General features: G+C 43.4%; 3 protein-coding genes across 7 annotated transcripts in view; 1 reads left to right on the forward strand and 2 right to left on the reverse strand.

Annotated features, from left to right (window-relative positions):
* The first annotated feature begins 2,663 nt into the window (after positions 1–2,663).
* On the forward strand, positions 2,664–6,600 carry SDR42E1 (short chain dehydrogenase/reductase family 42E, member 1). The gene is made up of 3 exons (XM_034788823.1): positions 2,664–2,871; positions 4,831–4,937; positions 5,409–6,600. The coding sequence occupies exons 2-3, from the start codon at positions 4,870–4,872 to the stop codon at positions 6,514–6,516; spliced, it is 1,176 nt and encodes a 391-aa protein (XP_034644714.1). The 5' UTR covers positions 2,664–2,871; positions 4,831–4,869; the 3' UTR covers positions 6,517–6,600.
* A 12,407-nt stretch (positions 6,601–19,007) lies between these two features.
* PLCG2 (phospholipase C gamma 2) lies at positions 19,008–110,985 on the reverse strand. 2 transcript variants are annotated; one of them, XM_034788822.1, is made up of 34 exons: positions 110,760–110,985; positions 109,912–110,066; positions 103,583–103,821; positions 78,203–78,343; positions 74,488–74,581; positions 73,032–73,079; positions 68,203–68,287; positions 67,320–67,403; positions 65,472–65,515; positions 64,120–64,192; positions 62,007–62,108; positions 61,694–61,812; positions 59,375–59,460; positions 58,148–58,268; positions 56,416–56,584; positions 52,166–52,270; positions 51,786–51,875; positions 48,069–48,247; positions 47,138–47,338; positions 45,914–46,033; positions 44,376–44,556; positions 43,722–43,790; positions 42,611–42,720; positions 41,023–41,119; positions 38,911–38,977; positions 38,517–38,674; positions 35,335–35,437; positions 33,810–34,019; positions 32,540–32,685; positions 29,419–29,533; positions 27,638–27,805; positions 26,618–26,706; positions 22,475–22,659; positions 19,008–21,117 (listed from the first exon to the last, which is right to left on the reverse strand). In XM_034788822.1, the coding sequence occupies exons 3-34, from the start codon at positions 103,776–103,778 to the stop codon at positions 21,075–21,077; spliced, it is 3,798 nt and encodes a 1,265-aa protein (XP_034644713.1). In that variant the 5' UTR covers positions 103,779–103,821; positions 109,912–110,066; positions 110,760–110,985; the 3' UTR covers positions 19,008–21,074. The 2 variants fall into 2 exon arrangements, with proteins under 2 accessions (XP_034644713.1, XP_034644712.1); XM_034788821.1 differs by lacking the exon at positions 109,912–110,066.
* Positions 110,986–173,779: 62,794 nt separating this feature from the next.
* CMIP (c-Maf inducing protein) overlaps positions 173,780–288,358 on the reverse strand; it is a 174,635-nt gene continuing 60,056 nt past the window's right edge. Inside the window, exons 2-21 of one of the 4 annotated variants that reach the window (XM_034788074.1) lie at positions 252,555–252,680; positions 237,016–237,066; positions 214,337–214,498; positions 212,706–212,747; positions 209,411–209,473; positions 208,329–208,409; positions 205,544–205,689; positions 204,866–204,970; positions 203,240–203,593; positions 190,855–190,920; positions 189,754–189,780; positions 189,282–189,330; positions 187,458–187,565; positions 184,103–184,219; positions 182,399–182,539; positions 181,321–181,368; positions 180,395–180,541; positions 178,647–178,752; positions 177,494–177,564; positions 173,780–174,510 (exon numbers count right to left, since the gene is read on the reverse strand). In XM_034788074.1, the coding sequence (XP_034643965.1) occupies positions 174,457–174,510; positions 177,494–177,564; positions 178,647–178,752; positions 180,395–180,541; positions 181,321–181,368; positions 182,399–182,539; positions 184,103–184,219; positions 187,458–187,565; positions 189,282–189,330; positions 189,754–189,780; positions 190,855–190,920; positions 203,240–203,593; positions 204,866–204,970; positions 205,544–205,689; positions 208,329–208,409; positions 209,411–209,473; positions 212,706–212,747; positions 214,337–214,498; positions 237,016–237,066; positions 252,555–252,680 (2,064 nt within the window). In that variant the 3' untranslated portion in view covers positions 173,780–174,456. Of the gene's footprint in view, positions 174,511–177,493; positions 177,565–178,646; positions 178,753–180,394; positions 180,542–181,320; positions 181,369–182,398; positions 182,540–184,102; positions 184,220–187,439; positions 187,566–189,281; positions 189,331–189,753; positions 189,781–190,854; positions 190,921–203,239; positions 203,594–204,865; positions 204,971–205,543; positions 205,690–208,328; positions 208,410–209,410; positions 209,474–212,705; positions 212,748–214,336; positions 214,499–237,015; positions 237,067–252,554; positions 252,681–288,358 lie in introns of all 4 variants that reach the window. The other 3 variants (XM_034788073.1, XM_034788076.1, XM_034788075.1) reach the window with 3 other exon arrangements.

Here is a 288,358-nt window from a genome sequence, read left to right on the forward strand (position 1 = left end):
AAGTACACTGACGTAAAGCTGTAGCGATTCTACTGAACTCTGTTACCATTATGCATCGTTTGCTTAGTAACAAACCCGTATTAGCACTGTACAAGACATAAAGGACTTGTTTACACTGGAAAGTTACATCATGGTGGAATGCAACTGTATGTATTCAGGTAAAGGATAAGACTGTTGCATTTAACATTGTCATGTGAGCCCTGGCCTACACAGAGGCTAAGCCATGTGGTAGTTACCCCAACTCCTCATGGTTGCATTCCTACTGCAATGTAACTTCCCAGTGCAGACAACTCAGAAGATGGCAAAGTTCTTCCTGATTTACAACAATGTAATGAAGATCAGAATCTGGCAACTTGCTCTAGATACAGAAAGCGATTCCAAGGGCACTGAATGACTAAAATAAAAGAACAGAGAGACAGATTCTGGCCAGACAACTGTAAAGATGACAGTCTCAAACATCTCAGACCTTTTGACAATTCAAAGGGGGCACTGCAGGCAAGGAATAACGAACAAAAGCAGTACAGATCCTGGCCATACAAACTGCAAAGATGATCGGTTTTGAATTCTAAGGCACCACCTGATTTAAATTTCCCATCGTGAAATTGGCATTTAGAACAGGCTTCATGATCATGCTATTATTTCATTTAATATTTTGTTTTACAGTAGTACCTAAAGACCCCAAGCATTTGCAGAGCTCCATTGTGTGAGGCACTATACATACATATAGCAAGAGACAATCCCCACCTCAAGGAGCTTACAATCTAAATAGACAATGCAGACAAAAGGTGGGAGGAAGTATTACTTATTTTATAGATTGGGAAGCGAAGTACAGAAAGATCAAGGTCACACAGGCAGGCTATGGCAGACTTTGGGTGCCCAACTTGAAACATCTTGAAGCACCTGATCCGCTGAGCACCCACCTCCTGAAAAATCAGATTTCTTTAAAGGGGCCTCAAACATAGGTGCCAACTTTTCCTGTAGCCAGTGAGTACTCGCACCCAGCCCCACCCCCTCTCACCCCCATTCCAACCCCTTTCCCAAAGTCCCCACCCCAACTCCGCCCCCTCCCTGCCCCAGTGGACTCCTTCTCCAAATCCCTGCCCCGGCCCCACCTCTTCCCGGAGCGCACCACATTCCCCTGCCTCCCCCCTCCCTCCCAGCTGTTTCGCAGCAGCAAGTGCTGGGAGCTAGGGGGAAAAGTGAGGACGCAGCACGCTAAAGGGAGGAGGCGGAGTGGAGATGAGCTGGGGCGGGGAGCTGCCAGTGTGTGCAGAGCACCCACCAATTTTTCCCTGTGGGTGCTCCAACCCCGAAGCTCCCACAGAGTCGGCGCCTATGGCCTCAGATTGAAGTGACTAGTGATTGTGTGTGCCCAAACTACTGACATAAATCTATATCTCCTGAGTCCAAACATAGTCCCTTAACCACAAGGTTTATCCCACCTCTGCTAGTTTCTAACACAGTTGCTTAAAACCATTGTTCCTACCAGCCTGATGCAAGATTTGGCTTTGTAGCACTGGTGAGTCCAGGTTTCCCATACAGACTTAATTAGTCAGCATGGCCATCTTCTACACTTATTTAATTGCATGAACTATACATTGTAGCTCGATTTGGACTGCTCCCACAAGACTAGGCTTGGGAAGTTTTGAGAGCGCATCCAAGTTACAACAATACCAGGCTGGGGTACAGAGGAGTCAGGTTGAGCATCACAGCAGAATTTGAGCATCATGAAAATGTGATATGCCCTTATTCAAAAAACAGACTTCGGTATAGTTCAGAAGTAGCCCTGGAGGGGGTCACTATAGGGAGGAAAGTGGCAGGCTCTGACAACCACCAGGCAGCACTGCGGACCCAGATTTTCTAATATAAGAATCTAAGAGACCAGAGCCCCACAGAGTATGTCTACACAGTGCCTTAAACCTGGGCACGGCTCAGGGTTGGGCCCTCTTCCATCCACACACAAATCAGTCTGACTTGGGTCAGTGAGCACGCAGGCCCTGGTTCCTAGGACTGCACTAGTGGGGTGGGCCAAGGCCCAAGAGCCGTTGTGACTCCAGTCCACGCCCTGCTATTTTACAGCGTGGGCGCAGCTCATGCCACATACCCCAGCCAGAAGGGCCCCGTGGTGCAGTGCGGACACGTTAGCACGACTGAGAGACCCGGGTCCAGAAGCAGTCAGGCAGGGTTACAATGCCGTGAGTGTGGACGCTCAAGCCGGGGCTTGGAAACCAGAGGCCCCACGACCAGGTCCCAAAGGCCCGGGTCTCCAGCGTGGGCACCGGGCCGTCGGAGTCCGGGGCTCAGCCATGGGGCGGGACGGGGGTTGGGCTGATAGCATGAAAGATAGGATGGCCAGCAACCCCCGACTAACTAGGGCGGCCTCCCTTACCCAGAGCCCGGTTGGCCGCGTCCAACCTCCGGAGCACAGAGCGCAGCTCGCTCGCCTTCAGATTCCCCGCCATGGCCCCGCAATTCCCGCTCAAGGCACGCTGGGAACCGCCATCTTGTTGTACGGAACCTGCAGCTGCGCTTCAAGGGCCCGCCTTCCTGCTGCGCAAACGCCGCTCGTGACTACGCGACCGCCGCCATGGTGTTGTACGGACTCCCAGAAGGCTTTCGGACCCGCCCTACGGAAACCCATGCAGTTCATTACAGCCCACGCTCTGCTCTGCCGGCTACGGTGGCCCGGACACGCGCGATTGCTCCGCGCCTGTCCCGCGGCAAGGGCTGCGCGCGGGTGGATGGGGGTAGGGCGGTGATGGGAGCAGCACGGGCTCTCCTCGGGCAGCCTCCGGAAGCAGCTCACCCCGCGGGCGGGGCAGGGCTGAGAGGGAGCGAGCCCAGAACCGGCTGGAGCTGCTGGGAGGGGAGGTAAGTGGGGGGCGGGGTAGAGGGGCTGCATCGTTAGTGTCCCCGGGGGGTGCAAGCTGGTGCCGAGGGGTCCGCAGGCCCCGCGTGTAGGGAGCCCCAGGCAAGGCCGGAGCTGTGCCTGCTCCCGGCGTCTGCCCCCCTGGGCATGGCTGTGCCTTGTGCGCCCTGCGCCCGCTGCACCGATGGGGGGGGGGACTCAGGGCGCTTTGCAAACCGCCCCCCCCGGCCGGGTTGGGGTGGGGGTACTGAACCGGCAGCCCTGGCGTTAGGGGCCGCTCCCTAGGCAGGTGACTGCGTGGCAGTCAGAGCGGATCTGCCCTGGCCTATTACTGACTGCCCGCCGGGGGAAGGGATCAGGGCATGTCACAGGCAGAGCTGGCCTAGCAGGTACGGCAGGTTGTGAATGCCTGTCTCACGCCCCGGCAGAAGCGAGTCCAATAAAAGAGATTCCCTCATCCGCCTTGTTTCTCAAATCCCCAGCAGCTAAACGAAGGTAGCGTCTACACTACGGCCCTTACAGCGGCGCAGCTGTATCGCTACAGCGGTGCCACTGTAAGGTCTCTCCTGTCGATAGCCACTCTTCGCTCTCCTGCCGGCGTAAATAAACCACTCCCAACCAGCAGCCTTAGCTGTGTCCGCAGGAGAGCGTCTCCTGCCAACATAGCGCTGTCTGCACCGGCACTTTTGTTGGTGAAACTCATGTCGGTGAGGGGGTTGGTTTTTGCACACCCTGACCGACAAAAGTCTGACCGACAAAAAGTGCTAGTGCAGACAAAGCCTAAGGCCTTGTCTACACCAAAGGGAAAAGTCGATCTAAGCTACGCAGTATGAGTTACATGTATAGCGTAACTCAAATCGACGTAGCTTAGATCTACTTACCGCAGGGTGCACGCTACACAACGTCGACTCCCCTTACTCTTCTCGATCAGGTGGAATAGACGGGAGAGCAATCAGCAGTCGATTTAGCAGGTCTTTATTACACTCGCTAAATCGACCACCGATGCATTGATCAGTTCCATTAAGTGTAGGCAAGCCCTCAGTGTCATCCACAGCTTTCCTCCTCTGTTCCACTGAATGCATTCTATTGGCCGGCTTCATAGGTAGCATACGTATCTGGATACACATGTTGTGAAGGTTGTGTCCCAGCACATAAAAAAGCCTGCAAATCTTATGTAGACTTAGGCATTTGTATAGGTTTATGTGCATGAGTAGGCCTGTGGACTTCAGTGGGAATGTGTATAAACCTATGCTGTGCTGAAATCATTGCAGAATTGGGGCCAAGGAAGCATACTGTCTAATGCAGGCCCTTTGTTTTCCCACTCTCTGAGTATTTTAGGGATATTTACATGTAAGTATACAGGTGAAATATACACATAATACTTTGACAGGTATAATAGTTTAGGTAGGGAATGAGTATATCAAGAATAGACCACGGTGCCATTTCTATGTAAAGCGATACACATACAAATATGTATATATGAGTACTTGGTGTATTATCTCAGTACACTGATAAAGCTTCAGGTACATGGATATTTGATACAGAATTGTTATGCAAATTTATTCAGTCTATGAATTAGTGGCATTTCTATAGTACCGTGTAGTTTTGTAGTGAGTTTAATTGAATTATTCCATACACACCCGTGTAACATCAGAATATGGCCTAATTAATGAAAACTGATAACTCTCTTGCTTATTTGGCTATTAGTAGTGAGTATATTAGTAATTGTCATATTCACAATGTGGTCTTTTTGTTATTTATTTGTATATGACTTTAGAAGAATAAAGGGATGGGATCTAGTCCTGCATTACTTAGCAGATGATGCAGTCAGTCTCCTAAAATGAAAGCACAAACATATAACTTAGAATGGCTAAATATGTGGAGATGTTAAAATGCAGTGAAAATTATTTTTAATTATGCAGTTTTGTCATGCTTTTTTTTTTTTTTTTTTTAATCTACAGGTCAATTTGCTCAAATAAAGTAGTGCCAAAGGAAAAAGGATGCACTTAGAAAATGTGACCAAGGAAATGGTCCTTATTACAGGAGGAGGTGGTTACTTTGGTTTCCGGTTAGTGCATAAAATATTAACTTTATTTTACATTAAATATAGTAGCAAACACTTTACAGTGCAGATCTTTTTAGTGAAGTGAGTCTGTAAATATGGTATCACAGGGCTCTGTGTTTCTTTTAGTGATTCCAGTGCCTCAAATGCTAAAGATCATGGGATTGAGCCTCACTTGCTCTCATATTGAAAGGCTACCTCTAGTTCACCATCTGCAAAATGAGTACCTGATTTATCGTGTTTGGGCAGAGGTGAGATCAGCATAACTGTGTCTCCGGAGGTGTGGATTTTTCACGGATCCTGAGAGACATAGCTATGCCAATGTAAGTACTCAATGTAGACCTACCCTCAGACAACTCTGACCAGCAAGAATTCAGCACTGAAATAATTTACAAGTTTCTTCTACTCATAGGTGAAATGTTTCATGTATCATTACAATATGTATAGTAGTAACATATGGTCTCGGTCATGTTTTAGTTTAGGTTGTGCCCTATACAAAAAGGGAGTTGACGTGATTCTCTTTGATGTCCTGAAGCCGGTCCAAGCTGTGCCAGAGGGAGTGAAGTTCATACAGGGGGATGTCTGCTGTCTCTCTGAAGTGGAAAAAGCTCTCAGAGATGTAATCTGTGTATTCCATATTGCTTCCTATGGAATGTCTGGCAGGGAGCAGCTGAACCGAAAACTTATAGAAGACGTTAATGTGAGAGGAACAGAAAATATCATCCAGGCTTGCAGGAAAGCAGGAGTGCCAAGTCTGGTTTATACAAGTACATACAATGTAGTCTTTGGGGGCCAAGTTATAGAAAATGGGGATGAATCTCTGCCTTATCTACCACTTCACCTTCATCCTGATCACTACTCCCGGACCAAGTCTTTAGCTGAGATGAAAGTGCTGCAGGCAAATGCCACTGAGCTTGGAGAAGGGAAAGGTGTGTTAAGGACTTGTGCTCTCCGACCAGCAGGCATCTATGGGCCCGGAGAGCAAAGGCATCTTCCAAGAATAGTTAGCTATGTTGAAAGGGGATTGTTTAAATTTGTATATGGAGACCCTCTGAGTTTAGTAGAATTTGTCCATGTAGATAATCTAGTTCAGGCTCATATCCTTGCTTCAGAGGCACTCAAAGCCGCCAAACGGCACATAGCTGCTGGCCAAGCTTACTTCATTTCAGATGGCAGGCCAATAAACAACTTTGAATTTTTCCGACCTTTAGTTGAAGGCTTGGGTTACCAATTCCCAACCATTCATCTTCCTCTCTCCTTTGTATATTTTTCTGCATTCCTAACTGAAATAGTCCATTTTCTTGTAGGCCGTCTTTATAATTTTCAGCCTCTTCTCACTCGCACCGAGGTTTACAAAACCGGCGTCACGCATTATTTCAGCATGGAAAAGGCCAGGAAAGAGCTAGGGTACAAACCTGAGCAGTTTAGTCTGACCGAAGTAGTTGAGTGGTTTAAATCCCAGGGACATGGAAGAAAGCTCAGAATCTATACTATAAAACATCTGATTAGGGATGGAGGGTTGATCTTGCTGTTGGCCGCAGTGGTGCTCTCATGGCTTCCAGCAGCAGTAACACTCTCTGTTTGAGAGATGTTGAACATTGAGCTTGGGCTCTTTTTATAGGGTGATAAAATATACAAAGAAAATTAAAATAAAATTAGATCTCACTGTGTTCTCTTAAAGTGCATACATTATCAGCGATGAAAATAACTTTGCCAGTTTCAAATGTTTTGTCATTCCAGAACAATGTAATAATACATACCAGAATATTTTAGCATTGGTAGGAAATACGTTTGTTTTATGTCTACTGAAGGGACTATTCAGTTTAAATAGATTAACAGTATTGATGTGTTTTTATGACAAAATTATGTGTATATATTTATAATATAATCCAGTGTACATTAAAGTGAGGCTGTTCATTGAAAGAATGGCATTGCAGGTTTCCACATAACCTCAGTGCTTCCATATCAAATGAGAGGTTTTCTTTTTAACTGAGCCTCTTACATTCTCAACCTTCACGCTGAATGTTAAGCTTCTTTCCTTCTTGCCTATCATCACAAGAAATAAAGGTTCTGCAGGCCAAATTCGGCCCCCAGAGACATCTGCAATCCCATTGTATTCCGGCTATGCCATTAGTGCTTTCAGCAGCTTGCCCAGGTATAACTGATTGGAACAGGGTGATGCTGATTTGATGGGTGATGCATAAGAAGAACAGAATCCAGCTCACATGTTTTGAGTTGTTGGAGCCAAGGACTGGAACAATCCATTTGTGTCACTAGGGTAAATAGGTGTGATCGGTGAATACACTAATAGAATGGAACTGCTGATTACAAATGTGACATTTTTTGTGTACAGTCTCTTAAAGTAAAACTGCACTTTCATTTAGCAGAGAGTCACACACATGGTGTGAAGGTCAATATGATTGCAAATGGCGTGCTTCAAGGTGTATAACGAATAGTCTTAATTTGGCCTTTTTCACATTGAGAGGATTATACCCATGATCCTTGCTACTGAGAAGATTCCTGTATCCCCGTCCAAATGAATTGTATTCTGAAAAGTTCACACATTGCCCACTCCTAGCCTTCGGTGCACACAGATCTGACCACAAATGAGCTGTGATTTAAGATAGAGGTATATACCTAAAGCTTTCTCATGTACAGGGGGTGGTAAATTCCAATTCACACAGGGAATTTTTCCATTAGGATTAACATCAGAAAGGCTGAGGTATGCCCAAGTGATTAATCCCTGCACATTAATCAATTTTATCATACTAGATAAGATCTATTGTTTACCTTGTTTCAGTGTGACAAAGGCAGTCATCTACCCTAATAGCTCTTACTGTCACAGGAACAGTGAATTAGGTAGTGTGACAGGATCATCAGCTACACTGAGTATTGGTGGATTGTCTGAAAACATGCTTGGGAATATAAACCTCCAGTTGGTGTCAAGATCTTGCTGAAGAGTTTGTACCACATGAGTTACTTTTGGTCATCTCATAATGATCTGGCACACTGGTGTTAAACAGAAAGCGAGCATGTAGTAAATCCAATTTATCTAGGAAATCCGTTAGTTCTAATCCTTACAACTAGTCTTCGGGTTCTGCAGCTCTAATAGAAGGTTTGATGATTTGCAAGCTAACATTGGTGCAGCCATCTTTTCATTCAGAGGCCAAATTCATCTCTGGTATTGAATTAAGTAGAGTTGCATTACAGAAGAATTTGATTCAGTGGGTGGATTTGCTATTAACCAAGCAGTATGCTTACACAGGAAAAAAAAATTATAAACTGAACTAGAAGTTTTGAGAGTGCTTTTATGGGTTTAAAGGTATTAGATGTGTAATGTCTTATTCTGGAACACACTTCTATACAGTGGGCTAATCTGTAGCAATTACTATTACAAAATACTTGAAGAAGCTCATGTTTGTAGATTTTTCCAACTATAAAAAATGCTTATTTGAAAATGAACGAGTTGGTTGAAGTGTTAAGTAGCTGAGGGCCTCAGTATTATCAAACAGTTAAACACCATTCAGTCAACTGGCTTCGGCTAATACTTATTTTTGTATTCCATTGTTATTCAAGCTTCTAAAAAAAGTATTACAATCATTTCCTTAACACGTAGTATCACCCCCAAAGGGACTTCATGCTTTTATATGAGGAACTATGAACATTTTATATTATGAAACTTGGAATTCCACTCACAGCACCACTTTTGAGTAGGCTATTTTTCAGTTTACTACACGGGGGAAATACTGACATGTTTTCACATCCATAATTTTGCGAACAATAATTTTGTTCCTGCCCTTTATGTTGACAAGTCAAATTCACACTTGGCTTTTTATCTAAATTTTAAATAGTTTCGTTTTGAAGTTGGAGCTACCCTAGTTCTGATGTTTAAAAGAAATTCCCCAGCAATTTAAGTTCTGTCATTGCCTGACAGCCTCAGTTCCTTCTGCCTAGACTGCAGAGCTTATCTAGAACTCTGACTCTGAGGGGAAGGTGGGCGGCTAGCATGAATACACAGGGGCAACTCTTGAACAACACTTATAGTAGATAACCTTTCTTTTTCAAGAGTCAATGCTCCACCTGAGGGATGGTGGCTGAGGAGTTCTTAGCTAAATAGGGGCTGTAGCACTGCTCTTCCAAACTGGGCATCCAAGGAGCAGCATGTGATGAAAGTGTGCATCGAACCTGAAGTTGCTGCTTTGTTGATCTCTACCAAGGGGCACCCGCCTAAGGCAGGCCACTGAGGCTGTGATAGCTCCCATGGAATGGGTGTTTAAACAGGGGGTACTGGTTTCCTAGCTATGATGCAGTGGGGTTCTATACATCTCCTAATCCATGACCTTCATGGGTCAAAGTACAAAGGAGAAGGATGGCACTTCCTCTTTTTCTTATGCCCCTCTTACAGAGAGATTCTCTCTCTTCCTACTTTTACCTTCACAGGCATCTGTAAGGACTTGCTGTGCCAAGACAGACATTGGCAGCAGAGGATAGGTCTGGAATTGGTGCTAGTGGTTACTATGCCAAACGAAGAATAGGCACTGAGGGGAGTTCTTCCTGCATTGTCACTATGGCTATTGTGCCTGAATAGGCTGTACTGGTTTGCTCTTCACTGCCACTTTCAATTTAACCAGTGCCAGGCAATGCCAGATAAGGGATTCATTCTTAGTGGAAGATCAAGGAAATTCCAGTCTTGGGCCCATGTTAGAAGGCAGCACTGAGGCCAGAACAGCGAAATAAGTCGTGCCCTGTGTTTGAGGATCTTGGCTCAGAGCCTCGGAGGCAATGAAAATCTGTGCATTTTATTATGCCTCAATGACAATTTTGCTGGGAACCTCAGGGAGATGTGCCAAAATCTTGAGTGAAAAGATTAACTAGTGACATTATTTCTAACAGGTGAAAAAGCCTGGATGGCTGTCTGGATAAAGATTATGTATAGCACTGGATTGCTTGTAGCCATTACTTATAAGAGAAGACCTGATCACTTCAACTAGATTATTTGCAAGAGTAAAGGCTCTGGGCTCAGGTCCAGACTCTTCATCCAGGATGAGCAGAACAGTGAGGAAGGTAGTCTTTTCATACAGTGAGACAAAATGCACACAAACCGAAGCAAAAAACCCCAAAAGCATATGATTTGCTCCAGGACCTCTCCCCAGTGCCTGACCAGCCTAGGGAGCTCAGCTGGATACAGGAGAACGGCACAGAAGCAAGCAGGATGCAGGAGGAATCATTCTCTGCTTGCCTACGGAGCTGGTCCATAGCCACTACTCCCTTCTGCTCCCTGCAGGTGGAAGGACATGTGGCTCCACAGAATGGCAGATCCTTTAGCTCCAGACCCTTTTCCTGACACATCATGCACAGGTAGAACAAACCGTCTTCCCAGCCCCCCAAAATAGCCTGCTCACCCACTCCCACAACCAGTTAGCTGTATGTGAGTAATATGGGGCTAATGATGCTGACCTCCCTTTGTACAGCACTTTGAGATCTATGGATGAAAAGCACTGTATACACTAGCCCATACTAGATCAGCATTTGGTATAGTCAATAATTCTTCTGTCTTCCAGCTCTTCCTAGTAAATACAGCAAAGGACTGGTGATAGAAAGGAGTGAGGGACACCCTGCCTCTTTCACTTTTCAAAATCAAAACAGGAAACCTGCAGCTTATTAAAAAAATACTTTTAAACATCCCCAAAAATCAGCTGCAGATGTTCCATTTCAAATGTTTTATGATGATCCTTCATCTAAGCCAGCGCCACATTTTTTTTTCCTTGTGCACCTGGGTAGAGATAAAAAACGGTTACTCACCTTTGTAACTGTTGTTCTTCGAGATGTGTTGCTCATATCCATTCCAATTAGGTGTGCGCGCGCCGCGTGCACGATCATCGGAGAATTTTCTACCCTAGCAACACCCGGTGGGTCGGCTGTGGAGCCCCCTGGAGTGGCGCCTTCATGGCGCTGGATATATACCCCAGCCGACCCAGCGCCCCCTCAGTTCCTTCTTGCCGGCTACTCCGACAGTGGGGAAGGGGGGCAGGTTTGGAATGGATATGAGCAACACATCGAAGAACAACAGTTACAAAGGTGAGTAACCGTTTTTTCTCCTTCGAGTGCTTGCTCATATCAATTCCAATTAGATTCCAAGCCTTACCTAGGCGGTGGGGTCGGAGTGAGACATCGCTGTGTGCAAATGTCTCTGGACTGCTGTACAAATGCATAGTGAGCGGTAAAGGTGTGGACCGATGACCAAACCGCTGCTCTACAAATGTCCTGGATCGGGACGTGAGCCAGGAAGGCAGTCGAGGAGGCTTGGGCCCTCGTGGAGTGGGTGGTCAGGTGCGGCGTCGGGGCACCGGCCAGGTCGTAGCAAGCACGAATGCAGGACGTGATCCAAGAGGAGAGACGTTGCAAGGAAACCAGTAAGCTTTTCATCCGGTCGGCCACTGCGACGAAGAGTTGCGTCGTCTTCCTAAATGGTTTCGTACACTCAATATAGAAAGCAAGGGCACTGCATACGTCCAATGAGTGCATACGCTTGTCTTGATGGGTGGCGTGCGGCTTGGGATGGAAGACCGGGAGGAATATATCTTGGTTCACATAAAAAGCTGACACCACCTTGGGAAGAAAGGCAGGGTGGGGGCGAAGCTGCACCTTGTCTTTATGGAAGACTGTGTATGGAGGCTCAGACGTGAGCGCCCTGATTTCAGAAACACGCCTTGCTGAAGTGATGGCTATAAGGAAGACTGTCTTCCAAGATAGGTAAAGGAGTGAGCAGGTAGCCAATGGCTCGAACGAGGGCCCCATGAGCTTGGAGAGAACCAGGTTAAGATCCCACGCTGGAACGGATTGGCACTGCTGTGGGTATAGCCGGTCTAAGCCCTTGAGGAATCTGACGACCATCGGGTTAGAGAAGACCGAGGAAGCGTGTTCTCCTGGGTGGAACGCCGAGATAGCTGCCAGGTGAACCCAGACCGAAGATATCGCCAAGCCCTGCTGTTTTAGGGATAGGAGATATTCAAGTATAAGAGGAATAGATGCCTGCAACGGGGGCGTGGCCCGCTGCTCGCACCAACAGGAGAACAGTTTCCACTTTGCTAAGTAAGTGGTCTGTGTAGAGGGCTTTTACTTCCCAGCAGAATCTGTTGCACGGGATGTGAGCCTCGTAGCTCTGTCCAATTCAGCCATGGAGCATCCACGCTGTAAGGTGGAGCGATTGCAGGTCAGGGTGACAGAGTCAGCCGTGGTCCTGAGAGTTCAAGTCTGGGCACAAGGGAAGTGTGATCGGAGTTTGTACCGATAGCTCCAGAAGCGTGGTGTACTAGTGCTGTCTTGGCCAAGCTGGAGCGACTAGAATCATACATGACTTGTCTCTGCGTAACTTGAGCAGCACCCTGTGGACTAGTGGGAATGTAGGGAAAGCGTAGAACAGCTGGTCTCTCCACGATAGGAGGAAAGCGTCTGACAGGGAGCCCGGAGATCGCCCTTGGAGGGAGCAGAACACATGGTGCTTCCTGTTGGCTCGTGAGGCGAACAGGTCGACCTAGGGAAATCCCCACCTCTGGAAGATGGAACGGATGATATCTGGGCGAATTGACCACTCGCGCATCTGGAAGGATCTGCTGAGACAGTCCGCTAGAGTGTTCTGGACTCCAGGGAGGAACGATGTCATGAGGTGTATCAAGTGGGCAATGCAGAACTCCCACAGGCGAATGACCTCTTGGCATAGGAGAGATGACCGGACTCCTCCTTGCTTGTTGATGTAGAACATGGCCGTGGTGTTGTCTGTGAGGACTGACACGCAACGACCATGTAGGAGACCAAGAAATGCCTGACAGACTAGGCGCACCGCCATCAGCTCTCGAACATTGATGTGCAGAGCTAGTTGGGATGCGGTCCACAGGGCCTGGGTATGGTGCTCCCCGAGGTGAGCGCCCCAACCTACAGATGAAGCGTCCGTGACCAGGTTTAGGGAGGGTTGTGGGGCGTGAAATGGCACTCCTGCGCAAACCTCCTTGCGATCCAGCCACCAGGTGAGAGAGGTCAAGACTGAGTTCGGAATCATGACCACCATGTTCAGGCTGTCCCGATAAGGACGTACACCGACGATACCCAGGCCTGAAGTGGGCGAAGCCGAAGTCTGGCATGCCTGGTTACGTAAGTGCAAGAGGCCATGTGTCCCAACAGGCCGAGGCACGTCCTTATTGTGGTGATCGGAAAGACCTGGAGTCCTTGGATGATGTTTGTGATGGTGTGAAACAGAGTGTCTGGCAGAAGAGCTCGGGCGAGTCTGGAGTCTAAGACTGCCCCGATAAACTCTATTCTCTGGGTTGGCTCCAGAGTGGACTTTTCTCTGTTGAGTAGAATGCCTAAGTTGTGGAATGTTTGTAGTATTACCTAGACGTGAGCTTGAACTTGCTCCCTGGTGCGGCCGCGCACCAGCCAGTCGTCTAGGTACGGGAACACCTGTATCCTTTGTTGACGAAGGTATGCTGCCACGACAGCCATGCATTTGGTGAACACTCTCGGAGCCGGGGACAAGCCGAAGGGAAGGGCGGCAAATTGGTAGTTTACTAGAAATCGAAGGAAGCGCCTGTGTGGGGGGTAGATTGCTATATGAAAATGTGCGTCCGTCATGTCAGGGCGGCATACCAGTCTCCAGGAAAGGGATGATGGTCCCTAATGAGACCATGCAGAACTTCAACTTTACTATGAATTTGTTGAGTCCGCGTAAGTCTAGAATGGGTCACAGACCCCCTTTTGCTTTGGGAATCAGGAAGTAGCGGGAGTAAAACCCCCTGCCCCTTAACTCTGGGGGAACCTCCTCTATGGCCCCCATAGAGAGGAGCCCAAAAACCTCCTGTGTAAGGAGATGCTCGTGAGAAGGGTCCCTGAAGAGGGACGGGGAGGGGGGGGAACGAAGAAAACTGGAGAACATCTCCCCTCTCCACCGTGCGAAGGACCCAACGGTCCGAGGTTATAAGGGACCAAGCCGGTGGAAACGGGAGAGGCAATCCCGAAAGAAAGGAAATGGATCCTGGGTAGTGGCTGGCACGCCGTCCTCAAGCGCACCTTCAAAAGTTTTGCCTAGGTCCTGAAGGTGGTCTAGGAGGGCCTTGGTTCTGACCGGGTTGGGGGTCAGTCGACCTGCGTCTACCACCTCTTCCCCGCCTTCTGGGGAAGTCCTGTCTCGGACGAGGAGGAGGAGAGTAGAACCTTTGTGGCTGGGGCCTAAAGGGCCTGCGCTGGTGTTCTGGGACATGCATCCCCAGGGAGCGCATGATGGTTCTGGAGTCCTTGAGGCTCTGTAACTGAGAGTCCGTCTTGTCCAAGAACAACCCCTGGCCCTCAAACGGCAGATCTTGCAGGGTCTGCTGCAGTTCTGGCGGTAACCCCGAAACCTGGAGCCAGGAGACGCATCTCATGGCTATCCCAGACGCTAGTGTCCTGGCAGCCGAGTCTGCTATGTTGAGGGAGGCCTGCAAGGAGGTCCTAGCCACCTTTTTACCTTCCTCCACTAGGGCCCCGAACTCTTCCCTCGAGTCCTGGGGGACCAACTCTTTAAATTTACCCATGGAATTCCATGAGTTGTAATTGTACCGACTTAAGAGCACCTGTTGGTTTGCGGCTCTGAGCTGCAGACCCCCCCCCCCCCCCGAGTAAACCTTGCGTCCAAACAAATCAAAGCGTTTGGCATCCTTTGATTTGAGCACTGCCACCTGATGACCATGACGCTCTCTTGCGTTCACTGAGGAGACTACCAGTGAACACGGCGGAGGGTGTGTATAGAGGTACTCATGGTCTTTAGAGGGGACAAAGTACTTCCTCTCTACTCCTCTGGCAGTGGGAGGGATGGAGGCTGGGGTTTGCCATATGACATTAGCGTTAGCCTGGATCGTACGAATGGGCAACGCCACCCGGGATGGGGCATCAGCTGAGAAGATGCTCACCACCGGGTCCTCCACCTCCACTATCTCCTCAGCCTGTAGGTCCACGTTCCGTGCCACCCTACGCAACAAGTCTTGGTGGGCACGGAGGTCTATTGGAGGTGGGCCTGAGGCTGTTGTACCCGCCACCGCCTCGTCTGGGGAGGATGAGGACGACGCCTCGGGGGGTAAAGGATCCATATGAGGGTCCGGCTCTACGGGTCCCTGATGTGCAGGATCCCCTACACCAGGGTCTGGGGCCTGCGTGGGTGTCGGCACTGGAGCCTCCATGCCCCCCGGGGGAGGATGGGAGATGGTGGCCTCAGGAACCCTGGGCTCAGAGTGTGCCGAGCGAGAGGCCGTTGGTGGAGCCCCTTGAGCTTGGTGATATGCCCCTGGGGTCCAGAAAGACCAATGTGCGGGTCCTGTCGAGGGTCCTCTGCCCCCTTCTGCCAATGACCGAAGTCATCTGCAGCCTGACCCTGAGCAGGGTATGCCGATCGGGAAGCCCCTTCCGACGAGCGAGATGCCGATCTTGAGGGCCAGGGCGGTGCCGAGCGTGGCTGCAGGGGCTCGTCCTGATACGGTGCCGAGCGGTGCCGGTCCACAGGTGAGCGGTCTCTGTGCGGTGCCGGTGAGCGGTACCGGGATCGAGAACGGTGCCGATGGCCATGCCGGTACCGGGATCCATATCTGGATCGCGAAGACGAAGACCATCTGTACACTCGGTGCCGGGAGCAGTGTTGCGAACGGGAGCGGCGCTCATACCGGTGCCAGGAACTGCAGCTGGACTCCGACTGGTACCGATGCTCAAGTCGGTGCCGAGAAGTAGACCGGTGCCGGGAGGAAGATCTGGGCCGCGAGTACGACCGGCGCCGAGATGGAGATCGGTGCTGGGACTGCAACCTGCTCCGAGACCAGGAACGGTGCCGCGAGTCCACGCTCGGAGATGGAGGGCATATCAGGGCAGGCTTGCCCCTGGATTCCACAGTACGAAGGGCATGCGGTGCTGCGGGTTGAGATGGCGCCGGCTCCGTGAGGGTGATGAGGTCTTTCGCAATTGCAAAGGTCTCCGGTGTAGAAGGGAGACAGGGCTCAACCACAGGACGAGGTGGTGAGCCAGTCTGCACCAGACTCAACGGCCCTACACCCGGTGCCGGAGTCAACGGTGTTGACGATGCCTGCACCCTCTGGCGCGCCGAAGCCGGACGCGGCTCTACCACCGGTGCGGGGGGAGCCGGTGCCTGTTGGACGGCAGCGTCCTGGGTCTTGCAGGGTCTTTTATGCCCCAGAGACAGGGAACGGCGCCGAGAGGCTTGCGGCGGACGCGGTGCCGAGGGAGGACGGTGCCGTGGGGCCTTATCCGCGTCAGCTTGCGGTGCAGTACCAGAGGGTGCCGCTGGGGCGCTGCGCACCGAGGCGCTCGGTGCCGGGACTTGGCGCGCCGAAGGAGGATCTGGGCTAAGTGCCGCCTCCATAAGGAGCTGCTTAAGTCTAAAGTCCCACTCCTTTTGGGTCCTGGGCCTGAAAGCCTTGCAGATCTTGCACTTGTCCCTCTGGTGAGACTCCCCTAAACACTTCAGACAAGAGTCGTGCGGGTCTCCCATTGGCATAGGCTTAGCACAGGACGCTCACGGCTTAAAGCCAGGAGCCCTGGGCATGAGCCCGGCTGCACGCCGGGGGAAAAAAGGGGGATAATAGCCCCCTTAACCCCTGCTAACTATTTATAACTACTCTACAAACTATTAACAACAAACTACTTATCTAAAGAATATAACCAGCAACTATCTACAAGAACTAACGAGTAAAGCTAGGGAGAGTGGAGAACAGCTATGCCGCGCTCCACAGTTCCAACGACCGTCACGGGCGGTAAGAAGGAACTGAGGGGGCGCTGGGTCGGCTGGGGTATATATCCAGCGCCATGAAGGCGTCACTCCAGGGGGCTCCACAGCCGACCCATCGGGTGTTGCTAGGATAGAAAATTCTCCGACGATCGTGCAAGCGGCACGCACACACCTAATTGGAATCGATATGAGCAAGCACTCGAAGAAGAATTAAGGTATTACTTTAACTCGCATGCTGTGCCACAGTGTTTCCAAAATTTAGTACATTATTTGTGTTCCTGAATGTGAATTACCAGAAGTACTTTTTCAATTTGTAGCTGTATCTATTGACATTTTAGAAGAAATGCCATTAAAATTTCTAGTGCTTAAACTATGTCAACAATTGACATGTCCCTCCTTTCCTGCTCAAAACATCTTTAAAGAGATGAAGCAGTGAGGCTGATATTTATAAATAAGAAGCTTAACACACTAGAGATTCATTGAGAATTTATGGCAGCTGTATAACCTGTCACAAAAGTAACAGATATCAATGCACGCACACACACTTACATACACACACACTTTTAATGCACATATATACTTATTTATTTAAAAAAAATAAATTAAATTTCAATTACCTCCACCCCAGTTCCCAGAGAACTGACTCGGTTTTTACACCCTCTGCTCCTAAAAAAACAACAACAATGCATTTTCCTTCAAAAATGTTCATTATTTTCTAATTACTGAAAAAGTTCCCACATTTTCAACAATATACCAGATTGTTTAATCTAACAATATATAACATGATCCTCAAGGAACATTGTTCTAAGCATTGGTGGTTTACACACACGGCAGAAATCCTTATCTTTAGTAGCTCTGGGAGGTTTGTTTGATTCCAAGGACTAAGATCCCAATCCAGAAAAGCCCTTCCGTTAAATCAATGGAATAACTAATGCTTCAGTTAAGCGTGCGCTTGGGACCTAAGAATGCAGATTAGCACTAAATAGAAATGGAGTTGGGACTCATCAAAACCAAACTAACAGTTTAGGTTGCACATAGGGCAAGTGTGCACTGAATCTGAAAGCAAGCTTCCCAGCCCAAGCCCCGGTTGCTCTGAGCTCCAGCCCAAGCTGCAGCATCTACACAGCTATTTGTAGAGAGCTAGTGTGAGCCCCATCAACATGCGTCTGTGGACCTGGGCTGGAAGGCTCAGGCTCAGATGCTATGTAGACATGCCCATAAACACTGTTGTTACATAGGAGAAGGAAATCTTGGCTCCTGATTGGCTAAAAGCATATTATATTCATAGATTTAAAGGCCTGCAGAGGCCATTAAGATCATCTAGTTTGACCTTCTGCATGACCCAGGCTACAGATTTCACCTGCATCACACCCAGCAACATGTAGCTGAACTAGAACTGATCTGTTAGAAGGACTTCCAGCCTTGATTGAAAGACCCCAAGTGACATAAAATTTACCGCATGAGCAGGTAACTGCATGTGCTCATGCAAAGGGCATCTGCCTGTGTAATTAAGGAAACTGCATGTGCAGAAATTCGTTCCCTAATTTAATGTTTGGTGAACATCAGGATTACTGTCCTTCCAAGTAGATACAGCCTTCAGTTTTGTCTTGGTCAGACTTCACCTCTAGGGTGAATAACATCTGACATACATCAATATCAACAGTATCATAACAGTCTGAAAGCCGTGAAAGAACAGACATGGAGTTTACCCCGGCAAAGTATCCAGAGATTTTTGGGTGAAAGTGCTCTAACATTAGGATAGAAAGAACTATTGCTCAATTTTGACCAGATCTTGAATGCCTGCAAAATTGGTAATTCAACTCTTTTTCTTCCAAGTATAGTACAATATTTGGGAAGAGTGATTCTGGAAAAGTAGCTCACTGTAAAATGAGTTGAACTTAAACATACATTCAAGGGCTCTTCTCACAACCAGTTTAACATAGCACATGTGCAGAGAATCTGTATGGGACATTTTGAAGTGCGATGCAATGTGCTAATTCATAAACATTTACACAGCAGTAGTAGAGAACAATATGATTCATCATACACATGGTGTTCTGTGGCAGCAATGCTTATAACAATGAGAGAAGCCAGGACAATTATGCCACATGGACAATTTATGTCTAGAAACCACAGCTGATGTTTTTTATTTAGTTTGGAATTTTTGGTAGAAAATTATTGGGCTCTTGTCCAAGGAGAATCTCTCACCTCAAGGCTCTAGCAGACAAAACACTATATCCAAAATACTTCCCTGAGAAATGAGAACACAGCATAGCCAGGGTGTTTCCTTACATATGGCTCCAGGAGCTGCTCTATTTTTTTTTTTTTTAGGGGAAGTGGATGTCCTGTAAGAAAGAACTTTGCAGGCACGCAGTGGTCTGGCATGCAAGGATTTCTGGAATTTTCTCTTTCCTGTCCTGCCTGTTAATTGGCTGCCTGGCATCAAGCAAACTCCCCCATGGCAGCCCCTAGGCAATACGGTCTGTGGTGGTGATTTGGCAGGAAGCAGGATGGGGAAGAAATCTGAACCTACATGCAAAAAGTTCTTTTCCTTTTAGTCCCAGGCTGTGCATCCCAACTCCATTTGGGGACGGAATAGTTTTTCGACTTATCAGGAAGGAGAAGAGTAGAGAGCTGCCTTTAATCTACTCTCCTCTCATCTTTTGGATTCAGTACCTGGCATTTAATTTCCAAAAAATGTACAAGAGAAGCCCACATCTTCAGGGAGTTTGTATGCAGAGGGAAATTCGAAGCCCAACCCTAGTATTTCCTGACTCTCTGCTATAGCACTTTCATATGAAGTTAAATGAGACAGGACTGTTTTTCAGGAATAACTAAAACCTCAAGGGTGCTCCTTGAAATATCATCTGTGAATGCATAGTGGAATCAATTAACTGAATCTTGAGACAGCAGATCAGCAGAAGTGGTAGTAAGGGGAGCAAGGAAAACTGAAAACCGCTGAGGGAGTTCACTGTGCAATGAATTCCAAACCCAAACAGGATTTCAGTGGTGAGAGATCCAGCACTACCCATGTATCACTTTAAGCCTTGGGCAATTACTTAGAAGAAAAGAATCTCTTCTATACTTATTTGAAATGCACATTCAAACATATAGATTGCAAAACTCCACCCACATATGCATACTGTGACTAGTCGTTTCTTATTAATGAGTAATGTGCTGCTAACATGAAGAATCAATGCATACAAATATTAAGATGTCTGGTATCTGATACATCATCCAAAGACTGTTCTGTTCTTGCAGGGAAACAAACTTGCTGCTCTAATAGGTTTTTTCCATCTATAACTTCTATGTTCCTACTAGTGACTGAAACCATAAGGATAATGTATCTGTCTGTATTTCTGCACAGTTATGTTATGGATTAAATATATTTTGGGAAAACAGACAACATTAAAAAAAACAAACAGTCCTGTTTGACATTATCTTGTAAGAAGGTCTGCAAGACTACAGATGGATAGTTTGCAAACAATTCATTTGTATGCAGATTAGCAGCTGGAAGGATATGAGAAACGATGTTACACCAAAGTAAATTATCCAATTGCAGTTTAAAATACCTTTCCTTTCTAGGAGCAAAGAATAGCTCCTACCTTATGTATTAAAAATATTTTCTTGCACCGCCTTGACAGAGCTGATTTACGTGACACAAAATAATGTCGTATTTCTCTTTTTTAAAGTTTTTCATAGAATCCAACAAATAACCCATCTACAATCTTGGAGTACATTTAGTTTTAAAAAATTAACTCATTCACTGGTATTAAAAAATGTAACAAGAAAATACAGCATAACCATCCATTACCCAGAATATTTTGTGTGTGGGGGATACAATCTGCTGTATCTGATGTCACAATCATATTGTAAAAGTGCTTTTACAGCATTTAATAAATTAAACCTATTATCTGTCAATCATAAGGAGTCAGATTATTAACGTGTGTGTGTGCAAATAGTTGTGAATGCCTAACTTGTGTCCTGTGCACACAAATACTGTAGATGATTTGTACTTGCACTTTGGGTATTTTTAAGGGTAAGTAGGGCCTGCACAAATGCATGCAAGTTGTCTGCACACCCTGTAGCTGTGAAAAGCTGACCCTTAGTTTCCTTCTTACTCTTAAGATTTGTGATAATGGATGCAAATAATAACTTGAATATGCAGAAAATCTAGCCTGAACTGTGTGTATGCTTTGTACAAAAGATAAATTAAACGACAATGAAAATAGTTCCTCCCATAACAAGAAAATATTAGGAAACCCATCTTTCTTCTTAGTAAATTCAGCCTGATGAGACCTTCACTGAGTACGACGATCAGGATAAATTAATGTCTCTTCCTGAGTGACTTTCTAAAAGGTGCACCAAAAGGAATAGCTTCTCTAGGAGTAGAATTTGCTGTTACTGACTTTCTTCTCCTTTAATCTTCAAGAAAAAGAAAATTAAAGTCAACAATTGGGTCAACTCACTTAGCACCGTACAGCAACTAGTGTAACAGCAACACTATGTACTTCCGTTTCTTTTCTTTAAATTAAAATCTGAACACAGTAACAATATATATATGGCACTTCAAGCTTTGTATACATACTGAATTAAAAAAAGAGCCAAAAAATTCAAAGAACAATGTCATGGACATTCCCACAAAAATGCACACATGAATTACTTTCATATTTCTCTATTTGCATGCTGAAATGCTGGTCCTTGTAGGAACATCCATTTTCCCATCTTTAAATATTTGGTCCCCAAATATTCCAATTTCCACAAACACTACAAGATAAGTGTTTCTTGGGGTGTGCTTATAATTATCACAACATATACTTACAGCACCTTCCATGCAGGAATCTCAAAAACACACCACACCCCAAGGAAGGGAGTAAATATCATCCCCACTGAACACAAAGAGTCACCAGTACACAGAAGTTATGTGGACTTATGAATAGAACTCATGAATCAACTCCCAGTCCTTTGCTCCTACCACTAGCCCATAATATTAACTAACCTCAGCTCCCCACCTTTAGCTCCACCACAGACTCACAGGGTGGTAGGATAGTTGCCAGCTGGGTTTTCCTTGGATGAATGCCAGCAGCACCTTGCTCCTACTGACCAATCATAACCTGGCTCTGCATTGAGCTGTGGCATTCGTCATTTCTCTGGTTCTAAAGAGACGTGAAAGACTGGCCTCTGATTGGCTGGGAGGAAAGGATTTGACCCCTCTCCCCGTTTTAGGCTGGGGGAGGAGCAAAGATCCATTCAGGATCTCCTCCTGCTGCAGGAAGGTCCTGTTCTCCCTGTACCCAGCCATGAGCTGAGGCAAGGCTTAGGGCAAGGGGTCTTTTTTCCTTAGGATAGAGTCTGGGTATTTAACTGACAGTTCCATGTTGTCGCTAAGACTAACCATTGCGTTTTCCTCGGTATTTGGGTCAAACCAGAACTATGTTCTGGTCCCACATGTTCCAGTATGTTTATGTCACTATGTAGTCTTTATGGTGGGTAATTTATTTGGCTGTTTGAGCTGGATGGTAGGGAAGGGTCTAAGCTCCAAAGATTGTGGCATTCAGTGAGTCACTGGGACCAAGAGACTCATCGTCATGTCTGCTGGAGTCTGGTTCAGTGGCAGCTCAAACTCCCTTTACAAGAGTGAAGCATGGCTTCTGATCCAAGCCAAGTGGGTCAGAAATTATCTTATCTTAATAAAGCTGAAGCCTTTGTTCCAAACAGGACCCCTTAGATATGAGGAGCCTTTTGGGGGGGGGCCTGGGCAGAATAAAGAGGTTCAACCTACCTCCTGCTGCATGTCTCTTGGTACATTTGTAATTGGTTCTCATTCACACTGAATTCTTTTAGTAAGGCATCTCTGTTAGGGTTCCTTAAGTTCTGGTGAGTGTCATACAGGAACAGCTGGTTGTTCAGTTCTACTTGGCGCTGCCGAAGTTGCCGACACGATGAATAAAGCTCCTCTTCGCTTTCCTTCAAGAGGAAAAGAACATCAGAAACCAATTCAATGTCTTACACAAGCTATTGTTCCTTGATTTTTCTAAGTAGTAGTTTTTAAATTCATTTTTATAAGACACCTCTGGAAACAAAATAAATAACTGAGAAAACACTGAAAAAAAGAAGATGCTCATAAAAATAAGCTTTTTTAAAAAAGGTAAGGTGTTCAAACACCATGGTGATCAGTGAGAAATAAATGGATTACAGAGAAAGCATTCCATGAAGTATACAGGCATGCTGAGGAAAGAAGGGGAGGAAGCTGTGTGTTACGACTGCAGTTATCTTCTAGTAGCCTTGAAACACTGGAAAGAAATTTTAATTTTTGAAGGTTACATCTGATAGAGCCCAGTATGCAAACACTACCAAGGATGGGGCTTATTACTAAGTCTGTTTCCAAAGGAGTTTCTTATTAAACTGCAAAGGAAAGATCAGATTCTTCAAACACCAAACATTAAATGGGACCATTCATGGCCATTAGTACTGTGGCTAGGGGGGCAGATCCGTCACAGGTGTAAACTGTCATAGCTCTATTGACTTCACTGCCGCTATGACAGTTTACACTAGCAAAGCATCTGCCCCGTAGGATATGTCTACACTACAGCCAGGAATGAGCCTCCCAATCGCAGCAGATACACTTGGCTAGTGGGACTCGAGGTAGTACATTAAAAATAATGTCAGAGGTTGAAGTTTCAGCAGAGACTCGGGCTAGCCACCCAAGTTCAGACCCAGGGGGTCAGGTGGGCTGGAGACTTCAAGCTGCCTCTCGAGCCTCTACGTCCACATTGCTATTTTTCACACGCTAGCTTGAACTATGCTAGAGTGGGTCTGTCTACCAGGCTGAGGGGTCCCAGCTGCAATGTAAACTTACCCTTAGTGTTTGCAGGATTAGGCCTTTAATTTGCATTTGTACTTGCATGTCATATTCTATAAAAAGGGCTCTCAAAACTCTTCACAAAACAAACAGGAAATCACATAACACCCCTTTGATACCGGGAACTACCGGTATTTATGGACTATTTTAAAACATTATGCATATGCGTAATCTCATCTGTGTAGTTACCTATCTGCATAAATCTTGGCATATGTAATATCAAAACATCCCACACCAACAAAGAAACATGCAACCAGTAAGCAAGGCACTGTTACAGCAGACATACTAATAATCAAGCTCCTTTCACTCCTCAGCCCACTTGCTCCCCAGATGCCTAAAACAATGGATGGGCTTCGCGACGTGCTTACCAGGTTAGCAAACTGTAAAATCACGGACACATGTACACACACACGCACACCTATCCCCCTGCACTACAGCTGAAACCCTGCTGCATCTCTGGGGATGTCAAGGAGCTGAAGCACAGCCTCTCTGCTCTACCCTACAAACTACGCATTTTATAAATATGGAATAAAGGGTCTCGTTTTTAAAGGGAACCAATCTTGCCTCCTTCAGTCATAAATGAAGACATGCAAATGGCCAATTGCTGATCACTTAGACATCTACATGCCCTCATTTATTCTCACAAATAACTGTATCCACCAACGTTGGATTTTAAAAGTAAGATTAAGGTGGACCCTTTGGGAATTTCTGTTAAAATACAAATGCCAGCTAAACTGATTATAATCCGAAAATGCTTCAAAAACAGTCATACTTTCCACAGCAAGTAAATCAAATTTGCAAGCAAATAAGACATGCTTCTAAATTTAAAAACTTTCTTAATACACTTACATTTCCAGACTATATGAAAAGACTCCAGTTAATTTCAGTTGGAACTGGATAAGGGCCGACACGATAATTTACACACTGTTACAACATTTTTGCATCTCTATGTCTCAACAAATTTCAAAACCATCTGCAAGCCCTTTCATAATTTTAGATTTTCTCTCCAAGTGTATGCAGATGGGATTTCTGTATAAACAGATCTGTTATTAAACTAGAACATTTTATGGAGGATTTTTTTTTAAATCAGCATAACAGATGGAAAAGACCTTGATCATTTTTATGATGCTTCTAGATTGGTTTGGCAAAGGTTCTAAAAGTTTAATGACCACGGCAAGTCTTCATTCGCTATAGACTGTCAAAAAAATAAAAAACATTTGAAATTTCTCCCGCCACTGCATCAGCATCCTGAGGTTTCATCATTGTAAATATACATTTACGTTGCATCTTAATTTTGGTTTACCAAGCTGGAAGAAAGGGGACTGAGGCTCTGAGATGTGCTATAGTCAAAGGACTTGCTGCTGAGAAGGTTGGGAGGTGCACAGGCTGCTATGAACAACACTTTAAAAGACACCACTGCCCCAGGCAAATAACGAGTTGGATTTTTTTGAAGAAAATCACAGACACCAGAGATTCTCAGCATATTTACATGTTGAGCATGGATATCACTTTGTAAGGCACTGAGTCACTATCAGTGGGGGGATTGTAGGAGGTGGCAACACAAAGTTCTATCTAGCCTTCTATGCCAGGCTCATCCCCATGGGATTTGAGACCTTACGGGTTTAAAAGCTTTTTTTTTTTAAAAGGATATACATTATATTTATTTATACACACAAGTCTCATCTTATGACCCTCTCCCCCTCTTGCGATCCCTCACCTATGACCCCTTTTCTTCCTCGGGATCCTTCCTTCCCCCTCATGATCCTGCATTCCTGACCTCTTATTTCCCCTCAGACCCTCTCATTGCAACTCCTCTTTTCTCTCCCTTCTCCAGTGGGTAATGGAAAGCTACAATGGTTGCCAAGAAGCTGTGACAGGATTGCATACAGTCATTGCACAGGGGTCTCGTGAGACTTTCTACACAACTTGGAAAAAGGTGTTTCCCAACTCTTCCCAATCTGCTGCTTCTCCTGTGAAACTGAGCATGACTAAGTGCAATACCTTCCCATTCAGTGTCCACGTAGCTGCAGGACTAAATCCCTCCAGAGACCCAATGACTTACTGACAAGAAGCACATAGTGTTCTGCTGTAAGAAATGCAATGGCCAGATTCTGGTGTCAGTTACAGCAGCGTGGGTTTGGAGTCACTCCATCAACTCCAATGGGCTTACACCAATGTAAAGCAGAAACAGAGTATTTTTTCCTCTGAAATTTGCAGTATGTGGGAGATCACCTTGAGTCCCTAGCATCTCACTTGTTTCATAGAGTGTCTGTCAAGCCTGGAGAATTGTGACTTGAAAATTTGGAAGGTGGAGAGAGCACTAACTATACAGGATGGATCTGGTTTAAAGTACTGTATGCAATAACTTTGGGTACCAATAGTAATTAATTGCTTGTGGCTCACCCATCTGCCTGGCTGATTCCTTGACTAGGGATTTGTAATTTTTTTCTAAGAAGAGGATTATGTGCACACAAAATTTTAGTCTTTCAAACAAACAGATGTTCTGTGAAGGCTTAAATGAGGCAGGTTTATCTGCAGTCGGATCCAGTGCTGGGTCTCTGGTTTTTATAAAATACTGGCAATTATTGTTTTTACTTTTGCTCTTTGGCAAAGCCTTCTGTTTTTTCCAGAGATTGATTCTGAAGACCAGAGAAGGAATATATTCTGTCCTGAGTATCTACCACCAAGTGAGGCTTCAATATTAGTGAGTCTCACCTCCAAGAGGGGCATATAAGTTTGAGAAGGGCTCTTTCCTACTGCCAGAGAATTAAATTCTAGCTGGTTTAATTCCAGTCAAGGAGGCCAGCAGCAATGCTGCTGCATGAGCAGAATATTCTTAAAAAGAGTGAGACATCTCTCCACCCAGACAGCAAGCAACTGAATTCAGGTTAATGAACATTCAGGAACCAGTATGAAAGACTTAAGGGTCACACCGTATCAGGCAGAAATATGTGAGTTGAATTGTCACCGCGTGGTTACCACAAAGAATTCACTGACCCATGCTCTGGGCGTAGCGGAAGTGATGAGGAAAGTGTAACACACAGGAAGTGGCTTTGCACTTACCAGAACTTGCTGCATTTCACAGAAAACCAGAAGGGAAGCCAGCTCTATATCTTCACTGTAACCATTTTTGAGAGGTACTGACCTAAAACCTGGGGAGAAGGTACACAGAGGTAATTAAAATAAAGGAGGAAGGGTTGCTTGCAGTTGGGGGCAAGCATGCATGGGACTGGGTAGTTCCTTCCACTCTGCTCACCTGCTCCATTCCTTGGAGCAGGCAGAGCTTTGAAGTTTACAAGGAAGCAGCAGGCAGAGATGGGGTGACAATGTTTTCCCACAGCCCTGCAAATCAAACCAGGACTGGAGAAATCAGACGTTAACTCACGGGATGCCCACATTTGGATCAGCTAAAAAAACAAAGGTAGAACTCAAGATAGCAGAAGAATCTTAAGCAGTGATCTCTCCAGAACTCATTCTGGGCACACAATCACATTAATGAAATGGAGACTGTGGCAAAATGAATTAAATCACAGTAATCATTCCATAATCAAATCATTAGAAGGTAGGCACAAACACTGCACCGCTGATACTGTTACCTCTCCAAAATAAACCTATAACTGGGTGTTGGGCAGGGTAGAGAACATCGATCCTTTTTTGGCATTTGCTCTCTCCTAATCCAGAGAGTCAGATTTAAATCCATCAGTCTCAAACCAGTGGGACCAAGAATGCAGGAGCTGCCTTTACTTCCCACCGTGAAACTGATCATACTGCAGTAATAGGTAGTTCCATACTCACTTTCTCGTTGCTGATACAACTGGTTCTATGTAACTCTTTCCTCTTGCAGAAAGAATGAAAAACAATTTGGTGGTGGGTGATTCATTTAAAAGATTATTTCCAACACGGCTGACATCCTAGTTCAGAGGGAGGGTGTGCTATTTTCAGTTTACAGTAGCTATCTCCCAAGGTGTGTTGCAGCAGGATGGGCCCTTTACTACCTAAGTTTTGAGAGCAAATGCACAGTACTAGCAGTTCTAAAGACCATGTTTCTTGCTTAACACTTTATAATCCCCTATTGATCTTTACCTGATTTGACTCCTTTGATGGGGAAAGTGGCATGTGCTAAGAAGTTGGGGTCACTGAACATATCCTCCTCATAAACAACGAAGCGCAGAAATGCTAGGTTAGGATCATAAATTTCAAACTTCACTTGCTCTGGACAGGGTGCCCAAACTGGGTTAAGGCCATTGTCATCTGGAACGAAAAGAAAACTTTTCTGATACGATGCAATCACTTCCCTTCATGCTGTATAACCAAGGGCACATGCTGGGATTATACATGAAGTCTGAAATGCTTTATCCCACCTGTTTTTGTATACCCACTCAAGAAATTCGGGGGGGGAGGGGGGGGAAATCTAAATTTAAATACATTTCTTCATATTTAATATATTTATATAAACAAACCTCCCTGGACATCTATTTTTAAAAGGTGAATTGCTTGCCACACATTAATGAAAAACAAGACGCAGGTCTGAGCTTAAAAACAGACACTAGCATGAAACATACCAAGTAGACAGATATGCAACTATCCAGTTTGCATACTCATTGGTGGAGTTTTGTGGTGTCATCTGCATGTGTGCTGGAGGCTGAAAATCTGGCTCTCAAGATTGATCACCAATACAAAATATAAAGGTCAAAATACTCTTCTCTGGGGAACACAGTGGTTCCCCTACTGGTGCAGCTCTCTACTGAACATTCTGCACTCATTCCACTCCCAGAATTTTGCATGGCCTCCTCTGTCACAGAGAAACGTCTAGAAATGCCAAAATCAGGCAATAAAATAGACAGCCAATCAGATGGCTTAAAGTAAGAAAAACTGTGGAGTAGGACCCTCACATTTAAAATTCTTACCCCGGTTTGGCTTTTAGTGTAACTTTGGCCCACACAGATACATTTAGTAAATGAACCTCATTTGCACACACAGCTCCATGAGATCAATGGGGGTATTTCCCTGACTTTGTTGGGCTCTGGATCAAGAGGACAGTACTTTGCATGCTCCATTGCTGTATTACCACCCTTCTTGTCCAAGATATCTCCAAAGAAATTATCTAGTCTTTGAACTCAAACCTAAATATAACAGCCTCAGGACCTCAGAATCTTTCTGCTTGGAGTGCACCTTCAGAAACTGACTAGCATCTTCAGAGAGACAAGGTGGGTGAGGTAATATCTTTCATTGGACCAACTTCTGTTGGTGAAAGAGACAAGCTTTCAAGCTACACAGAGCTCTCAATATTGCATATAGCATCTTCAGAGACACTTTCAACTTACCAAGCAATTTAAAAATATGGAAATTACACACAACCAGAAACTTAACAGAAATGCACCTTATTATGAACCTAACACAGTTTAACACTTGCCTGTTTCTCTGCCTGATTTTGACACATAGTGAAGGTTCTATGGCAAGCACTAGAGTATCATTACATGAATCATCAGTTAAGAGCAATAAAGTCGCCTTATCCTTCTAGTATATGATGTTTGTAAATTATAGATAAGGAAAAATATTATTTCATGGAAGTCACGGATTCCGTGACTTTCAGAGACCTCCATGACATTTTCCGCTTCAGCCCAGGGGTTGTCAAGCCCTCCCCCCGCCCATTATTTTTAAAAGTAAAAGTCGGACAAGTCACAAGCTTCTGTGAATTTTTGTTTATTACCCGCAGCCTGTCTGTGACTTTTACTAAAAATAACCGTGACAAAATTTTAACCTTAATTATAGATAGCATGCATGATGAATGTCCTCGACCAATTTTATTTAGTGCACTGCAAGTATAACTCCACTCCCACCCAGAAGGTTGTGCAGATACTCACTCACAACAGTTGTCTTGACCTTGCTATTATCACATTCGGCCCCACAAATTTCCACTTCTACAAATGGACAAGCAATGCTTCTGCCAGGTTTAGGCAGATGGCGAGCACCTAAAACCTATAAAGGGACAATAGGTTATACCAATATTTGAAAAAAAAACTTGGCACTGCAATTTATGTACTGCTAGTGGTCTACAAAACTATTAAACAGTGCCACTGAAAAAGACGAACTATTTTTCTTATCAAATAGTCCTCAAGAGAGCACGCATATAAGCACTTTCTCTCCAGTATAGATAGCTAGGTAGATATGTGTGTAGAAATATATATATTTACAAACACGCACACGTAACACTGGCACAGGTAACAACACTTATAGTTAAGGTTGCTCTACACTTTCCAATGTAAAATCCTGTTTTCAGTTGCTTATAACTTTGCATAACTCCAAGCTTAAAGCATTCAAGCTAAAATTTTCCATGCTGAGTATCTGCCTCAGGCTGATGGGGAGGAGTGGCTTGCTTGTTTATTTTAAATTTTCAGCTAAAATGATTCAGCCATTTCCGAAATGAGACTAGGGAAAAATAGGATGTTTTGTCCGTGTGAAAAAAAAAGCAACAAACGTCTTCTAACCATTTCATTAAGAAGCTCTAGCAACTCCACATTCTGGAGCAGGGACTTGGCAAGGGGTTTTCCTGCCGTCAGGGAGGTGTCCATTGACATCCTTGTGAAAATACGTGCCAATATGGCCAAGTTATAAGCCTCCAAAAAAAATAACACGCTCAGAACAGACTTGTTAGAATTTAGCAGCTAAATTCTCCAGTAATTCTGTCTGTACTGGGCATGCTCCATCCCCTCACAGCTCTGATGTGCCAACTAGACTGTGCATGTGCCTTCCCTACAGAGCGAGTGAAGAGTTGCGGGGAGGCTGAGCAGGACTTTGCTTGCAATTGCTCTTCCCAGCTACTAAGGGGCCACTGTGGCACCAGACACAGAAACTGAGAGCAGGGAGGCTCTACCTCCTGTGCTCTCAATACTCCCCTGCAGGCATCATGGTGTAGAAGCTGGAAGGTGCCTGACTCAAATGCAGAGGAGTGAAAAATGGATAAGAGGAAAGGGAATGCAGAGGGTGGACGATGTTCTGGGAATAAATCGGTTCTGTAGCAAAGGAGGTGGTTGTCAGTAGCTCTCCTGCCTCATTTATTATGTCATTGGAAGAAATGAAGCGGGGGATTGCAGGAAGAAAGAGGATGGTCTCATGGTTAAGGAAATTGAGTGCCACCCTAGGTAATTGGATTCTACACTTGTCTGTGCCATTGAGTGCCTATGCGAGGCTAAGCAAGTGGCCAGCTGTTGGCCACTAATCGGGTGTTCATTTTCTGCATGCTAAACACGAGACCCTTGGGGTTTGATTGGCAACCTTGCTGAGTGCTCATGACTGCAATTGAATTTGACCGGAGCTGTGCTCTGGGAATATGAAGTGCTATAAAAATTCTAAATATTCTGAAAAATCAGGCCCCAGGTGTCCCAAGATTGACACCCAATTCAGTGGACCCTTTTGACAATTCTGGCCTTAATCTCTCTGTGCTTCAGTCCCCTTATCTAATTTCACAGGGGAGTTGAGAAGATTCATTCATTCATTCGTGTTTGTGGAGCACTCAGATACTATGGTGAGAGCACCTCAGAAACACCCATAAAGACATTAATTCTGTATTCAGAATAGGGTTTGTATGGTATGTGGTAATAAGACCTGGGGCCACATACTGAATGAGGAGGGAAAAATGAATACTGAATAACTACCCATTCACCGAATGAGGTGAGATTCTATGGAAAAAATAGTAATTGACTATATAATTAAAGACTGTACCACAATGTATACACAAGGGGCCTGAATCAGAGTTGCACAGGCAAACATAATTCTGGCATTTACTGATTTGTGTGTGCTTGTCTTTGAAATCTGAACATCTTTCAAGGTAGATTTTTTTTTTGATGCAATATATAGATACACACACAACCCCTCTCTCTTTCTTTTCTTTCTTTCTCTCTTGCTCATATGCATTCAAGAGAGAATCAAATTTTCAGCCCAATTTTAAGTGGAACTCCATTTTTGCAAGCACAAATAATTGCAGGTGTAATCTGGCGCGAGCAATTATTTGTCACCATAGTTCTGGTTACTTACACACGCTGGTAAATGCACTTGTAAATCAATGACAAACATCTAAGTGACCTAAATCATGAGGATAAATAACTATGGGTGCAAAAATGTGTCTGCAAAAATGGAGGACAGTGTCTGAAAATCCAGCTCTGTACACCACACTTTCACAGAACGTACAGAAGATGCCTCACTTCAACTGCCACAGTTCCACTCTCAAGATGACGAGATAATAGTGAGGTTCTGTACTCTTTTAGCACTTACATTTTTTAAAAAGCATTTGTTCTTTTGCTTTACTTTTATAGCCCATGTCAGCATCCAAACTGCAGTGAGAAGTGGTTACAGTGTTTGTTCGTTCCTTACCATCATTTCTCATAAAACATATGCTATTTTGGAAGACATCTCTCTTACTGAATAGCAGCTGAGAACACAAACAAGTTCAATTTACAGATGGTGCCAGAACCCACCGTAGTGTAATTTTCAAACAATAAACTTTTTTTCTTAATGAAAAATGAGATTCTGAAACGATGAAGTGTACAAAAATAGCTGCATTTTCCCCTATCGTGTTAAAGCTAACTTTTTTCCTGGCTTAGTTTCTTTTTTTCATTATAAAAATCTATTTCTGTCAAATTGGAAACCTGCTGAACTAATAAATCTGTTGCTAACCAGTCTCTAATCGGATCTTTCTAATGAGAACTAAGATGGAGTTCAATGTAAGTTGATTTGATTTGATTTTTAATAGTTACCATATACATTCAATTTTTTCTGTTCTATATTCACTGACGTGACAGAGAGAAACTTATTTCATTTCAGGGAAAGTGGCAGAATTAGTTTTATTCCTAAAACACTGACATTTAAATAAAGCATGTTTTGGCAATTTGTCACAGCTCTTGCTCTGAAAAAAAATAGCTTTTTTTGTAGTCAGTCATATAGACCTTTACTACTGGTAAGAATATGTTTATAAAAGAAAAGATTTACCCTCACTGTCAAAAGCATCTGCAATTTCCTCTTTGATTCACTTGGCATTGGGTCATAGTCCTCATTTCGCATGCTTTCTGGCTGCAGAATATATCCAGTCCGTCCATTAAGTGAAAACAAGGCATGGTTTATTTGCATGTATTTATCTAGGGAGAGAATGAAATAGTCATGACAGTAGAGTTCCCCATTTTATTAAATCCAAAAGGATGACAAAGTATCAGTTTGATGGCTCTTTAGTGCCATTCCCACTGGTTGCCACTTTCACAAAGACTAGGTGATGACTAATGTTTCACTTCAGAAATTAGAACTATTGTCCTTGGTCCACTGATAAGAAATCTGAAAGAGAGGCTTGCATTCACACAACACATTTTGCCTTGCCAATGAACTGGTCAAAATATCAATTCAGTAACAAATACAAGCTGATAGCTAGAGCTGTGTAGAGGGAAGAAGCTACTTTCAGAAAACATCTTGAGGTTTTGAAAGGAACAAAAATGGACCATTTCAAAATTCCCCATGAAAGAAAATTCTGGAATTTTTTTCCAGGTCGATCAAAACATTTCATTTTGACAAAATTGAAATGTTTTGTTTAGATTCTGACCTTTTAAAAATAGTTTTATGATCATACAAAATTAAGAAACAAAATGAAAGTGATCTCAAAATGAAAAATCTATACAATTCATATCCAAAAATGTTGAAACAGGAAATGAAATTTTTGTGCACCTGACACAATTTCATGGAGTGTGTCAATTTTAATGGCACTGTATATTCTGACACCAAAGTTTCTCCAACCAGCTCTTCTAGTATCTCTTGATCATTAAATGGAATTACTCAGTTAATACAACCCACTACATTGTGAGGTAAGAGGGCCTGGTCCTCAGCTGCTGTTAATCAGTGTCACTATCAAAATCAGTGGAGCTATGCTGATTTACACCAGCTGATGTTGTGGCTGTACATGCCGGTCCAACACCGTTTAAAGTTAAGAGAAAGACTCGACTATTTCAAAGGCGTTGGATCACGTCCCACAAGTGAACTCTGCAGGATATGAATTTTCTGGGATCTGCCCTAGTAGCCAATCCACAGAGTCACAAGCAAACAACTCATATAGTTTCAATCCTCTTAAGCACTCACATTCCGTCTTCCATCTATTTTCCTTCTTTAGTAAGATACCAACCACAATGACCAGGGTGGTGGAGAGACTAGAGGGGGAACTTGTTAATGGTCAGTTGAAAGAATGAAAAACAATTAAAGCTCCTCTTTATGAGAATATTACCTGGGGTCTGGAAATTAAGAGACACCATCTGGGCGCCACAAAACCAGAGACGAAATGGGTCATAATTAGATGAGTCAACCCTCTGTCCTTTAGGGTAAACCCGCGTCAGTCCCTTTTGGTTGTATTTCAGCAGTTCACCAGGCTTCTGCCTGACAACACTTTCAGCCTTGTTTTCCACAAAAGAACGGACTTCTCTGAAATCAGGATTTTCTACACAAGGGGAGGGGCGGGAGGAGGGCAAAAAAAAAAGGAGAAAGAAACCACCATTTATTCTCCATTTCCACTGGAGCCTTGCTTTACCTCATTCTTTAACACAATAATTGACTTCTTGTTAATGCACACACCGCAAATTGGCTGAACATCAAGTCTGAAAATTAAAATAACCTGTCTGCCTGACAAGTCCTCTAATTGCTCATTGTGGTGGGACTGGATGAAGGCTACAGTTCTCATCCTGTCGCTGCTAATAATGCTCCTTTGAGCACTGCAGAACATATTTAAATAAGACATCCTTTCCTGTGTGTAAGTGGAAGAATGGAGGGCAATCCATGGTTAACAACGCCTCAAATAATGACTGCAATTATAATGTCTATCGACATTGATGGCTTACTGCAAGCATTCACAAAGAATCTTAAGCAGGAAGGGGATATTTGTTGGGTACTCCAGGGATCTGGTTGCAATAGCAAAAAGCCAGCAAATAATCAATTTCAGAGTCAATCCAGGAATTTTTACTGATATTGCACCACATTCTCATTTACATTAAGACATCTTCATGTCACTCCAGTAGCTTCAAGCGGTCTTATTGTAAGTGACAATCAGATTGTACAGCAGAAAATTACATAATGTAGAGCAAGTCTATTTTAGGGTTGAGTTTTTTTCATAAATTACAAAAGAATTCATCCACAGCCTTTTCTCATCTCTTAAAACAAAAGGAGCCAAGTGCACATTGATCTGGTGAGCTTCATAGTGTTATATTGGAAGAATGGCTTGGCTAGACCAGATGGACCGTTCCAAAGCATATCTTCGCCTACATCTTCCATCATAAAGGACAATGTCACTTCCTCAACCCATCAACAGACAGCATAGCTTCCCACCCTTTGTCACTATCGTTTTATTAACTTCAGAAATGCAGCACTATGGAAAAGAAAAACCTGAATGAATCATTTCTATGTTGTTCTTGTCTCAGAGCTTTTCCTCTTTCTTTATGGTCTCTTCTCTCTCTCGTTTCAGTAATTTGTTCCTCATTTAGTCCCAGACTTGAGCCTCGACAGGTTGAGATGTACGCTCAAAACACTTCTGATAACTCACTAGATTTTACCTGACATTTTATCATTTGAATACTGTAATGCTCTCTCCAGTGTGCAATTCCAATTTGCCACTGAAAATCCTGCCTGTATGAGCTCTCTGAGTTCTCCCAGTGCATAAAGGAGGTATTTTATTTTCAATTCTAAAATTTCAAATAATGTTTCTTTGAATAGGATCAGCATGCAAGCAGGCAAGGCGAAATTTATTATTAAAAATAAATCACCTAAATTGTCCTTGGATTTGCTTGTAGGTTTGCAGTAGATTACCAAGTCGGATAATTCAATGGCAATTAATTGATTCTTTTCCCAGTACTTCCTCATATGCTCCTGTTTAAGATTAAAAAAATATTTTTAGATTGCACTTATGTAGAACATGATGGCACAATAAACTAGGACATATTCTAAAGAAAGGATGATAATGTTAAAACATTCCCAGATCCCTGATTTCATATTTCACACTTCACAAACGTACTTGGATGTGACATATATTTAGGGCTTCTGTTTTTCAGGGTTTATTAATATAATTTTGGGGGTTCATTTTTAGCAATTTTTGAGTTTTATGTAGGTTTCCAATAACTGGGGGTTTTCGGGTCTCTCGCTTTTATACTGTAATGAGTAATGGATATTATGTTATATCCATTACTCATTACAGTAGTACATATTGTAACAAGTAATCTCTTTGTAATGTTCCCTAAGGTGCTTTAATGTAGTGCTGTTTCAAACAGCACTATATAAAAGCACACTAGGGAGCCTTTAGTGCACAACAGCAGGGTCTACATGGACCAATTAATGCACAACACGCTATTGTGTTTTAGGAATCACACCCCTGTAGTCCACATTACTGCTCTGTGTAGACAGGTCCTTAGAGGCAAATAACCATTTACAGTGTTTATCCAGTGTTTACTAGATAAAAACACCTATTTCAATAGGATTTGGGTTCCTAAGTATCCAAATTACTTTTCAAAATGAGACTGAGACATTGCAAAGTTGAGTGCAGCAACCGCCTCAATACCTTTAAAAATCTGGGCCTAAGCACTTTCCTGAATCGGAATCGTATAAAGAAGCCTGGCAGTTAAATTACTGTTTTTATGTACATCCACATAAATCTAGCTAAATTCTTGACTCAACCCCTCATATAAATGCACAGACAAAAAAAATGCAAAGCATAATGAAGTTTCTCTCCACTTATTTATGATCTCGATCAGGATTAACTATCTCTTGTGACTCCAAGACTGAATTCCAGCTGCCTCCAAATGCAAAGCGCACTGCTCCAGCAGTTCACTTTTTGCAAAGCAAGCCAGCGTTTCCAGGTATGAAAAAATAATTTACGATCAAACAGGCATCATTATTGAGAAGTCCATAATCTACTGCAACACTAAATGGTTTAAATCTTGGTCTTGTGGGAGCTGAATGAGGATACCTGCAACCCATTCAAATGGGAGTTGGGAAGCCAGGCTACTCCTCACTTTGGCAGGCAGCAGCTATTCATGGCCATTGCTGGTGGAGATTAGAAGCCACTGAAGTCAATGAGAGCCCTGCAGCAAGTGAAGGTAGAATTTAGCAAGAGGTGATCAAAATTACAAAAAAGATACAAGAAGTGATTGCAGGATAGGAAGTATAAATGGAGTCACATACTGAACAGTTACTAGCTTCAATACAAAAGGCTACAAAGCAGTAGGAAATGGGAAATCTCCAAAAGAAATTCTCACAACAGCAGGAGGAAGGAGGAAAACAGGAGCTGCAGAGAGACGTTTTTCCAGAAGCAGTCACCAGACCAGAGACTGTGTGCTGTGGTCTAAGAAAAGCAAAGAGGAATTTAGTATTATGAACTGACATAGCCTTGGAGAAGTGCAGATATAAGCTATTACCTCTTTGTAATACACAGTGATCCACCGCAGTGTAACATCCTAATAGACATACAACTTTCACTTGAAAGCAATGTTTTCACGAGCAACGGAGCGTTTCCAGGTGCTGTAAACTCATTCTTAAAAGTACGCTTCTAAGGATAGCTAACCAGGAATGAATACCAACAAAAATAGACCATTCCTAGGACACAGTTAGTGCCGATATAAAACACGGATGACAAAGTCAATAAAGCCCTGAGTTGAGAAGCTGAAGTGGGGGGAAATCTTCAGAGATCTGGAAAACACCCAGGTGAAGATAAAGAGAGGAATTCCAAACTGCAGATTATTACTAGTATATAATAAAGTTATTGGCACAAGTAGGAAAGTGTTTTACAAATGCATTCACTGGACAGCAGAGGTAGGAAGCAAGATTATGAAGAGATGTTTAGGCAAAGGAGCTCAGATAGCACATACATTAGTGGATTTACTATAATACTTTTCAAGCTTGGTTCTCCACTGCCTTGCACGAGGCATGCCATAATTTACACCTGTGCAAAGTGGATGTAAAACACTACTATTATCATTTTTTAGTATTTCCTATCTACTTTGCATAGATGCAGGCAATAACACAAGGCATAAAGCACAGGAGACTCAAGTTTTTCCCCTATGTTAAGTTCTCCTCACACCTTCTATGGGTCATCTCGATTATCACTTCAAAGTTTTTTCTTCTGCTGCTACTGATAGCTCATCTCAATTGACTGGCTTCTTACAATTGGTATGCATACTTCCACCTTTTCATGTTCTCTGTCTGTATAAATATCTTCTGTCTTTGTGTTTCACTCTATGCATCTGAAGAAGTGGGCTGTAGCCCACGAAAGCTTATGCTGAAATAAATGTTAGTCTCTGAGGATACATCTACACTACAGGGGGGAGTCAATTTAAGATACGCAAATTCAGCTACGTGAATAGCGTAGCTGAATTCGACGTATCGCAGCCGACTTACCCCGTTGTGAGGACGGCAGCAAAATCGACTTCTGCGGCTTTCTGTCGGCGGCGCTTACTACCACCTCCACTGGTGGAGTAAGAGCGCCGATTCGGGGATCGATTGTCGCGTCCCAACGGGACGCGATAAATCGATCCCCGAGAGGTCGATTTCTACCCGCCGATTCAGGCGGGTAGTATAGACCTAGCCTAAGGTGCCACAAGTACTCCTGTTCTTTTTGCGGATACAGACTAACACGGCTGCTACTTTGCAACTTGAAGGAGAACTCTGCTGAAAGTGTTAAAATTCTCTTTGATGGCTGATGTTCTGCTAACTCTCCTAAAGGGCCTGAACATTTAGAAAACAAGACCCAGATTAGCAAGGTGTTTTACTTTAAGCCTGTAAATAGTCCCACAGAAGCCAAGTCCTGTAAAATAAATATGCAAAAGGCTTCAGGGGTTCAGACTTCAGTGAGGCTTGGGGATCTTAGGTAGTTCTCAAATGGCTGAAGTCTCATTATTTCCTAATTTTATAACTATCCACTGCAAAATAAAACAAAAATTTTCTTTTCTACTGGTACCTCTTCTGTAGATTTCAATGTGATTTTCCTGATGTCTTGGTACCATTCAAACAGCTCTTCCACTGTATCAGTTGCAAATTCAACAGGAGGATCTTCTGGATTCTTGGGTTCCAGTACGAAGACAAAAGCCTTGTCATGCTTCCCTTGTGGCATTTTCACTATTGGACAGCACAGTAACAACAGAGACATACAAAAATTTATTAACTCTTTTAGTCTTAACTGCATGCTGTATGAGTGGTTGGTTCAATGCAGCAGCCAACCATACAGATTTCCACTATGATAAAATCTCTTGTCAGGCTGAATAGATAGCATCATCTTTCCTGCTCTAGGGGAAACAGCCCAAATAAAGGAGGAAAACCTAGGAATCCCGCTACAAGTTCCAGAGGCTACGTACCGACATTGTATGTACTGAGGACCAATATGCCACGACACAGAGTTCCTAAGGGGTTGTCCTCAATAATCTGTGAAGAAACAATGGGTTTAATTTGATTCTCTTAATCTTTTCCCTATTAATCAGTAGTCACAGGATGCATAACAAAAATTAAACACAAAGTTAACCGCCTATAACGGCCCACAATGTCACGGAGAAACCGCCAAGGGCTCTGTTTAAAAAGTTCATTTTTAATGAGAGGATCTCTCATTATGGATGAAAGATGACTAATGAGGCTGGGAATAACCCTGGTTCATCTGTGAGTCTTCACTTCGACTGGTTCACAGTTTTCCAACTTGTAAACATTTGCCACTTGAATTCAGAAATCAAATGCAGTGTTTTGACTATTACATTACAAAGCTACTGTCCTGGCATAATTCCTCATTTTTAAAGCTTTCCTTTACAATACCAGAAAGACCAAAGTGTTCAGCTAAATTTCCCCACACACACCAAGGCATTACTGATCTGAGGGTTCATCAAACATTTTATTTTAAAAAACCAAAAGGGTTCACACAATTTAATAACTGCCTACTCAGACTTTTGCTTTCATTTGTTAGATTAAATTGCTCTTTGTCCAAGACTCTGGAACACATTTTCACATGTTTTTGGCATGCACAATTGGCTCAGTTATGTACTAGGTAACAGGGTGTGAAAACAGCTAATTAGATGCATTTGTACACCCCATTTTCCCATTTGCAAAAACCACTACAGTAACTATGTTGGCAAATTAAGTGCTTATGTGGAGCACATAATTGTTCCACACATCTATCTGAAAATCTGACCATGTACAGTAACTCCTTACTTAACGTTGTCCTGGTTAACGTTGTTTCGCTGTTACATCGCCAATGCATTAGAGAACATACTTATTTAAAGCTGCGCAATGTTTACTTATAACGTTGTTTGGCCGTGGGGGCTTGGAACAAGGGTGGGCTGGCAGCCCCACTATCAGCTTCCCTCCACACCCACCCTCAGCGCCTCCCACCCGCCAGCGGCCCACAGGATCAGCAACTCTCCCCTCCCCGCACTTCCCGCCCGCAGCAATCAGCTGTTTTGCGGTGTTCAGGAAGCTCGAGAGGAGCAAGGACATGGCACGCTCCGGGGAGGGGTTGGAGCAGGGGTGGGAAGAGGCGGGGCGGGGGTGGGCCTGCGGCAAAGCCGGGGGTTGAGCACCCCCCAGCACATTGGAAAGAATATCAAGAGGAGCAGCTGGATGATCCACCCTCTTTCACACTCTGACTCCACCACCACAAGCAAGCTTCACAATCATCATTGCTGAGTACAGTATTAAATTGTTTAAAATTGTTTAAAATTTATACTGTATATAATGTCTTTTGTCTGGTGAAAAAAATTTCCCTGGAACCTAACCCCTCCCGCACCGCATTTATATTAATTCTTATGGGGAAATTGGATTCGCTTAACATTGTTTTGCTTAAAGCCGCATTTTTCAAGAACATAACTACAATGTTAAGCGAGGAGTTGCTGTATGCTAATCTTTAGCCTGCGGGGAATTGCTATGGCCTTCTTATAACGCATCCCATCAACGACTCTCCCCAAATGCGGTTCCATAATGAATAACCTGCCAAGCACAACTAGTGGCATCAAGGACAGAAGAGAATTGTGTCTGCACAGTCCCAAGGACAGCAAACACTATGGCTGGTCTACACTACCCACCTGAATCGGCGGGTAGAAATCGACCTCTTAGGGATCGATTTATCGCATCCCAACGGGACGCGACAATCGATCCCCGAATCGACGCTCTTACTCCACCAGCGGAGGTGGGAGTAAGCGCCGTCGACGGGAAGCCGCAGAGGTCGATTTTGCCGCCGTCCCTACAGCGGGGTAAGTCGGCTGCGATACGTCGAATTCAGCTACGCTATTCGGGTAGCTGAATTTGCGTCTCTTAAATCGACCCCCCCTGTAGTGAAGATGTAGCCTTAGTGTACTTTTCTACTCTGTGCTAAGGCTGCATCATGCACAACATATAGTTATAATCCCATGAATGAGCGAAACCAGCTCAGTGTGCAGAGGGCAGCACTGTGCTAATGGAAGACATGAACCAAACCCTGAACTCCTCACCTGGCTTTCAAGGTCTGCAAGGTTATCAGTTGACATGTCTTCAACGTAATTAGATGGAAAATAGTGTTGGACTTTTTCTCCATAGTCTCCTTTCCACCTGAAATTAAAAAAAGAGACAACTGAAGACCTTCAAACACAGACCATTAATTGGCAATAATCCCTCAATAAATTGGTCATTAATCCCCAAAACCAGCTTGCTAGTTGGCCATTGCCAAAATGAAAGTGACGAAGTAGCTAAAAGCTCTAACAAAAAAATCAATAACTGTGGTAGGTGATTTCAAAGGGATTGCAGCTATTCACTGCAAACTGCAGTTAATGACTTAAGAAGCTTCCCCCTCCAGCACTAAACATGATGATGATTATGGCCTTGGCTACCCTGGCGCTGTACAGCGCTGCAACTTGCTGCGCTCAGAGGTGTGAAAACGCGCCCCCCCCCCCCGAGTGCAGCTCTGTAAAACGCCAGTGTAATTAGCGCCTGCAGCGCTGCACACTCGCTCGCAGCGCTGCAAGCTACTCCCCTCGGAGAGGTGGAGTACTTACAGCGCCGCGGCAGCACTATGAATTGCCAAGTGTAGCCAAGGCCTATGTGGTTGATTGCTTTGTGGAAACAACTAGAGGACATTAGATTCCTAAGCATTCCAATCAATGTATAAGCCAGGTAGGAAAGAAAACTTGTGGGAGGATACTCAGAGGATGGAGATAACCTAAACCCATTTTGGTTTTCCAGGGGTGTTGTGCAAAGCCTGGAGAGGGATGCTGCACTGACACCGGGTTAGCCTTTGGAGGGTCTCCTGCAAGAAGGGTTTTTTTGGGAGGGATGTGAATGGGGCAAGGGAGCAGGCCTGACACCCTGAGATAGAGCATAGGTTGTTGGTATGGGGGAAGGTACAGATATGAGAGTGGGAGAAGGCAATGAAGGGAGTGCTGAGGCTGCAATAAAGGGTGATCAACAAAAGAATGTGGGTAGCAGAAAAAAAAATCAAGCCATGCCATACTTGGAACCACTACTGCCAGCTGTTCCAGAAAGCAGCACTGGTTTCCTTCATAGCAAGTTTTGCTATTCCCAGTGGAAGATTTTTCCCCTGCCCATTTCTCTACAAGGATACCCCTTTCCTTTGAGGGCTAGCAATGTTACTATCTAGGAGAGACAGATGGGACTCCTTTCAGATCCCATCAACCTCATTATTGGCTTGTCCACAATGCAGTTACCAAGCAATGCAAGTCACTCCCTCCTGATAAAGACAGTGACCCCTGCCATCCCAGACAGCAAAGGACTGGACCTGGGACTCAAACCTGGATGTCACACAGCAGTATAGAGTGCTATCCACAGGGTCACTCCTCTCAAAAGCTCTTTGATTGTTACCAAACACTTTACAGTACTTCTTGTCAAAAAGCCAGGCAGGAACAATGTGTGTCAAGGTGTGAAGCTGAGAAAAGTAAAAGGGGATTTTCTTTCTTCATCGACTTCTGGGATGTATAAAGAACAGCGGCTGGGTCAGAAGCAGAGATTTTAAGAACCCCCCACACAAAGCTGAATTCATTTCCCCATCACATACACTCCGTGCCGGCTCTTCTACAAGGAACTTACCAGCCTTCTGTTTCCTTTGTGACGTTATGAATTAGGGCCCCTCTGCAGAAGCTCAATTCATCACTTCTTTTAGCTTTATAGTCATATATGGCTTTCACTGTTCTCTGAGGCTTTAAAAGGAAACAAAATAAAGGGGTCAGAGAGAGGGACAGGTCACAAAATGATCAATAAATCCATCTCAAAAGAAAAAAGAAAACAGATCTCTTTCTTTATTAGAATTGGTAAGCTTACGCTAAGGTTCCAGAGTGACATCTGCTGGTGTAAGGGATTGTCACTGTTAACCAGTATTCTTCAAACACCAGCCAAGAGTACTACTTTTGTGGATGCATGGTTATACAACACAGAGCTATCATCCCTGCTTACATACACCCAGATACAATCTGAGCCTTAAGGCTTGGGATGCAGTCTCTCTCTCTTCAGAGTACGTAGCAGTCCTATCATCCCCTTCAAAACCTCATCAACCGTACCACAGAATAAATTTCCTCTAGGAAACCCAAGTTTCTATCAGGACAAGCAATTTCCTTATCTTGAATTTACTTCTATCTGAATTCTTTCACAGTAATTCACAATCATTAGTCACAAAGAGAAAAAACTACAGCTGAATGTGCATTTACAGCCAAGCTGGCTTTTGCGAGAATTACAACTAAATATGTATTTACCATGCCATTTGTTTTTAAATGTTAAACAAATGCATAATAAAAGTAATTTTAAAAGTTCAGTGCTTTATAAAAAGTGTGCAAGACTGTCCACCTTCATTTGCATGCAAAACCCTGATCTGCACGAGTAATCATTTTTACTTGGTGCATAAATGTAGGTTCAAATTTCCAGGCACATCCACACAAGCATGCATGCGAAATCAGGATCACCTAGGCACACTGAGAAGCCAGGTGCCCGATTTCTCATCTGGATGAGTAAATACTAGCTTTGCACAGAGAAAATGCATAGGTGCAATTTTGGAGGATGGGCTGAAAAAATTATACCCCTCTTGAGTTTTACCTCCCCCCACAAGCCAGATACAAATATTGAAAGTACCAGAAAAATCAACACAAATTTTCTAATACCTTTTCAGGCACCTACAGAAAGGTTAGTCTGAAAAATCACTTGAACGTACCACTGATGGGGTTATTTCGTTAGGCTCCACATACATCTTGACATCATAGAGTGAATTAATATCTTTCTCCTAAAAATGGAGAGGAAAAAAACAGAGTTAAGGAAATATATTTTAAATCTACAACAGGACTGTTCTACCAAGTAAGGGACCTTATGTGCTGTACACACATATCTACAGTATCACTTCAGCAATTCAGAAACTGTGGGGCTGACTAGAACTGGGAGCCCTGGCTTCAGTTAGAGGCCCATTTCTATCACTAGCTCACCATGTAGCCTTGGGAAAGTCATTTAACCTGCCCGTGCCTATCTTTGATCAAACAGTATTATGACCATACCACCTCACAGGAGTATCACTTAATTCATTAAATGCTTGTGAAGAACTTTGAGATGCTGAGCGAAATTATTATGTGGAACTGAAAAAACTAGCAGGTGGTTCTATGGCTTTGGTTCCATAATCACTGCAGGTCCCCTAGCTTACAGAAATGGTTTTCTTTAATGGACAAAAAACTAAGCTGCAAAAAGCTGCTTTGATGTACATGGTTATTTTTTTCTTTTTCTGGGTGGGTTTGGAATTTTATCTCCTTCGCCTCCTACCATGGAGGAGGATGGTGTTTATCTTTCACTGAATCACTTCATTACAAAGGTAATCACTTGCCGTGCTGTAGCGCTCTAGCAGTTCCTCAGTCACAGGGTAACGCAGTTTCATTTTCCTATACAGCGTGTGCTTTTCATAGTAGGTCACCAGTTCGACTAAGCTTTCAAAGTAGGCAGAGGTGCCCAGCACAAAGTGGCGGCCTTCTTGTCGAATTCTGAAGTGCTTCACTTTCCCCTCAGCTCTGTGGAATTAGTACAGGTGCTGTGATACTTTAAAAGTCACTGGGGCCTAGCACAGTAAAACCTCACTTACCATGAACTGGATCATTATCCCCTGACATGTTTTAAATGTATAACAAAGTTCCACACTTTTCCAAAGCCTCATTTATTCCAATTAATTTTAGGTTCCCCCATTCAACTCACAAATAGAACAGATTCAGGAATTCTCACCCATCTCCAATATGTGGAGCATTGAAAATACCCTCATTTTTTTTTCCTGTTTTCATTTCCCCATTAACCCTCACATTCCAGACTCCTCTCAGCTTCACCAGTCATCTAGCCAAAAAGGATTTATCTGGACTAAGATTCTCTTTGGAAGGCTGTCACTGTCAATCACTATTAGGTGATGAGAAGCAGTCTCCCCAGAAACAGTGACTACTTTATCCCTACAATACTCCTGATAGCCACTGCAATCTACTTTTAAAGGAAAAATTCCTATCCACTTAAGCAAAAAATTTTGAATTTTTGGTAATCACTGTAAAAACCACTACCCACCCACTTTTCAATACATGAGGATACCTACAAAATTTTCAAACCTACAAACTTTTCTGGCTATGAAGTGTTTGCATAAGGACACTACTGTATATAATCCATAATGGACTTTAATACCCTATCTTCCCAATAGGAGAAAGGTGAAACTAGAGCTCACTGCAGACTTGAGAAGTCTGGAAATCTTCAATGCAAAGTAAAGTACATAAATAAGACAGCAGGTATCTGTTCTCCAAGACAATATTCTATACTGCATTACAGACATGATTAAAGAAACGTAATATGATTCAAAATTGCAATAGAGTATATTACTGTTCTTATAAACACACAGTTTCAATAAGAGAAACTGTTGTTATAAAGCAGTTACCATTGGCAAGGATACTTAACAGCAGACAGATGGCAACTTTCATTTTTAGTGAGCTGCATAATGTAACAGATGCTGAATGAATGAACCTCAAATTATTATGCAACTTAACTAGGTTTCCTCTGGTCAGAGACCTGGGGTCCGCAGTGCTGATCCGGCACAGAGAACTGCACTGGAATGCAGTTTCACAGAAGTCAAGAGAGGACCACACACACACTACAGTATGAGATATCCTGGGCCAAGTTTTTAGCCACACTCAAAATTATCCACTCCATACATGCACATATATTTTGCCCATGCATCCACTTATGTGTGCACATCAAGAAACTGTGTGGCTAACTACCTAAGCTGAAAGAGCAAACTCAGGTTTTATTCATGCAAAGGCTACAATAGGAAGATTTTCATGTTCAAAACCAGAGAGCGTGAATGGCCCTATATGTTGTACAGTCACATGTGTCTTTTCTTACCTGAACGTCATGGCAAATGAATCGGGCTCATCTCTCTTTCTAATCAGAAACGCTCCATCTCGAGGAATTCGCATCAACATGTCTTCTGCTTCTCCTCGACTCAGGTTACGGTAGTACCAACTATAGCAGAGGGAAAGAAAATGGACAAGTGATTACAAAGCTTGTCAAATTGTCACTCAATAAGAATAACTGGCGGTGTTACTAGAATTATAGCCTGAGACATTACAAGATAAATTATACATTAGATCTTCCTCATCGTGACACATATGACAGCATCTTAAAGCAAAATACTGTAACACATCAGCTTATTTGGGGTAAAACCATCAGGAAAACATCAGAACACCTTGTCTGCTTATAGTAATAGAACATAAATCAACTTGTCTTCATAGAACAATGGCAGAAAATGCTGCTTTATCTGTTCATAACCAAATGCCAGACTGGAGTCAGAGTTTTGACATGGAAGATTTTAAGGAAGAGTCCCGATTTCGGCTAGGGAAAAACAGCAGACATTAGATACTTCCTTAGGACCAGATTCTGTCTCTCACAAGTACTACTCAAGATGAGTAACAATGGTAGAATCTGGCTCTGATTTCAGTGGAACTAGAACAATTTACAGTAGTTGTGGCTCTCCACCCAGTGATGTAAAAACAAAAACAGCTGAATCCTACAAGGCACCCTCAACTCACACTAACTTCAAAAGGTATCTCAGGATGTATATGACCGTACAGAATCAGGCCCCAGAACATGAAAACTGTCTAAAGTCATGGACATATGTTTTGCACACAAAGCAAACTTTCTTTTTTGATCTGTATGGACCAAAAGTGCACATGGTGCATGAACAGTAACTTCTGAATTCCCCAAATTAGTTGCCAGACCACAGGCAACAACTCAACACCTACCCTACTTGCTGAGTTCTTTAAATTAGCAAGCAAAGAAAGGGAGCAGGGTCAGGAAAGACTTGGTATCCTCTGGGTGAATTACAGCTTTCACTGTTTCTCTGAATTGCATATAGTTACCAGTGAGCACCTGCTTTACCATTAGCCCCCCATGAAGCCCAGAGTATAACCTGAATCTTTCAAGGTTCTTAGAAATCAGTGAAGTTTGTTCCCATGACAGCTGCTACCAAAGTGTCCCTGAATGCATGAAATCCATGGTTATATACGACAACAAAAAGTTGCACCCTTTAACATAACAACTCGAGCACTTCCCTTCATCTGTACATACTCTTTAGTTTCATGAGGTTTGGGGTTAGGCACAGCATCAGTCAGACGCAGCTCAAACTCAGCACATCGCAAGTGGGCTTCCTTGTAGTGTTGAACGAGATCATAGATACTATCAAAGGTGAGGTTGTCGGTCAGGTAATATTTCATGGTATCTCCTTCACTATTAGAACGGATACGGCAATGCTGGACCCTACCTGACCTCCTTAAGAAATGAAGAGGGAAGAAAAATAACAGTTAATAAAGATGGACGTTTAGGATGTTTTCTAACCTGCTCCTGGTTAATTCTAGTTTGTGAATTTATAAAGTTGCAGCAAATCATGTTGTTTCTTTAACAAATAATAAGATTGTTAGGAGTTGTTCTTTTCAACCTACAGAGTTTTAAATGTACCAATATGCATCACTGTAGAATTAGCGCAGAAGGCTCTCTCACCAGTAGCTGATATATTGTTACTTATAACTCCAGACTGGGAAGAATTAGGCAAAATCTTTTATTTTTTCCCCTACAGGGACATCCTCTTTTATCAACAAGATCAAACTCTGCCAATGGAAATGAACTTGGGAAACTACCTGCTCAGCTTGGAAACTGAGGATTTACACCAGTGCAAATGAGATCCAGTTTTGGCCCACATATGAAGAAATATTGTAACAAACCCTTCATGCTCCTATAGCTTTAGAGGAGTGGAAGATTAGACCAATTAGACCTCTATTACCTATTCCAATCAATGAACATAACCCCAAATGGAGCCCAATTGTGCCTAGCAACGTTAGACTAAATTGCACCTTAATCAAAAAAGTGTGATCTTTCCACAACTGCACTAAATCCCCCACTCCTACTTCCTCCCATAGCAGCTATAAAATCATATTTTCTAAAAAATATATTCTTATGCAACATAGTAGAATAAACAACACCATGATCAAAAAACCAACTATACCAGAATGACAGGGTGTAATCATTAGGGAAAGTTTCACTTTCCCTAACTAGGAACGTTCCATCCTTGCCACCCATTTCAGCACAATATTCCTGGAGCAGCCTCTCAGCAGTAGTTCTCCCCTCTTTCATTTTCCCATGGAACCATTTCTCGTTGCAGTGCAACTCAGTACGTTTCACGTCCTAGATCACAAGAGGAGAGTTTCCATTTTTAACTTGTATTTTACCATGACAATAAATGGTTCTGTCTCAGTTAAAAGGACTTCTACAATGGCAGGTCAATTTTCTAGCTTCCTTGAACTTTCAATACCCTCAAAAAAAAGAAGGAATGTTTGTCTAAAATCTGAAGTACGGTTTGCTATCAAATGAAAAACAAACTATTAGCCACGTGCTGTGGGAGGTTATGGCTGTTGTGCACCTTTTCTTAATATTCCTCAACAAGTTCTGTGTCAGGACTTCCATATTCCCCCTTCCTCAGCATGGAGAGGTTTATTATGGTTGTAATGTGCATTCAGGTAAGTCAGATCACTTTTCAGGTTGCTTATAGTCAAAAGATTTTCACCTTCCTAGACTTGTGCAAGTAGTTATGATTTGTGGCCAGAAACTTAAAGAACATACTCTTATAGATCAGAGCAGCTTATATTTTAGGATTTTTTGACAGGAGGATTTTAGCTAATCACAGCCCAGAATAATCATATGAGACCCTCCCACCATTAAAACCTGCATGGACAGGTGATCTAGTTTGCATGTGGCTGAACGGTGCATACAGATGTTAGTGATGAAAGAGCGCACATGCAAACTTCCATGTTGACAGATGGAAACCAGGTTGAGGCATCGCTGAAATTCCAGCCCTTATTGAGTCCTGTGCCTCAGCTTTATCATCTGTAAAATGGGGATAATAATTGCTCACCTCTGAAAGACCTTTGGATGACAAGTGCTATTTACAGAGGTGTGCTGTCAAGCCAGAGAGCTTTAAAGATTGGGAGAGCAGTGGAATACATACAGCAGTAGAGACCAGCTACCTAGTAAAGAAACTTTTCTAACTTATTTAGAGATCAAAGATCATTTTAAATGGCCCACTCTCCCATGGTACCACTACTTTCAAGATAGGCATTATGTTTCTCAACTTTCTAGCAAAACTGTCTATATAGAAAGATAACTTTAGTAGAAGTGATGGCATCTGGTCAATTAGGAAACAAAAACATTATAATTAATTTATATCAAATCTTTGCAGAAAATTTTCCTAACCAAAAATGTCCATATGTGATACACTGGGAAAAGGACCAGAATAGACAAATTATCCCAGAGGAATGGGGTTTGATCTGGAAATGAGGGCCAGCAACGTCAGAGGAGTGGCAACAAATAAAAGAAAATGTCTTTAAGATACTGTTTCAATGGTTCCTTGCACCAATCAAGTTAATATATGCTGAACAGGATTACATATTGGAGAAGTTATGCTGAAGAAGAAGGCTTTATGCATATATGGTGGATATCTCCAGTCACCTAAGTTCCCTCTAAGCTGCGCAGACACACAGCAGCCTACCAAGGACCGGGCAGGTGCTCAGGGCTGTGGCGGGGAGAGGCCTCTCTCCCCCAGCCCCGGACCTTCCATGGCAGGGAGAGGTGGCTCTCCCCCGGCCCCAGCCCTGGACCTACCGCAGTGGGGAGAGGCACCTCTTGCCCAGCCCAGGAGCTGCCACGGCAGGGAGAGGCACCTCTCACCCAGCCCAGGTGCTGCTGCGAGGAGAGAGGGCTGGGGGGAGTCCTCTCTCCCCACTGCAGGCCGGGACAGCCTGCACTCCAAACCCCTCATCCCCGGCCCCACTCCAGAGCCCGTACCCCCAGCCAGAGCCCTCGCCCCTCTGCACTCCAACCCTCTGCCTCAGCCCTGAGCCCCCTCCAACACCCCGCCACACATCACCTCCATATTGCAGCACATAACAAAATTCATTTTGCACATGCATGGAAAAATTAGAGGGAACATTGCCAGTCACTAGAAAGTATATAACCAGATATCACGAACTATTGGATATTTATTCCCAAATGATGCTTTGGAAATTCTCCTGGGGATTTCTAGTGGAAATGGTCACACAAAAGGAAATGAAGAATTAACTTTTCTTTTGTTAGTAGCTGTATGGCTATCGGTAATCTCTCATTGGAAAAGAAAGTCAGTCCTACCATAAAGGAAAGGTTAAAACAAATGAGAGGTTGTTGCTATGGGAAAATTAACAGACCGATTGTGAACCCAGGAAAATAACCAAATATCTAAGTATTTTGTTTATCTTTTAGTCAATACTCAGGCAAAGTAGATTCACTTGAAAACAAACCAGTACATCTGTCTAATTGTTTTGAATATTAACAGTTGGTAGTCATGCCTGGTCTGTTAAATACACAGAATCAGACATTTCACTCAGTTTAATAAAATCACTAGAAACTACATGTCATAGGTGTTATAACAGGGGTCGGCAATGTTTGGCAGGCGGCTCACCAGGGTAAGCACCCTAGTGGGCTGGGCCAGTTTATTTACCTGCTGATGCGGCAGGTTTGGCCAATCGCAGCCCCCAGTGGCCGCGGTTCGCGGTCCCGGGCCAATGGGGGCGGCGGGAAGCCGCAGCCAGCACATCCCTCGCCCGCTCCGATTCCCGCCGCCCCCATTGGCCCGGGATGGTGAACCGCGGCGAGTGGGGGGCCGCGATCAGCCGAACCTGCTGCGTCAGCAGGTAAATAAACTGGCCCGGCCCGCCAGGGTGCTTACCCTGGTGAGCCGCGTGCCAAACGTTGCCGACCCGTGTTATAATGATGCTCATTCTGAAATATGGCAACACCGCACTAGAGAGTGACTCAGGTCTATTTTCCTGTGTAATGCCTCTTTAAACAAAAGCTCACTGTTGTAATGATTATTATTTTGTTTCTGATATTTACATAGTAAGGATTTTTAAACCTGGTAATGCTTCCTAAATAAACAGTAAAAAGGAAAGAAAAGGTGTGCTGTGTTATGTGTCATTATTTAATGAATCATCTTTTGTTTAGTCCTAGAATAGGAATAATATCCTGGCAGACGAATATACTCACAATAAAGCATTTGATTGTTGTTAAACACACCTGTTTCAGCACTAAACTGCCCACAAGCCATTTCACTGCACTAAAGATACTTTGTTTTACTGAAAACTGGATTATCAAAGTGCTTAATAAAGACCCATATTTTCATTAAGTGACTTTTGCAGGTGCACCCAATTATCTGGCACAGACCCTCCACTGAACGGGCAAATGATTTGTGAGTGAAAACAAATGCATCTGTAAACACTGCAGGGACAGTTTAAGAGGATGAATTTGACCTTAAATGTTAAAAAGCTTCATGTAAAACTCATCTCCCTTTGGTTTTATATTAAAGGGAGAAAATAATCTTATTCTCTTGATGTTAGCATGTAATTCCCATTGGCCAAGAGATAAGGAAGAATGGCACTCCTTTAGACAGTGTAATTCTTCTTTATATATCAGGAGTGGCCAAACTTACTGTCCCTCAGAGCCCCATATGACAATCTTCAAAAGTTCGAGAGCGGGGGCGTACCTGCCGGGGCTTGGGGCTTCAGCTCCATGGGAGGTGCCTGCCAGGACTCTGGGCTTCAGCCCCCCTCTGCACAGGGCAGAAGCCCCTACACCCTCCTCTGCACTGCAAGACAGAGGTCCCGAGCTTCCCTCCCCCAGTCTGGTAGGTAATCACCTTTAATGAATCGTCATCAGCGTTCTGTTCTATAGCATCACTGAATGAGAGCTTTTCATCTGCTATAGCACAATAGTGCCGAGTCCATGCCTAGAACACAAAGACAAGTGTTAGAACTGTTAACAACACAAGAAGACAACTCTATCCATAAAATTAAAGAGATAAAAATAGAACTATTAACCACCACCAAGAAGCTGTAACAATAAATAGCAATTTAACAACGCAACATCTTACGCAGTGTCTTTTCCATACTCACATCGGGTCAGCTAGAAGCAAATATTTTCCCCTATTGCTGTTGAGAATGCTCATTTAAAGCTCAAACACCAAAGAAATTAAAAAAACCTTGCAACAAACTGCAGCAAACATCTAGGAAATAATACCTGTTCTATCGTATCCCACATGTAGAGTTCTCCTTGTTGCTTTTTCTCCTCTTTCTTGTCTTCTGGGTTCATATCTATGTCTCCCTTTGGTCCAAGTTTTTTATGCTAAAAAAACATAAATAAAAATCATATGTAAGCCTGGTCACACCACCTTGGCACATCTTGGTAATATTATCTGATGCATCCCTCCTCTTGAGCTTTTCTCCTTTGTTTGGACTTTGAGAGTGGAGGCTACATGCGGGCTTAAACATTAGGGGTAGTTTTCCACACTGACTGCAAATTTAACTGGAGGGTTTGTCTGCATGGTGAGTTAGCGTGCGCCAAGCCAGCGTGTGAATCAACAGTGCACCAGCCTGTCACACACCGGACATTGCAACAATGCAATAAGAACCACACACTAGGGCTTGCACTGTGCTGTAGCAATGTCCACACAGAGTCATTAGGGTTCAGCATGCCGATGTGCTATAGATTTACACCCTGGCAGTAGCTCGCCATATAGACAAGCCGAGTGCTCCTCTAACTTCCTGACAGCAAGCTTCAGATGAGGGAGACCCAGGAGCAATTACTCTGATAAGAGTCCACAATTCATTAGAGGAGACAGAAAGTTAAATTACCTTTATGTGGTAAGGAAGGAATGAAGATAAAAGAGGAGTAGTTGTCAGGCCTCAAGGTGAAGAGAAAAAGATCATGAGTAAAAGGAGAGAAATTAAGGAGGAAATAGGAAAAGGATTATAAGAAGGAAACGGAGGGGATTATTTCTCAGTGTGACCAAATCCTGCTTGCTTCTCCACATAGGAATATAAAGCCCTAATCTTTTAGCACCACTACAATTCTATTGTGCAAGGGCTAAAAGGACACATGCATGCCACAGAGAAGTGCTCCATGGCAGATCTCTCTACAGCCGGGGGGAGGGAGGGGAGGTTGTACTGGGAGGCTGAAGGTGGGGACTCAGGCATGATGAGGGCACTTTAAGGGCACAGCTAGTGCATCTGTATTTACAAAATCCCACCCACTGGGAGCAAAGGGACCACATGGGTGCTCACAGATCGGGGAGGAAGAGGATTCTTGTTTCACAAATATAGACATGAAGCTTTTTATTTTGTTCAGGGGACCAAATTTTGGCTGATGGAAAGTACATGCAAAGCATATTCCAGTATCCTGGAGAAGAGGGTTTTCAGCTTGTGTGTAATTCCAACAATGATATATGGAACAAAATCCTCGGCTATAATAAAAAAAGATGCAGCAAAGATTTAGAGGATCCCAGTGTGACACGGAGATATATAGTAAAAGGACAAAACAGGACCAAACAAAGAGAAAACAAAGTGAAGATATAACCAATGTGACTGATACTCCAGAGAAGGTTAAACAGATGAAATGGCAACAGATGGGATATTTTATGACAGGAGGTTCTGAAAGAGGAACCAGACATAGCATATGATGCACAGCAAAGTAGACAGGAAGGGTTCTTACTAGAGCTTGGCAAAAAATTTTGACCATCATTATCTCAGCAAAAAAATGTAGATTTGATAACACTGAAATATTTCATGAATTTGTGTTGACTTTGCCAAATTGTTCCAGTTGGGGGAAAAAAATCTAAGAAAAAAATCAAAATGTTTCATTTTGACATTTGTTTAGAAATAAAATGTTTCAATTTTCTGGTTCAAAATTACTTAATTTCAAAATTTCCTTTAATTTTATTTTTTAAAAATCAAAATCATTTTAAAATGGTTGAAATCAAAATGAAACATTTCAATTTTGTTGAAATGAAATGTTTCATTTGACACAAAATTATTTGTTTCAACTTTTCAATTTGCTGGAAAAAAAAATTGCCTTCACAAAAAAATTGTTTTCAGTTCAACCCACATTTTTTTCCCCCCAGAAGTGCCAGTGATCTGAAAAATCTGTTATTCACTGAGCTCTAGTTCTACCCTCAGTTTCTCATTTCAGGACAGTGCCGGTCATTTTTGTAATTACATTGTGCCACATATTTATTCTTTAAAATAGATTAACGGTGTTTGCATTAAATCCACTTGCTTTCAAATATTCTAGTATCCAGATCCAGTCTGAAAGAGCAGAAGCAAGTCTCCAGGCTTGTCTACACAGTGCGTTAGTCTGCACTGGAGAGGTGTAAATTCTAGTGTGCACTAGCATGTTGCATGTGAATCCGGCTGGCACGCACATTAACATAGTACTGTTTGAAATGGAACTATATTAATGTGCACTAGGAAATACTTAACACACACCAGCAGGGTCCACACAGGCCAGTTACTGCATGACATGCTAGTGAACACTAGAATTCACCCCCCTCTAGTATAGACTAATGCACCGTGCAGACTAGTCCTGAGTCATGGGCCACGCCTCTTTTCTACACATCCAATAGCAATCGCTGAAATGGCAAATCATTACATTTCAAATACCTAAATAATAGACCAGGGGTCAGCAACGTTCAGCACGCGGCTCGCCAGGGTAAGCACCCTAGCGGGCCGGGCCAGTTTATTTACCTGCTGACGCAGCAGGTTCGGCCGATCGCGGCCCCCACTGGCCGCGGTTCACCGTTCCAGGTCAATGGGGGCGGCGAGAAGCCGCGTCCAGCACATCCCTCGCCCGCGCCGCTTCCCTCGGCCCCCATTGGCCCCGGATGGCGAACCTCGGCCAGTGGGGGCCGCGATCGGCCGAATCTGCCACGTCAGCAAGTAAATAAACTGGCCTGGCCCGCCAGGGTGCTTACCCTGATGAGCCGCGTGCCAAACGTTGCCAACCCGTGTAATAGATAAACCCAGGTTTAAATTCTCATACATCTGGTTAGTCCTTCTGAGATAAACTGAGTTCCATGAGGTTCCCTGGGTCGGTCCTTCAGATAAGTCCTTAAAAACGAACACTGAAGATCTCACTGGCATTTTTCTTCAGACTGGGAGTTTACATGAATGTTCACAGACAAAACACACTAAAGGGAAATCTGAGTCATGGGCCAAAGCTCATGGCAAACTAGTGGCCCGTGTTTGGGGATTCTTTGAGGCACCCTCAGGACAGGAAGTTGCCTGATGAAACTTTTCTCTTCTACAGGTTTTACTGTAGTTTGCAAACCACTTTAGCACCATTGTCCCTACAGATTCCATAGATATCATGCAAGCAATTTCTCTTCCATGCTTTATATGGTCACAAAGTGTAAGAATTCACAGAGAAGATCTAAACTTATAGATCAGAATGCTCTACTTTGTGCTCCTTTGTGACTCATAGTGGAATGCCCTGCTGCCATTTACATGCATTTCCATGTTGTGTACTTGCACTGAATGTGTCTTTTGTCTACAAGTTTAGAATCTATGTTATTGTTTTCTAATAGGAGCTGGAAGCCAGAAGCCTTGATCAACCAGAGTCGTCATTATTATTTTCTTTTATGTGAAAACATGGTGAGTTTGCCCCAGTGTTCTTGCCAAATTCCAGCTTTCTAATTTTCTGAAAACTCCACTGCAGTTTTAACTGGAGAAGCTGTTCTTCCACTTACCTACCTAAACACTGCTGTGTGGTACTGTTGGATCAAAATGTCTGCTGAGTTCCACTGGGTGGATTGAGTGATTCTAAGAGTAACTGATCCCTATCATTAAGGGAAACCTCCATTTTTCAAAGTTGCAACCTAAATTGCATATGTAAATCACATCTTTACTCTTTTTGTGTGCCAGAGTGTTCATTTGCCTTTGCAATTTACGGTAAGTGGCACCTTTTGAAAATTCAGTCTGTAAAGTGCTTTGTGATCCATTAGAATGAAATATTAATGTGATTTTCCACTCAAGAGAACACTTTTAACATTTGTAAGCACGATGTTATTGTGCAGAAGGTCTATGATGAGCCTCTGTAGCAGTGAACCTCACTGAAATTTAATAGTGACATTTTAGAGGCTGAAAGGTTTGCTGGGAGACCTTTAGAAAAGACATTTCTTCGGGCACTTGAACCAGCAACATTAATTACAAAGAAAGCCAATAGCAAGCAATTTAGTATGTATTTTAACAAAACTCAATAAAATGTTGCCAAATGCTAGTGATGTGCACTTGCAGCATGTACCCTCTTCAAGCCCAAAGGAGCCCCAAATGCTTTACAATTAAACCAATATTATGCAAGCAATCAGAGACATGAATCTGTTAAGAGACTTATCCAAGGCCATAGAGTGTCTAAGCAGCTGAGCCAGGCATCCTGGCTCCCACTCTCCAGTTCTAACTACCAAAACACACTGGGGACTCTTAGTAAAGGAAACATGCCTTGATGATGAATTTTTCTTTCAGCTGGGTTGGCGACGGCAGCTGATCTGCACTGACTTCGATTGGCTTCATTAGGAGTTGGTTCCCGAACACCTCCTTGAATACTTTGGCCATGTGGCGCTGCTGTTCCACACTGCAATGCTCTTCAATCGACAGGATCACTGGGAACCTTGGTAAAAGGGAACAGAAAGGCAGAGGCATAGACTCATAGACTCAAAGGTCAGAAGGGACCATTATGATCATCTAGTCTGACCTCCCGCATGATGTGGGTCACAAAAGCTGACCCATCCACTCCTGGAATAATTCTCTCCCTTGACTCAGCTGTTGAAGTCCCCAAATCATGATTTAAAGACTTCAAATCGCTGAGAATCCTCCAGCAAGCGACCCCTGCCCCATGCTGCGGGGGAAGGCGAAAAACCTCCAGGGCCTCTGCCAATCTACCCTGGAGGAAAATTCCTTCCCAACCCCAAATGTGGCGATCAGCTGAACCCCGAGCATGTGGGCAAGATTCTCTAGCCAGACCCTCTGGAAAAAGTTCTCTGTAGTTACTTTTAATATCCCATCATTGACATTTGTTACTAATTACCAGCGATGGCACGTTATTGACCTATTGACTAAAATCACTTTATCCCATAAATTTCTGCTTCTGAAAAAGCCAGGGAAGGGGGAAAAAAAATCCAAAGCAAACTGAGGACTGAGTGGCTCTGGGGAAAGTCTACAGACGTGCAATCACTGGATCGCACCACCACCACCACCACACATGAGCAGTGTGAGGAAGTGCCAGTGCATTCCTCAATACATTCACTATGCTGATGGTTTGACATGTCTGAAGCACTGGACCCTATCTGCACTGTAGATGGTTATCTGAATGTCTAATCACGGCGAGGATACCCATGCAGCTCAGTAAGCCAACTGCAACAAAGAGGCTTGGGACACCCTGAATATTAAGATGCCTTTTCTTCATTATTGAGCTCCCAAAAATGAAGTGTTTCCAACCAAAATAACGATGTGCCAGATTTTGGCAACTGACAACAGGCTCAGACTCACGTAGATGGCAACAACCCCAGTGGGAGCTTTGGGAGGCATTTCATCTCCTAGAGCTCCTAGCCTGTCCCACCCACAAGAGGGTGAAATACGTTCTCTCCTCTATGGCCAGCCAGTTACCTTGCATGGTGAGGAGTAAAGGAGCCTGCAACCCCAAATCTTTCCTGCCTCCTTCCTGCCAACAGGTAACACTTTTCCTATTAAAGGTGTTTTAATGTAGAGGAGAGCTCAGACACTGCTGCAGCCCATGTCATCACTGCAGGAAGCATGAGCAGGGATTCCCCATCTCCTCAGCTGCAACCTCATCTACGATGGTAAGTTTGGGGCTGTGAGCTTCCCTCTCACTGTTGCTCTGCTCTCCAATTCTAGTATTTTTAAAATCACATTTATTAAAGTTTTACAGCCGCAAACTCATCTTTACAGACAAGGTCTCAAGCAGGGAGATGGGGAGCCTGTTGGGGGCATTTCCTACCTGCCCGAGCAGCATTCTGACATTTTGTGGGCCTTTTCTTGAAAATAGGATCTATTAAGATCTAAAACTCTTAGTGATTTACAAAAAAAACCAACCACATTAGGGAAAAGACAGGCATCTTGGCCTTTTCAATTAACCAAACATGAATGGTTCCTTTTCTCCTAAGGAAAGCTCTAAAATCCTCTAACCCAAGTTTATACATTAACAAAAACCCACTCAGATGTGACAAATGCATGATCCTTGATTGCCTGCACCACGTCATCGAATTTGATTTTTGTTGTCCGTGTCCATCCGTGATAAATGATCGGCTTCCCGTCAGGACCATCCCAGCAATCCACTAGTGCAGACAATGGAAGAAATAAAGAGGCCATCTGAATAACTCCAATATACAGAACACAACACACATTCAGCACTCCACAGTGTTTCCTACAATGAGTCATATACTTTTATGTTATATTAAAATGATTTGCTAAGTAGATTTATATCCCTCACAGAGGAGATTAAGTTTGCATAAAGTAATGGTAATAAAAAAAAAGAGAATATGGAGATTCTAAAAGCACACATAGCTAGGAACAGAAAAGTAGGAGTTTAGGCAGCTGAATTCTGGGTTTACTAGTGTCCACCAGAGTTTAAAGGGGCAATATGCTGTTCCAAGAGAGAGATTTAGAAAGTTTGTCCAGTTAAGTCTTCTTGATCCCAGTCCTGAAGTCCTTACTCAAGATAAACTCTTAATTATCAGAGTAAACAACTGCAGACTGGGGGCTCCTGTAATTAGGACTGAGAAGCAATCGCAACAAGCGCAACAAAGAGTCAGTGAGTGGTGCCTGGCCAGAATGAAGTGGTGAATATCATGAGGTTTTGACCAAATGCTTCTGTAAGATGCACAAGAGCAGAATTAAAGAAGCTCTTTTCTTGCAGTTAGTGGAAAACAGAGCATGGGGAAATTAACTTTTATGGGAAATTAACTTTTATAAAAAATTAGCTGGGCCAATACAAATTTTGTGACACCAAAACATACAAATCTAGAGGGACTGTGGCTTTGTCTAAATTAAGAAAATATGCATCAGGGTAATTAAATCAATTAGCTGCAAACCCGTATCCTAGATGTACTGGAGAAGGGCATGCTGGGGCTTAACCAATTAATTTGGTCATTCTGGTAGCTTCATCTCTGGTGTACACACTGGAATAGGTTTTAAAAGAGCTGTTTGAATTTTAGTGTTTCAAAGGAATAAAAGAAGAGCAAGCGAACAGGGAAATGATGGAATTCTGAAGAACGTTTGTTCTAATAGTCAGCACATCCTTTAAACAAAAAGAGAGGATTAATTTTGTGTTAAAAAAACTACAAGTTTTGGTTTTGCTGTGTTTAGCAACCACAGGAAGCTATGCAAAGGTGGAGAACAAAAGCATTCCTGTCACAAACCACTCCACAAGCTTGTTACTCACGCTCAATACATCGACATCCCATTCGAAGGCACCTGATATAAGCTTCTGGGGAAGATTCACTTCGAAGCTGGTCTCCTGTGAGGTATCTGAACAGTAAAGAGAGACCATCAGAAGGAAGGGAACAATTCTAAAAAGGGTCCCATATATTCTGTTGCAGAATTTCTGAATGTTGAATCTTTTTCTATTGTGGAAGTTTTGAATACTGAATTTTTGACTCTCTATGAAATGAGTGGACTCCTCTGAATCAGATGCTAAAGCACCTTGGCATGGATCAGTTAGCAAGAATTTCCAAGAGTTCATTCATTGCCCCTTGCCAGCTTTTTGTAGAGTAGAACATATCTCTACAATATATCCAACCTCCATCAAGTCGAGGCCAGGTCAAACAGCATACCTGTCTAGTGAAAGGGAAAGGTCCCCATATACTCCATGAGCCATTTTTTTCTTATTATACATGTTATTTAAACTCCTTGGGATATTTTCTCCACTTTTTCTTTTTTTAAAACAATGTTAGATGATAAACTTCCCCATCCCTGTAAATTAACATTTCATCTTGTTATGTTGCTGTTGCATCCAGTACTGTTTAAGTATGAAAATTAACCACCATATAGATTTGTATCTGGCCTAACAGTTTGCATGCCACAGTTCACAGACGACAAGTACTGAGAGCCTTACTACAGTTCAGAGAATTTCTACGATTTTGACCAAACTTTCTTTGCATTGTGCCGACTGGATGTTTGCTCCAACCCTCCCCCTCTCTTCCTACCACTCCTTCGCAGTCTCTCTGCCTCAGTTTCACTCCACACCTGCTCCCCTTACCCTCTTCTCACCTGACCTGTACCTCCTCACCCCAGTTTTCTTCTCTTTCCATCTAGCTGATCCCCAAGTAAACGCACCCCAAAAAATTAATCGTGGCACTAACATGACATTTGCTGCCATCAAACTGCTCACTCTACTTGTGTTATACCCCTTCCCTTAGACTGTGTGTGTCTTGTCTATTCAGATTGTAAACTGACTGGAACAGAGACCATCTAATACTCTCTACAGCACCTAACACAATGGGGCACCATTATAACAAACATGATTCATAATAATAAAATGTTTAACAAGAAACCCGCCGCCAAAATGGTAATTGGCAACAATTTATTAAACACAGAACGCATTTTGGTTGTACAATAAATCCAGAACAATAAGGAAGATCAAAGTAAAGGTTGCTACTTTTAATTCCGTTCCCATATGCCTTTGTATAGCAGCACCTGTGGTCTCTCTCTGCTAGAATCCTTGTCTCCCATACAAAGGCCATGTAGGGCTAGTTCCTAACCAGTGGAAACGTGTTGTTTCAAGATCCATTAGCCACATGCTTCCTCTTCCCTGAACCACCCCCTTCTGCAGTGTGAACCGTCACAGAGTTTTGGTCTATCCCAGTGTCCCCACTCCCACCAGCAGCCTGCTCTTCCCCCATCTTGCTCAGAACAACCATCGCAGTTCTGCTACATTTCAGGTCATATAAAGGAGGACGACAGTTTCCCCAAGATGATCCAACCATGCTAAAGTTATATTTCACATTATCTTGATTTTAGAAGTGGCCTGGGAGCAAGGACACCAGGTGCTGTCACACGCTTCTTTTGTAACTGTAGATAATATATAAGCTCTAAATACTATCGTAACCCTTCTCTAGATGTTTATAATCACAGATGCATGCCCAACAGATTAAAATGCTGTAAAACAGGTGATGCTCAGCGTATTGGTATCTCTCGGTAAATACAAGCCACCACAGTGAAATGTAGTGGTAAATAACGTGTCCCATGGAGACTCTCTGACAGGACTTTGACACAAATTCTGCAGCCCGGTTTCAGGCAAAAGTCCCGCTACATGTGGCCAGCAGGATTTGACCCTTTAGGCATTGTAATGCCCAGGCACAATGATGCTAACTGAATAGGGCTGTAGGTGTCAGGAGGAGCGGAGACTCCTTCATTAGCATGAATTTTTGCACCCACAGTCATTCAATCCCCCTCTTCTGGCATCAAGGAGTTACAGGAAGCTCACTGTGGCAGTCTGAACTCAGCTTGTGGACTACATTCTTTTAACAAACTTTCTTGTGCTCTTCTGTTGGGGGCAAGAGGGGAGATGGAGGGAAGGGGTTGTGTCTTCTGCCACTATAACTCAGTGAAAAAGTCAGTGAGTCTTATCAAATGCAATTTCTCAGGAAGGCTTCACAGATCCAGTCTGAGCACCCCGGCATAAAACTTAAACTAATATTTGCTTCTCTTAACATATACCAGGTCTGTCTCAACAGAGACTATCAAGATTTTGGAAACTTACGTGTTGTGAGAGGAAGAAATCCAGTAGTGGGACAAAGGGTTATTCATATCCTGAGCATCTACTGCATCATATTTATCATCCCAAATACTGTTTTCTTTTGAGAAAAGGTAAGTGAGAAACTAAAACATAAAAAAAGAGAGTGGATTTAAATGCATGCAATCAGAAAAGAAAAAAAGAGTATAACACTAACAACAGAGTTTAGAGGAACTGTCCTCTTGCTAATAGAGGGGGATTTGCCCAGCAAACTAAATTTCAAGGAACTAGAAGAGAAAGTTAAACATATATAGAATTATAAGAAAATATTTTATCTCACCTCATCCACAAAGAGGAAGGGCTCAGTAGTTTCTCTCATAGTGTCATCTATAAACTTTGTCATTCGTTCTCGGACTTTACTGAGATCCTGTGCCCAAGACTCCTTTAAATTAAAAAAAGTTTATCATTTAAGTTGTTTTATTTTATTACCAAAAAAGGTAATAAGACTTTGTGAATGAAATTATATAATATGAAAAAGACAGACAGACACCCATAGCAGTGATTTACTAAACTGCGTTCTTCACTGCCTACAGTTAACAGAACTGCAACTTTTGATGAACCCATCCAGTAAGAAAGACTCTTAGTGGATTAGGCTACTGCTGCATTTAAAATCAGTGTCTAAGATCACATACCGATACTTGTAAGCAGGTGAAACCAGAATATCTGGAGGTTTTACAAACCTCTCTAGCTGTTTGAGTTCACTGAATTTTTCTACTGTAATTTAGGCTCATGTTTTTTTCCCCAAAGAATATTCAGGAATGTCTTTTTGTTAAATGTTTGTCCAGGGCCTAGCACAATAGTCTGGTCAGTGACTGGGGCGTAGGCGTTACAGAAATAAAATAATAAATGATAGTTTAAAAATAAGGTCTTTCCTAGCTGAAGAAAAGCCTATGTGATGTTTTAGGGATCTAAGATGCCCTCTGTCTAAATGCTAGGCTGTCACAGGTGGGGACTCTATATATGGGTGAAATCCTGGCCCTACTGAAGACAGAGAAGATCTTCATTCTGGTCTCTCCTAACTTTTGAGTGCTTGACTTTACAACCTTTATGCTCTTTCAACATTGTTTTGTAGGGAAAAGATATTGGGTATTCCCATAAAGGGAATGCATGGGAACAATGAACTTCAGTAAAGAGTCTGGTGGCACCTTAAAGACTAACAGATTTATTTGGGCATAAGCTTTCGTGAGTAAAAACCTCACTTCTTCGGAGCATCCGAAGAAGTGAGGTTTTTACNAACACCATTAATCTGGGCTTGAATAGGGATTGGGAGTGGCTGGCTCACTACAGAAGCAGCTTTTCCTCTCCTGGAATTGACACCTCCTCATCTATTATTGGGAGTGGACTACATCCACCCTGATTGAATTGGCCTTGTCAACACTGGTTCGCCACTTGTGAAGTAACTCCCTGCTCTCCATGTGTCTGTATATAATGCCTGCATCTGTAGCTTTCACTCTATGCATCCGAAGAAGTGAGGTTTTTACTCACGAAAGCTTATGCCCAAATAAATCTGTTAGTCTTTAAGGTGCCACCAGACTCTTTGTTGTTTTTGTAGATACAGACTAACACGGCTACCCCCTGATACTTAATGAACTTCAGTGTTTATTTGAGTGTTCAAACAAATTTGGAGTTCAGTAGTGGCTGTGGAATGTCATAAAGCTTAAATGTACAGAAGACCTCCAGACTTTCCAAAGATGTAGACTACGCACACTATAATACAGCGGGCAGCTTCAAAAATGAACTGCTTTGTTCCTTTACAGAATCTTTGGCCTGACATTTTTTTTTTAATTAATTAATTCATTACTTTATCAGTCAAACTAAACCATGCTGTCTGTGAATCAGGATCAGAGCTGTTACAGATGAAGACAAGCCCCTTCCCAGATCACTGAACCCAACTGCCTGCAAGTACAGGGCAACTTCTTCAAAGAGAGCACCCATCAGGAGTGGAATTCCAGCCCTTTTCAAGTCAATGGCAAAACTCTCTTTGATTCCAATGGGGCTGGCACACCACCCCAAACGTTTACATTGTGCCAGCCACAATGGGGCCAGAGCCAGGATTTCAGTCCACATGTTTACATGGTGCAACCCACAATGGGGCCAGGATATCATCCTTGACATTTACATGATGTCAGTCAATAACCACCTCAGTTTATTTAGCAGCTTAGCAGAGGCCAGAAAAATCCATTTGCACACCTTTTTGTCCTTTGTGCAGTTGAAAAACAGTAGCTCAATGAAAGATCACGCCTTAATAATTAAGACCAATGGTCAGATTTAGCCCACAAGGTTCAATGCCAATTATCATCAGTCATCCTGTATGTCAGACTGTGACTCTTTGAAAAATACATAACGCTGTGAACCTTGGTGAGGAAGAATTCTGAGTTTCATAACCTTCTCACCTGCTGCTCATGTAGCAAAAATCTCTGGAAGTCATGCAAATGAACTGCTGAAGCATCTGGACGGTCAGTATTTCTAGACCAGAGGAAAGGGAAAAATTTAATGTTTCATTAAAAAAAATGGGGTAGATCAAATATCATTTAAGTCAGGGCCATCGCAGGACCATGGTAGAGAACCGACTAAATTATATCATGAATTTACAACCTCATCCGAAGTGCACTGAAGTTGAAGGGGGTCTTTCCATTATCTTTAATGGGCTTTGGATCAGGCCCCAAAAGCAGCTGTCTAGCATCTGGATCACAAGACTTTGAATCAGAGCTTTTGGGTTTCCTTCCCAGCTTTCATAACGACTCACTCTGTCACCCTGGGCAAGTTACTTAACTTCTCTCTGTTTACCTTTTTGTAAAGTGGAAACAACACTCACCTCACTAGGATGTTGTACATCTTAATTATGGCACTATAACAATATTATTATTGTAATATATTTGCATAGCCATAATCCCACAAGCCATTTCTTCTGGATATTTATTGGATGAGCTGACATGGAGAACCAAAACCTGATGCCAGCAGTCCCAATGAGTTCAATAAATTCTACTCAGTAGGCTAAAGAATTGGGCCCTATATTAAAAGCAACCATTTCTAAAGGAACTTCTCAAATGCTTTAAACAAAATTGTAGATGTAATGTTCAAAGTTATGAAAAACTAGTTTCAGAAAAGTATAATAGCAGCAATGCTTGTCACTTTTATGCTGCAGCATCTCATTTCTTCAACATGCTGTACCAACAGTTAATTTTCAACTCCCCTAAATAAATATTTTACCCATTTTACAGACAGAGAAACTGAGATTCAATGACATTCCATGATTTGGGATTATAATTCTGCCCTGCTTCTGTCAAGTCCATGCACCACATGCCTCTTCAGTTAAAAATGAAACTTCTTCATCAGAAGACACAGAGACAACTTCTGTCCTAGGCTAAGCGTCAGCAGCTCTGACTGAAATCCATCTGTGGGCAAAGTATTGCCTCTTATCAACAGCTTCCTTATGCCACTTTTCTCTGTCCTTACTCAGGAAATCTTCCATTGAAGTCAGAATTTTAGGAAGAGTGTCTTAAAATGTGAGATGTTAAAATTCATATAAAATGGTACATGAAAATTTTTCATTCATCTTAATGAGTACCATAGCAACAAGATATGCCACCTCTGGTCACTAATGAAAATATCATAATAGAGAACAGTGACATCACTTAAAATATTAATGGACTTTGAGATTCCATGAAATCTTTGGGTATGCAAAGTCCTGCAGTGTTATAACCAACACACACATGCACAAAATTATAGTAACAGGAAATCTCACCCAAGAATGAACACAGAAGAATCCTTTTTGAATTCATCAAGAATCTTAAAAGGAGGGGGAAAAAAAGAGAGACACACAATGATCAGAAATATCGTAACTATTAGCAGGGACAGAAATCTCTACTTGCATTTTATACAAGCTATGTTAGCACGATAAATTTTGAGTTAAAATGAAAAGTAAGAAACAACAGACTGTCACGTGTCGTGATTACACTTCAGGCCTTCTCCATGTAAAATCACACAATTCACAGCCAAACTTGTTTTTGCTAATGCACATCATAAACACAAGCAGTCAAGTTTCCTGCTAGATTGTCCGGAAAAACTGGAAACATGTATTTTGTATCATATTTAGTCACCTGGATACAAAATCTAAACTAAATGGCCTCCAGGTTGGACCAGCAGAGTACAGAGCTTGGGAAACTTTTAGTTGTAAACAGTAATTAAGCAAGTTGAGGAGTCTCCTTGAAATGATGCACCAAGGGTGTGGACAATCAGATAACTAGTAAATCAGATAACCTCACTATACTGTGCTATGCTCTCCTCTTTAAGTAACTTTCTTCTGTTTAAGTGAAGTGTCATGAAAAGAGACATCAACAAGGTTAGCTAAACAAAGAAGTCTTTTTAATAGCAGGTTTCAGAGTAGCAGCCATGTTAGTCTGTATCCGCAAAAAGAACAGGAGTACTTGTGGCACCTTAGAGACTAACAAATTTATTAGAGCATAAGCTTTCGTGGACTACAGCCCACTTCTTCGGCTGTAGAATCTCTAAGGTGCCACGAGTACTCCTCTTCTTTTTGCGGATACAGACTAACACGGCTGCTACTCTGAAACCTGTCATTATGCAAGGCACTGCATTTAGCCGTATGGAGTGGAAATCCATCAACCTCATGAAAAAACTCGTACAGGTATGCATCCGAAGAAGTGGGCTGTAGTCCACGAAAGCTTATGCTCTAATAAATTTGTTAGTCTCTAAGGTGCCACAAGTACTCCTGTTCTTTTTAATAGCATTTTACATTACAATGATTATGCTTAATCTGCAAAGCTGAAAAAAAGAATTACTAATAAACCAAGCCCATGTACAACTGAGGATAGAAGGCTTCAGTTTTAACAATGTCCTACATATTTGCAGGCACAATTAACAGGGTGCAGAAACTAGCATTCAGATATTTATGCCAACATTTTCAAACTTGGGTGCTAAAGTGAGGCACCTAAATAAGAGCCCTGATGTTCAGAGATGCTAAACACGTACAGCTCCCATTGACTTCATGAATCTGGATGGAATGAACATTTGGAAGGAGTGATCAAATAGTTAACCAAATAAATCACTGCATAATTCCATGGCATTTGCACTGTCACAAGCATGTCATGCAGTACACCAAACATATTCACGTATCATCTCTAGACATAAGTGAGAATGGCAGTGGTCATTATTTGGTGATCATGACACGTCACCGGCATAATTTAAAGAGTATCCTTTGGCATATGGGATAAATTAAATTGGGAAGTCATGCAAAAATGAAACCCTTATTTCACTTAACATTTATTAATTGCACCTGACTAAAGACATCCTACAAACTGGTCAGAAAGACTCACATGACAAACAAAATCCCATTACATGTGTGCACACTTTCACCTTTTAAACATCTAAGAAGCAACACAAACTTCTTATCTATTTATTTTTATGAATCCAATTATTGGCATTGGTTGTCACAGACACATCCAATACAATACTGTAAGTGAGGGCTTCTCTATGGTGGGGGTAAGGAGGAGAAATCAGTATTCACCTTTTATTCAAACCAAGCAGGATAATAGTATGTAGAGATTGGCTATCTATCTATAAATGAGCTTACCGATTTCTGCTGTTCAAACATAATTTTCTTGTAGAACACGTGAAATTGTTCAAAGCTAAGTTCTTCTTTGGGAGCTCCTATTTCCTGTGAGGAGGAAGTATTAAACAGTGTATTTGGAATATCCTAGGTTACACCTGTACAACAACAAATGTGACATACCCTTTCCAGGTGCCATAGTCTTCCAAGGCACATATGGCTGCCATACTTTTATTTTAATTGTTTTGACATGATGGCTAATTGATTGCTTAACAACAACATTAATATGCTAACTGAACAAACAGAATCTTGATTTGTAATACACTGTTCCTGCCCCTCATCTCTGTCCACTACCCAGGCTCAAAGTACCAGCAGGCAGTTAGCCAGTTACTCACTTAAGAAGACGGCTGGCAGATTCTGAAGAATGACTCATTCAGTGCTCATTAGCAAGAGTACCAATAACTATAATTTGGGACTTGGAGAATAGAGAGGTATAAAGCAGGAAAAATAAGGGGATCTTTAATGTTCCTGCACAGGGATGCAAAGGGGCCTCAAAAGTTATTAACAGTAGATCACACTGAATAGAAACCAAAAGTATTGCTTCATTCATAATGCAAATTCTAGCCTTAAAACTGGCAGTGACCAGATCTTCCTACACATTTGCAGTGCCGACAAGAGGGCCATAAGCCTGATTTTTACTTTGGACAATACTGCAATATTAATACCAGTTATAAAGATAATTAAAAAAACTCTTCTGCATTACATTCAAACCTAACCTCTGAAATTAACCAATATAAATCAGATTAAGTCACATGATAAGAAGCAAAAGCCACAGGTAAGATGCTGTATATAAGAGTCAATAAATATTTTCACCAAATATTGGACATCAGGTGCTTTGGATAATTACCGCAAATTTATCCTTCAAGAATTTCACGCTGCCTACTTTGAAGTTTACTAAGGGAAGTATGGTCTTCAGTTCTCTAAGGCTGATACTGAAAAACAAGAGGGCAAAAACAGCATTCTATTAGTATCTATGCAACCTACAACTATCCAGTGGCATATATTTTCATCAACACAAAAGTTAAATTATTGATACATTTTTAAAACATTCTCTGTCCATAGATCAATCCAAGTGCAACAGAAGTCTACTGACTTCTTTGAAAGTTGGACTAAACCAGGGGTAGGCAAACTAAAGCCTGCAGGTCAAATCTAGCCCGCCAGCCATTTTAATCTGGCCCTCGAGCTCCTACTGGGGAGTGGGGTCTAGACTGGGGTTTGCCCCGCTCTGGCGCTCCAGCCAGGGTCGGGGGCCACTCCGCACAGCTCCTGGAAGCAGCGGCATGCCCCCTCCAGCTCCTACCCGTAGGGGCAGCCAGGGTATTCCGCACGCTGTCCCCACCCCAAGCGCTGCCCCCACAGCTCCCATTGGCCAGGAACTGCAGGGGCAGCACCTGTGGACAGTGTAGCACGCAGCATAGCCGCCAGGTCGTGCTTCCGCAGGAGGGAACATGCCGCTGCTTCCAGGAGCCCCTTCAGGTAAGCGCCACCTGGGGCCTGCACCCCTGAGCCACACCCCGGCGCCCCAACCACCCTGCCCAGGCCGTGATACCCTACCCGCCCTCTGAACCCGTCAGTCCCATCCCAGAGCACCCTCCTACACCCCAAACCCCTCATCCCCAGCCCCACCCCAGAGCCCGCACCCCACCCGCCTATCCCAGCCCGGAGTCCACTCCTGCACTCTGAACTCCTCATTTCTGGCCCCACCCCGGAGCCGCACATCCAGCCAGAGCCCTCACCCCCTCCCACACCCCAACCCCAATTTTGTAAGCATTCATGGCCCACCATACAATTTCTATACCCAGATGTGGCCCTCAGGCCCAAAAGTTTGCCCACTCCTGGACTAACCTATACTGACCTTGTTATAAAAACAGTAAATTTCCTTTTTAAAGATACATAGGTAGCAAATGTTGCAAAACAGGTATTCTGCCATCATGCAGGAACAACACTTGTACACACATTTTTAGGAATGTGAAATCTAGAACAGCATTTGATAACTTCAGACATCAATTTCAACCGCTTTTCATTAAGGTATTACAGTTGGTTTTTATTGGTGAAAGACTGCTCATGCAACCCTGGGGCATGCTCCTATACTCCTTACTCAAGCAAAATTTGCATGTGAATAACTCCAGAGAGGGGTTCCTTTGAAGACATAGCATCATCCACACCCATTGTCCAGCTCTAGTGTCCACAATTCACATTTGGATAAATTGGAGAGGATTTACAGAAGAGCCACAATACTCCTGAGGGAATTCTGTGCCAAAAAAATAAAAATTCTGCACCAAAAAAAAGTAAAAATTCTGCAAAATTCTGCATATTTTATTTGTCAATAAATAAATGTGGAGGCTCCAGCATGGCAGTGGGGGCCACCATGTCCCAGGGTGGAAGATCACCCTGCAGCCCCCACCCTGGGACATGGACTTGGCAGTGAGGCTGCACCCAACGCTGACAAAGCACAAGGGCCAGGTCTGCCCCAGAAACACCCCGGGGCCCTGCCCCCTCCATGCTAGGTGCACCAAGATAGCAAGCAAGAGGAACAATCCATGTGTGGGGCAGACAGGCTCAGCCTGGCAGGATCGAACTGTAGAGAGGCTTATTGTGGGGATGCAGCTGTGGGGTGAGAGGGTTCTGTGTGGGGCAATCTGGGTGCAGGTGGCTCAGTGGGGTGCCCAGGTGAGGGGGAGGGGCTCTGGATGCACAGGGGCTCAGTGAGGGGGTGCAAAGGGGTAATGGTCCATGTGATGGTGGTTGGGACTCAGGGGGGCTCTAGGTGTCAGGGGCTCCGGGTGCTGGAGGTGTGGGGATCTGGATGCAGCTGGTTGGGGCTCAGTGAGGTGGGGGTCCAGGTGCGGGGGGTTTGTTGAGGTGGTCCAGGTGTGGGAGATGGGGCTCCTCAGGGTGGGGGTCCTGATGCAGGGGGTTCAGCAGGAGGGTAGTTTGGGTGCAGACCTCTCACCTCCCTCATCAACTTCAGTTTTGGTTTCAGTGTATCAGAGAGCCTCACGATCTTTAATTTACATATTCCCAGAACAGTGCTATCATCCCCATTTTACAGATGGGGAAACTGAGGCACACAGCGACTAAGTAGTCACATAGAGTGTCTCTGGCAGAACAGGGATGGGAACTAAGACCTCAAGTTCTAGGTCTTTGTTGTGACCCTTTAGATGCCAATGCTACTCCAAGCACTGGCTAGAAATGGTCACATGAGAGCAAAAAACCCAACAATTAACACTCGTAAGAAACCCTTTTGATCTTCAAAAAGTGTTTTACAAATATCCATCCACACAACTGCCCTGTGAGGTGTCGTCATCCCCATTTTGCAGACATGGAAACTGAGGCAGAGCAGTCAAGAGACATGGAAACTGAGAGATCAGTCAAGAGCCAAAGAGGGAGTCAGTATTGGAGCCAAGATTAGAACTCAGGAAGGTCCTGGTCCTGTTGTCAGACCATTAGAACACACACTTCTCCCATTGCACCCACGGGGCTGAGCACACTGCCTCTCAACAGCTCTTTCTGGACAGGCAAGCAAAGGCCTAAACCTAGGGCTGACTTCAGTACTGCATATGGCAGCAAAGCTTCCTTGCTGGGGCTAGCCAGGAAGTGTCAGCTTTATAATTAAGTGACTAAAAATAAATTAAAAAAAAAAAAAAAAAAAGTTAATTGCAGCATTCATCTGTTTCCTGGAGTTTTCCAAAGGTGGGAATCCTCTCTGGGTAAAATGAAAACACCATCACCTCACAATTCAGCACCCATCTAAGGGGGGTCAGTTATGTTACCTTCCAGTGGTAAAACAACCATGGAAACTAACATAACCTTAACTAGATGTAGTATCTCCTGAAGCTTCTTTGCCCTATGGCTTTCCTTTGTTTCATGGTTCTCCCCTGTTGTGGTGCTTTCTTATCAAAATGCATCAGCAACAGAGCAGGTGCCAAGTGCAGTGACGTGATCTGGCATCCAGTAAATAATGGTGCAGCTGGCACACTTTGTCCTCCCACTCCAGACTAAGCGAGTCAGTCTCTGATATCTAAAATCTCTCTGAGCCCCTACACTTGAGAACCCAATTCTGTTCGTGCCCTTCCATCTCCGTTTGTATCGCAATCATCTGCCCAGTACTACAGATTGCTTGCAGAATGGTGTTATTTCCTGCAGTAACATGTTTTCATTCAGACAATGAGAACGTTTTATTTTACTCTTAGGAAAAGGCTAAATGAGAGGAAACAAATGTTATTTTCTGCACTGAACAAGAAGTACAAACATTAATGCTGCTGGGAAAACGGGATAGCTAAGCTGCATTAAAGTGCCACCCACTGAGGGGTTAATTTCCTTCTCAAGGCATCGTACAACTTATATCAATTCTAAAGAGAAATTTGCAGCTGAATTTGCAAGAGAGCATCCTCTGCACTGCAACAGGCTATCCAGCACCTCAGCTAGCAGAGCAAGGATTCTCTCTCGCTCTTACTCACCATAAAGGGAAATTTTGAAGACTAAAATCTACGCCATTTTTTGCATGGGCCTGAAGTGAGCAGCTTCCATTTCCCACAGGAACCCAAATATGCCACCTCCATAATTACAACATGCTGCGGCTTCCTTAGCCGAGAAGCATGAACCCTGAGGTAACTCCTAAGCCCTAGGTCTCCTTCCCTGACACAGAACAGAGTAACAATCGCAAACCTTCAGGCCAGTTTCACCAAGTTCTATTTACCAAAGCAAGTTCTTGCAAGTGAGAAGTCTGCAAACTCTCTGGAACACTGCCACAGTCGTCAATCTAATTCTGAAAGACCACTGCTGGCTTCCTCCCACCTCTATGTTCAAGGACTATCTTGTGTTCCCCTTGCCTAACCTACCCCACACCCAGGATCTCCAGGATGACCCTGCTCCATTCGTCTCTCTATCCCTACTCAGACTGTCCCCTCATGGATCTCCTTGTCCCTACCTCACCTTCCAAGGATTCCCCTGTCCTTTCACCCAGTCATGCTCCCCCTCCTCAAGGCTCTGACTCAGTGAGGGGAGGAAGGACTGTGGTGGCTGCTGCTGTTAAGCCAACTCCATCTGTGTCCCTCCTCACTCTCTTCACTCTCTCAGGCAGTGCTGACGGCATAGCAGAGTCCCAGCCTCTGGGTTTCCACTTGATTAGCCTCTACAAAGGAAGCAGCTAGGTGCTGCTGGGAGTGGGGAGCGGAAAGCGGGAAGGGGAAAACATCCCCTCTCCCTGCCTAAAACTACACTCATCCTAGTTCCAGCCATGATGAAAGGGCTAAAAGCAAAATGATTCAGTGGTGGTCATTTCCTTCTCTGTTACACTATGTATACACATCAGTGAATTTCATATGCTTGATGTCTCCATAACAAAACTGAACACAAATTACTAACGAAAGAGCAGGTGCAGTGTCCCAGACTCTCACATAGAATCATAGAATATCAGGGTTGGAAGGGACCTCAAGAGGTCATCTAGTCCAACCCCCTGCTCAAAGCAGGACCAATTCCCAACTAAATCATCCCAGCCAAGGATTTGTCAAGCCGGGCCTTAAAAACCTCCAAGGAAGGTCACGTCACATGTTACCTAAGTCACATCTTTCTTATGCAAAGTGATGTTTATTACTTTAAATTCCACTCCTATACTTCATGTAGAAAAACTGACCATGAAAACTAAGCAAAATCTAAAAAGGGTGAGATTCATACCTGTTCCTTCTAGTCTGGTCAACAGAGTAGATCTGCTTTCTCAGCCAACTTAAAAAAAAAAAAAAAAACAGAAAAGTTATTTTAAGAATTAAGAGCAAACAGAGCTTCTTCAATATCACAATTTCAGTGATGAAAGTAAGCAGAGATATTTAAACTGGAAATCTAGCACATTCTGAAAAACAAGTCACAAGCATTTTCAGGTGCTGCATTCTGCCCTGTTTAATTTTTGTGGCTTTACAATAATATTTTCCTATTTCTAAACAAAATGTTTTTGTCCCCTTGTTGCTGTGTGACAAGCCCACATAAACAAGGGAAATGACTAACCATACATGCGGGAAACAGTGAAAATAACTGGGCTCAAAGGAGCCAGATCTTCAGCTGGTATAAACTGGCATAGCTCCATTAAGTCAATGGAGCTACACTGATTGACACTAGTTGAGGATGTGGTCTCAAATATCGTCAAATGCATGAAGTAAAAATGAAAAAGAAAATCCGCTTAAACTCTTTTAGCTGTAGTAATCTTTTACCTATCTTAGGTTTAAAAAACATAAATCAGACAGAAGTGTCAATTTTAGGGCCAGCATCCCTTTAATGATATTGGCAATACTGACAGGGAAGATCTGTTTATATAGACATGTTTCATCCCAAAAGATAATCATAGCATTTCACTAAAAACTTCATATACTCTGTCTATACAGGAATCACTTTGTTGTTGCTGAAATGCAGACACCTCTAGAGTGATGCACAGCAACTGTATAACAGCACAGAGCAACACCATACAAAAGTTAAAGACAGGAAGTGAGGAATACTTTTTCCCAGTTGAAATTGGATTTAGATGGGCAGGACATCAACACCTGAGCTGCAATTTGGACAAACAACCGATGAAGAAAGACAAGGTAGCAGGTCATGACTTTCCCCCACTGTTAACAAAAGGTGAAGGGGGTGAGAAAAGATCAAGTCTGGGAGGGAGCTCAAGACCTGTTGAGAAGAGGGGAATTCTCTGCCCAGGGCTGGGTGGTGGGAAGGGGGGCGGGGGAGAAGAAGTTCTAGTTGTGAGATCCTGAGAAACTCTGGTTCACTTGAAACAGACGCCAACACACACATAGACCAGACATTCCCATGAACTTCTTAAAGACTTTCTTTGGCATCCAAACCTGGAACCAGGCGAGTTTATATAACAAATCAACCAACCAACCATAGAGCCAAATCCATCACAGTGTAAGCAGCCATAACTTCATAGAAGACTATCAAATAGCATATGCTTCTACAAGATCTGAATTTGGACCACACTTTCTAAGCATAGCAGGTGTCTGTAGAGTATTGCTCTTAATGTAACTGACAGACCACACTGGTTTCATCCTTGAAAATGTCTTTTCAGTTTTTCACTGTCAAATTGCAAAGAAGTGTCAAGCTATTGAAGAGTCTCTCATAAACAAAGGGGGGAAATTCCATGTACCTCTCTGTGATTGCAGGTGTGGACGCGTTCATAACCTCTTGATGCAAGATATTCAAGCCACACAGCCATTTATCAGCATCATCTTTGGAATCAGCTGTAAAGATTAATACACTGTGAGAAACATTAATACATAACAAAGACATAATCTGTGATGTTTAGACAAGCCTGGTGTATGAGGTGGGTTGGCTACCCATTCTCTACGATAATCTCACTACAGAGCTTTACGCTGCCAATCCAACACATTCCAATGAAAGAATCTATGTTAATTCTTAAGGATTAAAAACAAAAAAACTGCAAGACCTATCAAAAACATCTCCTTTTAAAACTTTGTTCATCAGAACATAAGAAGTTTCAAAGCTGCAGCAGAATTACTGCCAACCTACAACTAGGCTCTCACTGTGATACAGCAGAATTTTTGTTTTTTCCATCTTCTGTTCTCAAGGTGACCAAAGTGCATGCCATGGGCTGAATGTAGCCCAGAGCCACCCTCTCCTTTAAAATGAAAATGTGGCCAGCAGATACTGCAGATTCCAGCATGCAATGCTCTAACCCTAACCCTTAACATTTCTGAGTGGCCTGCAAAACAAATCCTTCATCCTGGCTGCCATAATCACACCACTATGCACAGTCTATGCCAGACTATGGTTTGGGGGAAAGTTAACTTCTTGCATAAGAGGTGTATTTGGGAGAAGAGTCTTTAAATTCCCTCAGACTCCTGCTGCAGAATTAGAGCTCAGATGCTTGTTCCTTTCATCCTGAGCTTTACATTTTCAGATCTATTTTCAGAAGGAAAATGGCTAGAAATTTTATTTTGTTCCAAAATGAGTTTGCATCTACACTTCTAGTATCCACAAACCAAAAGGGCCAGCTGGTGATGATCCAATCTGATCTGAATAACTACTAGTCAGATAAAGTTCATGCACTGCATTCTGGGAGCTACAGTCCCTGTGGGACACAAATTTGTATTATTAAAGGTGCAGGTGGGCTGCAATTTTCCTTTCATGCTGCAGATTAGGCGCAGCCTTTGCAGCCCTCAATTGGGCAGAATTTGGACAGCCCTGCGGTACTGCATTCCAGTTCAGAAATTCATCAAAGCATCCCTCCACCAAAACAGTCCTCCTGAAGAATTATTTCCAGCCAATATCTCCAACTTGAGCAATTTCTGCAATATCCTTTAAAACAAAAACAGTCTCTCAAAAGATACAGATTGTTTTTAAAAGTATACTTTCAAACAATGCTGTATTCTCCAAAACTGAAGCCAGAGCCCAGCTTCAGATCCCTGTGGAAATCTTTTTCAATTAGTTACTTTTTTGGGAAGGACAGACACCACCCATTGCCAGTCTAACTGTCCCAAAGCAAGCTGCCCATAAAGAAAGCTGCCATTCCCCCTTAAGTAACAGTTATTTTGTATTGTTCTCAGAAACCAAGCAAAGTGCTTTAATAAAGAAAAGGATTTTCCTGATATTGAAAAGATCAGTCATGTTGTTCTGAGAACCAGTGTTATGGCAACATACCTCCTGGTACTGATTGTTCTCAAAGCACTTGCAGAGACTAGATTCTGAGAAAAAAACAAGGGGAAAATACAGCCCAACAGTGCTGAGTGCACAATTATATTTAAAGTGATGCTGCACATTCTGAAATTTCAGGGATATTATGGGCTTAATCTAAATTCAAATCTGGTACGTGGAGCCAAATTTTCACAAGCAGCCATTAATTTTCATTGTGCATGCTCCTTCACATGTAAACCCACATTTGAGCACACCAATCCTCTGTGCAATACATTATTTCACAAGCATAAATATGGGGTTTGCTTACACACATGGGAAAGTACCTCAACTAGGGAGTGCATCACTTCCACATTTAAAAAAATCTCTATGGCTGTTAGGATTATAATGCTTACAACATACTGATCACTTCTCTACTCTACTAGGAACATCTTAAAATTACTTCAGTTTTTATTACAACTTTAAGTGAATTTAATGTTTATGAAACTGACAATGTTGATCAAGCATAGGACCAAGGGAATTCCCATATGCAGTGAAACCAGCAGTCCATGTATTCCTGTACCAAGGAAGATTCAAGACCCCTTCAGTAGATAGTTATCCCCTTCTTCCTAATCTCCATTGATTAGAAATTGTTTTATGCCCTGAAGTATAAGGTTTTATATCACATCCAAACTCTAGTTTGGGCTTTTATTTATATTTTTTTTTTTTTTTTTAAAAACCACCCTTTTTAATGTAATTTGATTATTTCATTTTCCATAAAAATATCCAATCCATTTTTGAAACTTTCTAAGCTTTTGTCTTCAATGATATCTTGTGGCAAAGAGATTCACAGCATAATACTGTGTTGCGCATAAAAAATATTTCCTTGTATTAGTTTTCAATTCCCTACCTTTCAATTAACATCCTTTCTCCTCATATAGACATACACAGCCCTTATAGTGCACTTGAGCATGCAATTCACCTCCTATTCCAGTGCTTGACCTCTCATAGAGTCTGGTCAACACTACAGGGTTAGGTCAATGCAAGCCAGCTTATGTTGACCTAACTATGGAAGTGTCTACACTTAAATTTTGCTCCCGATGTAACTGCCCTGCTATGCCAACTTAATAACTCCACCTCCATGAGGAGTGTAGAGTCACAGTTGTATAGTTAGGTCAACGCAATGTCAGCGTAGACACTGCGTTGGTTACATCAACTGTTACTGGCTTTCAGAAGCCATCCCACAATGCCCCACGCTGATAGTACAATTGATTCAAGCGTTCCTGGTAAGGAAGCGCACTGCTGACATAAGGAGCAAAGTGTAGACACACACAAGCAATGTAATTACAGCCACGACCGTATGCCAACGTAAGTTAGGTTGACTTAATTTTGCAGTATAGACATGGCCTAAGTAAACAGACCCTGCCAGTTGTGTGGTTGTTTTTTCTGATGTGGTCACTAAAAACTAGGCTATGGATCCTAAATTCACTTTTACTTGTGAGCCCAGGCAGGTTTCAGACCCAGGGGTGAGATCCTGGCCACAGTGAAGCCAATGGCAAAATTTCCAGACTTCAATAGGGCCAGGATTTCACCCAGGTCTCCAGTGTTAAAAAAAAAAATCTCACCTGAGATATTTAACCGGAAAGGATCTACACTACTAAACATGAGTGAATAAATAAAAGATATGTACTTCATAAAAAAGACACTCTAGAATGTTCCTTCTAAAGAGGCATAAGGAAGCTGCAGGGTATAAGGAAATGGATCAACAGAAACATACACATAGGGATTTACTATATATCTCCTGCTTATACCTCACACTTGTGCCCTGCAGTGAGTGATAGGCATTTCATCTTCCTAAAACATACAGTGCTGGTGTCAAGGAGGGCACAAGGCTGCTTGCAACAATTCAGACACCTAAAATGACCCACTCATAAGCCATGAAAATGATCATTTTAAACAACACAAGGAAAAAAATCTCACCTAATTAATTATTTTACTCAAAAATTACAATTGCCACAATTCAGGGGCATTAAAAGCAGTAAGGGGGAAAAGGGTGCTCTCTCTCAGCCTCCTCAATTTTAAATGTTTGGTATGTGTTAGGAAGGCCAGGGAAAAAGAAAAACAGCCTAAGCTTTGCATTACTGCTCTGTCAATGCTATAAATCCCTAGTCTGGAGGGTTTACTGTTTAAGGTTTAAAGAAGACAGACACACACACACACACAAAAAGTACCTGCTAAGCTTAAGGTGTTGAGAACAAACTGGGTACCATAAAAAATAGTGAAGCAATGCTCTTTATACTGTGTTGCTTTCCCGCGCTCAAAATCCTTTGCGTTTTTCCCAGGGCGAATTTCCTTTATTTCCATCAGATCCACTGAAAGAAAATAACATGTGTCAGTACAAACTGTGCTTACATAATTCCAGCAGAGACCAATGCAAGAAGACAAACATGTCAAAACATTTATTATTAATTATTATTATTGTTTTAATTTATATGATTCTGATGTCTGGGACTTGCTATTGTGGTGACTGCCTAAATGTGTTTCAGCCCTCAAGGCTGGGCCAGAGGAGACTAGGAGAGGAAGAGGAGGCTTTTTTGCAGAAATTTGTTAGTCTCTAAGGTGCCACAAGTACTCCTCGTTCTTTTTATTCCTGGGACCATGACGCTCTCTCCACTGACCAAGTTGTATATAAAAATCAATAGGCTCGACAGGAAGAGTTGTCCGCACACTTTTGCAGGTGTGATATACTTTGGCACTGGAGTTCCCTTTTTGAATGGCAAACTGTTTGGGGGTACTCTAAATGGACAACGCACCACCACCACTAGTTGATGTTACTTTATTTGCACCATGAAACCAACTCAAACTTTTTCTGGTCTGCAGAACTTGAGCAGTTTTTGTGGGAAATCTACACTTTACACTTATGTTTCAGAACTTTTTTTGGCTAAGCCTCAATGTAACCATTACGATATCTGTGACCCTTCCTCTGCTCAGATCCAAACCAGTCTCTGTCTTTTAATACAACTTTTAGCACTGCTGAGTGACCTATGCCTTCCCAAGAGCATAGCTACACTTTAAAAAAAATCATGAAAGGAGAACACTGTGCTGATATATGGCCTACAGTCAGTCCTCTGCTTATCATAGCCCGAGGCCTAGGTCTGCATAATATTTGTGAGGCAGCACTGAAATAGAATATGTGCACTCTTACGATAAGATATTTATTAGAAAACTGAGGAAGTGGTTTCGTTCTGCCTGTAGACTGGACAGAAGCACGCATGGCTCTTCCTACTTTTGACAGGTCAAGAGTTACTTGTTACAGGATGAGGAGTGAACCAAAAAAAAAAAAAAAGTTGCACAGCTGCTCTTGAAATGTGTTTATCAAACCATACAGGGTCAGAGGAAATTGACTGGGGTTTCTGTTTGTGTGTTTTACAATTCAGGGATACAGACAATGTATTTTAAAAGAACACCTCGTTGCTACTAGATCACAACATATCAAATGTAGTGAAATAAAGAGGGAAAGGGCTGACCACCTGTTTCTAAAGCTGTGTGGGATGATTATTTTTTATGTGATGTGGTTTGGTGTGAGGTGGTGAAGAGGGTTCTTATTGTGAGTCAGACTATCCCAGACCAAACTTACTGCTCCATTTGGAGTTGTTTATCCCAGAGATGACATTGCTGCTAGGAAAGGGGAAGAAAATGATTATTATTTTGTATTGAGGTAGCCCTTATAAGCTGCAGCCTTTGACCAAGTCCCCATTCTGCTAGGTTCTGTAGAAACATGGAACAAACAGACAGTCCCCGCCCCAAGGAGCTTCATTTCCCCCAAATATTTATCTGCAAGATAAAGTGACCACTCCTTCTCCCAGACTCCACCCACTAACTCCCAGTAAGAATGGTAGGTAAAAATAGATGGGAAAAATCTCCATCCAAATTTTTCAAATGTGGCTGCATAGAGTAGGCCCCTAAATCTACGTTTAGGCATTGAAATATATAGCCTGAATTTTAGAGATGTTGAGCAATGAAGAGCTCCCACTGAGCGTTCAGCCCCTCTGAAATTCTTACTTAGATACCTCAAATGGATCTGAGCCTATCTTAAGGTGTCTGTGATGGGTTACCGTAGCATCACAGTATCCACATTTTAAAATGTTGGTGTTACTTCCCAAGCATGTCAAAGGGAGTTTGATAAAGACACATCAGGGTGCAGAGACCAGATTTCAGTTCACAGTAAACCAACAGGAAACATTTATCAGATTCCCTGTAACTCTACTTGAGTGCCTTAACCACTCAGCCATCACTCCAGACCTCCAATCTTGAAGGTTATGGGTTTAGTCTTGACGGATCTCACAATGAAAGGCCACCTTCAGTTCACCCAACTGCAAAATGGGTACCTGATCCATGGAGTTAGGCAGTCAAAGGCAGTCTGACATGATACTGGCCACATCACTCCCTTGAGTACTGTGGGCTATGAAACTGACATGCTTTAACCATGTCAGCCCAATAAGCCATTGGCTGGGGGAAACTTTGACTTGACTGTAACTCTACTGAACACCAGAAACACAATCCAGAGATAAAAACAAAGATTTCCCAACCCTAATTGTTGTTTCCATTTTGAGTTACTATTACCCCATACTGACCTCTGACATAGAAAGAGACAAGCTTGCTTAATTTCTTCCCTGTTGCACACATACACACACACACACACACACACACCTTCTTTTCCCTGCATTATAACTGTGATACCTCACTCTCATGTTCTCACCCTCTCTGGTGTGTATGTCTTATTTTGGTTAGGGTGTGTAATTGTGTGATTTTTTTTTTTTTTTACCAATATAGTTATACTGGTACAACCCCTAGCATGGATGCAGTTATACTGATATAAGGTACAGTTCATTCCCCTTTCCTTACAGGAATAAGCTATACTAGTTATAAGCACTTTTATACTATCAGGGGTTATACAGTTTTAACTCTATCAGCATAGTTGAAGTGGAACAAGTTTTGTGTGTGGACAAGAAGAGCCACACTGCATCCCAGGCTCTGCTCAGATGTGCTTTAGTATTCATTTAATTGGAGGACAAATCAGATAGTAAACTTATTACCCAGTTAGAACAGGTAGCTGAATAGTTAGGACCAGATTTTTAAAAAAATATTTAGGCATTGTTCTGCTCAGCGTTGCAATGCCTAAAAGATTTAGGAGTCTATATCTCATTTTCAAAAGAGATTTAGGCACTAAGTGAGCACAAAAAGGCTTTAAAAATCTGGGCCTAAGTGACTAAGCTCAACCATGAGGGAAGGCGGTTACAAGGGAGGGAGAACAGAAAGAAAGAGTGATGTAGGTCAACTTCCCTATCAAGGGTTCAAATTCAGTATCTTTTATGTTCCTGGAATTATTATACTTTATTTCCCTTAGGAAAAAAGTTCTATAGAATTTTATAGGGATGAAATTGATAGGTTGCTGTAGAAACTATTCTAAATAAACTCTAGAATAGAAAAGGATAACCATTTTGTAAGGCTGTTTTTTAATCACTTTGTTAAATTTTATATAAAGATACATAATTCTGTGTTTAATTTTATGATGATGATTAAAACTAGGCTGCCCTATAGAAGGGCTATCCTTTTGTATTAAGTACTATAGGGCTTTCCCATACGGCCTATATTGTGAATTGTGAGGGGGGACAACGCACTGGGAAAAAGTGCTCTCTCTAGGGCACTGTCATGGTGAAAATCATGGGCTAGACCCTCAGAGAGACAGAGGAAGAGCCACAACAGATGTGATCCTGCTGTTGTGCAGAGCTCCTTTGACTTCACAGGCATAGAGCTCACTGTAGGATCAAACTCTACAACTCCACTATCCAGACTGGCTGTCCCTGACTGAATGAGAAAAGGGTATTGCCAGGAAAATGCTGGAGAAAGATTTGATTAAAAATGTCTCAAATTCAGTCCGATAAGTTTGCTGTACTGACAAGAGCTTATAATCAAACATCTAGAATGCACTGGCAGTTGAACAGAATGGTCTTTTATTGGGAAATACAAACGGAAAATAACTCCTGCCCCCACAATACTTGTAGAATGCACCAGAAATTCTATCATTTGCCACCCTCTTGCTGTCTTGAAGCATTAGACCCATTCATCTTCCCAATCGTGTGCTCAAAATATAAAGCCAAGTTCCGCTCCCAGATATGCACACAGGACTCGCATTACACCAGTATGTATGTCCAAGGGTAAATTTTGACACCAATGGCCTGATCGTGCTCCCACCATAGTTAATAGAAATAACACAGGCCCCGAAAGGTAATACTTAGAGTTTCAGGCTCCCTGTTGGTCCATAAAAGAGTACTCAGAACAAGACAACTAGCACACATCCCAAGGAAATATATAACCATAAAACAAAATCAAATAAAGCCACAGACTCAAACCCAGCAACATGAGAAAGAGGAAAACCTCACATTTATTCCAATAAATCTCATGCCAGTTTGGACAGCCAGAACGCGCTAAACCGGTTTCAAAATGTCAGGCTTCTAGTTTACATTTCATTCATTCCATTAGGTGGCTACTTCTGTGGGGTTTAAAAGGATTTACTTGGGAGGCTAGTCAATCATCTTCTCAATTTTGACAATTTATTCAAGTGACTACTTGTCCGGACTGGATCCCGAAGCACCTTCAGTTACCATAGTATTTCAAACCCTGATATGGACTTGTGGTGTAGTGGCCTGCGCATGAGGCTAAGATCCAGGACCTTTCAAATTCCAGTTCCAGCACTGCCAGCAAGATGCATGGCCTTAGGCAAGTCTTAATTTCTATGCATTGGGAAGTAGATAAATAGTATTATAACAGAGATGTTGCATGGATTATATGCACAATGCCTCCAGGAACTCCCACTGCACCAGGGCTCCAAGTTTTTTGCCTGACAACTTTTGACCCAAGAAATCTATATTTTTCTCCATTCAAATAAGTTACCAAGAGAAATACTTATTTAAATAGTCACATTGTTCAAAATATGCATTACTATTATTTTAAATACAGTAGTGCCTAGAGGCAAGGGCTAATCAGGACTGGGACTCTTATGCAGGGTGCTGTACAAACTCAGAATAAATGACAAAATTTACCTTCTGGATGTAACGAACAGTTGGAAACAGAAAATTTCTCTAAAATGTATATGCATAGGCCAGGTTCACCCTACAAGCCATCTACCCAGCTGTTACCAATAGTAACTTCTAGTGTCTTGCTTACAACACTCCTGCTAATATATCCCATAATGATGTTGGCTTTTTTTGCAACAGTGTTACACTGTTGACTCATATTTAGCTTATGGTCCACTATGACCCCAAGATCCCTTTCCACCATTCTCCTTCTTAGGCAGTCATTTCCCATTTTGTATGTGTGCAACTGATTGTTCCTTCCTAAGTGGAGTACTTTGCATTTGTCCTTATTGAATTTCATCTTATGTACTTCAGACCATTTCTCCAGTTTGTCCAGATCATTTTGAATTTTAATCCTATCCTCCAAAGCTCTTGCAACCCCTGCCAACTTGGTATCATCCAAAACTTTATAAGTGTACTCTCTATGCCATTATCTAAATAATTGATGAAGATATTGAATAGAACGGGACCCAGAACCAATCCCTGTGGGACCCCACTCGTTATGCACCTTCTAGCATGACTCTGAACCACTGATAACTACTCTCTGGAAATGGTTTTCCAACCAGTTTTGCACCCACCTTATAGTAGCTCCATCTAGGTAGAATTTCCCTAGTTTATTTATGAGAAGATCATCTGAGACAGTATCAAAAGCTTTACTAAAGTCAAGATATACCATGTCTGTGGCTTCCCCCCATCCACAAGGCTAGTTACCCTGTCAAAGAAAGCTATCAAGTTGGTTTGACACAACAAATCCATGCTGTTACTTATCACCTTATTATCTTTTAGGTGTTTGCAAATGGATTGCTTAATTATTTGCTCCATTTTCTTTCCCGGTACAGAAGTTAAACTGACTGGTCTGTAAGGATCTTGAAGATCTTGAGAAAGGATATGAAGGAAGGAAGAGTAGTGGTTTGATGAACAACTCCACAGAGGGTGTTCTGTGCATGAGAGGTATGCATAAAAGAAAGTATAAAGATGCCTGTGTAAGATGTGGACAAACAGACAATGGAGGCTGACTTCATTAGTAGGGCAGGGCTGAAGTGATAATATATAAGAACAAGTAAGTAGGGAGGGAACAACTGAACTATGAACTGCCTTACTGGTAAGGACCAGGAACCTTATCCAAACCCCAGTGAAGTCCATCAGAGTCCTTCTAAGGACATCAGCAGGTTTAGGATCAGACCCAGAAGCCAGTTTTTGAAGTGCTGGAGAAGGACGACCCCATGAAGGGACTCAAAGAAGGGGGTGACATGGTCAGAACAACATGTCAGGAAGATTAATTTAGGAGCAGTGCTTTGAATTGACCTGATGGAATAAGTAGGGTCTCAGGAAGACAAGAGAGAAGACGGTGCCAGATTATAAGATGTGAAAAGATAAGAAGTTTTGAAAACTTTAGTGGTATGGTCAGAGAGAACTATATATGTGAGTATGGATAGGAGTACACATACAGACTTAAACACATGAACAGAGGATGATTTTGCTCGTAGCCAAAATTTTGCTCATGCATTTGAGAAATGGATTTCAGAAAATATAATCAGCCTTTGCACTATAAAATGAGAAGGTTTCTTCTTGGGAGGGGCAGAAACCTGACTTGATCCGATAGACACACAGAACTCTGCAGTGTAGGAAAGTGTGCAAATGAGCACCCAGCGAATGTAAAAAAGCTTTTTTAGTTTCCTTTTGCAAATGCACCTTGCTGTGGTTAGCAGAGACAATGGCTCCATTCTCACTTCCACATAACCCAAGAATTAACTATCAAATTGCCACTAACAAGGTGTGCCACTGTACACCTGTTGTTTTAGTCAAAACACGAACATGGTGTAGTGCTGTGAGTGCAAAGCAATGTTTTTCATCAGAGAGTAAGGCGGCCTGACCACCTACAGACAGTACACACCCCAGAAATCTCACACACCTTGGTGCACATGCAGTATGGAAAATAATTTGATTCATGGCAGCGCTTCAATTCAACCGAAGCTGTCCGGAGCAGAGCTCTGGTAAATATTTCAAACCCATGTGGCAGAAGCACCAAGCCCCAGGGGCCCCCCAGGGGACACAAGCCCTGAGACCCCAATGCCCTTCATGGGGCATCAGCCCCAAGCCTCAGCACTCCAGGAAATACTCTATGAGAAATTAAGCCCTGATTTGAGGACAGTAAAATTTAATGAGAGGTATTATGCTGTAGTGGACTGAGCGATAATTATAAACCACAAAACCATTTGAAACACAGTTACAAAGCCTAAGGATTTGATACAACGCAGAAGACACACAGGGCTAAAGAGCCAAATGACAGGGAATTTAGCCATGTGACAGACTGAAACTAGCAGGAGGTGCACAGCTAACACCCACAGTTTAACAAATTCAGGTCACAAGAGTATGGTAAGGACAAGTACCATTTTCCTGACTATAACTATATTTTAAATAGAAGACTTCTCACTAGGCAGCTCACAAAACTTTTCTGAACTTTTTACAGTCCTCTCTAGTTTGAGATCTTTTAGATTAGGCAGCAGTCAATGTGAAAAGGCTAGGGCTTGAAATTGTAAGGCCAAGTCACACTAATCATATAGCGGTTTCTATCCCACTTTGTAACATTTACATCAGGGGTGGGCAAACTATGGCCCGGGGGCTGCATCTAGCCCTCCAGACATTTTAATCTGGCCCTCGAGCTCTCGCTGGAGAGTGGGATCGGGGCCCAGGGCTTGCCCTGCTCCGGCGATCCAGCCAGGGAGCAGGGTCGGGGACTTGCCCCGCTCCGCGCAGCTCCTGGAAACAGTGGCATGTCCCACCTCTGGTTCCTACGCGTAGGGGCAGCCAGGGAGCTCCACCCGCTGCCCCCACCCCAAGCGCTGCCCCCGCAGTTCCCATTGGCTGGGAACCACAGTTAATGAGAGCTCCAGGGGCGGCGCCTGCGGACGGGGCAGCACACAGAGTTGCCTGGCTGCGCCTCTGTGTAGGAGCTGGAGGGGGGGACATGCTGCTCCTTCTGGGAGCTGCTTGAGGTAAGCGCCATCCAGAGCCTGCACACCCCTGACCCCATCCTGCACCCCAACCCCTTACCCCAGCCCTGATCCCCTCCTGCCCTCCGAACCCCTCAGCCCCATCCCAGAGCCCGCACCCCCAGCCGGAGCCCTCACCCCCCCTCCCACGCCCCAACCACCCATTTCATGAGCATTCAGGGCCCGCCATACAATTTCCATACCCAGATGTGGCCCTTGGGCCAAAAAGTTTGCCCACCCCTGATTTAATGCACACAAAAAAAGGGGGGGAGGGTTAAATCCCAAGAAGTGAAATAAAATTTACATTTAATGGAAATGAAATCCGGAGCTTTGAAGAATAAAATACTGACTGAAGTCAATGGGAGTTGTAGATGCTTGGTGCATTCATGCACATTTATGGTGCAGAAGTGCTATGAAGTTCATTTAACGCTGTCCCTGTTTCAGTGACTGGCCGTAACAGGAAGTCTGGCCTTTGTAAATTAGCATTTAAACACAAAGTGCATGAGCTGCTGAGGGAAGAAGTGATCACAAAGGAGTTAAAGGCTACACATGTTCATCTTTTCATTTTACCACAGAAACCAAACTCTAAATACCCAGCTGAAAAAAAACACATACACACTCACACCAAAGCACTTGAAAGTCCCCTGGGTAGGAACTGAAATAGATCAGCTTGAAAAGAAAAAAAATGGTGAATTTTAACGTCTCTTTGAAAAGTAACTTCATACAAATCAAAAAGTAAATTCACTTTTTAAGGTGAGCTAATAAAACACTCAGTTGCCATTCAGGATATACAAGAGAAAGGAAGTGATGGAATGCAATTTTGAAGAGATTGGTGTGGTAAAGCTTTACATGTATGTATGTACTGCTAATTAAGGAAATTCAGACAGATAAAAGAAAAAGTGGCAAGGCTCTGACGACCAAGAAAATAAAAGTTACTCCTAGAAACTGACATAATCAACCCTAAAATTCAGCCAACAGAAGCACTCCTATTGTTTTACACACTGTAAAAACCTTCACTTCTCAATAGGAAAATATGCAAAATATTCACCACTTTTTTCATAAGGTGTAGGTGGCATAAAGGTTTATTTTTGGTCTTTAGATCAGTTCATATGAAGGGGAAAGAGATGAGGGTTTCCCACAATACAGCAAGTTTCCTTCAGCAAGATGATCTTGAGTAAAACTTTCAAAAGCAAGTGACCTAGGTGCCTAAGTTACATTTTCAAATGCAACTCACATGCTGAGTTGGCAAAATCCCAGTGACTTTCAATGAGATTTAGGCACCTACATCACTTTGAAAATAGCACTCACAGATGTTTTAAAAAATGTTTACCCCTGTCTCTGAAGGCTGGGGAATTGTGCACAATTGAATTGTTCTCTCATTGGAAGGCCATTAACTAAGATTCTCAAACTAAATTTAACAGTTACGTTTTCAGAGAGACACTTTGCACAACAGTATAAAGTTCATGAGTTATACAGATCACAATTTAATTTAAAAGAAATACCACTCTTAGTAATCAGAGTGGCACTATCTTTGGCACGATAGATATGACTGTATCAACATCTATATCAAACTCCTGTCCAATGATGGCTGCCCGGTCTGTCAGCTGGTATCCAGATAATTACACTATGCTTCTGTGTAGTACAGCTCTGGCAAACATTGATAATCAGATATCCTCTTAAAAGGGTGAAATACTGCAAGAGACACATTTCACAGGCAGAGTTCCCTACCATACAGAGTATCAGAGGGGTAGCCGTGTTAGTCTGAATCTGTAAAAAGCAACAGAGGGTCCTGTGGCACCTTTGAGACTACCATACAGAGTAATCCAATCTGAGAATGAGAACAAATTCTGCAATCTCATGAGCAGAGCCAGAAACTGCAAAATAGGACTCCTAGATTCTATTTCTGTCTGCCACTGACTCTCTGCCTTAAATTCATCCACTGTAAATACAGGTGTATATTTATCTCCCCAATATTTATTCCACTCTGTATGCATCCGAAGAAGTGGGCTGTAGTCCACGAAAGCTTAAGCTCTAATAAATTTGTTAGTCTCTAATATGCCACAAGTACTCCTGTTCTTTTCACTGTAAATACAGTAAGGTAGCATGAAAATCCCACCTATCCTCCAGAAAGGAATTGGGGGGGGGGGTGTTTTGTTTTAAACAGGAATTCAGTGGAATTCCCTTTGTCAGGCAGGAGGACTCTCAAGGCTCCTGGACTGCATGGGTAGAATAGTGCCTATTTACATACTTCACAGGTTGTTACAAAGCTCTTAAACCCACTTTTTCCACAATGCAATCTCTAAATCTGTGTTTGTGCTCTCACAAAAACCCATATAGTTCATGATTGTACAGCGGATAGTTGGGAGCTTAACCACCCAATTTACAAGCACAAATAATAACACCAAGCTCTTTTATAAAGCTTTCCATCAGTAGATGTCAAAGTGCTTTACGAAGAGGTCAGTATTATTATCCCCATCTGACAGACAGGGAAATTGAGGCATAGAAAGGGGAAGTCACCTGCTGACGTCACCCAACAGGCCAGTGGCAAAGCCAGGAATAGACCCCAAATCTTCTGACCCTAGTGCAGTTCTGTATCTGCTAGGCCACAACGCTTCCCCGAATGTTTGATATTTGCATGTGCAAGAAGGGTAACTGCAATCAGAAAACACAAGCCATACGTTATAAAGACATATTTACATGCCAATACTGGAAAGGGGAGAACTAAGAGGAAAGAGTTCTCCATAGCCATATTTAATTTTTAGCTAGAATACTAAAATTATGTTCTTTTTACAAATGAGGAAACTGAGGCAGAGAGCAGTTAAGTATTTTATTTTACTTTATACTAAAATAAAATACGCTGCACTATGGCATTTTCACATCTTTCCACTACAAATGAAGGAAGTAGCAGACAGCAGCAAGCACAATATTCTTACATTGCATCCAGGTAGCACTGGGCTGAAGAAAGAAGAAATGGTTAATACGCTCTACTCTGAGGCATATCATCAGCATTAAAAGCCTTAATTTGGACCGTTTATATTTCAGTGTTTAGCAACTGTTAGCCCATTATCTGGGTGTCCACGTCTGCCACTCACAAACACAGCTGTTTAACATTCTAAGAAAAACAACTGCAGAAAAAATAAAGACCATTAGCAAAACCTCCTCAATGTTCTCCTTGAAACTCCTCTCTGATGTGAGGCCTACCAAAAAACACACCAGATAATGGTCTGACAGCTGATATGCTACGACCACAGTTGATGAGTCTTCATAACCATCCCATTGCTGTCTTGACTCCCCACATCTGTTTGGAGATAACAGGCAGATACAACAATCTGATACTTCAATTGTAAGCTCTGGGACAAGAACCATCTTTCTAGAATGTGTGTGTAAAGTGCCTAGCCCAACGGGCCCCTGATTCAGGCTCCTAGCAGCTACTACAATACTAATAAAGAGAATGATGATGAGAAAGAGGAAGAAGAGTTGGAGACTCCATTCCAAATTACATTTTGTGAGCTTTACCGTCAGTCCAGTTCTCATGCAGATCACAGACAGCTCATGAAAAGCTTGGATTTGCACAACGGCAAAACCCATGTTTGTTGCAAACTCACAGAGAGCTGACAGGGGCTAGATGTGGAACTAGCAGCCATACTGTGCCAGAAGTTTGCAGAGGGAGACAGAGAACGGACAATTTAACAATTATAAGTAATGAGAAGAGCAGACCACATCTACACGCACTCCTCTCCTCCCAAACTGTCAGCCTCCCTCTGTCCTTGACCTCCCTCCTCTTCTGCCTCTCCAACTTATCCCTGGGTGGCATAGTCCATTCTTATGGCTACAATTCCCACCTTTACCCTGATGACTCTCAAAGTCTACCTTTACCTTCTGTACAGCCACGCATGACTGACCATTTCTTTCGGCATAGCCGACTTCCTATTGAAAACTGAACTTCTCAGCTTCCTACCAAAACTTCCCCCTTCCATCAATGTAAATAATTCCATTGCCCTTCCTACACCCAGTGACGCTAACAATCTGCACGTCAGCTGTATCTCTGCCCACTTCTCCCACAACCAGACCATCACCAAATCCTGTCATTTCTTCCTTTAAACTTCATCCTTTCCTCTCCATTCTACCAGTTAAAATCCTTGTCTGTCCCTTGGTCACCTCTTGCCCTGACTATTGTAACCAACCTTCCTGTTACCTCACTCCCTGCTGTCCACACCTAAACCAACCCAACAGGTGTTCAGAGTTCTCAGAGGATGAGAACTATGCACCCTATGGACCACTCTATCAGTAGACTGGTTGAATGCTATAATTACCTAGTTAGTATCAAGAACTACTGACATACCATCTTCTAAAACAGAAGCTCAATGGTTTTGGAGCAGGGTGGATTGATTTGGATCAAGGTGGATTGATTTAAATCAAAGTGATTTAAATCATTGATTTTAATTCAGCAAGAAGGAAACCTTGATTTAATTTATCAGTTTTAAATGTGTTTTACATTTTTACTTTTTAGTTATTTTCCTTAAGAAAGACTGATTGTCATTAGTTGGTAAAACATGTTGATTTGCAATTATATATAACCTTTACAGTAAATTTTGTGCTTCTTTTTGCTAACCAATAAAATATACTACACCTATACACATTTATTTAAGCAATTACATAGCTTAACTTTATATTCTTAATTTTTATATTTTTTATTGTGTCAGAATATGGTGACTAATCCATTTCTTATTTCTTTTTTATTTGCAATTTGAGTCAAGCTCTGTTTGGATGGAAATTCAAATGTAATTTAAAAAGCATAAAAACAGCATTTTAATTTTATTGTTAAATGTGCTGGATACATAAGAAAAAAAACTATCAAACATATTTTTCCATGTATTAAACAAAGGAAATATTATCTGTAGTTAATTAATTACACTGATTGTTTCTGGTCACCATGTCCTTTAAGATTTTAAAAACTTGTAGGTCCTCTCACACCTAATTTTCATTCATAGATTGGAAAAGGAAAACAAGCTTTCCTTATTTTTCAACTCCCAGCTGGTTTCCTAACTTTGAATGAACTAATCATCGAACTGAACTGGTTGAATAAACTGAAGAAAATATTCTCTCTGCACCGGCAGAAGAGGCTATTGTTGTCAAAAACTGAGTTAGCCCCTTCTAGGTGCTTCGCTAGTGACTTCCGCCAGTTCAGTGGTTTGTTTGTTTGTTTAACTTGGCAGCAAAGTTAGTATTAAGTTAATGCTTAATATTTTTGTATTTAATTTAAATTATGTTAATAGATTATAATAAATTTGGGCCTTAACATACATTGTCAATTTCAAATTTAATTTTAAATACCGGTAGGTTTATTTTTAAGAAATAACCCTGCCGTTAATTTAATTTTTTTAAATCAATTAATTGTTTGTTTTTTTTAATTTACCACTCTAAATTGGATATCTTTAAAATCAAAGTCTTTTTTAAATTTGACAAGTGTGAGAGAGAAACACACACCTAGGAAGGAGCAAGTCCATAATATGTAGGATCAAACTACTGGCATTTATTGCCAAGAGCTAGCAAAAAGAGGAAACTTCCCAAATTTCCCCCCACTTCCTGACTAGTAGGTGTGACCTGTCCCAGTTTTATAAACGTTCCCACATATCTGAAAGTTAACTTGATTTTACCACAATATGGAAGAAATCAAAAATATTGACAATCTAGGTCAGCTTCCTTTTTCTTAAAAAAAGATTGCAGAAGTCATTTTACAGAGGATAGGAGGTGCTCTCAAAATGGCCAAGTAGATAAAGAAATGTCAAAATAGTCCACCCTTTTACCTTCAGCAAGAACTTTCTTTTTAAAATCTTTGCATGCATGCGCGCGCACACACACACACACACACACACACACACACACACACTACTTCTTCACATTCAACTGAGACTCTATTAACTCATCTGAGTGTAAGTTCTCATAGCTGTGAATCATCCAGCTGGAAGTTAAGCGGTGGGAATCCAGGGAAAAGTTTGCGGAAAATTGCAAATCTTCCACTGACTCCAGCAGAACCTAGTCACCACAAACTTTCCCTCAAAGGCTTTCCACGAAGCAGTTCAACGTAGATAAAGGATGAAATGGCTGTTATGGTGCCCTGATCTTGTCAATTGCTTGCTTTATGATCCTGAGCAAGTCATACTTCTCTGGGTCTCAGTTTGCTCATCTGTAAAAAGGATATAATAATACCAGGAGATTTGTGAGGCTAAATTAGATAGGCTTAGATGAAAATATTCTATTATTATAGGAAATCCTGGCTTTGGCTAGAAAAGACCAACAACAACTGCCTGTTACTCTCGCTAGCTGGTCTCATTTTACGCTAATAGAAGAGGTTGGAGCAGAAAATAGACTTTCACTAACAAACTCATGGGGGAAAAGATCTCCCATCTTTCATACAGTCCAAAAGTAGCCAGATACATACTTACTCTTAAATTAAAGGCCAGCTAGGCACTGCAAATGTACAGCAGAACTGTAAGGAAACCCGTAATGAACAAGGCTAATCAAGGTCCGCATGAGTTAGAACAGGGGTCGGCAACGTTTGGCACGCAGCTCGCCAGGGTAAGCACCTGCTGACGCGGCAGGTTTGTCCGATCGCAGCCCCCACTGGCCGCAGTTCACCGTCCCGGGCCAATGGGGGCGGCGGGAAGCCGTGGCCAGCACATCCCTCAGCCCGCGCTGCTTCCCGTCGCCCCCATTGGCCCGGGACAGCAAACTGCGGCCAGTGGGGGCTGCGATCAGCCAAACCTGTCGCGTCAGCAGGTAAATAAAACTGGCCCGGCCCGCCAGGGTGCTTACCCTGGCGAGCCGCGTGCCGAACGTTGCCGACTCCTGCTCTATGCCGACAGGAGAGTGTTCTCCTGTCAGCATAAATACTCCACCTCCGTGAGAGGTGGAAGCTATGTCAGTGGAAAATCATCTCCTGCCAACAGAGCACCAGCATAGACTGCGCTTAGGTTGCTGTAACTTGCAACACTCAAGGTTGGAGCAGTGGAAGCGTCTTGAAAGTGGGAGGGCCACAGGCACCTGAACCGTGGGAGGGCCACAGGCACCTGAACCATGGCCCTGCCCCTCCCCCCCCCCCCAAGATCTGCCCTCGCATCTCCCCTTCTCCCCGAGTCCCTGCCCTCCCACCGCCTCTTCCCCCTAGGCTCCTCCCCCACACTGCCTCTTCCCCCTAGGCTCCTCCCCCACACTGCCTCTTCCCCTGAGGCCCCCTGTTTGCCCCTCTCTCTGTTGCTCCTCCTTACGGCTAGGAAAAAGTGGGAGGAGCATGGCCCACTGGCCCACCCTGTTCCGGCACCCCTGGTTCAGAGTCAGAAAGTGTCTTTTTCCCACCCCTGAGCAACGGAAGTTAGATCAGCTTAAGTGGTAGTGTAATCCTGCCCTTTATGAGATCAGCTTCCTTATCTTGAAAATGTGTTAGATACTAGCAGCAGAGTTTGTGTCAAAGTTCAGGGTCTGTGAGCATCTCCAGTAAAAATTCAGTGGAAAGGTGCGTCTTTGTCACAAAAATCTCTCTTTGCACTTTCTCATATGCTATCCCTTCCACCCAGAATTTCTTGCCCTATCCTAAAATAACACTTTTTTTTACTCTCAAAATGCTTTACAACAGCAGTATTATTATCTCTATTTTACAGATGGAGAAACTGAGACACAGAGGTTAAGTAACATGCCTAGAGTCACAGAAGCAGAGCCAGAAATATAACCCAAGCCTCCTGATGAACAGTCCAGTGCTCTTACACCAAAATGACCACACGGTAATCATTCAAATCTATCCGTAAAGCACACTTCTTCTGCAAAGCTCATCAGTGCAATTCCACTGAAGTAATGTGGGACCAATACTCCTATTGAAATCAATGACAAGATTCCCACTGACTTTGGTGGACGCAAGATGGAGCCCAATGTGCATAGCATTACCAAAAATTTGAAATAAAAATAAAATGAAGGCTTCTGATTACTGGGTGATCCCACATACTACTAATGGGAGGGTGTGGTATTTAAGCACAATGGGATCCAGTTTAAGGCCAAAGTTTCAGCTATCTGAAGTTAAATAATTTTTGGTTACTGCTGATATAGGATGGTTTTGAACTAGTGACTTAGAGGTTTGATAGCTGATTACCAGTACCTTCGCCCCTCTAAAATATCTTATATGTAGGACAGTTTCTAAGGTGTCAGGAGGACTATCTGGGGTGCTCTAAGAAACAGTATGTAACAACTAGCGGTTTGGGAAGAAGGCCCATTATTTTGCAGCCAATTTCTGCAGATAAATTCATCTCATTGTTTTGTATCTTGTGGAACTCGGTGCTGCACAACCAAAAAAAAAAAAAAGTTTCTTTGTGCAGAACAAAATCAAGATGGCTAAAAACACCCCAAGCATGGATGAACATGGCCAGTGCAAGCTCAGATCTGTTTCTCATAGACAGCTATTTGCATAATACTTTGCGTTGCCACATAAGGATACACACGTTGTTGGTTTTAATTTTAATAAGTTCATGAAATCCTCTGTGCCCAGCACCTGCTGTGAAAAGCTCTCTCACAAAGGTATGCTATTTTCTTCAGTCTGCCTGGCTTTTAAACTGCACAGCAGGCTACATTTGATTTTTACACATCATAGCTAGCAGGAGGCCTAGATAGGCTATTCTGCGTAGTAAAATATTGGGAGTGGAAAGAAAAAGAACAGTGGCACCAAGAACCTTTAAGGAACACATTCAATCTAGCCAAGCAGCCTGGGACATGGAGTTGCTTGATTCCTTATTGGCAACCTCTCACCTTGCAACTAGAAGGCAAGTCTTACTCCTCTGCAACAGAGAATGCAGCCACAAAGGAAAGCAAACAACTGATCTGGTATCTCAGTTTCAGCAGAGCTAGGATCCTGCACGTGCCAAACACAGTGCATTTGCTGGCTTTGGAATTTCTAGTGCACCTCGTAAAATCTATTTTAATCCTCTTGCCCAATCTAGATTTCCTTAGTTCACCTCAGATGCCACAGCGCTAAAGCTAGACATTCTCCAAGAGATTGATAACAAACACATCAGGGGGTGATGTCTGCTTCTTCTGTCAACAAGGCACTCGGCAATATTAGTGCTGACGGGCAGAGTGGGAAGTAAGTTGTGCCAGAAGTGCTGGGGCACATTACTTCCTCTTCCTCCCCCCCAGAGCAAGGGGAAGCAGGAACAAGATTGCAACCTGCTATCCCTTATTCAGGCTGGATTGTAAAATCAGACTCCCCCACCTAAATAAATAAGTATTCTTAGTCCCAAAGATATTAGAAGCAGCAATCTCATTTCCATTGGGGTAATATGCATAGGCCAAACACATAGGGCCAGATTCTTAGCAGCTCTAAATCAGTGTAGCTCTGTAGAAGTCAAGGGATTTACTTGATTTATTTCAGCTGTAAATCTGGCCCAGTGATCTTTCATTGACACAGCACTTCCTTCCAAGAGAACATGACTAATCTGTAACTTTGAGTGAAAGAAACCAGAAAAAGGTTTCACACAAGACTATTTTTGTCAAAAAAAATCTCCTTTGTACACAGTGATGTTTAAGTCGTTGATACTCTCTATAATTAACAGCTCATCCAGTCAAGTTGGCAGAGGGGAGTTTTACGTTTAAAACAGAATGTTAAATACTATAATGGAGTTGAGGATTGTGAAAATGGAGATTGGCTAGCCTCTGGGTATCCTCATTTGCTATCACCTGTAAGGCCCAGGTCTCTAGGTTTTAACAGATCACCTCTTCTGGAACCAGGGAAGTATCTCCATCCAAAATTCTTTGTCCAGCAACAACCGCTGGCATTGGGCTGGAAATGAAGTGCAGCTTTAGAAACTCCACCATCCCGTTCAAGACAGACTGGTTGTTACACAGAAATGACCACAATTGCAACTCTCTCCACGAGGAAACAGGATTTCAACCACACAAGTACTGTCGTGCCCCAATACTCAGGAATTATCTAGACAGGAGATTCTTCAAGTTATACCAGTAGAAATAAACAGATTTAATTATACCCATATATCCCCCCCCTGCATGGATACACTTATTTCAGAACAAAAGTGGAATTATACTGTACAGTGGAATTATACTGTATTCACAAACAAAAGACTTCATTTAACATTAAGTTTGCTCTCATCAATGAGCAAAGCTATGAAAAGTTAGGAAATCCAAAGTTAAGGCCAGTGGGAGCCACAATCGGCCGGACCTGTGGACGGGGCAGGTAAACAAACCAGCCCGGCCCACCAGGGGCTTTCCCTACACAAGCAGCGACCCCAGTTTGAGAAACACTGCAGTAGAACCTCAGAGTTATGAACACCAGAGTTACGAACTGACCAGTCAACCACACACCTCATTTGGAACCAGAGTATACTATCAGGCAGCAGCAGAGACAACAACGACAACAACGCAAATACAGTATAGCACAGTACTGTGTTAAACAAACTATTAAAGAGGACAGGGAAATCAGCATTTTTCTTCTGCATGGTAAAGTTTCAAAGCTGTATTAAGTCTATGTTCAGTTGTAAACTTTTGAAAGAACAGCCTTAACATTTTGTTCAGAGTTACAAACACTTCATAGTTATGAGCAGCCTCCATTCCCAAGGTGTTTGTAACTCTGAGGTTCTACTGTAAAAGATTACAAAGTCAAGAACTCTCAAGACAGGAAAAGCCAAAATGAACGCTGCCCATGCAACCTTAATGCATACTCACAAGGGGACCGAATTATGATACAGCCTTTAACAACATGCAGACATGAAGAAGCAGGGGTTCTACAGACAACAGATTCCTTCACTACACAACCCTGATTCATTCCCAGAGCACATCCATCTTGTAACCTGAAAGAATCAGGGGGCTGAATTAGGGCTGTATTAATTCTAATACCAATTTGAAAATGCTTGACTTTGCAACCTTTTAATCCTTAACTTTGTATTTTCTAATATATTATGGTTTCATTTATGGATGAGAGCAAATTTATCTAATGTTAAATGAAGTTTTTTGTTTGCAAATTTTCTTCATTTTTAACAGTAAGAAATCTTTTTCTGTATGTGCTATTTAAATAATAAAATCACTTACATATTTGGGTTTTCAGTGTGTATTTTATTACCAGGGTTATCTTTCAGAAGCTCCAGGTTTCGCCATACTGTGCCATCTTGCCTGATATATTGACAATTAAACTATATTCAAAAAAACTTTTTTTAATGCAACTTCAGTTTTGTTGCGACTTCTACATGACTTTTTTTTAAAACTCTGTAATAGAAAACTGAGTAAGGACTCATTTTCTTGACCATTAAAATGTTCCAGATGTGGTTTTTACAATGTTAACATAACTTGTAGCTGAATATTTTTTCTGTTTTATCTTTACACATTGTGACAGGGATTTTCATTTTTTTTTAAAACTATGACAAGCTTGATATCTCCACGTTATAGCTCTGAAGAAACAAAAGTTATAATTCTCTTGGATGGACTTTTAGTTCCATTGACATTTAACCACTTTGCTACATAAACTTTCGATTCATAAATTACATCTACTGCCTCAACAAAATGGAAGTCTGGATTCATATTTGTGAAAAAAGGCAAAAACAACCTTCTTTTTAAATTAAAGCTTTTCTTCATCTTAAGCAGAAACACTGTCAACCAGTCAAAGTTACAGTAATTTTAGTTTTAAGCAAATCAGCTGTGATTTGTCATTAACATGAGTTACAGCATGTCCAAAAGAAATGGTCCTACAATGGAATCTTTTGCATATTCATGACTAGGGACACTTCATATTCTCAAAATTCCATCGTTAAAAAGGGTAATTACATAACTGTGAAGTAGAATTGCATTAATACTTGCACTTACAGGGAGAGAAGCAACATGGCCCCAAGGATAAGTCACAGGACTAAGAATCAAGACACATGGATTATATTCTCAGCTCTGCTACTGACTCACTGTGTATACATAAACCAGTCACTAGGCTTCTCTGTGCCTTGGTTTTCCCAACTTAAGTGTAAAATGGAGATAATGTTGCTCATCTACCTTTGCAAATTGCTTTGGCACATTTTTATGAATGAAAAGAGCTATATAAATAACAAAGATTATTATTACACAAACCGCCGAAACTACATTAAAAGAAGGTTGCAAAGTCAATCACTGAGAAGTTAGGAAATGTCCCCTTCTGCGTATGCATTATGATACAGTCTTTAATTGCATGATCACATACTATTTGTCTCAATCTTTCATCCGCCCACTCTCTAGCTCCCAGCACACTCACCAGTTTTGCTTCCTGGCTCCCAGTTTCAGTCTCTTTACCCAGTCAATCCCAATCTCCCAATCCTAGTTTCCCTCTTCCCTACTCACTATCAGCCTCTAGTACCAATTTCTGCCCCACCCCCAGGCTCCTTGTCCCAATACATTTCCCCTGCCTCCTTCCCCTCGCACAGGTCTAGCACTTGTCCCTTCTGCATCTGAATCAAGCAGTTTTCCCCTCCATGCTACCTGGGCCCAGTAGAGAGGTCATTGAGAGCACAGGACATATAGGCTCCCTGATCTCAGTTCAGGTGCCCAGACCCAGGATGGCCCACTGCAGCCCAGAACTGCAATTGCAAGTAGAGTCCTGCTCAGCCCTGTGCTGGAGCATGCTCACTGAGGACAGAACCTTTGGGGAATTTAGCTGCTAAAGTCTAAGTCGTGTCTGCCGAGCATGTGCAAACTGCCATTTTCCAAAGGCCTTGGCCTAACTTAAGTGGATTTTCACAGGGATGGCAAAAGGCACATCCCGGACACAAGGGCCACCTCTGTTAAATTTCAAGTCCCTGCTCCAAAGCATGGGGGTGTTAGAGCTTTTCAAAGAAAAGGTCGCCAGAACTTAACGAGGGTAAAACAACATATCTAGCTTCACTCTTGTGTCTGAAATTTAAAAAAAAATAATAATAATTCAACCTGAGGCAGACATCCAGCATGGAACATTTCAGCCCAAATGGTTAAAGTTTGACAAAGTTATAAGCAACTAAAAACAGGGTCTTGTAATGGGGAGTATCAAGTAACAATAGGTAGCACTACCAGCCCAACCCACAATACAGTTTCTTTCACCCAAGAATCTCAGAGCACTTTGCAAATATTTATTGATTAAGCTTCAGAAAGCATCTCTATCACTACAATATACCATTTTTTACCGCCATAACATTACTGTCATACTAGTGTACAACTAAAGTAACAGAATGGTGAATGAGGCTCCAAAATCTTAGATGTTAAAAAAGTGTTTCCTTATCTGTTTTATTCATAATATCTTAATGATTTTTTTTAAACTGTGGAAGTTTAAAATTTACATTTTACAATTTATAATTTTTTTTTACAACTATATACCTGACACTTAAATTGGACAATGAAACTGAACTTGTCGGTTTGATTGTTTATAGTCATTCTCACTTTCTGACTCTTTACCGTTATCAGAATACTGTTAGTGTTAAAGAGTCCAACTTTGCAGGGAAAATATTTTTTCAATTTTATATTTCAATTATATATAATTAAACCTCACATTCTGGACCTAAAATACTTAACAGCATCCCTTTCATCTTCAATTTCTTTATTGAAAGAATAAGGACAGGACATGTAAAAGCAAGCTTGCCACTACCACAGAGAGGAAAGGAGAAATTCTTCTGTATACAGGGACAGGAAGAAAATGAAAACAAACAAATTAAATACATATACATTTTAAAATATCAACATACCGTACTTATTTCTGGAAACGTGGACCAGAATTCATTATTTTAATGTCTTGAACAGGACTGACACATTTATATATCATTTTCATTTTAAATGCAACTTTACAAAAAGAATGTAAAATGTTGTCAGTACATGTATACTGGTAAGATTATTGTCTAATTCCTGTCTCTCTCTCACACTACTACAGTCCTTTTAACTATTTTAATTTGTTTTCTTACATATTACAATATTATAATGAAAATAGACAGACAAAAAAGGTATAGTGATAAAAAAAATGGTCCTTGAAGTATGGGATCAGCCTCAGATATTAAACCAGAATTTATGCTATATAGAAACAATGGCTAACTCAATACCTTTTAGGCCACAAATTGTGGTTTTCACTTTTACAGAAACTTGCACCACTTCGACAAAATATTTGCACCTGATATTCTGCAATCAGAGATCTCCTATGATAATATATATATATATATATATATATATATATATATATATATATATATATACACACACATACACACACACACCATGGGACTAAGGGAGAGGACCAGGGAAAAATTACCCAAACCCGTAAATTCCAGATTATGTCCCTAATTCTGCAAATTTAGATTCACCAGTTTAGAGCCCCATTGAAGTCAACTGGACTAACCAGATAGATTCCATTGCAGAATCCGGGCATAAGGGACTTCCTGGGCATAACGAGAAAGTAATTAGCAGTTGTCCATAATGCCTAGCTACTACAGTACTTCGAATTTACTTTCTACATTAGGAGCAACAGCAATATGAAGGAAAGTATTGGTCCTCTACTTAGTGGCAAAAGAGAGCTAAAAAATTATGACATCAAGAAGGCTGGAGTTCAATGCCTATTTTGCTTCAGGCTGCACTAAAATGGTTAATGGTGACCAGATACTCAATATAATTAATACTGACAAAGAGTAAGGAATGCAAACTAAAATAGGGAAAGAACAGGTTAAAGTCTATTTAGATAAGTTAAATGTATTCATGTCAGCAGGGGCTTATGATATTAATCCTAGGATAGTTAAAGCAGCTGATGCAATCTTAGAACCATTAGCAATTATCTCCCAGAACTCATGGAAGACGGGTAAAGTCCAAGAGGACTGGAGAAGGGCAAACAGTACATATCTTTAAAAAGAGAAAGAAGGAGGACCCGTGGCATTATAAACCAGGCAGGCTAACTTAGATACCTGGAAAGATACTGGAACAAATTATTAAACAAATCAATTTGTAACCACCTAAAGGACAATAGGTTTACAAGGAGTAGCCAGCATGGCATTGTCAAGAATAAACTGTGCCAAAACAACACAATTTCCATCTTTGATAGGGTTACTGGCCTAGTGGATGAGAGGAAGCAGTAGACATGATATAGTTTGATTTTAATAAGGCTTTTGACACAATACCACATGACATTCTCATAAACAAACTAGGGAAATATGTTCTAGATGAAATTACTATTAAATGGGTGCATAACTGGTTGAAAGACCGTACTCAAAGAGTAATTATCAATAGTTTGCTGTCAAACTAGGAGGATGTATTTAGTGAGTCCCACAGGGATCAGTCTTGGGTTTGGTACTTGTCAACATTTTCATTAATGACTTGGATAACAGAGTAGAGAGCATGCTTATAAAATCCATGGATGATACCAAGCTGGGAGGGGTTGCTATTACTTTGGAGGACAGAATTAGAATTCAAAACAACCTTGACAAATTAGAGAATTGGTCTCAAATCAGTAAGATGAAATTCAATAAAGACAAGTACAAAGTATTTTACTTCGGAAAGAAAAATCAAATGTACAGCTACAAAATGGGAATAACTGGCTAGCTGGTAGTACTGCTGAAAAGGATCTGGAGGTTATAGAGGATCATAAATTGAATAAAAGTCAACAATGTGATGTGGTTGTGTAACCCACACACCTTCTGGGTGTGGTGTTCTGTCCCATCTAGTGGCACCGAGACCAGTTAAAGAGAGAGTGTTAAATGATTCTACAATCTTAGCTAACAGGCAGTTGGCTTTTAGCTCACGTGGTAGAGGCTCATGCACTAATGTCCAGAGGTCCCCGGTTTGATCCCATCTGCCGATGACCAGGGTCTGTCAGCATTACAAGTGGGGGCTCATCAGGGATTTCAACTGGGAAGTCTCTGAAGCTCAGGACACGCTTCCTCAGCTAGGGGAAGTATGTAACCTACACACCTCTTGGGTGTGATGTTCTGTCCCATCTAGTGGCACCAAGACCACTTAGAGAGAGAGAGGGAGGTGTATTAGCAGGAGTGTCCTACATAAGACTAGGAAGGTAACTGTCCTGCTGTACTTAGTACTGATGAGGCCTCCGCTGGAGTACTGTGTCCAATTCTGAACACCACACTTTAGGAAAAATGTAAACAAATTGGAGAGTCCAGAGACAAGCAACAAAAATGACAGAAGGTTTAGAAAGATTTAAAAAGCTGGGCATGTTTAATCTTGAGAAAAGAAGACTTGAGAGGGCACCTGATAACAGTCTTCAAATATGTTAAAGGCTGTTATAAATTGGATCAATTATTCTCCATGTCCACTGAAGGTAGGACGAGAAGTAATGGGCTTAATCTGCAGCACGAGAGATGTAGGTTAGATATTAGGAAAACGCTTTCTAATTATAAGGATAGTTAAGTTCTGGAATAGGTTTCCAAAGGAGCTTGATAAGAATAGGTTACACAAACACCTGTCAGGGATAGTCTAGGTATATTTAGTCCTGCCTCAGCACAAGGGTTGGACTTCATGACTTCTCAAGGCCCCTTCCAGTCCTATATTTCTATGACTCTTTTGTCCTTTTCTTTCAGATCCTAATGTAGTTTTTGTTGGATAGATTCATTTTTTGAGTTACTTTTGTTGCCTGGTTTTATTTTTTTAATTAATTGTGAGTTGATTTGATTTTGAAGACTAAGAGATCCATGTATACAGAAAATATTTTTATTTTTTTAAAACACAGAGCCTATCACAACAAAGCTTTTGTACAAAGGAAACACACCTCTGCACATCTAGTAAAATTTAAGGTAGAGTTGCATTTCAGACCTCTGTGCCCTACAATGAGATTGCAATTACTGGATGATCCCAGTTACTCAGAATGTTTTTCCCCTCTTGTAATGAAATGGCTCAGAATTGAAAATAACCTAAGATGCTGACTCTTAGTATAAACTAATAATCTGCAAACATTTATTTTTAAAAACATTAATGAGTTATAGGTAAAGAAAAACAACAGCAAAGTTTGCAAATTGGCTTTCCCAACCCAACCTCCCCAGTTCATCCAAACTGAACACACTGAAAAGGAAAAAAAAAAAAGAAAGAAAAAAAGGCTCAAAGCCCAAGTCCTTGTGTTAAGTTTCTTCCCAGTATGTTTTAAATTGGGTTATGTGTGTTTTTTTAGTAAGTACTTACAGCCTGATCCTACTACTTTTAATTATGCAAGTTAACCCTTACTCATGTATAAGTAAGGTTGCAAGATCAGGATCTGAATTTTTAGCCTTTGACAAAAGGCCTCTAGGAAGAAAAGCCTGAGAGTAGCAACAAGTTAGGCAGCTAGCCCTGCTGAAAGCTAACTAGTAGGAGAAACTTGGTTTACATTACAGTAAACCAACAGGGCTCACAGAATGCAATTTTTAAAGTTTAATTATGCTCTTGGGTGAAATGAAGCAAACTGTCAAATGCTGATCTAAATGACCTTTTGTCAATTACATTTATCAGTAATAAAGTCCAAGTTCTGGCATGCCATGCCAATACTCACAGAAACCTTCAATCTTGTCAGCTGTCTTGCTCCAGGCCACCTGCCTGGTTTCCATTATGACTTGGATGGTCCTCCTTTCTGGAGTAAACTTCTTGAGACTGAACACTGTCATAACTGTTCCCAGCTCCAGAGTCCTTTTAATCTGGCTCTTCTCATACTCCGGCAGCACTCCATAGTCTGTGCTCTTTCTGGACATTTTTTAAAATCAAATTTCATCAAACTGATACGTTCCTGATGTGCTGAAAAAGGGGAGGAGAGAAGAGAGCAAAATTTAATATTTAAATAACTTTACTTTGTTTTATTTCCTTCAATTTACCAAAAAATAAAAAATAAAATAAAGGATCAGTGTTGAAAAAAGATCAAAATGAATCACTGCACTTCAGGTGCAGGCATACAGTCTCAGCTATCCGGTTAACCTTGACAACAATCCGACCTAGGCTGTGAGGTTTTCAAGGAGAAATGTGTTTTGCTGGGGGGAGGGATCAGTGATCCAGTGCAGCGGGACTTAGAACAATCAGCTGGGTGGAGCAGCCTTAGCATTCAATGAAATATGATCTCAGATTCTAAACAACAAAACAAAAATTCCACTGTTTCATCAACAATGCAACGATAATGACTATCTGAAGTTCCACGGTAGCATAAGGCGAGCTAAAGTCATTCTGGCCCAAATTTATAACAGTATGTGAACAAATGCTCTCCCTATCCCTTTGGTGCATGCAGGAAAACTGGGATTGAAAGCATGCAAAGGTAGCGCAAATGCACCTTACCTTTGATTTGCATGCACACACAGTTATAAATGTGGTCTGTCTCTTTCAAATATTATCTGCAGCATTATGCAGAAGGCTCAAAATTATATTTTATACAGTGGATGATTTGATTCTCTCCAGAAACAACAGAGAAGACATGGGAGAGAAAACAGTGTAAGAGGAGACGTAAGAGATACGCTCACTGTAAGCATAGCTGTGACAAAGAGGAGAAAGCATCTGAAACTAAAAGGAGATTCATGTGTACATGAGAGAAGACTGTGCCTATCTTATAACAAAGAAAGCAGCTAAAAATAATCAAGAAACCGAATAAGTGTGAGGGATTATTTTGTTCAAATTCTAAGTCTAGGTCTATATTAGAAACTTTTGCTGGTATAGGAATGTCAGTTAGAAGGGTGATTTGTTTGCAACATTTCCAGCAAAAGCCCTAGTAAAATGCAATTTACACTGGCACAGAAATACTTGTCAGTATACCTTATTTTCCTTACCAAACCAGCATAAACTATACCAGCAAAAGAACTTTTTTAACAGTATAAACTGTGTCAACAACAGAAGCATTTGCCAGTATAGCTATACCAGTATACCTAGACTGGCAACATTTTTCTAGTGTAGACTTGGCCTAAAATATTGATCCAAATTGTATTGCAGGGGTCGGCAACCTTTGGCACGCGGCTTGCCAGGGTAAGCACCCTGGCAGGCCGGGCCAGTTTGTTTACCTGCCGCGTCCGCAGGTTCGGCCGATCGTGGCTCCCACTGGCCACAGATCGCCACTCCAGGCCAATGGGGGCAGCATGAAGTGGCATGGGCCGAGGGATGTGCTGGTCACCGCTTCCCGCCATCCCCTTTGGCCTGGGATGGCGAACCTCGGCCAGTGGGAGCCGCGATTGGCCAAACCTGCGGACGTGGCAGGTAAACAAACCGGCCCGGCCGCGTGCCAAAGGTTGCCGACCCCGGTTGTATTGTAACCACTGGAACCCATTTCTGTGTTGTCAGTAAACTTTTCCATACAAAGTGTGCCCTGGGTCCTTTTACACCACATAATAGTGTCTACAGGGTCTTTCTTTTACTAAGGTGCACCTCAGTGACACCAAAAGGTGAAAAATAAGCTTTGAATCCTTCAGCGAATAATTCTCGTTTGCAGGGCAAAAGTATCACTAGAGAGGCCAATGTAGTCTGGATCTGGTGAATTCAAAGATTAAATCACAGGCAAATGTCCAGAATTTGGCCTCCTTTGGGTAGTCTCAGCAGATGTTAAATGATTTACCTTCCACCCCATGACCTAGCTCTCCAACAACTATCAGAACTTTTTTTCATTTTTTTAATTATTATTGTTTTACAAGGAGTGAGAGACCACTGACTCTTCACTCTTAGCAATTCTCTTTAATAGAGACACATATAGAGAAGGTAGCAGCTCTATTCCAAATCTGAAACCACTACTCACTTTCTCTCCCTATAAGAAGTCTTCCCATTTTAGAATACCACCATATTTATCTTCTATATCAGCTTTTTTCAAGTGTTCTATGTGCAAACTAAAAACTTTTAGGGCATGTCGACACTGCAATTAGACACCCGCGGCTGGCCCGTGCCAGCCAACTTAGACTCACCGGGCTTGGGCTGACGTGCTGTTTAATTGTGGTTTAGATATTCCAGCTTGGGCTGCAGCCTGAGATCCTCCCACCTGCCTACAATTAATCTACAATTAAACAGTCCCACAGACTGAGCCCCGCGAGCCCGAGTGAGCTGACACAGGCCAACCACGGGTTTTTAATTGCAGTGTAGACATATCCTGGCTTTCAGGCTCAAAGGGTATTATTATGATTTCCCTTCCTGTCAGAAATATCTAGAAACCCTTTACATCCTGAGTATTAAGAACATAGTGGCTTAGATATCAATAAAGGAGAATAAGCCTCTGCAACAGTTTTAAAGTATGCCTAAAATCTTACCATTCTTAAATAATTTATCCCTAACTCTGAGTCTGGCCTTCTCCCAGGGTGCAAATGCTGCTTATAAATTGTTTGGGGGAAAGCCTGAATTATTTCTAATTGGGGTGAAAAGGGAAAAATAACTAATTCTTACTCTTGCTCTGTCCTATAAAGAAAGTATTAAATTGACACTTGAGGGGGCCTTTGATGTCTGGGTAGAAAGTTGGCAGGGAACCCAAATTAGTGTTGCTGTCTCTCTGCCACTACACCAAGAGGAGCTGAGAGAGCTGCAGGAAGGATGGTGACTGAAACTTGGGATAATGCAAGAAAAGGTTACATCCTGGGTCAGATCCTCAGTTGATGTAAACCAGGGGTCGGCCATGTTTGGCAAGTGGCTCGCCAGGGTAAGCACCCTAGCAGGCCGGGCCAGTTTATTTACCTGCTGACGCGGCAGGTTCGGCCGATCGCGGCCCCCACTGGCCGCGGTTTGCCGTCCCAGGCCAATGGGGGCAGCGGGAAGCAGCGCGGGCCGAGGGATGTGCTGGCCGCAGCTTCCCGCCACCCCCATTGGCCCGGGACGGTAAACCGCGGCGACTGGGGGCCGCGATCGGCCGAACCTCCCGCGTCAGCAGGTAAATAAACTGGCCTGGCCCGGCCCGCCAGGGTGCTTACTCTGGCGAGCCGCGTACCAAACGTTGCTGACCCCTGGTGTAAACTGTCAAGGCTCCATTGAAGTTAGTAGAGTGATGACAATTTACACCAGCTGAAGATCTGACCCCATGACTCAGAAGAGGACAAGAAAGACCTCAGGGAAAAAGACAAATTACAATATTGTATTTAATGTCAGTCTTTGCATCTTTAAAGTTTTACGACCATACAGTACTTACATCTCCACGTGGTCACCTCATCTCTTATTTATGCGACAAATGGCACGTTTCTGTACATGACAGCCATCAAGCGAGGAGACCGCTGAGACACAGTGCTTAATTTGTAATGAAAGAGGTGCAGGGGCTCAAGCAATTCGATGCCAGGGCTCAAGCAATTTTTTTACATCATAACCAATGCAGAAAGCCGAGAGGTGCCAGGGCTATGAACTGCCAAGCCTAGAGGTGACACAAATTAAGCACTGCTGAGAGACACAAGAGGCCCAATGCACATGCTGCAACTCATGAATATCAAGAGGCTTCCATGCCTCAGTCTCCTGCACATCATTGCAGCCATTAACGAATTACAGTCGCGGGTACACCTCACCCTGGTGCAGAATCCTGCACACAATGGACACTGTGGAGGCTACTCTTTCATCCATGAGCAAAGGAGGAAGTGGTTTAATTTTCGCACAAGAAGCAGTGGCTGTCACCACAGCTTTCTTGACATCCCTCTCAACCAGGGCCAGAAGTAGGAAGGGCTTAAAGCCCCTCAGAGCAGCTCCAACCACCAGCTCCAGAATCTCCTCTGGTTCTCTTCCTCTCTCCTCAATCCACTACCCTTCACCGTGAGCAGTTTCAGTTTCCATTTGGATAACCAATCTGACTCTGCTACTTCTCGCTTCCCTTCTGTAACCTCCTTCTTTAACCTAACTTCCCCTCCATCACTGTCTCCTGACCTGATCCTTACTAAATACCCTTTTCTTCAGATCTCCCCCCTCCTCTCTCTCTTACCAACACTTACTTTCTTTTCACCATCTCATCATCCACTCCTTTCACAATGTCCACTCTCCCAGCCTTCTCAAAGTTCTCTGCTACAGTCACCCTTCTTAAATAATACTTCACTTAATCCTTCCTACTGCACACTGATGAAGAAGATAATGATCTGCCCTGTTATCCCATTTTACATTAGATTCTAAGCTCTCTGGAGCAGGGACCATGCGTTTTAGCCCATGTTTTGCAAAGCACTACAGAGGTTTGTAGTGTTCTGTACCCATTTACTCATATTAAATTCTTCTATTAACTCTAATGGGAGTTATATATACCAATCCCCAGGGAACGATGACAAATTACCTATCAGGATCACTGTGTTGGTAGGATTTAGCCGAAAGTGCAATCGATCCTTTTGACTCTATAGAACTAATCACATAATTAATTCATGAAATTATAGTGGATTCATATCTAGTGATCTATCCATAATCCCTTCAGTTACAATGCTTTCCAATAAAAAGAGATAATGGCAATGCATGAAGGGGAAAAAAATCAAAGGAAATCCTCTCTCTGACTTTTAAACATACAATACTGTTCTTGCTCTCTCCTTCCTTCCTCCCCCATCACACCACCCAAAATTAAGAATTGCATTAACATCAATCAGACCATAATTCAGATCTGTAGCACTGAGTCTTTAGAGAATAATTTTTAGAAGTTCATTTTTTTAAATGCTCCACTGAATTATACACAGTCAAGCGCCTGACTACTAAATTAATCTCATTTTCTTGATAATCTAACAAAACAGATCAGATGTGTCTTTTATAGGGACAAACAGTAGCTGTAAAGCGAAACCTGACAAATTTATTTCATTCGAGGAATGCTTTGGGGCAGTCTCTTAACACAGGAAGTTGCTTAATAAGGATGGCCTTTTGTACACTTCTCAATGTATATGGTACATTGGTTTTAATAAATTTCTGCTCCTAAATTTTCTGAGAATTATAAAAGATTATCTTTTCCCCCTTTAAGATGTAAGCATCTTCATTGGTTATTTTATCATTAATTCTAAATTTCAAGATACATATCAGTGGTCAGGTTTGTACTGTACTCTGAAATCATCCTAAATATCTACTTCATTGAACAGACATGGAGAAAGATCTGTTGGATGGACTAAAAAACCTTAACTTGACCAATGAAGGATTGCTCCCTACAGTATAAAACTTTCCACTACTTTTACTCTATACCATTCACCTTTCAAAGCAACCTACCCGTTTACTTTAAAGTAACTTTAAAGTATTTTAAATTAAGTAAAGTTCATTTAAAGTAACATCACAATGAGTTTCTCAACTATTATATTTATTAGACTATCCCTAAAGGAAGTGATGAAAGCACATGAGATTAGACTGGGCAAAGCACAATATATGATGTTTGTAACAATCATGCACTGACCAGTATAGAGGTACTATTTGACCTATCAGAATTTTTTTTAATCTATTCATCAAAGTAGTTATTTATTATCACGGGATCTGAGCATGCCACAGTCAGTGGACTTTAGCCTCACAATATCGCTGTGAGGAACAGAAGTGTTATCCCTCTTTTACAGACAGCGAACTGGAGCAGAGGGGAAAATAAATGACCAGTGCAAAAAAAGTCTGTGACTGACTTGGGAACTGAACACAGTAACAGTTCTAAACACAAGTCTAGTCCGCAATCCACTAGATTATCCCTTCCTACTCCCACAGTGTGATATGGGCAGACAATTGAGTTGATGGGGGGGGGGTCTTGCACACGTCACATTGCAGGACTGGGAACGCTGAATGTACTGTATAACCTCACTAATGTGCACTAAAGGCTAGAAAAACATTGCAAATAACTAAAAACAATAAAATAATGCAAACATAAGATATACTACCTTTATTTTTTTAAACAATGGTATTGAGTTATACGTTGTTATAGTGCTTCATAATTTGTTAAGACAACTCCTTTGTATACTAAGAGCTCTCCACACCTACCTGCTAACAGATCTTTGCTGAGAAGCAGGAGAAGAGAAAGAACTGCACTAAATGCAAATGATCACAGGTGTAGGTTACTGCAATGTTGCAGCATTTATTATGATCATTATTTCTTGTAGTTGCGCCCATGATATGTCAGGTGCTTTCCAGGCATCCTAGGTGGGACAGGAAGGATGGGGTGGCAGCAGCATCTGGAGATCTTTGAACCTCAGGCAGGTCACTCACTATGTGTTTGCCCTAAATCCCCCTTTGTAAAAGGAGTTAGTAATACCCCCCCTTCACCCTGCTTTGTCTTAGCTATTTAGATCGCAAGCGCTCCTTGGGCAGGGACCGCCTCTAGCTGGGTTTGTACAGCACCTAGCACAACTGGGCAGGGCTCTCAGCAGAGGTTACAGCTTCAGGCCGGCCAGAGGGGAAGGGAGAAGCAGCCCCAAAGGACCTTTCTATACAAGTGGCCCCTGCAAGGCCAAGAGCAAACACCTAGACCTCTGCCCCGCTCCCCGGCTTGTCCGCTGGCCCCCCTGACCCCGCGCGCCGGGAGCTCCGGCTGCACCAGCCCCGCCTCGCTCGGGCCGCGCCTGCAGCTGTCAAAGCTCCCAGCGCTGCAGCGTTTCCTTCCTTCTTTTTGCAGACCGGCCCCGGCCCCGGCCCCAGCCCCGGCCGCTGCAGAGCCCAGCGCCGGCGAGAGCCCCGGGCCGGGGCACAGGTGCCGCCCGGGCGCTGGGCCAACCCCCGGGGGGCGCTGAGCCAAGGGCCGCGGGGAGCGCGCCCTCCGCCAGCCCCCTCGCCCCCAGCCTCGGCGGCGATGGGCTGCGGCTCACTCGCCCGCCTCCTGCCTCCTGCCTCACCTGGGCGCGGGGAGCTGCAGCCCCGGGAGCCTCCCGGCCGGTGCCCTACGCTGCAGGCGGCGGCGGCGCCAAGGGGGCCGGGGCCGGGGCCGCTGCCAGGCCGGTCGGTGGCTGAGACTCTCCGAGGCTCCCCGCTTCTGCTTCTGTGGTAGCAACTGGGGGGGGTCATGTGACCTGCCCCGGCCACCTACTGGCGGTGCGGGGAGAGGAGCCTCGGCCCCGGGGGAGGCTGAGGCGGGACAGGCGCCTCTCTCCCCTCCCCCGGGCCGCCTCCGCTGGGGGGCTGGGCCGGGATCCGAGGGGAGGGGAGCCGGGTCCCCCCAGGACAAGGTGGGACCCCGAGGTAGAGGCCGTAGCGCAGCCTTCGGTCTGACCAATGCCAAGAGTTCATGTCCCTCCTCTGGCCTCCAACACCCAGGGTGTGGAAATCCCGGGGAGCTGGGGGGGTTAATGAAGCTCCCCGTCTTTTCCCGCCTGCCTTCGGAGCCGGCCAGGGCGCTGGGGGGACGCGGCGAGAACTGTTCTCTGCCCCCCGGCGGGCTCGAACTGCCGTGGGCTCGGAGTAAAAGCGGAGATTCGCCCAGCTCCCGGGGGTCTCCCCAGGCAGGGGCTTTAGGGATAAGACTAACGGTGGTGCGAAGGGGTTGCCGCAGGACTGAAGCAGGAGCCCCCAGTTCACGTTTTTCCCAGGCCCAACATTGGTCCTTAGCACCTGTCCCAGATGGATGGATGACCCATGGAAAACAGCATATAAACATATTGCCTGTAGAGACAAAATTGCTGCAGATAATGGAATCGTACATTAAGGGCATTATGTCACAGTGCCACACACCATGGGATCAGACATTCTGGCCAAGCCTGGATATTGACATGGTACCAAAACTACAAGAAAAAGGAAGTAATAGGAACCACATAAGATTTGAGATCACCTGTGGTCCAAGTTTGACCCAGATCTATTGAATTAAACTGGAGTAATTACTATTTACTAGTGGATTACTCATTCTTTCTTAAATAGATATGTTGCACAATGCAATGAGTAACAATGTAAGAGCACATTGTAAATGGCAGTTTGCTCACCAGAATATTCCAGGTAAGCTAATGAAAGTCATAATTCATGAGTGGCTCATTTTGGCCATTTTGTAATTATGTATCACACTATATCAGTTCCTTTCAATGCATAGATTAATAGGTTAGCAGAAAAACGGGGTGGATAAAAATCAGTGAATTTTTTTAAATCTTTTTTTTTTTTACTTAAAATCAAATAAAAAAATTCAATTTATTTAAATTATAACTTTTTAAAAAATAAATCTGTTTAAAAGGAAATCTGAATTTAATGCAAAATATGTTAGGCCTAAACTTATTATAATTTAATTATAAATGTGAAATGTTTTGATGAGACGTTTATGTATCCAAAATATTTAAAGTTTGTTTGTTTAATAAAAATACATTTTATATGCTGTTTTGTGTGTTTGTTTTAATTCCAGTTACCATCCTAATATGGCACACAAATCATGAGCAAAAAGTTAATTATCTAGTAAATAAGCAATACATCATTCACTATTTTCTAACATACTAAAAATGTACAAATAATCTGAAAAATATTAATCTATATAATTACTTAAATAAATGTAGTTATAGTGTACCCTCTTACATAGCAAAATCTACAATGTAGGCCAGATGTGGGCAAACTATGGACCGTGGGCCACATCTGGCCCATAGGACTTTTCCTGGCCAGCTCTTGAGCTCCCGGCCGGGGAGGCTAGCCCCCGGTCCTTCCCGCACTGTGCCCCGTCCCCCGCAGCCTCTGGCCCGCCGCTCCTGAGGGGGCCTGTTGGGGGGCGGGGGTGTGGATAGGGGTTGGAGCAGTCAGGGGACGGGGGGGATTAGGGCAGGGTGCTCCAGGGGGGGGACAGTCAGGGGACAAGGAGCAGGGAGGGTTGGATAGGTCTTGGGTTCTGAGGGGGGTGGATAGGGGGCGGGGGCCAGGCTGTTTGGGGAGGCACAACCTTCCCTACCAGGCCCTCCATACAGTTTCACAACCCCGATGTGGCCCTTGGCCCAAAAAGTTTGCCCACCCCTGGTGTAGGCTCTATTTAGTTATAAAATCAACATAGTTTAATGGTCATATCAACCAATGAGAATGCACATTTCTTTAGAAAATAACAAGTACAGATGCAAAAGTTAACTAAAATTGATTATTTAAATTGAGGTTTTCCACTTGGTGATTTAAATCATGATTTCAATTGCTGATTTAAATCAATCCACCCTGAAAAGTCAGTACAAATGGCAAATAATTGGATTTTTTTTTTTTTTTTTAAAGGCAAGAAGGATTCATGGGATCAGTCTCATAAGACTGGGACCAAGAAATAGCATCCGTCGCTTACTGGTACTACACCTTTACCCTGATATAACGCTGTCCTCGGGAGCCAAAAAATCTTACCGCATTATAGGTGAAACCGCATTATATCGAACTTGCTTTGATCCGCCGATCCACATTATATCCGAATTCGTGTTATATCAGCTCGTGGAAGAGGTGTAGTTTGTCACACATTCATTGCACCTCCACCCATAGATATTTCACAAATAAACAACTGGGTGTGTAAACTAAGAAAAGTAGAGAAAACTCTTTCTGGACACACCAGCTAATATCCTTATCCCTTTGAAATGTGTCACAGAATGTCTAATGACCACAAGTACTCAGGGACAGAATTGGACATTACATTCAAAAGATATCACCTCCAAAGTCCAGAGCCTGTGTTTCCTATGGCTGAGAATTTGCTGAAGCATCTACCCATTGCCATTCCCTTGATGTAGAATTGTGCTTCAGGGTCTACGTTTTTATTTAAAAATATTTCTAGCCCTCATGGTTACAAAAGAAACTCCAAAACTCGAGCTGAGCATAAACCTATACATTGTTGCGTACCACAGTCTATCGCTAGCCTGAAACAATAGCTCCCAGAGGTGTGGGCCAGGGGTGTTAACTGTGAAACTAAAGATGACTATTAAACTTTCAACATTAATAACTATCTCACTGATGATGATTTTAGCAGAATCATTCTGCTAACTGCTTAACTGCTTCTCACACCTTTTCAGCTGCCAAACTTTTCCCTTGACATCATCTTTGATGCAGTTATGAATTATCCACACAAAACTCTGCAGGAAATAGAAAACTGAAAATGTGGGGGGTATCAAAATAAATTGAATGTAGTATCAATAACACAGGGACTGTGCCAAGGGTATTATTTATTTTCAGTTCTTAATCATTAAACGCCTCTATTTTTAATTTTAAAAGAAGCTGCCATTAAATTTTTAGTCATTTGCTCAACAGTGCAACCGACTCCTGAGACCTTGTTGTAGAAGTTAGATACAACTTATGGCAGAGTATACAAGGCTTTGCCTAATATTATGCTAAGGCAGTGGTTCACTATTGACTCAGAAGAAAGACTAACACCCACTGAATCACCAACATGTTGCAGATTATCTTGTGATAGCACCTCCACTATACTGCACCTATACTTTGTCTTAAAGGAGAAAAGTTACATAGTCACAGAATATATTAAATATATGGAAGAGGATCAAACCATAGTTGCATAACACTACATTCCCAAGCTTTGTTGGATGTAATTAAGATCTCAGCCATATCATTGCATGGTTTGGTGAGTGTTTTTTCCCCATGTAATATTTACTTTTTGCAAACTCTAGGATTTTGCCCTTTACATTTGTGGAGATATGTGTGGGTAAAGAAAGAGGCCCACATCCACAAAAAGCAACAGAGGGTCCTATGGCACCTTTGAGACTAACAGAAGTATTGGGAGCATAAGCTTTCGTGGGTAAGAACCTCACTTCTTCAGATGCAAGACTTCTTACCCATGAAAGCTTATGCTCCCAATACTTCTGTTAGTCTCAAAGGTGCCACATGACCCTCTGTTGCTTTTTACAGATTCAGACTAACACGGCTACCCCTCTGATACTTCACATCCACAAAGGGACTTTGAGGGTTAATCTATACTGCGAAAAACAAAAACAAAAAAGCCTCAGCAGTGAGTCTCGGAGCCTGGCTCTACAGACTCGGACTCATGCTACGGCACTAAAAATATTTGTAGCTCAAGTTCTGAGATCCATAGTGCGAGCCCCATGCGCCCGATTCTGTAAACCTGGGCTTTGAGAGTTGCTGCTGTGGCTTTATTTTTGCAGTGTAGATGTATCGTTCCGTGCCTAGGAAAGCACTGGAACAACAGTGTGATCCACAGATCCCAAGTTAAGTGCCTCAGATCTATTTGAATTGAAGGAGATAGGTGCCTTAGAATGGAATTCACAAAAGCCAGCATAGTAGGCAGGGAGCTAGCCAGGAAGATGCCAATGAGAGTGGTGTGTCCTAAGTCTTGCCCCTCTCGTGGAGATAGGCATCTCTCTCTTTTTGCAATCCACAGCCAGGAACATTCCCCCTCCCACCTGTTTACAGCAGGGCCGACTCTAGGCACCAGCGTTCCAAGCATGTGCTTGGGGCGGCACTTTTCAAGGGGTGGCTCTCCAGCCCTTTGGGGGCGGCACTCCATTTTTTTTTGCTTCGGCTGCGGCACTCCGGCCCTTTTTTAATTTTTTCTTGGGGCGGCAAAAAGCCTGAGTCAGGTGGCTTAGGCACCAAGTTGTTTCTTGTGAAAATGAGTTAGGCAAGAGTCACGCAGTTTAGGCTTGGAATTTCTTTAAATCAAGTGTACAAAAACTATCTGCAATTTGCATGTCAAGCACTTGTAGGGAAAGGCTGCAGTGCGGACCCAATCGGATGAATAACCATCTCAAAAAGGTTATTAGGAATAAGCAGAGAGCTATGGGGAATTGGGAAAGGTTTTGATCAGCAAAGAAAGCTTGGAGGTGAGAAAATGTGAGAATTGCTACAAGTCAAGCTGAATTAGCTCTTGCCAAGGAAATTAAAATAAATAATAAGTTCTATAAATAAAAAGAGAATAAGGAATGATTAGGTTATGCTGCTATGCAGTGTGGATGAGAGGGAGAGTAAAAATAACGTAGGTATTGCTCAAAAACTAAATGACTACTTAGCCTCAGTTTTCAATAAGGATGATAATATGAAACATGACCATGAAGGCAGGACGCTGATGGAAATGAGTGTATAGATATGGAAATTACCACATCTGATATGGGGGGAAATGTAAAGATCTTAATGCATTCAAATCAGGGGAGCCAGATAATTTCCATCCCAGAATATTTAAAGAACAGGCACATGAGATTACTAGTCCTGTAGCAAGAATTTTTAATATGTCTATCTATTCAGAGGTAGTAGCATATGACTGGAGAATAGCTAACATTGTAGCTATATTTAAGGAAGGAAAAAAATGATCCAAGCTATTTCAGATCCGTTAGTCTGACCTCTGTACTATGCAAAGTTTTAGAACAAATTATGATGGAAAGAATAATTAAATTCTTGGAGGTAAATGGAAAAGGAGATTAATGCAACATTACCAAAGGTAGATCATGCCAGACTAACCTGATTTGCTTCTCTAGGGTTCTGCCTGTCCTTATTCCTGTTACACCTTTTAATTGAAAATGACATCCTTTTTGGATGTTTGTAGTATTGTTGGTACCAGGATAAGAGAAGACAAGGTGGGTGATGTAATATATTTTATTTGACCAACTTCTGTTGATGAAAGATACAAGCTTTCGAGTTACACAGAGATCTTCTGCAGGTCTGGGAAAGGTACTTCAAGTGTCACAGCTAAATACAAGGTGGACCAGATAGTTTCAAGAATTCTCAGGACAAATTATTTGGTGGCCTCAAAGTGTGGCTACCAACTCTTGCTGGTGGCTGCTCTCACACTTTTTCCTAAAATATTTAATTAGCTTTAGGAAAAACAAATAAATACCTACCATCTTCTTGCCCTCTTATAATTTGCTGATTTAATAAATACTGATTTAAGGTATACTATTCAAGTGCAGTAATGGAGAAGTTATTATGGGAGAGAATGGGTATTGTGCTTTTTAATAACTGGCTGGGACATTTGTTTGAATCCCAAAATACTAAACTGCTGTTTTTATACCTACCATCTTCTTGCCCTCTTATAATTTGCAAACCTTTATGAAATTGGCTTTTTTTTGTTACATGAATGTTTGGGGAATGGCTGTCCTTCATATGGATGCCCCATCCTGAAAAATCTTTTCTGAATCCTCTTCTGGCCCTCAAACAACCCCCCAACCTCTCCAAGCTGATCATCAGAAGCAAGCTCCCCACAGACCAGGACACAGGAACTCAAAGCAACACCAGACCCTACCAGAACAACAGATGCGAAACCTGCAGACATATCACCACTGCTACAAGGATCATCATCCCCCACAGCATACCAATCAAGATCCATGGAACCTATACATGCCTATCACAATATGTGATATACCTCATGAAGTGCACCAAATGTCCCAATAAAAACGATGTGGATGAGACAAGACAATCACTACTCTCTCAAATGAACTCACACAGGAAAATGATAAAAGATAAAAACATCCTGTCACCTGTGGGTGAACACTTTTCACAAAAAGAACGAGAAGTACTTGTGGCACCTTAGAGACTAACAAATTTAGCTTTCAGGGGCTAAAACCCACTTCATCGTATGCATGCAATGGAAAATACAGTAGGAAGTTAGATAGATAGATATACACAGAGAACATGAAAAAATGGGTGTTGCCATACCAACTCTAACAAGACCAATCAATTAAGGTGGCTATTATCAGCAGGAGAAAAAAACTTTTGTAGTGATAATCAGCATGGCCCATTTCAAACAGTTGACAAGAAGGTGTGAGTAACAGTAGGGGAAAAATTAGCATGGGGAAATAGTTTTTACTTTGTGTAATGACCCGTGCACTCCCAGTCTTTATTCAAGCCTAATTTAATGGTATCCAGTTTGCAAATTAATTCCAGTTCTGCAGTTTCTCGTTGGAGTCTGGTTTTGAAGTTTTTTTGTTGAAGAATTGTGACTTTTAAGTCTGTAATGGAGTGACCAGGGAGGTTGAATGTTTTTGAATGTTCAACTGGTTTTTGAATGTTATAATTCTTGATGTCTGATTTGTGTCCATTTATTCTTTTGCATAGACACTGTCCGGTACATTGGCAGAGGGGCATTACTACTACTCTGAACCTTTTCACAAAGTGACCACTCTATATCTGACCTATCAGTCCTTATCCTCAAAGTAAACCTGCACAACACTTTCAAAAGACAAGCATTGGAGCTTCAATTCAAAACTGCTAGACACTAAAAATCATGGACTGAATAGAGACACTGAGTTTATGGTCTATTACAGCAATCATCTGTAACCCACTAACAACCCCCAGCCCAGCTGCCTTTCTCCCATCTTCCTTTCCCTCCTATAACTGGAGAGGTGTTAATGGGCCCTTTCACCTTGTATGGTCCTTTGAAATATGTGTTAACTACTTATTCTAAACAATCCATTAAACTTGGTATTTAGCTGTGACACTCGGAGTATCTTTCCCAGAGCTGAAGAAGAGCTCTGTGTAAGCTCGGAAGCTTGTCTCTCTCAGCAGCAGAAGTTGGTCCAATATAAGATATTACCTCACCCACCTTGTGTGTCTCATGTTCACACATAGCATTTTTCATCTGTAGACACAGGTGCCAACTTGACGGGATTTCAAGCATCCAGGGGAAAAAAAAATGAGGGGTGCTCAGCACCAGGGGCGGCTCTATGTATTTTGCCGCCCCAAGCACGGCAGTCAGGCGGCTTTCGGCGGCGCGCCTGCGGGAGGTCCACCGGTATCGCGCCTTCGGCGTACCCGCAACCGAATTGCAGCCGAAGCTGCAGGACCGGCAGACTTCCTGCAGGCATACCGCTGAAGGCGACCGGCAGGCCACTCCCCGCGGCTTGCCGCCCCAGGCACGCACTTGGTGCACTGGTGCCTGGAGCCGCTGCACAGCACCCACCAGCCACAGTGCTTCCAGCCTGGGGCTGGCTGCCGATCCGCTGTTCAGTGGGCAGGATGTGCTCAGGGGAGGGGAGGCAGAGAGGAGGGACCGGCAGGCAGGTAGGCAGGGGGTTCTTGGGGAAGGGGTGGAGTAGGGGCAGGAAGAGGGCCTCGGGGGAAGGGACAGAGTGTGGGTAGTGCATCAGAGCAGAGCGGGAGTGGAGAACTCATTGGGAAAAATACAAGTCAGCGCCTGTGTCTGATGCTACAAAGAGTAATATGGGCAATGGTGGGAGAACTATTATAGACTGGCTGCTAGAATATTAACCACTGTGTCATCCAACCTTAACTTAGAGCAGAGCTAGACAATACAGTGGCTGAAACACCAGCAGCTACCAGTTCCCGGTCTACACTTGTGCTTCTACTGGTAGTGTCAGCAGTGGGAAATTTTAAGCAAAAATCTCGTGACAATCAGGCCTCAGAGGAACAAGAGAAGAATGAGAAGACTGCAGAAGAGATGACCATCAAGCTAGGCTCATACAGCCCTAAACATGTTTGAAAAGAGCAGAGGACATCAAAAGGGTGGACGTCTACACGTTTTTTGAAGAACTGATGTGATTCCCCTCCTTTCTCCCACACTCCCTAGACAAAGCAGCAGAAGTTCCAAATGGAGCTTATCAGAGATCACATGAAAGAACTGTACCCAAGATTTTTCTCATACACCAATAAGACTGAAGCAGAAAAGAGCTTGTAAAGGACAATGTAAATTTTTCTTTTCTTTTTTAAGCCGATAAAGCAAAAACCTTTTGTAGGAACAAAAGTGGTGGCAGATTGCCAGCTCTGCTAAACCCGGCACCTGACAGTACTTTCAAGTGAAGAAGTGGAGCCTAGATCCACTGCTCAGTAACCCCTGGATTCCTTCATTATTTACCCATTGGCAAAAGCAGTGTGGTAAGCAAATACAGGAGTAGAAATTACTCCATTACCATCTTTAGCCTCTTGCTCTCACTCATTATCCCTGTGAGCTGCCAGAGGTGTGTGCTGGGAAGGAGAACTTAATGCAAGAGGAATGTGGGGACAAATGGAAGTGAGCAAGGTAATACACAGAGGGTTGGATTGTGGCATTTAGGCTGTTCTGGGGGCAGTGTGGAGCTAACCTGCCATGGTGGAATCTCAGGAAGGATTGTGCGTCACTAGCAGAGGGGTATTCTTGGCTATCCAACATTGGTGAGGCACACGACCTGCTCTATGCTTTTGGATGGTGTAGTATGCTCTCCCCTATGGCTGGCTATCTTTAGGGGTCACAGTGCATTCATAGCCCTGTTCCGTCCTCTCCACGGGCACACAGAGTTTGCAGTCTGTGGGCGTCCTGGAGCACAGTGACTGTGATTGTCTCTGGCCCTTCTACAGGCCGCACAGTCATGGGAGGGAAAATACCTTGCATTCCCCTGCCACATTCATTCATGCAAAGGTCAGACCTACACCAATTTTTTTCTGTATTATAACCACAATTAAAAGAAAATTCAAACCTTTGAAGTCCACCTTAAGTTTCCCTTTATTAAAACTACTGTGCGGATTGTAAGATCTTTTCAAGAATATTGATGCCTTCCTATGATAATCACTGTATTTACCTCATGATACACAAAGGCACCCTCAATCCGGGCCTTATCTTTTGAATATCCTGTTAAAAAGGACAGAAGAACAGTGCATGCGGGAGGCAGTCCAAACCCAACTATCTTATCTAACAGAACCTTCAGCCGCCCATGAGCAGCCACTTAACCCCAGTTCTGGAAGGGATTACTGCTCTACTGAGTCACAAAGACAGCTACACTGAGTTTTCTTTTAATCCTGTGCAAAATAATAAGAGCATGGCTACACTTGCAGATGTAAAGCACTTTGAGTTAAACCAGCCTTCGTAGATCGCAGTAGGGAAAGCGCTGCAATCTGTCCACACTGACAGCTTCATGCAGTGGCATTGGGAGTGGTGCATTATGGGCAGCTATCCCAGCATGCAAGTGATTGCAATGTGCTTTTAAAATGGGAGAGGTGTGGTGCAGTGTGACAAGGAGTGTGTTGTGTTTATGTGGGGGAGAGAGAGTGGGTTTTTGGGAGGCTGAGAGCATGTCAGCATGCTGTCTTGTAAGTTCAGTCAGCAGTAGACCTCCTCCTCCCCCCCGCCTCTCTCTCTCACAGCATTCCACAGTAACGGCTTGCATGCCGGCTGTCAGAAATGGAGCTTTGAAAGGGCATTTCCGCATTCCTACTGGAGTTCAAAACAACAAGAGTGGCCACTTGACTTAAGGGGATTATGGGACGTTTCTGGAGGCTGATCAGAGCGCAGTAACGCAACACCTCGTTCACACTGACGCCCAGGCATTGTAGCCAAGGCGCAGTAAACGTTATTCCACTCGCCGAGGTGAAGTACCAGCAGCGCTGTAGCCGCAGAGTCAGAGCACTCTACGGGCCTTGCCAGTGTGGACGGGGAGTGAGGTAGTGCACCCGGGGCTCCTTTATTGTGCTGTAATTTGAAAGTGTAGCCAAGCCCTAAGTGACGTACTGCGGAGATACTGTAGACATTTAGGTAGACAGACAGCCTCTTATACTCTCCATTTCCAGTGAGTTAGAAGCAGATGTTAAAGCCTCTTATGCACATAGGATCTCAAATTAAGATCTGAATCGACCAGTGCCTTTGCGTTGAGGGGAATATAAATAAAACATTCAAACACTTTCACTTTTGGCAACTCTTCACATGCTAAAAACTCCTTTACCAAAAATGGAATTTGTAATAGCTGATGTTCAGCGGGGAAAAGAGGAAGTGATAAGAAAGAGAATGCACCATCAATCCTGAAGCATGACACTTCCAGCCAGCAATAATCCCTCTCGTAGCATCATTAGGGATTGGACCATGGTTCTTTCATTTACAGTGATGCCAATCCCATGCATTCAAAAATCATGAGTCAGGCCCCCAAAAACCAGATTGGCTTAAAAATCATGAGATTTAAAAATATATATTTGGGGTTCTTTGTCTTTACCTCCTGGTTTCTTTGCTTCCCGTTTCCAAGCTTTTCTCTGCAACCCGGAGGGCTAGCAACATACTTTTTGAAAATTCAGATTCTCATGGATTCTGTTGATTCCAGCAGTTGGGGCTTTAAGAAAAACACCAAATATCACAAGATTCAGGATAAATTTGTGAGTGTTCGCAACGCATTGTTATCCCAATATATGTAAAGTACCCATAATGTACTATCTGGACACACCTTATATGGCTTGTAAGGGGTCTCTGACATTTCCATACAAGGGTAGAAAAAGCACCACATTCCGCTACAACTGTAACTGCAAAGTAGAGCTGGGTAAAATTTGTCATCAATAAGAAATTTCAACTAAAGAATGGCTTTTCATCAAACACGAAAATTTTAGTGGAATGCTTTCATTTTCAATAGAATTTTACAGGTTAAAACCTTTTAATCCCCCTCCAAATCAACAACCGGACATTTACTCTGAAAAAGGTTTTTTAAAAAACCCAAAACACAAAAAATTTGGGGTTGGGGTTATTTTTGTTGGGGGGTGGGTTAAATGAAAACACAAAAACAAGAAAATTAAAAAATGGAATTAAAAAAAAAATTCTGTGGAAAATAAATGGTATTTTTCTACCAGTTCTCCTATAAAGATAGAGAGGGCCTGATCCTCTGAGGTGCTGATCACCCTTAGCTTCCACTGATTGCACTCAGCACCTTTCAGGGTCAGGCTCTATGCCCAGCTAGTATTTCGTAGTGCCTGAGAGCTGCTGAGTGTCCTCAACACACATTGGCTTCAGTGAGTATTGCAGGTGATCAGCACCTGTCAGGATCTGGTCTCTCCAGAGAAAGCCCAAAGCAAGGTGCCTTGCAACGCTTGCTCAGTGTAGCTAAGTTTATGCTTAGATGTATTTCCATCAGGGAAATAAGAATCAGCTTAAACCTTTTTCTGAATCTCAAACTAATCCCAAATCCTTATGGAGGTTTGAAAATTTTACAGACAAGAAATTTCTATTACATTTTCAGGCACTTCTTGATTCTGGGCAGGAGCAGCAGGACCAATCCCACATGAAAAACGATTGCTGAGATAGGCCCACCCCGACCCACACCAGAAAGAATCAGACCTCCCAGCACAGGATCCTTTTATGAGACCTCCAGAACCATCTCTTGATTGCACACGTGTGGATCAGTTTTATCTGCACAGCTGAACATTTGGGGTGCTTGTCTCAACCAAACTGAACTACAGACTTTTGAGTTTCACTCATCTCCAGTAACCATTAGGCTCCCTTGCCCATGTGGGAGGTTTCCCTATTCCCATTCTAACCCCACCAGTCACCTGCCCTGGTAAGAGAAGCCAGAAAGGGTGCTCTGACCGTAGAGGCATTCTGTGATTTGACAGTATGACTAGATTATGTCCAAAGGGAAAGTATCCTCTTTAACATCTTGATTGCTGATACAGCCAAGGAACACAGGGTGAATTAAAATTGAACGGTCCCAGATCAATCCAGGTGTAATTCCATTCCCATCCTGTAGTCATCCAACCAAACTATCTCATGCTTAAACAGATTTTTCTGCCCATACCCCCATGCATGATCACGGTGCGGGCATCTCAGTAACTTCATCCCATGGCCTCCTGATTGCCAGCCAGTCTGCAGAGAGCTGAGGCAGATGGACCCACAGTGTGAGCATCTATTCCCACACCAACTGTGGGGGGACTCTTGGAGGCCAGTGTTCCCTGGTCCGAAATTCAGAGGCCCCTTCTGACCTCAGGGACTGGATCCTGGTGCTTCAAAAATCTTACCTTGATCTGCCACTGGGAACAAAAACCCCAAACCACATGTTCAAAGTGGAGGAAAAGCATGGATTCAGTTCTCTCTGCCATCCCTCTTTCTTGCTTCTGCCCCCAGGACATGTCCTCTCTTTTAATTATTAAAATAAACGTTTAGAACGTGGAAGAAACAATGTTCACAGTATGAGGTATGGGCTTTGCCACTGGGTGTGCTGGGAGACTTTGAGGGCAGCAATTTCACATTGCAGAAAGTAGGAGAAGGGGCTGCTCCTCGTCAATGAAGATCTCATCTCGTGAGTTAAAAAGCCCTTCAAAGATAGGTGGAGCAGCAGAAGAGGTGCTTTGAACAAAGGGGCCAGATTCATACAGGTTTTATCAATTCAGGCATGCACCTGACTGAGAAACTTGCAGTGGGAAGTCTACTGATCTAAGGCTATTTAAAAGCTGATCTTCACTCCACCTCTTCCAGGTTTTGAGAGATGGTATATAAGGTATGTACATGCCTTTTATGTCACCATATATATTAAACTACATTAATTGCACATTTCTCCAGAGAAGCCACTGGGCTAAATTATTCTCCCAGAATTATCTGGGTACGAGCGTAAGACCTTTGTTCAGCAAAGCACTTAAGCCAGTGGTGGGAAACCTGCGGCCCGTGGGCAGCACGTGGCCTGTCAGGGGTAATCCACTGGTGGGCCACGAGACAGTTTATATTGACTGTCCACAGGCAGAGCCACCCGCAGCTCCCAGTGGCTGTGGTTTACTGTTCACAGCCAATGGGAGCTGCGGGAAGCGGCGGACAGCATATCCCTGCGGCCCATACTGCTTCCCGCAACCTCCATTGGCTGGGAACGGCAAACCGCGGCCACTGGGAGCTGCGGGCAGCTGTGCCTGGGGACGGTCAATGTAAACAAACTGTCTCATGGCCCGCCAACGAATTATCCTGACGGGCCACAGGTTGCCCACCACTGACTTAAGCACATGCTTAACTTCAATGGGCATTGACTTAAATGCTTAAAGTTTAACATGTGCTTAAGTGCGTTGCTGAATTGAGGCCTTTGAGAAGGAAATCAGAATACATGGACAACCCGCTGACATTCTGTAAACCAAGTGTAAGAACAGTGCATTATTTTGAATATTTGATTCCTACAAGCATGACGTACCATACAACTTCATAAAGCATATAATCTTCTATACAAGAGAAATCCAGTCACAAAATAACTACGGAGTCAAAACATATCAGCACAGCTAGTCAGCAGTTGAGAGTGTGGGCAAGGGAGACTAGAAGCGGTTTCAGCTGAGGTGTAAACCAGTTGAAGAGTACAGCCAATGAGGCAGCAGAATACAGGAAGGAACTGGCGAGAGAAGGAGGTTATACAGGCCAGATTCTGTGAAGTGACAGAGGATGCATGCTAGAGGAGTGGGAGAAACGGAGACAGGAGCAGTGAGAGGTGAGGTACACAGCAACAAGGCCTTAGAGGGTATTAAATAAAAGCAGGACAATTTTGATCAGGATCCTGAAGTAAATGGAAACATAGGAACTGTAGTAGATTTCAGCCAGGCTCCATCTATTTTGTAATTGACAGCAGGTGGTACCAGATGCTTCAGAGGATGGTACAAGAAACCCTGTAATGAACTTACCTGCCCAGGGAGAATTTTCCTCCTAACCCTCATTAGTTAGAGATTAATCTACTTCCTGAAGCATGAGGGTTTGTATTCTTTATAAATGTTTTATCCAGTCTAATGTAGCTGTAGATGTTCTCATTCAAATAAACGTGTAATCCTACTGAGCTCTTGGCTTCATTGATATCTTGTGGCAATGAGTTCCACAGTCTGTGTTAAAATAACCTTATGAGTAATAAATGCATTGTCTTTCAATGTTATTGGATGTCCTTGTACTATGAGAAAATAGGGGCACCTAATTTAAGTTCTCTAAACCTTTCATTATTTTATATACCTTTTGTTCTCTTCCCTAAACTAAACTGTACTCATTTCCTCTTGCATAAATAGCTTCATGCCAGGGGGAATTAATGGCGTTGTCTGAGGGGAACATTGATTCGAGCACACTTTTTTGTACCTGTGAGAAGACAGGAAGCAACATTCTGCACATGCCATAGTCTAGGCATGGGGGGCAGGGAGGAATTTATGGAGACCCTGGAGCAGGCAGTTGCAGTCATGCAGCTGAGAGGCCTAGATGAGGATTTCAGCATGGAGGAGGCAATGGGTAGCACTGCTGGGATAACGACTGGTAGATTTACAGATATAGAAGAGATGGGAGGAGGTATGGATGGTAGAAGTGAATGGGAGGGTTGAATTACGGAGCGGGGGAGGGGCGAGGAATGGAATTGTCTGTGGAAAGTACTTCTGCCTATGCAGTTAACAAGAGTGATAGTGGTTTCAGTTCTGAAAGTGCTCTATCCCCATGGCATCCAGATTACAAGAAGAAAGCCTGTCCCCAACTAGCATATACACTCAGCATAAAAAAATCCTAATGACCTCTCCTCCTCCCGGTCCAGTAACAAATACATACGGAAAGAAGAAGAAAAGTGTTTCCAGCCTCCTCCACTCATCAAAGAAGGCCGTGGTTGGAGGGGGGAGGGAGGCATCTGCCAATTGTACTTCTGTGTGCTGCAACGGCAGATTGAGGGCCTGGTTTTGATCTTCGTTTAAGTTTTCTACTTCACATTGTTAAACACAGCCTCACTATCCCCAGGAGACAAAGTCAGTGGGAAACCAGGTGTTGCCAGATCACCCTTGATCGTTATTCTTGCTTTTTTCGCAGAGAGGAAATAATGTTCGTGCACCAGCAGGTGGTTTACATTGGGCCAGCCAGGAAATCTGTGGCTGGTTATTTTTTAATAGAGAGATAGTTTTATTTCAGGCTTCAGGAAAGATCTGTCTTTTCTTTCAGATAAAAAAATGTACATGGCTAAATTTTTTTAGATAAAAGCTACAGGGTGGCGCTTGCTGTGAAGGGAGATCACATTTTAAGTTGAAGAACATGTCCATAAATGGAACATTGAAGCTATGAAACTATTAATTGTGTGTCTGTTATTAGTTGTGTTACAGTAACAACTAGAACCCCCAACTAAGATCAGGGCTCCATTGTCCACATAGAAGGAGACATGACAGACAAACTAGGTGTTACAGTAGCACAAATATATACTAAATTAAATAAATAAATAAATAAATAAATAAATGTGATGGGTGCAAGGAAATATTATTAGCTTCATTCTACAGATGGGGAACTGAGACACCGAGAGATTCAACTATTTACCCATATTCACACACGCTGTAGCGAGGCCAGAAATTAAACCAAATACTTCTGAGTTCCACTCCAATGCCTTAATCATAAGACCATGCTTCCTTTCTGCAGATCAGTGATGAGTGCAGAACAAGAGTGGATTATTGTGGCTGTGTTTCTCTGTTTTAAAATGTTTGAAAAGGCTGTTGAGGGGAAAGTGGGCAGAAATGAGGGAAGAGGAGAATGCTGTAGTTTTTTTGGCTTTACAAGGGAAGTATTTTTCAGTGGCTTGTGAGTGGTCACAATTCATTTCCGTGGAGAAGGTATTCACATAATCAAAAAGCCCTGAGCAGTCATCAGTGGATCTGGCATTAACTGGCAACCTCTTTGGCCATCTCAGCAAGATGACCAAGAAGTAAAGGGGCATTGGAGGCTGAATTGTTCTCTCAATCAGCTGAGGTGGTCCCTGCGGGTTGGGGTTGAGGAATACAGGTAAGGAAATGCGGGAAAGCCTGTGCTGCTGGTTCCTGGTGATATCATTTTCAGGCACAAGGAACTGCACAGTGGGCCCTCTGCAGATAACAAGAGGATTTTCATATCCCAAGATATCAGTCCAGTCTCTTTCACAGGCACTATATTCACTCCAGCTGAATATTCCTTCCAACTAAAAAATACATTTCAATTTGACCATGTGTGCAAACCTTTCATGTGCATTTTCCACAAACATCAGATTAATTGGTGATCTTCACTAGCCTGGATAGTCTTGTAAAGCTAAACACAGAATGCTCAGCCTATCACCAACTGAGATATTTGAATGGCACATTTAGTTGGAATCTCTGAAATTTGAATTGCACACTACATTGGTCAGTTACATCTATCTTCTAATCAGGGAGCAGAAGCAATGCTACTACGTGACTTACGTAGTTAACCAAAACAGTGTGAGTTTTGAAGTTTGAATATCAAATATTAACATGGGACTGTTGATGAACTATTCAGAGCGTGGGAGAGGGATGACATTTTGCTAAGAAATTTATGAACGACTTTGACTAACAAATTCAATTTGAGATTTCATAATCTGATTGCAAGGGAAAAGAAGTGAAACTGGATGAATAAATTATTTGTTACCAGTAATTCACTCAGACCAAATATTTGTGCTAAAAGGTTAAGAATGGAGCAGCTCCGGAAATGATTCCTACTCCTCTCCCCTCCATAAAAAAATTAAACAGAAAGAAAAAAACCCATCAATTTTGATCAAAAATTTTCATCAAAAATGTCCAAGTTTCCACCAGTATTATCAGATTTTTAAATTTTTTTTTAAACAAAAACAGGATTTTTTTCACCAAAGTTGACCATTTCTTCAAAAAGCATTTACCACCAGCAAACAGTGTTGATGGAAAAGTTCTGACTAGCTGAGGTTAAGAGGGATAAAACAAAGTTGTATTTGATCCTTGTTGTGTGTGGGTCTGTCACCTTGTTTTAGCTCACCTGCCTTGGAGGATACATGTAGGTAATGAACCCATCTATAAGCAGGTTCCAGTTGGACATCCCTAAGGTGAAGGAGGAAAAAGGATCGTTCTGGACAGGTTTCAGCTGGGAATAGACAAGAGAAGAAGGGTTTGTATTTTCTTGTATGCACTGATGGGGTTTATCACAGGAGAAAGAGACCACTATGTCTCTGCTGTTGATTTTACAGGAAACGCTTTGTTAACAAATTGCAACGACACTTTTAGTAGCTGATTTGAACTGTTAAAAAAAAAATCCCTAACAAAAGCCTCTGTTTCTGCAGGGTATGCTGACATGGACTCTAGAAGAATTAAAAAGAAACCGTGGTTTCATACCACCAGCTTGCATTCTGAACATGAGCTGATGTGCAGCTAAGGTATGACCACTGCTGAGCCATTGAAGTTTGTAGCGGGATGGAAGTGGCTCGTTGCTTTTTCAGTAATTGCTGCTTCTTAGTTGAGCTGGGCAGTTAATAAGTTTAGTCTGAATCCTTCCTAAATGTCCTTCTGAAGTCACTGGGAGCCCTGGATGCTCAGCACTCCTGGAAATCAGTGGACTGCTTTTTATTCTAATCTGGCCCTAGTTTTTTGTTCATTGAGGACAATGGAGCTATTCTACCAGGGCTTCTGAAGCTGAAGCTATTCTACCAGGGCCAGCTGGACCCTGCTCTTGAAGGGACATTCCACTACCCAGGAGCAACCACAGAAGCCGAACATAGCATCTGGTTGTATTATCTTGCTGCCTTGATGACTACAGAGCCAATATGGGATAGCATGTGTGTTCCCCATTCCTGGTCTTCCGATTACTTCCCCAGCCTGGCATTTTTCCCCACACTGGATCCCCAGAACCTCAGAGAGTCCTCTGAGGAGAGAGGACTGACAGAGAGATGGCCAAGCCTCTTTTCTATGTGGGAGGTAGAGCTCTGGATGTGAATCTTGGGGAGCAGTTGGGCCAAGAAAGATTATGGGCCATTTTGAATGACTTCATATGAAGTTTACAACCACATGGTATTGGGTGGGTGGATAAATAACATTTTACATATAATGAGGCAGTGTGACCTGGTAGATAGAGCATTGGACCTGGGACTCAGGAGACCTGGGTTCTGTTCCCAGCTAAACTGTTAGGTGTCCTTGGGCAAGGCACTTCACCACTCGGTGCCTCAGTTTCCCCATCTGCACAATGGGGATAATGATACTTAGCTCCTTTGAGACTCTATTCAAAAGCACTACATAAATGCTCAGTATTCATTATTATATAGAGCAATGAAGTCCAGAAAACAAATGTGTGTGAGCCCAGCACTCTTAAAACAATTTGCAACTCCGGTGACAATATGCCACTCCATCCCTATGAATTTTTCTCATATCTCATTCAGTGAAACAAGAAATCATGTCACAGCAAGAGCAAATACTGACCAATCTGGTGGTAGTAACTTTAACATTTTACTTACTGGTATCCTAAATGCAACAGACTGTGGAATAAAGGCAAGTCCATATTACAGAACTGGATGTTGAAATGAGCATGATTAATTGAGTTTAAAAATAATCTTGATCCTGTCATGTACCTAAATATAAGAGAATGGAATAGACTAGGAAAAAATACTTGGTAAGCACCACTACTAAGAATGTAACACAAAAGGAGATAGCCAAAGTAACATTCCTATTCATATATACAGTAGTCCCTGTTTGTGATAGATATATATATCTCCACTAATGTTGCCTTACCACAAGCATTATGCTTCATATACTGTCAGCCCTCGGAGCTACAATAGAGCTTGCTTTAGCTTTGACTCCATTCCTGCTGGCTTAACTTTTCAATTATGATTCCTGATACCATCTTTTATTAACCACAACCAGGGCTGTCCCTAGATATTCTAGGGCCCTATGCAGCCCCCCCCCCCCCCACAGGGGAGGGGGCAGGCCTCTGTGGGGGGGCGGGGCTGGCTTGGAGGTCAGGGGGGAACCACCCTCCAGCACTCACCGGCGGTGCGGCTGGGGCTGGGTCACTGCACTTCCCGCCACCGGTGAGTGCAGGCCTGGCCCTGCTGCAGTCTTAGGGGAGAGCACTGGCAGGCAATGCAGGCTCCCTCACACCACCCTGTCAATATGCCTACACCCTAACATGGATGGACTAACTCAATTGGGGGAGGGGCTAATTAAGGGCCTGATCCAAAGCCCACTGAAGTCTATTGAATGCCACGTACTTCAATGATCTTCGGATCAGGCCTCAAATTTTTATGCCCATTCATTCCTTGGTTGCCCTGCAGCACTGCCTGCTATTCAGTGTTTACTCATAAGGGAGTTAGAACATTTACCCACTAGGAGCTGGACTGAGGCCAGCAACTCACTTTGCATAGGCTACTGAACAGCCTTTTACCCACCTTGATTTAAACCAATGATCTGAAGGTGAAATGCCTCTTATCTCATTAGCCTGATCCACCCAGACCCCCGCTAGAGGAATTCTGAGTATCAAAATAACTCATAGGCTTTATAGTTTGCAAACTCTTAGACACTTGTTTTTTGCCTTACTTAGACAACGCATGAGCACAAGCCCTGCCCTTTCTTCTATTGCTCACTCTGTTGCTCTCCCTTTTAATTATAAATTGTTAATGACTCAGTGAGCTGAATTACAAGAGCTTCTCGCTGTTGGAATCTGTGAGGTATGCTACTTATTTCAGCAAGTAAGGAAGAAGGCATATCACTTTCATTCTGCGAAGGGAAGGGGGGCGGAAATTACTCAGTTTCTCTGATTAATATCAGTGAGGATTTCAGGCCAAGGAGAAAGGAACAATGAACGTTCCATTAGCAAGTGACCTTATTTCCATAATCGGCATTGTGCGCTCTTCATCTTGATGAAGCTTTACAACCAGGGCACCGAAAGAGGGTTAAGAATTCAGATCATGAGAATAATCTCTTCTCTCCTGTGCCGCTGATCTATATCTCTGCTGCGGCTAATCATCTCCTTTTATCTACCTCTTCCTTCTGCGATACCAGGAGACCACACTCCGCCTGCATCCTGCTTTCTGCCCAGGCTTCCTTTTTCAGGAGGATTGCCACATCTGAACAATCATAGCAACTACCGGCTAGGTTGCTTGGGCCCTTTATTGCTGTCACTCACCAATTCAGCTTTTAAATGTTCTTGTTTCCAGAAGAGAAATAACAACACAGCACAAAAACGGGACTGGAGCAGAGGAAAAAAAATCTACTGTGCCATAAGATATATGCATCCAAACTGCCTAGCATATATGAAATAATATGTACTCCAGCACTAGCAGCCATAATACCTTAATGCAAAACGAAAAGTCTCCCTTCTTTCTCTGCCTTGGTTAACCATCCATATACGATATAGATAATATTTCATAATATAACAATGTATTCTTTCAGAAGGATTCCAAAGTGCTTTTCAAAGTGCATCTATTCTTTACAGAGGTCAAATTCCACCATGTGACTCCCTTTGGGGTGCAAAGCAGCATGTTCAGCAAGACTACCCTGAGAGGAAAGTAAAGAAAGCCTTCTCCAAAGAAGTGGGGATTTTAGGTAGGCAAGAAATTGCCCAGCAATTATGTTAATGTAAAATCTAAACAATTAATGTACAGACCAAGCCGTCCTCCGGTTGGGAAACTCCACACGCTCTTGCCTGTCACACCCAAGCATTTTACTACAGCTTTCCGTTCAGCCCATTCAAAAATGAGATTCAGGAACCTTAGGACACATTGGGTGTCCTGCAACAGATGAAGGACCCAATCCTGCAGGGCGCAAAGCACTCTTACCGGCCATGGAAGTCAGTGGCAATTGAACGCATTCATCATCCTGGTACCTTTTGTGTGAAATATACGATATTTTTATTCAGTACGCCACATCTAAACGATGCAGCGGCTGCCATTTCGAACGACTGCCAGTTGGCGGCCATTCTGGGTCTATTTTGGTTTGCCCGCTGTATTGTATTCTTACTGTACAGTGGCACCACTAATACTCAGAACATAAACATGTAAAGCGATGCAGCAGACTTAAATGGAGAGAGGAACTGGCATTTCTTTTTGCTATTTCTAGAGGCAGAAATATCAGCGAACGTGAGGCCTCACAGACTGAGCTTGGGGCTGCAAGCACTTGAGTCCTAATTCCAGCACAGCCGCTGATTTGTTGTGTCACTTTGATCAAGTCATTGTGGGCATGCTTACATGGCAGGCAACCACAAGAGTGATTGCAGCTTGGGCTGGCTTACCCCCAGTAGCTTTGATCTAGCTGCCACGGCTAAAAAGAGCTGTTATGTTGTGAGGGCACCAACCCCAGCATGGGGTTAGAATGCAAATATGTACCAAGGGTTTCAGGGGGCTTATATAGCTCACGCCGCAGTCCAGGCCCACCGCATTGTCATTGCTATTTATAGCCATCTAGCAAGATTAAAGCTGACATGGGTATGCCAACCTGAGCTGCAATCAGACCTTGGAGTGCAATGTTTTCATACCCTTAGAGCTTGATTCAGCTCCCTCTGCAGTCAGTGACAAGACTCCCCTTGATGTCAAAGGATTGGGCCCAATCCTGCAAGGTGCTAAGTGCCTTCCAAGAGGTAATGTGTGCACTCAATAGTCACTAACATCCATGAGCGCTGGGGATGCTAAGCACTCTCCAGAGACACTTAGAGCACTGATCCCCCTAGGCTCGCTGCCGCAGTTTCTCTATCTATAAAATAAGGACGATAATAATATATAATTACCCACCTCTCAGGGGTATTATGAGTTAATTAGTCCATGCTTGTAAAAGAATATGAGACGCCATCATACAAGTACTATGTATTACTAGAAGAGGAAAACTGAAAACTTCCCAAGTGTGTAATTCTTTATGTTCAGTGCCCGTCTGGAGAACACAAGACTTACCTGATATTTGTAATCAGACATACAGGGAACTCTAGACTGTCCCCAGGTGCAAGAACAAATTGGCTTGGCTCACATAAGAGGACTGATTCTCTGATGCTTTGCACCCTGTGAAGTCATTTGTGTCTGTGCACAGTGACTGAGTGCAAAATGGATGTAAAATGGTACCACCAGTGTAAGATTGCCCGGGTGCAATGGCAATGCAAGGTAATCGTTTAGATATCGCCAAAAAATTGATTTAACTAGCAGTGAAGACTCTAATATGGCCCTCCAGAGCCTTACCATTTGATCCATCCATTCAGGTTAATAAATGCTTACTTAACAGACTTGCTTCAGATATCTTTCTAGGTGGTTTTCAATAAAACTGGACTAAAGATCAACTTAGTTATTGATTAGCCAAACTGTTATATACTATCAGCTTGACTATGCTCTCAGACCTGCACTGCACTATTTCTTTTAGAATCATGTGGGTTCTAGTTCTTTGCATGTTAAATTTTATTGGCCATTATGAAACAGGCTCTATCTGTGGTCTTCATAATTTCTACAGAAAGTACACACAAATACGCAGGAGAATGCAAATTTTGTCAAGAGATTTAGATACAAGGAAGTAAACAGCAAAGGAATCATGCAAATTTTTCTTTAACATAAAGCTAACACAGCAAAAGCAAGGGACTAAAATGTTATAGCTAGCAAGGGATATAGTGGGGGGTCTTGTGACATACAGTACCATATTGGCTGCAGGAATCCCGAGAATGGGTTAACGGTGGGTGATAGTCTTACCTCTGACTCATCTGATGGCGTTGTTTCCACATAGTATTTGGCAGCGTCTATAATGAGGTATTTTTGGCAGAAGGATGATCACCAGCAGAGCAATGGTGGTGGGTAACTCTAGCGCAAACAAAGCTTCCGTCACACTTTGCACAGTGTCTTTTACACCTGCTCTGAGCAAGGTCAGATGCACTGTTGTTAAAGCCATCTCCTGGAACCCTGTCTACACTCATGCTTCCACCATTGTGACCCCTGACAGAGTGGCAATGGCATTAGAATCAGTGGAAACATTTTTGTCAAAAAAAAACCAAACACACACCACCACCACCAACCACCTAACACAGACACTGCCTACAGGCCCAAATTCTGCTATTGGATGTGTGAACATGGAGCCAATTAATTTCAGGAGGAAAAAATAAGGATGCTCTTGTGTCTAAGGTTGACTTCTGCATGACCTTAGGCGAGTCTCCTAATCTCTCTCAGTTTGCAACCAGAAAAGCAGACAATGATATTTACCTACCTTCAAGGTTGTTGGAAGGCCGAATTGATTAGCATTTGTAAAGTGCTTTGAGATCCTTGGATGAAAGGCACTATCGAGGGGCAAAGTGTTATTATAATGGCAGCTGGGTGCTCAGCCAAGGGCTTTGCCTCTTTATGTGCCGATTTTTGTTATTGTTTTGGAGTGGGGAGAGCTGTTTGTTTTGTATTTTTGTAAACCTAAACAGCAGAGCTGAGCAGATTACAAACATCAGAGTTAATATTGTAATTTCTTATTATTAACATATTTATTAAACCCAGTTTCAGAACACACACTTGGAGAGAATCAATTGTTTGGTGTTATTAATATGCAAAGCTCACTTTAGTGCATAACTAGGGTTACCATCCGTCCGTATTTCCCCGGACATGTCCGGCTTTTGCATCTCTAAATAGCCGCCCAGGAGGAATTGGTAACAAAATTAAAATGTCCGGGGTTTTTTTCTCCCTCCCATGCAGAGTGCGGCTGCTGATTGGGCGGCTGGGCCAATTGAACCGCTCCATTGGCCTCCAGCAGCCAGAGCCCTCCCTTGCTCCCCCTCCCTTTGTCTGCAGCCCTGTGTAACACACAAACTGACCCACCGGGCAGCATGTTTTGCAAACATGTGGAGCCAGAATGGTAAAGGAAGTCTGGGGGGACAGTCAGGGAGCGGGGGAGTGTTGGATGGGTCCCCGGCCTCCACCTGCCACCCCCCCCGCGGGTCCCCCCCCCTCCCGCGGGTCCCCTCCCGCCTGCCTCTCCCTTGCTTGCTTGTACTGCCAGAGCCAGCAGCAACTGCTGTCTGCTGCCCCCGGGTCCTAGCATCCCCCATCCACTAATGGGAAGACAGGGTGCCCTTACCCTGCCCTTCCACCCTAGCCCTGAGCCTCTCCAATGCCCCAAACCCCTCAGCCCCAGCCCTCATCTCCCCACACCTTAATCCTCTGCTCCATCCCTGAGCCCCCTCCTGCATCATGAACCCCTCATCCTCAGACCCACAGCCCTCACCCCTGCATCTCCTCCTATCCCTAAACTCCCTCCCAAACCCCCTCCCCCCTTCCCATGCACCTCCTCCTGCCCTCAAACTCCCTCCCAAAGCCTGAACCCCCTCCCTTTGCACTGCCTCCCACCCCCAAACTCCATCCCAGAGCCTGCACCCCTCACCCCCTCCTGCATACCCACCCCCTGCCCCAGCCTGGAGCCTGCACCCAGCACCCAAACTATCCCAGAACCTGCACCCTGCACCCCAATCCCCAGCCCAGGACCTGCACCCCAAACCTCCTCCTCCCACCCAACCCCCCTCCCAGAGCCTTAGGCAGGTAGTGGGGGTGGGTTCTGGGCACCACCAAAATTTCCACAACCCTGCCACCCATGTGAGTGGATAAGGGTCTGGGCAGGCAGGGGACAGGTAGGGTCCTAGGGGTGGGGGGTTCTCAGCAGGGGGCAGTCAGGGGACAAGAAGCGGGGGGGGTTCTGAGAGGGGCAGTCAGGGGGTGGGAAGTGGGAGGGAGTGGATGGGGGTGGGGCGGGGCTAGGGCAGGGCTTCCCCCCCCCCAGCGTCCTCTTTTTCGATTGTGGAAATGTGGTAACCCTATGCATAACACCCGAGCTTGTACAACCAGCTGCAACTCCGCCTTAAAATACAAGCATGAAAGGCATCTTATTCAATACAGCCGTTTGAATTTGTCACGCGGCCTGGTTTTTCTTTACTAGTTAATGCCACGTGAGGGCAGCAGAGATTGTGAAATGAAAAGACTGTGTGTATTTTAATAGGGCTTTGCAACTGGTTCTACAAGCTGTGATGCTACACTACAAAGGAGAAGACGATTATCAATGGAAGAAGGGGTTTCCACATAACATCATGCTGACAGGATCAGCCTCATCTTGCAGAGGAAATCTCTACTGTTCCAAGATGGATGATGCCAACAGAGAGCAGGGCCTAACCTAGATCCTTCCTGCTCTCCTATGCTCTTGGTAACCATAGAGTCCAAACCCTTGGTTGAGGCTTCCCTAGGTTTCAAAGGGGGATGGAGCTGAGGAGCTTATGATGTTTCTGCACATCTGCCCCTCCTATGGGTGGTGCTTGTCCAGATTTAGTCCTTATGGGATGACCTGGCCCTGCGTAATGTAGCATTAAAAAGTATAAGATTGGGGCTTCAAACATTAATGTACGGGATAAATGTACACTTTGTACCCTGGTCAGATACACTATATATACCATATATCTAGGCTGCATCCAAAAACTATGTTAAATGAACATTAAAGAGGTTGTACCAACGTTAGGAAATGGCAGAATTAAGGCTGCCTGTGTAACAAATCTGGCCACTTGTGCATGTGCATAATGATACAGTCCTATATTTACATGGCCCCATACTATTTTATTCCACAGGATTCCTGCCCTCATTCAGTGCACAGGCTGGACTCTGCTCAGGTGAACAATCAGGGTTGTGAAGTGATGCCGATTGTTGTCTGTAGGATCCTGCCTTATGTTTTGCAGCAGCTGGATGGTGTGGAGTGAATAAGGCTATATCATCCCCTGGCTCCTATCTTTCTTCCCGCCAGCTCTTGTTGCCCTCCCCCTCTGTTGCTAACAACCTCTGGCTCCTGCAACCCCCTCCTTCCCATTCCGCTCCCCCTATTTCTCTCCCCTCTGCATTCAAATCATGTGGTTTCTCCTTCCTTCTCTACATTGCCTGGGCACCCACAGGGTACCACTGAGAGCATAGGAGAGACACTGTTCCTGCTCTCCGTTCTGCAGTCCAGCACCACAGCAGATCCCAACTGCTGGGAAGAGCAATTTCAGGGAAAGTCCTGCTCTGTCTCTGAAGCCCTGGACTGGAGCATGCTCCGTTGCTCTGTGTGGGTGGCACATGCAAAGGCTGGTCAACACGCAGGGGCTGGAGCATGCTCAGTACAGACAGAATGTTTAGAGAAATTAGGTTCCAAATAACAGCCTCTAGACTCTCTACAGATCATGTGCAAACTGTGATTTTCCAAGGGCTTATTATCACTTGGTGAAATTTGGGTGGATTTTCACATGAACAGCAAAAAGCATCTCCCTGACACCAGGGAAACCCCTTGCCAAATTTCAAGTCCCTGCTCTGAAGCATGGAAACACTAGAGCATCTCAATGAAATGGAGTTCTTTTTAATCATGGGCAAAAACAATGTAGTTTTCCCTAGCCTTGCTCTGAGAAATAGCTGAACTGTTTGACTGGAAATTCCTCCCAAAAATTCAGTCTAAGGCAGACAACTGGCATGGAAAATTTCTTCCCAAACAGTTAAAGTTTGGCAGAGTTGTAAGCAACCAGTGCTTAAGGGGTGGGGTCGGGTGGCAGTCAGAATGGGTCACAGATGTGCCAAAAAAATAACAAAATTGAGCCGGATTACTGAGGGGCACATTTTAAGCACAGTCTTACCAAAGCTTCTGCTCCCAGATTCTGATGGACTCCCAACACACATACTTTTTACAGACTATTTTAAACAGTGTAAGTAACTGGAAACAGGTTGTTATACCTGGAAGTGTCAGGCAACCATAACTATAGTTGGAGTTATTGGCTCCACTTGCAAGGAGAAAGATCAGCATATCATTAGTTACAAGCAAAGGTAAAATAACTCAAAGCACCTACACGTTGATGTGAAGATTTCCATGCTCTTAGGACAACACTCTAACTGCAGATCTGCAGCCACGCCTTGATTCTGATATCAGACTCCCGTCGCTCCCACGTAGAGAGTGAGGAGAATATCAAACTCAAGATCCCTTTTGATGGGCCAGAATCAGTGACGACATTAAAGCCCTGCAGAAAGCAACAGAGTGTTATTCAGTTAGTCTACGTTACAGGTTCTGTGTTTTCTAAATTCATGCTAATTACCACTAGATGGTGCATTGTACCATGGAACAGCAGGACATTCAAGTCCAAAAGCCATGAAAATAACAAAGAGTGGTATGGAGTCTTTGTATCCCAGCATGTTTGAAACTCTCAGCCTGACAACCAAGGCTTGTGAATGCTGAGAACCATCATGAAGCAAACAGAAAGCACTGATGCGGGTTTAGTATTATGATAAAATCATTATTGGTTGTGTGGTGGATGAGATACTTCTGAAAGGTAGCAAGGTAACAGGGAGTAATGCTGCCTCAAGGTGTGGGTAGACAATGAGTGCTGAGCCAATGAGATATGGTGTGTGTTTCATTGGTTGCATGTGTTGCTACTCATTATCCTGTGTGTGTGTGTGGGGGGGGTCATTGGTTGCATGTGTTGCTACTCATTATCCTGTGTGGTGTGTGTGTGTGTGTGTGTGTGTGTCATTGGTTGCATGTGTTGCTACTCATTATCCTGTGTGGTGGGTGGGTGTGTCATTGGTTGCATGTGTTGCTACTCATTATCCTGTTGGGGGGTATAGCTCATTCTAAGGGTTGGAGGATACTCTATCTTGATTGCATAAACTTGAATTAATTTCTCTTAATAGGCACAGTCAAACAGTTAGACACCGGAGCCATATTTCTAATTTGCTTCTGGCCCCTGTAACACTATGACTCCCAAATATCCATAAATCCTAAGCTTTGACTACAAGGGTACATCATGCCTCCCCTCTCCTCTAAGGGTAAGGATCCACAGCTGAACTACATCTCCCATGATACACAGTGGTCATCTGACTCCCACAATGCACCACATTGGTTCAGCTGGAGGAATACTGCTGTGCATCACAGAAGATATAGTTCATTCAGGGAATGCAGTTTATAGAGTAGGCAGGGGCTTGAGGCATCATGGCAGGTCTGGTAAACACCAATTAATATCAAGTTGACCCAAAAGGAAATGTTTTGTTTTGGTTCAACAAACTGAATTACCATTTGAATCGATCCCCCAAGAAACAAAATATTTAATTTATTTTGGCCAATGGAAAAATTGAAAAATTATAAGAAAATTAAAATTTTCCTGTGGAAAATTGTGATTTTGCAGAAATAGCATTTTTTGTCAAAAATATTTTGATGGAAAATTCCCAATCAGTTTTACTAAGTAATTCACAAGGTACAATGTTGACATCCCTAAAGACCATGTAATTATGATGTCGTAGTGACTGAAGTCTATAAAGGCTGCAACCCCTAATTCTAATACACAAGGATGAATGTTGGACAGCTTACTGTTAGAAACGGGTGTAACTTGTCCATAATAAAAATCTCACAGTACTCTTTTTTAAACTGGATTATAATTAAATCTCCCTCTATAAATCTTTATTTTGGTTACCTTATTGATGTGAAAATTTCCTGTTTGTGAACTCATTTGCCTAAAGGTTCCACGAGCATCACTCTTTGACATCTTCTCTGTTCTTTATTTTCTGCTCAGTTTTATTAACAAGTCAGCTGAGTCACTTATTCATTTGTTCAATAAAAACCATGTGGTTATTTAATATTTGAGGAAAGAGAGCTGACTATTTGTCTATGGGAAATACTGACTATTGCTATAAAGACAGAAAAACATGTAAGTCAAAATCCGGAGAGGTAGTTTTCAGATGGAAGATGCTGACCAAATGGAATGTTGTTAGTGCAAAAAGTAAATATCTTGAATTATATACAAATATTCAGTTTCTAGCACTGTGTGACCTGATGTTGCAGTCCTTACTTGAGCATAACTCCTGTTGAAGTCAAATCATATCTATAAATTAGATCGTGTTACAGAAATGTGTATTATTAGTCAGATTTGTAAAAGATGTATCAATTCAATCTCAAAGGCAACATTATGAAAAAAGACAACTCAAAGGGCTTTTTATCTGAGTAAAGACTGCACCAGGTGAATATTCACCCAAAACAGTGATCTAAACTAAGCTAAGTTAAATTTGCCTGGACTATATTTTTGTGCAGCTAATTATATATGACTATTAACCGCAATTCTAAAATGATGTCAATCCTCAACCTCTGACAAATGCTGATACTTGTACACGCAGCTTGTCGTAAAGTGAGAAAATGACATTAATGGAGCTTTGATTTTGTTTGTGAAACAGCTTTATGATGTACGTAGAATTTTTCTTATATTCATGGTATAAAGACATTTTGCAGATGTCAGTTGCATTGTAAATATAGATTCTCATAGCTCAACATAAGAAAACACAGTTAGACAGCTGCAACAGTATTTGGCTGGTTTAGATAATACAGCAAAGACATAACAAAATGACACATTGTGTAGCCAATTGGTTGGCTCAAAACACTGGTAATGGATGTGGGATCTTTTACCACTAATGTACCATTCAAACCTCACCAGGCTACTAGTGACGGAGGAGCTGTGCCATCTAAAGGCAGTTTTGTGGGCTATGTAAATCCATTCCAGCTCATAGCAAGCAGGAGTTCGTATCACAAAACCACCAGCGTTCGCATGTTGGTTGTAAACCTCAGCAGACATGCCAAGGATTGAAAGAGCATGGAGACTGCACTAATCCTCCAGATCAAAGACAAAGCACATTCCTGGGCAGTGTGGGAAAGCCTGTGTTGTGCTGTACCAGTTCTGGGGATAAATCTCCAGTTCTGTCAGTCTAGCACCGAATGCATGTGAAGAAGCTACTGGGACAAGCTCACCCTGTTTATGCCAGGGGGTGGCTGTGCCACTCGTGAAGGCTGCAACTGAGCCACTCGGATGAGCACATCTTCCGATCACTCCTTCGTTGGCAACTCTTTGGCAGTGGGGATTGGGGATAGCCTCTGTCACTGCAACTTTTCCTTCGGGGAACAGAGCACTACACTGTGGTCAGGACCAGATTAACCCTTAGGCTAATAAGGCTATAGCCTTAGGCCCTCCTATTTTTAGGCCCTACTGGTCAGGCAGGGGGCAGGACTAGGGCTGAGTGAGGGGGAGCGAGCCTGGTCACACAGCCCTGCTGGAGCGCTCCTGCCAGCAGGAAAGGCAAAGTAGCACCCTGACTTGGAAGGAGCTCAGCCAGCAACCAGCTGCTTCCGCTCCTTCCCATCTGCATCTCCCCGCGCTGCAGGAACACACTGCCAGGTAGCTGGTTAATACTGGTCACCGGACACTAAAAATCCGGTTACCATGGGAACCCGTGCCAGCCATGGGTGTAGTTTGAGCAGGCATCGTCTCCTCCTCTCCTCCTCACCCCCTCCCCCCAGTGTTCCCCACCCCCAATTTCTCCAGAGCTCTGCTTAGCTGTCAGGGAGGGAAGAAGCTCCCTCTGTCCTTCTCCAGGACACTGCCTCCTGGGTCCTAGTGCCGATCACTGTCATCTTCTGCGTGTGCTGGGTCCCATTTCTGGACAACTGGTGAGCGCCTGTGGGTGGGCAGGACAAGGGGGTGGCGAGGGGAAGAGGCAGTACCAGAGTGGTAGGGTGGGAAGCTTGCACAGAACCTGCACACACTCTATCCAGATCCAGCCAGAACTATTGCCCCTCCCATGTATAAGGAACAAATTCCCACACATTTGTAGGAAAAACGAAACAAAACATCCCATTCTGGATACCAGTACTTTAACTTTTACAGAACCTTCCATCAAGGGGCTTCAGATTTATGATCCACTGGGTTCAATACTGTATTGAACTGTACTAAAAAAATCAAAGAAATCCAATTTTTTTCTTTGATGTATTTTTCTGTACTGGGATACACAGGCAACCAAGTTCTTTCCTTATGCTCAGCCTAGTTCCACAGGCCAACGCATCTTTGTATTTTTAAGGGGCTGCAAAAGCACTGGAGGAAGCTCAATACACAATGTTGTAGATTTCTCCCTCCCCTCTCCCCCAAGGATTTTAAATCCACTTCTTAGCAGGCTATTATAGAAAGGCTGGCTGAATAGACTAAAGGCAGGTTCTGTCTATTTGTTGGTTCTCTAGCAGTTCAATCCATCATAAAAGTGTCTCACTTCTGATTTCATTCCAAAAACTTAAAGATAAAAAAATCTGATGTTAGTCCTCATTTTTCTGCCCCAACTCAAACTAACGTCTTTCCCAAGTAGAAAATGTTGGGTAAGCGTGGAATGTGTGTGATTCAAGAAGGGAATGAGAACACAGGCCAAGTCCTGCTGTCAGTTACACCTGTGTAGCCTTATTGACTTCAGGGAGAATGGATTTTTGCACAAGAATAGATTTTGGTCCCTTCTGGTTTTTCACACCTGTTATAAGCAGAATCTCATTCACTTTCCTCCCCTAAACTCTGAGCACTTTAAGGGGGAAAAAATAAGCAAGGTCTGCTTGATTTACACATGCAAACGAAACAGGAAGCTCTCCCTTCATTCTACACCAGCCTTAAATAAACACCAGACCTGATGTAACCAGGGTGTCACTACAGCAGCCTTGGTTGGACTGTTCTTTTGAAAGATCCTTAATGTTTCTTTTAAGATGCTGATTTTCAATTAAGTCTTTTTGTTCAAGGGGGCAGAAAACACAACAGGGAATACTCTTTTTTGTCAACTCCTAGTCATTCAAAAACTGAAAGGCTTTAGATTAAGTTTGTTTAATGTTTGTACAGTGATTTTGAAGAGCTAACATAGTACAGAAGTGCTAAATATTATGACTGGGCAACCATCTAAAGATCTGTGTCACTTCTAGCTGTTACCTTTTTCTTACAGAAAGCTTAAAACAAACAAATGCAAACCGTAGGGGGCTGGAGCACACAGAACTCATGCTTAAAAAACCTCATGTCAGAGCTACTGACCACATGTTCTAGAATAGACAATACTTAGTCCTGCCATGAGTGCAGGGGACTGGACTAGATGACCTCTCAAGGTCCCTTCCAGTCCTATGATTCTATTCTATTATTCTAATTGTGGAAGAGCTTGGTGACAGAATGGCCTGGTGTGGTCAATCACTGGAGATTAACTACACAAACTGGGTAGCATCCCACAAATAATATTTGGGTTCAATGCGAAAACTGTATTTCATTGTCCTCAGCCGGTGCAACATTGGGAGGCAGCTTTCAGAGCAAGACAGCCTAAAATACAAGCCACCCGATGTAATTTTCCCACTACTACTTCCTCTACTTCAGTGGATTTTACATAATAAAAGCTGGCTGCCTCCCAGACTGCAGTCAGAGTGAGATAGGGTGTGTGGTGTAGAGTCCATAGCTTGGGGGGAAACACCTGCAGGGCTCGGCTTTCCACTGTGCCATGTGGCGAGCTGAGGGTAGAAGCACAAGTCTGAATGAGGTGGGCAGGATGGGGAATGTTGCAATGTTCAAACTCATAGATGAGCACTCCACTACCTCGGAGGAAGGAAGCCTAAGAGAAGGACAGCGTAGCATCCCTCGTGCTACCTCTTACTCAGAAGTATCTGTTTGAAGAATTGAATGTCGCGAGAGCAGAATAAACTTGTTAATTTTACATAAATAAATAATATGTAAATATGTGTGTAGAGAAATGTTTGCTGACTTCATCATTTTTTTTTTTTTGCCATCTGTAATTCATACTGGGGGCCTTCCCTCCCATTAGCCTTAGGTCCCTCATAACCTTAATCCGGCCCTGACTCTGGTGTATCCCACTAGAAGGAAACATGATGCAGAAGTGACTCTGGGCCCATTTCCTGGACAACAATATCCTTTTGTGGCTCACCCAGGGAATGATGATAAGAATGGGCCACAGGAGTGCAAAGGTTCTCTTTTCATTTCCCCATTCAGCCTTTCCCTAACTATGCTGATAGAGTGCTCACCTTTCCCTGTAAACAGTGAGGTCCCAGTCCTGAGTCTGGATGGAAGCCAATGGGACGTGCCATTTGCCCTTCATTAAAAGTGAGACGGACATGAAACTGAAACAGGGCATTATATACACTGGAAATGAAAAGGGATGTTTCACTTTCTGAGGCAGATCAATTTAACAAGCAAATGCATTACCCTAGCCCAGTTGTTTTCAAACTTAGAAAATTGTTGATGCCCGTGACCCAACGGAGCTGGGGCAAGGGGGTTTGGTGTGTGGGAGGGGCTCAGGGCTGTGGCAGAGGGTTGGAGTGCAGGGGTGAGGGCTGCAAGGCAGGGCTGGGGATGAGGGGTTTGGGGTGCAGGAAGGGACTCTGGGTTTGGGAGAGCTCCAGGGTGGGGCAGGGGGTTGGGGTGGGGGAGGAGGTCAGGGCTCTGGGTTGGGGGTGCAGGTTCTGGGATGGGGCCGGGGGTACAGGAGGGGGCTCAGGGGTGGGGCAGGGAGTTGGGGCATGGGATTGGGGCATGGGCTTACCTCGGGCAGCTCCCAGTCAGCAGCGCATTGGGGGTGCTAAGGCAGGCTTCCTGCCTGTCCTGGCACTGCGCCCCGGAAGTGGCTGGCAGCAGGTCCGGCTCCAAGGCAGAGGCGCAGGCACCCCCCCCCCAGCTCCCTTGGCCGGTTCCCAGCCAATTGGAGCATGGAGCCAGTCCTAGGGGCAGGGGCAGTGCACGGAGCCCCATGGCCGCCCTGCCTAGGAGCCAAACCTGCTGCTGGCCACTTCCAGGGCGCAGTGTGGTGTCAGAACAGGTAGGGACTAACCTGTCTTAGCCGAGCAGCACCACCGATGGGACTTTTCATGGCATTCCGCAACCTTACATCCTTACATTCTGCAATCCACTGGGTCGCGGCTGGGTCACAACCCGCAGTTTGAAAACCACTGCCCTAGTCTATTAGGGAAAGGGAGCTGCAGCTGCCACTCTCTGAAAATGCACCATTTGGGAAGAGGAAATTCTAACAGATTTCTGGAGGAAAAGATTATTTTTTCTTCCCCGACAAGGACTGCTGAACAGAGGTGATGCAGAAGCTCTTCCAGCATCAGTAATACCTGCTGTCTTTGTGTGACCTACCTATTCCATGCTGCCTGCACTCACAGGTTAGGCAACAGTTAATTCAGGGCCTGTAAGTGAAAAGTGTCAGACAGCGACTGCAGTGATAATTATCACGTCTGATGAATCAAATGGAAAAAAATTACTGCCCAGTGATAGAGATCCCTGGGCAATACCCCATTTCAGATGCATGTTTAAATACATATCGAATGGAAAAGGAGCCATTTTCAGATCTAAATATAATCTTTCTAATCAGTTTATCAGCTCAAGCAGAAGTGTTTTCTAATCTGCCACAGCAAACTGCTGAATGTATTGTTTTAATTTTATCGCATAAGCCGCCCCATCCATCACCCAAAAGCAGCTGCAAGATCATGCTGTGACCCCCAATGACTGTGTGCACGTGCATGCAAGAAAGACTGCAAATGTGTTGCATTGTATACACTGAGGAAACATTGACTTCCCCAATGACCTTAATGTGTGCAACACAACATGTATGCTGCAAAATACCACTTACTATTATTTTAGGTCTCCATTGTTCATGTTATTAGCAGTGCCTTTCAGTAACTCTTTTGCCACTTATTTAAAGGTGACATTATTTCCCTTTTTACTGACTGATCGAAATGCTGAATTACAATTCTGTGCAAGCAAAGAAATGGAAATCACCACTTGGTTATTTGAACTTTCATAGCACTTCCATGTATTAATGCTCATGGGGGCAGGGATGGGGGAGTAGAAATGAATTAACAAGGTGATCAGAAATTTAGATTTGTAATTAATTTCTGTTAATTGCTGCACCCAATAACTGCAAACAACCACATTGTTTAAGGGTTGGTGTTTATTGTCACACTTGCTGATGCCACGGTTCTTTTTCCACCTGGAACTAAAAAAAACAAAACAAAAAACTCTGGCATTGTTTCTTGATGGGATCCCACTTCCCAGCGACACAAGACACATCACCCAATTCACAAATTAGTCAGCGTAAAAATCATCCCAAAATTACCAACAAGAAATAGAAACACGGATGGAGACGCTTTCAGCCATAAGTCCATTGAGGCTTATTTCCCCTGTTCTCCTGGGGTCCGATTCTGAATGCTTTATTTATGTGCAATAATGCTTCACTCCACAAAGCGTCCCAAGGAATCACTTAGTTTCGTTGCTACACTGCAGAAATCTTAATGTGTGCTTTGGCAACATTCCTGTCTAGCGCGAATTAAGGTGTCATGCAGCACTCCCACACACCGCCACACGTGGAAGTTGATGCACGCTGGTGCAGTCAGAGTAAATCAACGGAGCACACTGTAGCATCCTAAGGAACACAGTTTGCACCTGTTAGGTGAACTGCCAAGGAAACATACAACTTCCCTTTGATCAGGAAGCTCTGCAGCTGATCTCCAGTCAGTGAACAGAGCTGACCTATCACAATCACAGCACGGTAACATCATCAAGTATTTAATAGGCATTTACTGATGACAATTTAAGAAGTTGTGTCGGACTCTCCATTGTTATTTATAGTATTTTAAAGCATGGCTGCACACATGCTTAAAGAAAACCACCGATATCATCCAATGACGTCAATGCTATTTCTCCAAAGGGTGCACTGACTTCATAATCGCTTCTCGGTTCAGCCTATGAGCTGTGAAAGCTGTCAGAGGTTTGGGTCCTAACCCCCTGACAGAGAGAAAGAGAGACAAGATCCCTCTCTACCTTCTTGAGCGAACTTGCTGACAATCCCTCGATATGAATGCATGCGGGCTGAAGGCCAAATCTACAGCAACTGAGGATCTGGCCCGTGCTCTTCTCAGCAGAGCCAAGGCCTTTAGCGCTCTCTTTTCTCACTGCTCCAAGACAGCCCACATCTATTCACTGTCTCTTTCCTCAGGCTTTTGCCTGAGTGCCGTGGCTGATCTATGTATATATGATAATACAGGGAGTGGTCTATGTATAGTGATCCGTGAACTGATGTTGTTAAGTGCTGTGCACGTGCCCAGGGACAACAGTCTCGAGGGACCCTTTTAATAAGTTTACTAACCAACATAGGCGACAACTCCGTGGGTGCTCCAGGTCCTTGGAGACTGCTTCGGGACAGATTCGCAGTAAGAGCACTACTGTGGCTCTAGCTCCTGCTTCCCTATGCAGTAGTAACAACTTAACGGCAGGATGATGGTTTCAGCCTGCCCTGTTTCTTCTACGTAAGGGACTTGAGAGAAGAAAAACAGGTGATCTCCTATTCTTCACCTAGGCCCCACACTCTTAGGTTGGGACTTTCAAGTAAACCCAAGCACATTAAATGCCTAAACCCACTGACATTCCTTTTCCTTTGAGTATCAGATGGGTAGCCATGTTAGTCTGGATCTGTAAAAAGCAACAGAGAGTCCTGTGGCACCTTATAGATTAACAGATGTATTGGAGCATACGCTTTTGTAGATGAATACCCACTTTGTCAGACGCATGAAGTGGGTAGTCACCCACGAAAGCTTATGCTCCAATACATCTGTTAGTCTATAAGGTGCCACAGGTCTCTCTGTTGCCTTTTCCTTTGAGAATCCTGTCTTAAGCCTCATTAATTTGGGTAGGGGAAATTCAAATTCAACCCATTGTCAAGGATCTACATAAGGTCCTCTGGACCCTTAACACAAAGCTTTAGTGAGGCAGAGGACATTTCATATATTCTATTGGACTGGACTAGGTTGAATTTCACCTTGACAGTAGGAATTTATACACATACTCTGACTAAACCCTTTCCAAAGGGGAAAGAACACCACACTTCTTACTCACTGATCTGACTGGTAAACATTTAGGATGGAGGATTTTTTTAGGGCTGTCCATCCAGTTGCTCTCTCTTGGGTATTTCTAATGCATCGATCATCACCTTCACACAATATCTAAATGCCATCTCCAAGAGTTACATCAAACACATTCTCCAGGCACTTTTTTTTTTTTTTAAAGCAATCAAATACCTTGTCTGATTCCCTTTTCTGGAAAGATTTTTACTTGGGGTCCACAACACAGGGTTGCTAGCTTTGAGTCTTGCAGCTGGGGAGAGTAGAACTAATCACATCAAGACTTGGAGGAGGCCAATGGGGAGCAAGTCCTCCAAATCACATAACTTTTTGTCCAATTCCAGACATTGCTCAAGTACACGGCTGATTGCAGTGTATGGAGAAACAGTTGACGAAAGAGGATGTGGGCAGATTTAAAAAAACAAACAAACCTAGAAACACACACAGGACTTTGCCATCTTTGTCAGGATAGTGAAACAGCAATGAGAAGGGTGCTGGTACAGAAGACAACCAAAGGAAACTCTACTGAAGCAAACAGGGACAAATTCACCCCTGGTGTAACACCACTGAAGGCAGCTTGTCAACCAAGTCATTTATCTGCCCAGTTATTTTTCTCTGTTCGTCCTCTGACTTGTGCTTACCAGGGTGCAGAAACATTGGGCCGGATTCTCAGTTACACTAAGGCCGTTCAGGCAGAGTAAAGGGGCCTTAAAGGAGGCAGAAAAGACTCCCTGGAAATACTTCCTGTGTGAGGGGCCTCCCTGGCCAGTGTAGAGTCATTGTAAAGACTCTACAGCCCCAGCAAAGAGGCATGCCAGGCAGGGCTGGTGCTTCCACTAGGCGACCCTAGATGTCGCCTAAGGCAGCAGGATTTGGGGGGCGGCATTTTGCCACCCTCGGCGGAAATTCGGTGGCGGGGGGTCCTTCCCCTCCGGGTCTTCCGCGGAAATTTGGCGGCAGGTCCTTCACTCGCTCCGGGCCCCGTCGCCGAAGTGCCCTGAAGACGCGGAGCGGAAGGACCCCCGCCGCCAAATGCTCAGAGGAGGAGCGCTGCCGCCTAGGGCGGCAAAAACCCTGGCACCGCTCCTGATGCCAGGGCCTGACCAGACTGCTCTGCACCATGACTAGTCTCTGCTGTACAGGGCCCGTGGGGGGCTATAGGGAGCAAAGCATATGTTAAAGCAGCAAACACCACATACGTGTTGGCTTGCACAAGCAGACAGGGCATGCAGAAGTCGGGTGCACACTTAAAACTTCTGGCTCTGTCTGCTCCTCTTCAAGGGTTTGATCCAGCTCCTACAGAAGTCAGTGAGGCTCTTTCCACTGAGTCTGGAGGGAGTTTGATCCAGCCCTTATTCCTCAGGGCAATGGATGATTTTGTTCACTGAGAGCTAACTCCTCACCATAACTCAAGATACTTACTCCAGGACCATTCACAAACAGATGCCCCTGGTTATGAGGACACTCTTCTCTCACACATATTAGGGGGCTTTGGCGTGTGCGTGTGGGAGTGGGTTCATACTCAGAGGCTGAAATGGAATCTGATGCCAATAGAAACACGGATTACAGAAGAAGCTGGAGTGCTGTAGCATGCGCACAGAAGTAGATGAGGCAATCCAGATACTTCATGATGACAAAGTTGAAGGAAAAAACAGGACGTGCACTCAAATGAAGTGTTCTGATGAAACAAAACATTGCACCAATACAAGAAGTGGTGTAACATGAGCTCAGCTGGGCCATTCTGGGTATGGGTCCCCCTTAGGATTTGCAATAAAGTTAATCCCTTGGGCTTGTATTTTCAATGGAGTCCAAGATGGTTAGGAGCCAAAGGGAGTGACTTGCAATGGGAGTTGGGTGCCTCAATTCCTTTGGCACCTAGGAAAATGGCAGCCTTCATATTCATGAAGGAGAGTAAGAAGCCACCTGGCACCATCACAAGCAGCATCCTATAATCAGTGAAACCACCAGCACCAGAATTCTAGCAGGGCTCACTTGCCCAGATAACTAAAGAATATTCATGAGATCTCTCATTATGGGAAGTCAGACTAAATGAAAGTCCTGAGAATGGTATCTCAATCTGGAAGCAACAAGGACCCCTCACTCTGCTGGTGACTCACTTTTTCATATATTCTGATCACAAGATGAAGAGACAGTCATCTCATCTTCCCACAGGCAAACGTCTCGTGTGGCGGGTCACCAGGCTTGTGATGTCACACGTCATCTAGAGTTAGAGAAATACATAGAAGGTCACATTTTGTAAAAGCAGACTGTAACAGACCAGCAGCAGTGATTGCCAAGGAGAAGGCCAGGCTAGCAACCCAAGGTTCTGGGGGAGAGATCCCAAGTTAAGGAACATTTTGTTACCTTTCTGATGCTTTGTTAACTGTTGTCATGTGCCTGATTATAGTAAAATTGGCTCTGAGAAAAGAGTCATGACTGGCTGATGTTGTGGGGCTTTCTGCTGAGGTGTTTCACCAAAATACAGACATATAGACATCCATCTACTGGATTTGCAGGCACAATGAACTAATTCGATGTCTAAATGCTATCATTTGCACTCACAATTAATTTAACCTGAAATTTTGCAGCTACAATTGGTGGTAGGTGCAAAATTAGTTGAGATCCTATTCCAAATCTGTCCAAAATTTTCATCTGTGTAGTGCTAAAGACATTAATCCCATAAACATTCTTCTGCAGGAGTGGTCGGTCTTACCTGAGTGGGACTGAGCTGAGCTAACTAGATGTCTTACCTTAAGGATGAACTCACAAAAGCAAACTGCAGAGCTAACATGACAACGGAGACAATCCCAGATTGCAACAAATGTCCCCGTGTTTGAACTAACCTGTTACTAATCCACGGTTCCCGCCCCCTCCTGAAATCCTCCCAGCACTTCCTGGCTTATTATAAACCTCCTAACGTGCATCACTGTGTGGCACTGCAGATGCCATGGGATGCAATGAGGCTTGTGGCATGCGTGCAGATCAGAGAGGAGCATTTTGCCCTAGTTAGGAAATTGCTGACACAGTCAGCGGTGACACACACTGCCAACAGGCAATGCTTCATTTTCTCCTTCTGACACCTTTCTTTGGGAAGAGAACTCGTCACTGCTGAGATCAGTGCGCAGTTACCTTATTTACTCTCCTGGGGTAGTGTGACTCAGAGGTGAGAAGTGCAGTAGGCTGAAAGGATCCCATATTCCCACGAAGTGTCAGTATGAATCACTCAGAAGGGAGCTTCTGCCAGGGTCCCTTATGGATGCCTGCTTTCGCTTACATTATATGCTGTGGAATATCCATGGACAAAAATAGCTACAGCGCCGCACAGCCGCAGAATGACATCAGTGCTCCCTCCTGAAGTCTCACAAACCCGGAGACTTTCCCCTTGATCAATAATCACGCTGGCAACGTAATGTTTAGGACTCGGGCAGGAGTTTTTCTTGCACAATTTCCATGCTGCTGCTCACGAGGAAATGGCTGGATACAGTCAGAGCTGTACAAGCAGATCTATCTACAGACAAAGGCAGTATTTTGATTTCTGCCAAATGTATATAGAAGATTAATGCTACAATAATGAGGCATCTTCCTTAACAAAAAATAATGGATGATCCAAAGCAAACTAAGAACATGATTTCCATTGCATGCTGATCTTTGGGCTCATTTTGGTTTTGCCCTGGTCATCTGTGGTTTGCACTTTCAAAACTGCAATAAAACAAAACAGTGTGAGCATGGAATGTTCCATTCCAAACTCCCAGAGCAATAGAACAAGCCCAGAATTGTTTTTGTTTGTTTGTGATGGTGTTGACCTTCCCACCCCCATGCCTTTCTCCCATTAGCAAGTATCATTTATTGGCTTCATGCAGGAATTACTGGGAGAAATTCTGTGGTTTGTGTTATACAGGAGGTCAGACTGGATCATCATAATTGTTCTGTCTGGACTTAAAAAAAATCTAGGAATGAACCATTCCTACACTTTCCTTCGCTCCATCCCTGTCACCCCCGTTTTCCTTAGTACAACCTGTCTTAATGGGGATCACCATTTTCCCTCCTCATTTTCTCCAAAACTTCTCACTATCATATTGGCCCATCTCAGGCTGCAAAGAGAAAGACACTGGCAGGGAGATGGCCTAGATGAGTCTCTCATTTACTTCAACCACAAGCATCCCCGATTCAGTTCATCGTGACAAAAATTCACCTCTTGAGACCAGAAATCTCGGTATTCACCTCTAACAGGAGTAAATATCTGCTTCTCATCGATACCTCTAGAATGGTTTCCTATTATACTGTCTGGAAAAGACCAGTGCTGGCACAAGGGCCCCTTCTTCATGTTATTCTCCAAATGTTAATTTATCAGTAAATGGAAAGACAATTTACATCAGTGTGTCCATTCATAGTTTCCATTTGAACAGTCTATATAGTAAGAGTAGTGACCCCGAGTCAGCTATTTCCTTGCAGTTAATGGGTTACAATCTACACTTTTAAAAATGACTACTGAATTTGCCCAACTTGAGATACTTAAAAGATTCTTGACTGTCAGAGGTTGGGTCCTCAACACTTACTAAAAACTGGGCCTCTTCAAGGTGTCAAGTCCGGCACTCAGAAATGGGTCTTCAGTTTCTCCAGCAAGTTAACAACTGCCAGGAAATGTCCTCTGTTTCACTCACTGCATAATTAAACTGGGAAGCAATAGAATTTCATCCAGGAACTGCAATGTGGCTACTTAGATTCATATATTCACACACACACAAATATACACTGAAAATCTGGCAAATAGTTTTCACTGGCACAGAGCTCAGGTGGAATAGCCATGCGTGTGTGCTTATACATATGTTTCTGGGCCTAGAGACATCATTTGCCACTGAATAAACTGGGTCTGTTCCCAACTTTGAAAAATAGCCCAAGGTGACCTTCTGTCTTCTCCATTCATCCACCTGAAAACATAGCAGTGAGTCCACAGATGATATCCCTCATTTTTTGGAGTCCAGCATGATGTGTTTGGCTGCACTTACATATTTCCTGGCTTTCCCTCCGCCCCCCCTCCACAATTGGTCCATCTCATTCGAATTCTCCTTGGTGACATGACTGAAGTGGTTGATTAATTGCAGACCCCTAGTCCTCAGTCAGGCAGTAGCTCACATTCCCAGCAGATGTTTCTTTTTAAGACAGAGGGATTCTTTTCTCTCCAGCAACAGCTCACTCAAGAGCCAAAATCTTGCCTTTTAAAATAAAAGCTGAAGATCTGCCCAATTGTGTAGGGAAACAAACACAGTTTTTTTCTATCCAGATGTGTACAGTTCTGTCCCAGTCACATTTTAAGGGATACAATATATTTGCCATTATAAAATCACTGAAACTTCGAAGGTGCTCGGCACAATTCACTAAGAAATAAGACTGTTCACTGAGCAATCTGGGCCTGATTCAAAGCCCATTGAAGTCAACAGGTGCCTTTTCTATTAATTTCTGTGGGCTTTGGATCAGGCAGCCTCTTAGAAGGGAGTGGACCTGAGGTTCGTTTTCTGCAAACCTGGACACAGAGCTGTGCGTGTGTCAGTGAAGGATTTATTTGTTGTATGTGGTTTTGACCATTAGCCAGGAAAATCTATCATTTTGAGTTCATTCAAATCCAAAACTGCGCCAACCAAACCAAAGAAGAGTTGGACAAAACTCATATGAGCTGAAAACACCCTGGGTCAAATACTTTACTCACTCAAGTAGCCCCATGGAAATCAATGGACCTATTAAGGAATGCAATGACCCATGGTGACAGAAGTCAGGGGAGTCAAGTTCTACAGGATTTGGGCCACATGTTTTGCATAGATGTAATAGAGACATGAACATGTTAATTTCCTAATTAATCACTATTCACAGTCATCCTGAGCCAAAGAGCATTTGTTGATACTTTCTCACTCCTAAAGAAAACAGATCAGAAATATGAGCCATTTGAGATCAGATCAGTCCTCCCAAAAGGGTGTCACAACATTAATATGAATTAGATGGTAATTAGCCATCTATAATATTCACCCATTAGGGACAGTTAGGGGTTTCGCATTCATACAGGGCCTGATCCATAGCCCATTTGAGTCAGTGGAAAGACACATCCTTCAGGGTGAATCACAAGCACTTTGGCACTCAGTACTTTAGTTCTGTTTTCTCTGGCAGACCGCAAAACATCCAAGATGTAAAATAAATAATACAATAAATAAAATAAATAATAAGTAAATAGTAATAATATTAATAGTAGCAGCAACATTGAAAACTGTGGCTTGTTATAAAGTCACTTACCTGGCCCCCAATAACTTGGTTCCATGATCCAGTAAGTGTTGATGTCACATCAGGTTGGAACAGGTCGTAGTGGGATTTCTCAGGACATAAACATGCTTACAAGTGTAGGGCTTGTCCACACTGAGGTTTAGTCCACAGTAAGCCAGGGTGAGGCCTGTCGTGGCTGTGGGAACCTTGCTCCAGTGCAATCAAAGTTCTGTAGTGCTCTGTAAAACAGGAGGCTGTCAAAGCGCATGATGGAACTCTTAGTGTATGGTGGAGAGTCCACATGGCTAGTAGATTCACCGCCGCAGCTCGCTACGTACTAACTGATCATGTAGACAAGCCCACAGTCAGTCAGTCAGTCATTGACTGCAGCTGGTTGAAAAAAATTGAAATTGTTGATGAAAAAAAGGTACAATCTTCTCATTAATTTTTTCACCAAAAAAGTTCCAGTTTTTCAGCTAGCTCTGTTATCAATTGTTCTCCTTCTCCTAGTGAAGGGAACTATCCAGAAGATATCGATGCAATCAGTGGAACTTCCCCTGTTTAGATATGCAGGGAACGTTAGTTCTCCATGTTCCAGACATGCCAGCCACCGTGTGTCAGAGAAAAGTTGCAAAGATCTTGAAAAACAGACAAGACATGAAAAAGATCATTGCCACAGGGAAGAAACAATTATGTACTGAGCTCTACAGAACTCAGATCATTCTCTTGTTTCTGGCAGAAACGAGTCATTTCGGGGAAAGGACACTGTGACAAAGTTCCTCCTCTATCTTTTTGGGTCCTGCGCTTATTGGCGGATTTTCTTGCCTCAGAGATTCACCATGTGGGTTGGGGAACAGCCCAGAGACCTTCCTCTCTGGAAGAACCCACAGTCCAGGTCAGTTGGGAGGTTTGGGGGGAACCCGGGCCCGCCCTCTACTCCGGGTTCCAGCCCAGGGCCCTGTGGACTGCAGCTGTCTATAGTGCCTCCTGTAACAGCTGCATGACAGCTACAACTCCCTGGGCTACTTCCCCATGGCCTCCTCCAAACACCTTCCTTATTCTCACCACAGGACCTTCCTCCTGGTGTCTGATAATGCTTGTGCTCCTCAGTCCTCCAGCAGCACACCCTCTCACTCTCAGCTCCTTGCGCCTCTTGCTCCCAGCTCCTCACACTCGCACCACAAACTGAAGTGAGCTCCTTTTTAAAACCCAGGTGCCCTGATTAGCCTGCCTTAATTGATTCTAGCAGCTTCTTCTTAATTGGCTCCAGGTGTCCTAATTAGCCTGCCTGCCTTAACTGGTTCTATCAGGTTCCTGATTACTCTAGTGCAGCCCCTGCTCTGGTCACTCAGGGAACAGAAAACTACTCATCCAGTGACCAGTATATTTGCCCTCTACCAGACTCCTGTACCCCATTGGTTTGGGTCTGTCACAAAATATTAACTCAATTCATTGAGTTTCCTCTGAATTCTTCTCCTGTGGGTGCTGGTTAGAGGTTGCTCCCCCCATCGAAGAAGCTGGGAGTTTCACCTCTCTGTCCCACACAGCCCCGAAGATCTAGGTGGGAATTGCAGGAAAAAAGGGGCAACTGATTGGAGTCACCTTCTACTGATTGCACCTTGCTTCCAAAGGCTGCCCCCTAACGTGGCTGGTACTGGAATTCCCCTTAATCAAAGCTGAAACATCTTGACTCAAGACATTTCCAGGCTGAGTTAACTGGTATTATGTTCCACCAAAAGTTGTGGTAGAAGAGCCTAACTGGTTTCTCTACCTCTCTCGATCCTGCCTGCCAGCCCTCCACTTCCATCTCAAAGAAGCGGGAACTCCATGAAGTCTACACAGAAGGGTTTCTGTGGGGTGTGCATGAGAAGAACAGATGATGGAGAATGGGTGAGGCCTGTCCCCTTTCTGTGAGAACATGTTTCTCTTCATACATGGACAAGGCTTTAAGGAAGGTGCATGCAACGAGATCGTACATGCAACGAGATCCCTTACCATGGTCTCCATTCTATTGTCTTAAGAGGCATTTATCCTCTGAGATAAACGGGGACCTGAACTGTAACATACATGGCCAGATTCCATGAACCACCTGGACTTAATTTGACCCAGTTTTGCTCCAGACTATCAAGAAACTTTGTTCAGTAACCAGTCAGACTCCAACCCTTTGTTTGAGTTTTCTTATGAGTTTGCTGGTTCACAGGAACACAAAGCAAAACTCCAGAGATGTGACTCACAAGAAGTGAAACAAACACTAATGAGGATGGGTAACCAAGCTGCCCAGTTTCATACAGCCGTAGAGGCAGTGCACGCACGTTAATGCACACGTTGATTGTCACCTTCAGGGTAACGTCTGGCCAATAACTCATGGGAGACAAAAGAATCCAGTAGCTCCGTTAAGTCGCTTCCATTCACTGTGCAAACATGCCAGTTGTCCCCAGCTCCCGCAGGCGCTGAGAACGTGCATTACCTCCCAGGAAGCATCAGCTCTTGCAGGATGGAATTAGAGGGAAAGGCCTTCAGATCTAGCGGTGCTGCCAGAGGCCATGTCAATAACAAAGCCGTGATGTGTGCTCGAGTGTGATACTTGCATTGTCACTTACAGTGGTTTCCTTGGTAGCCAGTAAGCGAACAGCACTCAGGATACCTAAGTGAAGATTTGGTCACTATGGCAACACTGATGTCATGGGCTTTGTGGCTGAGAGCGCGGAGGTAACCTCAAGTGTGACTTTTTATTTATTTTTTTTCTTTCTTTTTTTGTGTGTTCAAAAATAGAGAGAACTTGGAAGGGGCAGCATAATGAAGCTGCAGTGTCGCCCTTGTTCATCAGCCAGTGTATCACGACACACAATTTGGGGGTTTGGGGCGCTGGCTCAGCTGAGGAAACACTTCACTGAGTAGAGAAATACAGGCAGTACTCCCTGGGGTCGGGGTGGGGGATAGGAGGGGGTGAGGGGAGTGGCAGTGTTGAAGGCGAGCTCCCTACTGGGCTAACTCTCCATCCCGGCCCCCTGGGGCCAACCCAGCAGTCGTTGCTTGTTCTTCTGCTGGCAAAGAGTGCTATATGTGCTGGACTGATAAACTCTGTGGCTTCCTATTCAAGCAGCTTCCCCCCTGAAAATCTGCTTAACAAATCACACTTTGCTCACTATACCCCCCTCCTCAGTAACCACACACACTCTCTTTCTCTCTAAAGATCATTGCATGTGCACAGGCCAGGCTGTTCCTTCTTGGCTAGAAATCATTTGTTCCCAAGCCATTTCCCAGACTAACGGCCCAATCCTGCAAGGAGCAGAGCGCTTTCTGTGAAGTCTCGGATGTTCTCATTCCGCCCGACCATGCGACATCATGGAGGGAGAGGTGCCAGTCTCTGCTGTGCTACCGTACCAATAAGCAGACTCCATGTCATGAACAAACCAAGCTGATGTCAGACAAATTGTGTGCATGGGCATATTGTCACAACTAGGGCAGGGAAGGAATCAACCAGCATTCAACCATGCCCATCATTCTGTGGTCAGCTGATTATAGGTGTAACGGGGGTCAAAAGCAGAACCAAATACGTGTAACATTGGATACCATAGACTTACTATTGACATCCTCCTCCTTTTTATCTTGTAAACTAACAAACTGTAATACCTTGCTGTACTAAGAGTATAAATTACTTCCTGCTGCCAACATCCTGATAAATTGTCGGAGACTATTTTTCTGAACAATTATTTGACTCTTCCTGGATAAGGCAGGCCCAATATGAAAGAGGTGAACGGGGCAGCATGTCGCACATCCGACTTCTCTGCAGAGAGCTGTGTTTTTCATGTGAGTGCTTGCAGATTTAGCCACAGAGAAATGCAAAACACACATTGTCAAGTGTTATTTTAAGGTGGAACTGTCAATGCTCGATTAATCTACAGGGAGCTTACCGTTGATCTAGAGATACCTCTTAAGGTAGAAAACGTGAAAAAACGGGAGAATCTATGCAATTGATATAATGCCCTAATCTGAATATTTGAGAACTATGAATGATTGAATTTGCATAAATGACGCAGGCTGAATATTTGCAACTCAGAAGCTCTGCACTGCATCATCCCTGCCTGCCAGCCTTGGAGCACCTTGATAAGCCAATGCAGCTAGTATTCTGCGGGCGAGGGCAATGTACTTAATTATACCCTTGTGGACTGGAGCAGGACACCACATCTGGAAAGAGGTAGAGAAACCTGAACTGAGTAGAACTGACTGAACCAAGGCCAGAATCCCCCAAGGGCAGCTGTAGTTCCAAAGGTTGACCTGCACAATGCCAAGAGAAGCGGAAACCCAGGCAGGGAATATAACAACAGTCCTTTGGAGTATTAGTGCACCTTCCACAGGAGGATCCATGCAGAGAACTGCATTGCTTTAAGAAGGCTTATGTGAGCCACAGTTAAATGCAGGCAAGGGCAAAGTGGTCTTAGTTGTTAGATTAAACACCTGTCAGGTATTTAATCCTGCTGCACCTTGGGGGGAAATGGGCATCTCTTGAGACCCCTTCCAGCCCTACATTTTGTCTGTTGCCCGAGGTAGCTGGTGATCAGTATAAAAATCTTTCACTGTGCAATGCCTGCGTTTCCTGTCACTGCATCGGGCCCTGTTGCTTTTCGGCAAGCTGAGTATCTATTCAGAATGTGCTTCTCAAGTATGGGAAAACCTCGTCTCAGCAGCCAACCTGGTCCACCCCATTACAGAGGGGTTGGTTTTCCTCTACTTCCTAAGAAATGAACAAGGGCCTCTCTATCACCATCGTATCAAGGTGCTGACACTGCTTCTGTTAGGAGGGGGCTGTATGAATAAGTATAATCCTCGTAGCTCCAACCCTCAGATGGGTACAGCTGCAGGGTGGGGAGCCTTTGTATCTCTCTGAGCCTGGGTCTGACTATTCCTGGTTGGCTAAGGCCCAATTGAAGGGCTATTTACCAGTCAGGAATTGCTGCAGTGCTGTGTACTTTGGCTACAGCCCCATCTATCTCCAGGAACACACCTGGCAGGCCATCTAGGCTGGGCACAGCAGGGGGATGCTGGTAGAGCTGGCTATACTAGACTCCATCTGCTGGGAACCCCCCAACATGGAAGGAGAAATCCAGTCGTCTTGCAGTCCCTTTGCACCACTAGAGCACTGGAAAAGGGCCAGAGTTGGGGTCAGGATTAAACCCGGTATCTCAGGGATTGGAACTGTCGAACTCAATCAGTCAGAGCGAGCCAGTTCGAGAGCATTTGGTGTCGGCTTTGTAATTGCCTTTGGGACCCCCTAGCACACAGTACGTTTTCCTTTACTTCAGCAAACCCAGCTGCCATGTTTTTAATGGCACTTTAATAATTTTTTAAGACTAAATCCATCTTCAAATGAGGCCTGGCCTGTTTTTTAGCTGGCTGAGAAGGGAAGCGGCCGTTTGTTGTTGTGTTTAAGTTGGATTAGCCAAAAGACCCTCGGCCTCGGCGCCGTGCCTTGCGGATTGAAAAAGAAGACGCAAGGTTCTTTTATTGCTGCTGTGCTCTCCAGGAAGGTGATGCAAGGAATCGTGTGTTCAGCTAGAAATGGCTCATTTTCTAGGGGAAAAAAATGAATGGGTTTCTTATGCCAAGGGCACGCTGAAAACGATTTGTCAGCCAACGCTCTGCTGCTCTACAGCTGGGCCTGAGTGAAAACTGGGACTTGTAAACATTGCCTTTTCACTACCCAAACACTGGATAAGAGAGGATGTAAGCTGCAGTGCTTAGCCTGGGGGCTGGGCCCCTGGGATTCTATTACAGGCACTGCCATGACTTCTTGTGGGTGAAATTCCCCCCTAGGCAGAGGGCCCATACAAGATCCATAAGCTCTGGGAGGCCAGGACTTTTTTGTTTCCTGTGTTTATACAGTGGGTAGAGGGGTCCTGGTCCATGACGGGTCCGTAGGTGCTACGCAGTACAAACAACATTTAATAAGAATAATACGCATAATTTCTGTGCCATTTCAAAGGCTTAATGAGGACTTAAGATACATAGGCCTTTTGCCAACCCTCGCTACAGGGCTGAATTTCATGCAGGGTGACCTTGGGCAAGTTCCTTAACCTGCCTGAGCCTCCTTTTGCTATTATTGTTAGCCCTTGGCAAGGGCCAGAAGTCTGGCTCTACTGCATCAGAGACAATAGAACAAACGTCAGCCATTTTACTGGGATGCTAAGGCCCAGCCAACCAACATATTTGTGACTATGTCCACTTTGAAGCAGCTGCGGGGTTAATGAATTGGCCACCGGGTTAATATGTGGGAGCAGTGTTAAGGGAGAACCTTAGCTTTGAATTTCTTGACTTTCTAGGCCTGCTCTATACGCAGTTTGTGTAGTGGTATAACTATGCTGGTTGGGGCATGGTTTTTTTTTTAACTGATGAACTTATACTGAAACAACCCCCAGTGTGGACATAGTTGTACCGGTATAAAGGTGCCTTACATCAGCATAGCTTATTTCCCTCCCATACGTGAATAAGGCCAGATATACACTCAAAAGTTAAGTCGCCCCAGCTACGTAGGTCAGGGGTGTGAAAAATCCACACCCCTGAGTGATGTAGTTAAGCTGACCTGACCCATGGTGTAGAGTAGACACCATGAATAATTCCATCTACCTAGCTATTGCCTCCTTGGGCAGTGGATTAACTATGCCTTCTTTCATCACTCTAGCAAGTGTCTACACTGAAGCACAATAGCGGTGCAGCTGCCTCTTGTGAATAAAACAATGATCACGTGAAACTCACGTCTTTTGTTTTATTATTATGCTCCCTTTGAAATTCAAAAGGCTCTTTTGATAAATGCACTATCCCTTCAGGTTCACAACGTAGTATTTTACTGACCAAATAACAGTAATACCTCACCTCCTATATGGAACTTTTCTTCAGTAGAACTCAAAGCCCTTGACAAAGAAAATCAGTAGAATCACTAATCTCATTATCGTCATTAATAAAATTTGTCAAGCATATACCTAACTCATTATTTCCCCATTTTAAATACACCCAGAAAACAAGTTGTAGCACATAACAAACATGCTGAAAACACTTTACCTGAAGGAAAACTGGCAATACATTTTAGGCCCCATGTTTAGTTTTTTGTTGAAAAAAGGGGTTTACAAAACCTCAGAGAAGCATTTTCACGTATTACTGATTTTACTGAAAATGGCAATGGGAGCGTTGCAAAGAGAGGCCAATATAGCCTGGTATTTAACTTTCTTAACTCCTGTGTGAATCCTATCTTCAACTTCCTCCTGCAGTGTTTAACACTGTGCTAGTGTATGCCAACTGGAAAGTGAAATTAACAAGAATCTGTTTACTATATCAAGGGAAAGTGAAACAGACTAGTTTAGTTTCACTGTTCAAACAGAGTGAAAGGTGCCAAATAAACAGCAACATAAATAATGGACAGTAAATGAAAGTTTAACAATTCTTTGTTTTAATCCGCGAAGGTGTTATTAGTAACATGGATATGGATATATTTTTATATTATGAATTGTATACAGGTAATGTTCCTTGAAGATTAAATGAGCACTGTAAGAGGTGTGTGTATATGTATTTGGAATTTGGAGCCTATTACAATATTAGTTTCCATCTAGTATTTTAAAAACATATGTATGATTTCTAAAAATAAGCACTATGTACCATCCTGATAGGAAAAATGCCTGTATAGCCAATACTATTGACAAAGTATATTCTGAGACATGTTATTAATCAAAGTGGTTCCTCTCAAATATTTACCCAAGATATTCCCTAGTCAATAGAAAGGAGAGTGGATGGAAAAAATGGATGTTATAGATGGCACTAAAGCAAATATTTTTATGCATGTACTATATTTAGTTGGCAAAAAATCATTAAAAACTCAAACTTCAGAGCAATAACAGTTGAATGATGGGTTCCAACAAGGACATCTGGTTGGCTTTACAAAGGCTAAGAGTGGTCAAAGTTGTCTTTCACATAAAAATAATGGCAATACTGTGGTTTAACTGTTTATAAATGTAAGGAAAGTAAGGATACTCAGGAATTAAGAAAGTGTAGTTTCTCTGATCTGTGGTGTTGGGAAACATTAAGTAAATCATATCTATATATAGTGTGTGCCTGTGTTTCATATAGTCACATAACCATCTTTATTTGTTTTTATTTGGGGTGTAACTGATCACTTTTAAGAAACCTGGAAGTGAGAACAGGACACGTTAATTGGATATGCAGTAACTAAATACCCCGCAAACCACTAGAGTTGATCTCTTGTTCTGATACTGTCTCTCAAGACAGAATAAAAACCCACTTGCCTTCACTGATGGTCCTTAGTCCAAATCCCAAATTAAATCTTTGGAAAATTAGGGTTAACTTTTGTTCATCCTTATTTTTCAGTCAGCCTTAGCTGGACCAAAAGACAGCCTGCAAACGCAAGACCTTTTTTCCAAACCCAAGAAATCCATATAATTTGTATGAGCCTCCAAGCAGACCAAACATCAGTGCTGTCTGAGCTGCACCCATTACGAGTGTCAAATTCAGCATAAAAGATTTCCATGCTAAAAAGACAGAGGACTTAGATCTGAGCATTGCAGCAGGATGAGGCATTCAGAAGATGCCTGGACCTTTTTATGCTGGAAGCTGGGGCATACAATGCTGCTGGGGAGTGGAGAGCACTCTAATATATTACATTTAGCTGTGGTTCAAACAACCCATCTATGTTCAATGTAAAAACATAGGAAACAGAGTCAAAGATTGGACCAGGGCTGCTGCACTCCAAGGCTCTTTGTGTTACCTTCAGGAGAGGGCTCCTGCCTCAGGAGTGATCACCAGGCCGCTGAGAACATTGAGTCCTTGATGCTCTTATTTAAAACTTTTTAAGGCGCTGCCTGGGTAGGTGGCTGCTAGAATGACCTGGCTAATGTGCTACTCAACAACCTGGGACACAGACCTTGTCACCAGCCCTCACCTGGCACAAGCAGAGAGCCAAGCTGTCGCTTCTGCACCCCTAAGAAATTAAGGGTAAATCTTTTCCTGATTTCTGAAGAAGATTTTAGGAAGGAGGTGGTGGGTATTTTATTTCTTCTGTACCCCCATTCTCAGGGCCCCAGATCCCAGCCAAGAACTCAGGCAGGCCTCCCATTTCACGTCACTCCCTACTTGCCCAGAAGAATTACTGTAGCGTATCTCAAGGCATTCTCTTCCCGCTGGGGTTGAATGCGATGCTGCCACAGAATTCCCATCTCTTGGGAACCTGGGGAGTGGCAACCCAGGCCCAAAGACAGAATCATGCACAGCTCTAGGCAATGCCCATTGGTGATAAATGATACCCCGGGCTCCATTTTCCCATCAGTTGCACACGCAGCTCCCCTTTTATTATAATTCAGTACTTGTATTGCAGTAGCAGCTTGAGGTCACCAGCCAAGGATCAAGGCCCCATGATGCTAGGGACTGTACATGCAAAGGCACCCCCCACCCTGCTGAGAGCTTACACAACTGCTACGTTTCTAAAGGACCTTTCACCCAGAAGCAAACCCCAGGCACTTGGTGAACTAGAATGTAACAAAGTGGCAGAGACACTGAAAACACCTTTTGCCCTCTGTTTTGTGTTGCTGGGGCTCACGGAGATGACAACAGACTCAGTGCAGCATGAACTCCAGAGGGATTGGCCAGGAGATGCCGTGCCCATGCTCTGTACATCTGACCAAAAGCATAGCAGGTCTCTATTTTCCATTGGAGAGCGAGCACCGGAACCGGCTCTCGGGTGGGATGCTGCAGGGATCTCTCCTGTCATCCCTTCCGTTGAAGGTATATGAAGGTCTGCCAGGAGGGTTATGGGGGAGCTCCGGGTTAAAGTGTTTTCGGTGTGCTGGTGACACCCAGCTTGTATAGCTCCATCTCGTCCAGCCCTTGGGCAGGCACGGAGCTCAGGGACCAAAGGAGATTGGGGTAAGACTTGAGAGCAGCACCTGGCGCATAACCCTCAGTGAAATACAATAGGGACCATCACTCAAAGAACAACTGTTCTCCTCAGCTGCTGTGGTCCCGACCCAAAATTGGCACTCTGCCCAGTAGGGGTCCAGACTTGGAGCCTGTTAGCCAGGGAAGTAAAGCGGGGTCGAAATCACTCTGGTTTGCAGCTCAAAGCTGAGGTATGGCTCTTCGCTGGCTCCTCACGTGCTTTGTCTGAGCTGGCTCGTTGGTGCTGAATTTTCAGGCCTTTGAGCACAAATTTGGCTGGCTGAGTGCTGGTTGTCTAGCTTCTCCTGGAGACGGGAAATACGGTGTGGAAATGGCTGTCGGGGATGTATGGGAGTTTGACTCCAATTCCCATCATTCCCTAGGCTCCCAAAAGACCATCCATCAGTTCCTGCACTCCAGTGCTTGAGGTAGCTGTTCTGGGAACTGTGGAATAGGTACCCAGATGGCAGTACACCGCAGCCCTTCTGCTGAGGGTAAGTGCACCTGCAGCGGGATGCCCTGCACTGGTGCAAATTATCCCAGAGCTATCCCACCAGTTCCAGTGCAACACTCGGATTCTGTAGCTTGGACAAAGCTCTGGACTCCAACCCTGCATGCCTCCATAGTTGGGTTTGTGCTGCATGTCAACCCGGAAAACACAGCCCCTCCTTTTACATTGCAAACCTATTTTAAATGGCCAACCCAACAAGTGCTTGGTATGGGAAATGAGGGTGCTACTGTTTGAAACCATTCCCACATGTTAAGAAGGTTAAAAAAGCCAAAAGACTGTGGCTTACCATGGCTGCCTGCAAGCCGAAATCTGTTGCCTGGCACTGCGTGAGTGATCTCTCACACCAAACCGGCAGTCCCTCAATATAAGAGGAAAAGTGCAACCTTGTAACGAAAGCACATGTGCTGTGTAATGTGAACAGCAAAATTTAACGTGAAAGAGTGTACCCATTGTTCTCTAAAATGTGTCTTTTTTAACCACCTCTCCCTTCTCCTCCACCAGCTGTAAATGTTTCTCCTTCACAGAGGCTAGTGAAGATTAGAAGGAGAAAATGGTGGACTTGGGATGATATGTTCTCTGAGCTCCAGATGTCCTCCCAGGCTGACAGAACACAGCAGAATGCGTGGAGGCAGTCAATGTCAGAGTGCAAAAAAGCACAATATGAACGAGAGGAGAGGTGGTGGGCTGAATCGAGGGCTGAAGAGAGCAAGTGACGGGCTGAAGAGGATAGGTGGCGTCAGCTTGCTGACAGAAGGCAAGAGTCGATGCTCCGGCTGCTGGAGCATCAAACTGAAATGCTCCAGCATATGGTTGAGCTGCAGGAAAGGCAGCAGGAGCAGAGACCACTGCTACAGCCCCTGTGTAACCAACAGCCCTCCTCCCCAAGTTCCATAGCCTCCTCAGCCAGACGCCCAAGAACGCAGTGGGGGGCCTCCGGCCACCCAGCCACTCCACCCCAGATGATTGCCCGAGCATCGGAAGGCTGGCCTTCAATAAGTCTTAAAGTTTTAAAGTTTTAAACTGCAGTGTGTCCTTTTCCTTCCCTTTTCCTTCCCTCCTCCCCCAACCCTCCCAGGCTACCTTGGCAGTTATCCCCCTAGTTGTGTGATGAATTAATAAAGAATGCATGAATGTGAAGTAACAATGACTTTATTGCCTCTGCAAGCGGTGCTCGAAGGGGGGAGGGGGAGGGTGGTTAGTTTACAGGGAAGTAGAGTGAACCGGGGGGGGTGGGGTGGAGGGGAAGGTTCATCAAGGAGAAACAAACAAGTTTCACACCGTGGCCTGGCTAGTCACAAAACTGGTTTTCAAAGCTTCTCTGATGCGCACCGCGCCCTGCTGTACTCTTCTAACTGCCCTGTGTCTGGCTGCGCATAATCAGCAGCCAGGCGATTTGCCTCAACCTCCCACCCCACCATAAATGTTTCCCCCTTACTCTCACAGATATTGTGGAATGCACAGCAAGTAGCAATAACAATTGGAATATTGGCTTCGCTGAGGTCTATCCGAGTCAGTAAACTGCGCCAGCGCGCTTTTAAACGTCCAAATGCACATTCCACCACCATTCAGCACTTGCTCAGCCTATAATTGAACAGGTCCTGACTACTGTCCAGGCTGCCTGTGTACGGCTTCATGAGCCATGGCATTAAGGGGTAGGCTGGGTCCCCAAGGATAACGATAGGCATTTCAACATCCCCAACAGTTATTTTCTGGTCCGGGAAGAAAGTCCCTTCCCTCCAGCTTTTGAAACAGACCAGAGTTCCTGAAGACGCGAGCATCATGTACCTTTCCCGGTCATCCCACGTTGATGTTGGTGAAACGTCCCTTGTGATCCACCAGGGCTTGCAGCAGCATTGAAAAGTACTCCTTGCGGTTTATGTACTCGGTGGCTTGTTGCTCCGGTGACAAGATAGGGATATGGATTCCGTCTATCGCCCCAACACAGTTTGGGAATCCCATTGCAGCAAAGTCATCCACTATGATCTGCACGTTTCCCAGAGTCACTACCCTTGATATCAGCAGGTCTTTGATTGCGTTGGCTACTTGGATCACAGCAGCCCCCACAGTAGATTTGTCCACTCCAAATTGATTCCCGACTGACCAGTAGCTGTCTGGCGTTGCAAGCTTCCATAGGGCTATTGCCAATCGCTTCTCAACTGTGAGGGCTGCTCTCATCCTAGTATTCTGGCACTTCAGGGCAGGGGAAAGCAAGTCACAAAGTTCCATGAAAGTGCCCTTATGCATGCGAAAGTTTCGTAGCCACTGGGAATCGTCCCACACCTGCAACACGATGCGGTCCCACCAGTCTGTGCTTGTTTCCCAGGCCCAGAATCGGCATTCCACACCATGATTTGCACATTGCTGGGGCCTGTACTTTGTGAGAGGTCTATGTCTATGTCAATTTCCTCATCACTCTCGTCACTGCGCTGCAATCGCCTCCTCGCCAAGTTTTGCTTTGGCATGTTCTGGCTCTGCATATACTCCAGGACAATGCGCGTGATGTTCATAGTGCTCATAATTGCTGCGGTGATCTGAGCGGGCTCCATCATCCCAGTGCTATGGCGTCTGGGCTGAAAAAAAAAGGCGCGAAACTATTGTCTGACGGAGGGAGGGAGGGGCGAGTGACGACATGGCTTACAGGTACAGGGAATTAAAATCAACAAAGGTGGCTGTGCATCAGGGAGAAACACAAACAACTGTCACACAGAATGGGCCCCCCAAAGATTGAACTTAAAACCCTGGGTTTAGCAGGCCGTTGATTTCACGGACGGAGAGGGAAGCAAATGAATACAGAACAAATCTGCTCCATCTATTTTTTACATCTTAAGCTGGCAGCAGACGGTGCAGCATGACTGATAGCCATCGGCATCTTCTGGGTGCTTGGCAGAAGATGCTGTACTACGACTGCTAGCCATCATTGTCAAGATGGTTCAATAGGACTGCCGGCAGGACTAAGTCTCCAGGAGACAAAACATGTCTGCCCAGGTGCCTCTGATCGAACTCACTGAGGAATATGACGATGAGGGATATCAATCGTAATACACCATCTACTGCCAAAAGGCAAGGAGCTGCTGCTGTATAGCAATGCAGCCCCACGTCTGCCAGCACCCAGATAGCCGATGATGGCTACCAGTTGTACTGCACCGTCTACTGCCAAAAGGCAATTAACTGCTGCTGTGTAGCAATGCAGTACCACGTCTGCCGGCACCCAGATAGCCGATGACGGCTACCAGTCAGACTGCACCGTCTACTTCCAAAAGGCAATTAACTGCTGCTGTGTAGCAATGCAGTACCATGTCTGCCGGCACCCAGATGACATATGGTGACAGTGAGCTGAGCTGAGCTGAGCAGGCTCCATGCTTGCCTTGGTATGTTGTCTGCACAGGTAACCCAGGTAAAAAGGCGCGAATCGATTGTCTGCCATTGCTCTGACGGAGGGGGAGGGGCCTGACGACATGTACCCAACCCCCCCGCGACACTGTTTTTGCATCATCAGGCATTGGGATCTCAACCCAGAATTCCAATGGGCAGCGGAGACTGTGGGAATTGTGGGATAGCTACCCACAGTGCAATGCTCCGGAAGTCAACGCTAGCCTCGGTACTGTGGACGCGGTCCACCGACTTAATGCACTTAGAGCATTTTATGTGGGGCCACACACAATCGACTGTATAAAACCGATTTCTATAAATTCGACCTAATTTCGCAGTGTAGACATACCCTTAGTCTGGACTCAGCCCTTGCCTTTCCTGCCGCTCAGTTCCTTTGTCTCTTCAGGTACTTTCAGCTGTCTTTCTTCTTGGGCAGGAAGGCAATGGAGAAGAGTCCTGTTTGCCTTACTCCCCGTCCTCAGCCTTAAATTGAATTTACATAAGGCGGGAAGCCTTTGTTACATAGTCAATATTCCTAACTCCAGATACAAAAATGATACATGTAGACAAATTGGATAATCACATTTGGTAAATTATAACTCTTCCAATGATATCTTAACATGAGCCATCTTGCAGAAAATATATCTTAGTTATGTCGTATTAAAATCATAAGCATATTTCTATAAAGACTATGAATCACGTCACAACCATACCCAACTGAAACTGCAGAGGGAATTTTAAGGAGGCAGAATGCAGTGCTAACACCAGCCGGAAATCTCATCAATAAGAGCTGCGCGCGATGTCAGCTCTGATTAGTCCATTTGCACAACCCTCCCGCTATTTGCCAGATCTGACAATAACTAACCTGGTGTGATCACTGGAAAGTTCTAAGATAGTTTCTTTGCCGTTGTCACTGGCTGGATGCCAAAGGCAACTTGCACAGACATGACTACTGAAAAGTTATCGAGACCACAGATATCCCTCCGTTTAATTACAGATTTGTCATCATTCTAGCTTCTTTTGGTTTTTATTTGACTTGCCAGCCTGGGGGAAAGAGATGAATCATCATGAATGAGCAATTACTGGTCTGAAAGCGCTTTATAAAAAAAAAAGGGGGGGGGAGAATCATTTATTCTTCAGATGGGGAAACTGAGGTACATAGAGAAGTGACTTGCTCAAAGTCTCTGTCTCTCTCTCTCTCACACACACACACACACACACACACACACACACACACACACACACACACAGAGAGACCTGGAATATAAAACTCAGGTCTCAGGATTCCCAGCCTTTTGTTCTGTCTACTAGTGAATATTACCAGTTTGGTAAAAGTCTCCTAGATAGCAGTACACTGCCTTGACTCTCCTGAGTCCTTAGGCTCCGGCATGTGATGGCCACATTTCCATCTTCTCAAAATGCCAGCGAGGCAGTTCAGGCTGCTGAAATCTGGGTGCATGTGCCGCCTTTCTAAATCAGCAAAAGCTGGAGCGGTTAATAAGCAAATGGTCTTCTCGCAGTATGTGAAGCACATGGTTTGTAATCCAAGCCACCTTCGCCCGGGCGCTTTGTGAGACAAGTGGCCATGCCCAGCAGCACTTTGCACCCTTTAGAAAAGCAAACGCTTTATTCAGATGCTCGTGTAAGATTCTGCTTTGCACATCAGCACCGTGTTGAAGGAGCAGGATGAGTAAGGCCACAAGCATGGAGCTCTCCCTGAGACTACCAAGGAAAAAAGTGTGAGGAGCAGTTAGTGAAATCCTATGAAAATAACCACCCGTATTCCAGCTTTCAGAGGGAAATTGCAGCTGCTTTTCTCCCTTAGGAAACTACTATAGCTAATTCCCCTGGCCTCTGGGGACAGGCTACTTCTCCTGGGACTCGGGAGCAGATGCTATGGGTCATTGTGCTAGGAAGTCATCCCGGGCAGCTAGAAGGAAAGTCAGGTTACGCTCTTGTCTGCAGTGAGGCTGGAGTGACACTGCCTAGCCCCTGTTGGATCCCTCCCCACCCCCGCAAGCTGAGCTGTCAGGTCCACCCGCTCCCTCAGGAAGGAAGCGAGTCTACATCAGCAGGATGGTCCTGGGGACTCGAGGTAATGAGCCCAGAGAGACTCAGTGAAGCCAGGCCAGCCCATGAGTAAGTAGGACACACACTGTCAGGTGTGGGGGCTCTCCCAGGAGATGGAGAGGCGAAGGCAGGGACATCTGGGTGAGGGGGAAGGTACTTGGAGGATTACACTCACCCTCAGCATACTCACCTACTAGTGATTTCAGAGCTAGACCGGTGGCTGAGAAGGAAACGTGGGGTCTAATTCTGGCACAGTCCATGGGGACAGCGACAGGAGATGCCTGCCCCAAGGCCGCCCAGGAAGGCTTTGTCAGAGCATGGATCAGAACACCAGGGTTCCTGGCTCCCATCCAGTGCTCAGGTCACTAGGTTCTGGCAGCTAGACTGCGTGGCTTTCTTTCACTCAGAGACCAACAGATCCAGTAGATCGCCAGGGAGGACTATAAAACGCATCACACAGCAGCTTGGCTTTGCTCGCCCCGGGTTTGCTCTTTCAGCTGCCTTGAGATGAAAGGGTTTTGGGAAACTTTTCTGAAATGCTGCTTCATGGATTCGCCCAGCAGGGTCCCCCCATGAGCTCCCACCCCAGCTGGAGCTCACTAGCACACCACTTCCTGGTAGATGCAGCCTCGTAGACACCACCTCCCCACTGGAAACACTGGACCAGCCTCCCCCCACCCCCCGAGCTGCAAACATGCAGCCCCTCCCCCATCCACAGCTGCATGAATCCCAAGTCCTTTCCCATCTGCAAACACACAACTCCCACCCTCCAGCAAGTCTTTTTCATGGCGCTTAGGGATGGAGGGGTTGGCCACTCCTGGGTCACAGAGCGAAGCCCACGGCAAAGCTCCCATTTATTCAGTGGGAAGAGGAGAAGGTCCGATTTCTCCATTTCGGTACATCGCTGTCCAGCCTGTGCTTCCCCAGTTAGGGGGGGACGATTCTCAAAACACCTCTTCTTCAGTTGTGTACAGTCTGAGCTGTGGAATAAGGTAGGTTTGCACACCCGGCTCTTACGGCCTTTCTGAGCAGTAACTGACTCGGAAGGAACTTGGAAGCACTAGCCGAGGGGAGAGTGAGGCTGCGGGGAAGCCGGGTTCACTAGAGGCAAGAAGGGTTTGATAATTGTCTAGACGTGGCACTGCCTTTGTGAGGCCATGGTTGGATGCTTTGCTTGCATCCTGCCCGCACGCTGTGTGGTGGGTTATCTGCGACGATGGGCAAATCTCCACAGGATCAGAGTCCTTTTGGATGCTTTCCTGAAGCTTATCTCCAATTTATGAGCAGCGCGCTCTGGGGCCGGAAATGCCGCAGTGTTTCCAGGGCTCCCTGCTTTGAGTGCCCCTCAGGAGCTATTTGCCAGGTGTGTGTAGAGAAGACCTGGGTTAGGGACTGGATGGTTGGCTTAGGGAACTCATATGTGAGTCTGTCACCCATAAGTCACCAATTCAAAGCCAACCAAGGTTGGTAATAGCTGAAAGTTGTTTCCATCCAAAAGCTGTCTGGTGCCCTATGTGAATTGAATTTGGCACTCTCAGTGTGGTGCCCCCATCTCAAAAATCCACCCATACAGCTGCTCCTGTGATAGCAGCCCACAGTTGTGCGTGTGTGTGTGTGTGTATTAGGAATGCTTCAGCCGATAATCAGTTCTACTGGAGGTGCCAAGGATTGAACCGGCATGGAGACTTAACTATCCTCTCAGCTCTACAGGGCCCGCCCCCAGGTTAAGGCTGGAGGTGGTGAGGAAAGCTGGCACTACTACTTCTCGGGCTGCACCCAGCCTCCAGAGTGGTCAGTCAGCTTTCACAAGGACTAATCCATACAAAGACCAGTAATAAAACAAAGCAATGTAAGTGCAGCCTCTAATTCTTATAATAATGCCTAGCTCTTACATAGAGAGACAAGGAGGGTGAGGTAATATCTTTTATTGGCCCAAGTAATATCATCCTGGGACCAACACAATTACACCACCACTGCATAGCTCTTATCTAGCACTTTGCATCAGTAGATCTCAAAGCGCTTTACAAAAGAGGTCAGTATCATTATCCCCATTTTACAGATGAGGAAATTGAGACAAGCAGCCGGTGAAGTGATTTGCCCAAGGTCGCCTAGCAAACCAGTGGCAGAGCTGGGAATAGAAGCTCCCGTCTCCTGAGTCCCAGCACAGTGCTCTAACCTTATAGTTTGACTTGCTGGTTATGTTCTATCTACTTAGGCTCTTCTATTGATGTCAATCACCTTTATTATTGTTATTGTTTTTATTGCAGAAGTGCTGAGAAGCCCAAAGTGAGAGTGAGGCTCCATTGTGTTAGGCGCTGTACATACACAGAATAAGAAACTGTCCCACCTCAAAAAGCTTACAATTTATATATAGACAACACAGGTGTTATCTTACCAGAGCAGGAACTGAGGCAAAGAAATTTGTGGCAGAGCAGGTTATTGAACTCAGATCTGCTAAGACCCAGTCCAGTGCCTCAACACAAAGCCATTCTTCATCTCCTGGAAGTATCAGAGATATTCCCCTGCCACCAGCCAGTGCGAGAGCTTTAGTCAAAAAAAGCACAAAGCATGCAGCTAAAAGATATTCACTTACAGTTTATTTTTGCCTGAAATTATTTCACATCTCTTTGTACACAGCTACAGAACAGTAGTAAACCATTGGTAAAAGCAACAGTGCTAAGGAAAAACGTTGGCATAATTTTTCTTTTATTTATTTTATTCTTTTCTTCCCGTGCTGTGTTCTTATACAGGTTTGGGATTTGAGAGGAAAAAAAATACCTGGCACACTAAGTGAGTTAAGACTTAAACCAATTGTTCTCTCTCTCTCTCTTTTTTTTTTTTTTGGTAAGAATATTTGGGCAGGGGTAATCTATCTAGCAACAAAGTAAAAAAAAAACAACCCCGCCCCCATAAAATAAAAAGCCCCCCAAACAAACCACCCCTGCAACAAAAGCCTGGCTTCCATTGAAGATTATATATATATTTATATATATTTATATATAAAAAAATTACATTGGCTGTATGTTAAATCTTGAGGTGCTCAAGAATAAAATAACAGTGCTAAACTGAAAGAAAACATTTAAAAAAAACCAAGCTGCTCTGTACAACAAAGGCTCATTATGAAAAAAAGCCAACAGCATATTTATAAAAGAAACCACAATTTTTGTTTATCATTTTTTAAGCAATTGTGGGGGGGGGGGGGGAGAAAAGAGATTTGGAAAGTAGTGGTCACATGTACAGACAGGGCAGAGCCATTAGATCAGCGACAATGTTATTTTTTACTCTCCCAAGAGGAACATGCAAAACAATGCGTGCATGATGAAAGGAAAGGGGGAAAGAAAAAGCTTATGCACGAAATTCCAGGAGAACTTTTGTTTGAAATATTGGACGTAAACAGAAAATGACAGAGGTGACTTGTGAAATTTACCAAGTTTTGTAAATATCTCATTGGCAAAATGACTGACACCGTTTCCCTGCCCCCACCCAAAGCCTAACCCTGATATGGCTTGAAAAGGCTAAGAGAAAGATTTCAGTCTTTCAGGAATAAAATTTATGTCTTTTATTAATACCTGCGCCTCTCCCTTCACCCCCTCTTTTTATATATTTTCCTTCTGACTGCATGATGTTAGAGGCATTTTTAAATCAGAAATGCAGTGGAGCGAGGGTTCTGACACAGAGATAGATTATAGTACGGTATGCACTACTAACAGGCAATTCCTCAAGGAGGGCTTAAAAAAAAAAAAACAACAAAGCAAAAAAATTAATAAAACAATAATAAGAAAAAAAAAAAAAAAAAAAAAAAATAGGTAAAAGGATTAACAATTCATAAATAAAAGACAGGTCCCAGACCTGTTATTTGTGAACCATTTTTTTAAATAGGTGCATTATGTAAATCTTATGTACAACAAAATTACTTTGCATAACAATTGCAAGGACACAGGGAGAGATGCAAATCATGTGGGTTGTTTTTTTATCTTCTCTTGATGTTTTACAGGTTGCCTTCCTGGAACAAACACGGTGAAGGAGGAGGAGTTCCTAATGGATGAACTCCAGCTGAGGGAACCCAATTAAAACCATGAGAAATTGATGCATTCTGTTTTTTTTCCTCCGCACAGCATAAAACACAAAGGCAAATAAAATCCACAAAGGATGGGGTTTTTCCCACTCTTTAGAATCCTCTTGCTGCTACAAAGTCTTTTTTTTTTTTCCAATTTAAATTATGTTGATTTTGAAATTACAAAGCCGAAAGAATTAGGCAGGGTCTGGGCATGCTCAGTTCACCCTCCCCCACACACAGCGACTCCTCTATCTCACAACCACAACTGCTAGAAGTGAAGTCCCAGAACTCACTGCTCTACAGGTATTAGCCAAAAGTTGTTTTATTTTCTGGTTTTGTTTTTAAAATCTTTTTCTTCTTGTCAGAAGCTAAAGAGAGAGAGAGTTCACCAGGCTTCGGTGTAGCGCACGTCCACTTCTTTCAGGTTGGGCAATTTAGCCTGTTTTGAAAGGGGAGGGAAAAAAATCAGAATTACTGATAAGACTGGAGGTTCTCACAAGTTTGCATTGTCAGAACAATATGAGGGTTGGTGCAATGAGCGAAACCAAATAGCCACCCCAGAAAGGCCCTGATCCTGTGAACACTTAAGCACGTGCTTAATTTATGCACATGAGGAGCCCTATTGCCTGTAAAGTTAAGCACATGTGTAATTGCTTGATGGATTGAGGCCTTATTCAAGAAACAATGAGAAACCCAGTTTAAAGACATATGAGACCTGGTTCTGGTCTCAGTTACACCAATATAAATTAGGAGCAACTCTACTGGAGCCAATGGGATTATATAGATGCAAGATAAGGACCAGACCCTGGTCTTTAGTTCTGGTTATAACCAATTAACACAACTTGCTGTATGTAAAACCTTAAAATGACATTTGTAAAAGCAATCCGCTGACACTCCTGTAGTCGCATAATAAAATACACAGCATCACACACTTCTCCCTTCGTATCCTAATTTCCCTCCCCATTCACCCCTACAATTTATTATAAAGATCCCCAAAATTGTTAAGGACTTTTAGTCTAATTCTGATCTCACTTAAAGTGTAGTTCCATCAACTTCTCTGGGCTACTCCCAATTTCTACGGATGCAGGTGAGATCAGACTCAGGCTCTTTGTGTTGTTGCTATTTGTCAGTTGCATTTCCATGGTCTCTTACTGCGATTGTATAATTCTCTAAAAACAAACACTTAATTAGACTAGCGCCTTACGGGGTTGTTGAAGTTTCTAGGAGTGATTATTACCTCTGCGTTAAGATTTATGTGCACGTATATTTTGATAAGAGCTAGTCAGAACACTACAGACTCTGCCAGCAAATAATTTTTCAGTTAGGCAATGACTTCAGTTGTGGGTGTTTATTTATTGTCTGGCTCAGCCTGCCTAGTACATACGTGGGCGTCTGTGTGCACGCAAGTGTGTCGCTGGCGGAGGGGGGTGGACAGGAAATGTCATCATTGCTATAAGGGTTTGGGGGCTGAATCCTCCCAAAGACGCGTGGGGTGGGGAGGAAAGGTTTTTAATCAGAAATATACTCACTTTGAAATCGGAATTCCCAACGGATACAAAACCAAGTGCCTAAAGGAAAGCTGGCTCTCTCTCTTTGAAAAAGTCACCCTCTGTCTGGATTTTTTCCCCTACTACTTTTACAAGTGTCCCCTCAGATGAATGGAAGTAAAAGGGATCAGAGGGAAAATGACTTGTGTATCTGTTATATCAGCTTGCTTAATTTTGTGAAATTGGCAACACTTCATGCAGGTTTTGCTGTTTGCCCCATATTATCACTTGCTTGTGTGGGTCTTGCCATGCAGCGTCAGGGCAGTGCAGAACCAAAACAGGAAAATGTGACTATAAAGCCACAGAAACTGTCAGGAGAGCTCAGGGGCTGGGTGGGACCAGAGATTCTTTTAACTAATTTATTTTAACAGACCATGTTCAGGAGGGCGTTGTTTCTTTCAGGGCCCAATAGTCAGTGACCATGACTGTGTGTGTACATGACAAGTAAATGACAATTTGCTCAAGCAAGTACCCGATGCAAGTGCAAATGTGTTAACTGCATGTACAAATCAGGTGTGCAGTGGGATGCAATTTTTTACATGCACAATTATGATGCACATGCACATTAAGGTTTGGAAAAGCTAGCCCTGAAAAAACCACATGATAATGGCCCTGTGATCAGGTCTATAGGTGAATTCTGTCTCCAAAGCAAGAACTAGGATGTACATTTGCAATGAATCCTCAAAGCAGTTTTTAAATTCTGCTGGTTCCAGGACTTGTCTCAAATTCAAAGCTCAGCCCAGGTTTGTGACCTTTTTGTGTGAACCTAAGACAATCTAAGATTTTGACACAAAAGTCGATGGAACGAGGTGTTCCATTTTGAGTTTACAAATCTCCAGAGACATGACTCACTCAAAACCGAAATGAAGAAAAGTCTGTGTGAAGTCATGAGAACCAGAACCATCACGCTTCACACAGCCCTTGTCTGAATCCACCCATGGCTGCTTCCCTATCCCTGCTCCACTCCGGCGCATTACATCACACTGTCTATGAAGTCCCTGGAAGAATGCGGACAACAAATTCTGAACATGGCAAAACTTGGTGTGTGGGGCAGTGCACAGGTGGGCTCTGTTTAAAGAGGAGTTCTGCCTTTATAAACATCTAAGTAAAAATGGCACCTTTTTGCCCAAACAGTCTAATTTTCTGTACGTATTCCGAGTCAGATCTCCTAATTAAATTGCTACTCCTTTTAATCCTGGTAGCACCAGAGGACACACGCAGCTCTGGGAGAGTGAACTAGAATCTATTCTAGCTTGTACATCATTAATAGACCCAATTAAAAATTCTGCAATAGGAACATTTCATTTCTGATGGCACATAAACCAGAAAGAGTCCAGCTTGAGTTTCATATTCCCAACTTTTTACTTATACGTTCAGCAGACTAGATGTGGGTGTCACTGAGAGACAAACACAAAACCTCCCAATGCTATTTCTGCAGTCACTTTCCCCCCCCAAACACCCACAGTTTACGCTGCACACTGTGCTTTTCCTGACTTAAACCTTCCTGGGTTTGTTACGCTCTGTTGAGATGCTCCACACAGACATCTGAATTTAGGCAATGTCCACCTCTTCTTCTGGAGTTTCCAGATCATCCATTTCTCCATGACTACTGGACTACAGAACATCTCTTTTTTCAAGTAGATGAAATACAAGGTCTCCCCAAAGGCTGCCCCACCAATTACCAATGATGAGGACAAAAATATATAAAGATGCCGCCACCAATCCCAATACCAGCGGAAAACTCAAGACACCACTTCCTTGATACACATTATACTGGCCTAGGCTATCCAACGTCTTAGTATTTTCATGCGGACGCTGTCAGTATTCACAGACTACTGGTTGACTTTTACAAATGGATTTCAAAAACTGAAATACCTTGAGATCTTCATAGGTGTCGGCTGAAAGTTTGGTGCTGTTCATATTTAAGCTACACAGGCTTTTCATGGCTAAAAAAAGAAAACATACAGAGAGATATTTATGGGCTGGCCTATCTCTAACCACTTAATTCTGGTTTATCCATAGGGCAATGCATATACAAAGAGTGGTTTATATAGGCACAGTTATTAAGAATAAAATACGTAACTTCAAAACTGGGCAATGGCATATTGATCCCAGTTCAGGAAGGCCTTTAATGCATGCGCTTAAGCCTCATTGACTTCAGAGGGATTTAAGCACTGCCCTGAACTGCAGCTTTTATTCTCAAGAGCACTGGTTGCCTATGCGTTATTTTGATTAACACCAGTCCACACTGTGGGGGTGTTTATACTGTGCAGGAGAATATGCTGATCACCAATCCACACAATCTAATTTCATTTTAGGCTACAGCATATTGTTGACCTGACTTTTCTGCCTGGGTAGTCACCACGCCATCAGGTATTGACACATCTGGTACCTCTTGTGACGTCAGACAGCTGCTGATGCACGTCACAGTTCTACATGCAGTGTGTATGACGTTTATCATAAACCTTGGCATCTATGATTCCCCAGCCCTCTCATGCAGCTCTCAGCCTGTGTGGGATCCTGAACGGCTAGTTCAGAGGTTCCTCTTTACCTAGAATGTTAACTAAAGCTGGGGTCTCCCCTCCCAAAAACCACAGACACAAAACATAGCGGGGAATATAAAATTGGTCCACTCCCAAGAGGCTCAGCTGCCCAACTGATTTATAATGCAGCTCCATGTGCCATCTTGGCTTTGCCATTCCCTCTCTGACTCTTCATAAGATCACACTCCCACCAACGGAGGTACACCCACAATGGGGAGTATTAAGGAAGCGGTGCAGGTCTAAGACCAGTGGGCCTGAGTATAAGGTAGAGGTGAATTACTACTGGGGGGAAGGTCCCATGAGGGACACCAAATCCAGCACCTATCCCTGCAGGCTCGGGAGATTCAGATCCCCTTTTTTGCTACTTGTGCCAATGGAAAGCCAAACCTGGACACCCCCCTGCCTCTCTCTAATCATTGCGCAGCCCAGAAATCCTTGTCTTTGGCCCACACAAATTCCCCCTCGAGTGTATTTGGGTCACTTACAGCTCAGTGCCAGCAGCCCAGCATCTGTGACGGGAGTCTCACACAAGTTGAGCACTTGCAGCATGGTGAGGTGTTCGGAGAGAAGCCGCAAACCTGCATCTCCAAACTGCCGGGCACAAGCAAACTCCATTAAAAACAGGTAGAATATTGTTCTGCAAGTAACTTGGCTGGGTATGCGGAATATCCAGGGCGTGGTCTGCATAGGAGACGTCAAACACTCCCCCCCCCACCCCAGAAGTTTTATTACACACTCAGATGACAAGAGAGAAGGGTGAAGGAAGTATTATCCACATTTCACAGATACACATTCCACCTGCTCAATGTCATAAACAAGTTTCTGGTATTTCACAATTTGAAAACAGATTTCCTGAGTTACAATCTACAAGGCCATTCCTTCACTGGATTGAATCCTTTGAAAATGCGCCCCTTATATTAGAGAGCTCCCACCCGGTCTATGTGAAATAGGTGTATGGCAGTCTCAGCCCAGTTCCCAACTGTATCACACCAATTAGCATTAGCTGGCTACTTTGGTGCCAGGAACAATATAGTATTGGTAGGGCAATGGTCTTATTGACTCTGATCTCTGCTATTTCCAAATTCTATGTTGCTGCACAAGATATTCAAAATCAAAGGCAAAATGGCTCCAAACTTGGAATCTCACGTTTCAACTTAAAAAACAAAACAAACAAAATCCAGAAGATTATTTCACCCCAAAATTTGTGCTTTTTTTTTTTGTGTGTGCAAGAGATAAGACTCCTTTGTCCAACAAAAATGAACTCATTTTGAGCAAGAGGCATCTCCAGAAATCACATATCAAAAGTCTGAACATTCTGGTGAGACTTTTTGTCTAATTTTGCACCAAAAAAGGGACATTTGTTGTTTGCAAAACTCTGTAGAACAAAATGGCAAAAATGAACATGTGAAATATTGAGGAGAAATAGTCAGAAATGTTGCACAGCTACATTGGGAACCAATGCACTATTTCTGGTGAGCTCTACCATGAGGTGCTAATATTGCAGGGACAAAATCTATTCAATATTGGACCCTGGAGACCAAAACCAGCACGGAATGTAAAGAAAAATAAAATCTTAAATGCCCTTCTTGTTAAATGTAGGGTAATTTATTTAATGAATTTGGCCTCTCTGTTAACAAAAATCACCATCAGCTGATTGCAATTTCCTCACATTCATTCATTATTTGATTTTTTCCCCCTCTTCTGTTCTTGTTTTTTAAATGCTGGATTCATCATGATTCATGGATGATTCACCACAAGTAGCTTGAACATTATCTACAGACTGTATTGAGATTGGTCAGATAAATAGCATGGAATTGTCTCTCTTTCGTAACTAAATGAAAGCGCTAGCATTTCCGAGGCAAACACACTGACATTTATGATCTAAAATTTTGTTTCGACAAAGTCAAGACTGGAGCACTCGAGTGTTGATAAGCAGCAATCACTAAAGAGGTGTGATGTGACCAAAGGAAATTCATTTCAACGTCTGAAAATATTTGCAGAGTTTTGCATTGCAGTTCTTACTCCCTGAGATGACAATATGCCTTCTAAAATAAGGAAAACATGGTTGACTAAGCCATAAACCAGCATATAAAAATAGCAGGAAGGCAAATGCATTCTAAGGAGGCCTCTTCACGCATCAGAACTCACATTCTTCTCACAATGACATAACCTGCAATTTCAGAATTAGTCAGCACTGCTTCCGTCTCAGTCCTTCTGTCTGCAAAACACGTACCTGAGTTGACCACAGGTTCAGCTGCTTGAGCGAAGGCAGTTTGATGAGGTGCTCAGCACAGGCACTCGTTACATTGGTGAAGGCCAGGCTGAGGTTTTCCAAATTTCCAAAGGATCCCGAACTTAATAACCGGGCCAGGTCTGCATCCTGAAAGCAAATATCAGTGTGATAAACCGGAGAATACTCGGTCTGCCACCAGCTGCAGTAACCTGACTGATATGCTGGCCAGCAAGAGTTGCACAATTGTGCCGCATGTTTATAGCAATAAACCAGAACTACTCTGCATGGTTGCTTGTTTGGCAAAGCTGAACACTTGTGTCAGCATTGCCTCATAAACCCTTGAAAAATGAACCCAGCTGAGTCTAACATTACAACAAAATCTTCTTTGCAAGTGTATTATGATGGAAGCCGTGGGATTCATTGTCAGATTACCCACAAGATATGTTATTTACCCAGATCCAAAGTCTATTCCATTTCAAATTCTAGGTCCCAATTCTGCTCAGCTCAATTAACTGACTTCACCGGGATTAATCAAGGGGTAGGTCATTGTAGCCAACTGTAACTGATTGTCTGTTTCAAACTTTCAAATGTAGAGTCCAGAATCAGACGTCCTGAAGTTTGCTTATGTTTTCTGTAAAATCCTTCCCTCAAATCCATACACCAGATTCTACTGTAAATTCCAAATCTACGCACGGATACGTATCTGACAATCTAAGCCGCACTTGTAGTGGCACTAAAATCTGCTGCACAGACCTAAAAGCACAAGTTTCCCCTTACTTGTGGAATCCCCAATGGAACGGCTGCCCTTTAGACTGACAAAACTACTGGGGCCAATCTCTCCCTGTGCAGCCCGTGACAACGGTACATCAGTATATCTAAAAAAGGAAAGACAAAGCCTATTTTTTCTATTAACAAGACTAACTTACTGTGGATTTGGATGGCAGTGTTAACCGTGTGGGACCACCTTTCCTTTGCTGTAACAGAGAACATACTTTGGTTACACAGGCCATTGTCCGCATTTCAGATCTCAACCAGAATACAGCAAGTTTTTAAGCCAGAACACGCCCTGCCCCAGTTCCTAAGCTTCTTGCCAGTTCTCCCACCATCTTGCCTTGTTCTTCTAGGTGGACTGAATTTATTCTCAAAGTATGCAGCATCAATGGAACAAAGATAGGTTTGCTGCTGCTGAAGCGAGTTCCATGCTCGAGCACTTGATGCTTTTTGGTGCAATCAGGCAATGCTCTGCCTGGGTTCAACAAGGCAATATGAGGTTAGCCTCATTGATGAAATAATCTTGTGAAGCGGGGCTAAGATGTAGGAACAGGGTAGGATTCTGCTGCTGGTCAGAGCATTCATTTTATTTTAGTAAATCATTGTTAACCTGGGCACGTTCTTTCTTTGGACAGAGTGGAGAGAGAGAGACAGAGTGTGTAAAAAGAGATAGGATGTTTGGAAGGACCAAGAGGAATCACTGCAAAACGGACAAAATTCATTTTGAATTTGTAACTCTCGTGTTTAAAACCAGGAAATTCAACATGAGGAACTTGTTAACAAGCTTTAATGCTGCTTGAACTCGTCAGACCATTTGATTTAGGCCTCGGGTCCATCACCTGGGAACTGAACAAAGCACTAAAGCTGCATCCCAAAGACGATGATGTGAAGTTCTAAGCACTTCAAAATGCCAGGCTGTGCTGCAACCCAAATGCCACCTGTGTGTAATAAGGTAGCAGGATGTGACAATCCGACGTACAGTCAGATGTCACCATTGTTCTTTACGCTGATTGGAGACAGGTTATTGAATCCCAGACAGGAGCATAATATGTGCTCAAACTCACAGAGAAATATCACACTAGGGATACATGTACAGTGAAATCCTCTGAGTACAGTTCCCACTCTGCTGCTCACAGGGAACTGCACACCCTGGTTGTCTTTCCTTTGCACCTCCATTTCTGGAGAGTCCAGGCTGCTATGTACTGTGGCAATAACATATGCAGGGTGACATACCAGTTCTTTTAATTCCCTCTGCCTGTCACACAGCTGTTCATACATTCTCTTTCCCACGTCCGTGCTTTCCAGGGTAGAGATGATCTGGAGCTGCGTGTCATTGTTGTCGATGATGTTATATTCTAGCATCAAACACAGAATCTAGCAGGAGAACAAAAAAAGAAGATCACTCAGTGGGAGCTTTGCCGTTCATTTCTTCTGAATATCTTGATTGTGGTGAGTATCCTGGGATAGACGCGAACTACAGGGTGAAATTCTACAGTCTGCATTATTATGCAGGAGGTCAGCCTAGGTGATCTTAATGGTCCCTTCTGGCCTTAAAATCTACCAATCCTAATTTACTGATGGTAAAGAATGGCTTTTGGTCTCTGAACACTTGACCTATCCACCCTACCCTCTACAGCCATTCAATATCACATGGCAATTAAAAAACAGCTTTTCTCTCCTGGTTGTTTTTGACTGATTTTCTCTTTTTACCAAAATCCTTTTAAAAATGTAAAATTCAAGCATCAGAAGAACTCAGGCAACACAGTATTCAACTTCATTCAGCAAATCCCCCACATTAAAGGGATTAATAAATAATAAATGATAATACCTAAAGGCTCGTCTAAGCATTTTTCACCAATAGCTCTCAAAGTGCTTTTACAAAGAGGTCAGTATCATTATGTCCCGTATTAGAGATGGGGAAACTGAGGCACAGATAAGTGAAGTGACTTGCCCAAGGGAACCTAGTAGGGCACTGGCAGAGCTGGGAACAGACCCCCCGGTCTGCTGAGTCCCAGTCAGCACTCTATCCACTGAGCAACTCTGCCTCTTCTTAATATAAATACAATTAAAATTACCTAAAGTAAATGAAATAAGCTAGTGAAGACCTAAAACTCCTTTTCCCTATTTAATCATCTCATATTTCCCTCTGAACCAAAACAAAGTCACATTTCCAAAGAAGCCTCCTCCAAAAGGCACCCACAAAAATGACATAGCACACCTGTTAGGGCAAAACCAATATGCCACTCCATGCACTAAAAGTGCACGTTGGTGCAAACAAATGACAATTTCCAATGCACTTTTTACCTGGATGCTAATTTTGCAGGTGCAGTTTAAAATACTCTTTCTAAAAGTGTGACCCCATAAATTTTTTGATTAGCTACGAGAAATACAGGTTTCCTAACACTTGAGGGAGCCTACAGATGGAGATTTATGTATAAAAGTTATGCAGGGCATCTGAATGTCTTTAAAAACTTCCGTCCTGTCCTGCACTACATCTCTCCCCCTTCCATACACTGCTGAACTAGACATCAGCCTCCTCAAGGATTGGCTGTGCTGGTTCCCTAGCCCTCACAACCCCACTGCCTTTGTCTGTCCTATTCTACACAGCCATTGCAATCACTGTCATTTCTTGATTCAAAAGCACATAACATCATGGAACCTCTGATTGACTACAGTGAACATCCTTCCAAACGTATCTACAGCCACCTTTCATGTATCTCATGCTCATAACTGTGGTAAAACAATATTTCATGGCAACCACATAATCAAAAGAACAGAACATCCCTCACTATTTGTTTGATTTGACTATACAATAGCTTTAAAGTTGGCCTAATGTTTCTATAATCACAGTAGGTCTTGCTCTGGAAGAGGCAGTAAAGGATTCTGACACGATTTATTGCCCACAAAACATATTTGAGTGGTTACTCTAGGAATTACCTCCACCATGGTCTGGTTGCCCCTCAGAGCCAGGAGCATGCAGGGTCCAAGTTTGTTTTCAGCCAGCGAAAGCAGGAATTTTTTTGTCTTATAACAAGACCCCATTAAAATATGAACCTGTTTAGAAGAGAAGATTGGTAGAGATTAGAGAAGTAATGTGGATGTCCCTAAAATAGTCAAAGAGCCACATCCCATCTACCGCAAGGGAAATTGTATCAGTCAGTACTGTGACAAAGAGCTTGCAATATTTCAATAGCTTCATTGCAAAAAAGGCCATCTTTGCATTCTTCTTGAATGATCCCTTGATCGCTCATTGATTTAAATGGGACTAATTCACTGAGAAAGGTGCTACCCAGCATGAGTCGTGGGAGCAGATTCTGACCCAGTGAATACAGGGTTAATGAAGGAGCTGAACTGACAGTACAGGAAAAGTCCTCCAATTACCCAAGGACAGGTGGGCAGTGGCAGTGCAGTCTTCCCCACACAGCCCTGATCTAGAGGGACAGGAGAGTAGCCCAAATGTAGCTTTCATTCTCATTTGTAGCTCAGTTTCTCTTCTGGGACGGCCAATAAGGAAGCCGGGTGAAGTACTGGGGTGGTATTGGCAATCAACCCATTTCATAGAGGTGACTTTCATGTTGCTGACCTAGTTGGATGAGAGCCTCTGAGTGAGGCGAGTAAGTCTTTCTGACAAGGGACACCACCACCTGTTCCCTGGAACAAGAGGTTAGCCTATCAGAGTGGCTGCTTGGAAAACTGGGGGTGTGCATGTGAGAGGAATGCCTTGGGAAGGCAGGGTTCCCCCCAGAGGTCATAGAATATCAGGGGTGGAAGGGACCTCGGGAGGTCGTCTAGTCCAACCCCCTGCCCAAAGCAGGACCAATCCCCAACTAAATCATCCCAGCCAGGGCTTTGTCAAGCCTGGTCACGGGAGTGAGCTGAGACAGAACTGGGAAACTTCCTTTTCCTTTCCCATTCATGAGACACTGGTTTGCTTTCTCTTCCACACACTTCCCCCCCTCCTCCCCCCCCGTGAACATAAGACGTCACTGAGCCCCTCTTCGTTCTTCTCTGCTGAGTCATTCCGCCAGCTTACAGACTCCATATTCTACGGCCAATCCTGGAGCCGTGACATCACAACATACGCAGAGATAGTTTTGTGCCAGGAATGCGAAGTCACTTGCAAAATTCAGTCAAGAAACTGGACTCTTCTCATAGAAGAGAATGGCAAAGACCTTATTCTAATTCCAAGGCGTCTGGAATGGAGAGTGGGGGAGTCCTGGACTTCTCGCTCACCATGGCACTGCACATAGAATGCTATTTAGAAATCACACATTGGCTTCCTCACCAAACAGTGTGTGTGACCTTTTACAGCTTCTCCTGGGCCAGGCTGACACCGGAAACAGCATGCAGTGAGAGCTGCATCTTTCTGAAGCTAACAGCATGGCTATTCCACAGCAGATAGACCATTTCTATACAGTGGCCACATATATTGCATAAGACTGAAGGAAAATTTGGATGTGTGTGTGCATGCAAAGAATACTATGCAACAGATGGACAACAAATGAGGTTTGAGGTATGATTTCTATACAGACTCCACATAGAGTATGGCCTTAGATGTTTTAGAGGAGATCCATGTTATAAGCTTCGCCCCAGGCCTCATGAAGTTCCTCAGTGCTACCGCGATATTGGACTCTTCTAGAGAACAGCTGAAACCTCATGGAAAACTCTGAAAATTATTCTACAGCAGAAACCATTCTGCACACAGAGTAGATCATATACTACTGTATCTTTCTTCATGCCTCATTTTATTGTCCGTGAGGACTTTCCATTAACAAAGGATCATTGTTTCCTAAGCGTTGATTTACTGCTGCTGTCTGTAAGCGAGGTGCTTTCTGAGCCAAAAGGTTCTCATTTTCAGGCAAATGTCCCTGTTAATATATTTTTTTTTAAGAGCAGGAAAAAATACTGAAATGCTAAGGTTCAAGTCAGAACAGGATTTTTTTCAAGCTTTACAGTTAGTCATTCATAGCTCTTTAAATATTTACCAATATCCTTTTAAAGAGCCCAGGCTATGCCATATCGCTATGGGCTAGGAGCATCAGGCTCTCTCATGCTACCTTGGGCTTGTCAATGCCATGCAGTCACACAGCTACCTCAAGAGCAATGATTCAGTTTTAACAAAGACAGGGATTAGGACTGGCAAGGACAGAACACAGAAGAGAAAAAGTTAAGCTGTGACCAGGATCCGGTTTACAATTCGCTGATCAGCTTGAGTTTCAGTGACTGTACAGATAGGCACGTAGGTACTTACATCACCCAAGAGGATCATTTTCAAAAATGCCTATGGGACTTAAGCTCCTAAGTTAGTGACAGATCCCTGTCGGCTCTGACACAGGTCTCCTCACAACAGGAAGAGGGGAAGGAATATCTCCCCACTCTACCTTACACATTGGGCACAGAGGGATGTAAACGGCTCACATGGGAAGTCTGTAGCAGAGCCAGGAAATGAACTCGGATCTCCTGTGTCCATTGCCATGATTTCTAACAGTAACAATAACTAGCAGAGCAATGTTGATGTTCTCCAATTAAATTCCCCAGAAGAAAACAGAATATGAAAACATGCAGATAGAGAAGAGACACTAGACAGACATGTTACAATGTGTGTGTAAATATTGGTTCCAATGTTTCGGTTTCGTTGAAAATCCACAGTAACCTTCAATCCTCAGACCGAAGGCTTTGGGGGTGGATGTCATGAACAAAATCCCTTTAGGTGACTGTATTTTACTGACAATCAGATCATTAATGGTGATCACCACCCAGTGGGAGTTTTGAGGGTGGGGGTGTGATACCAATAAAATAAATGGGTCAAATTTTTAAAAATGAGAATGCAAATTCAGTTATTTGCATGTGCAAGCACATCTGTCTGTCTTTTATTGTGCTAGTGCTTGTCTGTGCCATACAAATGCTCAGTCTGCATGTTCAAAAGTGTGGATGCCACTCCTGCATTGTGTGAGACAGCATCCACTTCTGAAAATGTAGCTCCTAACTTCCTTTTAAAAAACACCCGCTTCTGTTTGTTTTAAGGCTGTGTTGAGGGAGCTTATTTAATGATCTATAAACACTACGTGTATGGCTTTCTTGTTAACATACAAGCCAAATTGCCATTGTAAGTGAGAACAATGGATTACAACCAGTTATATGAAGGTTTGGATTTACTGGTTAAACACTGATGGTTCACAGTGTCATAATTTTGCAAGACAGGGACAAAGCAAATAAAGCTACTAATCACCAGCTACATATTGGCTAAAGACTACGAAGAAATGACTAAACTCACGTTATTGCAGACACGTACCATACTGGCAAATAGTTCTCCGTCGTCATCACAGGCCACTCCCCCAGGACTGTATAGCTGGAACCAGCCATCTTTGCCAGCCCGCACACTCAGCAAACACGAGTGGACCTGCCAGACAAAGCAAAGACATTTGGAAGGTTAGGGCTACCGCCAATACTCTCAGCATGTCACCCAGCATCCCCAGAGCAGACATTCCACAAAGCAAGGGGGATTCCTCTTTTGGTGTTAATATGATTATTTACAGAGCTGCAGGCAATTCATGATTTTTGCATCACTCAACGGAATCAACACTTGAACAAGGAGTAGAACTATCAATGCTGGCTGAACAGCCCTTTTCATTTCCTTCATACAAAGCTCAAAACGGCATTAATCTAGAGCAGCTCCACTAGAAAACAAAAGGCTTAAATTCCTGAGCTCCCTACACCACGTGCGTCTTCGTTTCTGGTGTGAGCGGAACACCAACAATGGCAGATTGTGGCTTGCTCATTCGACTTATCAAATTTTGTTATTCTTCCTGCTGCTATGAAACCTCACCAGGTGCAAGGGGTGAAAGCCAGGAAAGAGACTGCAGCAGAGACAGAAAAGGCAGAAACTGGGCAGAAGAACTGGCCCAAACAACTGGCACTCATTAGTCCAAATTAGGCTCTGCACATGCCACTGCCATTGTAGCTTCTATTATATCTAGCTCCATGGTCTTTAAGAGGAGTCCTCCCCCTTCTTGGACTCTGATGCATTACAGCAAGCAGTCCTACTTGTCAAGTATCAGAGGGGTAGCCGTGTTAGTCTGGATCTGTAAAAAGCAACAAAGAGTCCTGTGGCACCTTAAAGACTAACAGATGTATTGGAGCATAAGCTTTCATGGGTGAATACCCACTTCATCAGACGTCTGACGAAGTGGGTATTCACCCACGAAAGCTTATGCTCCAATACGTCTGTTAGTCTTTAAGGTGCCAAGAGTCCTACTTGTGACTCTCTCATTTTAATGGGCATAGCTTTATTTCAGGTTTTTGGTGAGGGGGAGGTGAAGCTAATTATCTTGCATTTGGATACGTACATAATCTTGGGCCAAATTCATCTGTGGTGTAATTCTACAGAAGTCAATGGAGTTACCTCAGAGTGGCGAGTTTGACTCAGAGAGTCAAAAAAAAAAAACCCCCGAATGCCAAAAATTCTCGGCATGGACGACAATTCAGGTTCAGCTTGCTCCTGGCCTGTAGTTCTGTGGTAGCTCTTTTTCACTGCATGCTGATAGAGAAGATTAATGGAGAGGAGAGGCCCTGTCTGAATCAGCTGCAGCTGACTACGTTAAACAAGTTACATATGTGGCGGTGAAGCAGTCAGCCGTCACGACGCAAGAGCTATGCGCTGATTCCAGGAATACCCTTCTTTGTTCATGAGAACAAAGTCGCTGGCACACAACGAAACCGAAACGCAGCTAAACAAAAACTTCTTGTTTTGTAAATCACGGGATCCAGAGCTTGCTGCTTCCCTGTTTTCAACAGACGAGGAAGAGCCTGAGGGAGCATATAGCAAATCGGAAAATAATTCTTGCTGATTGCACTTTACTGCAAAGCAATGACATCATCATCAACTAATTTCTGCCACCGAGGATGGAAGACATGTTTATATCCAAGGCAAGACGCCATTCATAATACTGCAGCCTATATCCTGAATGCATTTCGGCTCTCTAGGTGAATCAAGGGCAGCAGACTGAGAACTACACAGTGCTCTGGCACTTGTACTGCTTCCTGCAGAAACGTTTTGACAAGTGCACTCACAATCCCTTTGATTATTACTCTGCTTAAACTGGAAAAAGAGACTCACTTCTTGTCTTGGGTCTTCCGCAAATCTCTGAATCACATATTTCAGCTCCCTAAAAAGGATGAAAGCCAACAGTTGATTGGTTGCAGAATTCACACAGGCGTCACATTTCTTGTGGCTTACACTTTAAATTTATATATTTGCAGTTTAGAGAGAAATAAATGGAACAGCGTTCACAAGAAGTAGGTGGTCTAAAAGTGATAGTGCCTATTTAAAATAGGCTTGGAAAGCTTCCGATGATGCACAGTGAGAAACTGTTTTGTAAATTCTATCAGTATCAAATGTCTTTAGTCCGTGGACTTTTGCTGCAGCAGTAAATTACAAAGTAAACCACATAACTCTATTACTAACAGAACATACGCTCAGACCATCACAGACAAAAATACTGTAGACAAGACACCAATCGACCCATCCTTGCTGGTGCTAACTTGTTTATGGTATCGTAGAAAGGCATTTTAGAGAAACAAACACTTACTTTGTGAATTTCTCATGTGCAAGAGCCCTGCAATTAAAAACAGAAAGGTCTGAGAATTTGATTGATTGATTTTTGCAATTCTTACCCAACACATTCCCTAAACATGAAAAACAACTGCAGCCCACATGACATAAAAGGGACAATATTGCAGACATAGACCAAGATAGAAAACCCCCTTCATTTAACAGTTACGAAAAACAGGGACAAAATCCAGTCGTTTTTACCCAGTCTTTATTTAGACAAAATTCCCATTAACTTAAATGGGAGGTTCAGGTCAGCAGAAAGAGTAAAGAACTTCACGATTTGGCCACAGAACTTAGATTTGTAAACAGAATTTTGGCTCCCTTAAAGGCCCAGGTGTGTTCTTTAATTGCACTGCAAGGCTCGGTCACAACTAATTAGCGTCGTCCATCAGTAAAGCAATTGTTGGTCATTTTGTAAAGTGCATTGCATCATGGTACTGAGTTATACTCCCCCCCCCGGGGAACCTCAGGAAGACTGACTCAGGCAAATGATGCCACTGTTTCATATTTCCCAAGCCATGCTACAGCCCAAGTAGCCTGATGCAGCGGACTTGGTCCTTGCTACTTCAAGGCATTAAGCCACTGGGGGACATGATAAGCTAGCAAATTGTACAATTATAGGCTGTAATGTTCACCCTTGGAGATTTACATTTTATAAACACTAGTGCCCATTAATAGGTTTCCGAGGGAGCTTGGCTGCTCCTTAGGTGGCAGGGGAGCTTCTTCTTTCTATCAAAACACCGTAATACAAACAATTTAAGTCTTGATCACGTGGATGAAACGTCCTTGGATAGCAAGTCATGCGCTTCCTCCTCCCCCACTGCAACTCCCTCCCCTCCTTAGTGTATCAAATTGCTCATTCCTCTCCATGATTGTCTTGGAAAAAAGGGGAGAGGGACACAGGGCCAGGAAAACTTCATGCCTCTCTTTTTCTGTGGCCACCTGGCACAAGTTCCATTGGACTTTTCCAAAGTACAAGTTCTCCAGTGCAACAAGGTTTAACAGACTGTAGAGATTGTACCATAAAACAACCACACCAACGGGGATCTCAGTAAACAATCTGGTGCTGTGAACTTACTCCTTGGGAAATGGGATAGGTTGAAGCAAGCTGGCCAGAGCTGGTCTCCAGTCATCGTAGTCCGACCTAGGAGAGGAACATTGTTATTAGCACCAAGATGTTTTAATACAGACTGTCAGCAGTTGGTTCAATGAGTCAGAAGTCATTTACTGTAAGCAGCAACAACTTCTCTGATTTACTGAAGCACTCGAATGATCTAGGGTGACATTTTCCCTTTTCATTTTCAGCATGTTCTCCAGCATGGCACAATAAATCACATATTTACAATGAAATGCTGAGACTTGACCTCCAGAGTCCTCCTCCATGTCACCTTAAAGACGTTAGTTGTTTACGAGACCTTCTAGCATTTAATTGCTAGGTAATATTTTCATCTAACTTTGAACTGCAGTTACCAAGCCATTATTATTTACATCTCCACTCTGAACTTTAATCAGACCATTTTTTTTTTTTTTTTAATATAGTGGAGGGTGGGGGATGAGCCAGATTACAAAGCTGCCTTCACATTTGCCCTACAAGTACCGAGTGCAATTTTACGGCCTGCTTCATAAAACAATTACATATAGTTAATTTGAGATTTCTGTGAACTTCACTTGGTGTGCACTCACAACTGATTAGACCGTTTTTCCTTCCGCCTCTCAGAGGCAGCCGCTCCATTATACGACAAAGAGGCATGCAATCAATGGAATAAAAGGGTAAACTCTCTGCTCCAGAGAGGAAAGTATGCCCAAAGAAAAAGAAATTAAAATACTCGGCACATGGGAAAGATGCCATTCAAATCAGACAAGGACCAAGGGATGATTTAGATCATGAAAGGGAAAAGATAGCATTATCATTTTCCAAAGATGACATTTTTTGCACAGATACATTTTGTTTTGAAAATACTTCAGCAGTGTTGTATGTGTGTCTGGGGAGAGGGAAGGCTTAGCAAAAGAGGGTAGAGGACAAGAAATCTATTTAAGTTGATCCCACAGAAAGAAAGGGAAACAATTCATAAGTGGAAATATCTCCCCTCTGTAAAACATTAGTAGGATGTATCCTGCTACTTGATTCATTTTATTTTCATCTTCAATGTCTGTAGACATAGTTGACCTTATCTGAGGTGCCTTCCAAAGGAGGATGTTCACGTGAACTGGGCTAGAGGGAATGATCGGCTTCAAGTGTAAGTGTCCTTTACTGGAAAATCAATTCCCTCAATCTGCCCACAAGGTGGGAACTGCTTGAATGGATGGGTCAATAGGGAGAAGCAGGGAAGGTATGTTTTGGATGAATAATACTCCACACTCTTTCATCAAAGGATCTCAAACAACAATTAATTAATTAGGCCCCACAACGTGCTGTGCAAAGAGTATTACTACAACCATTTTATAACCATTTACAGATGAGTCAAATGAAGCAAAGAGAATGTAAATGATTTGACAAGTCTGTGGCAGAACTGGGAATAGAACCCAAGAGTCCTGATGCCCAGTTCTCTGTCCTAAATACTAACACTCCCCACTTATTATGAGCAAGAAGTCCAGGAGCTCCTGGCCGAAACATATGCTGATCCCAAGCTAAGCTCTTAATATGAGACACTGTGGAAGATCTAAAAAAAGATAGCGTAAGAGAGATTTTGGCTCTTCCTAGCACTGTCGCCTTTTAGATTGGTTTTAAAAGCTAGGAGAGTAGGGACTCCAACTTCATTTCAAACTTGGCACAAGATTATGATGTCTCCTCAGAGATGAACAAAGCGTAATGTTCTCAGATGTGCATCGTGTACTGATAGCACTAAGATCACACTACTCAGTTAACATGCAATAAACATAGGAACCTACCCAACAGTTATAAAAGAGCAGAAGAAGTTCTGTCCCAGAGAGACAAAAATATAGACAAAGTGCTGCGTACAAAGGGCCTACCAGCCTTCCCTAGTGGAGCCTAGTCAATCCATCACACATAAAACAGATTTTCCATAATCTTTCAGATACACAGTTTAACATTCAGTAAAATCCAGTCCACTAAACATCAATGATGCAAAGAAAATCTGCATGCATGAATATAGGATTATTAACAACAATGTAAGGAGCTGATGAAATTCCAACTCGAGACAATCAAAATGATCAAATTAAGAAGGGAGGCAAATAAATATAGCCAAGAGTATTATGACTCCAGCTCACCGGAAAACCTGGCACCCTTTTCTGCTATGGCTTCCGAACACCACAACCCCTTGGGAGTCTGAAGGCATAAAAAACACATACATGAGTGATCCAAGAGCCCTGTGAGCTCGGATAGTCCCATATCCTAGTGGTCTCTCTTCCACCCTACTATGTGGGAGACCTGCGTTTGATTTCCACTTTAGGCACATTTCAGTCATATGACGTGTAACTCAGTGAGGAAACGTAACAATGAAAGGCATGCATTTTTGGTTTCTGTATTCCAGAGAACAGCCTGCTTTTTCATGATCATATAATCAGCTAGCACATTTAGGCCTGGTCTACACTAACCCCCCCAATTCGAACTAAGGTACGCAACTTCAGCTATGTGAATAACGTAGCTGAAGTCGACGTACCTTAGTTCGAACTTACCGCGGTCCGGACGCGGCAGGCAGGCTCCCCTGTCGACTCCGCGTACTCCTCGTGCCGAGCAGGATTACCGGAGTCGACGGGGAGCACTTCTGGGTTCGATTTATCGCGTCCAGACAAGACGCGATAAATCGAACCCAGAAGTTCGATTGCCCGCCGCCGAACCAGCGCCTAAGTATAAACAAGCCCTTACATTCTGAGCAGCTCCTCCTAGCAGGCAAGGGGTCTCAAATACTGTGGCCAACATAGAGTTTAGGGACATGATTTAGAGATTTCTCCCGCCTCCTCCCCGAATGCCTTTGTCAAGAAACAGTAAAAGAAATTGGTGTAAGGTGGCAGCATGACTCAGTTTTCTCCAAGACTCCAAACAAACAACAGTTGAGAATCTTGGCTATGTCCTCTAATAAATCCAACTTGTTTATTGCCCTCTTGTTATCTTCAGTACTTGAGGCCCAAAGCAAATCTCATGTCAAGGTATGGTGCTCTGCAACAGAAAGCCTCAGGTCTATGGCACTGATTCTAAAAGGCATCAGGCCTGATCTTGCCCTCTGTCACACTGGTGTAAATCAGGAGCAACTCCACTGCAGTCAGGGAATTTACACCGGTGTACAACCAGCGTGAGACCAGAATCAAGCCCACTGCAGCTACAGTACTCTTTGAGCTTTCATTCACAGAGTTTCTTCCTGAAAACACACAGCACTTTTGTGGACTGTGAGCATAGCTCTCAGCACTGCCAGTTTTACAGACACTAGGCAAGAATAGCCCTGAGCCAGCGCCATTATGTACTTCAGGGGAGCAGGTCCCAAAGAAGGAATTCTTTAGAGGAGCAGGTTTGGTTTTCCATCATCTCCATGTAGGAGTTAATGCCTTCAAATGTAATAGCAGCTGGGGATGGGCCTGCCTGGAAGCATGACTGGTGGTAATGCAAGAAAAACACTCTGCACCGACACAGACCCTTTCATTAGAGAATCTCCAGGCCCTTTAACAAACAAGTATTAATTAAACCTCACAACAGGCCTGCGAGATATTATCGTTGTTCTACAGATGAGTAAATTTAGGCACAAAAAGGTTAAGCAAAATACATCCAGGCAATAGCAGAGGCAGGAATTAATCTTGGGAGTCCTGTGCTCTAACCACTAGACCTCTGTATAAGACAGACAAAGCCAAACACTCCTGGGCGCAGCCATTTATTCACCATTTGCAATTCATACTCAATCTGCAGCTACATTTTGAAAATTACGGTCACTGGACCTACGACTTGCTCCCAAACAGCTTTGAGATTAAATACAGTAGAACCTCAGACTAACGAACTGACCAGTCAACCGCACACCTCACTGGGAACCAGAAATACGCAATCGGGCAGCAACAGAGGTTCTACTATACATATACTGCTGATGTTTAGATGCAGTGCAACCAATTAGAAAAGTGATCCTTTAAACCAGGAGACAGACCATTTCCAAAAGACTGGGCTAAGAAATTCAAGCCTTCTTCAATACACATTTGAGTTAAGCACCTAAAGATCTTTCCCAACCTAAGCTTAAAAGCTTAAACCTACTTTGAGGTTTAATATGTGAAGTCACTGTGACATCTCAGGTTAAGTTTTACGCTGTGAAAATCCTTTCTTGTGCAATCTGGAGAGTTGTGATTAGTAATAATATGCATTAATCAATTTTTTTTTTTGGCTGATCTTCAAAGGAAATTGGGAGGAGGAAAAAAAGCAGCTTATTAAAAGGGAAGAGAGAGTGAGACATTGCAGACAGAGTCATGCCAGAAATCTGTAACTCTCTATGTTAAAGCTGGGATGTTATCTACTTCAAGCAGCACGTGTCATTTGTGGAGGAAGGTCTTTGAGGAACATTAGTAATAAACCGGATTCCATTTTAAACACTAGGAAAAAAGCAAACTACCTTAAGTGAACTATTTAGAATTTGGACACAGAAGTTTAATCTGAACATGGAATACAGGTAACCGCTTGTCATGCATCTAATCTCCTTTTCTAGTCACTCTTGAGAATTGGTTGTATCAGCCAAATCATGACTACGGAATCATGAAATAACCACTGCAGAAAAATAACAAGAATAAAACTAAAACTTATTAGAAGCCTCCAGGAGTGTCTCATTCTCCTCACACCAACTCCCTCTTCAAACACATTCTCACTCTCTACAGATCACCTCAGGTTACTGCACTCACAAGGTTGATTTTTTTCCCTTTTTTTGGTCCCTGTAAAGCTCTGAAGCCCTGTTGGACAAGTCAGGGCTGTTTAAAACAGGAAAAAGGAAGGGAGTTGGAGTATCTCTGGTTGAATGTTAACAACCACTGCAATGAGCCAGACAAAGAGGCCACAGCAGGGGAGGGTTAGTGCACAAAGACACAGAAGGCATAATGAAAAGTGCCTATGACAAAATTTCCCATGTAGCTGTTCAACGGTTGCTGAACTGAAGGCTCCGACTCACTAATCACAACCCTTTAATCCCATGGAGGGCCTCTGCGAGAAAGAAGCCCCAGTGCAGCCATTATTCAGGATTTCAGCTTAAAATCCCAAATCATGCAAAAATGAACGTCAGGATGGTGTTACACTGAGCGTGCAGCTATCTGCAGAGTCCATGGAAAGCCAGGGGCAGACTGGGTATCAGGGTGCTAAATATGTGAAGGCTGTCAGAGTGACCACTTGCCATTGCAAACAATGTAACTTACCCAGAAAACTGTCTCGCTGTCAGTCCAGAATGTTCGCCACCAATAATAATTAAATAATCTCTGCCTAAACTGCCTTTGCCTTAGGGCCATCACAATCATCTGCCTGCAGACATAATACATTTTCCTTTCCCGGTATCGCCTTTCACCAAAATGAAAATCTGCCCACATGTCACATGCAGCACAAACAATCCAAAACATATTAGCAACCCAGGGCAACCCTGAGAAACATGACATCAGAGAATCTGCTTGGGATATTCAGGGTATGGTGCTGACCTATTGGGGAATGCAGAGGAGGCTGGGAAAGCTGCAGTGGATGTGTGCAAGCAGAGAACCTGGAGTTTGAGGCAGTGTGGATCCAGATTTGGATCAGAACTTCAGGGCTGAAATCATTATTACTGGGCACTCACTTGGCTCAGTAAGACAATGTTGCTGCCACGGTTTGAAAAAGGAGTCGGTAGTCTCTGATGCTCAGCATTCTTGTTTTCAAGGCAAATGTAGTGCTGCTGGATCGACAGCTTTGGAGAGTGAAGTCCTCTAATGTTCCCAGCAGATACAAAGCTCAAATAGCAGCAGTGTAAATTTCTCCAGGCATCTCTGCCACTGGACTGAACTCTGTCCTGTACTTAACTACATGCACTGCCCACGTCGAAAGACATTTGGGCCTCTTTTAGGTTTCGAAAGCACCTAGCACATTGTGGACAGCAGTGGAAACAAATCATAATAAAGAGGAAAGATGGTCATGGGAAAATTTACAAGCTGCTGCCTCTCCTAGTGGCTTCTGCTCTTGCAGCTGCTTTAACCGCTCTTTTCACTCATATATTAGCCTGGTTGACAACAGTAGATGGCTCCAGACGGGAACTGGGGAACACATTTTTCTTTTTTTGGTAACATAATTGCTTATATGCCCTAAAGGTAGGAGAACTCCCACGTAATCTGAAGACTAAGCAATCCCAGAGACCCCTGCATACATGTGCAGCCTGCAACCCGCGTGAGCTTAATCAGCCAGCTGAAGTGGAGATACAGCCAAATTTGTCAGCAGATGTTTCCCTCCTTACAATTTTGAAACTGGGAGATGACCTTGCTGACATTACGCTGGAAATTTGCTCTATGTGGAAGCAAGTTTTTACTGTACGGGAAATTCTTCAGTGTACAAGAATCCTCATCACTTAAACCAGGCACTGGACAATGGCAGGCAGCTCTCGGATGCTCTAATTGAATATTCTCAACTGCAAATTTTCAATCAATTTACCTTAGATTCAAATTAAAAAATTAAGACTATTTGTCTTTCAAAAAAAAAAAAAGGGGGGAGGTGGGTTGGCTGGTATAGACGATATCATCAGGGTCCAGGATCTGTGGGAGTCTATTTGACACTGAGTTTGATCCATCACTATGGGGACAAAAAGCATATTGTATTCCAGGTGAGAATACAGCTTCTTTAAAATCTGTCCAGACTATTGTTTACCTGCCAATACCTGTCAAACAATTAGTATAGGTTTTTCTTTTGTATGATGATGATGGTGTTTCGTTACTCAGGTGGATTAAATAAATAAATAAATAAATAAAAAGATATATATTTGGAGCATCAAACATTCCTGGTTCTATCACAGTCATCCCAATGTGGATGATAAAACTGAACTTGGTTAGAGATGAATTTTGTCAAACAGGTGCTCAAGCTTCTGTGTTGCAAAAAGCCTGAGTTACTCTAGAGCAGGGGTCGGCAACGTTCGGCACGCGGCTCACCAGGGTAAGCACCCTGGTGGGCCGGGCCAGTTTATTTACTTGCTGACGCGGCAGGTTCAGTCGATCGCAGCCTCCACTCGCCACGGTTCGCTGTCCCGGGCCAACGGGGGCGGCAGGAAGCGGCGCAGGCCGAGGGATGTGCTAGCCACAGCTTCCCACCGCCCCCCTTGGCCCGGGACGGCAAACCGCGGCGAGTGGGGGCCCGTGATCGGCTGAACCTGCCGCGTCAGCAGGTAAATAAACTGGCCCGGCCCACTAGGGTGCTTACCCTGGCGAGCCACGTGCCGAACGTTGCCGACCCCTGCTCTAGAGGTTACTTTGAATAACTTTACATTTTAATATCTCAAAGGTTCTTTGATTCAAAAGTGCCAAGTGTCCAGGAGACAGAAGAACAGGAAATGTTCTCTTCTGAAGATATTGTTAAGGATGCTTATTTGTGAGACTTTGAATAATTAAAATTAGGCTAAATAGATTACTCCCATATGCCCTAAATTAATTATATTGTAATTAAATAAATAATGAATGTTATTGCATATAGAACTTCCTAGTTCAGGACGGGTTTGAAAAAACACCCAGAATGACAGAGGGACATTAACTGGCAACTTTGTTAGTAGTCTCAGTAGAAAGGAGGGGGTTGAGTGGGAATAGAAGGGCATTGGAACTATGTTAAAAGTGGTGCCTTTTCTGTCAGGACCAGGACATACTGGCAAGACAGGTAGAGGAACTTGTACCGGTTTTTCTGTACCCATTGGTCATGTGCTGTACCCCTTTTGTGTACTTGGGTCTCCAGGGTGGCCAATTCAGCAGCACACATGTGCGCGCGCACACCCTTGCGCACACACCCACACACACCAGCAGTAATGGCTCCCCATCCCCACTGTTTCAGTTGAGGAGCTTGTTAAAAATACCTGTGGATCATGTCACAAATTGTGTATTAATGTACAGTATGCAATGAAATCATAGTTCTCTGTACAAGACTTGAGAGCGATGCAGATGCATCATATGGGTAACCTGAGAGTTGGAGATAGGCCACAAGGAAGAACATGCCCGTTAGTGAATGTGTTTATAAAATGTGTGTGTCAGCTGCATGATGAAACGAAAACAATAAAACCATCAGTGCTTAATGAGAAAAACGAGTAGCGCCCAAGATAGCGTTGGGACTGGGAGTTCATGGTGTTTATGGAAAATATCAAGAGTCAAGGGGACTGGGATGAACATGAGGTATATCTCATGCATTACCTACGCACACACAGACTCTCAAGATACCAGGTAAACCAAAGCCAAATGCTGTGTTGATCTAACATTAACAGTTCTAAGGGGCAGGAAAGAGGAGTCTAGTCAAAGAGGAACCTACTCAAAACTTTGTACTACAGCAGCTTGCTGCTAAAAAGGATGACGACAGCTCCACCTCGGATTTAACTTGCCTTGCCGATAAATATAGCCCACATTTTCAGGATCTGTCTGCATATAATCGAAGTGTGCCATGCCTGCAAGTATACTTGCAAATGTGGTAACAGCATACACAAAACATACTCGCACATTTTTATAATTCTGAAACGTGGGCCTCTGCTGGCTCTTGTTTTTAGGAAGTCCTCAGTCACCACATTTTGATTTATTTAATTCCAGGGAGTACATATTAAAATCTTGCCCACGTATTTGGTGAAACTCTGGCCTGGCTGATGTCAGTGACAAAACTCCCATTGACTTTGGCAGAGTCAGGATTTCATCCACAATGCCTTGTAACCCAAACATCTCAAATATCAGTTATTTACCCCTTACAACACCCTGTATGATTAAAATATTAAAAATATGGAAACTTTAGTGGTTTTCCCAGAACCACTTTCATTTATTTATTTTATGGAGCATGAATTTGATCTAGTTGGTATTACTGAAACCTGGTGGGCTGATTTGCATGATTGGCATGTTAAAAATCAAATGGTTATAACCTATTTAGGAAGGACCGAGTAGACAAAAGGGGAGGTAATGGTATTGCCTGTTTCCAAGTCACTGACAACACAGAAGAAAATGATCCTGAATGTTACGCAACAATGTGCTAACAGATAAAGCACAAGATGGGATATTAGTTAATGTCTGCCACAGACCATCAAATCATACCAGGGAACAGGATGACCACCTCTTTACACACCTAATTATAATGTGCAGGGGGGGAAAAAGCTGTGTAATCATGAGGGATTTCAATTTGAGTGATATATGCTGTAGGTCTCCTGCTGCCAGCACTAAAACATCCTTGACATTTCTAATTATAAATGACAATTTCCTAACTCAAAAAGTGTTGCAGCCAATACTGGGTAATTCTATACTAGACCATTTCTTGACAGATAAAGAGAAACTGATCACAGAACTAGAAATTGATAATAGCTTAGGTACAAGTGATCATGACTTGATCACATTTATAATGTGTAAACAGAATAAAGTCCAGACCAGTAATATATATACTTGGTGCTTTAAAAGGGCAAATTTCACAAAGCTGAAAATAGTTATGAGCAAGATCAGCTGGGAGGAAGAGTTCAATCAGAAAAATGTGACCGATAATTGGGAATTGTTTAGGGACACTTTGCTAGACATCCCAAAACCCCACAATCGAACAAGGAGGCCGTACTGATTTAACAAAGAAAAAAGACCTGGTCAGAGAGGAAATGAAAGCAGCTATAAAACTAAAAAAATAATGACAGCAAGGAAGAGTTTTTAAAGTATATTTGGAGCCAAAAAATTTCCTAACCATGGTATTGCTCCATTATTAAATGGAAATGATAGAATTATCAATAACAATGCAGAAAAGGCAGAATTGTTCAATATTTCTGTTCTGTATTTGTGAAAACACAGATGCTATAGTCATGTCATATATGCTAACATTCTTTCCTTTCCACCAGCCTCTCGGGAGGATGCTAAACAGCAGCTACTCAAGTCAGACATTTTAAAATCATCAGGTCCAGAGAACTTGCATCAAAGAGTTTTAAACGACCTGGCTATGGAGCTTGCTGGATCGTTAATGTTGAATTTCAATAAGGAGAGGAACACTGGGAAAGTTCCAGAAGACTGAAAAAAAGCTAATATTGTACCAATATTTAAAAAGGGTAAACAGGATGACTTGCGCTGTTATAGGCCTGTCAATCTGACTTTGATCCCAGGGCAAAATAATGGATCGGCTGAAATGGGATTCAATTAATAACGAATTAAAGGACGGTAATATAATGAATGCCAATCAACATGAGTTTATGAAAAATAATTATCAGATGAACCCTGGTACTTTAAAAAAAAAAAAAGTGTTTACAGGTTTGGTTGATAAAGGTAATACTGTTGATATAATATACTTACACTTGACTTGGTACCCCACAACACTTTGATTAAAAAACTAGAACGATATAAAATTAACATGGCACACACATTAAATGGATTAAAAGCTGGCTCACTGGCAAGTCCAAAAATGTAATTGTAAATGGGGAATCATCACTGATTGGGTGTGTTTCTAGTGGGGGCCCCACAGAGATCAGTTATTGGCCCTACGCCATTTAATGGCCTGGAAGAAAACATAATATCATCACTGATAAAGTTTGCAGATGACATAAAAATTTGGGAATTGGTACATAACGATGAGGACAGGTCACTGATACAGAGCGATCTGGATCACTTGGTAAGGTGGGCACAAGCAAACAATATGCCTTTTATATGGCTAAATGTAAATCTGGGAACAAAGAATGTAGGCCATACTTACAGGATGGGGGACTCTATCGTGGGAAGCAGTGACTCTGAAAAAGATTTGGGGGTCGTGGTGGATTATCAGCTGAACATGAGCTCCCAGTGCAAAACTATGGCCAAAAGGGCTAATGTGATCCTTGGATGAATGAACAGGGGAATCTCGAGTAGGAGTAGAGAGGTTATTTTACCTCTGTATTTGGCTCTGGTGCAACAGCTGCTGGAATAGTGTCCAATTCTGATGTCCACAATTCAAGAAGGATGTTGATAAGTTGGAGAGGGGTCAGAGAAGAGCCACAAGAATGATTAAAGGATTAGAAAACATGCCTTACAGTGATAAACTAAATAGATTGAGCTCCTTTGAGTCTAACAAAGAGAAGATAATGGGTGGCCTGATTATTTTCTATAAGTATCTACAGGTGGAACAAATATTTGATAATCGGCTCTTCAATGACAAATCGGCTCTTCAATGAAATAAAGTGTAAATTTTAAACAGTGAAGGTAATTAGCCACTGGAATAATTTACCACGGGTCATGGTGAATTCTCTATCACTCCAATTTTAAATCAAGATTGGATGTTTTTCTAAAAAAACTGCTCTAGGAATTATTTTCGGGAAGTTCGCTGGCTTGTGTATAGGAGAGGTTTAGGCTAGTGATCACAATGGTCCCTTCTGGCCTTGAAATCTATGAATTACACTGTAACTCAGAAGTAGAACTGAATGTAAAACCCAGGAGCCTGACATGCAATCCTTTTGGGTCACACAGCTTCACTGTTTGAATACATGTTCCACTCTAATTTTTCTACTCTACCATGCATCTCATGTTGTCCCTTGATTTTACTTATTCATCCAGTTGATAATCTAAATTTCCACCCCAAAAAACTAGTTCTGAAAATCCTTTCAGTATCAATCCCTCTTGAAAGTATACTTGCTCCAGTGAAACCTATCCAAAAGACTAGCCTGATTAGGCAACTTCATGTCTCAGAGACCATGTTAAAATATCCCCAAGTGTATGGAATTAAATTCTAATTCATCTTTATCACAAGCATTCCGTAATGGTTTCTTGAGCAGTCGTTTATTTATCTGGGTTTCATTGTACCACGTGGACTGCCTAATAAACCGAGTAGCTTGTGAGGGAGGGAAATCTGAACCACCTATAAAACCCAGGCATAACGAGTTGAAAAACATTAAGAGCTCAATCCTGTGAAGAGCTGAGTTCCTATTGAGGGACATTTGAGCTCACTCAACTCCCACTGAAGTCAATGGGAGCTGTGGTGCTTATCACAACACAGGGTGTTGGCCTAAGGCGGGACCGTGTCTCTTAAAGCTAGTAAGAGAAGAGCTAGTTCCACCCCCTGGAATTTATGTTCAATAATCCTCAGTGGTCCAGAGGGGTGAAATGGGAATGTTTTGTGGGTAATAAATGACCAATAGCTGCCAGCAACAATATCTTGTCTCAATGTACAAAAAAGCTTTCCATGTTTATCCTCCGAATACTATTTTTAGAATTTATTGGCAGCACCAGATGCCTCTTTCAGACACTGGACTTCAGTGCTAGCATTAGATTTACAACCCTGTCTTATCTTGCCGGCTGCACACAGATGTTGGAGTTGACAGACCTCTGGGAAAAGCCCCCTAACTGTTAAGATGACGACGTACGAAAGGCTGTAAAAAGTCACTCACAGCATTTTTAGTATTTCCACGTAGCAGCCGAGGATCCTGTCTGCCTGGGCGCTCAGCTCGATGCTCATGGTGCTACAGGTGGGGCTGACCATCAGGCAATCAATCAGGTTGGGCTCACTATCGTTGCCGACATTTGCCGTCATCTTCTGGTTAGCAGTGTTGTTACGCTCCACTTCCACGTGGATCTCGTTCGATGTGACAATGACCGATTTGAGGCGAGATTCGCTCAAGGTGGCCTCTTGAGAAACCAGGTCAGGACTCGTGTGGAGAAGCCGGAGGGGTAAGTTAGGCTTTCGGTCACATTGCTGCTGGCAGCCGTTCCGAATTTCCTTCAGGCTTGGAGAATTGTCTCGACTGCATTTTAAAGAGAAACTTATAACATTAGTAACAAACATAACAGACATAAGATGGGGAAGACAGTGGAGCTGAGAAGCCACATTCTGCTGCAACTGCCCACTGTATTTTACCCCAGCCCATTTGATTATGATTATCCTTTTTATTTGGGTCACAAAACTCGATGAAAATTGTTAAAGCCCCAGAAGGACCATTCCACAGGCCCTTATACTGCGAGGATTTGTACTTTCCATCAGTCTGACTGCTGTGCCAGCTCAACAGAAAGGGGCGGGGAATGCCGCACTCTCACCCGAGGTACACAAAGCTGACGTGAAATTCATGTACAAGTGTGCAACTAAATATAGTTCATGTCCAGACTCTGGTCTACAGTCCTCTAGTTAGGAAATTTTGCTGGCTACTAGACAGCCAGCACATATGGGGAAAATCAGATAGGCATAAATGAGTAGGAAACAAAAACAGAAAGAGCCCTTGATGTTGACTGAAAAACGTAGAAGTACGTCAGTAGCCTGACACCAGGCCCATATTAACATCGATCTTGTGGTAGCACTCGAATCCGACCGGTTAAATGTCTCATGACAACAGACTGCGGTTGGAAACCGACCCAGGTACGGAGCTAAATTTACACTACGATTTACAGGAGGCCTCCTCTCAGATATCTACACCTCTTTAGAAATCAGCGGTCTTCTGGCTGTTAGTATAGCTCACTGTGTGGGGGAGACAGTCACTGTGCATTGGAGTTAAGGAATTGAAGTCTACATTTCAACTAGCTCGTCGTTCAGGTCGTGAGCTGCCCCAGTGTCACGAACACATAGCCCCAGACTGGAAGGGACCTTTGTGTGGATGCCTGGGAAGCCTCTTTACCTTGTGCATCTCTATAGGACCTAGTCACAACTGCAGGTCTCCCCTATAAGGTGATGGGCAGAAGGTGCAAAGGAAGATGAGCACTATAAGGTGTTGAGCTTCACCATCCTGAAAGATGTTGCAGCCTGCACACCCCCTTTCTACACTGGGAACTTGTGAGAAACCTCATCTCTGCATTATCTATTTAAGTGGATTACATCCAGGGGGACTAGCCATGGGAATCAAGGGTACTCGGCACTCACAGGACATGCTCAGTTTCTCACAAGATATATGGAAACAAATACAACAGGGTAAGGGCTCAACACACCTGATTCCGTTTGTGTATGTATGTGTGTGTGTGTACACACACACACACACACACACACACAGTTTGTAAACGAGCAGAACACAGTGTGGAAAAGTCATACTGACCTGTTGATAAATTCCTCATAACAAGAATAAATGGCTGCTAAGCAGACAGCTACAAGATTCGGCAGGACCCTGGGATGGGGGCATTGTCCAGTGGGACCGTGCATGCTGAAAAATAAAACAGAAACAATAGTGGTGGGAGGAAGTAACCAAAAGGCGACATTACTGTAATGAAGGGGTCTCTGGGTGACAACATTTTTTGGCAGAGAGGGGTCCCAGAACAGGAAACAGAGATTCGGGGAAGTTCAGGGAGATTGATTTAACCCCAGAAATTCCTACTGAATATGATCGCTTTGAGATCTGGATCAAGCTGCTCCTGAGTTTATTTACTGCAGCACTGTTGTAGCCCAGTTGAAGAAAGACTACCGTGAAGGTTCACAAATAGCAGGGCACTAGATAAGAGTTCTCACTTAAGGGCCTGATCCGAAGCCCACTGAAATCAGTAGTTTTTCCATGGACCTCAACTGGCATAGGATCAGGCCCTCAGGAGGCAAATTTGTGCTGATGAACCTCTAGTTTTCCCTGGTGCTTGCTAGTACTGACAGTGTTTCAACAAACATTGGCCACTCCATGGTTATCCACAAGGAAAATGATATTTTTTTTCCTGTTTTTCATCTCAGCCACAAAGAGGAACATGTTCACAAGGTTGGAGAATACTCCATAGAAATAACTGTAACTAACCTATGAATGAACTTCTTCACCACCTCCATGCCGGCATTCAGTTCATTCAAAGCCAGAATATACTCCTGAGTAAACAGTCTCAACCGAGGGCACTTCCCAAAATCCTGTCCAAAAAGGAGACACTCAGTGAAGCCGCTGAAACATGCCTGCAATGTATGTTAAAACTGTGTGTTTTCAACAGAGATCAGCCCAGGGACATTTGAATTCATTTCATCACTATGCTGACATCTTCAAGAGAACAGCAGGTACCACTGTTCATTGACCATACAGTCAGATTAATAATAAAAATGATGCCATATTTTCAAATTCTGTCACCCAAGATATACCTTTGGAATATGTCTGTACATGCAAAAGATCACCTTCCATGTAAAAATGTAGCACTTATACACGAGTTCCATTTTGCACACGCACGGCCCTCTTTTTGCATACTCAAGTGCAATTTCTTTGAGCCACAGTGTATCTTTTAGGAAGACACCCACTCTTGAGCTAAATACTGAATGCTGGAGAATGTCCTAGGTAAATTGTTCCAGTGGGTAATTACACCAGTTGCAATAGTTGAGCATGCAAATAGTCAGTTGAGCGTGTAATTGTCAGGACTTTTCAAGCAAATAATCACATTCAATCTTAAAAATTCCAGCCCTCCGTTTTATAAGCTGGTCCAAAGGGAAATGCTTTTACAGTCTGATGCAATTTGGAGGGGGGAAGCGTGCCCAAAGACATGCTGATTTGGAAACCTTTGCAAACCACCACCAGCTTCACAGTATGTCTGGAATTCCATTTTCTGGCTCCAGTCACATTAGTAAAAACATGACAGCTCATCTCCCGGTGATGGCACCACAACCCCTTGATAAAATTAGTTGTCTTATGTACCTAAAGTGTCAATTATTCAACATACGCTCTACCATTGCTATAAACCCACCAAAAACAGAGCGCTCAACTAGGAGCTATCACAGATTTCTCTGTTCAAATACATTAGGCCAGCTTAATGGATTCATTTAGCCTAATGTCCATGTTAACTGGGGGAAAAAGGCAAAGCAAACCTTAAAACAAACCAAAAAATGCTTACACGCAAACACACAGTCTCATCTGGCAAAGAGCTGAGCATCTCCTGGAGTGCCCAGCACTCAGCATATAACAGGATCAGGCCCACTGCCTTTCAATCACAGGCAGACAGAAAATGCTGTGGTGAATAACACCACCAGCAGCTCTTATATAGTCCTTTTCAGCCATAGATTTCAAAATGCTTTACAAGAGAAGATGAGTATAATTTTACAGGGAGAAACTGAGGCACAGATCTTGAAGCAACTTGTCCAAGACCACAGAGCACATTAACGGCAGAGCCAGTAATAGAGTCCAGGTTTCCGGACTCCCAGACCAGTCTTCACTGGATTTCTAAGTGGCCTGCTAATGCTATGAAATTAACACTGGGCTCTTTGCGTCTCTTCCCCAAGACAACGTTTTTATATACACACGTACGCAATCTAAAGAGACTATTCAGAGTATAATTCCCCAGAGAGCAGTAAAGTGCCCATATCCACTCCCATTAATATTTAACACTGTAAATTCTTCAATTACACACAGTGGTAAAAAGGCATGTTGATTCCCAATCTGCAAATGCTAAGTATGGTAAATAGGAGCAATTCTCTTAAGCTAACCAAATACAAGCAGCACACTGTGCATTTAGATTTTATTTGAGACCCCACAAGAGCACTGGATTTTATTTATTTATTTATTTTTGGTAGTGGTAGTAGTAGTATTTTTAATGGTCTGGAATCCAAGAATAACATGTACAGAATATTTTATTGAAAGTTATGGCATATTCAAAAATGACATGTCTGGAGAGAACGGGCACAGAACCAAGAATACAGTCTGTTGGCCATGTCGGGTTTGTTAGTTCTGAAAACTCTAGGAGTTAAAAAAAAAAAAAAAGAAAAGAGTTGTATAAATAAGAAACATGAAATGTTTCACTTGGGATGTATGTTGTGACCCAGAAAGGCTGTGGCTGTCGTCTATAATTATAACAATGAAAATAAACCTTTTGTGCACTTATAAAAGCATGAAACCCATTCCAGGGATCATAGCAAACTGCAGCTTAGTGCAATAAAATCTACTTATGCAAATTAGAAACTGTACTAGCAGCACTAGTACCCTTCAAAGAGCACATAAAAGCATCTTCTCGTTCCAGAACAAGACAGGCAGCCATTAGTGTTGCTGGGAAGTGATAACCAGCTATTGGGCTCCACCCGAGATGGCTGCACTTCCTGGTATTAATTGACATGCCTCGTAATAAGTACCCCTCTACCCTGATATAACGCTGTCCACAGGAGCCAAAAAAATCTTACTGAGTTATAGGTGAAACCACGTTATATCGAACTCGCTTTGATCCGCCGGAGTGCGCAGCTCCGCCCCCCCCCCCAGAGCGCTGCTTTACCGCGTTATATCCGAATTAGTGTTATATCGGGTCACGTTATATTGGGGTAAAGGTGTACATACAAATAAAAATAAGAGGTCAACATTTTCAGACTTGAGGGTAGCATTTTCAAAAGCACCTAAGTGAGTTTAGTGTCTATCTAGCTTAGATGCTTTTGAGAATCTCAATCTGAGTGCCCAAAGGTAAGCACCTTAGATGTAGTGCATGGCTACAATGCATAAGTGTACACACATATAATGACCAGGCATCATGGTGATGGGTGCATTATAGACAAGAAAGATAGCCAATTCATACGTAAGGGGTCACAGTGATAGCTCTCCTAACCAACCAAATTCATACAACATCGATATTTACCATGTTGTGTTTGAGGATTCTCTGTACCACCGGTGTGAACACTTCTATGACAACCATGGACCGAGGGCGTTCTCTGCAGTGCTGCAATGAGAAACCAGAAATACGTATGGAGCTTGGAGGAACCCTAGCCTTTACCAAATCACTGTCTAAAACCTGAGACTACAACATTAATCAATAATATACTTAGGTCTGCTCTACACTACAGACTTATACCGGTATAGTGTAACTATGTTGCTCAGGGGTGTGAAAAATCCACACACCCCTGAGTGATATGGTTATACTAACCTAACCCCCCGTGTAGTCAGCACTATGTTGGCAGGAGAGCTTCTCCCACAGACATACCTACCGCCTCTCACGGAGGTGGATTAACTAAGCCAACAGGAGAGCTGTCTCCCCATTGACTTACATCGTCTTCATTAAAACACTACTGCACTAATGTAGCGTTTTAAGTGTAGACTTGCCCTTAGTCACCTGGAGCCAATTTGGGATTTTAGATGCACATGCCCTAGAGGGCAGGCACTGGCCCTACAGGTGGTTAATAACAATGTGTGAATGACTTTGATAAGTTTCTGAATCCGCCAATCTGACAGTCTTTCCTTACAAATGAATTACCCAGTAATCAAAGGGACCTGATGAAAAGCATATATTCAACTGTTAGCAATTAGACTTTCAATTGAAATGTCAAATCAGTTTAGAGAGGAAAATTAAAGTTATAGCAGCTTTTTCAAATTCAAAGACCTTGGGATCTAAAGTCCAGAACCCTAGTAACACACACACACACACACACACAAGCTTGCAGGAAGAGGACAGTGTAGTGTATGCCCCACATCATGATCCATCAGAACCCGCTGGTTCCAGTGGCACTTACACTAGCAATGGGACATACAATAAGACATCACTCTGTGTCACAGTTTGAGGATTATATTCCTGACGTTTAATACTATTTTACAGTCTGGCCCATTAAGAATAGTGATCTTGCTGGCCATCAATCAAAGATAGAAACCAACTGGAGGAATCAGTTCAAGAGGTTAACAAAAACAAAACATCAATGAGACTTCAGACAACGAATCGGTTCTTAGTACCTTGCAGAAGAATTCACAGAGGTCAGGCGGAGGGTGATTGTTTTCCAGCAAAGGTGCAATTGCCTTGAAAATAAAAAGTTAGCATACTTCAATTTGACTTCATCACACAGGCCAGCCCTAATAAAAGAATGTGAGGAGTGAGTATATTTTAAAATTCTTTAAAACAGAGACCTGGATAAGAAGGTGACCATAAATTTAGTCTAATGCCGTGTTGTAGCAGCATCGGTCCCAGGATATTAGAGAGAGAAGGTGGGGGAGGTAATATCTTTTACAATAAAACACAACATGGTAAGTATCGACATTATAGATAGCATTACAATAAAAGATACTGCCTTATCCACCTTGTCTCTCTAAATTTAATTAGATGCTCTTAGGATTAAGTTACATATTTAGGATTTTAGGGGGAGTTTGTTTTGTTTTCTGGAACAGAATCTACCACTAATAGAAATGTGGTTTGTTTTTCCCAAGTGTTAATAAGGAAACTAGGGTTTGTTTTATTTTTAAATTATGGGCCTAAATTCATCCTTGTTGTAAGCCCATTGGGCAAATTTTGCTTTCAGTTTCACCAGTGTAAATTCAAAAGTAACACCACTGAAGACAACAGGTTACTCCAGATTTTACACCAGTGTAAAGGAGAACAGAATGGGACTTATTGATTTCAGGGGTATTACACTAGGGATGAATCTGACTCATGATTAAAGTGCCACTGCCACTTTATTTAAAGGGTTCTAAAATATACTTAAACACATACACGTTATGTCTTTTATAATGAGCTCATGCTCAGATGTTACTAGCCAGTACAAAACAGACCCCGCTTGCAGGGAATGACAGATTTCCTTTCATTTTACCAAGATCACCACAATGACACTACTGTTTTTGTGGACACTACACTCTATAAAAAACATGACTCTAACTTTCCAAAAGTTCAGGTCAACCTCTCTTTCTCCATCGCTAGGCAACCTGATGTGGTTATGTACTGTAAATATATTACAAGTCATACCTGCCACTGTGCGTGTAATGAAATTATGTTGTTGCTGTCTCCTTTGTAAATTAGAAAGCATTACTAGAACAATGCATTCTCCGTACATGATGATGCCTTCAGGCTTTTTGGAGTAAGGGATTCCCGGTACTAATTTAAAAAGTAAAACTCTTTAACAAAGCAGCTAGACATTTGTGTATTAAACTTCTGAACGACAGGCATTCTACCTGGATGGCATTTGGGGATTTTGCTAATGCAGCCTGTTTGATTTTATTTATTTATTTATTTAGGCCTTCCCACAGGAGTTCAGTTCAAATTAGCCCATCAAAATCACCATGAATCACAACACCCACTCAGCCAGAGGAGAAGATTAACATGAACTTCTGGAATGAAAACCAAGCACACCTGCAAAGAGCTGCCTCGATTTTACATAACACTGGAGCAGCTAGAGCTGGGTATTGTGCAATCCCCCTCCCTACAGCTGTTTATTTCTTCACTGGTCATGGCCTTATAGCAATATATTCTTACTACAGTACTATACAAGTGGTGCACTCTTGCTGTAATATTCAGCTGGACTATAATATCCTTGCTACATATTCAACAGTTACCTACATTAAGGGCTCTACCTGAATTTATCTTTATAATAATTTGCTATAGCATCCATCCTCCTCCATCTCTCTGATAAATTGTATTGCAAAGTCACGGTGAGGGTTTTATGCCTGCCTGTTGACAGAGAGGTTATCAGATCAAAGTAGTTGAAGATGGGAATTGCTGTTTGGTGTCCACTTCCCAAAGAGACAACCAGAATTGGCAGTCTCAGAGAGGCCGAGAGCTGACTGGGCCATGGAGATTCCCCAGTCAGTAATCTCTCTGGAACAAGGACAGTGTGGAGGAAGCCTGCATTCCTCTGCTCAACCTATGCCTGTCCTGTGGATAAAGAGAGAGCTTTGCTTTGCAGGGCTGCCCATCTGTTATCTTTCACCAGAACTAAATTCACATGCATTCCACACAAACCCCCACTCCACCCCAAAAGATATGGAACTAGACCAGGCGGAGAATTGGTTTGTTACTCTCTGGCAATTTGGAATGAGAATCAGGCTGTTAGCTAAATCTAGGGCAAGGCACATGGCTTTATCCATATAGGTAAATCACTGAGGTCACAAATATTTACAACTACCACTACTACTAAGTAAATAAATAATAAGAATAATGCAAGGCTGCTGCTATATTTGCAAGGGGCTTAAAAAACCCAGAAATTGTATTTCTGTTAATGACTGAGGCACAATCTTCAGAATTAGATAAAAGCCAGAATAATTGGGAGGTTTTATTTGTTTTTTTTAATTACCAAGATTTTCCCCTTCCCTCAAATAACAATTATCACTGACTAGCAACAGGAAGTCTAAATTAACCTTAGCACTGTAGTAAAATGAAATCCATAGTGGACTTCTGAGCAAAGTGACTGCCACTTTAGAAACTTATCGTAATGACTGATACCAGCTAAAGTCCTGAGCAGGAGTTAAGTGCAATTCACACCTAGCAGTGGCTACATTTTATGTCATGTTGTTTTGCAGGAAGATTCATGGAGACATGTTATGATCAGGTGGTGGTGAAGTACTAGATTAGATTACTAAGAAAATCTCCTGGAAATCGCCAGCAACTGAAATTAAATTACAATGATTGAGAAGCAATTTTTACCTCTGATCAATTGTTGGATTTGTTAAGATTTCATATTTGGTTGCATGGGGAGGAGGGCTACCTTTTGCTTCAGTTATTTATGTAACCAAATAAATGCACTGTAAGTAATCAGAGAAAACTGAAGAGAGCATTTTCATATCCCCTTGTGTACACGGGTAAAAGCATACGCACTCATTCCCACACTTGCAAGGGCAAACACGTGCTCACACACCTTCCACAGTCTAGCCCGAGTGTGCACAAAAGCACAACAGCACACTAGCCCCCGAAGAAAACCATGGGGCCCACAGGCTCTGAGAGGTCAAATTTGGCAGGTGCAGATGTTAACATTTGCAGTGTGCAACCATGCGGGGAGACAATTCATCCTTAAAGTTCTATGGAGTTTTATACACATTAATCTGGGATCTTTTATTGTTACTTATACCAAACAGGAAAAAGGGGACAATAGAAATGTGAAAAAGTGAATGGGTTAAACGGGTGTGACCCTGCACCCACTGAAGTCAATGGTAAAGCTGCCACTGATGTCAATGGGACAGGAGCAGGCACAATAGAAGCCAAAACAAGGGCAAAATGAAAATCTGAAACACAGAGTGACCCTCCAAAACTTGACATAAGGACACTCACCACAATAATGCTCTCATGGTCTTGAGTGGTTAAGTTGGTGTTCTGAAAAGGTTAAACAGAAGAAATCAATGAGCTAACTTTATTTTGAAACTGACACGGTCAATGCACACACCTCAGCCGATGCAAATGAACAAGGAAAAAGGTCCGATTCTGCAATCACTAACAGGAATAAAATCAGGCTCTGTTAAAACCATTCCTTTAATGCAGGTTATCAATAACTTACTATCGGGGCCAAGCTCACTTCCATTTCTCACAAAGGGGTGCTCAGCACCTACAGGATCGTGACCCCTGGATTTACAGCCAGGAAGTTTCAGCTAAATGTTGATGCTCCCTGAGATACAAATTAATGGAAAGACTGAACTAGTGAGGGGCATTTCTTAAAAAATGTTTTCTAAATTTCAAACTTTCAATTCCACAGACTGAGTTAATAAAAGGTTTTCCTTGTCTCTCTCTGCCATGGCTGGAGGACTAACTGCAGCAGTTTGCCTGTAATTCCTGCCTACTAACATGGAGCCAAATATACCACCAGCTGTGCTCCGGCTCCGCTCCAGCTCCAGGCAAAAACCTGCAGATCCACTGCTCCGGAGCTGCTCCGCGGTCCAGCTCCGAGCTCCGCTCCAAAGCTCTGCGTGCAGCAATGCTGAAGTCAACTGATCTGCATCAATTTCCTCCAATACAGTATTTCCCTATGTTCTCTGTGTTCCACAAGGCGCTACAAGGTTACAATAGTGCTGCAACCTTAGTGTACCAAAGGAAAAGCAGCTCTTTTTCTGCTCAACACAGATGTACACAAAAGTGCAGCCTACCCTTCACCCCCTTTACCCAATAGATACAAAATTCTGACATGCATCACATTTTATTTTTGTACCAGAACTGAAACAACCAGAGAACAGTTGCTAAGAGTAAGAAGGAAACCCATTTCAAAGCGAGTAACCGGTTAAATACAGCACCAAATGCTACAAAATAAAAATGGGGACAAATGATATCAAACCTGCACAGAAGTGGACCATCTATTTGACACAGATATGGGGGAGGCTAAAACCTCTGATATCTCCATTTGAAATTGCAACACGAAAAGAGCTGCTTATTAGGCTTTATCAGTGTTCACATCCCACTGATCTGTTGTGAGAATGATCTAGTCTGTTACATACAAATAGAGCCCAGCTAAGAACCCAATGAAGAACCCTCTGGTTTTGGGGAAGGATAGCTCAGTGGTTTGACCATTGGCCTGCTAAACCCAGGGTTGTGAGTTCAATCCTTGAGGGGGCCACTTAGGGATCTGGGGAAAAATCAGTACTTGGTCCTGCTAGTGAAGACAGGGGGATGGACTCAATGACCTTTCAAGTTCTAAGAGATAGGATATCTCCATTAATTTTTTTTATTTTTTTTTATTTATAAGTCTATGGGAGTTTTGCCATTAACTTCAATTGGCTATGGATCAGACCCATAATGAATGAGTTATCGACTACCACCACCTAGGGAGTGGGCCACTGGAATCAAAAGGAATCACGGTGCATATTCAAGGGCAGAATTTTGAACTTGAGTTACAAGTTTGGGGTGGGGGCAGGTTGTTAAGTGTTTGTTTTTTCCTAAGAGAAAGCAACAAGATGGGAACATCCTCATGGTCTTACCTCCGAGAGCAGCTTTGAGACAATCTCCAGTGGTGCTTGATGGATGGAATCATCCTGTAGTGGAGAGTTTAGCGCCATGTCCACCAGTGTCCTAATCTCCTTCAAAACAACCTCCCAACGGCTTGGGTTACTAAGCACTTTCTTGTACTTGTAAATCTTTTTCTGCAAGAAAATATAAATAACCATACACATACCATTGTGAGACTGTCATGGTAAGGAAACTGCAAGAAAACAGTGGCTTCCCTAAAACTTTATTTTAAAACTTCTTCACATTTCATCTTTTATTTATTTTTTAAAAAAGAAAAATGCAGTGCTCAAACTCTTTCAAGGGGGAAAAACAACCTCCATGTGTATAAATTTGCGGGTTCATAATTCCATGGAAGAAATGGGTTATGGCAGCCACATTTTTGCTTTGGTTTCAGATAGGTTGACAATTTTCTAATCATATAAAACCGAACACCCTTGCTCCACCCCTTCTCTGAAGCCCTGCCCCCCCTTGCTCCATTCCCCCTCCCTCTGTCGCTCGCTCTCCACCACCCTCACTCACTTTCATTGGGCTGGGGCAGGGGATTGAGGTGCGGGGGGATATATGGGTTCTGGACTGGGGCCAGGGATGAGGGGTTTTGGGTGCAGGAGAGGACTCCGGGCTGGGGCAGGGGTTTGGGGGTGCGGAGAGGGGCTCCAGGGTGCAGAGAGGGACTCCGGCTGGGGGTGTGGGCTCTGAGGTGGCGCTGGGAATGAGGAGTTTGGGGTGCAGGAGCGAGCTCAGGGCTGGGATCCCGGTGGCGCTTACCACAGCTCCCAGGAAGTGGCCGCCAGGTCCCTGCAGCCCCTAGGCACATGAGTGGCCAGGGAGGCTCCACGTGGTCCCCTCGCCCCCAAAGCTCCCACTAGTTGCAGTTCCTGGCCAATGGGAGCTGTGGAGCCGGCACTCAGGACGGAGGCAGTGCGCAGAGTCTCCCTGGCCGCCCAAGGGCCGCAAGGACCTGGTGGCTGCTTCCGGGAGCTGCACGGAGCTAGGGCAGGCAGGGAGCCTGTCTTAGCCCCAGGCCCCCGCAGCGCTGCTGACTAGACTTCAAACGGCCTGGTCGCTGTTGCCAACCGGAGCCACCAGGGTCCCTTTTCAACTGGGCATTCTGGTCAAAAACCAGATGCCTGGCAACCCTAGTTTCAGAAGATGAACTATCTGTCACTGAAGTATGCTTCAAATCATCCATATATTGCAAATGCCCCTGTCCTTGAAGCCCAGTGGAAGATAACAGCAATTGTACCCTTTTCAGAGCCAAATGTCCTTTTGAATAAAATGTAAATAATTGCATTTAATTGCTAGGAATAGTAAAAAACCCGCTATTGCTCTACATATGATTTTTTCCTCCATAGTCAAATGATGAATTATGATTCTAGAAAAATCTCAGCATTCTTCACTCAGAACTAGAGCTGGTCAGAAGAACTTTGCCGGAACCATTTTCCATTGGAGACTATACTTCAGTTGAAATCTAAACACTTTGCAAAAACGTGTCCATTTTTTTTTTTTTTTTTTTTTTTGGAGGGGGAAAAAAAGGAAGAAAAAGTTCCTAAACATCCCGTTTCAGTATTTTTAGAATAGCTTCATTTTTTCCTTTTGAAATGACTTTCCATTTTAAATGTTTTTTATATGACAGAATATAAAAAAGTAAAAATTGAAAGAAAGCATTTCAATAATATCAAAATGAACTTTTTTCATCAACCCAAATCGAGAATTTTTCCGGAACTTTCTTTTGCAGAAAATTTCAAAGTTTTGGAGGTGTCATGAACAAAAATCTTTCAAAAATCTTGAAATCCTTCATGACATGGCATTTCCATTCTTCGCCCCGCTCTAGTAAATACCTTGATCAATGGATGGTCCCCGTACACTTTTATATTATTCCTGGTAATCTCCACACACTTCAAAATCTACTAGTTTTCAACACCACACACACACACACACACACACAAGCTAGATCAGCAGAGGATCAACTCTTGCCTTCTGAATAGCTATGCTCCCATGAATGATTATAGCATAGACTGTGTTGCGTTCATATATGGTAATCTTTGGGGAAAACCCCACCCTCCAAAATCCCAAGAGTAACTGGATAGAATTCTAGAAGCCTAACAAAATGATGATGAGAGTAAAAATATCACCCCATGTCATCATGATGGGTACCTTAAAAACCAATACCGATTAGTCCAGACAGACAATCCTCAATCTCCATTCCAATTCACAGGCCCAGAAAGAGCATAGCCTATACTGACAACTGGAACCTAGCTGCCACACCCCCAGGAGTTTTTGCTATGGCTCGTTTTCCTGTTTCATTTATGTCTGTTTACAAATCTGATCCTGTGACCAACGTGTTCAATGAAGTCCAGATACATTTTCCCTCTGGTTGGAGTAAACCATATGGATAGACAGTTCCTCAGTTTGTACACAAAGCATAGAGTTACGCACACACACTCACAAATGGACCCACACATTTAGCAGCTGCAATACAGGCCCTTTGAAAAATCACTCCCTTAACGCACACTATGAATTTAACACTGGTATGTAGGCTACAGATCAGAATCAGAAATTTGATATCTAGACACAATTCTCCAGCATTCTCGTTCAGAAATGCTTTGCTGATGTGTTAATCAGCATTTCGCCCATTCACTAATACAGCGCAGTCCTTCCAGAATCATCGGTGAATGATCTGTAGCTATCTGCTTATTAATCACTTCTTTCCCGCTGTGGCATCAGCTTTAATGGTCAATACAAGAGCGCAATCTACTCCAATTGTAGCAGAATGCAAGGGGAGAACAATAAAGAAGGGAGAATACATCTCACATACCAAGTTTTGGCTCTTCACAACGATGAGTCATGGCCTTAGTGCTATATACACAGGCTGATGAAGTATTCCAAATCAGTGATTTAAATACACTTTTCATTTTAATTAAATTTATACAAATGAAAAAGCCCAACAGCAGCCACTCTGGCTTGCAAAGCATTTTGAAGATATTGGAAAATAAAAAGAAACAGGAAAAACACAAACCCCACCCTGGATACTAAAGATATTTCAGATTTTAGAGGGGAGTAAATGCCTTTAGATTTGAAAGCTCTTTGGAGCAGCCCTTTAGGGCTTCTAAATTACTGAGCACATTGTCATCGTTTAATTATTATCATTATAGTCTTTCTTTAGGAAACATAACATGATGCTCCCATAGAGATTTTAATTTCACTTATTTATTTAATGGTTCTCTATAGTTTCCCTGGCTACAGCACGGAATAAAATCTAATCTTTCTAGGCTGATCAGTCAGCCCGATAACCCTAAACTACTAATTTTTGGCTAATTATGCACAGTGCGCAAAGCATCCTAAACAAAGCAAGCTTAGCAAAGTGTTTTCGACACTGACATTTTACACTTCTGTCCTAGGAAATAAGCAAATTAAATTCAAAGCAGAAACCAGAGGATGACAGACCAACAGAAAGCAACCAGCTGGGCCATCCCATTCATCCACTCCTCCCCCAACATTCGGCTCTTCTTCCCTTCATCACCCCCACTCAGAAGGCTTACAGCAATGTGGCTTCAAAGGGCAGGTGCTGCAGTCTGAAGGGGAGCTGCTGCAGAGAACCGTACTGTTCGGTGGGAAGACCGTACCACGCAAACCCTTCTGCAGCCGTCAAATTCTCCCGTGCAGATATAAATAAATCAGAAATGGTTTCCATTCAGATGTGAAGCCGTATATAGGAGAAGAAAGAGGGAACTGAACATCCTGCCATGCAAGAGAGACCTACAACAATTGCTGCTGATGCCAGCCGGACAGCGATCAAAAGGAAGCTTCGAGGTTAGGCTACCTCTGCACACACGCCGTGGCAGCTGCAAGCAAAGAATCCAAAGGGCTCTGTATTGGCTCCAGCTTTCCAGGACAAAGGGGTTTAATGTGCTCACATGACGCACTGCTGTCTTTAAACAATGTTAAAGGATTTCTGAATGATGGTGGGAAATCAAAAACAACAGCATCCCCGAGAGGCTTGAACTCTGCTACCCTGAACCTTTGTCCATGGTTACACTGCTGCTTTTGTCAGCATAATGTTATTTACTGTTGAGCAGCTCACTGAAAGCCTCAATTAAAGTCTGAAACCCATCAGCTGGTTACCAGAGCAATTTGGTTTGCATCAGCGAGCACTCGGCCAAAGCTAAGCCATCTGTCCTCTTACCTGCACTGACTCGTGAGCAAGCGATAACTAGCACTTGGGGGGCGGCGGCGGGGGGGGGGGGGGAGAAGGAGACGGGAGGCTGTGGCCCAAGAGCAGAAACAGGTCCATTTAAGGATGTAAAATGTGCATGTGTTTGGATGCAAAATGTGCTTCTAAATTAACAACCCCCCCTTGCAATCCAGGTAATGTTCGTGTCACGTTTAGGTAGTTTGTCCTCCTCCCATGTGGCACGGCCCTTTAAGAGTTTGGGGGTGCCTGATACACAAAGCCTCAGGAGATATGGGGGGGAGAAGAAAGGGGATCCCAAGAAGAAATAGCATTCAGAAGGAATCCTGTTCCTGTGTCTTTAAGAGCCTGGAACCTCACAGAGAGGGCAGGGCAAGGCTCCCCTCTCCCCCAGACAGTAAGGAATGAGCTGGGAGAAGGGACCAGCATCAATGCTGCCCCCTCCCTCATAGAAGGGCAGATGCCTGCCGACACTGTGGGAAGCAAGAAGCCTGCTGCGGGGTCCTGAGACAGCAGGGAGCAGACACCAGCCGAAGGCTGCCAAACCCGCTGAGCCTGTGAATTAAGTGGTGGAAGACAGAGACGGAGATGTACATTGCTGTCCAGAACCAGGAGAGCTGGGAACAACCTAGATGACAAGCTTCAGAGAAACCTCGAGAGCCAGAAGCACCTTTTGTTTATTTGGGACTTTTTGTTATGGCCCTTTTTGGTATAAGTAATAAACAAGCCCTATGAAGGGTACTATCGAATCAAATGTCAAGAGTGCCTGAAATGGCGTTATTGACTACCTGAGAAGGGAAACTGAGCGAGGGAAGACACACAGCTCCATACTAACTCAGCAGAGGGTACTACAGGGCAGGCATGCCCTAGGACCGCCCAATCCCGCAAAGCTTCACTGGCATGAGCGACTCTTCACAGATAATGGAGCTATTTGCGTCAGTGAGGCTTTGCCGAGTGGGCCTGAGCTTTGCAGAATGTTTATGGATCCTCACCCTGAGCAAGGACCAACCCCCGGAGAGGCCATAGCAGATGTCCTGTGGAAATAGTTGCACTGTGTTGCCAGTCATGCAGGCAGATTCAGGTCTATCCTGTCTAGGCTTTTTCATAAAAAAAAGAAAAACCCATTCAGTAGGGATGTCCTCAAAAGAAATCACATCTCAGATGACGACGCACACAAACACGCCACAGCAGACCGCACGCTCTGACCCTGCTGGCTGTTGCCCAACCAGAACCACAAAGCTTTCTAATGCTATTCCAGAATTTTTCTGTAACGACTTTTTTAAATAAAGCTGTTCCACTTGAAGCGGAAGTGGAGGGAAGCACAAGGAAAACATAATAATGCTTTGCATTTATAGGGCACCTTTCATCCAAGGATCTCAAATAACTTCCATTAATGAAGCCCCGCAGCCTGCCCCCAAGAGTCCAGTAAGCCTTATTCCCATTTTGATGTGGGAGAAACTGATACTCTCATAGGTTGTGACACACACAGTGAGTCTGTGGCAGACACAGGACTAGAACCCATGACTTCTGATTCACACTCTTCTTCTACCACCAGTAGATCACACTGCCTCGCACACAGAGAGCTGCGGACAAAAGGTTCAGAATGGGAGAACCCAGGACACAGAAGGTTTAAAAAAAAAAAAAATCCTATACATAATGAAGTTATATGCCCTGAGAGCCTAATCCTGCCGCCCTTGCTCACTGAACACTCCCAGCCTCTGGTTGAGAATAATGGGACCATTTACATAAGTAAGGGCTGTAAGATCCAAGTCTAAATGCACATAAATGAAAAGAATAATCTCTTCCTGGGGTTCTGATGTCTCTAGATCCCCCAAGGAGACATTACCCTTGGTATGATGATGATGAGAAAACGTTGGTCTCCACTGTGCCCAAAATCCCATTCCGCTTGCTCACTGCTGTTACAGTCCGGGAAACATTCTCAGTTTTTGACAGCCAATTTCCCTCAGGGACCTGAGGCATTTTTGAGGTCTTAATAAAGAATAAAGAAAAAAACAAAACCACAACCTGGAGTGTCCTCTTAAATTCTAGCACTTGGACTCCAACCATTACAGGATTTCAGCTGGGATCATCTTTCCCCTCTCTCTGCTCGACTGCAGGTGAGCTAATTGCTCATTTCTGTAGACGCACTAACAGTACACCATGGCTTCCCCAGGGCTGTGTGCGCCAGAAATTACTGATTTATTGCTCAGCTGAGAAAGGCAGTTCCAGCAAATGGGAAAAAGGCAAGCTCCTTCCCAGCTCACTGCAGGCCAGCGCTAAGCCAGGCAACGTTTCCAGTTCTATTCTGACGGCAAGATGGAACAGTTATAAACTGAGGCTGCATTTCCAAGGTGCACATGACTCAGGTTTGTGGAATGCACAACACAGAAACTGTCACACTGCATCAACCAATGGACCAACTTCTGAACAGCTCCATGTAAAGTGCTGCACACAAGTCATTCGCAGTGTACAACACACACATTGTATTTGTTTTACTAAACCCAAGAACGTATTCTTGAGTGCCATCTACTGCCCCTTAATCTATTAACTAAATATAGAAGTGTGTACACACACACATATATATGTACAGACATAAAGCATCCAGTCCAGTATCCTGTCTCTGACAGTGGGTGACACCAGCTGCTTCAAAAGAAGGTGCAAGAAATTCTGTAATACGTAGTTAAGGTATAACAGACCCTAAGGAAACTTTCTTCCTGACCTCCAAGAGTAAGAGGTTGGCTTAAGCCATGGAGAGCGTTTTCTCGTAGACTTTTTTTTTTTTTTTTTTTTTTGGGCAAACAAAGCTCATATCAACAGCATTTGCTAGCTCCAGTCCTGGGCCCTAATCCTGCAAAGGAATCGGCTTGCCTGGAGCCCATTCTAGTCAATGGGACAGTGCATGGGTACATATCCTTTTGCAAAATCAGGGCCTTATATACTGACATGACTGAAGCCATGACCCCTTCATAACTGTCTGGATGCCCTACCTATAAAGCACCCATGATTTATGGCTCTCTGGGACAGCTCTGTTTGCATCAGCAACATCATTTAACACTTTGCTCCAAAACATGAGTTTTCTTCATTTAAATTTTGCCCAACCCTAAACATTGAAGAATGTCAATTCCCACCCACCACGTAGGAATGCATGCTTGGGGTAGGCTGGGCAACGGTGACTAAATTCCCACAAATAACCAAATACCAAAGAAATGCCTTAGGAGAGAGAGGGGAGCTTTTGGAGCTAGGGATTCCCTGAACCTCCCAAACTATTTCTTGAGGTTTGCAAAGCCAGTTTGGGTTTGTATAAAACGTTGTATCCTTTTTTCTCTCATGGCGAGTCCACTTTTTCAAAATCTTGATTAAAAATAGAGTCTCCTGATTATTTACATTACATTACATTGGGGCCCTGTTGTGCCAGGCTCTGTACAAACACATACACCCTGAAAGACAGTCCCTGCCCTGAACAGTCTACGGCCTTAACAGACCAAGGGAGGGGTGAAAAAACCAAGGCAGAGAGGTGGAGCGACTTGGCCAAGGTGTCCCAGTGAGTCAGTAGCAGAGCTGGGAACAGAACACAGGGCTCTTCCCTCCTAGGTCTATGCTCTAGACATTAGACCATGCTGCCGCGTTAGTTCAGTGCTCTGTACTAAGTACAAGAGAAGCCTCACACATCTGAGCTAGGATGGCAAAAGTAGGTGGGATATATACAGCATCAGCTGCATTTTCTCTTCAGAATCTCCCCCACCCCCACCCCCATTCTTCTCCCTTTTCTACCCAGTCTATCTGGATTTGTTTTCCACTATGCCCCAACTCTCCCCCCTGTCTTTTCACTGGGCTCTTTCTCTCTTCCTCTCCCCCAGTCTCTGCTAAGCACACATTTATTACAAAAAAACCCAAACTTCCAAAGCAGAACACTCCACTGCACACACTTCTCCCCCTGGGGAATGGATGCAACAACACACACATGACATGTGTTAGTCACGTTGCTTAATACTCTCTGCGTGAGTACTACGGTGATGAGCGCGGCATAAGCACCTATACCAAATCGAACAGAACAAGAACCCGAGGACAGCTGAACCTGTGCTGAACTTCCAGGGCCATGAAGTTTAGGCAGGTTCAGCATTAGGTGAAAGAGTTCAGCTGTGGCTAATAAACAAACTGGACTACGAAACAGACGCTCCCCATTGACGTCAGGGCTTATCTTTCCTTGAGATCCTGTGCTGGAAAAATGAAAGAGCGAAGATGGTTTCACTGCTGCTCAGGCTGATACAGACAAGAAAAGGAGATGGGAAAGGAGTGCTGGCACACAGGTAGCACGCTCATCAAGCGCACCACAGCAGGGTTATGCTGAGGGAACTTAGTAACTACTCACTGAGCGACCACCCTCCTCCTTCACACAGCAGTGGCTTCAGCTACTCAGCCAATGGTGTGTCCTGTCCTCTCAGATGAAGCAAGGCTGCTCTGGGAACGAAGGAGCAATGGCCAAAAACCACCCATGGGAAACACACATAGAAAGTGACTAGATTGCCTGTACAACAGCAAAACATCAGGGGGGCCAGTTCCTCTCTAGTGCCGTTTGTGTAGGCTGTGACCACTTGGACCACTGTCTCCCACCTGTGCACCATAAAAATACATGCAGAACACTAACCTAATATTTCTGCTCTCTCCTGGGAGCAGCCCCTGATTGCTTCCCTGTTTCCCAATCTCATCTGTCCTCTCATAAAGCCAGAGAATCACATCACCACTCACATGCTCTCTGTACAACCAATGGTATTTTACAATCAGACAGCATCCTTCTCCCCATGGATCCTAAAGTGCTTGACAAATTACAGCCACAAAGGCCACTACCAGCCTGCAGCCACCTCTGCTAAGAGGATGGCAACCAACCTGTACGCAAGAGCATGGGAAATGAGGGGAATTTAATACAAAGAGACAGAGGCCAAGAAAAAGAGTCCCTTGGGGACTTTAAAGATCCATAAAGGACAAGCAGGATTTTGTTTTTTTTATGGACTGTACTATGGTTTCGTATGAAAAGTCCTTACATTCAAAACCATTTAGGACTCAATATTATAGACCTTGGAAAGTTGAAGTAAACTGCAACTTGCTGGGATTTGAACTCATATTCTACCACCGGCCTCTAACATTCCCTATTTTAACTTGCACCGATTTGATTCCACTGTGTCCAATACTGAAGTGTATTTTTAGCATGCTGCATTCAAAAACTCCAATGTAAGGGATCTGTACTGTACCTTCTCACCTCTGCGTATGGGAAAGCCCTCTAGCCAGTAAATCCCTCGTAGCCTAATATCATGATGGAACAGAAACATAACTGGCAGATCCTGAGCCAGACCTCCCCGGTCTGGGCGTTCGAGATGCTATTCAGTAACGATCTAACACAGAAGGCCAATTGTGGCTCCAGCTGCACTTTGCATGGACTATGTGGTTACTATCGTAATCAGACCTGTCCACAGGGGAGATGTTTTCTGGCAAGGCTGACCTTGATGCATTCCCCGAAACCCTCCATCCCCGCTTCCATTTCCTTTTGGCAAATGCTCCCATTCTACAAGCCTCAGTTCCAGCACCAGCTTTACACTTCAGGTTGGCAAAACATCAGTTTTCATCCTGCTCACAGCAACGGCTGTCCCATATTTTTCATATTACGGTGCCAAGCAAGGCTTTGTTTTTTAATGTTGCTTTGGCTATGCGGAATTTCACTGCTACTGCGGAATATGTTTCTAGCAGAAACCTAGAGAACCCCAGGGCTGCAATAACCATTCACACAAGAACAGCTGGACCCTTGGGTTGCAAATTCCATGTAATCTTTCCCATAAGAAAAAGTGACACTGACCATGTTTTCCCATATTTTTTAAATGCAAGACCGAGAGGGACAGATTCTCCAGTCCTATGGCAGCAGCCAAAGGTCCGTGACACCTTGCAACAGGGGTAGTTGGGTGGGGTTACTGCTGCTGCAATCTTCCCTCGGGGTTTTCAGGAGACGAGGGCAGCTTCAAGCTTATGGCCAGACCTCTGTGGAAAACCACCCCACAGAGGTTGCTGGATGCACAAAATCAGACCATCTCCCAGCCCGTCCTGCCAAGCCTGCACCATCTGCTTTAAGGGCTGCACTGGCCTCCCAGAGTACACCGACACTCGCAGTGGTGTGTAGAGTGCAGACATTTCGTGCCCGACTAGCATGGGTAGAAATCACCATGTAGATGGTGAGGCATGGTGCAGGTGAGCAGAGCGCCCTACGAGCCTACACCCTAGGGTATGTACCCTCCACAGCTCTCTACACACCCACTACTGCCCAGCTCTTTTTAGCAGTGTAGTGTCCCTCTGCTTCAGCCTTTCCCTGCTGCCTCCTGCCTGCCTGAACCTTTCACTCCCACATTTAGTTACACCTCGCAGCGAGCATGGACGCGGCCTGCCCTGCACTGAGGCGTGTAGCTACGTACACCCCACATGCTATTGCAAGTGTAGACAAGATCTTCTCCCCTCTACTGGGATGAGTCTTTCAACCACTTTCTGGCCCTGCAATCTCCTCCTGGGGCAGATCCCGTTATTGCCTACTGCAGTGTACTTGAACCTTCCTGTGAAGCATCTGGTGCTGCACTAGGGTCCTCACAGGATACTGGACTAGATGGGTCATTGGTCTGATCCAGTCTGGCACATCCTGTGTTTCCCTGATGGACTTCCCACCATTACGGGGATACTCTGTTATTGCCATGCAGTGCCCATGTTCTAAGCTCTGGGCCAGTCACAGATGGACAGTTATGTACTGTAGCTAAAAGAGAGATCAGACTATCAGCTAGGTATGTAAATTATAAATTACACCCAGATCCAGAGGGTCAACAGGCTAAAGGCAATGCATGGGAATGATAGTCTTCAAGTAATGCGACACAAGAGGCAGTGAGTTATGATGGAGTTACAGCACAGGTCAGGAAGTGAACGCGAGACATAAAACATGGCGACTGTAACCAGCAAGGAGCATTAACTCCAGCTGCCGGTACAGTCTTACTGCTCCCCAGAAAGGGAACTCAACGCAAACAGCCCGATCCATAGACACACCAGGCATTACTGACTGGGATACAGAACACAGCTGACATCAAGTCCAAAAGTGTCACTGGTATCCAGCTTTCTAATGCCGCTTCATCATATCACACCTCCCCCCCCCCCCCCCCCACGCTGGCTGTGTCTGTGGAGTCTGGTCGGCGCTATTCACAAGCTACCAGCCTGATGTGGGAATGAGGGACTTACGCCCTAGAAAAACGGGGATAACATGGCCTGATCATTACTGCACGTTGACCAGTTTTTCCAAGTAGGAGACTGCATCCAGGCCACTGGGGAGCATAGCCAGATAGCATCCCTGCTGCACAAAAACCCACTGGCTCTGGCTTTGCACACTTCAGATTCCACGCTACGAGGTGGAATCCAGTCGTCGCCTGGGAAACAGGATGCTGTGCCAATGGCAAGACTGCAAAATAAATGCCAATCATTCCAGGAGGCTAAAGATTCAGCTGGGAAAGGAATGAGACCTGCTCACCACCTGAGAAAGCTCCCTAAATTAGCACTAAGCACTCTCTAATACTGCATATTTTGCTAACCGATAATGAGAGCCTCCTAAGAAGAATCCATGTCAGCGCTATTTCCTAGTCTAAGGGAGCATTGGCAAATCAGGTAGCAGCCAGCAGCATGCAAAGCAGTTACATTTCCCAGATATACAAGCCAGATTTAAGGGACACACTTGTCACTTCCCTTTTTTCCTTTTACCTTTTATTCTCCATAATGTGCAGCAGCCCCTCCCCCAAACTCTCTCCTGGCCTCCACTCTGTCTCACCTCCTGCAGAAGCTTGGAAATAGAAATGCATATACTTACCTATTTTGTTTCCCCCCTCCTTGGCAAATGTATTTTTTTTGCTGTGTTTCTAGCTCTGCACCACCATAAATGGCTTTGAAATTGACTTCTCTCTCATGTGCACCTGCATCATCAATGTCGTCAGCAGGAGAGATGTGCACGGCTCAAGGAACGTGTTTGTGTCAGAAAGCGGCTGCTGTTGCAGAGGCCTTAGGGAGAGCTCAGATACTGTATACGGATGTGATACTCACAAGCATCTTAAAGGAACTTCGGAAAAGCAGTTTAGTCCTTACTACAGAGCACTGTATTGCCGTTTCCTTTCTCACAAAGAGAAGTATCGGATTTCAGAGCAGTATTCACCTCTGAAATGATTCCATTGCTTAACTCAGTTTTTTACCCCTCAGCTCACTGCACAAGATCAGCATAAAACCTGAGATTTCACTGAATCTACTGCAATTTTTTCTCCCTTATATAAATGCTCCTTGACATGGCAAGATAAACCAATATTTCAAGGGCCTAATTCTGCATTCATTTTGCACCTAAAACTCCTGTTGTGACCCTGGGAATTTTGGGGTGCACAAAGAATGCATCCTCAGGATCAATGTCAGTCTTACTTTTAAAGCTAAGCTGGTTTAAGTAAATCACCCTCGGCAATTCCTTTGTTCTTGATGCATCTTACCTTTGCAAGGGTCGCTTAAGTGTAATCTAGTATTCTCATTTCAAACAGAACTGTACAAAGCACCTGAAAATATGCTGCAGTGAATAATAATGTCATGCTGGCCACTTGGGGTCGAATAGATTTAAACAGCTTTTGCTGTCGGTATTTTCTCAGTCTTATTTTAGTTTTTAAAAATGCTACTCTTCAAAAACAAAGGACATTTAAATGACAAACAAGCTGAGTGTCTGGAAATTATTACAGGAGAGAGAACAGATAATAAATATAGCAACGTGCAGCACATTTCATTCCATTCGGTTTGGTGGATGTTAAAGGTAATTGCTACAATCCTTTAAGCGGGCATGCTGCGCGCTGATTTTACATTGGACACAGCAATTTTATTGTGGTGAATTCAAGACACATGATGATGAGAAAAACATGAAAAGAAGAGGAGAAAAATTTAAATTATTCTTGTCCTTCTGGACCTGTGTGGCTACCTGGGCTAGGAAGGATCTGTTCCTGCAGCCAGCAAAGCCAACTGCAAGACTCCCACTGATATCAGTGGTGCAGTATTGGGCCCAAAGGCTGCTGCTCCTACAAGGTACCAAGCACCTTTCAACTCCCAGGAGCTTCAGTAGGAGAGAGTGCTCAGCACCTTGCAGGATCAGGCCCTCCCTAAGAGAAATTCTGGCTGTCAAACTTCCGAGACAGATTTACATGACTGATTTTATCAGGAGATAGGACTGTGACAGGCTACCACAAACGTGCCAAGACCATGATGCCAATGAATGCTACCAGACCTGGGTATCACTGCAGACTGCAAACACTCAGACATTTTCGATACAGGTAAGTGGGTTGGACAGAGTTATTTATTCTAAGATATTTGAGCTTCATGTGACATGAGACAATAAAACCCCAAGTTAAAAAGTCCTGTGGTACAGCATTTTAGAAGGCCTAGATTATTCCTGGAGATGGCTATACAAGAAGGGCTGTATACTGAACTGCTCTACCAGCCTGCTCCGGGGAAAATGTATTCTGCCCCTGAAATCACCATTGATGACACACTGCTTAATGCAGTATTAAAAATGATACTATCTAATAAGGCCACAATTAATGATGACATCACACAGCATATTTCTAACGCCAGTTCTGCTTATGGTCGCCGTTGTCGCCGTCTGTGGGATGTCAGAGGCATTCCATTTCACACCAAGATTAGCGTCTATCGTGCAATCATGTTAAGCTCTTCTCTATGGCTGCGAAACATGGACACTCTACAGCAGGCACTTGAACCAACTAGAGCATTTTCACATGTGCTGTGTCTCCTCTGTAACAAGATCCCAAACGTCAAAGTTCTAGACCAGTGCTCTATGACTAGCATTGAATCCCTAATAACACAGGAGCAACTTTGCTGGGCTGATACGGATCGATGATACGCGAACATCTATACCGCAATTGTAGCCCGAGCTCCACAAGCCCCTGTCAGCTGACCAGGGCCAGCTGTGAGTGTTTAATTGCAGCACAGACATATCCTTATTGGTCTGTGAGTCTCAGGAGTCATTCAGAGAGCAATGAGGGAAGGAATTTTTCCCTACTACCGAGCTGGAAAGGCAGCTGGTCTAGAGACTAGCAAGAGAGATTTCACCTATCCCCAGAGGTAAGGGGGGAATTTCAATCAGAGCAGATAAAGACACTTTCTAACCCTCCGTAGAAAAGAGAAAGGGGTTTAGGGAAACTCATTATCCTGTGAAACATCTTAATTCTGTTCAGTACAATTCTTGAAAAAGCCTCAGCAGGAAGAGGAGTTTGACTGAGGAGCAGCGAGCTTTGTGAGAAAGCACAGTCCAAGATTAAATCACAGGTTCTTGCATCCAGTGGCTCATGTGAGAAGGACAAGTGACAGTTACACCTCATAGAATCTCCCTGAAGCAGATCTCCAATGCTTTCCCAAAAGAGACCTCATCGACGCTAGGGAATCTAGCTCTCCTGAGACACGGTCTACTTCAGGAACCCAAGGGGAGGTTGCATTTTATTACAGTTATAAAAGAGGAACTGAAAGAGTACTTTGCAAACCTGCTGAGACATAGGGTCATTGTGACCTGGAAGACAGAACTGCTTAGAATTAGTCATCAAGTGAGTACAGGAGAACTGTGCAACAGCAATACTCCAGCAGGAGTCGGAGCAAAGCAGCAGCGCACCCCAGCTGTCCATCGCTCCGCTATTCCAAGAGAGCAATGGAGAACATACAGTTGCCAGGCTACAAACAGAGGATCAAGGCAGAGCCCTAAGAGCATAATAAAAGCCTCTGTGTTTATTTGGGGGGTGGCGGGGAGGGTTCAGCTGTACTTTGTTTGGTCATTGTATATATACACACCACTGCAAACTTGCCTTGAATTGGCTTAAATTAGGACATAGATATAAGGTAATAAACTACCTGTGCTTTGTCTCCACTAGGATTTCAAAGCAAAATCACTAACGCATGTGAGCTACCTTGCTGTAAACACACACCTTTGGGGGCAGTGAAGACATAGCCTCAGAGAGACTTCTGCTCTGGTGGGGACAGTGTCATCCACGCTAAGAGTGATCTCACCCCTGTGCATTGACTGTGGAAGCGATTTTGCTCCAAGTGCATAAACCACTCCCTTTGTGCCAGTTCTTAAAAAGCTGCGAGGCCTCATGGAAAACACTACAGGAGTCTCCTTTTAGAACCAATTCTGCTAACCTGCCAGCTGTTTTTTTTGTTTTTCACTTGGTTTCTTAAAGAGCTCAGCCTTACCTTGCAGTTACTCTCAATCTGAGAGCAACGGTCTCTGCTTCTGACACTCCGGTCACCCTCAGCAAACAACCGCAAACTCAGAAACAGAAGGTCAAGGCCAAGAGTCTCCAAGGAAATGGCAATATTGGATGGCTGGATTTTGCGTTAGGTGGGGTGCAATGAGTCGCAGGAACAGAGAAACTCTAAAAATCTCCTGTGCTCATGAAAATGCCCTGAGCAACAGAAAATTGGGGGTGGGGTTCTAAATATACCAAAAACATATGCTATGCAAGTAGAATGTTTTCTAAATAACATTTTTTTCCCCCAGGAGGTGGCCCTTTAATTCATAGACGTGAGGGTAACATCAATCACAGTGGAAGGACTCATCCTGAGAGAAAGGCATCGGGAGTCCAAGGCTACTGAGGTTTAGTCTCCGTTCTGCTGGGAACAAAGCCACATACACTGAAAGGTTCTTACTGGCATAAAATGCAGCAGCCTGTCTGCTTAACACACTCGTCTCCACGAACAAATCACCCTCATGCCTCACTCTCTATTGGTTGCTTACTAAATTCAGAGTCCACTTCAAGATCCTAGATATTCAACGCCCTACGTGGGATTGGCTCCAGGTAACTAAGAAGTCACCTCTCTCTGTGGTCCCCCTTAATAGATACCTGTATATTTCACTGGAAGGGGCAGGAAACAAAATTTCCTAAGGGCTGGACCTAGAGTGTGGAACTCACTCCCATAAGACATAAGAATGACCACAGGGCCTCCTCACTTCCAGAACTAGAGGCAAAACTAACTTACTCAATTTAGCTTTCCTGCAATAAATTATTCATGTGCTCACAAAGACACAGACGAGGCCTTCTCCTCTTTCCTCCTCTACCTTTATGTCTATTAGTTACTGAAAACTTGCTGAAGAAAAAGAAGTGTCAAGTTCTCTGTTTTATCAGATGCCTAAGATATTCCTACAAGGAAAACAAGGAAATGGTCATGACACATTTGTTCTGTCTTCATACTGAAATGTGATGTCTGCTGCAGAGAAGACTGGAGGCAATGGTGGAAAACCCACCCAAGAGAATGGCTGAAATCCAGGAAGGATTCCAAGGAACAAGCAGCTCTTTGAATAGGTTTGATATGAAGTGCGTCACATGTTTTTTTAATGCATTATCACATGATGCCAGAGCTTCCTCTCTCAGATCATTTGCCAGAAGATTAACCGATGTCCCCATGCCAGTTTCAGTGATGGAGCTTTTTAGCCATCACCCCTGGTAAGTTTTCTGATCTTGTGGTTTCGATATACTTTTTACCCAGATTTAAGCCTGTGAAATCCTTTGATGCTATCATTTAAATTCTATATAAACCTCACTCCTGCAACAGCGCTATTTTTAACCATTACCATAGTGACAATGCCGTAAGGTGTTTCACACGAGGCTACACCACACTTTTCAGAACAGTGTCTCTCAACTTAACCTTCTCTGTTTGCGATATAAAAATACTGAACTTCCATTGCTAGGGCCAGATTCCAATACCTTTACTCTTTGGGCATAATTTAGTGGGGCCACTAGTGGAGTAAAGTGCTATTCATCATGCACAGGGGTATCAGAATCTGGTCCCTAGCAATTCACACTGAGTAGTACCTTACACTATGAATGGTTCCATTGAAATGTGGAATAAAGTACTATCCATAGTGAGTAAAGATGTAGCAATTGGACCCAAAGGGACAAGAGAAATACTCATTAATCAATGGGCCATTGTCAGCTGATATTTGACCCAAAATACAGGTTTGGTTAAGAACAAAAATTCTCGCAATGGAGACCAAGAGTTCCAAGTCTGTACTTGAGTTCTGAGGGAAAATGTTCATTTTAAATGTTATAACCCAAAAACTGCATCATTGTGCCAGTTCCCAGTGCATGAAAACCGAACAATGAATTTGGAAAGGAATATAAACAAAAGTGAAATTGACCAGTCTATTTTCACTGTCCAGGCAGAGAGAAATGTAAAAAGTAAACAGCATGATTTGTGGAAAGCAAATTAAGGGCCACTTGCTAGCATGAGTGGATGAGCTACACGTCTGGTGCTTCCAGCTTGCAGAGGCACAAGGGGGCAATGCCCAGCCCAAGTCATGCTTCCCACTCTACCACAGAAGACCCAGTATGGTGCTTTTTGCAATGGCAGCTCAGGAGACTAACCATAAACCTATCAGGTCTGCAACCAGCATTCTAAATGCCAGTTTAAAGAACATGAATGGCTACATCCCAGCAGGGCCGGCTCTAGGCACCAGGCACCCAAGCACATGCTTGGGGCGGCCCCTGTTAAGGGGCGGCGGGGGGAGCGCGGTGCGGCATTCCGCGGGGGGGAGGGGTGCTCCGGCGGCGCGGGGGGGGGGCCGGGGGCGCTCGGCTAGTGGGGGGAGCGGCGCGGCCTGGGGGCGGCGCTTTTTTGTTTGCTGCTTGGGGCAGCAAAAAAGCTAGAGCCGGCCCTGCATCCCAGGATGGTGATGGCCACTCTTTACCCATGAGAACAATTAAAATGTAACCAAATGCCATAAAACCTTTTGATGTGCATCTTTTCCCCTCCTGTGTAAATCTCCATCCTGTCCTCTGGAAAACCAGTTTCCCACTGGAAAGATCTATCTTGATTCAGTGCAATTTTGTATTCCTCAATCAAGCATTTCATTATTAACAATATTAAAAATGAGTATTGTGATAGTGACCAAAGCCCTCTATCAGGATTGGGGTCCCAAAATGCTGTACAAAAACACAGAGAGAGAGAGAGAGAGAGCGCGCGCGCGAGAGCAAGACCTGGTCCTTGCTCTGAAGAGCTTGTTATATGCAAGAAATACAGAGTAAGAGACAGATAACATAAGGAAAATGCCAAAGATCCATATCTTGTTATTTATATTTGCCCCCATATGAAGCCTTTCTTTATTTTCCTCAGCCAATATGATGGACACAGCTGAACTCTCATGCCCTTTGTCCACCCTGCCTACCTCAATGAAATACATTCAGGTTTAAGCATGAGGGGAAAGGGGAATAAAAGCAGCCAGTCAGATGATACAGAATATTTATTTCCCTTCACCCCCGCAGTAAAAGGGGCTTCCACAGATTTTAACACCGACTGTCATGAGACCAAAGCTGGGCATGAAGTTAAGGTGCTGGACTGGGAACTTAGGAAACCCGGATTCAGTTCCTCTCTCTGACACAGACTTCCTGTGGAATTTAGGGCAAGTCACTTAGCTTCTCTGTTCCCCAACCATAAAATAGGGACACTATACTTCCTTTCAGTTTTGTCTATTTAGACAGTAAGCTCTTCAGGGAAGGAAAGGTATGTACAGTGCCTAATACAATGGAGTCCTGAATTCAGCTGAGACTGAACTCCAGGTACTACCACAATACAAAGAACATATAAGGATAGTAAGGCTTCCCAGTGGAGAATAGACATTTACATCTGGGTTCTCCAGACTTGCAGAAATGTCTAGAGCTATATTACTGATGAGATCAAGGTACTGTACCAAAGTATCATCCAGCAGGGCCACCAACCTATTGTAAAACAGACGCAGATATTACCTTACCAACTGGACCGTGGTGAACACCACCATTCTGAACCACCAGGCTGCCCATTTCTTTGCGGGTTCCCTCCGGATCCGTTTAGTCACCACACCAAGCAACTTTCCACATGAAATGTAAGTTGACAGCTGAGTCAGAGTTACAGGTGGTAGCAGAAGTGAGCTGACAAATCTGTATCAGCAGCAGCAGGGGCAGATTCTGTAGCTGCTCTCCGAGATGCTCAACTTAATCCCGTATAAAAGGGTGGCGTGCCCCTTTTTGGGCTAGAGGCCTGGGGCCAACCAACCCTAGTTACAAAGTAGGCACACCTGAGCAGGCCTTAGATGATTCCTCTGTAACAGCAGCAGGAAGCTGCGGGGATGGGGGAGAAGCGAGAGAGAGATGTTCAGGGAGAAACAACCAGAGGAAGCTGGAGTAGAGACTGCAGAAGAGCTGCAGCAAGCAAGCAGGAGACCTTTGGCTACGGGAAAGGTTTGAGCCTGGAAGCCAGAAGGCTAAAGAAAGCAAAGGACAAGGAAAGGCAGGCTCCCCAGGGATAAGACGGAAAAGACTCCAGCCAGGTAGGGCCTGGGAGGGGCCTGCCAAAGCAAGAAAGGCCCCAGGCAGGTAAGCCAGGGAGTAGAAACAGAAATTTTGCCAGAGTTTTAAATGGGGTTTGGAATTTTATTTTGTGTTAATAAACCCAGACCGCAAGGAGGGGTATTTCTGGCCACAAATAACCTATGGGTGAAGTTTATTGAGGAGTCCAAAAGGGGAAATTGAAGCAGCGGGGCCACCTGCAGGGTCACCTTGTGACCCCCATGGGGCACCTGGGAGGAGGCCACTCATTGATATCCTGCCTTTGCCCTTGCTTCTATTGTGAGTTCACTTGAACTGCCAAATACGTTCCAAGGTAAACAGCATAATGTTAGTGGGTGTTTTTCCTCTGAAAAGTTAAGCAACCAAAACATTAAAAACAACTATATTCCAGCAAACAGGAATATGTTAGCACAAAGTACACGGGCAATGATTTAAGCTCTGCCATTGTTCCGTGGAAACGAATTGCTTCCTATTCCTGGCAAAGGGAAGGCCTTTCAAATCAAGATAATGTTTTATTCTATTTAAAAAGAACTTTAAAAAAAAGCAGCAGAAGAGAAAAATAAATCCTTCTATACAGCAAATGTCCACTGAGGTTAAACTACTCAACGTTTCCCAGAATGAGAGGCTTGCTTGCAAGCACCGGAAAGTTTACAAAGCTCATCCTTAAGATCAGCTCCTACAGAGCAAAGTTGTCTCCATATCGCTGGAAGATGTATGAGCGAAAGAAGCCATGCTAGCTACGGTTTTTCTTTGCTGTTTAAATCTTCAGGGCGAGATTGTATCTTTACCATCTGCCCTGTGAATGGGGCAGGGTACAGCTGAGCCGCACCAAGAGCGGACCAGAGACATGTTATCTGGTTAATTCTACCCTTGGAGGAGGTAATCTGCTGGCCCACACCACCAGCCTCAGCTCTCCTGGCAGGCACATTGGATGGGGTGGAGAATCCACCTAGTCTTTGCCCCTCTTGCTCTCTCCTTGCCCATCAATGCCGGAGGGGAAGTCGCAGCACCTGAAACCTTCATGCTGTGACCCATGATGCCCCCATATTCTACTGCAGGGCTGCATAAGCAGCACGATAATCTTTCCTTCCAGGCTAACTTTGCATCAGTCATACACTGAAATATTGGTAAAAGGAAGACCTTTTACCAATTGGCACAGTTAAGTGGCAAAAGCAGAAGTGCCCTGGCTTAGCACAGCCTTTGTACACAATGTTATTTGTCACCTAAATGACATGGACAACAGATAGAATATTCTGCATGGTCATGATCTGGGAGAGGGTTAATAACTCCTTAACATTTGGATCTTGCTGCTGAGAACTTGGAGCCGTTCGAAGAATGGGCTTGATCCTGCAAGGTGCTGAACACCCTGGCCTCAATCCAGCAAAGCACTAGAATTCAGTGGGATCATTCAAACAGTAAGACTACTAAACATGGAGTAAGATTGGCAGAACCTGGCCCATTAGCTGTGGAGCATTGAGGTATCACCGCATGAAATCTGATACTGACCTGCGAATCATGGTCATCACATAACACGGCCAAGCAGACTCAAAATATTGCAAAGATGCATTTACTTCATTTGTTCCTCCCACTAATTTCTTTAACATCCTCAGAAGATTGTCAATATGTACAATTTATTAACAGGAGAGAAAACATTAATAGTTTATATTTACATAGCACTTTCCAGCTCAGGGTCTAAAAGGATTAAAGATGCCTCACACTACAGCTTCAAGGTAGATATTAGTATATCCACATAGGTAAACCAAAGCATAAAATTTAAAAGTGATTTATCCCTAAATTTTCCTCTCTCTGTTTTATTCCCTTACTCCTAATCACCCATTTGCACTGCCCTGTACAATTCGTCTGTAAGTAGCTGGTAAAAGAAGTCTGTAACTGTACAAAACACAAGAGTAATCTAAATTTCCCTGGGTAACTATTTTTCACAATCCATGCTATCCAAAAATGCCTACACCAAAGCAATTCTATGGGAAGGACTTCCATTTATTTTCACATGCACTTGTTGTGGGCAGAATGGAATCTTGATAAGCGACCAGGTAAGAAGTCAACCTGTCGGACTGCCCTGGAACATTTCCAAAGAAAAGTCCTTTGCTGATCTCTCCACTCCAAAAAAACCACACAGGAAGGTTATTGTTTCACACCGTGGGGTTTATACACATAACCCCATTCATTCTCAAGTAAATGTCTTCGTGGTCAATTTGGACCTGTAACAGAATTCATCCACCCTCCTTTAAAAAGTCACGTTTTGGTGGTTGGGAATGATCTGTTTTTGACATATTATAGTGTAATTTGTTTAATAATCTCATAATTGATCAACCTCATTTCCAACGAACATGAAAAATTACCCAAGATTCTTGAATTAACACCACCCAAGGCTGCAAGTAATTCCAAATCATTTAAAAGCATGAAACAGATTGATAAGCTGACTGATGCTACTTGCAATGAATAGGAAACTTTAAACGGTACCCTTGGCCCAGCTTCACATGAGTAAATAAAATCAAGTACCCGGGTAGCCTAGAATATCTCAAGATTAGGCTGTCTGCCTTATTGTGAATTTCTATATATCTACTAGATTCTTTAGCACAGAAACAAGTGGGCTTAGTTACTGTACCACCTGAAAATGTGTTTGATATATACTGCATGGAGGCTATCACAGGCTGATAGTGCTAGGTTATCACAAGCTGCTCAGTTTGTGGCCTTGTTAGGGTGTAGGGTTTCTGGAGAGAAAAGACCCTTCTCTTTAGACAGAGGATATGGCTGCAATAGGGCATGAAGAAAGACGGAAAAGAAAGAAGAAGTAATCACCTAAACCTCAACTGGAAGGGACTTTTCTTCATTTGAATAAATTGAGCCTAACCACTAGGGATGAAGAAATGATGCATCTGACCTCCTGGGTCAAGACAAGGTCAAGTCACTTAATTTTTTGCTGTGGCTCTTCTTGGCATTTGCACTTCCACAGCACCATCCATGCATCGCTCACAGGGTATATAACAGTTACAATTATTAAGGTTATAAGGAAAATAGTGAATGTAAAACCTACCTTCCACTGCAAAGAATGAAACCACTGATCCCTCAGGTAACTGTTTGCAGCCTGCAATTAAAAACAAAACACACACAAATGGAACCATTAGATTCTGTTAAAGCTCTGGAACATTGAGCCAAACACAAGCGAATCACGTTCTTTAAAACCCTCCAAGCAGCGCACGATTGCGTGGATTTGAAACCACTGACCTGGGTTCTCTGCTCTAGAATTACCAGCTTCAACCCACGCCCTTCATGAAAGTGGAGGAGAGTTTTAAAAAAATCTACCAAAGACATGGGTTTGCATTATCATCCATTTATTTTAACAGGCAGCAGTGACAAAGACGTTATTACATCTTCTTTAAATTTAAAATATTAAATATTTAACTTAAAAAAAACCCCTAAAAAGTATTAACTTCAGCTGATCCAAAACCCTTTGAGGTCGATGGAAAGATTCCCATTAACTTCAATGGGCTTTTGATGAAGCCTCTGACAACTATAGGCCACTAGTCCTCTATATCAGATCACCACCCTGGATTAAAATGCTGACAATATTTTGCAGATACCTCCATTTATGCACCATCCTCCCTTGTTTTCTGTTCCCCAGCTGCAATCTAGCTACTTGAGTATTGTCTTGGCAACAATGACAATAGAATGCAATGAAAATGTTAAGAAAACACACACACAGTTTACAGCATCTGCATAAACGCTACAATAGTCATTCTCAATGTAACATGTGCACCAGTTTTTGTCCATATTAAGCAGAACTGCTAAAAATTCCGTGTGTTCAGCTAAGGTCGCAGCCAATAAGGAAACAGTTCAATGCTCCCAAGCATAAGGTCATAGCCTTGATACCAAAAATTATAAAAGCAGCTACCACTGACGTAAATCCATTAAGTGCACAGAAAAGCATACATGCCTTTCCAGGGCTCTCTGTACATTAGAAATATTTTGTGTGGGTTTGCTTTTCCAGCTCCATCTCATTTCTTTTCAGTTGCTAGGGCCTTTTCCTTACAATTAGGGATGTTTTAAATAGTAATGAAAATAATAGCATGATCAATGCTAGTCCTGTGTAAGTAAACGGCAAGGCTCTTCACGGGATAAAAATGCATCTCCTTTCAGAGGGGCTTGTATCCTGCAATGGCAAAGATCCTACAAACTATTTCCCGCGCACCTGAACAAAAGTTAAAAGCATCTTGTAATTATTTTTCCCCTTCCCCACCTTTTTGGATAAGCGTTAAAACCTAGAACGCACAATTAACTTTATTCCAAGCTAAAGGTAACTAATGGTAACCAGAGCTGCAAAAGTTAAAGTTAGTCTGGGTACCAAATATGCCTCTAAACTCAGGGTCTGATCCTGAGATCACTGGGGAAAATCAGACATGTCTCACTAACTCCAATGGAGTAACACTGTTATAACAGCAACATATTATCAGAATCAGCTGTTCACCTAAGGCACAGTGGATCATCAAACAAAGCGGGTTTCAAAGAGACTAGGCATATTATCTACTGGCCTCGTTGATCTGGCTGGAAAACGGAATGCCCATTCTGCCAGAAATTCTGACATTTAAAAATCTGCTTATTTCAAATCAGAATGAAAAAACTAAAATTTTGAAATTTCTCATGGAATGGAAATACTAAAAAATACCATCTAAACACTTAATTTTGATAGTATTGAATCATTTCATTTAGGTAATGTCAAAACATTATATTATATATAACACTGTAGCGGGGCAGTTACCCCGCTACTGAGAGTAAAGGCTAGGCTGATGGAGAAACAGCCACAGCTGGGGCCACGCCCCAATCAAGCCACACCTGGGCCCTGTTATAAGGATTCAGGGAGGAGGTGGGTGAGTCTCTCTCTCTTTCTGGAGAGAGAAGGACCTAGCTGCCTGGAGGAACAAGGGTACCTGAGGCTGAGCAGTGCTGGGGAAGGACAAAGGAACTGGCAACTCCCCAGGCTGAGGCCTTGGGTAAGGCCTAAGCAGGTACTGAAGCTGGAGAGGGGAAGCCCAGGGACAGGCAGAGGCAGTTGGTCCAACCCCCTTGCCAGTGATGAGTGGCCATTTTGGACTGCAGTTTGCCCCAGGGAAAGGGGGCTGGATGACGACTGGCAGTAGTCACTGAGGCAAGGTGGAGATAGAGGGTTGGGGGGTTCCCCAGGAAGGGGAGACCCAAAACAGGGGTACTGCAGAGGACAGAACCCCAAGGTAAAGGGCACCAGAGTCCGGGAGGGACACGGGAGCCCTACGGCAGGTGAGACACCGGCCTGCAGAGGGCGATCTGGGCTAGACAAGAGCTAATTCCCAAGACGACCAGTAGGAGGCGCTGCCACACTGGTGAGTCTCGATTCGCTACAAACACCTATTACAATTAATATTTTAATATAATAAAAATGTTAAATGAAATGAATCCAAATGATAAAAATCTAGACAACACATTCTGACAACATCAAATGAAAAAGAAAAAAAAAGTCAAATCTGTTTCAATTTTTCGCATCGAGTATTTTGTCAAAATAGACATGTTCCTACAAAACATTTAGATTTTGATTAAACTGCATTTTCTGACCAAAAACTGTTCTGTGGAAAATTTTTCAACCAGCTCTAGCTGACTGGACATATTGATGGCCATGTACTCCTGAGGACTGAAGTTCAAAACTGCCCAAAACTTTTGTGCCTTGTTATAACAAAAGCCAGCTGCAATGCCAGAAAGTCTGTCTGCCTGAAGAAGGAAGAGGCAATCCTGGTCTTGAATTCCACCCCGCTGTTCTGGCCCTGAATGTAAGAAGACATGCTATATGAAGACACCAACGGAGAGCCACAGGTGTTCATCAAAACAAAAACCTATAGTATAGAACTGTCTGGCACAGGTACACCCATCAGGCACCACTCTGGACTAGGAAACACACTGGGAGATGAGAAAAGAGCAGCAATAGAATTTCAAGAACGAAAACAAAAGTGACCTAGAATAAAGCCCAAAAATACGTTGATAAATTGAAACGATCACTGTTCCCTGCTAGGCCCCTGATTAAAATAGTAACATTTGGTACTCCTGCAGTACCTTCTGTCCAATTACTTTACAAATAGTAATTAAGCAAGCCTCATACCCCAGAACTAGCAGCAGAGCTAAAAGCAGAACCTAGGGGTCCTGGCTCCCAGCCCCTTGCACTAACCACTAGACTAGACTAATATTTCCTCTCCAAGAAGCCAAACATTTGTGTTCTGAAAGCAATACTTTGCTATATGGACCCTGCCCATGCCGAAACCAAAGACTGATCCCCCAGGCTTCCTTGATCCTAATTGATTAATTAAGCTCAATATTCCAGCCAGGAAGCAAGTTCTTATTTTCTGTAGGTTTGAGAATGTGTGTGTAGCATACAAAGGCTCAAGTGCATGCTATATGTCCATCAGCTCTGAAGTTTCCTAAAGGAAAATCAAATACTAGCTGAGCATGTAAAAGTTCTGTTAAATTACCAGCAAACAAACTTTCTAGATAGCTATTGTTTTTACACTGATAACAACATACACTGGTTTCTAATATTACTAATTATTAATAGGGAACTGCAGGACACTCTCTCCTTAAAAGGGCAATGTCAGCCTGTTTTAGGTCCTAGATTTGATCTATGATGTGATCTGAGCCAAATGTAGGTGCTTGACCATTTGCATTAAAGGAAAATCACCATTAGCCATTAACTACCCTTCATTTTCCAGACATTGGAGAGCACAAGACCATCATAAACACCTAGAAAATCAATATAAGCAAGTGGGTTTTATGACCAACATTGCTCCTCCTGGAGCCTAGATATAACACGGGGTAGGCACTTAGAACCATCTCTCATCCAGGTTTTTATAGACAGAGTACACACAACAAGAAATAAAGAAAAGGCTGAGAAAATACTTGACCCACAAAAACTGGAGGAAAAACCCAATGACATGGACTGCTAAATGTCAGAGTGCAAAACCAACAGAGGAAGAATTTATATTCAAATTTGAGAGGGGAAACACAACAGAATTTTTTAAGAAAGTAGATCTAGTGATGCGCCTAAACTGCAAGCTTAGATTCCAAACTTTGTGCAGCATTTAAATATGGTGTTTTAGTTTAACCTATTATATATAGAGAGGCCATCAGCAACATCTGCATTTGGATCTACATCTGAATTTGGAGTTTAAACAGTTCCAGAATTTGGGACTTTCTAGATTTGGGTTGAGACCACTTCTAAGAAAAACTACTACAAAGAAGAGGATAGTAAACACAAAAGCAGAAAACAAACCTTTAGGAAATCCCAGCAGGTCTACCACTGATCAGGAATGAATGGTATCAGGACCTTATCAAGTCAATGCTTGTATCCCAGAAGCTCACTCTCCAAAGTGCTACGCCTGGCTAGATCAAATTTAGTAAGCTTAACCACGGTTATCTTGCTGGGGCTGTTCTGACACTAACACTCTCTTTCCCATACTAGGCAAGACCGGACAGGCTATGAAGCTTAATCCTCCCAGTACATGCTTCCTCCTGCGTATTTCCAGAGAACTGCTAAACCACAGTTATGTCCAGGAAATGTTGGAACTTTGGCAGAGGTATGAAATTGCTCACTGTTGCAAAACATTTTCTTCTTTTAGGCTGATATTGAAGATAGGGTAACTGGACCTACGTGATACTTATCAGGTTAAATAAAAGTTCTACAAGACACAGAGGTAACAGCAATATCTTTTATGACTCAGGTGTTTATCTAGTTGTTTGCCTGGGCAAATACCTTCTTTGTGTGAACAGTCACAGTAAGTGTTTGTGCATGCATTCTCTGCAGTTGAGAAAAATCAGTCCCCCAAAGTGTATTTCTATCACATGAAAGCTTTGAGGCTATGGTTCCATTGAATATTTAAGCCAGGTTTGCTCTGGTCCAGAATGACATCAGCATGTATCTTCAAACATTAAGTTATTGATTTTTAATTGCTTTTGCTAATGCAAAACATGCACAAACACGCTCGCAACATGCACAATTTCCTTGCCTCCTCTGTGCTTTTGTTTGCCATCTGTCAAATGGGTACAGCAATATTTTTCTACCTCACAGGGATATCAAGAGGCTTAATTAATGTTACTGAAGCATTCTGAAAATCCTTGAAGTTTGAAATTTATGATTAGTTTTTATTATTATTAGGTCCTTAATGGACCTCGTTTTGATCTCTACACTCAGGTAAAGCAGAATAGTTGAAGACCGACACCTCCGTAGGAGATTCCTTATGCATTGGGGGCCAAACCCCCAAAGAGTAAAAATCAGCACAGTTCCATTTCACGAGCTTGTTGTCCATGAGTAAAGTCACCCACATGCTTATGTGTTTGCCAGACTGGGATTTAGCTCAAAACAAAATCCTTGACTTAGTGAATCAGCTCCTAGGCCAATTTACACTAGCTGAGGATATGACCCATTCGGCTTTAGGATACAATAAAGAGGCAAGACTGAGCCATCACAGAGTTTAAAACTTTATTTTTAAAAGTCATGTTTTAATTAGCTATTTTAGCTGCACTGTAGAAGTTTTTCTTATTATCTCTGTCTCATCTGTACAGCCAGTGCTGTTCTGCACCAGTTATTTAAAAAGGGACATTACCAGTTTCGAAGAACTACATTTCTGTCTGGCAATGTTTTAGCTACCATTTTCACATTTAGCCTCTAAGATTAACATGAATTAAAGATAAAAGAAACAGAATAATTCCCTCATTTTTAGTTTGTGCGTTTGGCAGCATTTTGCATATAGTTGGTTTCACTATTTCCCCTTCATAGTCAGTTAGAACCCAAGGCAGCAGTGAGCTCTGTGCATCAGTCCCACATGACCATGCAGATCCCCATTAGTTTCTGTGAGGTTTGGTGCAGGGGTCTGGCTGTTGGGAGCTTATTGCATCCAGGACTGAAGCCTCAATTGGTCAGCATCCCCATTTCAAAGAACAGAGGACAGAGAAACAATTTGGAAAATGTGAATGTAAGATCCTAAAAACAGAGCAGCAGCCTGTGTAGGACCTGAAACTCTTTGTCACAATTTTATTTTATTATTATGACGACGAACAGGTAGAACACTGAAATCAATGGCGCTATGACAACTGACATCAGTTGAGAATCTTCTTCTCTATCTGTAAGTCAACATCTATCAATGCCATTTTGCCAACAGCTCTATTGCACTAACTTATCCTATCACACTGAAGCGTCACACTCGGCTGATCTCTGCATTATTCAAGAAATGGCTTGTCCAGATAACAAAATGTTATAACAACAATTCTCCTTATTACAGTGCCCTTTCTGTACACCATCCTAAAGAACTCCCCAGCAGTCCTGAGGGGGGAAAAAAAAAAAAATCAGCTGACAATACAAAGTGGGGTTTCATGATCTGGGTTCTGTTGGAATTCTTCCCAGGCTCTGACTTTATTCTGTATTTCTCTCTCTCAGTACGTTTTCCTGCACTGTACTCTCCTCCAACTGGTAAGACTATAACTGTACTGCAGGCTTCTCTGCACCAATAGTCACACTAAAAGCCAATTTGAATACAATGAAGGGATGAAACCCAGATTCTTCATGCAAAACTCAAGTCAAAAGACCTTTCACCAGGGAACAAAATCCTCCCTTCCAACTCAGAGTCAGAGTGCAGGAAAGTAGCACAACCAGACCCCGGTCACTACTACAACCTGTGTACAATCCCTGCCTCCTCCCCCCATGCATGGGAAGTGTGAGCAGTGCACCCACATCATTTGCAGATCCAGGTGCCAGACTTTTTCACTCCCATTGCCCAACTAACAACTCCACATACAGATGGGAGTGAACTGCTCCGGAACCTCTTCTCCCTAGTCTCTCTGCCTAGTAGAGCCACAGTGGTTCTGCTGAATTCCGGGCCTTCCATGAGCCCAGGCATATCACCCCAAGGATACTGAATGGATTTGCTACTAAACAAAACCCAGACTCTGAAAGGGAGGACTATATCTAGACTAATAGGCTTGCTAAACTAAAAACAGGTACCAAGAAAAGCATATGGATTAAGGAAACAACAGGCAAAGGCATTCCCAATCCAGCAGAAATATTTGCCTTGGGGACTCCCTGACAAAACGCTGAGCTCACGTAGGAGCTAAATATGTGCAGTGAGCTTTGTCTTTATCAGGGCTTCCTGTTCTGTTTGTTTTTCCTTCTGACGACACCTGATTGCCAAGAATAGAATAAAACAACACTGCGCATTATGGATGGGAGAACTCCCTTTATCACAGTTAGATCCTACTTGAAAAAAACAGACCAGGACTGAAAGTTTCTGAGATTCTAGGCCCATTTGGCTCTGGCAAAACCTGAGATGTGGACTGCAGCCTGCATTGAGGTTAAATGGTTTGTACAACTCCACCCTGTCTCGCTTCCCCATCTCATCCACCCTCGAAACAACTCTTATCCAGCTCTTAAACTGAGCCAACACCAAATTCCCCCACCCTTCCCAATGACACAGAAGTGTAACCTGCAATGGGAAGGGAATTAGATCCTCCCAAGAAATGCAAACATGTGCTAAGAGTTTGGGGTGGGCCAGCATGGTTAGTAAGTTGTGGCAACTTTAGCAATGAAACTTCTCATTTGGGTTATTTTATTATGAACAAATGCTTGTGACCATCAATGTGTATTGTGCTCTGCAGACAAAAGGAAGGAAGACATAATTCAGCCCTAACACAAAGAGACCTTACTACTACTGATGCCGCAGGGAGCTGCTCCCACTTCCTCAAGGGCTGAATTTGGTTCATGCTCCCTGCCCCAAAGAGCTTGCAATCTGCGCACCAGGTCCTGCAAAATCTGCCAGCTGTCCCAGTGGAACTGAGGGAGAAAACAGGTTTGTCAGAGTTCAGTGCTTTTTATTAGAACTGGGAATCGACACATCTGGCAAAAAAAACCCAAACAAAACGTCCACCTCATTATCATACCAGAGCGTCTGGGAAAATGACTTTTAGTGACACCAACAGAGCACGGTGAGGACTGAAACAAACACTATGCTTCAGAAGCAAGACTGAGTGCAGAAAACTGGGCACATACAGCAAACACTGAGCCTGAAAGGCCAATGCATCTAGAAGATTTGGCAGTTTGCTCATACTCCATGTTTGCTCTCGGAGCATCATCCCTTCCTCCAAAGTGAGGGTGGAGTCATTCCATGAACCAGGAATAGCTTCCTACCAGGACAGTGGTCACATTACCACAGCTGTTAGTTTATCAGGCCCCATATGTTGAACTGGATTGGGATGGGTCAATATTTCAAAGGGAGACTGTTACAGCGAAAAAGCTGGTGATTTAAGGACGGTGCTGGGCTCTCGCTTCTGACTCATTACTGTGCAGCACCATGCCACTAGGTCAAGAATAGACAGCAAAGGCAAGGTGGGCTCAAACCTCTAACACAGCATGTAGTGCTTCCCTGGGTGGACTGTACCTAACTCGGACAGATTCCTGAAGCACATCCTAGTACCACACCTTAGACTCTCATGTCTTGTTACTAAAGCCGGTCAGAAACCAAAATGTCTATTCCACATTTGGAAATCTGTTTTCATTCTGAATCGGCATGAAAAGCCAAAACTTCAAAAATTTCCTGAAAAATGAAATGAAAAATAAAATTCAATTCAGAACTATAAAAATGTTTTGGTTTGATAACTTCATATCATAGAATCATAGGAATGTCGGGCTGGAAGGTATCTCCAGAGGTCATCTAGTTCAGCCCCCTCCATCCCCAGTGGTGAGGCAGAACCAAACAAACCTAGACCATCCCTAACAGGTGATTGTCCAACCTGTTCTTAAAAACCGCCAACGACAGAGATTCCACAACCTCCCTTGGAAGCCTATTCCAGAGCTTAAATGTCCTTATAGTTGGAAAGATTCTCTTAATATCTAATCTAAATCTCCCTTGCTGCAGATTAAGCCCATTACTTCTTGTCCTGCCTTCAGTGGACATGGAGAAGAATCGATCAACATTCTCTTAAAATAGCCCTTATCGCATTTGAAGATTGTTATCCTTCAGATGCTTATAAAATTAATATAAAATCATTACATTTCAATGTCAAAATATTATAATATAACATTTTAAATATATTATGTTTGTAAATATTAAATTAATTTACTATTTTTAACCATCTACACATTTAATCATTCAGACATTTTCTTGTTGAAAATTTTGTCAAAATCAATACATTTGCCATGAAATATTTTCATTTTGATCAATTCCCAATGGAAAAATCTGTTCCACCAATTTTTTAAATTTTTTTTTTGACCAGCTCTAGTTGTTAAGTACATCACACCTCCCAGTATTTACAGCCCAATACCACACCCCAAAACATCTCAACTTAAACACTGGAGATACAACAACTTCTACACTGAGACATCAGAGCAGAATCCAGCTCAGAGTTCCTCTTTCCAGATCTGTATTGATAGTCCTTTGACAGTGAGAAATAGCTAGAGGCATCCAAGTCAGAATCATACACCTGCAACAAAGCCTGCATCTTAATCCGTGTGTCCTGGGGACACTATGATCTGTTTGGCAGGGAAAAGAGACAGCACAGAATGTAAACTTTAAATTGTTTGTTGCTCCTGCCATAGATTTCCTCCTTAGATATTACATCCTTATTTAAAATGTAGGTTTTGCATCTTGATTCTCTAAGTATTTATTATTTTATTTTAAATATTATTGTGCATTTGTGAGCATCCTATAGACCTTTCTGTATGGGAAATCCATAATTATACTGCATTCTGGCCTGGTCACACAGGATCATCAATCAGGATCGGCACCTACCGAAAACATATGGGAAAGCTTGAGTTTCATTACATTCAGTTTCCCATAGTGACACTGGAGTCATAACATAGTCCAATATAAACACTATGGAAGCCCAGATTAATTCAATTCCTTCATCATTTATTGTAAGGTTATATTGTGATACCAGTTTTTCAGAGGAATTACTGTGCATGCGAAGCACCCAGTTTTAGATGTTCATTTCTCACAATTATGTTCATTTGTTTTTTCAAATAACAAATGGCAGGCTGCTCCAGATAAAAATCTACAATGCCTGCCAAACTCCCTGTACGCGCCACAGGGTGCTTTGGGTTCAAACTTGTTATCATTTGTAATAGTAAACAGGTCGGGAAAAGAGGCTATAAAGAGAATGCTAAGGAATAAAGATTCAGAAATTAAATTTAACAGAAAAATGATGTACAAATTATATGACAGACATGGATGCTAACACCAGTAAGTGAAGTTGAAAAATAAAAATAATATTATGGCGTCCTATGAAAATATTGAAGCTGTCCAACTCCACAGCTGAGCACAATTTCTCTCCAATAGATTCTATTACTTAATTGGATGAGGAAGATTCTGTGGTTAGGTTGCTAGCCTGGCCTTGAGCGATAAGGGCTCAGCTCTCTGCTCTACCAGAGACTTCCAGCCACTTCGGGAATGTCTCTACAGCAATGCAAGGTATGCCCGCAGCTTGGGTAGACTAGCTTTATCTGCACTAACATGGCAAAAAATAGCAGTGTACATGAGCTGGTGCAAACTTCTGCAATGTGGAGGTTCTGGGGAGGCTAGTGCACCCCCATTGTCATGTCCACACTGCTATTTTTAGCAATGCTAGCAAGGTCTATCCAAGCTGCCGTCCCCATTTTGGATCGCAGGGTAGCCACATCCGCAGTATCTCCACATCTCAGTTCCCCATCTGTACAATGGGGATAACAGAACTTCCCTGCCTCAAAGAGGGGCTGTGGGGATAGGTACCATAAAAAGACAGAGTAAAAACAAAGGCTAGGTTGTGACTCACCATTGCCTGGGAGCACCATGGCTCTCAGTGTTTCACCCTGTGCAAACTCTGCACATGCAGTTATGTGTGCGTATTTCTAAAAGCCTGGGCCATTAAGTCGTTATTGCAGGTTTGTGCTTTCCACTGTCACCTATACATGCATCAATTCAGTCTTAACAGTAAAACTACGTAACATTAAAAATAAGATTTCTACTTCTCATTATCTAATGGATTATACGGTAGAACCTAGACACAAAACCACCACCAATGAATAACTATATTGTCACCTCATTAGTAGCTCCTTTCTACCATAAAAAATTTCTCTAAACAAGTTTCCATTCTTCTCTGCCCCCTAACCACTTGCATTACATCCTTGAACAATGAAGCAACAGAAGAGCTATTAGACAGAAGAAAAATTCCATTTCTTACAATTTTGTATGTATTTTATACCTAGAAATACTGCAACAAATTCTGGAAAAGTGAGTTCCAGAGCACAGGACATACATTTGTATTTATACTTCCAGGTTCTTCAATTTGAGTGGAGCCCAAGAGCGCATCCAAAAAGTGTTTCCACCTCTTTTGCTTGAATTTGCCTCTGCCATCTGTCCTGCATATCATCGGTGTTTAGACTTGGGGTAGAATGCACAAGGCTCATGTCTTACAGAACAGTGCACTAACAGCGTTGGAATGGATTCTTTACGTTCCAGAGTCCAAGTGTTCCTGAGCCTCAGCCTACACTGGAAGGTTCATCAAACATGGGCTGCATCGTTCACACAGCAGGCAGGCAGGGAACATTCTCTGTCCTAGGTAGTTTCCCACACTCTTCCCCAAGTCCCAGTCTTAGCTTCTTATTTTCAAGGGATGCTATCAGGCTGTTTGGGAGGGTCAGAAGGGGCCAACTGTGTGTCAGAAGGGCGGAAAAAGAGGGAGTTCCTCCAGAAAGGTTCAGATAGTTGAATTCTAACCTCCAAGTGTTAGTCTACTTTGAACCAAATTTCAGCGATGATTTTGGGAATCTCTCGTACCCCTCACATGGACCCCTTCAGCCCACAGTCCTAATGCATAAGCAAAGGCAAAGATCACGGTCCAGAAACTCAGCTGGTATAAACTAAAATGGAGTCATGACAGTTTACTCCAGGGAAGGATGTGGCCCCAGATGTTCCCATGTACGACTATTACTGAGAGCAGAAAGTATATCGGCTGTGTTGAAAATCATCACAATCAATATATTTTTATGGCATTCCAACACCATCCAAAACCCCAAGCACTGGAACAAAGTGAAGGGCTAACGTCAGGGTCTGAGCAATGAGATGTATCCTTAGCCACTGGTAAACGACTCTGCATATGAAAGGACCTGTCTGAAGTAACTGCAGAAGACAGCCAGAGTAATATGAGTGTGCAGAAAAGGACCTAGGGGTTACAGTGGACGAGAAGCTGGATATGAGTCAGAAGTGCGCCCTTGCTGCCAAGAAGGCCAACAGCATATTGGGCTTTATTAGTAGAAGCATTGCCAGCAGATCAAGAGAAGTGATTATTCCCCTCAATTCGGCACTGGTGAGGCCTCACCTGGGAGTACTGCGTGCAGTTTTGGTCCCCCCACTACAGAAGGGATGTGGACAAATTGGAGAGAGTCCAGCAGAGGGCAACGAAAATGATTAAGGGGCTGGGGCACATGACTTACGAGGAGAGGCAAGGGAACTGGGGTTATTTAGCCTGCAGAAGAGAAGACTGAGGGGGGATTTGATAGCAGCCTTCAACTAACTCAACGGGGGTTCCAAAGAGGATTGAGCTCGGCTGTTCTCAGTGGTGGCAGATGACAGAACAAGGAGCAATGGTCTCAAGTTGCAGTGGGGGAGGTCTAGATTGGATATTAGGAAACACTATTTCACCAGGAGAGTGGTGAAGCACTGGAATGGGTTACCTAGAGAGGTAGTGCAATCTCCATCCTTACAGGTTTTTAAGGCCCGGCTTGACAAAGCCCTGGCTGGGATGATTTAGATGGTGTTGGTCCTGCTTTGAGCAGGGGATTGGACTGGATGATCTCCTGAGGTGTCTTCCAACCCTAATATTCTGTGATTCTGTGATCTAGTGTGACTCATCCTGGTTTGTCCAGGACAGGATTTAGAGTCACTCTGTTGTTCCATGTTCCTGCAGAACCCTGTAATATGGAGAACACACTTCATTTCAGTGCCTAGTTTCGGGTTGTTAATGGGCATCAACTGGGTGCAACTTCAAGTCAATGCTACTTCAACCCCGAGGAAAGCCAAATGGAGTTCACAAGAAGTCACACACACACACACACACACACACACACACACACACTCCTTGTGAAAGACCCAACGGAGAAGATCCCTGGCTTCGATCTTCCACAAAGCTTATGGGCAATCTTAAACCGCAGCTGCACAAACCATGTCAGATGCAGGTACCTCATGCACAAATGGAAAATTAAAAACTCTCTAGTGTGCAACTGTGGTCGCCCAGAACAGATTGTGGAACATATCACAACTCAATGCCCAAGTCACAAGTATGATGGAGGCATCACAGTGATACACTCCGCTACTCCAGGCACAATTATCTGGCTTAGCCACCTAAATGTAAAATTATAATTGTTGCGCTACATCTACATCAGCCATAAGAAGCAGATGATGATCAACTGGGTTATTTTCTCTTAAAAACCACAACTGTTTATCCCTCAAAGAAGGAAGAAACTTTTTCCTATGAAGATTGCACTGCCGTCTGCTATTGACCAGCTTCCCTGATAGTGCTTTAATATTTAATCTGACCAATCAAAAATATTGGAATGTCAGATACAGCTATCTATAATCTTTCATAGCTCTGACAGACAGCTGATCAGCACCAGGACCACAAGTATACAATCAGAAGAGGTATCACGTTCTGCCAGTGCAGCACTGTTCATATCTTCATATATATTACTGAACTACTTCCGGAGCTGCTATGGTATAGTAAAGATAGAAATGCAACTTCCATTATAATCACCCTTTTGCAGTTACCCATATTTTCACCAGAACAATTTCCTTTGGGGCTGAAATTTTTCATGAGTTATCTCCATTTCAAAGATACTCTCCCCCCCCCCCCCCTCCACAGTTTCTGCGGAAATCACTCAGCCATTTCTGAATTCTACACATATGAAACACATTCTTGTCCACATATTCCAGTCAGAAAAAACAATGCACACCCAAGAGTCAACAGCTGAACAGATATTATTGAAACTTGATCTATTCTACAGTCACCACTGAGATCTAAGGAATGGCCAAATTTGGAGAAAATAGGGTCAGCAGTTTTGAATTTATGATTGCTGAAAGATTTTTTTTTAAGTGCATATCCAGCTGGATTTTCAGTTAGCTTTCTTTTCCTGATCTACAGCAGTTTCAAAACTTAGGAATGTGGTGGAGCGCTCTGCTCTCGCTAAACTTGCAATGACCTTAGAAATCCTACAAAACCTTACAAACACATGAGGAAGTGTGGGATAATGTGAAAATAAAGGAAAAGGTGGTGCCTCCTGTTTAGAAACAGGACTTTAAGGAGGACTGAATACAGGAAACTATATACTATGTAGCACCACAGCACAGCTGTAAAACATTTGGTGATGGTAATCAGCATGTTGCACAACAACCAGACATAGAGAGTGGGGAAACGTGCCCCAGGACACTGGCCTCAGATGAATAGCACTTATCATTAGACTTGTCATCCAGAGATCTCAAAGCACTTTAAAAAAAAAAAAGTGAGCATCCCTAGTCCCAATTTGAAGGTGGGAGAACTAAGACACAGATCAATGGCTTGTTTTTCAGCCACTAACACAGCCGTTCAGGACATGTCTCATACAGCACGAATCGCAGAACACTGAAAAGAAAACAGGTCCCCTGACTCCAAAGTCAGGGCCATATCTACTGAACCGTGCTGTTTCCCTGAAGCTCCTGTAGATCTCATCTGAAATGTATGTCTATTAATGTCGGTCCTCCACAATCTCTTTTTTCTGTACCATCATGTGACGTGTGGGAGGGACCAACTTGCTTGTTCAAACTGAGAATGCTATGAGCAAGCTCTTAGAGTAAATAAGACATGCAGTTGAGGTGTACTTGAGGGCTGGCTGTTTTTAAACAAATCCTAGCATTTTAAAGAACTACATAAATATTTCTGCCCCACATTACCCCCGTGGTCACCTACCCACAGGGTGGTAATGGAATTGTCCATTTCCAAACAGATACTTGAAAGTTCAAACTGTTGAGCTGCCTGATTAGTTGAACCTTCTAAGGTGCTTTTTTCTCTAAAACCTAACGGCATTCAGTCTCACCTGAAGTCTTTACATTAAGAGTGGATGTCTTTATAAAAGATATTATTTAATTTCACTGGAAGTTCTGTACTCAATGCCAAGAATTACAGAATGAAATTCTATAATCTGTGTTATTCAGGTCGTCAGACTAGATCATTATATTGGACCCTTTGGGACTCAAAAAATCTATCAATTCTCCCACAAAGCCCTGTCCTGTTTATAAAACCTACTGCAACTTTAAATCATCTTGGCCCAAAAATTCCCATTCTCCACTATCACTTAAAAAAATTTAATAAACACAGCAGGCACAGCAACCCAAACAATCTTGAATGGCTTTGAATGTGTCACCTCACACAAATCTGTTGGTAAGTAACCAGCTTGACCACAGCGAATTATCTGCCTAGTGTCAGCCTGGCTAATCAGGGCTAAAATCTCAGACTTAGCAAACAGAGAATCAAAGTGATTAATAGAGAGTTGTTCTTTCATGTTTACTGTACCTGCAGTAAGACAGTACCCCCAGGGATTGTGAGCTGTAAACAGTACTTAGGGGCATTCTCCCAGGAGAGCAGCTGAACGTCTTCAATAGCACTGTAGGAAATGGAGTTTTCCATATACCCAGTTGGCTGCAAGAAAACAAACAGAGAAAGAAAGAATAAGCATTTACTTACTCATCAAAAGTTTCACAACATGGATTCAAATGCATTATGCCACCGAAACGGATCCCATTGTATTTGGTGCTGGGAATAGTTATATAGCATCTGATTGCCTTTGATGTTTTGAGCCCATAAGGACAGGATGATGGGCAGCAGGGGGGCACACACCACTAGCCATTCCCCTCTGGAACGTCAGGTCCAAATCCTGGGGAGGCCACACATGAAATCGTTTGGTGGCCTCATGTTTGCTCCACCTGACCGTCATGAAACCACTCAACAACTTGGTGGAACTGGGAGTTTAATGAGAGAACCTGAACTGACCCCTTGCTGGGTCTGGAGTCAGGAATCAAGTGCAGAGGAAGCAACTGGTAGGAAGCTTGAGAGAAGCTCCTATACAGGTCATTCTAGAGAGGTGTTATCAGTCCATCCCCCGCACTTACGGGAGTGTTAAAGTCACAAAGGAGTAGACAAAACCAGGAAACAACTGAGGTTATTAATCAAGCCTGTGGATGAGGCTACAGTTCTTGATCAAGCCTGTCTACACAGCAGCAGCGGAAGGCTTCCCAGAGACGCACTAGCTCTGCTCCAACTAGTGCATTCAACATAGCGGTGTGGCATCTGTGTGATGGCACAGGCTAGCTGCCCGAGTATGTACCCAGGAGGTGGGTGGGATTATACTTGGGCCACTAACCCAAGCCGCTGCTCATGCTGCCACGGCCACATTGTTATTTTTAGCATACTAGCTTAAGCAGAGCTGAGGTGCGTTGGTCTATCTGTGCTGGGAACCATCTTCCCAGTTGCTGTGTAGACAAATCCTATACAAAATGTGTTGATTTGGATTGGTTAGATGAATTTGTGAGCTCAATACTGAGCAGGATTTGAGTTGAGATATGTATGGCTATGTCTGTAGGAGGAAGGTGCTTGGATTATACTGACAAAATAGCAGTGTAATATAGTTTAACTGGGAAGAATTCGATTTTTTATTAATGGAAAACCAGTAACCAGATTCCACCGTACACTCTCACAAACCGATGGAAAAATATATCCATCGATGATAAATCAAAATTTACAGATAGGCAAAAAAGGAAATGTTGCTTGAGAACTTAACAGAGTTTGATTTAAGAATATTTACATTTTATATTTTGACCATTTGTGTTTTATTTGAATCTCAACATCTATGTAATTAACTATTTCTGACACCCCTACCCCGTTGTCTGATCCCCTCCATAATTTCCCGCAATGGTGAAAATTTAAATCTATAAAAATAGAGGGGAAATGCTTAAAAATAATCAGTATTATCTGCCGAAATTATAAAAAAAATATTCTTCCAAGCCTAAATGTATTGTGTTGGTTTTATTCTATGTGTTTTTGTTCTGCCTTCTGCTTACAAGGTTGACCAAGTACATTATCAAACACTAAATCAATCAATGGGTCTCTGGGTTCCAAAGGTGTCTTCTACACATCTGGCACACTTAACCAGCAGCTTCAAGATTTATAATGAAAGGCAGCCCCACACCAACCTGCTTATCATCTCTGCTACATTTAAATGTCAGTTTCCTGAAGAGGTTGCCACTGCCTGATTACAAGTAAGAATCACAATTAATGCCCCCGCCCCCAAAAAAACCACAAACCAACATGCTGCAGTTAAATATGTGATATGAATCAACAGTGAGGAAACCAAAGTTAAATACAAAGCTCGTATTAGAGCAGACACAGTACAAATACCACTAGGATATATTCTAAATAGTCTGCATTTTATGATTTTCACATATATAAACAAACGTATTTAATACTATATACACACCACACATTATATACACACACACGTATATATACAAAGTAGGTACACACACACATTCAGAGATATAGATGTACACAGACACACACAACTATTTGAGTTAATCCAATGCTTCACAGCAATCCTGAGAGACTCCACTAGCTGCACTCAGGGCTCATGTAGGTAGAGAAATTGTCCAGTGTAGCTAGTGGAGTAACTATTCTGCTATAACTAGGATGGTCAATTTGTCCATAGACTGACCCCTGCTTGCAATAAACAATAGGTGTTTATTATTCTTAATTATTTTCTCAGTATTTCTGGTTTATGTCTAATTTACATGTCCTGACCATATTACTCCCCCCCCAGTTTAATTTATGTTAATAACAGTCTTGCAATAGGTTATAAAGAAAAAAGGGGGAAGAAAAATGTCAAAACTAGGACTACCTCGGGCAAACAGGAGCAGCTCTAACAATCACAACAGAAGATCTTGTGGGTGAGTGTGAAATAAGCAAATTCCTTTCGGAATGTAGCTACTTTTTAGCTGCACTACTTCCTTCCATAAGGTAAGTGGGCGGTGTGTATGAAAAATCATACTCACTTTCACTCTTTAAAAGTATACAGAAGCCCCATATAAAATGTCTGCCAAAATGCGGTAGATGTCCCTATAACACAAGATTATCACTACAAAACCATCAGCAGTCTTTTTAGCAAGAAAAAAAATAGGGGTGCAGCTTAAAAAAAACCCTCTAAAAAAAATTTCTGAATGATGCTTGTTGTGGAAGTTTAATTTTTATAGCAACTCTAGCAATGAAAAATTTTTACTGTCTCTTTAACAAAAGTTTGTTGTGCAGGAAGTATGATAAACTTCTGTTTATTCATTTACCCACAATATTGTTCCATGCTAGTGACTGGCGTCCCAGTGGTTTCTGCTGAAACTGTACGTCAGACGTTGCCTACTGGAGAGTAATTATCTTGTTCTCACAGGAAACCAAAAGCCCAAGACCCTTTAGAGATCAAGACGACAACACTCAGGGAAAATATGAAAAACAGCATGAGCGGGGTCTATTAGGCTCAGGAGACAAAAGTTTTCAACAACATGCTTTGAAAGAATGACGGGACAGGGGGAATCCAGCACCAGCAGCAGTAAATATCAAATAAATAGGGCAGGAGCAATGCAAATTGTTCTCTAGGGCCTCCATCCTATGTGGTGCTGAGTGCCCTGAGCTGCCATTCCCTTTAAACAGGAGTTCTGAGTGCCCAGAACCTCACAGACTCTGAATCCTGACACAAAGATTTTTCCCATAGCTTTTCCCGTAACTGCCTTTTTTAAACAGTCACAAAGATAACTCATCCAGTTCAATCACAGCTCTGTAATCTTTCAACAACTAAATCTCTTCCCAAAGACCAATCAGCTGATATTCATTAATCAACACATTTAGAAAGAGTAAGATAATGTACAACCCTGCCTTCTTATTAAAGGATCAAAAGAAAACCATTAGTCATTAATAGGTTTTTCTGTTTTGTTTTATTCTCCCATAGCCAGAGTATTTTTTACTTTAGGGGCTAATTTATATATCATTTAAATATCACTTCTGCCTCCCGCCACTCCTTTCCCCCTCTCCCCCAACAAATGTACTTCAACACTGTTTCAAATCTTCCATCACAGAGAATGGACTAGGTTGTGTCGGTTTCAAGGGTAACTGCACCTGTATCTCCCCTCCCCACTTGTGGCCACTCAGGTCTCAGGCCTCCATCTGTCTCTCGATAGGGACCCAGGTCTCACTCCCTTCTGACCATGGTTTTAAGGCTGCACAGCTCCCTGCCTTACACTGTGATATCCCCAGCAAGCCCGTCAGCCTAGCACCCAGCACCTGTGCTTTGCTCTCTCTCCCAGGACAACGACAGTGTTTTTACCAGTGACCGCACAGCTGTTCCAAGGCAAAGTACATTTATTCTTAGACCAAAAGCATCACCAAGAAATCATACACAAAACAATAAAAGGAATTAAATGCTCACTAAATCAGGAATCGCCCATCTCCAGCGTGGAGAGTCTGGTAGGCCAAAGTCTTTCCCTTCTGCAAAGGTTGGAGTCACCCTACGACAGCAAGTCCTGTGTCTGCTGTATCAAAAGGAAGGCTCTGGGTCTGTTTAAACTTAGACTTTTATACCAAAAGCCCTACTTTATCCTCCAGAAAACAGGTAAAAATTGTCCCTCCCTCTATACTTAAAAGGTTCAAACTTCAAAGGCTGGATATCTTCATAGCCAGCATTGGGATTTTGCATTAATCACCCCCGAGTGATTCCAGATTTCATAGGAAACACCCCCCACCCACCCGAGTGAGCCAGCAACACACAAATACACATCATCTGTACTCATACAAATGAGTATGAATATTCTACAGATCATACTGTCCGACCCATCTCATCATAAAGGCTTTGAGGGTTTTTCAGGCTTTAAACATAAAATACAGTGTCCTCAAAGACACTGCAAGTGGTTGCAATATCTGTCACAGTTATGCTTCCATGGCACAACCTTGATAAGGAAATTTACATAAATATAAATTAGAATTTTTAAATGCCTTCCATTTTAATGATGTAAAGCCATCTTAGCAGAATGGGAAATCTCTCTTAGATTTGACATATTTCAAGCCCCAGACACCCAATATAGATAGCATCCTCCAAAATACCACATCTGAAAATTTCAACTCTGTTTTGCAATTGAAACTACAGCCTTACTGCACAAAAACCCTTGAAATGGTGTTTTTAGATAATGTTACATACTCAAGGCCACATTTCGCACTATGGGCTGTGCAGAGGTGCATGATACCAGCAGGAGCTCTGGGAGAGTACCGTGCCTGAGTCCCACACAACACTTCCTAGAAGTCTAGGGAGCTCCATCACTACACTACACCACCCTTTTCAGGAGCAAAGCCTTCATTTCTTCCCAGGCAGTGCCAGCTTGGCTGGTCAGTGCAGAGAGGCCTTTGCCACTTCGGAGTAGCCAGCACCACACTGGGAAGCCCAAGAACTATACTGTGCCTATCCATTACATTTGGGAGCAAAGGGTTCTTTGAATGCACCTTCATGGTACTGAGCAAAATTTAGCCTATCAAGAAAAACAATTTAATTTAATTTAATTTTTTATTGTAAAAATGAAAAAAATTGTATAAACATTTCACTCTGCTTCGACAAGGAGTTAGGTTAGTCAATTTAATGTGTGTGTATAGTTGACAAGCACCTTGCTGTTGTTTTAGGTCTGCAACATGGCAGGGAATTTTTAAATAAAAAGAAAGGTGGATATAAAGTGCATAGAAAGCTGGCTAGATTGTCGGGCTCGACGGGTAGTGATCAACAGCTCGATGTCTAGTTGGCAGCCGGTATCAAGTGGAGTGTCCCAGGGGTCGGTCTTGGGGCTGGTTTTGTTCAACATCTTTATTAATGATCTGGACAATGGGATAGATTGGACCCTCAGCAAGTTCGCGGATGACAATAAGCTGCGGGGAGAGGTAGATATGCTGGAGGTCCAGAGTGACCTAGACAAATTGAAGCATTGGGCCAAAAGAAATCTGATGAGGTTCAACAAGGACAAGTGCAGAGTCCTGTAATTAGGATGGAAGAATCACATGCATTGCTACATGCTGGGGACTGACTGGTTAAGTAGCAGTTTTGCAGAAAAGGATCTGGGGATTACAGTGGATGAGAAGCTGGATATGAGTCAGCAGTGTGCTCTTGTTGCCACGAAGGCTAACGGCATATTGGACTGCATTAGTGGGAGCATTGCCAGCAGATCGAGGGAAGTGATTATTCCCCTTGATTCGGCACTGGTGAAGCCACATCTGGAGTATTGTATCCAGTTTTGGGCCACCCACTACAGAAAGGATATGGACAAATTGGAGAGAGTCCAGTGGAGGACAACGGAAATGATTAGGGGGCTGGAGCACATGACTTATGAGAAGAGGCTGCGGGAACTGGGATTATTTAGTCTGCAGAAGAGAAGAGTGAGGGGAGATTTGATAGCAGCCTTCAACTACCTGAAGGGGGGTTCCAAAGAGGATGGAGCTCGGCTGTTCTCAGGGGTGGCAGATGACAGAACAAGGAGCAATGGTCTCAAGTTGTAGTGGGGGAGGTCTAGGTTGGATATTAGGACAAAACTATTTCACTAGGAGGGTGGTGAAGCACTGGAATGGGTTAACTAGGGAGGTGGTGGAATCTCCATCCTTACAGATTTTTAAGGCCCAGCTTGACAAAGCCCTGGCTGGGATGATTTAGTTGGGGTTGGTCCTGCTTTGAGCAAGGGTTGGACTAGACGACCTCCTGAGGTCTCTTCCAACCCTAATCTTCTATGAAAAGGCTTTTTATTTAAATTAAAGTTAAATCATGGAAATATTTCCATTTACATTGGGTTTTGTGAAACCCATTCTCCGCACAAGACATATACATGCCTTTCTGTAGTGGGGTGGTTACCCCGCTCCTGCCCTGAAGGGCTTGAAAGCAGCTCTGAAGAGGGCTGCAGCTCTGAGACCTGGACTGATTGGGGAAGTAGCCACAGCTGGGCTATGCCCCAATCAGGTCTCAGCTGGCCTGTATAAAAAGGCTGTAAGCCAGAGGCCCAGAACAGTCTCTCTCTGTCTCTGTGTTCAGAGGGAGAAGGGCCTGGCTGCAGAGAGCTAGAGACAGAGTACCTGAGTGGAGCAGGGCTGGGGAAAGGCAGAGGAGCTGGGGAGCTCTAGCCTGGAAAGCCCCAGGCTGCAGCCTAGCATTGGGCTAAAAGGTACTGGGGGTTGCAGAGGGCAGCCCAGGGGTAGGCCAAGGCAGCAGGTCCAAACCCAACCTTGCCAGTGATGAGTAGGCTGATACTGCAGTCATCCCCAGGACATGGGGCTAGACGATGACTGGCAGTAGCCTTATATTGAGGCAAGGTGGGAATAGTGGGTGGGGGTTCCCCGGGGAGGGGAGACCCCTAAGACTGAAGGGTTACGGCTAGGGGCAGCACCCCAGGTACAAGGCCACCGGGGTCCAGGGAGGGACACGGGGGCCAGAGGACAGGTGGATCCCCGGGCTGCAGAGGGTGCTCCGGAGCTGGAACGAGCTAATTCCCGGGAGTCACCAGCAGGAGGCGCCGCAGGGGTGAGTCCGCTCCTCTACACTTTTCCTTCAGTGTAAAAGGAACCGAGAATTTTTGTCCATTTAAAGAAAAAAAAAAAAACTTTGCATTTCGTTCAGTTTCATAAAGATTTATAAACCATAAAGCTTTGAAGCCAGATGACCTTTTTTGATCCAGAACAACCAGATACCACGAGACAGAGTAAATCATAAACTCAAGGATTAAATGATCATAAAACTGAAGGAACTTTCAGGCCCAAATTTAAAGTCAGCCTTCCTTCAGCTTTTCTGGGAAGCAGCAGCAGCCTATACAATTAAACAAAAATCTGCGCACTTATTTCCATAGGAAATTTACTAAAAAGAAAAGAATAAACATGACGTCCACTGTTAAAATGAGGCTTGTATGCATTTACTCACATAATCATGTACTAAATCTTCAACTGCATCATTTCTACAAGAGACTGTCTAGAACAGATGCATTATACAAATACAGGGAATCATTCACATAAGATGTGACAGACAGATGTACATATGTACTGGGGGTGGATGACAGGATATTTTAGGGTTACCTGTGACTTTCCCAGTGAGATACCCTGGGTGGAAAAACATGCTATTCTAACACAATCTCCATTACCATCAGATGTCTATGTCTCATTTGGCTGTTCTTGGGAGTAAGGCATGTAAATGCATGCAGTTCAGGATGATGAATATGCACTATTATGTACAGCTGTCCATATCTGTATTAGTGCCCAATCTGGTAAGGTGCACAACACCTCCTGGGAAATGCCGATTGCCCTAACCTCCTGGAGTGGAGCTGAGGGTGCTCAGTTCGCATCTTAAAGGGTCATGGACTAAGGCAGGGGTCGGCAACGTTCAGCATGGGGCTCGCCAGCGTAAGCACCCTAGTGGGTCGGGCCAGTTTATTTACCTGCTGACGCGGCAGGTTCGGCCAATGGCAGCCCCCACTGGCCGCGGTTCGCCATCCCGGGCCAATGGGGGCGGCGGGAAGCCGCGGCCAGCACATCCCTTGCCCGCACCGCTTCCCGCCGCCCCCATTGGCCCAGGATGGTGAACCGCGGCGAGCGGAGGCCGCGATTGGCCAAACCTGCCGTGTCAGCAGGTAAATAAACTGGCCCGGCCCTCTAGGGTGCTTACCCTGGCGAGCCGCATGCCGAACGTTGCCAACCCATGGACTAAGGAATTGCTCACAAAGGCAGCCAGTATGAAGAATCTCTGACAATAAATGAATACATCCTATGGCTCAAGAAAAGAAACAGCATATTAGAAATTGCCTCTTGTCCCTACAAAATTTGGAGGAATTAACATCTGATCTGGCCAAGTATAAGCGACAGCAAGACATTCATCAAGTGCACCTATTGGCAATGTGAGGTTGTGATATCCAGCTCAATACACTTTGGCTAATTCTTGATATGGAAGAAATTTCTGGTCATAACAGGTGGACGTCAATGTTAATCTCATGAAGATTAATATGATGAGAGAAAATCTAGCAGCAGGACTATACGCACACCTCCATGGTAACATTATTGTGCAATGACATGGAGAATACAAGTTTTAGGTTTTCCTCTGAAGCCCAACCACCTTTGGATCTAGGGGAGGAGTTCTCAAACTTCCATTGCATCATGACCCCTCCCCTTCTGACAACAAAAATTACTGCACGACCCCAGGAGTGGGGACCGAAGACCGAGCCCGCTGCCCTGAGCAGAAAAGGGAGGCCAAAGCTGAAGCCCAAGAGCCTCTGCCCATAGCGGGAGCATGTAACTTTAACCCTGGGCGGTGGGGCTTCAGCTTCAGACTTGCTGGGGCCCAGGACCAACAGCAGCCTTGGCAACCTTATTAAAATGGGGTCGTGATCCACTTTGGGGTCCTGAACCAGTGCGAGAACCCCTGATCTAGAGCCAGGATTCTTCACTAGGTGAATCCTGGGGTCTGCTGCAGTACAGCAAATCCTTTCCTAGTCTGATTGTTAAGCGAAAGGTCTATCACACTGCTCCACAGCAAAAGAAACCAAGGAGAGCTCTTTGGTGCTGGATCAGATGCGCAGGAGTCAGGGAAATGTGAGCTGAGGAGCACACGGAAAGGTCTGTGTTTGAAAGATGGGGCTATTCTTGTAGAGGGGTGGCACTGGGTGTCACTAATTGAGGTACAGCAAAATGCCACCTCTAGACGCTGCACTTTCCTGTGTGCCCCTCTGGGTTTGCTTTGGTCACTAACTTTTTTTTTTATACCCAAGGGAAAAAGTAACACTATCAATTTGATCACAGTGGGCTAGATCTTCAATGCAGCTATACCAATTTACACTAGCTGAGGAGCTGGCTCCATGTTTACATACGTTATGCACACACATGCTGTAACCTAGCGAATGCTAATGAATAACAGGGAATTCTACCACATTTATCCATATATATGGAAACACACATGTCCCATGCAGTATAGGTTGATTCCAACAAAAATTAGTTATTATTTGATTACTGTAGCATCAAGGAGCCCTAGTCATGGACCAGGATCCCGTGTGCTAGTGCTGTACAAAAACACAGAACATAAAGATAGCGTCCACCCCAAGGAGCTAGTTTACAATCTAATTTACTATGTGATTTAATTAAGCAAAGGCCCTGATCCACATAGTTCCAAAAGACTGCTGTGGAACTACATTGATTTACACCAGCCGAGAATCTGGGCCAGAAATTCACCTGAATTTTAGCTCGGCAGCAGATCGGGTGCAAGTACGCTTTTTCTCCAAATATTTAAGCATACCTGGGATTGCAGGCTGTTACATTAAAATGTAACGCTGTCATTTAACAAACCAAAAACGTGGATCATCGTAAACTGCACACAAAGTACTTTCATAATTCTGCAATGCATTTGACGTACCAATCCCATGCAGCCACATGTGATGGAGAGAACAAAACTGTCTGTCACGCAATTGACTAGAAAAGCTAGTCTCCACCTCAACATGAAAATCTCTCCAATGTCTGGGGGAGGATGGGGGGGGGAAGAGGATGGGATAAAAAATCTTGAGAAAAAATAAATGCAAATTGCTTCAGATGTTGAATGAATATAAATGTTTCTATTAATCATATTTAATAAGCAGCTAACAGCATACAGCAGCACATGAGCTGACACTCAGACTTACACTATTACCTTGCATCCATGTGAAAGCAATGATTTGGATATGAAAAATTCTCTTAGAAATTCACCATCAAAAGGGGGGGAAATCAAGTCATTTTACAGGAAATGTGTTGTGGGAGAGGAGTCAGGTGGGCAGGAAAAATTGTTAATAAGTTGCTTAAAAACCAATAAAAACAACAAGGAGTCTGGTGGCACCAGACCAATGTTATAACCAATGTTATAAAAATCCATGTATGCACTTTTTTTTAAATAGGGGAAGGGAGTTATTTCTTTCATTGTCAAACCCAGATGAGGAATCACTGCGAGCACGCTGTTTTTATTTTATCCATAGAATTATTTGACTTTCAGATGGTAAGATGAGAGGCATATCTCAATGGCTTTCGATGATGCACAGCCACCAACAAGAATACTCTGCCGGAGCAGCTCAGAAGAAGTCAATTTCCTGCTTTGGGAGGAGGGTTAATGTGACAAAGTGACACCGGGGGGGGGGGGTGTCTTTAAAGCATTGAACGATTATGGACTGATGGGCTGGCATTTGAAAAGCGCACTCTGCATGTATGCTGGGAAGTCGTCCCTCCATGGACCATGCTACTGCCAACCAGTATTGAAAAACAGCCAGTCTGCTGATGTGGGGGGGGAGCTATCCATGCACAACACGTGCTGTATCAAAGGAAGCTGACCCCTCAGAGAATTAGGGACTTGATCACATTTTGCAACTAAGTCTGTTGAACTCTATTGATTCAATGCACGCTACGGGATGACAATCAGCGGAGAGAAGTGGGAAAGGGAGGGAGCCATACTTGGCACAAGATATTATACATGGCAAGGTTTTCTAACACAGGCCAAGCCCAGATGGAAAGCTTTGTTCTCCAAGTACCTGATCCTTCAACTCTCATTGACATCACAGGAAGCTGTGAGCCGTATAATGAAGATATATAGGGACTGCTCAGTCTATTCCTACAGAGAGTGGATAGTCGAGTCTTTAATGTAAAATACTTTGTAATTATAGGGGGGAGGGATAGCTCAGTGGTTTGAGCATTGGCCTGCAAAACCCAGGGTTGTGAGTTCAATCCTTGAGAGGGCCGTTTAGGGATCTGGGGCAAAAATCTGTCTGGGGATTGGTCCTGCTTTGAGCAGGGGGTTGGACTACATGACCTCCTGAGGTCCCTTCCAACCCTGATATTCTATGATTCCACCAAAGGATCCCAAAGCACTTTAAAAACTCCAATCATTAGTCTCAAAACAGCCATGGGAGATACCAGAGATAGAACACAGAATGGCCATACTGGGACAGACCAATGGTCCATCTAGCCCACTAATTGGGCCAGTGCCAGGTGCTTCAGAGGGAATGAACAGAACAGAGCAATTATTGAGTGATCCATCCCCTGTCATTCAGTCCCAGCATCTGGCTTAGGGACACCCAGCACAATGGGGTTGCATCCCAGACCACCTTGGCTATTAGCCATTGATCGATCCATCCTCCATTAACTTATCTAGTTCTTTTTTGAACCCTGTTAATAATCTTGGCCTTCACAACATCCCCTGGCAATAAATTCCATAGAGTGACTGTGGGTTGTGCAAAGAAGTACTTCCTTTTGTTTGTTTTAAACCTGCTGCCTATTCATTTCATTGGGTGGAATTTAAAAATTCCAAACCATTAGTCTCACAACACCCATGTGAATGATTATCCCCCATGTACCAACGAAGAAACTGAGCAACAGAAAAATTACTCCGCAGGGATTGTGGGGGCTCAATACTTCTGAGGGTCATGCCCTAAATGGCCTGCCCAAGGTCACACAAAGTTTGCCGTATCCTAGACATGTGATTTAACTACAAGTCCATCCTTCTTACCACTTGAATTCTCTTACTGTTTCTTAACATGGGCAATCATTTATCCTAATTCATTTGCTTAGCTATTAATATCCATATTTCTATACATTTTGTGATTACTATTTTTCCCCTCCCATCCTTTGTCATATGTCTAATAAGACTAAATTCTTCAAGGAAAGGACCGTTTCTTACTATTGGTATGTAGCACAACTAGCACAATGGGGCCCCCATCTCAGTTGAGGCCTCCAGGTGGTATTACAAAACAACTAATAAAAAACAACAAGAAGGTGGCCAACAAATAACAGAAAGGCTGAGGGACAACTAGGTAGAAGCTGGTGTGTATTTAACAACAACATCAACACGAACAGTATATAAAGCAAAGCAAACAGATCTATACATTTTGACTGTGTCCTCTCCCTTCCTATGTTGCCCATCTTCTTGGATTGAAAGCTACTTTGGGCAGGGAAATTGCAAGCATATTGTGTGCCCTTTCAGAACAGCAATAATAAATAACAGTAACAGCAGCAGCAAGCACTCATTGCAGAAGCCGTTGGGCCCATGTACAGAGTTGTAAAATAATTAAATTATATATATGCACGTTTTAAAAATCACACCACTCTGCCCTCAATAGGCAGCATCAATAGACAAGCACCCAAACCTCTAGCTAAATTTCCATAGCAACAGCAATGTGACAGAAAACACTCCATCCGCAAACCATTGAGTCAAGGCTGTCCTCCGTTTCCAATTATCTTCAAGCCAACGCTTAGTGAACAGACTGGCCTTGCACTGTGCCATGAAATGCATCAAACTCAAGTACTGGCAGACTAGCGAGGCAAGCCAGCACTACACTCGAGGACGTTCCACTGTGCACTGACCCCGAGGTATCATCTAAAAGCTCAACTAAAATGCACTGCAGCAAACTGTTAGCTGAAAGATATTGCACTCGCACAAACAACCATCACCTCAGGCTCTTCTAAACTGGTTTTAGGGCCAGGTACTAGATGTTTAGCTCAGCACCATATGAACTGAGGAAGTCTACAATGATTTCTCCCCAATATGGATAGGAAACCACAACAACCACTGCAGCAGCACTGGTTCAGCTAACCTGTAATATACGGACTCTGTTGTGGCTCAGCCCATACAAAAGATAAGGGACTTACTACTACTGCCAGCTAAGGGAAATCTCCAACAGTTGCACTGCCGCAGCACACATCCATTATAGGTCCGCCAGCTCCATACCAACGGAGTGCTTTATGTTAGGAAACTACTCCAAAGTGTTTCATTTCAGCAAGATCCAGACCCTTATGGATAGACGCTTTAGAAGTCCCAGAACTTCAACCACAGTTGTCAGGCAAGCCATGCAGACGCCAAACTTTTTTTTTGGCAAAACAATGTTGCTGCATGAAAGACATGTGAGTCATTGCAAAAGCCAGCAAGACAACCAACCGTTACATGCACTTAACAGAAGCCCTGCAGTGGCTTCTTTGCTAAGGGTATCTCCTAGCTCACATCTGGGAACTGCTAACAGAAGAATATCACCTAGTCTCAAATATCAAGCTGGCACACAGGAAGAAAATCTCTTAAGCACCAGAGACCAGGCCATAGAGGCATATAGAGATTACACATGCTTTGCTATGAAATAAAAGACCAGCACACATCTCTATTTAATTTTTTTAAACTGCTCTAACAATTCGGAAACCATTGTTTTAGTCAAAGGCAGTAACACATTGCTGTTGCATAGTATTTTTTCTTTCAAGGACACCAGGAAAGCCAGAAATAGGCACCTTTGCCAAAAGAAAAATCTCCAGACAGTGGCAACGATTCCTAGAAGCGTGCTAGGACTATCACCCCTTGCTTGGCATAGATCAGCTATGCGTCTTTCACACAGGATCCCCATCTATCTATGCCAGGAGAGAAAACTTTGGCATTTCCAAGGGGATTTCTTCTTGCAAGTCAAGTACCCAGTGCAAGGATAGATGGCATGGTGGGGGAGAAGTTGCAGCCAGCACTCAGCCCATAAACTCAGCTATAATACATTCTGCATATATAGTCAAGCACGAAAAGGTACGCAGGTACCAAATACTAAAGCTGTGCAGATGTTGAATCATCCAGGATCCCACATCCTGTAAAGTTGATTTGTCTCTCAGACTTTGGCAACCCCTGACAGCCCTCACTGTTTTCTTTACAGCACATCACAGCTTGTTTCTTATGTTGTCTGTTTTCAAGACCTAGGATTTAATCACTGCCAAGCGAGGACAGCTAAACATATCACAAATGTGCTGCACTTTAAATTTCTCATTCTTTGCTTAAACAAATACCCCCAAAGGCTGACCACACACTCTATAGTTCCCAGGATGCAATGTTTCATCTCAACCCAGATAGAGACTACAACTTCCAGTATGCAGTGCTCTGTGGGCCAAACCTCTGTATTAAAGAAGAGGAGTGTAACAATCTATTCCCTTTCATGTAAATTAGGTGCAAGCCATGAGCTTCCAACAAGTTGTCAGTGTAACCTTCTACTGGATGAATTATAAACTCCCCCCTCCTGGCTTGAGAGATATTATATAAGGGGAAGGACACCGTGTTTTGTTTCAAGTGTCTCATCTTTATTAGACAATACTGGTATTCCTCATGAGGATTTTAATTAATGCATGCTCCTATGGCTAGGTCAATGGTTTACTTTCACCACTAGGGTGACCAGACAGCATGTGTGAAAAATTGGGACAGGGGGTGGGGGGTAATAGGAGCCTGTACAAGAAAAAGACCCCAAAATCGGGACTGTCCCTATAAAATCAGGACATCTGGTCACCCTATTCACCACTTCCACAGCATTACAGAGAACACATCACCTCCCCAATGGAAAGCACTCTTTACTTATTCCTTTTTTTAAACAGGAAGTCTTTGGTAAAATTGCGATTACTCAATCCCTCCTCACACTCTCCAGGCTCCACCTATCACCTCCTTCAGTGCTGATCCTCCTCCTTGTTTAATGATGACTGACTTGTTTGGATTGTAAGGAGTGTTGCTGTTTAAATATAGGGTAAATGAAATGTGTGATACCTGCACCACAGAGGGTGGGGTGAGGAATGGCAATTGCAGTGTAAAATTGAATCAAGTTTGAGAGATGTGTCAGTTTTCTGGTAGAGACACAATGGAGATGACACAGAGTATCAATTAGATTCCAAGCTGGCTTTGTTAAATCATCTTTACCGCGCACAAGAATTTTCACAGGTTTCTAAACGGGCTTCTTTATCTTCATTTTTTTTTTAAATGAAATTCAACTAAAACAATAATGGTTTGTCCTGTAGGGATGGCGAACTACAAGTTGATGCGAAAGATGCCCATTTGGTAAACTTGCTAGTTTTAATGTAATATTTATACGCATGAGGTTTTTTCCAAGGTAAAGATCTCATAAAATTAAAATAAAGACACCTGCTTGGGAAAGGTGTTATATCACCATCGTAACCAAATTGTTTTAGCGAAACTACACCCAGAAACCCCACATTCTCAGTAATGGCCAGTCTTTCATACTTCAGTGGTTCTTTTGAGGCAGAAGAATAATTCTACAGAAATTACAACACACCTTCTGGGAAGTTAGGTAAACTCCAAAGACACAAACTCTCCAATTTCCTTAAGCAGTTTTTTGTTTATTTGAATCTGGTTTACCAAGCTGTCCTATTGTCAGCCACACAAACACATGATTTTATCAGTTTAACCCTTCTCCCTCCTGTTTGTTAAATCCACTTGTTAGGTCTACACTTAAAATTAGATTGTAAATCCACTGGGATAGGGAGAGTGGATTGCTATGTGGTCATTGAGCCTGCAGCACAATGGGGTCCCAAACCTGACTGGAGCCCCTCTGTACTATCATACACATAATTAGAGTGTACATGGAAGCCCAGAGGAGTTTTGTCATGAGACTCTATGGATTAGAATTACACATCAAATTTTGACACAGGCACTCTCCAGAAATCCCTCTACTATGAGCTGAGATTCACCGTACATCACCGAGTCCCTACTCCTTACAGTACAGGAAAAATGCACTTCTGTATGCTAAAACATGCCCACTGTTGCGTAAATCCACGTCTATGTATATACTACACCAGGGGTTGGCAATGTTCAGCACACAGCTCGCCAGGGTAAGCACCCTAGCTGGCCGGGCCAGTTTATTTACCTGCTGACGTGGCAGGTTCAGCCGATCGCGGCCCCCACTGGCCGCAGTTCGCCGTCCCGGGCCAATGGGGACGGCGGAAAGCCGCGGCCAGCACATCCCTTGGCCCACGCTGCTTCCCGCCGTCCCCATTGATTGGCCTGGGACGGCGAACCGCGGCCAGTGGGGGCCACAGTTGGCCGAACCTGCCGCGTCAGCAGGTAAATAAACTGGCCCGGCCCGCTAGGGTGCTTACCCTGGCGGGCCGCGTGCCGAACGTTGCCGACCCCTGTACTACACACACACCAAGGTGTTTTTTTTTTTTTAAATCTCTTAAGTTGCTTCTAAATTAAACAAGCAAAGTTGGTTAATTAAAACACACACACACACACACACACACACACACATTTGGAAACAAAAATAAGGAGTGAACTATTAGGCTGATTATGATTTTTTTTTTTTTTTAAAGCATCCAGCAGATTCGGCCCAATACCTGGATGAAGTTTGGCTGCCCATGTGCCAGAATAAACGTTGCTTCCCAACTGGACCCTCCAACCAATAGGAACCCTCACCCCGCTCCACCCCTTCCCCTGCCTGCCCCCGCTTCTTTCCCGCACCCACCCCCAGTGCCTCCTGCATGCCCCTGAACAGCTGACTGTGGCGGGCGGAAGGCGCTGGGGGGTGAGGGGGGACAGAAGCTGATCCACAGGGCTGCCAGGAGGTGCTGAGCACCCACTGTTTTTTTCCCCCCCGTGTGCGCTCCAGCCCTGGAGCACCCACGGAGTCAGCTCCTATGCCTGCTGGCACTTAAATAACAGTGGTAATATAAAACCAGAGTTCTGTTTAATTCCCACAGAGGCAGCAGGCCATTTCATCCACTTTATACTCAGATCTCTGGTGATAAATATTAAAAGCTGGAGTCAGCATGACCTGCTCAACAATCACCTGCCTGATCACACTGGGTTTAAGGGATACATCATGCTGAAAGACTTATGTCATGTCTTTCAAAATGAACCTAGAGAAAGTTTTATCCTTGGGGATAATTACAAGCCCCTTGCTCTGTTTGCACACAATGATCAGGTTGAAGGCACCGTGACCACCCTCTGCAGTAATGTTCTGGTTTTCAGTTCAAAGGCACCGAGAAGCCAGTGGTTTCCTGTGCGCTGTGTGTCAGTGCTTAATTCCTTTGGTAAGAATGTTTTTTGCATCTGAAGGAAATAGCTTATTTTTGAAAATCCTTAAATATCACAGCTACAACCTTTCAAACAGGGCTTTCCACTCAGGGAGGGAGGAGAGAAACTTCTCAGAGCTTTGATTTCAGAAACACCACTGAAGAGCAATGAAACATGAATTGTCATCAGTGACTTCTTTGGCTACAAAACACAAACACCAAGCCAGCCTCAGCATCTCCTTTGGGAAGGTGTCAGGGTACCAAAAACCCCTAGCATGGGTCTGCATCAAAACACTGAATTCACACACTCTGGAGCTGAATCAAGATTTGAACAGGAGTACTTGTGGCACCTTAGAGACTAACAAATTTATTTGAGCATAAGCTTTCATGGGCATCTGAAGAAGTGGGCTGTAGCCCACGAAAGCTTATGCTCAAATAAATTTGTTAGTCTCTAAAGTGCCACAAGTACTCCTGTTCTTTTTGCGGATACAGACTAACATGACTGCTACTCTGAAACAAGATTTCAATGTCATCATTAGGGCCTGTAATAGGATTAAAACATTTTGGTTCTCTCTATATATCTAAGGCACAGCCCCATAATTCAAACAGAGTGTTTAAAATCCAGACCCGAACCTGGATCTTGGGCTTATGCCCATTTCTACTTGCACCAGCTATACCTAAGCCAGGGGTCGGCAACGTTTGGCATAAAGAAGAACAGGAGTACTTGTGGCACCTTAGAGACTAACAAATTTATAACAAATAACAAAAGTAACACGGCTGTTACTCTGAAACGTTTGGCATGCGGCTCGCTTGGGTAAGCACCCTGGGGTCGGGCCAGTTTATTTACCTGCTGACGCGGCAGGTTCGGCTGATCGCAGCCCCCCCGGCCGCGGTTCGCTGTCCTGGGCCAATGGGGGCGGCGAGAAACGGCGTGGGTGAGGGATGTTCTAGCCGCGGCTTCCCGCAACCCCCATTGGCCCAGGACGGCGAACCGCGGCCGGGGGGGGCCGCGATCAGCCGAACCTGCCGCGTCAGCAGGTAAATAAACTGGCCCGACCCCAGGGTGCTTACCCAAGTGAGCCGCATGCCAAACGTTGCCGACCCCTGACTTAAACCATATAAACAGGGAGATCTTCCTTGCTCTCCTCTTTTTAATATTGAAGGTTCACAAATATCACTGTACAACATGGCTCCTTAGAATCACAATGGTAACAGGGATGGAAGAATTCAGGTCCTCCTCCTCCAAAAGCTCAGGCCCCCCACCAAGTGAGCCATAACTTACTTGGGTTACACTTTTACTTTACTACTTTTAGAAGTAGAGGCCAATGACACACAGATAAGCAGTTTTGATTACATCCAGCAGAGGGCAGTGGTATACAAAAGTAGCCATCAGTAGTCAACAGTGTAAGGATTTATTTTTCATGTTGACATGCCTTATGTTTTATCCAAGAAATACAACTCAAATTAAACACGATCAGACAGAAGATTTTCATTAATTTGCTTTTAAATATCAGCGCTCTCCTCTCTAATCACCTTGGCTATGTATAGTCCCAGTACTAGCACCTTCTCATGGGACTATGATGTTTGCAGTTGTGAAGAACAAAAATATCTGCTTTATCGGAAATATAATCAGGGCAGCAATAACAGGAAAAGGTGAGCATTGTAAATGTTTTGGCTTCGTTTTCCTACCTGCACATCCTGGGTAACATTTACACAGGAAAGTTGTATACAGAGATTGTTTATCAGTTCTTTTCTCACATAGGAAGAAACAAGTTATTGTAAAGCATCTGAAAATAGGGAACTGCAACAATGTCATCTCTTCATAAAAGACCAAAGTTATTGGCAAGCCCTTTTTGAGAGTCGTTAAAGAGCTTTGGGCAAATGTTTTTACTGGAGAGAAAACTTACAGCTTGCAATAATAAAGCTCCCCTTTTTCAGAAATTCTCTCACCTCCACCCTGAAGAGAGGGGTCTGGTTGATATTTGCTTAGCTTTCCAAAAGTACAAAAAAAATCATCCCCCTGGAACTGTAAACAGTTTTTCTCATTCTCTTGCAAGAAATCTAATTTTTATTAGAAATGGGCCTGAAGCAGAAGCACAGACCCACGTTTAAAGTTTGTAGCCTGGATTCAGCCCATGAGAGAGGTTCAAACACCTCAACATTTGGGAGAGTTTGGATTACAATCCAGATTCCAAACACCCCAAATTTTGAAACATTCAGAGCTAGAACTCTGATTTGGGGACAAAACGTTCTGATCTAGGTCTGAAGCTCAGATGCACAGTTTCAATTTGCCTCATTACAGGGATATGAGACCCAGACCTCAGATCTCACGTTTTAGTTTGGCCCCAATTCTAATATCTGTACAGCTAGCAGCCCCCTTTCAAACTGGAGAACAGGGAATTCAGAGTATAACTCCAATCACTCTTGTGAGGTGGGAATTATGCATTAAAAAGCATTCTTAAAGAAACAGTCAGATTTTCAAAGGTGCAATTGCATACCCACCCCATTTGCACAGATCTGAATCTCATGGCTATGACCCAGGGTCCATGAAAGTCCAGCAACAGCAAAACCGCACACCTTTGAATATCTGGCACTTGGCCAGGTCTTCCTCTTTATCTCAGCTCTCTATTTGTGCAGTCTCTCTACATGCTTGCTCACGGCAATGATACAGGTAGTCATCTTACATACTCCTACACATTTGTGCATCAATTGTTTAAATTTTATTAACATTTCCACCCAGTGCGTTAATTTCCAGGATCTCATTCATCCAGGAGGCTACCAAAAGGGAGCTGTGAAACAGTGTTCCCATCTGCCGTCGTGACCTCATAAGAATCAACAATGCAGTAATAATGCCTCAACGGCAACAGATGTACAGTCGATCTTGCTGAATTCTAACAACGCTTTTTGAAACAAAGTCTGCATCTAGAATTCTAGAAGTAATGTAACATTCATTAAATACACCAGTCCTATCTATAAATGTATATAAACAGCAGATCTCTACATATACAGATGTGCACATATACAATATTACACACACTGCATATACATAGCACAATATACAGGATACACATTTACCAATGAAAGTTACACCTTGAAACAATAGTAGACCCAAACAAAGCAGCTTATTTTTAAAACCGGAGGCCAAATCCTGAAGTGCTTGTTCAGTCCTCTCTCAGGCAAAACTTTCAATGGCCTTCGTAGGATTTACTCCGTGAGCAAGATGAGCAGGGATTGGTCTTTCAGTAATTAATGGCTATGGGAATGAGCCCACAGGATAACTGCTGGGGTCTATCCTGCCAGCATGTATTCATGCATATAGACCTTCTTCATACAAGCAGCTCCCTTGATTTATATAGGATCATTTATTTGAAGATCAAGCCCAGAGTTTGTTACCGATGCACCACTTGTGTGAGCTGAACTAAAACCGAAAGCAGTTTAATTATGGGCTTGATACAGAAGTTACTAAGTGTGGTTCTCTGGCTTGTGGTCTGCAGGTCAGACTACATGCTCATAACTGCCCCTTCTAGTTTAAAAATCTAAGACTATGAATCTTAATTAAGTGTCGCAACCATTCTGTTTCTCTAGTAGTTCTCATGCTACAAGAACCCCAAAATGGCAGCCATGTCTTCTTCACCATGAAGTGGCCTCATAAGCACAACAGGATCTCCTAGCTGCCATACAGAGCTATTTACAAGGCACATTACGAGAACGGTTTGTCAAGCTTACAAGCTACACAAGTGTGGTAGCCATGTCTGTCCATTAAAAATACAAACAAGACAAGCTGGAGATGAGGTTTTCCACTAGACCAGTGTTTCTCAACCTGGGGGTCGGTCGCAGGACAAGTTTAGGAGGCTCGCAAGCCGGGCCGGGGTTAGGGGGTAGGAAGCAGGGCAATTGCCTGGGGCCCACATCATAGGGGGACCCATGAAGCTACTTCAGGGGTCGGCAACGTTCGGCACGCGGCTCGGCAGGGTAAGCACCCTAGCGGGCCGGGCCAGTTTGTTTACCTGCTGATGTGGCAGGTTCGGCCGATCGCGGCCCCCCCGGGCCAATGGGGGTGGCGGGAAGTGGCGCGGGCGAGGCACGTGCTGGCCGCGGCTTCCCGCCGCCCCCATTGGCCCGGGACGGCGAACCGCGATTGGCCGAACCGCGATTGGCCGAACCTGCCGCATCAGCAGGTAAATAACCTGGCCCGGCCCACTAGGGTGTTTACCCTGGCGAGCTGCGTGCCAAACGTTGCCAAACCCTGCGCTACTTCATACATTTCAGCCCTGAAGCCCCGCCTTCGGCACCCCAGCTAAAGGCCCCTCCCACCGCCCGGGGGGGGAGGGGTCACGATTTTTTTTTAATCTACAGGGGGTCGTCAATACAGAAAGGTTGAGAAACACTGCACTAGACAGACACAAAATACTATGCATTTGACTACTTGTCTCAGTATGAATCCTGACAAAACTATTTCGAAGCACGTCTCTCATTCCTTGGCACAGAAGGTTGTACAGGAAACTCACGTGAAGGCCATCCTATTAGCCCTTATGGTACAAGACCATTCTTTGAATATTTTGATCTGAGTTCACACACGCAGGAGGCCCCTCAAAAAGGCATTTTTGCTTTCTGCACATCCTAATTAAAATGCTTTTAGATGACCAACAATAATATAAGAAGTTTTGATGGAAACTATTGAGTCACTATAGGCCAAATCCTACTCCCAGGCACGTCAGTAGTAAAGATTCCAGTGACATCAATGGGAATAAATTCTAGCTCAGTTACAACTACCCTGCATCATAAATATATTAAAAAAACCCTAAAAAGGGAACACAGACATGTTTGGTAATCTGTGCTTCTCTATAAGATATTATGCCTGGGCTTGGCTGTTGCTGTGGGGTTTTGTTGTTGTTGTTGTCTTGAGATCAAAAAGACATCTGATAATCCATTTTTATCAATTAGTCACACTGACCAAAGCACATTTATGGTATTTGGGGACACTGGGATTAGCATGTGCCTGCACCACCCAAAGGTCTCCCAAACTAAATATGCTACAGGCAGGATCAGCACTTGGGTGGGAGCTGTCCTAGGAACTTGTGGGTACTGCAGCAAGTGATGATGGTAAGGCAGGAGGGGGCATTTTTCCCCCTTTAAGTCAGTGCTCAGCCTAAAATGACAGAAAAAAGGGACAAAGTAAAGGCACGACCATGTAAATTCTAATTACAAAGAGCACTAGAGGCCGAATGCCACTCTCAGTTACTCTAATATAAAGTCAAAATAAGTCTACTGTAGTCAAGTGCAGCTGCTTTTAGAAAAGAAAAAAGTGTGTCTTTCATTATCCAGTTGATGTGCAGTATCTTCCTAATACTTTTCATGGTCACTATTCTAATAGCAGGAGTACTTGTGGCACCTTAGAGACTAACAAATTTATTAGAGCATAAGCTTTCGTGGACTACAGCCCACTTCTTCGGATGCATCTGAAGTACTCCACAAGTACTCCTGTTCTTTTTGCGGATACAGACTAACACGGCTGCTACTCTGAAACCTATTCCAATAGTGCTACTTTGCACTTCTCTATCTTCCTTATTCTCGTGACTCAGAACATTTCAGGAATGCAAATTAAGCTGCACAAGAAACCTGAGAGTTAGGTAAAAATTAGTGCCACAGGGCTCCACCCCCTTGCCATTCTTCCCTGCCCCAAGGCTCCTTCTGTTGACTTTTGCCACAGACTCTCAACATCAGCAGCAAATATGAGGGTAACTCTGCAAACCAAGGGGAAAGCCATCAAAATTTACCTCCCTCAGTTCTCCAGAATTCAACAAAAGCAAGCACCTTAGTGTTACACTGATTCAAATGACAGTCTTCAATTTCAGGCAACTGAGAAAAGGCATAAAAAGCCAAATTACTGACCTGGCAAAATACAATGGCAGCTCTCTCGTATTCTCATTCAATAACGTTGAATCAAGCGAGTTCATAAGCGCAGCATTCAGGGCCACGCACCAAAACGGAAGAGCAAATCCATTGTGGTAGAAGGAGTGGAACATGACATAATCCCTTGGGATGAGTTTTAATCCTCCTGTATTAAATGAGGTGTTTACATTACAATAAATAACGGATGGTGCACTCACATCATTGGAAACCTCCCTTGCTGGGATACTAACAATTTCAGTGCCTTGAAACAAAAGAATGTCCCTCCTTGCCCTGACTTTTCTCTATGTTTTTCATGTGTCTCTCAAGAAGCAAATGAGCTATTTGTTCTGATACTGTTCCAACATGATTGCATCTCATTCTTTGTCAGAACCTTTAATGCCCCTTTGCAGCCAGCCTTAGTCCTCAGGTCTTTATTCCATTTATCATTAGAAATAAAAAGGGGCCAAGTTTTCAGCAGGCCAAAACCAAGTTTCACCAGGAAGTTAGGTGTACAAATGAGTATTCAAATGGCATTTAACTATAGTACTCAATTGGTGCGAATGGCATCAGCAACTGTTTAAAAGCAGCAGGAGATGTTTCAGAAGCAGACTGTCGGGATCTAACCCTTTGACTTTATTCCAATGACTAACCTGACCTATGTCTAAAATTTCCTCTGTACATGAGAGGCAATTTGGGACAGTGGCCTTAAGAATTTGAGAGGGTTGTTTAATATCCACCACCTACATGGCTAAAAAGAAAAAATACCAAGGCAAATTTTTAAATTTCACTTTTTTTGTTTGTTTGTTTTTTAATATTTTTCTGAATGCTAAAGCTTGGGGTTTTGCTGTGCTTGGCGGTCTCCTTTGGGTCTTTTGCAACACTGCATACATATAAATGGCCTGTGGTTTCTCATGCTTTGCTTCCCATTTAAAACAAAACAAACAGTCGTTTTATTTTTGTTAAACATAGTCAATTTTTCTGTGTTCTGTCATATATTTCTAAATGGAGTGGTTTATTTTTCCTTTTCAACAGAGATGGTGTTGGGACAAAAGAGGAGTGGGGGAGAGTGTTTTTTTTTTTTTTTTAATCAATACCCACGCTACTTAAATTATTAGAACTTTTAAAAAAAATTAAAATTCCAATTTACTTTTCATCATTTGTGCTGTGTTTACACTTTTTGTGCTTTGCTCTACAAAGACAATGAGACCAGGCTGTTTAATCTCCCTTTTAGGTAGTGAGTTTTGATGTCTGATTTTAATGTAGCCTCACTTGTGCTGTATTTGAGATTCCAAAACTGCAGGGACTTTTTTTTATTTAAAAAAAATCATGAAAACACTTCTAGATAGAGATCCAATCCAATTCCCACCGAAGCGAGGGAAGATTTCCCCACTGATTTAAATGGATTTTATTCAGGCCCTACATTAGGGTTGGCAAGTCCCCCTTTTGTTTTAAGCAAAACTATATCTGAGGCTTAAAGCTAGTTGACTTTGTGCCCTCAAAACTGCCCTTCCACTCCGAAGTTGAGTTTCTGACATCTTCACCCCGCCAATCATCCCAGTGGAACCAAAAGGACTATGCAAGGAGCAACACACTACATGACACAAGTAAGGCCACCAGAACATACACCAAAGTGATTTCAGCCATCAGAATTTAAAATTATGAACAATCTCAAATATTAAAAGAAAATGTCTGTGCATCATTAACTCAAGAGATCTTACTGTGCAGAAAGAAGTACTGCAGAGTTGGAGAGAGGGGTTTAATATCCACATTCCCGCAGTATCTTTCACTTCTTCTGATAAAGCAGGTCGAAAGCAGGGGAGGTACTGTATTTACTATTCTGATATCAGACACTCTAATAAGCAATTTTTGAAGACATCTCATTGTAGTGACGTGGTGTGCCTTCCTACCAAAGATTATGGAATCGCTTTCCACTAAACAGCTTCCTCCTTCACATGACCTTCCGGGACCCAGAGAAAAGAGCAAGGATGCAGTTGAACTCTGCTGCTAACACTCTCTAATTATTTCAAAAGAAACCAAAAGACGTCAGCAACTGGAGTTTCTGCTCTTTCTTCCACAGGAAAAGAGAAAGAGCCTGTGAAGAACAAGCCACTGGATCTGCCCTCATGTTAGAAGAAGTCAAGTCCTTGGCCCACCATGTAAAGGAGATTAAGACTGACCTTGCAAACTGCAAGCAGGTTTAGTCTGGGTTACTTCAGCAGAATGGTTGGCATTTAATGTAAATGAATGTACTGTGACTGCGACTCTAATCTCACACACATCTCTGCAAGTAAATACTGCCTCCTCCACTGGGCTGACTTTTTCATATCCAAGATTGATAAATTAGACACTTTTTAATTGCATGACAGCTACTGAGATTAGAAAGAAAAGGAGCTGACTGACTCATAAATCTGATCAATGTGTTATTCCATTTCTGAGTCTCTTTGTCCTGGCTTCCAGTAATCTGTCCTACTAGTTTTAACTAGGTACTTTTTTCTTTTAAAGCTCTTAATGGCTTCAGGGTCTCGTGTACTTCTCTTTTGCTGATGCCTTATTCCACGCGCACACACCCCACTGTAACCACAGACCTTCTCACTAGGGTTTACTTTGAAATCTTTTATCATTACAGAATTTGCCTTCTGCTCTGTGAGTGTGTTCTGTGCGCATCTGAAGAAGTGGGCTGTAGCCCACGAAAGCTTATGCTCTAATAAATTTGTTAGTCTCTAAGGTGCCACAAGTACTCCTGTTCTTTAAGCAATTAAAACTTGAGGGGTTTTTTTGGTCTTGATTTTTGTTTTCATTTATTAAACACCAAGCACATGCTCAGCTTTGTGTTATAAAAAAAATACACTTAAAGAACACACAGCTTCTGCCTCGAAGAGGCTATGGTCTAAACAAATGATGCAGTTTCATTTCAGACACAAAATGATTTATCACAAAATATGCAGGTTTTCAGTTTGTTTTCTCAAATAGCATAACCACCACTGTTCGTCTATGGTGTTGTGTAATTGCATTGTGCCTTAACCAGCAATCTTATTTGCTCATTTCTAGCATATTAGATACAGCTAAATCTCAGGACTAGACATAGCTCTTTTCTAATGGCAAACTAGAAGATCATTTTAAAACATGAAAGCTACAGGGATCAACTCTATACAACAGTGACTACATTTTCTTGGTGCTCTGTCTGCATATGTAAAAGTGAACATCAGCAGTGCCCAGAACATGCAGAAAATAACCCATAACTTCAAAGTGCAGCGACCCCTAATATTTTTGGCTGTCAGGCAAATTTTGATCAAGTGGCAGGATACCACCTCCTGCCAACTAACAGTGCTCCTTGTTTTGAAAGGGCAGCCAATGGAATAAACGTAAGCGACCTCAAACAATGTTAACAGTCGATCTAATTCAATGCAATCATGTCATAAATTGTACTGGTGTCAGCTTTTGATTAAGCACAGGATACTACGCCCTTGAAACACAGAAGATGAATGTTCTGAATAACACAATACACTGCAGGTACTGTGCCAGTCATGGGTTGCTGTTTCTTTTACACAGGAAGAGCAAGGAGGAAATTGCAATCTGCTGTCCATACAGTAGCTCTGACGGGATAAGAAAGAAATACATCCCATAATATGTGGGGCATCTTTTCTATGCCCAATCTGACAGCTCCTTGGTACAAACATGATTCACAAGCTGTATAAAATAACAGATGGTTGTCAATGGAGAAAAGGAAACCAAGGGCATCTAGATTATAAATTGATTTGTCTATCCTACTTAATTTCTGCGTGATAAAACCTTGTAATACAGCAAATACTAGGCAACCATGTGTTCATCTTTGTAGGAAAGAAACTGGCAATAACTAATGAGCTCTTAGCACAATCACAGTTGGCTCTGATTGCCAGCAATTGGCAGAATGAGGACAGAAGCCAAGGAATGTATGGGAATCATGTCTGAAAGCTCCACCGGCTCTTAAAGATTGTCCTAATAAGCAAAGTATCGGGTGCAGAAAGTTTGCACTGCCACTGCTCATGCAGTTCCCACCCTGTGGATAAACTGAAAACTGACTCCTGGGGCTGACACATGGACACTTTTCACTAGGACTAAAATTAACTAATTTTCATGGCCACAACATATAAAACGTCACTGATCACTGTCAAAAGGGCAGGCTGACTTCTAGGGAAGGAAAGGATCAGCTTAAACATTACAAGTCAGTGCTGTAGCTGTAGAAATGTTCTCCATTTTCATCACAGAGAAGGCTTGTCTAATCGTATGGTGGGATTATTTGCCTTCGTTACACACATGTGGTCAGAGAGGCAGAGTCTGCATTCCACTGGTCACTTTCCAAGGGAAGGCACTACAGATCAGCACCAAGAATCTGTCACTGCAGCAAACAACATATAAAAACGTTACAGACCAGTCTGTGCCCTGCCACCATCCCACTCCCTGTTGTAGAGACTATTATTTTCAGAACTGTGGGAGAGATTATATATATCAAAGGAACTAATTCAACCAGTTCCATAGAAAATATGTGATCTATTTCCATGTAACAGCTTCCGAAAATACAGGCTGCAGTTGAAATTATTTGGGGAACGTTCTATGGCCTGTGTTATACAGGAGGTCAGACTAGATCGGGGTAGGCAACCTATGGCACGCGTGCCAAAAGTGGCACACGAGCTGATTTTCAGTGGCACTCACGCTGCCCGGGTCTTGGCCACCGGTCCAAGGGGCTCTGCATTTTAATTTAATTTTAAATGAAGCTTCTTAAACATTTTAAAAACCTTATTTACTTTACATACAACAATAGTTTAGTTATATTTTATAGACTTATAGAAAGAAACCTTCTAAAAACGTTAAAATATATGACTGGCACGCGAAACCTTAAATTAGAGTGAATACATGAACCCTCGGCACACCACTGCTGAAAGATTGCCAACCCCTGGACTAGATGACCATGCTCAGTGCCTTCTGGCCTTGGAAACTAAGAATCTATGAAAACGTTTTGCTTTAAAGTTTTTGAAAGAACAAGTGGTATACAGTATCTACTAAGCTGGGAGCATCTAAGCAGGATCAGAGGTTCACGTCAGTTTTAGGCATGAATTTAGGGACATACAACTGGCATAAATCAGGTAATTGTGGGAGTAATCAGCCAGTTGCAGCCACTTATGCAGAGAGGCAAGGTGGCCTTGATGACAGAGTACTGGCCTGGGACACAAGAAAACTGGGCTCTATTCCCAGATCTGCCATGGATCTACCAGGTGATCTTGGCCAAACCACTTCATCTATCTATGCCTCAGTTTTCCCATCTGTAAAATGAAGGGGGCTGATACAACTCTCCGTTGTAAAGCACTTTGAGATCAACAGATGAACAGAGCCTATTATTATGTATTATTATTGTGCAACTAAACAATCTGCACAAGTAGCTGGAGAAACTGAAAATCTGTACCATTATTTCTAAGTATTGTGTTCAAATGTATTGGTGGTGGGGGTAAATGACAAGATACAAAAAAAAAAAATTAACTTTAACTTTTACCCATCATTCCAAATTATTTTCTAGTAAATGTTGCAACTTAAACAAAGAAAGTAAGAGGCAAATCTAGGAATTAACTTGCATCTACGTCATTTCCCTGACCTATATATTACTTTACCAAAACATTTTACATGCCGACACAAGCTTCCTGTAACATTAACCACTGAATGATGAAGCATAGTTGTGCTTTAAACAGGTCCTCTAGCTAAGTGCATTACTGCACACGCCACTACATATGACACCCAAAACCAAATCCCAAACAAGTCTTCTAGCTTTTCTAGCTCTACTTTTCTGTGCCTAAAAATATACTTGTACGTACCAGAGACACTCCCCACATGGTTTCTTCTGAAAGGTGCAAATAATTATATTGGTTTTTACCATGGAATGCAATGTATTTCTCTTCCCCTCCCTCCCCGCCCATTCTCTCTTTCTCTAAGGCCAAATCCTGCAGTCTTTTCTCAGTAACTTGTCCAAAAATAGTTGGCTGGTCTGAGTCCACTTGCTAGCAGTCACCTCGCAAAAAACAATATAATGTTTGGTCCTAACTGACACCTGTGCTGACAGTTGCAGCAGAAAGGCCAAGGACTGACTGGCATTGAGTCTCTTAGAGGTGATCCTTCCACAGTGGAAGAACTTGGATTTCTGCCACTCTGTCTTTACTATGCACAGATGATGTCACTCTTCAAGTCTATCAGCTAGTCCCTTCATCAGCAGTAATTTCACCCTTAAAAAGCATACCTGTCATACTATGTATAACCAAAATGATCAGACCCAATCTCCAATGCTGCAGCCAACACTGGCTTTGAAATGGAAACTAAACCTATGATTTATTCAGAGCATAAGTGCAGGACAGGCAAGTACAGGCTTCCATGATTCTGCAGGGAAATACAGCGTAGGGGAGGTAGGCCATGCAATTCAGCTCAGCACTTGGTCTCTCCTATCCACACACCTTTTGACAGGATTAATTCTGTGGAAGGGCCAATATACTTAAAAGGCACTCTCATTGCTCACTGGGGTTAAGATTGAGATGACCAGTCTCATCTCAGGATGCAAGCAAGAAATGCAGTCTATCTAGGAAGCAGCTATGGTTTGGGTGTTGGCACTGTATGTAGCTTTTTTCTCCAAATGCTACAAAGACAGCAGCACCAAGCACATGAACTGATACAAACGTGAAGCCACCAGTTCCATAACGCTGATACGAGAGCCCTCTTTTTAAAAATTGGTTTTAAAACTAGCAGCACAAGTAGTGGGGGAAACGACGTTTATAGGCCACAATGTAAAAAAAGAAAAAGGAAAGAAAAAAAAAAGTAAATAAATCATGTATTCCCGCAAGTTCTCCTGGAAACTACTCACTTCAACAGGCTGAACTGTTACTGAAAAACACCTCTAGGCATCTCTCACAACCAAGATCTTTGTCAGGTTTTAACCTATACAACAGTCACATCTCACAGACCACCAGCTCAATGAATACTTAGGAAGCTACATAGATAGAGCTTAGACTTCCCCAGTGTCCAAAGGGTTAAACTGGATGATCTCGTATCACAATGATCTGAAATGAAGAGATAACAAAAATGCTACATTTCTCTTCCTCTGTCTCAGATATGCTTATTGCTGCTTTTAAAAACAAAACGAACTAACAGACATAAAACCCATTTGGGCTAAAGCAAGGTACATGCAGCAAGGGGCAGCTGCATTTGGGCAGCAGCAAGTTATTATACCACTTCTTATACCCTATTACACCAGTTATTCCTCCTACTCTCTTAAAAACAAAGCAAACCTAGGATCCTGTCACAGAAAGAGGCTTGTGCTGCATGGGGTGTAAATCTGTAACAGAGAAAAGACCCTGGAAGATCATGTTTCCCAAGAGCGATCTGTAGTATACAAGTAGTATGAGATAGCTGAATTACTCCCAAATGCACTACCAGGTTACACTAAATCTAGTTTGCATACTAAAACAGGAGTAGATAACAATGCTGGATCGTTATATAACCCTTTTAATCAATCAAAACATCTTACACACATTGTGTAACTGTCTCCCAAGAAGTCTCTGAGCTAAATATCATTACTCCCATTTTACTGGGCAACTGAGGCACAGAAACATGAAGTGACTTATTCAGGTCTACACAGAGTTGGTAGGAGAGCGAGAATTAGGTTCCCAGTCCCCATCTCTTATCACTAGGCTACCCTGCCATAATTTGTCTAAGGTCTGTGTTCTTTCCCTCTGAACAGTTTCAGTACACCTTATAATTGCCGTTCCACAGAAGATTTAACAACATACGGCTGGATTTTCCTCTTTTCCTCTCAGTATCTGAGCTTTATCAGATCTCACACACTGGGTGACAAAGACAGAAGAGCATAGATTACCAGCACCGCTCTTGTCAGGGGGCTATGACTGTGGTAGGGAGCAAATAACCTTTCAGAGATTCAGTGGTAAAAACACAGCCATGCACCAGCTGTAAAAACCACTGTTGCATTTCCCCCTACCCTCCACCCTCATCCTTTATGTTTTCTAAAAAACGTGAAACCTTTAAAAGGACGGGGCCATTTCTGATACTCGTCTGCCACTTGTTTATTTGTATTAATACCTGGAGATGGGCTTTAAACACCTATGTGCTCCCTTTGTCATTGTGTTGTTCTTTCACGGAATCCAATGGGTACATCTGTTCGCATTTATATGGAAAACAAAAAATATTTTGCAGCCCGTGCCAAATGTGGGTTACCAGCACATTATCATGTGTGTGCTCACACTGCACTTAGGCATCCTTGCAGAGACACAAGGCAGCAGTCTGAAACCAAGTCAAGACGAGCCTGTTTTAAAGAGCTCAAACGTCCAAGAACTCTACAGAGCTTTACAGTAGCTGAATTGTCTCTGCACTTTGAAGTCAGAGGTGTGTAGATCTTACTGTGCAACCACAAGGGGTTGACTCCAGTGTCAGCAGGCTAGTCATTTCAGCGGAGGCAAAAGTGCTGCTTTGTTTGCAGCCAAGTGGGTGACTTTTCAGAATCTCCCTCTGCCCCAGGGAGATAAGGGACCCAGGCATGGAGGAGTCACACTCTGACCAGTCAGTCATCGGCGTATGCCAGAGGCCAGCTGGCCAAGAGGGAGGTACAGGAATTACTCTGCAGTAGAGAAGTTAGCAGGAACAAGAAGAACACATCTCTGATGTGTGGTTTACTGCCATAAGTGATAGATTTTAATGTAGGGAAAATGATGCATCATCCAAAAACTCTTTGCATTAATGCAAATCTTCCACATTCACTGCAGAGCATCCACCCAGGACTCACATTTTTTGCCAAAGCTGTTCCACAATAACCAAAGGTAAGGAAAACTAAAAACAACAAAAGCAGGAAGGACAAACACCTGAGCCTACAGGTGGGGAGGTGGAGAGCAGAACCCCTTAGGGTGCATCTCAGCACAAGTTTTAACTACTATTATATGGCGAGTGGGCACTTGAGTGCCATTAAATTCAAGCCATCATAAGAGACTATATCACAAACATCTCCACCAACCCCCAGACAACCAGAGCAAGGAAACTCAAACTCAAAATATCAGAGCTGTTAGAGGGAGACATCAATAGTAGGGACCGGTTGCTGAGGAACACAAGAATCATTCATAACCATAGTTGTTCCAATACAGGGCCTCAAAAGTGTAGTCACTCGATATTTACCCAGCTTCTTTATCTAGCATGGTTAACACAGAATGTTTGCTTCAGATTTAAAAAGAGTACAAAGTACCACAAGTAGGAGCACTGGAGATTAAAATTAAAAAAAAAAAAACTAAATAAAAAGATTCACACTGAAATGGCTTAAGCTGAGAGAAGAGAAATCACGGAGAAGCTAAGTTAAGATTCTTGGGGTTCAATTTTCCTGCTGCAGGATACAATTAAATCCCATGGACTTCCAGGGGAATGGCCCTCTCCTGTTGCAATGCTAGCAGTGCACACTTTCTAGCTCCACTTTTTTTGGGGGGGGGACACTTTTATTGTGAAATGCTGCAGTCTCTAGTCCTCTCCACTCAGTGGAGAGGAACTATCCAAAGGTCAGCACTACCCAGCATAAGCAAACAGAGGAAGACAAGACCATGCCAGTGGAAGAGGAGAAATGTATTAGGGACTCCCTTTTGTATGCAGCAGCTGTCTCCGTTGTAATTGATTGCAGCATGATGGGAAATAGCCGTTAGTGAATGTACAACATTGGGGATTCTGTCTGCTCAGACTGTTGTTGACTGGGAGGTTTTGTTGTTGTTGTCCTCAACTCTGACAAAATGTTAACTGTGTTCTCTGTGCAAAAGATAAGCAGGTTCAAATTCCATCTGTTAAAAACCCCCAATAGGAACTGCAAGGCACACACAAACAGATCGATTGGTCTTCTATAGTAACACAGTAGAGGAACAGGAAGCAGAGAACTTCATATTCCCATGCCTGCAGTTAGCCAAGAACTGCATCTCCGCTCCTAACATTAACTTGGTCAGAAATCTGCTGATCCCATTAGCCCAAAAGAGAGAGAAAAATGAAAGAGAGAGTACATATGTATACAGAGAGAAGGAAAGAGAATTCAACATGGCAAATGGTTAGTTCACAGGGTTAGCACCTAGTTAACCAATTCTGCATTTTTAAATAGAAAATAAACAAAACCAAAAAAAAAAAAAATGATCTGACAGTTAACACTCAGGAGAGGGAATCAGGAGACCTACCATAGACTTACCATGTGACCAAGTCACCTAAGGTCAACATTTTCAAAAGTATCCATTTCATTTCCCGGGCCTAGAGTTTTTGGTGCCAAATTTGGGACTTCTGGCTCATGATTTCTGGAGATGCTGAATATCTGCAGCTGGCACTGACCTCAGTTAGGAGTTGCAGGCATTCAGCACCACTGAAAATCAGGTCTCCAACTGGGCACCCAAAGATTGAGCCCCTCAAATTAATAGTCACTTTTCTATCCTACTCACCCTCACGGCTTCCCGCCGCCCCCATTGGCCCGGGACGGCGAACCGCGGCCAGTGGGGGCCGCGATCGGCCGAACCTGCCGCGTTAGCAGGTAAATAAACTGGCCCGGCCCGCTAGGGTGCTTACCCTGGCGAGCCGCGTGCCAAAACATTGCCAAACCTGCTATATACCGTCTCACTTTTGTTAGGTAACAACAAATGAGGTTTTGGTCCTAATGGAAGCTGGGTAGTAGCCACATCAGACCACTTTGTTTCCCACAAGTATCTTTTTTTTTAAATATATATTTTTTCTAAAAATACACCTGGTATCGCTTCATTTTACATTAAAAGGGAAAAAATAAATCTGGCTTTGAACTTCCCAGTTACTGACAAAGATCTCATGATGACGTGTTGTATATGCTGAGTATCAAGGTACTAAGCTTCATATACTCTGAAAGTCACAAAATGAAGCCCAAGATGAGTGCATTACACCTCCGTGTTGCCTGGAAAACTAGGTAGCATCTATAATTCTGGCCACAGCGTCTAACCACTATGACAAATTGCAGTCAAAATCTACCAAAAAGCTCACGTCATTGCTGGCCTGTGTGATGGCAGAGGACAAAGTACATTTCTGCTCCTCCAGTACCGTATCTCTCTACTCCTTGCTTTCTGCTTGGCAGTTTGCAAGAAACTATATTCAACAGTCTGTAAAGATAGCAAAATGGTCTGAAGGATTCTGCAGTCCTGGGATAGCCTATTTTTCTGCAACTCCAGAATCTTATTCACATCATGCTGTCATTCTTGGTAAATGCTCTCCACTAAACACAACTGTTTGAACAGAGCGCCCATGTCAATGAACTGGCAGTCCTGCTAACATACTATAGAAAAAATCCTGCCAGGGCTGGGAAGAGAAGGTAGAAGCCTGCGGTGTTTTTAAGGGCATATTGTATGCTCTGGCCATCACATTCAGTTATTGAACCAGCTTGTACCAACATAGATGAGTATCACTGGGTCCCCCTAGACACTTCAGGAGCATTTCTTTTCTCTCCAACACATGCAAATAAATATGTCTGAGCCACAGAAACCAGAATAGTAATAACTAAAAGCTTGAAAGTGCAATGCAGAGGCTCTCATATTAATATACTGAAGAGTGCACAGATACCCTAGACTGCGTAACAAATTACACCAAGATTCTGATACACTTCCGTACCCTGAATAGTGGGCTGAGAGTACTACTCAGCATGAAGAAAGCTTGCAGTCAAGGTGTTAGGATAGTTTTTACAGGGGTCAGTATTGCTATCATGTGCTTTTTGCACGCAACTTGTGTTTCAACCATAGGTGTAGTAGACTATGTATAAGCAACTCCACCCAACTGTGGTTGTATTTGTCTCAGACCTGCCCTGAAGTGGTTAAGAATATGAGACAAAGCAGAGAAGAGAAAATAAAATGGACTGAAAGAAATGCAGGGTGATGTGTGAGCTGAGCTGAAGGAACTGTAGAGCCCCAAATACATGCATTCACTAGGAGATCAATTACACAGGTTGTGACCTTCATGAGCATAGGCTTTTATTCAAGCTGTTTTATAACTCTTTCACACACTCATAGCAAGTCATTACAAGTTCTCTCTCTCTCTCTCTCTCTCTCTCTCAAGAAAATGGAAAGCTTTGTATTGTGTTAACAGGAGCAGGAATGGTTCTATAGCCCAGGAGATATTGTGATATGGGGAAAAATAACTTTTCTGTTCATATTTCAATGGAAATGTTTTCCCAGCAGCTCACGAGAGAGGGATGAGACTCCTGTACATATGTACTACAATGTTAAAAATGTCTGAACTGTCTGATTGTCTAAATTGGGTCACAGAAATGGATTAATGCTGGTTGAGGGTGGTCCTTCAAAAACTAATTTGTCTATCTGCAGTAATTAAGAACTCCTGTCTGTTCCTTTGATTTTCCACCCACCAGATGACCCCTATCTAGCAAGATGGCAGTTTCTGGCAGTAGAGGCTGGCACAAACAGCAAAAAAATACAGGTGCCCATTTCTCAGCTCAGTGAAAGGAGGGAGTATTAAAGGCAGATAAATTACACTGTCTTTATTGCAATGTTACTGTACGAGATCTCTGCCTCTCCTCCATT

This window comes from Trachemys scripta, chromosome 13 (genome assembly GCF_013100865.1).
Source record: "Trachemys scripta elegans isolate TJP31775 chromosome 13, CAS_Tse_1.0, whole genome shotgun sequence".
NCBI classification, from domain to species: Eukaryota; Metazoa; Chordata; order Testudines; family Emydidae; genus Trachemys; species Trachemys scripta.

Coding starts and splice junctions, on each gene's coding strand:
- PLCG2 (XM_034788821.1), bottom strand. CDS start 103,778: ATGTCCAGAAAGAGCACAGACTATGGAGTGCTGCCGGAGTATGAGAAG. Junction 67,404..68,202: donor TCTTGAAGGATAAATTTGCG/GTAATTATCCAA, acceptor TCCTCCTCACAG/GAAATAGGAGCTCCCAAAGA. Junction 42,721..43,721: donor ACGAAATAACCCCATCAGTG/GTACGTTCAAGT, acceptor TTCCTTTTAAAG/CCTCAGAGAACAGTGAAAGC.
- SDR42E1 (XM_034788823.1), top strand. CDS start 4,870: ATGCACTTAGAAAATGTGACCAAGGAAATGGTCCTTATTACAGGAGGA. Junction 4,938..5,408: donor GGTGGTTACTTTGGTTTCCG/GTTAGTGCATAA, acceptor GTCATGTTTTAG/TTTAGGTTGTGCCCTATACA.